This window comes from Acartia tonsa, chromosome 7 (assembly GCF_053477335.1).
Source record: "Acartia tonsa isolate MP-2025a chromosome 7, ASM5347733v1, whole genome shotgun sequence".
Classification (NCBI taxonomy): domain Eukaryota; kingdom Metazoa; phylum Arthropoda; class Copepoda; order Calanoida; family Acartiidae; genus Acartia; species Acartia tonsa.
In genome coordinates, this window is record NC_137266.1 from 32666890 (window position 1) to 32897735 (window position 230846).

At 33.6% G+C, this 230846-nt stretch overlaps 6 protein-coding genes across 8 annotated transcripts; 1 reads left to right on the forward strand and 5 right to left on the reverse strand.

Moving 5' to 3' along the window:
- The first annotated feature begins 6515 nt into the window (after positions 1-6515).
- LOC145323595 (UPAR/Ly6 domain-containing protein crok-like) lies at positions 6516-17331 on the forward strand. Its single transcript, XM_080165978.1, has 6 exons — positions 6516-6812; positions 8290-8360; positions 12866-12962; positions 14589-14644; positions 15014-15093; positions 16613-17331. The coding sequence occupies exons 1-6, from the start codon at positions 6752-6754 to the stop codon at positions 16671-16673; spliced, it is 426 nt and encodes a 141-aa protein (XP_080022104.1). The 5' UTR covers positions 6516-6751; the 3' UTR covers positions 16674-17331.
- Positions 17332-18101: 770 nt separating this feature from the next.
- Positions 18102-43479, reverse strand: LOC145323594 (ATP-binding cassette sub-family C member 9-like). Its single transcript, XM_080165977.1, has 30 exons — positions 43424-43479; positions 40759-40818; positions 39649-39698; positions 38946-39006; positions 37551-37596; positions 37094-37159; positions 36514-36557; positions 34439-34518; positions 32964-33027; positions 32556-32677; positions 31950-32036; positions 30637-30711; positions 29746-29795; positions 28506-28542; positions 27925-27994; positions 27527-27583; positions 26934-27026; positions 26591-26679; positions 26093-26179; positions 25957-26013; positions 25652-25722; positions 25111-25205; positions 24443-24559; positions 22778-22867; positions 22299-22374; positions 21500-21573; positions 20843-20914; positions 20035-20126; positions 19286-19375; positions 18102-18760 (listed from the first exon to the last, which is right to left on the reverse strand). Exons 2-30 carry the CDS (start codon positions 40773-40775, stop codon positions 18723-18725), a joined length of 2067 nt encoding a protein of 688 aa, XP_080022103.1. The 5' UTR covers positions 40776-40818; positions 43424-43479; the 3' UTR covers positions 18102-18722.
- A 3278-nt stretch (positions 43480-46757) lies between these two features.
- On the reverse strand, positions 46758-58152 carry LOC145324503 (ATP-binding cassette sub-family C member Sur-like). The gene is made up of 12 exons (XM_080167087.1): positions 58144-58152; positions 55842-55946; positions 54414-54470; positions 54068-54121; positions 53645-53751; positions 53293-53430; positions 53012-53100; positions 49966-50018; positions 47664-47729; positions 47404-47460; positions 47250-47307; positions 46758-46870 (listed from the first exon to the last, which is right to left on the reverse strand). Exons 1-12 carry the CDS (start codon positions 58150-58152, stop codon positions 46758-46760), a joined length of 906 nt encoding a protein of 301 aa, XP_080023213.1.
- A 1234-nt stretch (positions 58153-59386) lies between these two features.
- LOC145324504 (ATP-binding cassette sub-family C member Sur-like) lies at positions 59387-91383 on the reverse strand. The gene is made up of 15 exons (XM_080167088.1): positions 91296-91383; positions 89834-89883; positions 88861-88923; positions 87792-87869; positions 85354-85429; positions 83422-83468; positions 82755-82791; positions 80398-80460; positions 78302-78413; positions 76681-76801; positions 76397-76436; positions 75350-75426; positions 73901-73930; positions 59844-59920; positions 59387-59463 (listed from the first exon to the last, which is right to left on the reverse strand). Exons 1-15 carry the CDS (start codon positions 91299-91301, stop codon positions 59387-59389), a joined length of 954 nt encoding a protein of 317 aa, XP_080023214.1. The 5' UTR covers positions 91302-91383.
- A 480-nt stretch (positions 91384-91863) lies between these two features.
- On the reverse strand, positions 91864-142000 carry LOC145324505 (ATP-binding cassette sub-family C member 9-like). The gene is made up of 17 exons (XM_080167089.1): positions 141881-142000; positions 122604-122729; positions 121563-121613; positions 119340-119428; positions 104582-104660; positions 104014-104122; positions 103267-103328; positions 103000-103070; positions 101893-101986; positions 99819-99889; positions 99389-99427; positions 98381-98447; positions 95711-95755; positions 95285-95331; positions 93653-93734; positions 92340-92394; positions 91864-91982 (listed from the first exon to the last, which is right to left on the reverse strand). Exons 1-17 carry the CDS (start codon positions 141977-141979, stop codon positions 91864-91866), a joined length of 1305 nt encoding a protein of 434 aa, XP_080023215.1. The 5' UTR covers positions 141980-142000.
- Positions 142001-161399: 19399 nt separating this feature from the next.
- LOC145323596 (nidogen-like) lies at positions 161400-225199 on the reverse strand. 3 transcript variants are annotated; one of them, XM_080165980.1, is made up of 59 exons: positions 225122-225199; positions 224670-224733; positions 224080-224104; positions 222987-223047; positions 222397-222456; positions 221875-221940; positions 221478-221548; positions 220945-221023; positions 191930-191998; positions 191488-191525; positions 188406-188496; positions 187065-187176; positions 184901-185012; positions 184661-184717; positions 183866-183973; positions 183597-183667; positions 183060-183166; positions 182494-182571; positions 181985-182046; positions 181516-181584; positions 180998-181099; positions 180362-180469; positions 179573-179639; positions 179308-179359; positions 179101-179157; positions 178766-178833; positions 178180-178246; positions 177331-177464; positions 176681-176772; positions 176394-176453; positions 176160-176185; positions 175777-175818; positions 175351-175448; positions 174978-175062; positions 174572-174644; positions 174043-174113; positions 173561-173666; positions 172935-173074; positions 172488-172582; positions 172192-172279; positions 171286-171324; positions 170970-171047; positions 170549-170621; positions 170107-170186; positions 169504-169579; positions 169161-169216; positions 168789-168858; positions 168591-168659; positions 167974-168042; positions 167648-167798; positions 166662-166792; positions 166213-166314; positions 165794-165883; positions 165461-165509; positions 165288-165350; positions 164807-164858; positions 164366-164480; positions 163931-164066; positions 161400-161845 (listed from the first exon to the last, which is right to left on the reverse strand). In XM_080165980.1, exons 1-59 carry the CDS (start codon positions 225182-225184, stop codon positions 161780-161782), a joined length of 4659 nt encoding a protein of 1552 aa, XP_080022106.1. In that variant the 5' UTR covers positions 225185-225199; the 3' UTR covers positions 161400-161779. The 3 variants fall into 3 exon arrangements, with proteins under 3 accessions (XP_080022106.1, XP_080022105.1, XP_080022107.1); XM_080165979.1 differs by lacking the exon at positions 224080-224104 and having other exon boundaries at positions 224645-224733; XM_080165981.1 differs by lacking the exon at positions 224080-224104 and having other exon boundaries at positions 161401-161845; positions 175351-175430; positions 224645-224733.
- Positions 225200-230846: the final 5647 nt, after the last annotated feature.

A 230846-nucleotide genomic window follows, 5' to 3' on the forward strand; every position in this document is an offset into this window, starting at 1 on the left:
AATAAAAAATTTAAATTTAATTAGAAAATCACAAATTCTACTTATTAAAGCAATTCTCAATGTTGTCTCAGATTTAATAGCTTTTGCATTTAATTATTCAGCTTATTTTTTGTAAATTTAACTTATACAGTGTTTCACTAGAAAAAGTCGCCTTTCATGTGAATATTATAAATGAAATAAAGTTAGAGGTTTAACAATTATCTAAAAACAGGATCAAGCATCAATGAACTTGAACAGTTTTATTTTAAAAACATATTAAAATATTCTAGAAATAAGAAACAACTTTTATATTTGTAATAAGTATACCATAGTAATAAGGTTTGCCTCATTGTTCAAAAAAAACTTTTCCTATCAATATTTATCCTTTAGCATTAATTACTTAACCCTTACAGATCGGGCCCCAATTCCCACCTTAATAGATCGGGGGGGGGGTCATATTGACCCCCCCCCTCTATCTCGGCTTCTGTTACAGATAAAGACGTAAAATTTTTTTCTGGTGGTTCATGTGTATTTTTAGAGAAAATTACTTTTTCTAGTCATAGCGGCCAGGCCGCTCCTTAGCCGCTTTTTAGCGGCCAGCCGCCAAATTTTAAAACAGCTCTAGAGCGGCCAATTTTGCAGCTAGGATGACCAAATTTTAGGACGAACTTTTATTTTTCATAACAAAAAAATTACTTTTTCTGATCATCGCCGAAAAACGGCAAATAACGGAAACCGCCATTTTCGGCGGTTACGGCGGTAAAACGGCGGTTGGCGGCGCCAATTAATATTTTTATCTGTTTATTGTTGCTCAAGAATTTACCAAAAAAAATTTTAGGTCTCTAGCTGTAATAGAAGCCACGATATTCATGATATATGTCTGTAGTAAAAGCCGGACAAAAATCGGTCATAAAGTCGGTCAAACGGTCATAACACCACTTTTCTCATAAGGTCATTGATATCTCAGTATTCACCAAAAAAATTTTAGGTTTCTACCTTATACACAAAAGTCATAATGTAGAAATTAAGATTTATTTAGAATTTTTTTAAAATTTTGGTGCTACCCAACCGACTTTGACCGGACACCACGACCGACACAGACCAGATATCTTAATAAAATCAACTCTTGCCGACGCATAGTTACTAAACTTAAAAAGTCATGAAGTCACAGCTCTCCATCTTACCTACAAAAAAAATGACATTGAAAAAACTAGAGGGGGGGGTCAATATGACCCCCCCCCCGATCTGTAAGGGTTAAGTGAAGGTACTTTTTTTAGTGAAACACCCTTGCACAATTAACAATCATAGCGCAATTTAAATGGACCAAACCCTTATCTGACATATTTTTAATCTTGAAAATCTAGCTTTAGTCGTTTTATAACATTGCAAAATTTTCATAACAGACTTTGCGTTACCTTGTAACTTAAACAACCTTGGTGATCTCGTTTTGTTATCATCGAATATTTCAAGAAAAAGTTCAGTTCAGATCCCCAACTTGTAAAAAACTAAATACAAATATTCTTTTAAGATAAGGATTAAAGTTTACGAATCAATGCCTGTAAAATATGTAGCATGTATAATTTTTTTAGGTGTATAAATTTTGTAATTCTGCTGTGATTTGTATGGTAGTGTATGGTATGATTATACTTAAATATTATAACATATAGATACCAATTCTTTGATTTTCATTATTATCCCATTCTTTTATCAAAACTTTGATTTGAATAAATCTTATGATAGATTTGTACAGTGTACATAAACATTATTTTCTTTCTTTTTTGTTGTTTGTAATATAGTCTTTCACAGTCGGCAAAAAGTAGTAAAATTACATTTAAAATAAACTTATTTAAAAGTAAGAATTAGTTTATAAAGATCTTATATAAATTTATTTCTGGAAAATGGTATTCTTCAACTTATTTTGTGGTATTATGAATACTGTTATTCTTGTATTATCTCATATCTTGCCTGAACATAATCGCCATACTTTCCTAATTAAGCTAAATGTCATCAGAGTTTGATTAATTGATTATATATTTTGTATCCAACACACTTCTCCTAAGTTGAATCAAGATTTTTAGATTTTAAACCCTCAAAACTATTCCTGTTTTACATTAGAAATGAAAGATTAAGGCAAATTGGATATACATTGAAAATAAAATGCATATTTATATTGTTTTATCTTTCTTATTGGCTTTGATAAAGTAAGAAAATTACTTAATTTCATTTGCAAATCATTTTCTAACTGTAAAAAAGGTTTTTTTTCGAATAATAAATACATCTTGAATCATCTGAAAGATGGTGTGCTCCTAAATGTAAAGGATGATATTAATTGATTTTGTCTTGTTATCTTCCTATTAATTATATATATAATACAGACAATTGTTAAATCTTAATGTATTTGAATTAGATTTTGATAAATATATTTACTTTCGGATCATAAATTATTTGTTTGTTTCTTAATATAAATATTTGTTTATTCCTCTATTGATATTTTTCACATGCTTAGAATCATAAAGTTGGTAATAAAATGAACAGTTATTCTTGGCCTAACACCGCATCATAACTAAAGACTTTAAAAATGGTTTGTACCGCTGATATGTCAGATGCGTAATATTAGTAGAGTAGGAGGAATGCCTTGGCTCAAAACAGGTACAACTTATTACCATGCATAGTTAAGACTTCCAGACAAAGGTGTTGTTGACTGTTGGGTGTAACTCAACCTAATACCCGAGATGTTTGGACAGAAAAGGAGAGATTTGCCTCCACTTTGTAATCCTTAGTTGATGAACCTGACGTTAAAGTGACCTGGACAGCAGCCTGTCCAGCATGAGATAATTGATATAGGTAAGTACGACAGGGTGGACACATATTTTTTTATTTAATTTAAAATTGTGTTGCTAATGGCCGAGAAATGAGCAACTAAAAGCTTTTTATGTGTTTGCTCCCTAAGGTTATCTGTTTGTTTAGCACCTTATGGTTCTTCAAATATTTTAAAGTGTTTTTTTATGATGGCTTAGGTGTTTTCAGATATGCCTAAGCAATTTGTGAAAGGTTTAAGAAATTTCTAGTCTAGTGGCGTCCACAGGTCTTTACCAGGGGTGTGTGCAAAGCACACATACAAAATTTTATAAACAATTTCAATTTTTGACACCCTCCTTAAACTAAGACCTAAATGGGTGTGAGCTTTCAGGGACTTCGACAATACAGATATTAATACGAGTTTCTAAAAACGTTCCTTGTCATATAGCTTAAAAGCATCACAAAAGCAAAACATAAGACGTTCATAGTCAGTTCTCAATTAATGTATTAACAGACATACATAATTTCTATTTCTACTAAATTTCTAAAGTAGTAACTCTCATAAGACGACCTATAGAAAACATTAAGGAATTTTCCCAAAGTTAATATAAATTACAATCATTTCCGGACTTTGACTTAACACATTAACTTGTTTTGACCAGTTTTTGGGGGAATTAAAAATGTCAATTATTACAACCTTCCATAAATTATCTTTTAATGAATTTCAAAGAATATGCGGATTTCTTCTTGTCGAAGCAGCTTATAGTGCATATAAAAATGACGGCAAACAATACAAATGACCAATGATAGGCCAGTAAAAATTTTACCATTGGTCATTTTTTTATGAATACTGGCCTATCCATGGTAATTTGTATTGCATGACGTCATTTTTCTATAGGCACTTTAAGCTGTTTCTTCCTTGTCCTAACTGGAACTTGAACCATTATGTTGACAACCATTTAATGATTTATACCTAGCGGCTGCGCTCCTAGCATATCTGAAGGGGTAAGAAAAATAGGAAAATAGCCTAAAACCAAACTTATATATAAGAATTAAATAGCCTAAAACCATCAAGGAATCTATAAGAAGCTTCCATAAAACAGAGAACTCAATTGGTTCAGTAATAATCGAAATCTTAAGCTACAGACAAAAAAAGCTTACTACTTTGTAAAATAGGATAATATAGCTGTTTTAAAAAGTTATCATTATTCCGTTGAAAACGTTAGAAAGTTTAATAAATAATTCCATTACATTTAATTTTGATACAGATTTATATCCTAAGAGTATTACAGCGTTTTACATCACTACGGCAAACCCCTGTGCACGCCACTGATTCCAGTAATGATCAAACTCAAGAAAAGAATAAAAAATTTGAAAGTCTAGGTTGGGTCTTTGCCTTATTTTGTGATTAAGCATGTATGTAATTGTCAATATTTTGGTGGATTTGCCTTAGTTTTTTTTTTCAATACAAGAAGTTCTTAAATTATATTTTAACTCATAATTGTTTGCAATTCCAATTTCTGTTTTTATAAAAGCGAAGCTTTTCTATAAAAAGTCCCGGTCCGTCCGTCCTCTATTATAGCGCACAGTTTTGAAACAAATAAACTTACAATTTTGTTTAGACGTCCTTTATATTCTGCTTTTTCAGTTCTGACACTCTACAAGTGTTATTGTTCGTTTGTCCAAGCTGTCCAGAGCTTCGTTTTTTTGTTGTTGACATTATTATTTTTTTTTCTAAAATGCCTGATTTTGTATCTTTTTAGCTTAATCCTAAAATAAACTAGATATTTCTGAATATAAAAAAGTTCAAATTTAAAGAAACCAATAGTACTTTTACATATTGTTGACGCCCATTTTAAAAAAAATAGTGAAAACAAGAACGATGATCCTATAGAGTGCAACTGAAAAAGAATGGTTAAAAATGAGAACAGTAAAATGTAATATGAATTAATGATATTTGGTGCTGGGGTGTGCGGATGGACAAAACTGAGTTACAGAATAGCTGCGCTACTAAAAAATACTGAATTAAAAAAATATTCAAGATTTTTCCATCATTTTTTAATAATATTTCAAAGTTTATTTATTAAAGTAAACTATTTTTAAGTTTGCAATATTTTTCTAGTTTTTAAAGGGGGTGTGTTTCAAATCTTGTGTTTAAACTTCTCCATATGTAAGATGTAAGAAGAGCAGCAAACTTCCATTACAGAGCCTCTAGTTGCTAGGGGCGTAGCTGCTAGTAGTAAAACATAATAAAATTTTAGAAAACCTTTTTATAAAAAACAAGCTTTTTAAAGAAGCCTAGCACTGTGTGTGTAAAGAGTAAATTTGCTGTAAGTGTGAGGATAAAAGACTGAGCACATAGATAAACTGCATAGGCAAAAATCCGCGTAAGGACTGCAATAGATTAACGATAGTTAAGTTACTTACTGCTCAAAAGATGCACTCACATGCCCTAATTATACAGCAGCATAGCATTTCAACCTGTTAGGCTTTGTAGTCTATGGGTCATTTTATTTTGTAAAGCAGTGGGATACTTTTATATGAGTTGAGTACTTTCAAAATAAATAATAAAATTCAAAGGGTAAGACACACATGGGGAAGGGATGAAATTAAAAAACTTGGGACATTCAGAAGGAGGGTGTAGAAAGGGCCTTGAAGAAAGGAAGAGTTTGCGATAATCGATTTAACAGGAATGTAGTGACCCTTGCACTGCCCCCCCCCCCCCCTTCCCCTCTACATATGGATTATACCACCATTCCTTCCTCTATTTTCAATATTGGTAAACCCACCTCCTCTTGTTTATGGTGTTTCACCCACCTCCCCTTGTTTATGGCGCCCCACCCACTTCCCCTTTTATCTCACCCATTTCCTGGGCTCACTAGATTCCCCTCTCTTATATTTTCGCTCGTATTTACAATAGAGATATTTAGAGTATTCAAAACAAGGTTTTAACAGATTTTCTAGGCTATAAAACAATCATGGAGCTGTTTGCTGGACAGTATAGTTTTTTTCATATGGTAAATTTTCCTGTGGATAATCTTAACAAAATAACAAACGCATCTCTCTCCCTCTCTCTCTTTCTCTATAGATCGATCGATTGTAGTGCGATTTTCTGGTTAACATAATAAGAACACCCGTTTTGCAATTTTAGTATTGCAATTGAGCTTTTAACTACATTTGGATATTTTCAATAAGATCTATCACAGAGGGTTATCTAGATATTTAAATATTGGAAAAAAATCCGGTTACAGACTTTAGTTATTATTTGTCTATGATATATACTTCTAGAATCTAGATTGTGGCCGAAAGTTGAATCCAAGCCCTAGAAACATGTTCAAACTGAGTAACCCCCGCTCCCCTTTATTTTTACTTCTCTACTACTGCCTTCCTATACATGCTATACCTTCCCTTTTCATTTTATCTTGATTTGTATCTTTTCCCCATAGAAAACTTGAAAAACATCTTCCCCACTTTGCTTTTAGAGTAAATTCCCCCATTGAGATTACTTGTGTGTGTGTGTGTGTGTGTGTTTGTGCGGTACGTAAGTTAGGGTGTGTTTGAGTGTGTGTGTGTGTGTAAGTGTATGTGTGTGTGCTTTCTTATTTTATTTTCCTTCCTCCTTCCTCTAGCTTCAAAGACTAAAGTCCATTTTCTTTCTTCCATTTCCCCTTCCACAATATACGCCCTATCCTTCCTTAATGTATATTTACCCCATTTTCTGCCTCTATTCTATCTGTTTTATTCAGGTTTATTCTGCTCAAACTCAAGTCAAATGACAAATTAACTTATTTTCTGTGTTTATGTTATAATTTCTTAAACTTCTTCTATCCATTCTTATTTATATTCATTGTCATCATTACAACATCAACCACACCTTATTAGTTTTGTATTAAAAGTACATCTAAATCATTTATATTTTATTATTTTTTTCTATTTCAAATCTTAGGCACATCATACCTATCTAATATTAAAAATGGAGTCTAAACTGTTGTTTTCCTGTGTGGCTGTCCTCCTCATGTTTTTTGTCAACCAGGGTAACATTTTTTACTTTTATTTCATACATTTTTATGTTCCTTTTCCAGCCTTATTTTAAAGGACTTTCTATTGGTTTAATTTCTTTAATTTGACTTTATTTTGTAAGATATAAAATCGTTTTAGTTACATAATCTAGGCTTGGCAAAGTTATATAATCTTTTATTCCTTCATTGACCTTAATGAAAAGTCCTTTCCTTTTTTATATACTTGGCCGTGTGCAAAGAGCCTTTGTCTTACATTTTTATGTATAAATTTTTCTACTGCAATATACATATTTATTTTAAAAGTTTATTTATGAAGAAATGCTTTTTAGTTTTCTTAATTGTAAAGTACTTTCCATGCTTGCTAAAGGCCGATTTTGATAGATAGATAGAATAATATATACAATATACATGCATATTTCTTTCTTTTCTTCTAGTAGAGGTTCTTTTATAATAGATATTTATTTTTGTAGGGGTTTAAATAAATTTTTACATCTAATAATAGAATAACATGAATAAAATTGACATTTGAAACTTATCAATAATTAATGAATATTAGATAAAATAATTTCTAAAAATGATATTGACTTTTTTCAAACAGTAGTTAGCTATTCTATAACTATCTCATCTGTTCGTCTTTTATACTTATTTTGTCGATGACAAACTCTTATTTTTGGGACGTATTTTAAAATATTAAATAGTAAATACCTATTTAGTTTTTAATTATGTAAAATATGCATAGTACGTTTCTGTATAACAAATGTAAAAGACGTCAAACTTTTATTTGTTACTACAGCGCTTCTTAATGTTAATTGCCATTGAAAAAATATTTTTACAGTCTAATAAAAAATAAAACTCCTTTTAATATCTTTAAACTATTCTGCATATTTTACCAATTTTATATCTTGATAAATTACATCCATAATGTGTGTGTGTGTGTGTGTGTGTGTGTGTGTGTGTGTGTGTGTGTGTGTGTGTGTGTGTGTGTGTGTGTGTGTGTGTGTAGGTACTGGTCTGAAGTGCCACCAATGTTCCTCCAAAACTAATATTTGTGTGTGTAGGTACTGGTCTGAAGTGCCACCAATGTTCCTCCAAAACTAATATGTGTGTGTGTAGGTACTGGTCTGAAGTGCCACCAATGTTCCTCCAAAACTAATATGTGTGTGTAGGTACTGGTCTGAAGTTCCACCAATGTTCCTCCAAAACTAATATGTGTGTGTAGGTACTGGTCTGAAGTGCCACCAATGTTCCTCCAAAACTAATATGTGTGTGTAGGTACTGGTCTGAAGTGCCACCAATGTTCCTCCAAAACTAATATGTGTGTGTGTAGGTACTGGTCTGAAGTGCCACCAATGTTCCTCCAAAACTAATATGTGTGTGTGTAGGTACTGGTCTTAAGTGCCACCAATGTTCCTCCAAAACTAATATTTGTGTGTGTAGGTACTGGTCTGAAGTGCCATCAATGTTCCTCCAAAACTAATATGTGTGTGTGTAGGTACTGGTCTGAAGTGCCACCAATGTTCCTCCAAAACTGACCCCGACTGTGATGATCCATTCTACTATGAGGTAATTACATTTTAACTTATCTTGGATATCAAATAAGATTCATTTAAATAGATCATCCCAAAAGACTGAAATAATTGATGATCATTTATGTTCTTTTAAATTTTATTTCTTGTCTAAAGTTGTTATGGTAAAATCTTTACAAAAGAATTTAATTAACAAATAATTAGAACAGCATATCATTACAAAAGTACAAAATGTCTCTTCATATTTGTTATTATGTCTTTTTGCAATTAACAAACATTTAGTGTCTATTTATGAACTAAAGAAATATTTAATTATATGATATTCTACTAGTTTCTGTTTTAGTATGTATTGTATATTATTATACTTTTTCTGTTACACTAATTGTTGCTACCCTTGTTTAATTTATCATGCTAAGGCATTTTTAAAAGCGAAGCTTTTCTATAATTAGGGTCGGTCCGTCCGTCCGTACGTCCGTCCGTAACGGATAGCTTTTTCCGTTAATTTAGGCATGTTAGAATTGTCCTATCGATTTCAAATTTTGCATGGTGATTCCTTTAGTAGTTAGGTACGATTTAGAAAGCGTAGCAACTCTATAATCATTACCAAAATGTCCGTACGTCCATTTTAAACATGTTGATTTTTTTACTTTTTTAACAACAAATTTTTATGTGATCAAATCATCGGATTGATCTGATTTTTGGTATATTGATTCCTGGGACAACAAAGTATAATGTTATAAGCGAAGCAACTCTATAATCAAGCCCTAAAAATGTAAGTATGTCCATAAAAATTATCCTGTATCAAGCAGTTTTACAACAAATTTACTTACAATTTTGCTTTGACTCTTATTATTAAGTTAATTATTAAGATAATTAAGTTCTAACACTATACAAGTGTTAATGTCCGTTTGTCCTACCGTTTCAGTGCTTCGCTTTTATGGATGTTGTCATCCTTGTTAAAGATAAAATTTGTATAAAATATTACGCAGGTATCTTAATGGATGCGACAGTTGATGATAAATTGACATCCCCCTTGATAAAAAAAAAAGATGACCCATTTTTTGAATTTAAAGTATTACTTAGTTTTTCAGTACAATTTGAATTTAGGATCTAGCCACTACAAATTATGTAAAACAACCCAAAGTATCAGAGCCAATGATGAATGCGTAGCTATTAAACTTCGGGTACCAGTTTAATTAACAATCTAATGTCCCCCCTCTCTCTCTGTCACAAATGGGTTTATTTATTGAGTAGCTGCACTGAAAAAAATGTGCAACTTTTGTTCCGAATATTAACATAGACAGCTGTTTCTTTCTAATTGTATAAGAGAGGTGGGAGAGAAAATAAAAAAATGAAAAAAAAGAAAGCTGAGCTAGAAACAGGCTCAATACAAAATAGTATTGTAAAAAAACATAATTTGAATTCATAAACTTTCATATCAGAATAAGTATGTTTTTTTTTGAGGGTGGGGAATTATTCTAAAGGAAAATTTTATTTTATCTTTGAAAAAAGTACACTGCTTTAGAGAACCATTGTATGGCTATCTGACAAAGTAGTAGGGTGTAGACGTGTCTATATAAAAGACATTTTGTGTATCTTCTATTTTTCATCGGTTTCTAAACTTTTATAGCAATTGAAAATTATTTTTTCATATGGAGCAATTGTATATCTACCTAAGTTTCCGGCGTTTCATGGGGTTTATATGTCTGTAAACGAAAGGACAGTAATTTCTTTATTTCTATAAAAGGCTAAAGTTTACATAAAATCTAATCTTGTTTAAAATATTAGTTTGAATTCAGCTGAAAATCATAAATTTAATTCCAAAAATAATCCTTTTACAAAAGTGGAATGCTTTCTACCTTGACAAAACTACTAAAAAAATGCAAAGGAAAGAATTGAAATGCATTCACATCATAAAAGTATAATAAAATATATTGTCAGGCTTAGATTCAAACCTTCTCCAATCTATACTAGAGAAGTTGATTTTTAGTAGCACAGCTACTTTAAGATTAGGATAACCTAAAAATTAAACACATATTATTTACAAGATACTCTCCATTTTATTCACAATTTTTCTTTTTAAGTCACTCTTTAAAATCTATTTTAAAGACAATATATGTACTAAATTTCTCCTAAGGGTTTTCATCTAATTAAAAAATGTAGTCTGTTTTATTTTCGAGATTTGATTAAAATATAGCCTTTTATTCAAAAGAAATATAATATTGTAATCAATAATCATAAAAAAATATTTTATAATCTTTCCCCTTATTTTGTTTTAATAACAAAGTAGTTAAATTTGTTTTTGAATAATACAAAAACAAAGAATAAGCCAAATATATAATAAAATAAACGCTTTGGCCCCACCAACCTACAATTATTGTACAGAATAAGATACTTTTCAAAATTTAGGCAGTTATCTTGTGTAAAAAAAAAATATTTATATTTACCAGATAATGTTTTATTGTTTCAATATTCAGCCCTTTACCGCTCTTTTAGTCGAAAGTGTGACTTATAAAAAAGATTTTCTATCTATTTAAATATTTTCATTTACCAAAAATTATTGTAAATTACATAATAAGGCAAAAATACACATTTTATACAAACTTACAGGGAGAGAGAGGGGGGCAATACTACTAAGTTTTCATTAATTTACTACCTTTATTTCTTAAAATATATACACGCTACCAAATGTAAAAATTGGGCGGGGAAAGATTACTGATCGTCCATTGTCTTATCTCTGAAGCTCTACCAACAACCAAGTTAGTGCATAAGTGCAGAGAGTGAGTGAGGGACTAAAATAAACCATAGATATTTCTGGTTAATGCCAGTTTACAGTATTGCACCTACTCTACAATTAGTAGGCGTGGTTTAGTTGGGAACATAGTACAAATTGTAGTTTCTTTTTACAAAGTAATAACTTTATTATGTTCGTATGCGTGTCTACTAAGTAAGGCAGGTTTTAAGCTGTTTTGGGTTGGGGTTTGCAAGATTTATAAATGTGCCAAGATTTGGATTTTTATTAAATGACTCTAAAAACACTGAAAGAATCCTGATTGTTTGCTACAAAGTGTCCAATTTTTCAACTAAAAGATTTAATCTACGATAGAGATAAATATGATCATTAGAGATGTACATCAATTTAAAATCCATTGTCTTACCCCTTACATTTCTAAATGATAATCATTAAAATAATTTGAAATACCGTTTGAAAGTTCTTTCATTTCTTATCGCACTTGCAACTGCCTTTTCCTTGTTAGTTTTTATATTAAATTTGTTCATGCTGACTTGTTGAAAAGTTACTTCATTATTTGTGTCTTTTCTATTAATGTACTTTAGACAATACTTTGTTTTAAGTTTGTCTGCCGAACGAAGGGCTTGTCTGTCATTCTGTAAAGCATAAAGTTTGTGCCTATACCCATTGGTTTATAATTCAAAGATTAGTTGCCCTTTTAAATATTAGCGGCTGCGCTTCTAGAGGCCTCTAGGGCACTTGCAGGGTGGGAGTTAGGGGGATCTCATCACTTATAATATTAAAAAAGTATATTTTTTGGATAGTCGTAGTATCCTCCCTCTAAATAGTTTTCAAACATACATTAGGGTTATTTTTTTGAAAGAAGACTATATATTAGCTTCCCCAAGACAATAAGCAATGACACTATAAGTCACCAAAGTTTTATTATAAAGTTTTTTCATTCGTTGGTTTAAGTTGAGTGTTTAAACGTTTCAACTATTAATTTTCTTAAACAGAAGTGGCAATTTTGTCACTTTGTGTGTCATCATTTGGGATGTACATCGATTTATCGGTCAATGTCTTCTCCTTTTAGATCCCTGTGTGCTTCCAATAAAAATCTTGATATTTAGGACAACCCCGGAGTAGTAAAGACTGAGAAATACCTGGCTAAATATAAATATTGATATTTAGGACAACCCTGGAGTTGTAAAGACTGAGAAATACCTGGCTGAATATATAATGTTGATATTTAGGACAACCCTGGAGTTGTAAAGACTGAGAAATACCTGGCTGAATATATAATGTTGATATTTAGGACAACCCTGGAGTAGTAAAGACTGAGAAATACCTGGCTAAATATATAATATTGATATTTAGGACAACCCTGGAGTTGTAAAGACTGAGAAATACCTGGCTAAATATAAAATATTGATATTTAGGACAACCCTGGAGTTGTAAAGACTGAGAAATACCTGGCTGAATATATAATATTGATATTTAGGACAACCCTGGAGTAGTAAAGACTGAGAAATACCTGGCTGAATATATAATATTGATATTTAGGACAACCCTGGAGTTGTAAAGACTGAGAAATACCTGGCTGAATATATAATGTTGATATTTAGGACAACCCTGGAGTAGTAAAGACTAAGAAATACCTGGCTGAATTTATAATATTGATATTTAGGACAACCCTGGAGTAGTAAAGACTGAGAAATACCTGGCTAAATATAAAATATTGATATTTAGGACAACCCTGGAGTTGTAAAGACTGAGAAATACCTGGCTGAATATATAATATTGATATTTAGGACAACCCTGGAGTTGTAAAGACTGAGAAATACCTGGCTGAATGTCCCGCAGATGATGGAAATGAATACACCCTCTGCAGAAAAATATTCCAGAACGGTAAATTAATATCTTTATCATCCTCATGTATTAGTAACAGGATGTATATGCGTTAGTGTGTCTTTCTGTGTGTTCCGAAGGATCTCGCCAACCGCTGAACTTGTATATTTTTCCTTAAAGTGTAGCTTCTTAAGATCCTTTAGGATCTGTAATCTTTCAATGGAACAAATGAAGAAATCTGTATAAATTTAAAATTGCTCTAAAATGCTAAACAAACACTAAAAATACTATAATTCAAAATTTTAATGAAAATTAAATAGATTGTGATTTTTACTGTACCTAGGGCGCCAGAAATTTGATATAAAAATGTTAATTTTATTTTGCATGTCATCAAAGTATAAGATTATGCTTACCAAGGATGTACTCATTGGTGGAGACATATATCCGAAAATTATATGTCAAAAATAGCAAAAAGGCCAATTAGAGATGATTTTTCCTTCTGCTAGCAAATTGTTTTCTGCTCTTTTGTAGCGACTTGGCTGAATTAATATTTCCGATGCTATTGGATGTTATTCAAAGACCCAGAATGCGATTTTTTAAAAATGATAAGCATAATCTATATTTTGTTAACAAAGAAATTAAACATCACTTTTTATTTACGTTACCGCGGGCAACTATATAATCAAATCATACTGGAAAATTATGTTTTTATAGATTTTTGTTTCTTTCCCATTGAGTGAAATATAAGAGTTGCAGAGTATTTTTACAACTCAGTTAAATCAGCATAAAAAAATACTAAAACTCAACACTTTTTTAGATATTTTTTCTCTTAATAAACAAGTTTTATTCATTATTTTAAAATGATATTCAGCATGTTTGTACTTATATCACATTGCTTTAAAATGATTGTTTATAAAATTGTCTAAAAATTTGATGCAAGATCTGTTTTTTTCTTCAAATGTTATTTGTAAAATAATCATGTGTTAAATAAAAGAGTTAAAACATAACAGTTGATTTTAACCCACAAAAAATATTTTCTTTCAAAAGATATTTAAATTTAAAGGCTTTTTGAGTTATTGAACATTTTTGTTTAAACATCTTAATTGATGATTGTATACTAGGAAAGTGTTGATAATATAAAAGCAAACAAAATTCAAGTAAATATAAATATAACACAAGAAAGAGGACATATGCCTAGATTGATAAACAAGATAACCGGTTACAAATTTTATATTTGACATTCTTTACATGTGTATGTTAAATTTTACACAAATTTATACTTCTTAACAACAATTATCTAGATTTATATAAAATAAAGTGTTCACTTTTTTTATAAAGTCTTATCAAATTAAAATAATCTTAATCAATTTTACAATCTGATAATTCAAATGGAAATATCTATACTATAATTTGTAGAACAAAGCTAATAAAGACTTTATTTAATGGTACCTAATGTAAAGATTTTAAAGGAATTGTCAACACTTGACTTAAAAAAATAATAGGTCTTTAAAAAAGTATATCCTCCTAATTAAGCTTTTACAAATTTTATAGTTTTCAGAAAGAAAGTAAGATATTTTTTAATTTAAAATACATTTAGGGCTCTTGGAAATTTTAAATTACGTTAAATAAAAAATCCACTTTCAAAAGAAAAATATACCCGAGGTTAATTGTCTATTATTTGTTTAGTTCGTGGTGAATCTCGCGTGATCAGAAGCTGTGGATGGGAGAAAGATGAGAGCAGGGTAAGTAATATACTCATCCAGCTGTACTCTAGTGGATAATTTATCTAGTTATACTTTGGTGGATAATTCATTTAGTTTACTATAGTGGATAATTCATTTAGTTTACTATAGTGGATAATTCATCTAGTTATGCTCTAGTGGATAATTTATCTAGTTATACTCCAGTGGATAATTCTTCTAGTTATACTCTAATTGATAATTCATCTAGTTATACTCTAGTCGATAATTCATCTAGTTTTATTCTAGTCGATAATTCATCTATTTATACTCTATTGGATAATTAATCTAGTTATACTCGTATCTTTTATTTATCTTAAAAATCTAAAATTTTTATATCTAGACATTTTTCTATTCATTAACTATTTTTAGGACTGCTACTCAACAGTTCTTGAGGAGTATAACACCTATGTCTGCCAATGTTTCGAGGACGGATGCAACTCCGCCTCTATGTAAGTATTCTTCCTTGTTTTTAAAAAATTCAGTAGAGTAGGTAGCTACTCTAGAATAATTGGGCCAATTCCCCCAAAACTGGCGTAAATAGCAAAAAAATAACCATCTTATCTTACAAAGACTACCTAAAAAGCTTTTTATTGCAAAGCCTAAGGTTTTATTTATTTTACCATTTTTTCATTTGAATTAAATAATAATATACCTAGGTACTATTTGTTTTCCTTTGATCTTGTAGCTTTCCCTCTCAAATTTAAGTTTTATTTCCCTTCTTATACAATTAATAGTACATTTCATATAATAGTACTTTTATAAAAGTACTATGAATAATAATATATGCTAAAAATTTCAAATTTCGACTTAAATAATTTAAATATTTATTTCTAATTATCATGCTAAACTTTAAAGGAATGTAAGCAAAGTTTTTATAAATTCAAACAAGAACCTAGTCTAAATTAAAATAGCTTGGGTCAATATTCAAAATACCGCCTTACTCCTCTCCCTCTTTTTACAAAGAAAAAGCATAAATAAGAAAGTTGTTTTTTGTTTTTAGTATCCACGCAAAATTGTATATACTACTATAAAGTTGAAACAAGTCATATTTACGTAAGAGAAGGACAGAAAGAGAGAAAGAAAGCAAGGCACAACTGTATTTTTAGTGGCGCAGCTTCTCTGTAACTAGGGATAATTTGTAGGTAACTACGTCTGAGTGCATATAGACTATACATCATTTTTAGATGCCTCTAAAAGTAAAAAAAAACATATTTAAGACGAATCATTTTTTAAAAGTTCTTATTCATGTTTGTTAATAATTGCAAAAATCCGACTATCTGTACTTTATTTTTTTATTGTTATGTTCCGTTTGAACATGACTATCCTTGTAATTTTTTCTAGAAATAAACTTGTAGCCTAGTTTATGTATTTATATGAGTCCATTTTCACATTTATTTCAATATTTAGATTACAATTTTATTAAATTCCACTCTACCTATTCTAATCTTAAATTCAAAATGAAGAAATTTTGCTTTAAAACACAATGCATGATACATTACACAAAACAAAAGTTTTTCTGTTTTTAAAGATTAAATTAATTACAAATGCATTGTTGATTATATAAAATATCATATGTATTTCATAGCCTTGATCTGTATTTACTCTGTATAAATTTTAGAATATCAATCTCCCAATAATTTCCCTAAAAATTAGAAAATTTTAAAATAGAAAATTACAGATAGATCTGTATTTTTTATCATAGTTGTTATACAACGAGTAAAATAAAGTATTAAAAAAAAGTTTTATAAAAGTGTCTTTACTGGAAAAATTAAAAATGCTTAAAACATATGTTCATTTCCTAGGATGTCATGGAAATCATTATCAAATCATCGAATTTATGTTTTAAAGGGTACAAAATTGCTTTATTTTACTAAACCCATTGTTACAGACTTTAGCTTTCCTAGCTCTTGCTACAATGCAGAATAAAAAAATCTTTTTATCCTTCTAATATAATTTATTTTATTTTAGGTTTAGCTTGTCATTGGCTGGTATTGTGTCAACCATCACCCTCACATACCTCCTCAACTAGACAAATAATCAAAATGCCTCAAACTCCTCCCTCCTTTTTACCCCAAATTCACAAATACAAAGCACAAAACTAACCAACCTTCCAACCTCCAAACTCAAATATCCCCAAAACATTTCCCCCCAGTCCAGATACACTAGCCAGCTGCAGTACATCTGTACACTAATTTATAAAATAAACATGTTCCGGCCATCTTGACATATTATTATTTTCAAATATATAAGAAAAACATCTATTTTTACAAGTTTGACTGTTGATATATAGTATATTAAAACAATATTAACATGTGTGTATATAAATAATATATTTTGAATGATTAATTTTGCATATATCACCTGTCGTACAGATGTACTGTTAGCCAGAATTAAGAAAACTGTACCGCGCTATCAATAATACTCTACAATGTGTTCATATTGGCCGACTATATTGTTAACCCGCAAGCTCTCACCAAAAGTCCAACTGAAAACGCGGCAATTTTTGAAATTGCGCATTTGTAAAAATTTTGGCGCGCTTTTTTAGCGCTGTGTTGCCAGAATGACTTTAGTGTGCTGGGTTGTGGCTAAATAATGTGCCCGTATATACCTATAGCTTGTTATCTGGAAACTGTTGTTATTGTAGTGAAAGATTTAGGTTGTGATAATAAAACCTGTAAATAAACAAAGATTTTTTTCTCTCGATAGTAAGTACAGCTTCTCTAATAGTTTAAGTGTTTGTTCTGTATAAAATAATACTGTTTCGAAAAGTCTTGGTCATGTAGCTGGAAAAAGTGTCTCAAAAAATCAGTCATGTAACGTCATTAAAATGAGGAATTATCCATCACTTTCTTAAGGGTATTTTTTCACACTTCTATCATCTCATTCATTTTTATGACGTCACATGGCTGATTTTTGAGACAATTTGTCCAGGTACATTGGTGAAATTCGTCAAATTTGGATATGTAAGCAGGGAGAGTGGACATTGAACTATAATTATAGTAGCCTAACTTATAAGCACGTTCGGATCTACTGCAGTTCACGGTAAAATATTGCTGGTAACAAATATTGCCAAAAATTTTCGAATTTGAAAGGCTGCTAACTGCCAAACGGTTGAACGTACAGATCATGCCCGCACACTGTTTTAAGCAGCATAAGAAGGCCTACAAATAATCTGGAATAGCCATAAATAGATAATGCATTATTATCTGGCAGTGCAGAGAAATGCGCGAACAGGCCTATTTTTCACACTTTTTCTTTAGTGAAGCTTTCCCTGTGCATCATTTGATCTTGGCTATTCCAGATTATTTGTAGGCCTTCTTATACCGCTTAAAATGATGTGTGGTTATGATCTGTATGTTCAGCCGTTTGGCAGCTAGCAGCCTTTAAAATTCATAGATTTTTGGCAATATTCGTTACCAGCTATATTTTACCGTGAACTGCAGTAGATCCGCACGTTCCCGTATTAGATTGCTCAAAAACTTGATTAGTTTTTTTGAATTTTTATTCGTTGGTTGATTCGAACTAGCAGTGTCAAAACTTTTTAGCTAAAAATTTAATATACAGAAGGAGTAATTTTGTAATGATTGTCCATTGGCATATCCTTGGTATGTAAACAATTTGACTTATAAAGTTAATTTTATGTTATTTTAACATTTTTATTTAATAACATTTACTCAAATGGAATTTATTCATAATATCATCTTCAAACATATAAACAGGTTAAATATTTAGTTAATATCAATGTAAAAATCTACAACTACACAAATAAATTAGAAAAACTAGCATTATATGGTATACATCTTTTTTATAATCACAATTAGAAAAAAGGGGTATGTTACTCTAAGCAAATCTTTTCTACATTTAGTGTTGGTCACGCGAATTCTGACACTTGAATATTGATTCCTATCATAATTAGGCATAATTATTTTCATCTAAATTCAAAGCGCCATCATTGTTAAAGTTTGGTTGTCCATTTTTCTATTTCTTAAACTTCGATTTAATGCATGCTGTTTTCCTTGCAGTAATATATTTTTGTAAATAAAGGGAATATTTTTAAAAAAATTTTATACTTTATTTTCTAGGAGATTTCTTGTAGAGGCATTGTTCTTTCCCTTCCTGAAATAAAATACTTTTAAAATCTTTATATTATACAAAAGATAAAAACATCTGTTTCACTTTCTATAAAACCTTACTAACCACTGAACCAATTAGGTTATGCTCTTCAAAGAATGAATACTGATAACCAAACAACCCTCCTCTAAAACAAAATGGCGAAAGAGAAAGAACCTATAAGAATAAAAAGTCAACCTTATTATAATAGAATTTTAGACAAGTTAATAAAGGAATTTTAAAAAAAAATGAACAAACAAACCAATTAAAACCTTTATTTTGTGCTTTCATTAGAGTAAAGCAATAGAGGGAGAGGGGCGTAAATAACTGTATGTCAACTTCTCGAGGACCCTGTTCCGACTTTCAATTGGGTCTTTGAAAATCAACCAGTAGCATTGGGACAGCCAAGTCGCCACAAAAGAGCAGAAAGCAATTTACTAGCATACGGAAAAGATTCCCATCAGGGTGGTTGTCTGGTTATATAACTATACTGGAGATGTATTGCGCTTACAGCAAAATAAAAAAGTTTACCCATTTCTTTTCTCCAAAGGGCAGTGAAGAATCCCATTGGCTTATTTAGCAGAGCTATGGGACTTCCATCTTCCAATATTCTTCCTTCACCTACAATTTAATATGCATAATGGATATAGAATACTTGGATATTGTGAGAGATTATCTCATAACCTGATATGTTTCTACCAGTTGGATAATATAACCCCTTAATGGCTTATCCCCTCCCCGGGACTATGGGGGAAAGTATTGACCAATATTTAATGACTATATTAGCAACCAAAATTTTCTGTTACAATATCCATTATATTCTACATAATTAATTGTTAATTTTAAATTTTGTTCTTTACCTGAACAGTTGAATGTCGTCTTCATTGAAATAGTATTCAAAATACTTTGAGATGTTTACTAGTTAAATTTGATGTTCATCATAATATATAAGATGTAAAGTGGTAGATTGTCTATATTTGGCAGAAAAAAATGCAAGATCTTGAGTGTTCTCACTTTTAAGAAAGGTAAATGAAATAAATAGGTCCAGCACAGATGTTAAAAGATTATTAGGATCTTCAACAATTTAAAAATTTAAGTTTAATCATATTTTCAGAAGTTAATACAGAGATCAAGCTTTTTATACAGAATACTTAGCATTTTAAAACTAAAAAGACAAATAAACATTTTCAATAGAAATCAGAATTCTTGAGATACCCTAAGCTTTAAAGATCACACTTATTATACCTTATATTTAAAGTAAATAAAGTAAACAAACCAACCTACAACAAGTATTCTATCATATAACTTGAGATTAGCCAGTCTATGAGCAATAACTATAACAGTTACTCCTGGCAGATCTTGGGTCAGCAGTCTAAAACAAATAAAGATAAAGTGGTCAGAGCTAGGTAAATTACAAGTTTGTCATAAAAAAATATTGAACTTTTATGTCAGTAAAATGATTTTCATTTTAACAGAGTGATTAAAATATAAAAAAATTAATCTCAAAATTTTAATCATTTTTACTTGGAATTGGTAGAAAGAAACGAGACAATAAAGTTTAAATTCATGAAGTTAAATTTTATTTTTTATGAGCACGATTTCTCATTCGTTACCTTAAAAATTTTTAGAACTAGTATAAGAATTAGGTTGTAGAAACTAGCAGTGTCCAAACATTTCCTTGGATTATATTTTAATCTACCAAAAGGGTATTTTTGTTTGTCATTATCCTTTAAGAACCCCGAGAATTCGTTAAAATGTATTATTAAAGATATTTTAAGAATAATTTATTTGGATAAATTATATAGTTAACAAACGAGTAATATAATTAGCATTAATATTCTTTATATTTTTCCAAAAACTTGGGGATATAAATTTTTGAGGTTTGAAAATTAGCGGCTTTTAAATTGTATATAAAGCATTTTTGGTGGGTCTGATTGTAGATTGTAAAAATTGGGCTAATTTGCATGTTTACCACAGAGGCGTAAATTTTCTATAATTTCACCCTTTAATGGTAAGGGAAGGATGGATTGAGAAATTCACACACAAAAAATAGGGTTTGGGATAATTAAAGAGTAGCTTTATAATTACCTATGGACGTCAGATTCAAGTCCATGACTCATAGAACTTGTGGCCTCATCAAGAATCAAAATAGAACTTCCTCTAAAATATAATAACAACCATTGGATCACATCAAAAATATTACAGAATTTTAGCATTCTTCGCTCTGGCCCTAAAAATTCGACTAAAAATATGCATAGGGTCGTCACGGCTAGGGAAATGCACGTAAAATTTTAATATTGCATTTACATGGACTGTGAGCTTCTTTTACATAAAAATTTTTGCTTTTGAATTTTTTAGATGTTTTTTTAGACAGTGTGTATATATACGTAGCTTTTAAAGTAGTCTATAAAAGCCTTTCTTCGTATATTACATTTAATTGATCCATATTATTCAATTAATTTTAATACTAAAATTTATTCATGATATTATGTAATATTTTATCTTTTTTTTGTATCATAGCAATGATTACCTATGATTATTAGTTAATAATATTTTTTTGTGGATTTGAGTCAGATGAATCAAGCTAAAAGATTATTGTAATCACGTGACGAATTCACAGAAATAGAAGATAGATACATTTTATGTTATATTTATTTATAGTTGGAAAAAAAACTCTTTGTTGAGCATAGGGATTTATATTAGCGATTTTTGTATTATATGTTCTATTTTTATTAGGTAAAATACCTTAGAAGGGATCTTGCTATAACAATCTGTTGCGTTATTTCATGGGAGAAATAGTTCTTCTCGGAGTCATTTATCTAAAATAATATTAATATCAATAAGTGTTTTAAGATAGAATTGAATCAGATCAGCAGTTAGAATTTAGTATATTGTTTTTTTTTCATATTGAGGTTTAATTTACAGATGAATAAGAAGCCTTTGTACTGAGATAAAGAATCCTATAGGTTTCATTGGTTAGCGAGATTTTTCTCTTATTTACTAAGTATATTTCCAATAACTTTTATTTAATAGATTCTTCCAATTTTTAACATTTACAAAACAGCCTGCTTTATTGCTCCAAGATCCATGTCAGATCTATATAGGAAATAAATGTCTATATATGAGCTCAAGTTTTCCAAGGAATAAATGTTTAAAACTTATAGTGCTCCAATAATCCATTATAAACTCCCATTGACCAGAACGATATGACCCATTATTTTACTGCTTGAAGAATAAAAGAAAACTTAGTTTTAAAATAATTTGATACTAGCGATACGTGCGTAATGTGGTCAGATATTGAACTAATATTTAACAGTTAACAAAATATTTTAACCCTTTTAGGACGATAATTTGAAATAAAAAATATTAGGATCCTAAAATATTTTAAAGAAAGAGGAAATACTTTAATACTTTAAACAGGGATAGGACAATGGAAGAAAAAGATTGATATTCAATCTAGCTAATAGCGGAATAATTTTAGAACGCCACCTCTAGTACAGACAATATAGACAGACATCTAGTTAAATTTCTATAAGGATATAACCTGAGTACTTAAACCATATTCTAATCCACGGATAAACTTAGCCAGCCTCAATTTCTCTACAACTTCCCAGATATCTCTGAACAATAATAGTTATTTAGCGCATCGTATTATATTCAGGTTTCCGCCGATATTAAAATGAAAATTTATAAGCCGAGGGGCCGATTGTATTGATTTTATAATTTTTATTTTAATATTCGTGAAAAATTGTCTGTAATACGATGCAATATATGATTTTTCAGAACCCGTTCTAATCCAGCGGATATTAATCGGTATCAAAGCCATACAGGATAATAACATTAGTTTAATAAAAACTTTGAAATGAATAAGATAACTTTATATTCAGATGCATTAAAACATGGAACTTTAATTTCTGTTGAATTTTTCAAACATCCTACTACTTCAGCAAAGACCAATCCCTAATCTCAAGGTGATTGGACGGTTGTTAATTATATTCTATAGTCTAAAATCATGCATAGTACCTGTCCTCTTTAGTCCTAGTAGGATCTAAATTGAATCTAAGAGAACCAGAAAATAAACCAGATTCTTGTTGCACCATACTTATGTTTTCCCTGAAACATACAAATATGAATATTTAGACTTTCATGTTTAATCCTTGTTCTTAAACAAATGTTATCTCTGTGAAGCCTAAAATCGCACTAATCACTGGACCGATAAGACGAAGCCCAAACTGTACCACTTTTAATTCCTGTGGTGTCATAATAATGTGAAATAATAATAATAGGAAAACCCCTAAAAAAGAGATGAAGAATCCCCCATTTTTCTTATGTCACAGGAATCAAAAGTGGTGCAGATTGGGCTGTGTCACCGATAAGAATCTACTCTATTACAGTGATGATTTTTATAGTTGATCTATCTATCTTTATTTAATGATTAAATTCTGAATTTTTAAAACTTCTTAATAAAAATAGTTTTTCTTCAACTCATTGCTATTTTATAAGAAAGTCAAAGTGTCAGGGCAATCACTTCAACAAATTATAATTTCTACAAAGTGACCCAAAAAGACAAATAAAACAAGGATGGCAACATCCATAAAAGCGAAGCTCTGAGACAATAGGACAACTAAAATTAACACTTACAGAGTGTCAGAACTGAATAGGCAGAATATAAATGTCTAAACAAAAGTGCTTAAATAGGGGATACTGTTTAAGGACATACTTATATTTTTAACTCATCATGCAAAGTTTAAAATCAATAGAACCACCATTACGAACGCATTTCCGTACAGACGATATGACCCTTAATAAGCTTTGCTTTTATAAATTAATTTAGAGTTAAACAGAGGGAAGAGGCATTTTGCGATGTTATAATTAGTATTTAATGTTACGTGGTTCATTTGACGGTAGGGATGGCATACTGGAAGTGAAAATGTTCCTTATTCCCACTAGATAATGAATCCATTTATCAAATGGATTCTTTGAATCAAGGATTTTTTAGAGTAAACTTAGATATTCTTGGATGTTAAGAACTGCAGTTATACATATTCATAAAAAAAGAATGTATGTCTGTACTAAAGGATTTCGCTAACTGCTGAACTGATATGGTTATCCTTTACAGGGTAGCTTCTCATAGGTCTTGGGAAGGTTTATAATTATTTTTGGGGGGTGTACCACCACCCTCCCAAGAGAAATCTCCCCTACAAAAAAATAAAACTTAAATTAAAAATGATGGAGAAATGATCGACCTTTCCCCCCCCCAAAAAAAAAAAAAATCCATCACCCAATTTGTTTTTACTTTTCTAAATCTCTTGGGTCGTAGCCGCTAGTACTGTTATAAAGAAACTATAAAGTAGGTAAAAATGGTTTATATAAATAAGAATAGAAAATTGTTCCAAGTTTAAATTTTGACAAAACACCTGAGGTGAATTATTAAAAAAACTTTTGCCTCACTAAAATTTTAGTGAGGCAAAATTACCCCCTCTAAATTTTTAGCGAGCCTCACTGATTTTAGTGGGGCAAAGTAATTTTAGTGAGGCATAAGTTTTTTAAGAATTCACCTCTGGTCAAATGTAAGGTGATTAATGACAATCGGACAGTTGAACATTCTGACAGACGTACAAAGAAAAAACCTTGTAAAAGCAGCTATGCTGTTAGAATTTTTCGCCTGTAAACAGAAAAAAGTATTACCTTAATTTTTTATAAGAAATGCTATGAATCTCCTTATCACCAATGAAAATTTTCCCATCAATCTTGCTGGCCATTCCAACAAGAGTCATAGCTAATGTAGACTTTCCACTTCCACTTCTATAATAAACAAAAAGAGAGTATTAGGACATTGCATTTTTTGGATATTTGTATTTTGTGGTGCCTTTTGACAAAAATTATAGTAAGAGTAAAGGGAATTGTTAAGATGGTGTTTATTACACAATGAAAAAATGAAGAATTTAATGAATGTCATTTGACCTAATACCATAATTTTTTGAAGGAAAGAAAACAAACCTTTCTTCTTAATTTCTCCTGGGAAGATGAATGTTACAGTGTAGTTTTAACTACAGATATGAGGGATAATGCATACGAAGGAAACTATTCTAGCAGGTCAAAACTCAAAATATTAGATAGTCGAGACAAAATAATTGAGTATTACTTTAAGCACAAAATACATTTTTAACGTTGGAGTAAAACAGATTTTCTTCTGATACATTATCCCCTTTTCTTGATTTTATTTTGTTGCTTTGAGACTCTTAAGATGATTGTAACAGCGTTAAAACTTAAAGTGAAGGAAGGCTTAGTCTAAGAGAGAGGCTTAGGTTTGTTACTAAATGCTTTAGACATGTGTTGTCGAGATTATTGTTTACCTTCCACAGATAGCAATTTTCTGTCCTCTGGGAATGGTAAGATTGAGTCCCGCCATTACTATCACACTTCCATACCCAACACATACATCATGAAACTAAAATTAAATTATACAAATATTTTTTCATAACAGAATTTGGACGTCTTGATTACATCCCCCTATTAAAACAAATTACCGCCTTCAAATCTTTTAAATCTGAAATTGAAAATGTAGAGAGGGGGGGGGGTCAATTTTCATTCTCCTCCACCTTTACTGCACCTAGAAGCTTCAGGGGACGTAGACGCTAGTTATTTTATAAAGTAATAAGGTTATTACACTCCTTTCAAACTATAACCATCTAATTAGAAGACAAAGAAAGTCCCTCAATGACGTCATAAAAATGAGGGATGAGGAGAAGGAGTAAACCCCTAAAAAAGAGATGAATAATCCCTTGTTTTTATGACGTAACTTGCTGATTTTTTGAGGGACTTTCTTCGTGTTCTCTAATTATTTATCAATAATGATTTCATTTCATATCTATCTACCTATTAATAAATCCTTACTTTTATATCTCCCATATCAAGTTTTGTATTGGGAAACTTTTCTGTTGTCTCCACAAATTTTTCTTCGGATTCTAAATTAAAAAGTAATTTTTAAGAGCAAATTTGTATTGGGCTACAGTGATATGACAATTGACTATAAATAAATGTTGGATAGTTTTTAAAAATAGTCGTAAGGTATAGACAAAAAGGAGTACCCCCTAAACCATTTTAAAAAGTCTAAAACTAGCTAACTTTAAATAGTTTAATGAAGCAACATTCCATTCGACTGATTCATATAATTTAGAAGAAAACAATTAGATTTTTACCTATATTTGTATATTCCAGAATCCTCTCTACTGCATTCATATAATTCTCTAAATCAGCTGAAAAGAAAATTAAAATTATTTTAATAACATTTTCATCATTTATCATATAAAAATTTTGTTGTCAATAAAAGTTTACCTATAAATTTACACACCCAGGCGAGGTATATAGGCACTAGAAGAATATAACTCACACTAAGTCCAACAGATGCTGCTGTATTAGGATCTAAATAATAGGTAGATATACACTAGAAGAATATAGCTCACACTAAGTCCAACAGATGCTGCTGTATTAGGATCTAAATAATAGGTAGATATACACTAGAAGAATATAACTCACACTTAGTTCAACAGATGCTGCTGTATTAGGATCTAAATAATAGGAATGTAAGTTTTATTGTACAGAAATTGTATCCGATTGCAAGATTTAACATTTAAAGTAAATATTTCACTCAACAACAAAGATATTTAATAAAGCAGGAGTTACTTACCTATATAATTGATTAGATAGAAACATAGATACAAAGAAAAGGAAAATAATTTTATTAAGCAAATATTGTTGTGAAGAATGGAACTACGGACGTATGGAAAAATAATGGAGAAGGTGTGCTACAAAAATATAAAAAAAAACGTTTACCTAAGCTTCCTTTGGATAAGCTAACAGAAACAATCATAGCAGCAAATACGATTATAGATCCAACATAATCTAGTGTTACACCCAGCCATCTAAATAGATAGATAGATAGATTCATTGATTTAGTAAAATTGGAATAGTACAATTGGTTAAAAAGTACAACTAACTAATTTATATGATTAATTAATTATTGTTAATTAACATTAACCTTACTAATTAAATCTCTCATGCGTAGCGTCTCTATAGTTGGTTCTTTTCATGTTAAGATTAATTATTTCATTCTTTCAAGTAAATAGACGGCCCAACTATCACAGAGTTGTGAAGTGTAGCTACTCTATAAAATTACCTTGTCCCGCTGCCATGTATCAAAAGTGCAGCTGTATGTTTGTCAATCTTTTCGCACAGCTGATTTATAAACTTCGGCTGCACCCGGAAGGATCTAGAAAAGTTTTGTTTTTCTCTGTATACTTTTCTTAATGAATTTGATAAAGGAAGGAAGGAAGAATGAACTCATAAATCTCGTGATTTTAATGAAAAAAACTAGGTATTAATATATCTTAGAACTTGATAAGATAAATAAAATCAACTAAAAGATAAACAATAAAAAATAAAATTGAAATTTGTACACTTTCAGTTAAATGCTTTCCTAAGTTCAAACTGACATGAATTATTAGAGTCGCATCACTACAGGTTAAAAAGGACCCAAACAAAAATTACCTACGGGGCCCCAATGCTTATTCTAACTACCTAACTGATTACTTGCTGCTCATTTTCTCATACGCTTGTGTGTAAATATTTTAGTTTTAACTGAGAGAAATAATATTTCATTTAAAAATGATGATTAATTTTTTTTAGAAGATTAAATATTTGCTTATATGTTTTTTATTGAATATAAGAATGTTAATAAATAGTCAGATAGATAGATAATGCATTGCTTACCTGATTGTAAGTAGACCCGTCAATGTATCAGAAAAATGAGAAAATATCGGTGCACAACTGAAAAATGATATTATCCATTTTCATGGGTGCTTTGTTTTGGTCTTCTTAATAAATGAGAAAAGTAAAATTGTAATTGTAAAACGTTTTACAGGTCTTAGCTCTATACAAAGCCCTTAATAGATTCTTTTTTTTTGATAGTTTCCCCATACCGTATATGAACCACAGACAAGCTTTTTTTTAGAAAGTGTTTAGGTTAGAGTTAGGAGAACCCCGCAGTGATTGTACCATGTAAGAGCCCATGCGTTGGCTAGAAATTAGAAATTAAAAATAACAGTAAGTGTTTGAGAGTGGGGGGGGGGGGATCAGTGGTTTATTTACAGAAAAACACCAAATTGTACCTGATACTTTCAAGTCTTTGTAGCTCTCTGGAAGAACATCTATAAAAGTTTTGGATGGCCCAGTATAATACTGAAAAAAATTTAAAAATTTAAAATACTGAATTTTAAACAATCTTATGTATAAATAATTTCCATCTGAATCTGATGAACTGTCATGATTTTGCTTTTAAGAGAATTTACTTACTGTTTTTATTGCTATTTTTTCTAAAAGTTTTGATGCCCATGAGAAAACGACCTTGCACCCTCAAAAAAATCCAACAAAATCGTTACAACGTGAAGGAAATAAGTTTATTGCCAAACATTTAATAAACATTACTACAATAATGAACACAATAACGTTTTAAGTCAAATCCTTCTTGCTACGCTACTAAAAAACAAAATTATCTTTGTAGTTAAAAAATTTTTTATTTTAAAATTGCAGCCACTGAACAGAAAACTATGTTCTAAAATTCTTTAGAAAACTGGATGATCCCACTTTAAAGGAGATAGGATTACAAAAGATTTCAGAAAATAATCTTTTTCAAACTAGAAAAAAATTAAATTATTTTCTATCCCATAAAAATACAAATATAATACTTTACCTAGAATTGGAACGCAAATAATCAGGAAACATGGATTCTAATAAAATTTCAAATACTTTTATCTATAAAACAAATTAGAATGATAAATATTATAGGCAAAGAGTTTTTTTCGATTGCTTTTTAAGAATGGTGGCTGAAATGTTGTGTGAAGATTCATGTAGCTAATAAATATCTTTAAACCTAGATTAATTCAATTTATAATGGGATTAATATTAAGAAGAAAAAAAATAATACAAGACACTTGCTACATCTGCATAAATTAATCTAGGTTATGTTGTTATCAATATATATATTACAACTAGTCTGATGTAAATAAAAAGCCATCTCTAGCTATAAATATTTTAGCATATGACGCGACAAAGTTAAGTGGTTATCATCTACTTTTTACCTTCAACCTTCCTTTACAGGGAAAATATAAATCTTTTAAAAAATTGTTATGATTATCTCATATAGCAAATTTAGAATGTTTGGTTTGGTATAATTTAACCTCTACCAACTCAAGATAAATTATATCTAGAAAAAAACATGAAAATTGGCTAAAAACATAAATTAAATCATTTTTAAAGTTTCCCTCAATCCCTGATATTTCAACAACAACAAACAGAAAAAGTAAGCCTAGTGTAATTTATTATTTATGCATTACCTGTCAGAAGTTTATGTACAAAAAAGGTGCTGTTTTTTACAAGCTAAGCTTTTCTTCATTATAAGTATGTCAGTTTTTACTCATGTCCATAACGAAAAGCTGTAATAGTTCATTTGGGTAAGTTAGGTTCGTATTATTGTTCGTTATATTCTTGATCTTTTGGTTGTTATTTTGTTACAAATTTTGTCTTAAAATGTCAGTGAGCCAAAATGAGGTTAAGGACGTACAGGTGAACCAATAATATTGAGAAAGAGAAAAGAAATATTTAAAAAATTACGCTAGTTGGATAAAGATAGAAAATGTAAAACTAAGGAATAGACAATGTATTCGAGGAGTCATTTACAAGGTTCAATCAAAACTCAATAAAACTACTCAAGGTTTTAGATCCAACGATTGAAACTTTGGGTACTGGTATAATTTACAGTCCAGAGTCACCTCCCTCCAGAACAATTATTTGATCCGAAGAATAAGTTAAAGGTTTAAAAACCTTTGGGTACCGGCCATTGTAATTAATAGTTCAATGTCCCCTCCCTCCCTGAACATACCCAAGTTTTAGAGTAACTGTGCTACGAATAAAGTATTTGATATTTTCTATTCCTGAACACAGTTTACAACAAGGGAAGATAAACATATCAACAAAACCATCACTGAAAATAATAAGAAAGATCAAAATAAACAAATAAAATTTGTCCATAAAAGCCGAAGTAAATAACTAATATAGGGAACCTAGTAAAAGTGTCTGACTCTGATTATGACGTCAATGAGAGATCACTATAAATTTTACCATTGGTCAATTACAGTGTATACTAGCCGGCCTCTCATTGACTAATTTTTTACGTTATAATCAGAGTCAGACAGACGGTGATGCTGTCCATGAAACTCGAACACCAGGTCAAACAACCCAGGATAAGAAAGGGGAGCCAAACGTCTCCTTTTCTATCTAAACACCCGGGATATGAGGTTAAGAAAAACCCATCAGACAACCAAATCTTTGATTAAACGACCTTTGTCTGAGAAGTCCTAACTGTGCCTGGTAATGAGATGTGCTTGTTTTGGGCCAAGACATTTCCCCCTACTCTAACTATTAATGTCGCGCACCTGACATGGGTAGTGTAGGAACCATTATTAACGTTTTTAATTATTACGCGGTGTTTTGCTAATATTAGATCATATCCCCACCCCGACGACGAGCGGATGGATAGCCAAGACAGTAACAAAACAAAGATAAATTGATATAATTCTCCAAACAGACCAGTTTTCAATGATGTTATCGTATTAAGTACAAAATTCTTCATTAAATTTTCACTTATGAAACAATTATTAAAAACAATGAATTTAACTTTTTTTAAAATCAAAATAGAATTATCTAAAATTGTTTATACAATACTATTTAAAGTACATCTAAAAAGTAAAATCAATTGTCATTATCAGGCCAGATAGACAGGAAAACAGATAGATAAATAGCAAGATATTAGGATAGAAAGTTACCTAATCTTTGAAGGCATGATGGAAGTTTCTGATCAATAACAAACATGTCACATGAGAGACGATTCAGGATTCGACCTAAACAGAGCATTTGATACGTGATTTATTTCTTTTATAAACTATCTATTGTTTTCAATCCTTTATACTGTACATTCATTGAAATAACACTTTTTTTTAAATTTAAACATGTTAGAATATTCCTATTAATTTCAAACTTTACATGATGATTCCTATATTTGTAAGGTACGATTTAGAAAGCGTAGCAACACTATATTCGTTACCAGAATGTAGATTTTTAACATTTTTTTGATATGATATTATTATTCTATTTATCTGGGTTTTTTAATACTAATTTCTGTTATCGTTGGCTCATTAACTTTGGGGACCAAAATAAATTTATAATTGGTTGAATCATTAAGTTGAATGTTCGAACGTTTCGTCTCTAATTGTAATCTTCAGAAGGGCTAATTTGTTTATCAATTTTTTTTATATTATTGTTGTTTGTACAGTATATTTTTTTTTATAAAATGATGCATTATTTGCCTATACTACAAGGATAGCAGCGTCCCATAAGCGTAACAAATAAAACAAACAAACAAATATCATCGAATATAGAGGTACATTGCTTCAAGAATTAAAGCAAAGTAATAAAATTTGGTTTTCAAAAATTCGATATTTTATGTGTTGTAAAATCCAAGTGAATTGGTGCTACGCTTATAAGTTAGTGCCTTATTGCCATAGGATTCAACTCTTCAAATCAACAAAATAGTATATCATCGCTACATGAATCATTATAAAAGTTTTGATTCGATAAGATGACTGTAACATATTATAGGAAAACTTTGCTTTCAAGAACTAATATGATAAATCACAAAAGTATAAAAATATGTCAAAATAATTGATATATTGTAAAAGCATTTTATATACTAAAAGGGTTTTAGTTTATCTTGATAAAAATCAAAGATCCAAAGGGATAAGACAATGATAGATAAATTGATGTACATCCCTAATGATGATAAACAAAATTACAATAAATAAACAAAACGTTCGGATACTCAACTTAATTAAACCAACCAGTCAAAAGTCCCCGAAGTCATTTCATTAAAAACTGTCCTACTTTGGACTTTGCCTTCAATGCAATTCATCCCATGAAATGCGACTATTCTTAGCTGACTCATTTTTTCAACAAAACTTAAAAATAACTGACCTCTCGTAACAAAATCTGTTCACTTTTTAACCAATAATATGGCAGGTTTCTTTCTCTATTGTATTCTTATGGGGTGATTAGAGAGTATGTATCTAGATCATGCATTTACCTATTGGATATGCTTCGAATAGGTCAACAGGACAGCGGAACAAGTTTTGCAGCATGTCTGAGTGAAGTTGCTGGCGGGCACTGGCACCTGCAATATAGAAAATATTAATCGACCTGCGACGTTATAAGTCAGTTATTATGACTTTGGGTTACTCAATTTATTATTTCAAAAATGAAGATAAAATATATTTAATTTATTTAACAATTAGTTTCTAAAATAATGAAATATATGGCAAAATATTGATATTTTTTAAAGGTTTCTAAGATATTTGAATAATTTTATTGCCCTTACTTATTTATACAAAATCTTATACTTTTTTCTATTTTTAAACTATGAACTTAGCGTGTGTAGTTTAAAAGTTTATAGCAACTTTAGAGTAGATTTTAATTATTGATAGATAGAAAAGTTTACAAACATAAATAATTAAAAATATTCATAATAAAGACGTTAAGTAGAGTAGTAAATTAAAACTATTGCATGCCAATTTTCATCGCTATTCTTACATCGTTACTATGACTTATAAAAAGAACCTATTAGGTCTGACAAACCAACATTGTTTATGACTTTTAGAGAAGATTTGCTATCAAATCAAAATGAAAATATTACCTATCCATTGACCAATGATATTATACACAAGAGTGACCAAAATAACACCAAAAGAGATTAAAGCATAGATGTGTAAAGTTCTCAGTGCAGAACCATAGGAGATATTTTCAGCTACTGAATCCCTGAAAAAAAATATAATAAATTCTCGAATTTTCGGGTTGAATTACAATCGATAACTTCCCCCCCCCCCCCCAATAAGATATTAAATAAGAAATGGAAAAGAGGGATAGGTCACCCTTAAACATCCCTCCTTGGGGTAAATCCCCTAAAATCTACTTGCTTTGTTTATATACTTTTTTTTGCAGTAAATACTTTAAAATATAAAAAAATAAGAAGTGTAAACAAACTAAGATAGGAACAAAATTGAACAAATCATAGAGCTGATATGCTGTTAAAAAATAATCTTACTTGAGTAGATAATCTAGATAAACCTTGGTACTATGAAGTACAACACTCAGAAGAACAAACAACCCTAAAAGCAAAAAAAAATATGTTATTGCAAGGTACTTCTTAATACATTATATGTATACCAATAGTCGTTGTATGACTAAAACGACTTACTATATGCAAAGGTTTTTTGAATTAAGAGTCTTATGTAAGAACGCCAAAACGCTGCTACAGTTTAATTAGGGAAACTAGATTTATTGCAATTTTATGCATGATATAACTGTTCAATCTTTAGAAAAGTTCATTCGGCGATTTCAATATTTGATTTATCTTAAAATTAAAGATTTGATTAATAAATATGGGTTCTGAATTAGGGGCGAACTAAGGAGTAGTTATTATTATATGCTACTGTTGTTTTTAAAAAAGTGATGAATTTATTTTCAAACCTATTAGTGTAATGAGCGCTTAACTAAGCCTTGTTCTCTTAAGATTAAAAAAATATCGGTTTTACTGGTGAAATTCAATTTTTATTCTTTATTACTTTTTTTTATCAAAAATTCTTTACAATTTTAAATATATTCTTCGAAAATTCTAAATATTTTTAGACTATTGTATATTGTATTTTAAAAGGGATTGGCAGCTTCAGTTATATTAAATGTTGTGCCGCTAGTCTTAGTATAAAAACAATCCAAACTCACAGCCGAGACGAGCCAAGCCGCGCTTTTTAAAACAATATATAGCCGCCGACCCCAGCCAATGAATATGCAGTTGACACTCAGAAACTCTTTATAATGTTCAGCAGCCGCCACCAATAAGTCAACAATTCGCAGACGAGACGACCTTTAAAACAGTTGGAGCTATAGTGTTGCCGCAGTAGAAATGTGTGGATTCAGATCCCTGTCTTTTAAAAATGTTTAAAATAATGAATTAAAATATCTTTTGTTTTGGAATATAAAGAATTTGTAAAGAAGAATTGAATTTGTGAAAGATAATTTAAACATATTCTAAACTATAGAAACTATAGAAACTTATTTTCTTGTTAATCTTTATTATAATCTGATTAAGTTGAATTAAAGTAGAGCCTTTATCTAAAATGGACACTTAATTTACTAACTTAAAGTCTTAATAGACATATTGATACAAATTTGATAGCACAGCTACGTTTCAAGCCGGTGAAATCGACTTTAGTCTGTTTTATCACACTGTCATGAAAAACAGAAAAATAGGTTTATAATACATAAATCAGTTTACAAGTTTTCTAGGACTAGAACTGTTTTTAAATGAGAAAAATGTTTAGGATAAATAACCGCTATTTAAAGAAGCGGAGACGGTCAGTTTGAAATACCCTAGTTATAGAAAAGCTAAGCTTTCAATCATAAAAGTTGTATTTTTTTGTGTTTCTTTTTGTTTTCGCTAGCTAATTTAGAAATAACAACTAAAGCGATTTTATATAGGCTTTGGAAACTTTGAAAGTGATAAGATAATAAAATCCTTACCAAAAAGTTTTGTGCCTCCTTTCCTGAGATATCTGCCATAGACAAGCCAAGGAATAGACCCATATTCTCGCCATTCATCACTAAAAGATGAAGATAAAAGTAACAAAATGTCTTTCTGTCTTTCTGTTTGTACCTTTACAGGGTAGCTTCTCATGGGAAGGTTTACAACAATAACTAGTTATTGACTTCAACTCTCCTTCCTCAAGTGCTCTAGAGGCCTCTAGGGGCGTATTCGCGAGTAGATAGACATAAAGACACATACATTGAAAAAACAACAATTAAAGAATAATTATATTGTAAAATATTGATTATCTCAATATAAATCAAAGAAAATAAGTGCATATTTTTGCACAGATTAGCATTAGCTTAAAAAAGTAAATCTAAAATTAGGATAAGATCAAAGAAATAAAATTTCAGTTTGTCCTTCTAAAACCAAGAAGTGTATTACAGAAGAACTGAATAGTTTAATATAAACATTTCCTGATATAAAATAGATAAAAAGTGTTTCCTTATATCATAAAAAGCTTTTCCAATATGGTTTTGTTTCTCATTAAAAAAAATGTTAAAATGGTAGGGACAGGAGGTAGATAACCTAAACCTCCCGACGAGCATAAGATGCCAGGGAGGAAGGGGACTTATCCCCTAAGATCCCTGATTAGGTTCAGATGAAGAAGTCATTAAGTCTGTGCATTATTGAAATAGTATTACATAAACATCCTTGTTTGAATATGCATATTCCCGGAAAACTCTTATGGATATAATGCAATCAATTTAATTAATAGGATTATTTTCTATACAAATTTAATTATAATTTTTCCTTCATTCCTATGCAATGGTTAATTAGATTTATATATGAATGTAAGATTCACATATATATGAAGAATTCTAATAAAAATGTATCTTATACAGGGTGATTCAAAATAAACTGAGTTTTTCGATTTTCTGATACAACCAATAGGAATATGGAACAAAAACAATTATATTTTCTTATTCTCTATAAAAAAAATACATTAAACTTAGAAAAGGTGTTTTTTATTATCTCTGAAAATAACAGTGCATTTTAGAGCATAAATATTTTAAAAGATGCGTATGATGCTTTTTTCTAGTAGAATTTTGTGCCTTAAGGTTGGTTTTTAAAATTTATTCACTCGAAAACAAAATCTTAACACGGCCAATAAAATTTTCTACCAATTTCACTAAAAATTTTATTTAAAATTCCCTCATTGAAAACAAATATTTAGTTTTTTTGTATACTTAACAAACATAACCTTAAAATTTGCCCATGTTCGTTAAACCCCACCCATCATTTATTCCTATAATCATTTAATTTGATTGACAGGTTAAGATATAAACTCATAATTTATCCATAATTTGTAATTAAATGTTTCCTATAAAAAATTTAAACTTCAATAACTTTTTTTGTCTTTAGAGATTTTTTTGTCAAATAAAAAGGATTTTTTTTCTTTATACTATAACCTACGTTATTAAAGAAGATTCTTTTACTGCAAATGCATCACAATCAAGAAATGTGAAAAAATTGCAGTTTCTTAAAAATGGTTTTGTGAGGAGCTAAAAAGCATTTCACCTTTAAAACTCATTATTGTACTTTTCTTAGACCTTTTTCTAAATTAATATTGAAATTCTACGATTTTGTTTACACATAATAGAAGAGTTATTTTAGTTTTTCTTGCACAACATTTTTCACATAAAGCATTTTTGGAAGCCATGTACCTATCACAGTGACCGCATTTTTAGAGATAATGAAAAACACCTTTTACAATTTTGATGTACTGTTTTACAGAGAACATGGACATATAATCGTTTTTTCTGTTGTGTCAGAAAACGGAAAACTCAGTTTTTCTGAATCACCGTGTATGTATATGAGTCATTGGGATACAAAGACATCCAAGGTTATATTTTTGGAAGGCGGATAGCTAAAAATATCGTAAATTCTTAAATTTATGTTTTAGTCATGAACAGCAAGGTGTCCGCTGTTTCATTTATCTCTATTCAAAGTTTAAAAATCAATATGATGATTCTATCCCATCAAATCAAAAACTAAACTTTTAAAATACCTGTTTTCGGAATTTATCATCAATCCATCATCATTTTCATCGTCCTAAATATTACAAAATTTGAATTTTTGAAATATGAGATGAAATCGCGAAGTACAAAAAATGAATGGACAAACAGACAAAGTGAATTATAGAGCATGTATTTAGTTGTCAAAAAAGAAACAGAAACTCACGAACTATTTTAGGTTTTTATGTCTTTTGATTACATTTTGAATCATTTTACTAATACATGCTTTGTTTAGTTCAAAGCGACAAAAATTACAATCTTAAATAAAAGTGATGTTTGTCTGACTGAATATTTGTAACAAAGGAATTCAATAACAATTAGACATATATTCTTATAGTGAAGCTTCTGTTAGGTCTAGGAAATGTTTAAAACTATTGTGGAGATGTGTACCCCAACACTTCCAAAAGAAATCGCGCATGGAAAATATGTACCACCCCCAATTTTTTCTTTCTATCTTCTTTCTAGAACTAAAATGTAAAGCGGAGGGTCGACATCCCCCCCCTCACCCCAACCACCCATCCATCAAGTACTCCTAGAGACATCTAGAAAGGTAATGCTAGTTTGAAAACATACCTGAAAATCATCGCTGAAACCAGAAACAGCTGAAACTGCAGAAGCTGTACTAGATAATCTCAACACCTTGACAATTTTAGATCAATTGTAAATTTAAACAAAAATATGTTTGTAAAAGTGGAATTATGTAAAGTAAAATCCGAATTTGTAAAAGTTAGAAAATTAACCCCACGAACCAAAGTTATTAGAATCAACTTTATAAATATACAGAAAGCAATGAAATCTTGCATCAGAAGAGTGTATATCAAATGAGCTAAAATCAACAAAACAGTTAACACTTAAATCACCTTAGTATATTTTAAAGAATGTATATGTGCTACTTTGGATATAAATGTTCTTGTTAAGAAAGAAAAAGGATGAAAATTCTTTTAAACGTTTACAAATATAGAAAAAAAAGTATGGGTCTTAAAATTATTTATCAGAATTAAAATCCTTCTTGTTTTGAAAGTATTTTTACCTTATCATGAACAATAGAGAGCAAACTATCTCTAGGAATCAAGGACCTAATTAAAATAGTATGCTATCAATTCCGTTCAAAATAAACTTTGAACTCACACCAAAACATCATAACAAAGGTTTTTATAACAACAAACGCCAAGTTATAAAATATTATGAAGAAAGAAAAATCTGCGGGGCCAATTCCATAACCCTGCGGGGCAATCACATAACCTAACCTAATATCAAAGCTATTGTGAAAATACGAAGAAACGCCCCTTAAGAGGCTTTGCCAAGAAAGGGACTATACCTTATGATTTAGCGCTGTTGATATCTATGCGGAAGTAAAGGCACACCAATTAAAACTTTTTACAGACAATATTATCAAAACTTTTTATTCATTCTTTCTCTCCTATAAAGATAATTGTATTAAGACTTGCTTAACAATAACTAATGTAGAATAAGAAGTAATAATAATGTACTACTATACAATAGTAATAGCGACTATGCCCCTAGCATATATAGTGTTATTATTGGGTAACTCATCAATTGCTGGCAAGATCTTATTGGACAAACAAACAAAAAAACCATACTAATAATCCCTATAATAAATAAAAGGATCTCTGTCTGTCTGTCTGTCTGTCTGTCTGTCTGTACCGAAGGATCTCGCAAACCGTTGAACCGATATGATTATTATAGGTTTTAGAAAGGTTTATAACTATTTTGGGGGAGAATACCATCACCCTCTTATTGAAATCGTCTCTAGAAAAGAGACACCCTCTAGGGGCGAAGCCGTGAGTAGTAATTATAATAGTATGATAATTGTGTTAAATATTTCTCTTACTTCATATACAACACCCTGTTATCGTTGTCTATCTGTATTACTATGGGGAATAGAGCTTTTTTAGATACTTTATAGGAAACATTCATTATCCTTAATCAGACATTCTTATTGCTTAATAGCATTTGACATTAATATCATTGACAATTCATTTCACTATTGTGCGAAGAAAATTGTGCTTCGCTACAGATGGAGGTTCTCATTTTTTTATTTTCCTATTTAAACTGAATGTTTATTTGTTTATTCAAAATACAAAAAAGTATAAAGAATACAAAAACTAAAATTTAATAAATAGGTCAACTGAAAATTTGGACAGGAAAACAGCAAAAACTCAATGATAAATATGATCTTTGCAAATTACGTAAAAAAACGTGTTTTCTTTAGCAAAGCGCTTATTGTGATTCAATGTTCTTGCCAATTGAGATCTTCTTTTATGGTTCTAATCATAGAAAGTAGCGGCTAAGCTTGCGTTAACCGTATGGTAACAATGAATCTTCCAAGTTTTTAAAAGCGTAAACAGACCATTCTTCGTCTTTTTCACTCTGTATTTTTTCTATTGTTTAAGAATAAATTTACCTTCTACTTGGTTTCTTATTCTGCTGCAATATCTGTTGCCGAGATCTTGATCTTTCAGAGGCTAGATTCAAATAAATAGAAATAAGGTTTTAAAATCTGATTCATTTATGGTGCTTTGTAAAGACAAGGATGACAACATTCATAATTAACGAAGCTCACAAATAAAAAAGAACATAAGAGCAAACAAAATTATTGTTATAGTCGTTGGTCATGGAAATATTAACAAAACTTTTAGACAACTGCCTTAAATAGCAACCAAGAAAGCTAATTTTAAATATTCCTAAAAATCCATCAATATATGAATCTAAACATAACATTTTAGGTTTAACAAAACGTTTTAGACCAGACCCATGAAAGGACAGACAGATATTAAAGATTATAGAATAGCTTCCTTGTATATATGTATTATATATAAGATTTATTCTATTTACATACATGAAAGAATTATTAAAATAGTTATTTCTCGCATCGTATTATAAACGGCTTTCCGCGGATAAAGAATGTACAATTATGAGATTTAAACTATTTTTTTAACCCCGAGGTGCCGAAGGCACCGGCTAAAAAACTGGTTTTAATCTTATGATTGTACATTTTTATATTCGTAGAAAGCTAGATATAATACGATGCTAGACATAGTTTTTTCGTATGGATGAGAACCGGTTCCTATCCACCGGATTCGAATAAATACGAGAAATGTTCTTACCATTTATTTTTGCCCATTCTATATGGTTTATTGAATACAGTCTTATCAATCTAAATATATAAAAACATTATTACAGATACCTACAAGATCGAGAATGTACGCAAGTTCAAAAGTACAAATGCAAAAGTAATAACCACTAAAATACTGCTCTTAATGTAGAATTTATATTCTGTTTTTAAAAAAATAAAAAACCATAATTGCAAAACCCAATTTTAGTCAGAAATTTTAGAGGTATTTATTATGCTATAATTATAGCCTAAAACATCCCTAAGTCATTTATAAGGCTTCTCCTTAAAAGTTAACCCTTTAGAACCAGTAATTAGATCTTAAGCTTTAGACTAAAAAAAAGACTTTATTTCTATTCTTAACTAAACCTAAGATCAAGAAACAATTTAATCATATTGGTAGATTTTGTTACTTGTTTCCTGTGAAATATATTAGTGGACACAAAACTACGTCTAGGCTTTTATTCTATATATTGATAAGTACGAATTATTGTAATAATGTTAAACTATAGGTTTAGGTGAAGTGCTAGGAAAAATAGTGTACAATAATGAATGGGTAATTTAGGAAACTACATGCATTTATATTAAAAAGGTCTTTGATGTTCACTCTTGTAGGTTTTCTCATTTATAAATAAGAATGAAACCACATTTCCTTATCTTTTACAGAAATCGACAGCCGCTTGTTTAAGTATAGTCTAGCTGAAAAAAGTTTAAATAGCTAGGTAGAGAACATTGCTGTTTTATATGCTATTCCTAGTATTTGAATGGTTTCTATAGTCACATGAAATAAGTCAATTTCTTACTTACTTTTTTTAACGGTGTTTTGCATTATACTGATACTTGCAGCTATGCCCCTAAAGGCATCTAGTAGCACTTGAAAGGGGGGGGGGCAGATGAGAACTCGGGAGTCGATACACACCCATTTTTGATTTTATCGTTTAGGCGTTCAGCTAAATGTTTTGTATACACTGATAGACAAACATCCTGTTACTTTTATTTAATAAAATAATTGATCTTATGATTAAAATAAGAGCTCTTGATAATTAGCCTTAACTTGTATGGCTACTGCGACCATAAAAAATGTTAATATTAGGGTTCTACTTACTTTTTATGTTTAGCCATGCTGTCATCCGAGGGTGTGGGTTTCGGATCATCAGTAAATGCACTATAATGTTCAGTATAAGGAGTAAAAAGGAATAAAGCATCGATAGAAAAACATGTTTTCCTCTATTTTTTTCTACTCGGTAAACATGCTTATTTTTGATACAATATACAGTGCTTTAAGAAAAAACAAAATTGAAGGGATAATAGTTTTTCTTTGTGTGTCAAATTACTGTCTTGTGAGGATTTTATTAGCTTTTCCTTGTTAAAATTTTAACAAATCGAGCTAAAAATTATGTTATTCTGTTAAAATTTCAACTGAGTAGATAGAGAATTAAGCTAACTTTTGATTTAAGAACAAAACAGCGTGACAATACTAAATAATTGAGATCAGCTAAGATTTTAAAACCAGCACATTTTGAAAATATAAGAAAATTTGTGATCAAGTGAGATATACAAAGAAAGAACTTCTTTTAATCACTTTTATTAGCCAAATGGCTGTCGTCCTAAATTAAGTTCTGTCAATACACAAAATATTTTGTGTATAATATTTAAATTTAATAAAAAGTGGTCTTGGCTGACACAATATAAAAATGCATTTTAAAAACAATATTTAATTAGACTGACATTTCATCGACATAACGACATTCCAATGAAAAAAAAAAGCTGTGTGACTAGCCGTTAGGCCGTTGGAGACTTTTAAATTATTTGTACAAAAATTTCCTTCTTATATCTGACTTAATACCAAATTTTGTCTGAAAGATGTATCATCTTTTTCAGAAACAATTTTGCTTTGATCATCAAGTTAGCAAAATTCTTTATTACAACTTTCAATAAACCATCTATTAATATCTACTAATATATGTGCAATATTCTATAATTTATATGTACATAGTTAATAAGTGCTTATAAATAAATTTTAAACAAAGTTCTTGTCCAAAAATAAACTTTTTATATTTTGTTCTTTAAAAAAAATTATAGGTTAAATGCTTTTAAAGTTTTAAATGTACCTTTTATGGAAATGAAAATTGTATCTATTTAACTACAGAGTCGGGTTATTAAAGAATAGAAAATGTTAATCGGCCATTGAGAAGCCTTTTTGAAGTGTACTTAAATTATATGATTGTTATTAATACAAAACGCTTTGGTCTTTGCCATGATGTTTTTTTTATAAATTTGTTTTTAATAGCGCCACTTTCTCAAAGCCGATTTTCCAATTTTATCCTTTTAAAAACCAACCAACATGTCACTGTATACAAACCTTTCATTTTTTGCGTCTTCAGGTCTAAAAAACATTAGTTTTAAATCATTTTATTTGTTTTGAAATGAGGTGTACACAGCGGACGTTGATAAAAATATGGAAAAAGGTTTGAATGTTTTTAACGGGAAAATGCACTTAAAGAATCTGACATCAAGGACGTCCAAGGCTCGAAGTAATGTATGTTTAGCCCCCGACATACATAGTTTTTTGCTCTTATTTAAAAATAACCAATGTAATTTTTTGCCTACCACTCAAAAAATATCTGTTTTTATTATCCCCCCCCCCCCCCCCAAAAAAAAAAAAGATAAACAATTAAGGAGGATTGATTATCCCCTTCCCCCTGTCCAAATAAATTTTGTAAAAATATTCAATAAAAAACCTCAAGTGAAATTTCCTCCCCCTATCCAGAATCCTCCCCCCCCTTGACTGAATGGTGTGTCTTATATTTAATTAAACTTATAATTCAAGACTTAATTAAAATCAATAAAATATTAAATAGAAAAAAATAGTTTTGCTAGTAGTGAAATAGTTTTTGGTCAGGTACCAAATCCCTGCCAATGAAACTTTATATAATTATGTAAATAAATTCTAAAAAAATGTAGACAAGTTATTTATCTTGTTCCTTCCTGTTAATATCCTATTTAATATCTTGAAGAGCAAGTATCCACTTATTAAGGGAACCACGGATTTTGCCAAATTTGGGTACAGAAACCAAATTATATGTCCATATAAAAATTAATACTTAATCTTAAAGTTTTTTTTTCTTTTCATAGACATTTTATTAATTTTTCGTTCATTAAAAAAATACAATTATTATGTCTTACCAAAAGCCCTAGAATAAACACTTTATTTACATCAAAGTGATTTTAAAATACATATTTTCTAACTTTTACTTACTTAAATATTATGTTGTCTATTTTAAGAACCCCAACATGGAAAACTCTGTGGGTCCACTTAGATATTAATGTAGAGAATATTACTTAATTTAATTTGATAACATTAGCTTTACGTAGCTTAGATTAAACATGATATCAAGAATAATAAGTATTTGAATTAACTTGAAAAATAGATAAAAACTCTTTATCAGGGCTCGGCACCTTCCCCGCTTTCAGCCACAAGGCCCACAGAAACCTGAATGTTAGCTGCACGGCTTACTTAAGCCACTATACTCAATGGCCGCCACCCTCAGCTTAACTCAACAGATTTCCTTTCAGTCAGATACATCAACCCTGCGCAAATCTCAGCCATGCAACTTTTTTTTTTTTAAAGCAGCCGCCGTCGAAATCGCAGCTGAGCCGTACTATTCTAAAACTCATCAACCAGTTACAGCCATACCCAAAACTTGTTTTAACAGCAGTCGCAGTCCAACTTTACAGCCAAGCCCTGCCTAACATAGTTTACAATGTACCTGTGGCATTCTTGATTTTCTGGAACATTCAGGACTCCATTATTATGCAGCCGTCCTGCAGATCAATTCAATTCAAATATTTATTTTTGTTGTTTTATCAATTTTAGAGTTTAGAATTACAAAAGAACATTATTAGAGTACTAAATGCCAGTTTTAACAATAGTTCTTCAAATTGTCCACAAAGTTTTGAATTAATAAATTATTTTTGCTCCAACCTTACATCCAACTATTATGTTGCCAATTTAGGGTACTTTTACTTAGCTTTTACAAGAATCATATTTCTCCATAAGATTTTTTTTCTTTTTAATAATTATATCCCAAATAGAACCAATTTATTTTTAAATAGTAGAAAATGAAAAAAGGAGATTATTAAATAAGAAGGTTATTTTATTAATTAGAACTGTTAAAATAATATGAATAAAATGTTTACTACATTTTTTTAACCTTGACTTAATAGAGTTATAAAATTGTGTCAAAATAATATTTCCAGTTTGCTTCAAAACCAATTAATATTCCTGGATAAGAACTGGTTCTCAGCCATAATAAAAATTCATGTATAGCATCGTATTACATACAATTTGCCAAAATTTTAATCAAATTATAAGATTAAGATTAATTTTTAATTTTAATATTCGCGGAAATCTGTTTATAGTATGATGCGATAAATAACTATTAAACTATTTTTCCAAGAATACTTTAATTAATAAAGATATATAAAATTTTCAAAATAATCTAGAATTTCTACTCAATAGAATAATCTAGTAATTTCACTTCAACTGAAAGTGGATCTCAGAGAAACTCAAGTACAAAAATGTAATTTTGGTGTTTTCAGGTTAGGTTAGAAAAATAACTGTTATTAGAAACGTTTATTAAAAGTTTTTTAAACTAAAGGGTTTTTGTGATTTAATCATCGTTATAAGACAATGAACTAGGAGGAAAATATTTTCTCGTATTCATTCGAATCCGGTAGATAGGAACCGTTTCTCATCCATACGAAAAAACTATGTCTAGCATCGTATTATATCCAGCTTTCTACTAATATAAAAATGTACAATCATAAGATTAAAACCAGTTTTTTAAGCCCGTGACTTCGGCACCTCGGGGCTAAAAAATGGTTTTAATCTTATAATTGTACATTCTATATCCGCGGAAAGCTGTTTATAATACGATGCGAGAAATAACTATTCTTTTATCCATCAAAGTAATATGTTTTGTCTAGAAAATAAAGGTACTAAGAAAGAGAAGTAATGTCTGATTGAGCCAATAGGAGAATCGCATCGGTACATTTAATCTCATTGGTTGAAATTGTGTACACATTTTGTTAAGAACGCATGTTTTTTTTTCATTTCATACATAGATAAAAGTCAGCAGTAAACAGTATATTTTCTTAGTAGAAAGCTTTGCGGAATCAGAATTAATTGCCCAAAATTTTCGTCTTCAATTTGAAAGCTTCAAACATAGCTGGATTCTTAATATTTAAAAAAAAGTTAGGCTGGCTACTCGCTGGTGAGACAAAATTATTTTTAAGAAAAATCCTCCAAAATCGAATAAAAAATTTTACAAAAATTAAATAAAATCTTAAAAGGGTTATTAACATATGATTTTATTCAATTTTTGTAGATTTTTGATCTGCTTTTGGATGATTTTTCACAAAAATAATTTTGCCTCACTATCGAGTAGCAAGTCTATCAGTTTTTAAGAATCCACATCAGCTTGAGTCGAAAGTAAACAATACTTTTGTCTGCTAGAAATGTTCCTTCTTAGATTTGACGAAAAAAGGGTTCAGAATATGCTTCTATTCTTCTATTTCTATTGTCTAGAAGTACTTTAATAAGATATAATAATCTGTGATTAAGCGTCTAACTAGTTGAAACCTGATAGAAATGTCTAATTAGATATTTATTTCTACTAACAAAGATAATAGGAGAGTTAAGATAATTGAAAAGATATGTATTGCAGGGATAAATGAATAAATATAAGGATATGAAATTTACTTTTTTTCAGAACTACAATGTGATTTTGTTTAGATAAAACTAAACTTGAATGACAGTTTAGATGTGTATCAAACTGCTTTATTCAGTGACTAGCTCAATGACTTAAATTTATGATATCATAATAGACCAATTAAACAACACTACGCATATATGTCTGTTTTCAGGTTTTATTTTCTAGGAACTAAAATGTTTTAAGCACCTGTTCAAGTTCCTGGTAGCATTTAGGAACGACTTTTTTTCTCATTTAATCCTTGGAAATTTCTAAATAAATTTGTCAGTTTCTCAAAATAAGAAAAAAATTTTCATAATTTTAAAAGTTTGTACAATAATTAATATTGCATCTATCCCTGATTTTTCTAATTCATTCCTAGATTCAACCTACTCACAATCTATTTTAATGCATAATGATCAACGTAGATAATTCTTAATTGATTCAATTAAAATCAATCTTTTTCATGATAAATATCTTTTATTTTACTTAATTATTGATGTTTCTTTTAAATATCTAATTTAACTAAATTTTCTTCTTTAGAGTTCAATCTTAAAAAATGTTTTTTTTCCAGCTATAAAACTAAACAAGGATGATAACATTCATAAGAACAAACAGAGAAATGCCAGTAAATTAAATCATTTATACAGATAAAATTCAATTTACGATAAATACATCTATACTTTTCAAAACGCGCTGATGAAAATACCCTGCAAATGAACAAAACTCTCGAATGGATTGCAAGAAATACAGTCAAAAAAAAAAAAAATTCCAACTGAAAATGACATAACACCAAAAGGGTTATGGAGAAATAGGCGAAAGAAAATTTAGATTATGTTAAAAATTATTAATTCTTCAAAATAAAATATTTATATATTTAAATTACATTTACTATTTTAGATTCTCTAGGTTTTTTTTATGAATGTTGTAGTTAATAAAATATTCAATTCAGTTTATTTCAATAGATAAACCCTGTTTTCAAAAATTGAAAATAGATTTCTTCATGGTTCAAGGAATAGATATTTTGAGTAGCAAAGATTGTCTGATTTTGGTCAGTAACATTTCCCTCTCACATAAGTATAGTTTAACATCAAAGTAAAAGAATAGAGAGGTCGAGCTATATGTAACACTGCCCACGGGGCGGGGATCCTTTCCCGATTTTGTATTGGATCTTTGAAATCAGAATAGCTTTAGAAATATAAACACGGCCGAGTCCCTACAAAAAACAGAAAGTAATTTGCTTGCAGACAAAAAGGTCTCTGCCACTTGGGGCAGGTAGTTTCTGAATTATACAGCTACTACTTAACTTTCACTTTATAACACAGAGAACAAATTATATAATTTTGTGTATTTAATTATCCGTATACCTATAAGAAGAATTTGAATTTAATTGATCAGTTCCTTTAGAATATCGTTTTAGAATCTGTTTCTTGTGTCTATTGCTCAGAATTCCTTCTCCTTTCACTAGAATTATAATTAATCAATTATTGTATAATACACTAATTGAATTTAAATTGAATTGGTTTTTATGTAGATTTATTTATACATGAAAATATTTTTAAAGTATTCATTAGAAAAAATTCCAAAAATAACAATTTGTCATAAATAATAATTATGATTTTGTGTTCTTTGTTTAAGACAATTACATCCAATATTTTGCACTCAAAGGCAGGACCAAATAAATTTTTTCTTACTAATGATCATTTTTGGTTGACAAAAAATAATTTTCTTGTAAGGAACTAGTATAGTTCAACGTTATTAAGAAAGGTACTTGAACCCAAAACTTTACATCTAAAATGCTAAATCACATGATTTTAATAAAATGCAATAATGTAAGGTTTACCTAAGCTTTGATTTAGAAGGCTATCTGAGGGCAAAAGCAAATCGTGATATATGTTCAACTAAATAAAAAATCATTTTGAATCAGAAAATTAAATGACAAAAGTTCTTAAAATTCATAAAAAATTGAAAATAAAACAAGTGGATGATTTATCAACCTGAGCGGAGCTTCCATTTCTCCAGAGAAGAGCATGTCCATTTCGTGGCATCAAATCCTAAACATTTTGCGTAACATTAAAACTTTGAAAAATATTATTTTCGTGCATTTCAAGACTTTGGATTTATTTGGCAACTTGCATGCCATAATAGTGTTTTTTCTTTGGTCCATTGTTATTCTATATGTATATAAGCATAGTATTTCTTTATTTCCACAATTTTAACACAAAATTACATTTTTCTTCAAACCTTGAATTTATACCTGTACACTCGATTTTGATGGCAATTTCTTGACGCTTGGAGTACTCTTTTTAATTGCCATTCCGACCTAAACAAATAAATAGTCAATTTGTGTATCCTTGACCTTAATAACGCTTTTGATAGCGACTGTAAAACTCAAATAATAGTTACTTGATCTAACCCGCAAACGTGGCTCAACATGTAGCGCATCATCTCGTCGGCGGTTAAGTGGTAGGTTGCATCTCAGCCCGACACGTTGTTATAGTTATTTCTCGTTCCAGGGATATAAAATGTACAATCATTAGCCCCTAGATGCCGAAGGCACGTGTAAAAAAACTGGTTTTAATCTTATGATACGGATATTAAATGGTTTTGAATGAATACAAGAAAAGTGGTTGCTATTGCTGCTATGTCAGGTGCAACTCATTACTATACATTGCACAGTTGTCTGTTGGATATTACTTAACCTAATATAAAAAGCGGATGATGAAAAGGATTCTCTAGATGGTCACTTAAAAATCGAAGGAGAATCCCGCCCTAGTACGTGGTAAGGTAAGGGACTTGAGTATTGTATAGGATGATTTAATGTATAAGAGGAAAAAAGAAAAAGAAAGTAAATTATATAGCTATGCTGCTTATAGCAACATGCTTCTTTTTAAAAGCGAAGCTTTTTCTATAATTATGGTAGGTCCGTCCGTATAATCCTCTCAAGTCCTATTAATGTAAGTATGTCCTGTATTTAAGCAGTTTTGAAAAAAATACTTACAATTTTGTTTTGACTTTTATACTTTTATATTGTCCTATTATTTCAGAACTTTGCTTTTATGGATGTTGTTCTCCTTATTAGATCTTGAAATATGCAAAACATGACTAAGATATGTGAGACAAGATAGTAACCACATCTAAATTCGGAAACAAATATTGAATGTTTTTGTGAAAATAGAATATATAACATGAGGTCTAGAGTTCACACAATATTGCTGATTAAATACAAAACTAGCACTACTTTTTAAATCTGGATTATTTGAAAATATCAAGTGAACAAAGCCATGATAAATTGTTTGTGTCTGTTGTCTGCAATGCTGAGCTGACCCGATTTTATTTACTTTCCTTTCCCATAACTAAACATTCTCTAACCTTCCCTTCCTTGTTTCTTTATTTATCCTTGTTTTCCCCTACACCAACCCATCATTATTTTCTGAACTTTATTTTTGTTGTATTAAAAAATAAACGAAATTAGGTCTATTATAGAAAATTATACATAGATTTTTTGGAATACTATCGGTCAAACAGCACTTTATTGGAATGAAGCTAGTGTGCTGATATTGTAATCCTGCTAAAATTTATTTTGCACATTTTCTCTGGTGGCGCAATTTCTGTCCATAGCTGGGTCCATGGCTATTTCAGATAAATTACAGAAAATAGCCTTTAATGTTCCAAAAAAATACATTCATTGGTTTTTAGACTTGATCCTATAAAGTTTAGATAAAATTGATATCCAAAACTAACTTATTTGTATACATTACACATGAAAGTAAACTTTTAACATCAAAAGAAATTGATATCTCTCTTTCAATTCATATTTGTTTAGTCTTTGCAAAATAAACAAGAATAACAATGTACATACAACAATTATTTTGCCTAATAATGAATGTTTACAAACTTAAAAACCTTTCTAGGCTCAACATAATCGATTTTATTTTACCCGCCGTTTGCTTGAACCTTAAGGCTGCCTTTTCAATATGAATATAATCTGCATTGATAATTATAATTAAAAATTTATTTTATAATAAAAATCTAGTATCTATACAACGAGGTTTATTTTGGAGGGGGGTACTCAAACCCTCCTGAGAGAAATCATCCATGAAAAAATACATATAATTTTTACTTTTTTCTTTAAAACTGAATTTAAAGTGAAGGATCCCTTCCATAAAGTGCCCCTAGAGGATTCTAGGGATGTTAATGCACAATATATCAGCCAACTGATCGATATAAAGGCTTAGGATTCAGAAATTCTTTTCAAGAAAAGCGCAAAAATTTTAGGAATAGTCCCTTTCGTGGAAACGTCCCTTAAGGGGCGATTCGTCGTATTTTCAAAATGGCTTTTAATAGGTCATTTTAGGTTAGGTTAGGTTATATTGGGTTAGGTGATCACCCAACATGGTTAGGCGATTGGCCCCGAAGGGGATAGAAATAGGAGAAAAGCTACTGTGAAAAAAACGAAGAATCGCCCCTTAAGGAGCGTTTCCACGAAAGGGACTATACCCCAAATTTGTCTACAAATCTAAGGTTCTACTAAATATTATTTATTAAACTGTACTAACCTTTGTGACGTTCTTTAGCAGTTTCCATCTTTCTGTGGAGGTCTTACTGTCACCTGAGAAATGTTTTCATTTATCAATTCAGTCCTGAAAGACTAAAAAAGCTTGTGGATTTTCCCACCTTCCAAAAATAATAAAAATTTTAATTTGTTTTGAATGTTGTTTTCATAAAAACATTAAACACAGTTTATCTAGCTGTGAATGACTTTAGTGATTTTCTATAAAAACAATGGTCCGTTAAAAAATAATTTTCCAATTAAATTTCTTTATATTAGAATAAGTATTGTATTGTCCAAAGGAACACAGCAAAAATAAGTTTAACATAGTTATCATTATATCTTTAATAATAGCAAACTAAAATACAGTAGACTGAGAAACTAAGCGAATTCTTAAGAATGCCAAGAGAGAAACCACTAAGTAGCTTTCTTAAAATGACGAACGGTCACTCGTTCCAACAAAAATACTTATAATCACTACTTGTAGAGTATCTGTACTGATTTTTTTGAATGAAAATTATCATTAAATAGGGATTTATGAACGTCCATTATTATTTTTACTTTTAAATAATATTTCAAAAATCTGAATAATGCAACTAAAATAAAACTTGAAAAATCAAGTTTGTATTATTTAAATTTATTTTGATCAGGGATAAGGGATGGGAAACCTGACCGAAAATTAGGTCTCAGCCTCCTTTTTAAAGTGATGGAGCAACTTTTCTTTTTTGCCTATAAAATCAACTCATTTCCGCCAGTTCATTATTGGCTGTAGGCCAATATCCAATAGCCTGAAACTTGCTTTTAGCATTAACCAATTAATTAATAACCAACGCTTCCTCCATTTCCTTATTGGCTAAATTAATTCAAGCAAACATAAATTTCTGCTATTAGAATGAAAACAATGGAAATTTTCTGCTATCAGAATGACAACAATATATATGACGTCCAATCACATCAACTTATTATTAAATCTACACATTAATAAATGTCCATATAGCAAAACATAAACAGAGAGATCGTTTTTTGAATACTGAGTAGGATTCAACATTTTATACTTTTGAACAATGTGAAAAACTCATGTCTTTAGACAATTTAAAAGTTATATTTCATGTGGAATTGATAACCCACCTAAATGATTACAAATACAAAACTAGTTCAATATGTAAATAAAAGTGTACTGTGTTTTGTTAAAAAAAATTTCATTAATTTTGGTAAAAATTATTGCACACTTAATTGAACTTTTCTGTTAATTTTTAACGTAAAATTAATTTTTTTAAAATTCTTAATTTATATGTATGCTATGGAACAATTAGTTGATAGAATGTTACCCATGTACTTATTCAATTCTACTTAATTTATTTATTAAAGCTGGGGGGCTAAAGTGGTGTTTATTTCTATATACAAATTTTGGGTTGAAGTAGATCCCCCCTTAAAATATTTGAAAATAAATCAGATTTAACCATCTCAAAAAAAAACTTTTTTTCAAAATAGGGGGGGGGGGGGGGGTTGGCGAAGTAATGACCATCTTAACGGGATTCTACTTAAAGCCACTAACATATTGATTCTTTGAAAAGTTTTATTATATTTTATGCTAGGTGGAATCAACTACCTGAATTCTATTCTATATTTTTTTTCTTTGCATTCATATAATAGCTATTTCATCATTGTTCATAGTTTTCAAATTTAACTTCTGCGTCATCCCGTAACTAGTTTTTTAGGCTTAGTTAGAAAAAGGGCCTGGAATAATATTTTCTTACGTTTCCTATCTCTTATTCCTGATTTTGATTAGAAGATTATTAACATAAGATACGATAGTTGTCGTCAAACGAGATGTTTTTTTAATTTTGAAAAATTTAATCATTAAAATAGTATGACAAAGAAGGTGTATCAACTTTTTTTTTATAGCTAGCCGGTTCTTTTAGTAAGTAGTAGATGTAAAATTTTTCATAGAATTCAGATATGCAATCAGTTTTTTTGTAGACCTCTTATTTTTTAAGTAATTTAAGTTTAAAAAAAAAAAATTAAGTCGATTTTAAGGTACTAAAATGCAACAAAAAAAAGAAAGAAAATGGCCATTATGAACAAAAATAGTAAGATCTTTAATTTGACACCTTACTTTTTCAATTCTGTCAGGTAATTATTGAAAAAATCGATTTTTTTAAACCCACGAGAATAAAAACTTTGAACTTAATTTTATTATTTCACAGATAAAAAAATATTACGAATTCATTGTAAGCAAAATTGAAAAAAAAAGTATACAATATAGTATATAAACTACAATAAAAGGAATTATATGAAAATATCATATTATATTGTACAGGCAACGTCTTAATTCTTGAATTGAGTATAAAAATGGGAAGGGGGTAAAGAGGGGGTAAAAAAGGGAAGACGATAGTGTTGCCTGAACAAAAAATACAATTGGCCATTTGTTTAATTTTTATTTTTTTTACTTTTTTTCAATTTTGCTTACAATGGATTCGTAATATTTTTCTGATTCTAAAGGTATATATGAACCCATGTTTTTTATGTCTGTTTGAGAAAATATTTAGGTCTAAAGTTTTTATTGAACCAAGGTTAAAAAAATAGATTTTTTCAATAATTACTCAACAGAATTTTAAAAGTAAGGTGTCAAATTAAAGATCTTACTATTTTTGTTCTTACTGGCCATTTTCTTCTTTAATTTGTTGCGTTTTAGTACCTTAAAACCGACTTAATTATTTTTTTAAAAAACTTAAATTACTTAAAAAATAAGAGGTCTACAAAAAAACCGATTGCATATCTGAATTCTATGAAAAATTTTACATCTACTACTTACTAAAAGAACCGGCTAGCTATAAAAAAAAAAGTTGATACACCTTCTTTGTAAGCAGATCTTAGATTAGACTATTGTCACAATATAAGGAACCCTAGACCATAAATTGATGTACTGTACATGCCAAATGACAATAAACAAAATTAGATTTTAACCTTTGGAAATATGGAAAAAAAATTATTACTTTTTCGGCAAAACCACAAGCTTCAAATATACAGAGTGGCCTCACAAAAATATTCACCTTTAGAATTGCTATGATCCATAATTTTTAGATTGGGACACTGTTGAACAACTTGTGTGTAGCTTCCCTGACAATGAATAGCGCCATTTCTAAAAAAAAAATAAAAAAGTTCATTTTAACACGGCTAAGCAAAATTGTTGTAGAACCAATATTTCAATATGCAACTTTTTAGAGTAGAATCTACAGAAAACAGGCAGGTTTGATAAGGCAAGCGTTCTACCCATTTCAGACCCAATAATTTCATCCCTCCTCCCCCCCCCCCCCCCCGGTTAAAAACATACCTGAGATAAATAATATGATGGGCGAGTTTGAGATGCGTCAGCTGATCTGTGGTCATTATAACTGTTCTTCTTTTCTTGAGAAGAATTCCTCGGATAGCTTCGTCCATGATAGAGTTGCGCATCTTGTTATCTATGGCACTGAAAAATACATTTTCATAAGTTAATCTTTGACAGAACGTGTTTAGAAAAGATTGGAAAAGAATTTTGCCATTGTCTTCCCTTCACATCGCGTGCTCTTCTTTGTATTTATCTACTAGCAGCTACTAGGGCAACAAAACTGGTTTTTAATCTTGTACATTTTTATGTCCGCGGAAAGCAGTTTTAATACGATGCGATAAATAACTATTTTTACCTGAATGGTGAATCTAGGAGAACAGTGGAAGCTGTTGAATAAATACATCTAGCAAGACAAAGTCGTTGTCTTTGACCTCCAGATAACAGGACACCCCTTTCTCCAACCTTTGATGTAAAAGATTTATAAAAAAAAGTTTGAACTGAGAAATAAAGGCGTATATAAGTTCCCTTGGCCTTGAAGACAACAAGTGAGAGATGATGGTTTTAAAACTTTGGGTACCAGCTGAATCAAAATAGAATAAATACTTTCTTGTCAAATGAATCGTCACAAAACAAACATTAGAGTATCTAGCAGTAAATCACATTTACCCAAATGGCCAATAAAAATCCCATGAAAAATAATTAACTTCATCTACCCCAGATTATATTAAAAGTTTTATTATACAGACGGACAGATAAGACAATTTGTATGTTTGTATACCTCAGTATTGACTCCTTCTGGAAGTAGATCTATCTCTATGCTTAAATCACAAGCCTAGATAAAAAATTTGTTATCGGATTTAAGGTCATCAGATATTAGTTACTTATCCCATCGTAATAGACTTCGCTATGCGGATAGGATAATGAAAAATTATAAGAACTATAAATAGAAATTTAATTAAGAAATCGGCTTCTCAAGGCCTACAAAACTGGTGGTAATTATTTGATTTTAATTTTATATTCCAAGAAAATTACAACACAATAATATACATAAACTTTCAGTATGGCTCAGAACCGGTTCTTATCCACATTATTTGGTTGCGAAGTCAGACTGAAACATTTTTCACCTGTATCACTTTTTCAAATCTCTTTTGCTTGTATTGTCTTCCAAAAAGAATGTTTTCCTAGAGAAAAAATATAATTTAATATAAGTTCTTCTGGGTATAGTCCCTTTCGTGACATCGCACCTTTAGGGCGATTCTTCGTATTTTTCACAGTAGCTTTTGCCCTATTTCTAGCCTCTGCGGGGGGCTCACCCTGTGGGGCCAATTATCTAACCCTGTGGGGCAATCACCTATCCCAATATAACCTAACCTAACCTAAAATAACCTATAAAAAGCAATTTTAAAAATACGACGATTCTCCCCTTATGGGGCGATGTTACGAAAGGGACTATTCCCGTTCTTCTTAACCAATGTCAATTATTTTGGTGGTATACAGTCTTTATGGAGTTATCAAAACAATTCCTATTTCAGCTTTGTCATTTTACTAAAAAACAGTACTGTCTTATTGTTGCTGAATAAATGTGATTAAAGATAATTTTGCACATCGAAGTTAATTTTTAAAGGTAAACCAAGGATATGTAGAAACTAAGGCAATTATGTCCATAAGAAGCACTCTACATTATATTTTTTAAAGCACTAAATAGATCATTGGAGGCATTTTTTGCGGCATTTTTATGAACCCCATAAATTGAATGATAAAAAAGTCATTGTAGATTACGTACTTGACAGAAATATTTTAGTTTAGATTAGTTTTGCTACTCAATATGTGCAGAAATAGAAAGAAATTAAGTTGAATTGTTGTTTACATTACAATCTATTTTCTTCTTATATTACAACTTATTTTCCTTTTCTTGAAGGAAATGCATCCTTTAAATTTGTGTTTGGTTTTCCGAGTAAGAGGCCAAAAATCTATACTTTAAGTTTTCATGTCCAATCACTAAACAAAATTATCCTGGTGCTTATGAAATAAAAAAAAGAGTTTATTTAAAAAACTTTAATTCTATTTTTTTAATATGACTGGGACTCATGCTTTGTTGCTCAGTGTAGTAGTTGTAAGTACATCGAATGTTGTTTTTGCCATAACATAAGCATGAGCTGGATAATTTGAATAGTGGTGGATTATTGAATAAAGATTTCAATGATAAAAATGTTAGATAAATGTTATTAAAACATTATTTTTGTTTACATTAGTAAATCATAACATTTATTTATCGCTCGTATTAAATACAGCTGTCCGCGGATATAACAATTAAACATTATAAGATTAAAACCAGTTATGTTAGCCCTAAGAGGCCGAAGGCCCGGTTCTAACAAAAGTGGTATTTTATGATTTATATTTAAATATTTTTGGATATTTTTCTGTAATGCGATGCTAAAAATTATCTTTAGCATGGCTGAAAACCAGTTCCAATCCTGCGGATATTAATCGGTTTGGAAGCCCTTAGCCATACTGAAAAAACAATACTAGATATATTTTTGAATGAATATTACCTTTATAGAAGTATTTAGAAGCCATGTCTCTTGCGGAAGAAAAGCATACTTGGAAAATGTTTCTTGTGTTTCAAAATCTCTGGAACCAGTTGTTAGAATGGTTTCCTGCAGTTTATTTATATTTTAATACATTTTGAGTGGTCTGGTTGTTAATTAATATTTCATGAACAGCTACGCTAATAAACTTTTTTTTATATATTTAGCATTGGTTAGTCTTATTTATTTAAATCTTTGACTTAGTCTCAATTTCATTATTATATTTAATTGTAGGTTATTTTATATTGTAAATACGTTTCATGTGGCGATCAAGCACTTGCATATAAGCAAAATTGATCTTTTAACCCTTAACGGTCGGGGGGGGGGGGGCGTTGAACGCCCCCCCTTCCGGTTTTTTCTATCTCATTTTCTGTATGTGAAAGATAAAGAGCCCAAACTGCTTGACTTTTTAAGTATGGGTATGACACATAACTGAGAGTTGGAATTTTTTGAATATCTCCATCCTGGCGGGCACAGGATGCCAGCAAACCTGGCAGGGTCATCCAGGTAAAGAGCAAAAATATTTTTTTGACTAAAACAAAGCATTTTATCATACCAAAATGAAAAATCCTCTAGTAGTACATCCTTATATGAAATACAGGTGTTCAAGTCAATTTCAGGTTCCAGGTATGATCCTGCAGGTCCTGATCCTCCAGGTCTCCAGAAATCTTTAAAAGGCTCCTGTGGCCGCAATTTTTGACTTAGAGACTTCAAATTTTAAACTTAAGCTTTTCTTACATGACTACATAACGTATTAAAATTTCATGAAGATCCGCCGCCGTTTTCCCGCCGACCGCCGACTGCGGCGGCTGGCAGCTGCCAAGTACAGCTGCGGCCGCTGAAATTTATATTTTTATATTTCTAATGTAAAATTTACATAAAGATAAACATTTTCTGGGAAAAAATTTTTCTTCTAGCTTCAAAAATAAGAAAATTACAGCCGTTTGAAATTTTTAAATAAAAAAAGACCTAAAAACAAAGGTTGTTAAATAAAAGGGTGAAGGAAGCGAAAATTGACTTAGACTTATAAAAGGTCGGAAATTCATTATCAAACAGGGGACTTGCACAAAAAAAAATAAGCCCTCTAGCTCTAATAGGAACTGAGATAATTAGGGGGGGCGTTGAACGCCCCCCCCCCCCCCCCCCCCCCGATCGATTAAGGTGCGGCAAGGGGCCCGACTGTAAAGGGTTAAAGAATATTTAGTTTTTAGTTTTTTTAAAAGGAGCATACTTTAAATTTGTTCCATAAAGTTTGTAATGTGTTTAAATTGTTAGGTTAATGTTTATAATTATTTTATTATAACATCTCTAGTTCCTCTTTTCATGTTTGTTAATTATTAATGAATGCATCCTTTATTGAAAAATTGAGGATCACTTACATAATATACAGTTTTTATTTCAATACATACTATCTACTCAAATATATCGGATCAATGAGAAATATTTTTAAATGTCATTCTTAAAAAGGCAAATCAGTGAAATAAAAAAGGAGGAAGAAATACAATATATAAAGGGTGTGCAAAAAAAATGCGGACCTTTTTAAAATTTAGATTGCGCGGCTTGTGTTAATAGTAGAAAAACGTTATGCATACCATTAGAACCGTTATAAAGTCTATTTTTTGGAAATATAAAAACGATTCCTATGCTACGTATAGTTTAGGAGCTATGTGGTAAAATGCCCCAACTGGCCTAAAACTTGACTTGCGAGTAGATCATTAAAGATTAAATTAAAGGGTATGCAAATAAAAATACGTACATTTTTAAAATTCTAATTGCTCAGCTTGTGTTAATAATAGAAAAACATTATGCATACCATTAGAACCGCTATGAAGTCTATTTTTTGGAAATATAAAAACGATTCCTGTGCTACGTATAGTTTAGGAGCTATGTGGTAAAATGTCCCAACTGGCTTAAAACTTGACTTGCGAGTTTATCATTAAAGATTAAATTTTTCCACTTTTCTCACATTTATCAATACAGCTCCTAAACTAAAAATAGCACAAAAATCGTACTTATATTTCCAAAAATAGAGCTTATGACGGTTCTAACAATATACATAGAATTTTTCTACTATTCACACAAGCCGAGCAGTTTGAATTTTAAAAATGTCCGCATTTTTTCACACACTTTTTTTTTATCTTTAATGATTTACTCTCAAGTCAAGTTTTAAGTCAGTTGGGACATTCTTCTACGTAGCTCCTAAACTATAAGTAGCACAGTAATGGTTCTTATATTTCCATAAAATAGACTTCATAGTGCTTCTTACGGTATGCATAACGTTGTTCTACTATTAACACAAGCCGCGCAATGGGAATTTTAAAAAGGTACATATTTTTTATATACTTTAATCTTTAATAATTTACTCGCAAGTCAAGTTTTAAGGCAGTTGGGACATTTTACCACATCGGTCCTAAACTATACGTAGCACAAAAATCGTTTTTATATTTCCAAAAAATAGACTTCATAACGGTTCTAATAGTATGCACAACGTTTTTCTACTATTAACACAAGCCGCGCAATCTAAATTTTAAAAAAGGTCTGCATTTTTTTGCACACCCTTTTATATATAATCTACTATAAATATGATGGTGTGAACGGAAGTCTTTTGGTTAATGGTATAACATATTAGATATGATTGTTGAGTTATAGTCGGAGAAAGTGTTTATTGATATTCAAAATCTACAAAAAAAATGTACGGTTGTTAATTTTACTATGAGCAGAGAAAATAAAGTTTAGACAAACAGAAAATGATAGATGGAATTATACATTACCTTCGCCACTACAAAGGAAATATTTAAAAATATCTAATTTCATAGTTTATAATATTTTACTTACACAATAAATCTACTTTACATAACACTATTTTTTAAATGTAAATGAAATAACCAAAACAAAAATCCCGTTTGGTTACGAACATTCAAATTGTTTTTCGTATTTCTTAGAATGTTTACTTAATACTTTTATTTCTATCTAAAAGTTTTATAGAGGCGATCTCGTGAGAGCATGGTACCCTCACTAACCCCAAAATAGTTGTGAGAAAATACAATGTAAAGTAGAATAATATCGGCTCAGCAGTTATCGAGATCCTTCAGTACACATAGACAGACATCCTGTTACTATTAAACAAGGATTATAAGCTTGTTACTACATTGCATTATAGACCATGATTAATTCAAAAGTATTTTAATTTCCTTGAGAATGGAAGCAAGAAGAGAACTCTAAATGTTTATAAATATGAAATATTTATCTTTTCAAAAAAAGGAAATTTACTGATTAAATCCGGCCAAATACATATCAGGCCCAACCCTAGGTAAATCAATATAATACCATTGCTTTCCCTGATATTTATCAGTTACCAAAGGAGGAATTCGTCTATTGTCCAATCTCAACAACGCAGGGCTTTTTCCACGTGGGATTCTCAAAAATCTTACAAAACCTAACCCAACTTATATTAACAAAGTCAGCTAGTTATTGGATTTAAATTAGAGTATTGTTTTTTATAATATATTTTAGTTGTCATATTTTTCCTTTCCGGATCCTGAATCTCCGTAGATGATTGTCAGCTTTCCAGGAGTTATTTCTACATCTAGACACAAACAAACATTAAATCAGAAAATTAGTATCCTTATGATAAAGTAACAGGATGTTTGTCTGTCTGTTTGTTTGTTTGTACCGAAGGATCTCGCAACCGCTGATCGATGTGGTTATCCTTTACAAAGTAGTTTTTCATAGGTCCTGGGAAGATTTATAACTATTTTGGGGGAGGGTATCACATTACAACCCTCCCAAGGGAAATTGACCATAAAACACGGGGCTTCATAACCCCAACTTATTGTAAGTTTTACCCCTTTGGTAAAAATTTTCACAAGGGTAAATAGAAATTTCCTCCTCCCAAAACATAATTTACCCCAAATAACACCTACAGACACCCATCCTAATACTTTGACGAAAAAAGACTAAACATACTTAAATTATGCAGAACATTAGGTCCCCCAGGATACCAAGCAAAACTTGTTTCTCTCCATAAAAATAGTTTATTGTTTCTAAAAGTAATAAAAATCAATCAAATTTTAAATTTTAACAAATGATTTATCAATTTTGCAAAACATTTTATAATCTTAGTTATTAGCCCCTGTAGGATTTTCCTTATACCAGGTTAACCTAACCTTAATCAGGCAAAAAAAATAGGCATCTTTAAATCCTGAAATGAGGTAACATGAGTGCTATTTGCTTGTATGTACCGAAAGTTCTTGCTTATTGCTAGACCGATATGGCTCTTCTTTTAATTGAAGCTTTATGTAATCGCCTCAGAAAGGTTAAAATATTTTTTATTCTTAAAACTAAAATTTAAAGGTGGTGGGGCCATCTATCTCATATCCATTTCTTCTTTCAAATACCTCATAGTATAGTTGATTCTAGATGAGTAATACAAACATTGGTTGAAGGCTGAAGCTTATTCTTTTGTATTGGTAATATACAGAAATGTAACTCAACCAATACTCAAAATAAATTTTTTTCTAAATTTTAAATTGGTTTTTGGGCACAGGTGTGGGATTATTTTTAGTATTTAAATTTTGGTGTTTTCATACTATGAATGATTTTAAGTTAATGTAGTTATTGTCTCTTGGTTAATTTATATTGTGTCAAAATACCTGTCTAATTATACTCAGGGATAAGGGATGGGAAACCTGACCGAAAATTAGGTCTCAGCCTCCTTTTTAAAGTGATGGGGCAACTTTTCTTTTTTGCCTATAAAATCAACTCATTTTCGCCAGTTCATTATTGGCTGTAGGCTAATATCCAATAGCCTTAAACTTGCTTTTAGCATTAACCAATTAATTAATAACCAACGCTTCCCCCAGTTCCTAATTGGCTAAATTAATTCAAGCAAACATAAATTTCTGCTATTAGAATGAAAACAATGGAAATTTTCTGCTATCAGAATGACTACAATATATATGATGTTCAATCACATCAACTTATTATTAAATCTACACATTAATAAATGTCCATATAGCAAAACATAATCAGAGAGATCGTTTTTTGAAGACTGCGTAGGATTCAACATTTTATACTTCAGAACAATGTGAAAAACTCATGTCTTTAGACAATTTAAAAGTTATATTTCATGTGGAATTGATAACCCACCTAAATGATTACAAATACAAAACTAGTTCAATATGTAAATAAAAAGTGTACTGTGTTTTGTTAAAAAAAATTTTCATTAATTTTGGTAAAAATTATTGCACACTTAATTAAACTTTTCTGTTAATTTTTAACGTAAAATTATTTTTTTTAAATTCTTAATTTATATGTATGCTATGGAACAATTAGTTGATAGAATGTTACCCATGTACTTATTCAATTCTACTTAATTTATTTATTAAAGCTGGGGGGCTAAAGCAGTGTTTATTTCTATATACAAATTTTGGGGTGAAGTAGATCCCCCCTTAAAATGTTTGAAAATAAATCAGATTTAAACATCTCAAAAAAAAACTTTTTTTTAAACAGGGGGGGGGGGGGTGGCGAAGTAATGACCATCTTAACGGGATTCTACTTAAACCCACTAACATATTGGTTCTTTGAAAAGTTTTTATTATATTTTATGCTAGGTGGAATCAACTACCTGAATTCTATTCTATACTTTTTTTCTTTGCATTCATATAATATCTATCTCATCATTGTTCATAGTTTTCAAATCTAACTACTGCGTCATCCCGAAACTAGTTTTTTAGGCCTAGTTGGAAAATAGGCCTGGAATAATTTTTTCTTACGTTTCCCATCCCTTATCCCTGAATTATACTGCCTTGCGCAATTTCTTTTTGCTCCTACAATACTTAAGGCTTTGTAGTAGTACACTACACAGTCTCATATTTTCAGGGAGCTAAAGTGATAAGCAAATTGACGATAAATTGATGAACATCCCCCCTTCTGTAAATTACAATTATTGGTTTAGACGTTTGGACACTCAACTTCATGAACCAATCAATCAAAATTCAATAAAATTCCTCAAAGTTGTTGGGTAAACGAATAAGAAAACGTTATTGTAAAACTTTGGGGACTACACTAACAAACAGCCCAATGTCCTCTCCCTCCCTGCATACTTTACATATTTAAAAATTTTGCGCTTTGAAAGATAAAGTACAGTGTTATTGCTGCGGTACTTAACAAAGCTACTCATATATATTTCTTAATGTAATCTACTTTTGCTTATTCTAAATTTAGTTGAAAAGTGAAAATGATTTGAAAGGTTTTCATGAAACTTGAAGAAACTTGAGTGTGAGAGAAGATTTGAATATTGTTGACATACAGAATCTTTGTTAAATTGTTAAAAATGTTTTATCTTTTTAGAGAAGAAACTCTCCAAGTATCTTCTTTACTCCTCTACTAGCGGTTACGCCTCTAGAGGCCTCTAGCGGAGCGTGAAGATTAGCTGTTTACCAAATGATATTTTTTTTCACGCTAGATGGGATAAGTTATATTTTTTTGCGATTTATCTTGGGAAAGTGTGGGTATCCTTACCCAAAATAGTTATAAACCTTCACTGGACTTATATGAAGCTAACCTTTAAAGGAGAACCATATTGATTCAGCGAATAGCGAGATCCTTTGGTACAGACAGATATCCTTTTACTTTATTATAAGCATATTTTTAACAATCTATATCTCTATCTCTTGCACTGTTTAAAAAAACGGGGGTTTAAAAGGTTATATGAAAACAACGACTTTGGCTGATTTATATAATTTTTGCATTATTTGCACATGTTTGTGCTTGAAAAATATTTTTTTTAAATGATTATGAATAAAAAGTATAAATTGGTAATGTAGTGGGTCTTACTTGAGATACTTGTAAAATAAGCAGAATGGCATTTTCGTGATCCTAAACGAGTGGACAGATTTTTATGAAATTAGTACCATTTTAAAGCGTTAATTTTTCTCTATTGATTTTTCTTTTATTTGAATTTTTAAGCCCACAAATGACGGATCTCGAGTTTTAATTATGAAACATTTGTACTTATTATATTCTGTTAAAATCTTGATAATCTTGTGATATCTCATATGAGGCCATATTTTTTCCAAGAAATCGATATACATATAATGCTCCGCATTTATATGTATATTTGACCTTTCTATCATCTACGCGTGTAGGTTTTAGGCGATATTTAACTTATGTACTTTTGTAGAAGAGAGCTCCAGTTATCCAGGGATTTGGCATCCTCAATGCATCACGGAGATTTTCCATGCACAACTGAACGTGACTAAACGGGAAACTCAACATACACTCCGGCCTGCTGATATATCCTACGCAGACCTACGTGTATCCCTTGCCATCCCTGTATGATCAGAAACGCCCCCTCAATACTTCAATACTCTCTGTAATTTTCCTATATGTATATTGATATAATATGTATTCATTAATTTTGTGTAAACTATACTTGTCTATTGAAAATACATCAGTTCCGCACAAACAGTTGTTAGTAGAGTATCAACTCCAATTTGTGGGCAGCTAATCCTAGCTGCAATTAATTATCCAGAAACATATAAAATCCCCTGTGGGTACTTGCGTGTAGTATTCGTTATTTAACTTAGCGGAGACGTACAAACGAAGGGAACGAGTTGCTTCGCTCTTGGATCGCTTCAGCCACAACGTTACCATTCCAACGTGAAGTGCCGCCACACCGCTCGAGGCGGGCTTTAATAGTTTTTAAAAAGCTATCTATTACGTCCGATCTGCTACAGTCAAACTGGTGACAGCTGTGCTTGGATAAACCGCAGTGCTCAACAGGAGATTTACGAGGAAATTACCCAGAGGAACTACGGTAATTTCGGACGATTGTGTACATCCAGACGAGTTTTATGAGAACTGAGATCAGAAAGGACGAAAACCCCTGTGTTTGGAGACCAGTGTGGAGCCATTCTGACGTCTGGGACATCAACTTGGTAAAATTTTCCTTAAATTTTGAAGAAATTTCGTTAAGTTTCGAGGATGGCGCAAGCTCAACAGGCCGCTGATCTGGAGCAGTTGAATTTGCAGCGTGCTATTCAAGAGGCACAGGCAGCAGGAGCGCCGAATGAGAACGCTCAACTCATTGCGCTAGGCGAAACCTGGTTGGAGAACCAGCGCCGGAAGCTTAACAAGCAGAATTTTCCCCGGTTTTGCAACCGTGCCGGAGAAGATTGGGATGGCCACAAGACTAAGATGGCCAACGCGTTTAGAATTGCCCGTCATCACCCATCGGATCAAGAGGGCAGGAAAGGCCAATACATCCAGAGTCTCGACGGAGAAGCGTTCCAGATGGCCCGAGAAGTTGCTGACAACCAAGAGGCGCTCACCCTTGAGCAGGTAATGGATAGGCTGGATGCCATATTCCTAGCACCATCAGATTCAGACATCAACAAGGACGCGTATAAGCAGTTGTCGCAGGGCAAGAACGAGATTCCGCAGACGTATCTTGCCAAGAAAGAGCAGATGTGGTTGAAGGCCTACTCCCCAGACAACCGTGATCCAGGCCAATTCCGGAAAGAGGTAACCCTTGGTTTACGCCATCGAGAGGTACGAAAAAGAGTTTTCTGTCAGCTACCTAGTATTACCAGCATGGGTGTCCTACGGAACGTTATTATGAACGAGATTGCCACGCAGCGCCAACTTATTCACCATGGGGATGCTGAAGATACCTCCATGGATGGCCTCGCCACGTCCAACCGTGTCATCTATCGCAACGACGGCACCGAGGATATGGAGGTCAACGCTGTCGGAGATGGAACCAGTAGCGTCAAGTGCTACAATTGTAACCAGACAGGCCATTATTCGCGTAATTGCCCTAAGAAGAAACAGCAAGCGAGTAAGGGTACGGGCGGTGCCACCAAAGACAAACCGAAAGGCAACTGTCGGAGGTGTGGCACGCCTGGCCATTGGCAGAAGACGTGTACTATTCCTGAGGACAAGCTGGCGAACGTGCGCAAGAGGAACCAGGAGAAGAACGCCAACAGCGGCGGACGCGGCCGACAATATCAAGATCGTGGCCGACACGCCGTGCGAGAGATGCGTACCAACGAACCTGGAGACGCGGACAGTGGCGTAGGAGATGATGACCAGGCGCAGTTCTACGGAGATGTCAACTGTCTGGAAGCAGTTGGCCACAGAAGCAAGACTTCAAAAAATGTGAGAGAGGGCTCCCGTCGGTAGGTCGGAGTCCCTCAGCAGCTGTAGACCCTACCACCCTCAATCAGATGCAAGGACGGAGAGGCGCCCGGGCCATGGTTAAGATCAGCCTGCGTGCAAATGGACCGACTGTGCGGACCTATGGTCTCATCGATACCGGTAACAAGTTGCACGAAGGAGTCGCCGTAAATGAGGAGTTAGCCCGGAAACTACAGTTGCCGATCGTTCCTTGCGAGTTATCAGTGGGAACAGCGGCGAATGGCGGCGATATGGACGTCATCGGCCGTGTTTACAACATCAGCGTTATCTTGGGAGACGACTGTCCTAGCTACATTCGAGAGGCCTTGGTTATACCTGAGCTTCGCACCCCCATCAATCTTGGGTGCAAGTGGGTCGAGGAGATTCGTGGAGTTCTAGATTACTCATCACCGGTGCAGGCGGCGTTGGTCGTGAAGCAGACGAGAGTCCCGCTTGTGCAGTCCATCGACTACGAGGTTCCAAGTACCTCAGAAGACGAAGAGCGGTCTGGAAAACCGCCGGGGGAGCACTCGCCCCCCAACCCTCAGATAAGTGTTTCATTACGAGCCTTCGAGGAGCTGAATGCAGAAATAAGTAGCTATAGTAATGCTGTAAATGTTTGTACGCCCACTTTTAAAGATTTATGTAAAGCAGAAGATAATTTTGCGAATGGTAATGTGCACCATTCACGTGAGTTTTTAGCCCTTAAACCGGATTCCGTCGAATCATATGTTGCGCAACTTTCTTTTAAGCACAAAGCAAAAGCAGATTTTGAGCGCAAAAACGTTTGGACACGTAATGTCAAGGGACCGCTTCGTAATTCCCAAGGGCCGGCCGTTCGTTTGAAAACCGTCGCAGTAGGTAAGCGGCCGCGTCCTGTCCGTTTGTCCGTCCAAGCGACTAGGATTCTCGCGCCAGAGTCAGTGTCTGTCGTGAATTTTCTTCCTAGCCGAGAACTCCGACCGCAAGCGATTGTCATGGTAGAAGAGACCGTTTTAGATGATAGTCCAGTGCGTGTGTTGGAAGGAGTATACAGAGCCCAGCAGAATGGGATAGTCCGCATCCCTGTCGTCAACTTGCAGGAGGCGCCGTGCATTGCATCGGCCGGGTGTGTGTTCACCGCCGAGATTTGTGAGGACAGCAGTATGGTGATCAACACCGAGAGCTTGGTGTTGAGAGAGCCCCATGAAGTTATTCAGTCAATGTCCGAGAACAAGACGAGCGACGCCACCAAGCCCATGACGAAGGAGCAGATGGAGAACCCCACGTTCAAGGAAGTCTGGGAGGACCTGGAGATGGAGGACAACGAGCTACTGAACGAGCACCCCGATGTCAAGAAGCAAGTCAAGGAGCTCATTTACGAATACAGAGACATATTCAGTCGAGAGGCCCCTGGGCACACAGACCTGGTAACCATGAAGTTGAAGCTCAAGCCAGGGACGGAGCCCATCAGGCAGAGATACAGGGAGTTGAACCCTAAGATGTTGAAGGATCTGGAGGCACAGATGGCCGACTGGCTCAACCAAGGAGTGATCGAGCCGAGTTCATCGCCATGGGCGAGCCCCCTTGTTCCCGTGCGCAAGAAGGATGGAAAGATCAGATGGGCAGTGGACTTCCGCAGGTTAAACAGTTGCTTAGAGCAAGATAGTTACCCGCTGCCGAGGATACAGACGCTATTGGACCGCGCAGGAGGACATCGTGTTTATTCAACGTTAGATGCCACAGCCGCCTACTTCAACATCTCCATCGATCCAGCATCCAGGGAGCTGACGGCTTTTGCCACGCCAACGGGTTTGTGGCAATTCCGCCGCATGCCCTTCGGCATCAGCACAGCACCAGCGGTATACAGCAGATTCATCAGCACCGCAATGAACCCGCTGGGGAGCGAGGTAGCGCAATGCTACCTCGATGACGTAATATCATACAACCTGAGAGTTGCGGATCATGTACCACAGATGCGACAGGTTTTTGAGGCCCACCGCAAGGCTGGAATCAAGCTGAAGGCTAAGAAGAGCAAGCTGTTCCAGAAGAAGATCCAGTATCTTGGCCACATGCTAAGTCACGAGGGTATCGGTATGGTGCCAGAGTATGTGGAGCGTATCAAGAACTGGCCGCCGCCCTCAACCGTCGCCGAGTTGAATAGTGTCCTTGGTTTTTACGGGTACTACCGGACCTTCATACCGGAGTACGCCGACTTGACGTGTGAGATGAATGCACAGAAGAAAGCCACGAAGCTAGAGTGGACCCCAGGGATGGATGAGCAGTTCCAGCAGTTGAAGGACAAGTTCCAGAATGCCCCCATCCGCGCTGTGCCTGATTTTGACGCGGATACCCCATTTCAACTGACCACCGACTACTCCGGAAGAGCAATCAGTGCGATCCTGAGTCAGGTTCAGAATGGCGCCGAAAGGTTGATCGCCGCCATGGGACGTAAGACGACTGGCGCGGAACAGCGATATCCCTCATGGAAAGGAGAAGCCTCCGCAGTTATTTATGGCATCAGAAAGTTTCGGACAATCCTGAGCTTCAAGCCGTTCCAAATTAATACGGATAACAGCGCCCTCAAGCAGTTGAAGTCACTGAAGAAGAACACTGGCATGATGGCCAGGTGGACTGAGGAGCTGGCTGGTTACGAATTCCGTGTGGTTCATCGGCCGGGGAGACTCAATACCAACGCCGACGCGTTAAGCCGGCGTACCGATGCTGACATGCCAGACCCCACAGCCGAGGAAGAGGCTGAGCAGGAAGAGTACGTCGGAGCTGTGGATGATCCTGCTGACGAGCTTCCTGACCGCCGAGAACGGTACAGAGATAGAGTGTACCGGCATCAGTTAGACGACCCTATTTTGGAAAAGGTTCGTAGATGGATAGGCGTTGACCGGCGTGCACCAGACAAGGCAACCCTGCGTGGAGAGAGTAGGGACGTGCACCGGCTGGCTGAGATTTTCGACACTCTGCGCATTGCAGAAGATGGAGTCATTGAGCAGGAGATCAACACTTTCACAGGGAAGCGACGCAGAATCATGGTCCCCTTGTCCCTGAGAGAAGAGGTGTTCACTCACTGCCACAGAACTACCACAGGAGCGCATTTTGGCATGCACTCCACCATATCGAAGTTTTTGAGGAATTTTTATTATGTGGGACATCAAGCAGACATCCGCCTGAGGATCGCCGTCTGTCATGACTGCGTCCAGAAGAACATCAAGGCCAACATCAAGATAGGAGCGCACGTACCCATTCAAAACGGGTACCCGCTCCAGACAGTTTATATGGATGTGGTGGGCAAGTTCGACACAACTACAGAAGGATACAATTTTATCCTGACCTTACAGGACGGATGGTCACGCTTCGTTCAGGCGTACCCCTTGAGACAGAAGACCGCCGACGAGGTCGCCACGACGATTATGGACAAGTTCATTTGTACCTTTGGATGCCCACAGGCATTCCACAGTGATCAGGGAAAAGAGTTCTGCAACACCATCATGAAGAAACTCTTGCAGAAGCTCGGTGTTAAGCACGAGCTAGGCCCCGTGGCGAACCCCCAGAGCAACCTTATAGAGAGGTGGCACCGGACCATGGAAGAGACGCTGAGAACCGTGATCCAAGGACGGGAGACTCTATGGCCAGAGTACTTACCTGGAGTTGTCCTGGCGTACAACACGAGGATCCACAGCAGCACCGGCGTGACCCCCTTTCTTGCCTTCCAGGGTAGAGAGGCTACTCTACCCGCGGATTTGATTTTGCGGTTACCCAACCCTGACGATGACAAGGATATTCCCACAGCCGTGAGAAATTTATTGGACAGATATACGACCATGTATGAAGCCATGGCGAAGAGTCAAGCAAGCACCATTCGAAGAAATGCTTTGCAGTATCACGGCAGTCGCGAATTTCGAGTAGGCGACAAAGTTTTCTATTTGGCACCCAACCATGGTAAAGCAAAGAAGAAGATGACCAAACATTGGAGTGGACCATACTTAATTACCGAGAAGTGTGCCGACGTTTTATACAAGATTCAGACAATACCAGCGGGAGAAAAGGAGGACTTGGTTGTGCATGTTGGTCGGTTAAAACCATATTACCCCCCAGCAATGACAGATGGAGACCCAACTTCTCCCCCAGAACCATTTGAAGAAGACGGAGATGAGGCAGGGGAGCAAATTCCCTTGAATCCAGAAAGGCAGGCGAAGCCGCCTAATCCAAGAGTTGATTTCTCAAATGGGGAGGACAGCGATGATGAGGGAGGACCCCCCAATAGACCGGGAGGAGCACCACCACCACCGCCCAACATTGACCCCCTCAACCTTCCCCTACCGGATACACCACCGCCCAGATCACCAACGATGCAGCGCACACCGCGCAGAGAACAGAGTGAGAGGAGAGGGAGAGAGAGAGATCAATCTTGCGAACCGTCCGGTTCGGGCACTCAACGGAGAGATGCCAAGCGAACCCCCGATAGAGAGAGAAGCCCGAGAAGAAGCTCGCCCCCGCAGACACCGCGCCGAGATAGAGAGCGCGAGCGAGCTACGTACACATACCCTTCCGCACCCCGGGTAGAGAAGCGCGCTCTGAGCGACAATGAAGAGCCGTCCACGGACTCACCCGAAAAAGGGGAGAGGGTTAAATCCGGAGGAAAGAAGCAGAGGAGTGGGACACTTTGGCAACAGCAAGTGGAAGAGAGCAAAGAGGTGCTAGATAGCTCGGACGAGGATATGGACCCGCCTGCAGTGGCTACACTTGCGCGGACAATCAGAATCCCCGTCAAACGCGGAGCAAAGCTGCCGTACAAGGGTACGAAAGAGAGTGCGGGCCATGACATATACTGCCCCGCCCACACAATCCTTCCCCCTGGGCAACAGACTTGCGTCCCTCTCAAGCTACACACCCGTGTACCCCCCGGATATTTTCTGAAACTCTTTGGCCGTTCAAGCATAGAACGGGAGGGAGTAATTTTACTGGCAGGATTAGTGGACAGCGACTACACCGGCGAGATACAAGCAGTCTTCTGGAACTTGAGTACCGAAGCAGTGGAGTTCAACAAGAATCAACGAGTGTGTCAAGCGGTGATCCTAGAGACTCGCGAGGTGGAATTTTATCATGTCGATAATCTTCCTACCACTGATCGCGGTGCTAACGGCTTCGGTAGCACCAACCAGTAAGGCATATTCCATAGATATAGTAGATTGCACAAACCCTTCCACCATCAAGAAATTCAACAAGGAAACAATATGCAGAGCAGAGGAACCTACACAAGAAGTTCCAGTGAAGGAGCGCTACACAATCCTACAGAGGCCAACACTGACGAAGGTACACGGATACTCCTGCGAAGTGAGGGTATCCTTGTACCACTTCAAGTGCGGAGTTTGGGGCCACCTCAAGTTACAACAGGTACCCCAAACTATGAGGCACGAAGAAATTACTGCAGAAAATTGCCGCCGCATGTCACTAGTGCAGGAATATCAAATTTCTGGCTACGGTGACCCTATCAAAGTGAAACTTAACCGCCCAACCTACGTTTCGGCAACCCTGGCCGGATCCCTGAAGATGGAAGACGACAAGATCACCTGCATTGGGCAGACCATCCGCATGGGCGACACCATCCACTACAACACCCTGAAGTTAGCTGAGTACCAGATTCTCCTTAAAGAAGAAACTTTTCTGGTTAGCAACAACAAGGTAGAGAGTGAAACGGATCATCTATCTCTACCATGTCCATATCATAAAGGGGAGTGCATCACTGGCGCCGCGACATTCGTCTGGAATATCAACGACAGTTCCTGCACTCTACAAATGGTCAACACCATCAACCCCCTCACCACCATGGACACCTACCTAGTGGACCACCAGCAGCAAGTTTTACTCAACACTACAGGCGCAATGAAATTAATGCATTGCCCCTTTAATGTCATCACCACGGACCACGACGGCATCTACCTGGGCAAGACCAGCGAACTCAGCAGACTCGCCACCATCGACCCCGGACAAATAGATGTAAATCTTCAAGCTGCAGTACATTTAAATTATTTAGCCTACAGTATGCGCCAGACCTTCAGCCAACTAGATGTAACACTACGGAAGACCATATGCGAAACCCATTACCATGGAAAGTCAGACCAACCAGTGCTGCTACACGAGCAGACTTACGGACTCTTGAAGGGAGACCTGTTGATGACCTTCCAGTGCACCAAGAGGACTCAGAAGATCAAAGACGACATCAATTGCTATCAAGATATACCTTTGGATCCTGATGGTTATGCAGATGCTGCAACTAAACATTATAAGTTGCATTCTACAAGGATAACGTGTTCAGCCACTTTCCCCCTAACTGTCAAGTCTAAAGAAGGCTGGATTCAGCTGACTCCCGCCATCATCAAGACTCAGGCCCCCATGGAAATGACCATCGACACCCCTCTAGTTAACTGGACGGATTTCAGCCATGGAGGAATCTACACGGAAAGAGAGAGAGCTGAATGGTTACACACCCTCACCTTCCCTTCCTACACCGAGGCAAGCCTGAAGGAGATCACCTACGGACTCTGCATCGGAGATGGAAATTGTAACCAGCTTTCCACCAACAACCTACCCCTGTATACCCTTGAGAACCTAGTGCCGGACATGGAACGCAAACTTGATTTGTGGAGCAGCGTCAAGAGCTGGCTCCATGAATATGGCGACCTAATGGCATTCGCATGCCTGGTCATCCTAGGGCTAAAATTTATTACTGATCTGATATGCATTATCCTCACATTTCTACGTGTAGGACCTGGAGCCGCCATCGCCTTAATTGCTCACCTTTACCTTTATAACAAGCATTCCTACCAGAAGCTTATGAGAAAGAAGAAGGCCGACACCAGACCTGAGAGGCGAGAACCTACGACAACCGCAGAGACAACGTCGCTATTACCAACGACATCAACCCCGAAGATCCAGATGACAGAGATACAGCCCATCATGTTAGATCCTGCATCCTTGCCATCATACAACACTGCGACTAAAACATCTAGGCTATCAACCTTAATACCATGACATCGCAATAGGTAATATTGGCCGACCAGTCTATTGTCTTTGCCAATTTGAGCGTTATGTTATCTGGCACGTCTGTTCGCCAGATAAAAAGGGGAGAAAATGTAGTGGGTCTTACTTGAGATACTTGTAAAATAAGCAGAATGGCATTTTCGTGATCCTAAACGAGTGGACAGATTTTTATGAAATTAGTACCATTTTAAAGCGTTAATTTTTCTCTATTGATTTTTCTTTTATTTGAATTTTTAAGCCCACAAATGACGGATCTCGAGTTTTAATTATGAAACATTTGTACTTATTATATTCTGTTAAAATCTTGATAATCTTGTGATATCTCATATGAGGCCATATTTTTTCCAAGAAATCGATATACATATAATGCTCCGCATTTATATGTATATTTGACCTTTCTATCATCTACGCGTGTAGGTTTTAGGCGATATTTAACTTATGTACTTTTGTAGAAGAGAGCTCCAGTTATCCAGGGATTTGGCATCCTCAATGCATCACGGAGATTTTCCATGCACAACTGAACGTGACTAAACGGGAAACTCAACATACACTCCGGCCTGCTGATATATCCTACGCAGACCTACGTGTATCCCTTGCCATCCCTGTATGATCAGAAACGCCCCCTCAATACTTCAATACTCTCTGTAATTTTCCTATATGTATATTGATATAATATGTATTCATTAATTTTGTGTAAACTATACTTGTCTATTGAAAATACATCAGTTCCGCACAAACAGTTGTTAGTAGAGTATCAACTCCAATTTGTGGGCAGCTAATCCTAGCTGCAATTAATTATCCAGAAACATATAAAATCCCCTGTGGGTACTTGCGTGTAGTATTCGTTATTTAACTTAGCGGAGACGTACAAACGAAGGGAACGAGTTGCTTCGCTCTTGGATCGCTTCAGCCACAACGTTACCATTCCAACGTGAAGTGCCGCCACACCGCTCGAGGCGGGCTTTAATAGTTTTTAAAAAGCTATCTATTACGTCCGATCTGCTACAGGTAAATTATATTTTTGATAATCTTAGAATAAATTTATATTCGAATGACAAACAGAAGGAGATTTTATAGAAACAATCATTCTCAATAATCTGTTTATATGCAGGGATTTTAAGGGATAAGATGTTTGACAATAAATCAATGTACATCTTTAATAATTAAAAACAGAATTAACCCTTATCTAGACTAAGTTATTGGTTGAAAAGTTTGGGACTAAAAGCTTAAACCAACCAATTAACTTTTAGTGGAATTTCCAACTAATGAGAAAACTTATTTTGTTTATAAAAACTTTAATTATCAGTATAACCCTACCTCTCTGATTTAAAAGGTATGTTTAACTAAATTGTTTAAATCAAATTAAAGTAAATAATATGATTATGTCCTATTAATGAAAATAGAGACCTTCATATTTTTATCATGGAATTTTCTATCCTTGTTATCATATACTCGAAACAAATAAATAAGAAAAGAAACAAAAAAGTTGTAGAACTTTTCAAGAAAAGTAATATTGCATTTTTTCACCAAATATATTTAGAAACAAAGTTTTGTTATACTTATATGGTTCAATTATAATTGAACACACCAGAGTTGTAAACCCGGCGGGAGCCTAATTCTTACGGTAGACTTATTGACTACTGATCACAAAGTGTGATAAGAGTACCCAATGTTTTTAAAAAAAAACTATTAGAAAACATGTTTTAGAAACTTTGGGTGCCATTGTAATTTTTGGTCAATATTCCTACCTCCCTAATTAGTATAATAATAGTATAAAGTACTCATTAACAAAATTATTTATAAAATACCTGTTTGTGTGATTTTGAACTTCTTTTCCATCCTGATTACCAAATAAAAGCTTGTGAAGCAGATAGGACATGCAAAGGACAAAAATATAGACAGCTTACTCACCAACCGGATTAGTTAGAATCGGCATATCTTTACAAAAATACTGCCCAATTATAATAAAGAGAACTACAAATAATGTAGAAAAAGAAAATTATTGGTTGAAAAGTATGGATACAATTACTTTGTATATTGTACAACATAAAGAAGTTTTATGCTAACGCATAAAAGAAAGAGGTTATAAACTGTTTGCAGTATAATCTACAGTTTATTTCCCCCATTCTCTCTGGTTTTTTTATCCTGTCCAGAAATTGCGTTGTTTAGACTTCCATAGAATCATTTTTAATTGAAATTAGTTGTTCTATTCAGAGTTTAAAATTCTAGATAAGTTTAAACATGTTTTCCATAAGTAGCACAGCAAAAAGCTAGAGATGTAAAAAGGGTACCTGCTGATGCGATCAGGTGCATGACATCAATAGTAAGAGTAGGGGAAGTACATTGGCCTTTAAACAGGCACAACTCCTACAATGGTCGGGTAGCGTATTCAGACAAGGGTCGTGCAATCAAAGGGTTGTTTGTTTGTTGGATATTACTTTTCTAAATACTCTGAGTGTTTGGACTGAAAAAGGGACATTGCTCCCCTTATTTATGACTAGATTTATTAGATGCCATATAATAGCTCTCATATACCACTATATTTTTAAACAAAATGATTCCAGGTTATAGAAAAGCTGCACTAATATACATACATATAAGATTTCTTATGTTCTCTTTAACCTAAAAACCTTTTTTAATGAAAAAAATGAAAAGGGATGAATGGTAGAATAAAAAAACTGATTTTTTTGCGTTCATTTTGGTAATGTATTCACATCTATTTAAAAAAATTAACATGACAAAGATAATAAAAGTTAATAATTTGATTAGGTATATAAAGATACACAAATAAAAAATTAAAGATTTTTAATAATAAATTTTTTAATTTCCTTCCTTAACCTTACCTTAATATCCACTCAGAAAATAACTTTAATATTTAATTAACTTATTTTTGAGATGTTCACAATATTTTCATGTTAGTACAGTAGTCCTACTATTCTACAAACTGGGGTATGTCCGTCCGCCCGTAAAGGTAAACAATGTGCAGAGCAGGTCTTAAAGTTTGTAAACTTGACGTTACGGGGTGGTGAGGAAACGTGCTGAAAGTAAAAAAAAGTTTGTTTTGAGGGGGAGGATTTAAAATCTTTTTTGGGACATTTCTAAACTTTTCTGATAATTTTGTAACTTTTGGTTTAGCCCTTTACGAGCTCGTTCAAGCCATAAACGCTCACAAACACAACATATTACTTTATAGAAAAGGATTGTCAAACAAAGTTATCGAAAATAATTTATCTATGTTATCTTTTAAGCTTTTATTTTCCTGTGTTTCAAGATCTTCATTTAATTTTTCATCTTCTAAAGCCTGGATACTTGAGTCCAGAGCTACTTCAGTTTCCTATAGGGGGGAATAAGAGTTGGTTATCAAGACAATTAAAGCGAAAAAGCTTATATTGACTACAAAATATTGGCGTCTTACAATACAAATGACCAATGATAGGCCAGTATACATTTTAATTGACCAATAGTAAAATTGGCCTATCTTTGGTCATTTGTATTATATGACGTCATTTTTTATAGGCACTATAAGCTGCTTTACTAAGTCCAAACAGTAAATAGGCTTTTGGTATAAAATAAAATAATTTAAGGGTGATAAAAATTTATGTTTTGAATGAATTATCCTCCCTTTAAACTAATGCTTTATATATACACTAGCGGCTTCGCCCCTAGCCTCTAGGGGCTTTGCACCAAAAGGTGATTTAAAAATAAAATTAAGGTGAAATTCGTAAAAGGACCAAGGAAATCTTCAGCAATTTTTTTTTTTTTAAATGAGAGGGGGGATTTTTTTTGTTTTTTTGGGGGGTTTGGGGTGTCCCACCCCCCAAGAAAATAGCTTAAAACCATGCACAGGACCAATAGGTATATACTCTGAAGAGTAGAATCCGATCGGTTCAGTGGTTACCGAGATCTTAAGGGACGGACAGACGGACAGACAGACATCGTTCTACTTTGTATTATAGATGTAGAGAATATATTAATTGAATCCCCTGAATTTAAAAATGGCGTATGTTGTTATAGTCAATATGTCGATATTATGTCACACTTTTATCAAGCTATATAGTCGACATAAATATCATTTTGATAATGTCGACACATCACAACGCTAATATATTGACACTATAATTACATATTGCCACTATTTTGACAGGGTCTATACTCTATACTTTTTTTCCCCTAAATGAAATCTCATTTTCTTACATCACTGATCAATTTACATGATTATTGAATTGGGACTATTGCACATAATCGTACTTGTTTCAGAACACTTATAAAATCTATATAGAAAATCTAGGAATTCTTTTACTCACCTTTGATTCCTCTTTATTTAGAAAAGCTCTAATTCTGCTCCTAAAACACATTTTTATAATTTCATTTAAAAGAATTAATGTTTTCAATTTTTTTATAAATTTAAACAAAATAGATTTTTTTATGTTTAAAATCAAAGGCTATTCATTATCACAACAGAAAATAAATTAATTTTAGAACAATATTTAATTAATGAAAAACTTATATCTTTTTAAAAGTAATAATTATAAGTTTGACTAAAGCATAATATTTAATCAACAAAATGAAAATAAAATTTGATTCTAACCTGCTAACAACACCTTTGATAAAAACTGGAATAGTGATGGGAAAAACAGACAGACAAACAGCCAGTTGATTGAATAGAGCCAGGGCACAAAATATATCTGCTGCTGAGAATCCTTCCTTTTCTAAATAAAATGACTATTATTATACTATAATTCAAAATCAAAATTATTATAGTTATTATTGGCAATGAGCACACTCTATATTTCACATAATTTTATTTATTTTTAAAAAAAATAATAATTGTACTTACTAGAGTAGCATTGCTAGCTAGAAATATAAATATTACCTGTACTAGTAGTAACTACTAGAGTAGCACTGCTAGCTAGAAATATAAATATTACCTGTACTGGTAGTAACTACTAGAGTAGCATTGCTAGCTAAAAATATAAATATTACCTGTACTAGTAGTAACTACTAGAGTAGCACTGCTAGCTAGAAATATAAATATTACCTGTACTGGTAGTAACTACTAGAGTAGCATTGCTAGCTAGAAATATAAATATTACCTGTACTGGTAGTAACTACTAGAGTAGCATTGCTAGCTAGAAATATAAATATTACCTGTACTGGTAGTAACTACTAGAGTAGCATTGCTAGCTAGAAATATAAATATTACCTGTACTGGTAGTAACTACTGGAGTAGCACTGCTAGCTAGAAATATAAATATTACCTGTACTAGTATAATAATGATATAGTTGTAACTACTAGAGTAGCACTACTCGCTAGAAATATAAATATTACCTGTACTAGTATAATAATGATATAGTTGTAACTACTAGAGTAGCACTACTAGCTAGAAATATAAATATTACCTGTACTAGTATAAATAATAATAGTTACAGTTGTAACTACTAGAGTAGCACTACTAGCTAGAAATATAAATATTACCTGTACTAGTATAATAATGATATAGTTGTAACTACTAGAGTAGCACTACTCGCTAGAAATATAAATATTATCTGTACTAGTATAATAATGATATAGTTGTAACTACTAGAGTAGCACTACTAGCTAGAAATATAAATATTACCTGTACTAGTATAAATAATAATAGTTACAGTTGTAACTACTAGAGTAGCACTAATAGCTAGAAATATAAATATTACCTGTACTAGTATAATAATGATATAGTTGTAACTACTAGAGTAGCACTACTAGCTAGAAATATAAATATTACCTGTACTAGTATAAATAATAATAGTTACAGTTGTAACTACTAGAGTAGCACTACTAGCTAGAAATATAAATATTACCTGTACTAGTATAAATAATAATAGTTACAGTTGTAACTACTAGAGTAGCACTACTAGCTAGAAATATAAATATTACCTGTACTAGTATAAATAATAATAGTTACAGTTGTAACTACTAGAGTAGCACTACTAGCTAGAAATATAAATATTACCTGTACTAGTATAATAATAATATAGTTGTAACTACGAGAGTAGCACTAATAGCTAGAAATATAAATATTACCTGTACTAGTATAAATAATAATAGTTACAGTTGTAACTACTAGAGTAGCACTACTAGCTAGAAATATAAATATTACCTGTACTAGTATAATAATGATAATTGTAACTACTAGAGTAGCACTACAGGCTAGAAATATGAATATTACCTGTACTAGTATAAATAATAATAGTTACAGTTGTAACTACAAGTGTAGCACTGCTAGCTAGAAACGCCATGATAGACCAGTAATATGAATCTCGTTTCAGATAACCCAGTTCCTTGAAAAGAAATAGAAAGTATGATTATTTTTAAATTAAAAATACGATATCTAAATATCAAAAATTTTTGAATTCAAAGATAAAAACTACCTGAAGCCTCTGTTAAAAAATAAGAAAAATTCTTACTGTACATAAAAAATATGATGAATTTCCAAATCCCAATTTGAAATTAATGAGAGAAAATTATCAGTTCGAAATAAGTGAGAAATTTTCATATTAAGAAATATGATTATGCAAAATTAAAGAGTTTTGAAGTATTTTATTTTATAAAGACAAAAATTTATTTTTGATCTTTAGTGTACAAAAAAGTTGTTGAATTCATGTAATACATGATTTACATAGAATAGGCTATTGCACTTGCACAGGCATAACATAATTATATAATCATATGTTCTAAAGCTGAAAGGAATGGGCTTTTCTTGGCTGTTATTAAAGACAGCAATCTAAAATTTCTAGTAAAACTAACCAATGACTTACTTTGCCCATGACAATGGGATTTATTTTTCCACTAATTTCTATATGAGGAAATCTTTTTAAATCTCCTGTATATACAACTTATATTGTCCACCTTTTTTCTACGACTGTTTCGTATTAGGGGTTTTGCTACTTATAAATGTTGTCATCCTTGTTAATTTTTTTTTCAGGAAATATGTTTTTGTTGTATAATTATTTTATTTCATCAAATTAATTAAATCCTAGAATTCACAAAAGAAACATTTTTATATAAAATAAATTTCATAAAGGTAATTTAAATAAACTTAAATTATGTCTTTTAGTTAAATGAATTAATTTAGATTAAATCCTTCTTTTACAAATGACGTTTGAAAGGTAAGAAAGAGCAGAAAAATTTAGCATATTAATGATAAGAAAATAGTTAAAGAATCTTTAGAGACTAAGTTTCACAGGGTTTTTAAAAACAAGAAAATAGATGATAAATTAATCTCCAATGGGGATACATAAAATTACCCTAGAGTATATTAAAATAATTGGTTAAAAAAATAGACTGTACAAGTGTAGTTAAAGATAGAAATTATAATTTCGGTTTATGAAAGGTTAAAATTAGTATTCAGGGATATAATAAGAATTTACATCCGCTAATGCTCAAAGATTTCAAGAATATCTACTAGTTCTGCTATTATGGGATTGTAAATAATTGCTAATGCCTACATTTTCAGTATTATTTTCGAACAATCTCAATATTTGATCTAAACTGAACTTGAAAGATTCCATTTTAACAATTTAACTTAAGGTTGACTAAGTAAAATTTTATTTGACATTTACTTCCATTCTTTAGGGATATTTTTAAATATAAACAATGAGTAGAGCATAACCGCAAAATATTTATGTATATAAAGCATAGTAAAAATGTATCTATTGTTTTGGAGAGAATGTTTACTTCTAAATGGCATTGGCGATTCAGCCCACCAAGTGGCGCACCTCTGGGGCACCAGTTACACTCATTTGTTGTAGCCACCGCGCCGGATCGGGGTAAGCCGTATTTCATTAATTAGTATTTTTTTCAATTAGTTTTAATATTTTATTGCAAAACTATCGTGAAAACATTTTTGTAATTATTTTTAAAATAAAATATATATTTAATTTATATAAAATACTGTACTGACCCGGCTTCAGTTATAAAGTTGAACCGGCGCGGATCGATATTTTATTGAGTGTCGCCAGCAATCTGGCAACACCTCTGGCGCACCCTGATCCGGCTCACCACTAAATTATTTAAAGATTCAGCTCTGAATAAATAGAGTACGGGTACACTGCTATCTAATTAGAAAACCTAACTATGCATAGATTTTAGTGGCGTCAAGACATTCCCCAATTTGTCTTACTGTTGTTATCACGCGCCTGACTTCTAAAGACTTTATCTTTAGCAAAATTAAGGCTAAAACTAGAATTAAAAACTTTCCCAACTACAAGAGCTAAAGTTATAAGGTGATAGGAGTAACATATCTTTTCTATCTAACATCCTCACCTTATTTCTTTCATCATTGATCTTCTTGAGAAAAATATCCTCCAAACATCCAAGCTTGATACTCTAGAAAAAAACTTTAAAATTAAAATTCAAAATTAGTTTTCAAATTTAATACACCTACTCTTTTGTTGCTAGTTTTATTACCATAGTCTTTATATGTGTGTCTAGCCTATTATGTATGCAATTTATTTCTACTTATTAATAATTTTTTTCTTTTTTTGCAAAGGTCCTAAAGACATGTCTTAATTATGAAACTCTACTATTAAAACAAAGGGTATGTTTCTGAGGGGGATGTGAGGGGAATAAATACACCCAAAAGAGGATAAACCTTCTACACCCTCATAGGGATCTTAATATACTGGAAGTGGTGGGCGAATTAAAAATTGAGAGTTTCTTCTAAATTAAATTGAGTAACAGATCTAGAAAAATTATTGAAATTCTCTATATTAACGATTATGAAATAATGTACTTTTATTGTGTAGGAGAATTTCTATAAAAACTTGAAAATCTTTTAATTGAACCACACACACTTTAAAGTTTAGAACATTAAAGATTTTGTATCAAGTATGAAATACGGAGGAGGGTGTATTTTAATAGTTTCAAAAGTGGCCAAACGGTGCTGAACTAACAGTCGAAGTTTGCATTGATCTAAAGGGATAAGACAATGACCGATAAATAAATATACTACCCCAATGATTAAAATTGAATTAATTGAAACAATGTATCGCCTTACAAATTGTCTAATCGTCATAGGAATCGTTACAAAAAAAGTACCATGTGAAATATAATCAAAAAGAAAAGATAAAACAATCATCATGTTTTAAGTGAATATAGACTTTCTGGTTATTATTGTAAAGTTACCAATTTTTTTTTAACATGTCTAAATTAATAATAATAATAACTTCTCTGTTATTGACGAACGGGCATACTCTAATGTAGTAGGAGACCTTCCCTAGTATGTTAGACTTGCTCCAATATTTTTAAGTATTTTTAATTAAAATGCATTAAAAGTATTATGAAAAATAATTGATTCTCTGAAAATAATACCAGACAAAAATTTCTCTAAAATATTTCAAAAAGGAAACTATATCTGACATAAAATTGTTAAAAGCGAAGCTTTTCTATAATTAGATTAAGTCCGTCCGTACGTAACGGATAGCTTTTCGTTAATTAGGGCATGTTAGAATTGTCCTATCGATTTCAAACTTTGCGTGGTGATTCCTTTAGTAGCTAGGAACGATTTAGAAAGCGTAGCAACTCTATAATCATTACAAGAATATCCGTACGTCCATTTTAAACATGTCCATTTTCTTACTTTTTTAACAACAAATTAATTTTCATGTGATCAAATCATTCGATTGATCTGATTTTTGGTATATTAATTCCTGGGACTACAAAGTATTATGTTATAAGCGAAGCAACTCTATAATCAAGTACTAAAAATGTAAGTATGTCCATAAAGATTATCCTGTATCAAGCAGTTTTTCAACAAATTTACTTACAATTTTGGTTCGATTCTTATACATTTATATTCTGATTATTCAGTTATGACACTATAAAAATGTTAATGTCCGTTTGTCCTACCGTTACAGTGCTTCGCTTTTATGGATGTTGTCATCCTTGTTTCTTTTCAATCTATGTTAAAATCAGCCGCTAAATGATTTTAGTTATGTTTAAACTAAAAACTTTTTAGCTAATTGCCAGGGCTGCGTATTCTTTTTATTTTTGGCGATTTATCTGGGGAGGATCGTGGTACCATCCCCCAAAATAAATATAAACCTTCTCGGGACCTGCAAAAGAGAATCCGATCGGTTCAGCTGTAAGCGAGATCCTTTGGTACGACAGACAAACAGACAGTATCCTGTTACTTTAATATAGGGGTATATCTAGACCCCCCCCCCCCTTCATATCTAAAGGAGTTACTCATAGAATAGTCTTGCTACAAATAAACAAATATAACTTAATTATTTTACAAAATAAGTAAACCCAAACATTTAAGAACATAAATTGAGTTCTATAACTATTCAGAATACACTCTCAATTATTTCAAACTTTTTCTGAATTAATTGAAATGTATATGATAAGTATAAACCTTCTAACTGAAAAAGGAACCACACTTCACCCCCTCCCCTCATTGCTTAATTCATTTGAAGGAGGCTAAGATATAATAAAGCAAATCCCTATCCACACGGAACTCTGACAAAGCGAGGGTACCAAGGTCCAAGTACCACACTAACATAACCTAGCCAAGCTAAAGAAACCACAAAATGAGACTAACCCTCAAGTAGTTTTTGTGGTTTAAACCCGAAAGTGTATGTGTGACCCCACTAAGGGTTAAAGAGATATAAAAATATTACCTTCATGGAATACAGAGATTCAGCACTTATTTTCAATCTAAATAGATAATTTGATTAACAAGAATTTGTTATAAACCAGGATGAAAGCAGAACATAAAGCGAATAGATGTATAGTTAATCTTTTATCAACTATTAATATAAGACTAATTTACAGAGTAGATGTATTCAATATGGTCCTTAAAAGTAAAAAATGATCAAAGGTTAAAGTAAGAAGGAGGTCATAAATATCTAAAAATGCATTTTTATACATCAACAAAATATATTTATTAAACAAAGTTATTATCCCATTAGAGTTAGGGAAATGAAACGTTATACGACAAACTTTGAGTGTTGAAACCAATTCCATAAATCTTTATCAGAATATGATTATTTAAACATTAAACATAATTTCAGTACACAAAAAAATTAAATAAATTTAGAAATAAAGTAACCGAAACCATATTATTTTTTTAATTAGGGCTCGACAGTCGCAGCAATAATAATTCGCTTTTAAGAAAATTATTCATCAACCAATCTATAGAACAGCAGCGCAGCTTTTTTTATCAACCACTATTTAAAAATTAAATGGCAGGCTCTTGAGCATTGGTTTAGAACTGCTTATTATAAAACTAAAAATACGCTTTTTGGCAAAAGTTAAAAAACATAATTTATTTAAAATAAGACTTACCTTAAATCTTCAGCTTGAAGGATTTGTTTATTATTTCCAGACATAACCTACATATGACAACAATTGTAGAAAATATATACTTCTAAAACAATTCAATTTTAGGTTAGCAAAGAATTAGATTCATTTTCCGTAGAAGTTTAACATTTGAGACGAAAGAAATGGTTTTTATTTGTTTTAAACAATTATCTAAAACTTTTTCTTCTTTTCAAACAAAACATCTATTGTATACTATTCAAAATTAGGGCAAAACGCATTAAATTTGCGATGCTTCTCTAAATGTGAACAGTGTATGTCGGTCTGTATTTGTTTTAGTTATGCCTTATCCTTTACCCTTTTTGTTTTACTTACCAACGTCAGTAAATATAGTTTGGCAATTATCCTTATATTAAAGTAACAGAATGTGTGTTTTTTTGTGTCTGTCTGTGTGTGTGTATGTTTGTCTGTACCGAGGGATCTCGCTAACCGCTGAACCGATCGGGTTCTCATTAAGAGGATAGCTTCTCATAGGTCGCGGAAAGGGTTATAACTATTTTAAAGTGCCACTAGAGGCTTCTAGGGGAGTAGGCATTAGTATTATATACATTAACTAGCGGCTTCGCCCCTAGCCTCTAGGGGCTTTGCCCCAAGAGGTGATAAAAAAAAATATGGCGAAAATCTCCATGGAAATCTCCTTCAAAAAAAAAAATAAATAAATAAAAATAGGGGGGGGATTTTTTGGTTTTTGGGGGGGTTGGGGGTGTCCCACCCCCTAGAAAATAGCTTAAAACCACCACAGGACCAATAGGTAGATACCCTGAAGAGTAGAATCCGATCGGTTCAGTGGTTACCGAGATCTTAAGGGACAGACAGACAGAGGACAGACGGACAGACGGACAGACGGACAGACGGACAGACAGACATCGTTCTACTTTGTATTATAGATATCCTCCTTTGCTAAAAAAAATATTATTAAAAAATTCTGCCTTTTCTAGGGGTGGAAAGTTAAAGATTAAGTTTATCATAGTTATCCTCTCTCTTCTTGGCAGTTGAAGAAGTATTGAAAATGTATTAAGAAGGTTGCAATCAATTTTGGTGAAAAAAGATTAGTTCAGTATGTACACAACAAACTTGGGAAATTTCACATCATAAGAAAATGGATCGTAAACAATAATTATATTAAAGAAAAAATGTATTTGGGGGGTTAAATTAGGTGACTGTCAGATATGTTTAGAAAAACTTTAAAAAAAAGATTACTTTTTATGGAAACTTATTCCTTTTTAAAATGAAAAAAAATTCTACCTTTCCTTGTACAGACTTCCAAAAGAAGGATGCAAGCCCTATGAAAATCAGCTGAGATACATCAACTTTTAAATGAGTGACAAACGGATAGCCAAACTTTTTCTATACCATTGATTGAAGGATGAAGCATTTTAAAGTTTTATTTGAATTGTTTGAAAAAGGTAAAAACAGTCTTAAAAATAAGTCGGGGGAAGGAATTATGGTTTACTCACTGGGAAGAAGGATTAAATCAAAACTGAACATTCAACATTCGTTTTCCTTCTTTGTTGAATGACTTTATTTTATATTAAAATGAAGGCTATTAGATTATATCTTTGAAGAGTTTTATTGCTTTTAAAAGATTATTGAAAAAGGTGTCTTAACTTCAGTAACTTGTTTGAGATACAATAAATTTAAAAATAGAAAATGCTCACTATGATAAAGAAACTTTCTATCTCTAAACTGAATCGAACAGGTATAGTTACATTGGTTTAACTAAATCATAATAGTTGCAATATATTTTTGGGTAGCTATTCGTTGTGGGGATATAAAACCTTGAGAGAGTTAAAAATGTAATGTAACTTTTCTTAATACATACCCCTTCACCCCCTTCTGCACAACACGTACAGATACAATGAATTTTAGAGTAGATTTGTTGCTATAAAAATGACTGACCTTTCCCACAATAAATTGTATAGGTATGGTAACGGCAGTTCCAATAAATGCTCCAAGGGCAGCACTTTGTCCCAACCTAAAATAAATATTTCTTATATCAAATTAAAGTTATTTGATGATTTGTCGTTATAAGTTCTTATTTTATTAATATTTTGTCGACATTATAACCAACATTAGTCAATACCACATGAACTTTATTTTCCATGTTAATAGAGCCCTCTGAAGATTGACAATGGCATCACATATTTATCTTTTTTAAAATCACTAACTCTCTAAAAATGATAAGCTTGCATTTATAACCTTTAATTAATCAGAAAAATTATAGTAGCCGTGCTACTCTATAATGTACTTTATCTGACCTTTCATCCGTCGACCGTAATTCCACGGGAAAGTGTATTTTCTCGGCTGCTAGATAGAGTAACATATCTATAACAAGGGTAGGTCCGTCCAGGACAGTTAGCTATTTTCATGAATTTAAACAAGTTAGAATTGTCCTATGATTTCAAACTTAGCATGATGATTGCTATAACAATTAGGTACAATTTAGGAAGCATAGCTGATTTTTTACTTTTTTATGTTATGTATGTTATAATTACCCTAATCATCTTATTTTTGGAATACTTATTCCTTTTTCAACAAGGTACAATGTTATAAGCAAAGAATCTCTATGGTCAATTCCTAAAATGTAAGTATGTGCTTGAACAGTATCATATATTTAAGAAGTTTTGCAACAAATTTAATTACAATTTTGTTAGAACTTATCCATTAGTATTCTGCTTATTCAATTCTGGCACTCTACAAGTATTAATGTTCGTTTGTCTTACCGATTCTGAGCTTCGTTTTTATAAATGTTGTTATCCTTGTTTTTGTGGAAATACTTCTACCCAAAGAGCATTGCAATATATAACTATTATGTCTGTTGGTCCGTCGACCATTTTTTCAGGATTTTCTATCATTCCTCTATTTCTATTGTTTTACTTATTTTTCTTTCTTTCTTTGACCACTGAACATTCGCTCCATAATTCATTTTTTCTCTTTGCAAATCTAATATATTTTTGTGCTTCGGTACTTATGGATGTTGTCATCATTGTTATTTTTTTGTTTTATCTTTTAATTATTCTGAGATAATTAAAATAGAATATTTGTTTTATGTATAATAACAAAAAATCGTTGTCTAATTTGTAAACAAAGTAATATTATCATGAATAAATTATTTATCAAATTATAACTTTTCTAATACATAATAATAATATTAAGATTGCTATTACAAATTATATGTTTTCATATTACATAAATATAATTATATTATATCTTAGTTAGGCTAGAAGGACAGTATGTCATGTAAAATTATAGCAATGTAATAACCCAAAAGTCTCGGGAGATAAAAAAATATATATAGGAAATTATTGGGTTATAATTTTGTACTAAACTACATGGGTGGAGTTTATTTTGTTTATTTTTGCCTACTGTCCAAATGTTTAGTCTTAGCATATATGAAATGAACAATTTTTTTTTCAATTACCTAAAGTAAATTACTAATTTATGATGTATATGTCAAATTATTTCATTTTATGTACATTTTTATCATAAACATACATTAAGAAATTGCTTATGGAAACCTAAAAAGAAAAAACAAAAAATAATCCTGAATACTTAAAATTTAAATAAAGTTGAATCTCCAGAGAAGAATAGTTCACCAAGTTAGAGATTATCTTACTGGTATAAAAATACCAAAAACATTTAAGTATTGATATAATCTTGTTTCTTAGAGAAATTTGGAAAAGATTAAGCAAATTAAAAAGTTAACTTTTTAAAATTAATCTTTCAGAATTAACTTTTTATTCTAGACTTTATTTTTTACGCATAATTTCCGCTAGGTAAGTCCAGTAATGTCCTAGGAAAAGTTAACTCAGGTATTTTTAAGCCTTATTTCTTTATGTTTTATCAAAAGAAGTTTTGGGTATAGTCCTTTCCACGACATCCCTCCATAAGGAGCGATTCTTCGTATTTTTCACAGTAGCTTTTCTCCTATTTCTAGCCCCTGCGGGGGGCTCTAACCCTGCGGGGCCAATTACCTAACCCTGTGGGGCAATCACCTAACACAATATAACCTAACCTAACCTAAAATAACCTATAAAAAGCCATTTTAAAAATACGAAGAATCGCTCCTTATGGAGGGATGTCGTGGAAAGGACTATACCCGAAGTTTTAACAAAGAATACATCTTGTTTTCAGAATTTCTAAATTCTGAATTAATCAAAAGAAAATTTCTTCAAAACTTCTGTAGTGTGTACAATTTCACTTTTGTTTTCATGTATGTATATGGTTAAAAATTACAATGAAACAAAGAACTTTTTCAAGTGTAATTTTTGTAAATATAGGGTTTTAAAGAAAAGATATCGTTCTTCTATCAAAATAGATAATTCTGAACTACTTGCCTTGAATAAACGAGAAGTATGACAATGCACACTTTCAAAGGGATGGACCACACCAAGTGAAGATTCCAAAACATCTCTCTAAATATTTATTATGTTATTATTTTGTTCTCTTTATTATATTTTTCTTAATCGCACGAAATGGATATATTTGCGACATATGGATAAAGATGCTGTGTTATGTTTGTTTTACATTCAAATCATAAAGTTATTGGGACTATAATGACCTAAAGTATAAGGTAAACTATTACTGAAATACTAACATACACCACTTTTTAGAAATTGTTTTACTTTGATATTGCAAATTTGTACTTGTTGCTTTAAAAGTTGCTTTAAAATCAAAGCTCTCTATGACTAAAGTAAAATGTATAAAAATCAGACGTCTGTTGTTAGTTCAGTATGTTGAATCGTTGATAGTACTACATATTGCCGACGAACCCCAAACTGTCCCAGTTTTGAGCAAGACGATTTCTGTAACGTCATATAAAAAGGGAAGGGGGGGAAATCTCTTCCCTTTTCTCCCATCTCTTTTGAAGAGATTTTCTTCCCCCCTTCCCTTTTTTTCCCGAAACGTATATGACGTAACTGGAATCGTCTTGCTCAAAACTGGGACAGTTTGGGGTTTGTCCACATTGCCCCTTAACTTGTTCGCTGATTCTGACACATAATATCTAAACATTTCTGTTTAATTAATTGTTATCTAAATGACAACATCAATAATATCTTATAATTTAAAACTGTTTAAATTACCGTGCTAAATTTATGAACTTTATAGTCCTATTTATTTCTCTCTCATTTGAATGCTAATTCGATTTAAGTTTGCTGGAATAAAAAAGATTTATATATATCTAAAGTTTTATTTTAAAACTTGGATTCTTTAATTATCTAATTAACAATAAATTTTCACAAAATAAGGACGATTATTTCCAGTAGTTGCAAAGAAGATTTGTGACAAAAGTAGGATAAATTTCCGAGGTTAATTAACCCATCTATCTATATGTTTTACCGCTCCCGACCCCCACTCCTCCAAAATAAAAATAAAACGTTGATGGAAACTTGATATGTTATTTACCTGATATTTTGTGTATCTTCAGCCACTATGTTTAGAATTGTTCCTAATTGAAGATAGGAATCCCTAAACAATATTTTATTATACAATTTTATGTACAAGTTATAAAACATTTTTTATGTTTTTAAACTCTATAATTACTACATATTAAACATACATAATATCAATTCAAGTTAATTTTTAAAACAAGTTCCAAAAAGTTTATTCTAAGAAATTAAAAAAGGTTTGTACTTGAAGTTCTGTTGAAAGTTTCAGAGAGATAGAGAAGACAATGGGCTATTAATTACACTAATCTCTAAAGTTTTATAATAAAGTTTTCTTATTCGTTGGCATAACAACTTTGGGGACTTTAGTGAATTTTCATTGGTTGTTTAATTAAGTTGAGTGTTCTAACGTTTCAACCAGTAATGTTAATCTTCAGAATGGGTAATTTTGTGTATCAACATAGGGGATGTCACCAATTTATCAGCCATTGTCTTATTCCTTTATATCCTTGGAAAAGTTCTGTAAATTGTTTGAAAGTTCATACAAAGAACTTAATGAGAGAGCTATGTAATTGTACATACTTAAATTTAGGCGAAGGAAAAATAATGTAAATACATAATTCTTTTAATATAGCTGTTAGAAAATTCTCCCTAAGCCTTTATGATCATTGCCAATTGAATATTTAGGGAGTTAAAAAATAGTAAAGAAAAAAATGATAAGAGGATAATTTCCTTAGGGGAAGGGAGGTTGTCCCCACTTTAAAAAGTATAGATAGACCATTATGAATGGCAGTTGTTAATAAGTTTGAAAGAAATACTGACTGATACCAAATATACTATTTAAAATCTCTATTTATCTTCATGTATATATACTATATCTTATTGATGTATCACTCTTCTACCTATTATTTTTAATCTTCTAAACTATGCCTGTCTGTCCATACTTCTGCACATATAATCATTGCATCCAAATTTTATATTCATATTTTTACCTGGCTTCATTTTCATCTTGTTGTTCTCCTTGTACAGTAACTCCAACTTTCTACAATTTTTAAAAGTATTTGCAAAAAAAAGAAAAAGATATTGTCTTGGAATAGATAATTTTGTTGTTGGAAGTAAAGTCGTTTCAGGCTTTCACACAAAAAAATATCAACTGACAATGATATAGTTTAGTTAACATGATAAAAAAAAGTTTCATAAATTGATATATTCAAAGAAAATAAAGATTCAGCCAAAGACATGAAAAAAGCAATATTAAACATCTTTTAAACCCCTGATCCAGTGATCAAGTCAATAAAATGTAAATAAATGGATTAAATAAGTGTTTCAAAATCCTATTAAGTTTGGCTGTAGAATACCTTTAACGTTAAGAAACAAAACTATACTTTAATCCTATTGTATCAGACTGTGTTTTGAAATATTAAACATAGAAGTTTTAAGAAAACTGCATTTTAGGCAGACAGACATACAGGTAGATACACAGTAGATATAATTTGAATAATATTTTTTTATGAAGAATTATTTTGTCGTCATTAATATTTCCATGGTCAAATTTCTTATTTCTTGTCCCTGGCATTCATTTATTCGCTTGGGCAAACAGAGAAGGTTAACATAGTTTTACTTTACTAATATACATAAAAAAAGATTTTGAACAAAAGTAGGATTCTAATCTTGTTACTAATAAAATAATATTGTCTTAAATCCTTACTTCGCGTTCTTACTGTCAAAGACAACTAACCCTTTGATCACACACTACTTTCATCAGTCTTAAATGTACTTGATGTCGTTATCTGACATAGTTTGAACAATAGAAACTTTAAGGTCTAACTTTAAGTTTGATGGGCATTGGAAAGGGTAACTAATATTTTTTTTGGGGGGGGGGGCAGGGGGGGGATGTAGATTTAAACGGAAACCTATCATACGACAAAGTCTAAATTTAAATTTTCAAGTGTGCCAGTGATACTAATAAGTAAATTTTCTGTATGCTGATTCTGGAAAAATATGGCAGAAATCTAATTAAACGGTGGAAACAAATCCTAGTTTTTTTCTATATCTTAAATGATAGAAATTAGTGCAAAGAAGAAAAAGCATTTTTCTTTTTTGCCATGACGTTTTGGTATCATTAAAAAATAAGGATGAAACCCTTCATGGTGACAAAAATATGTAAGTAGATAAATTCTAAAGATCCTTATTGCCAATGGGAATTACCACATTTGATTTAATTAGCCTATCTTACAAGAAAAGTAAGTAGCATTGCAGATTGTCAATGATTTGATAATTTTCTAAAATCAAATAAAACCTTGTAAATCCAGCATAATCTATAGTACTGTTTACAGACAGACAGTCAAACGGACTGACAAGGCGAGTTATAGAGTAGCGTAAATATCATTAATTTAAAAGCAATCATTTTAGGCTTTTCAATTACAGTACAAAAAATATTTAAAAGTTTTCTACCTTCATTTTGATACCATCTCTAAAAGTGAGTTTTGTCTTTTGATCAGAACTTTTAATGTCGCCTTTGTTATCATCTGTTACAATACGAGGGATAAGAATTTTAATAAATATATGTTGTCAATATATACTTTTCAGACAAATTGTATTGCTATTTTGAATTTTAGCTAGGACGAAGAACTAAGGATTCTAACACAGGGTTGGGGAAGAAAAGAAAAAAATCGTTCTAAAACATAAATTTCTAAATAAATATAAAATAAAACTAAGTGAAGTTATCGAAATCTTAAGCTTCAAAAAAAATTTATTATTCTATAGCGAAGGATCTCGCTAACTGCTAAACTGATACAGTTCTCCTTTACAGTGTTGCTCCTCATTGGTCATAGGAAGGTTTAAAGCTATTTTGAGGGAGGGTACCACCCCCCCCCCCCTCCAAAAAAATACCCCTTTTCCTTATATTTTACTATTTCTTTTTAAATTAAAAAAATAGTGGGTCGAAACTGCATATTAGGATGAACACAATTAAAATATAAATGGAAAATGAAACTAAATAACGTTTCACTAAATTAAATTTCTAAAATATTTTATATCTCTGTTTTCTTATCCCTGTGCCTGCTTCTGAATTATTTGTTGAAGATTTATTTACGTCTCTGTGGCCAACAGAAAGGTGCAAAGCTTTGTTATACAGACAAACCTTTGTCATATTTTTATTCAACCATTTGATTTTTTTTAACAAGTTAAATTGGTGGCTCATTTTTTTAAGGCAATTCGAAGCTTCCTTGAACACTATAAAGGTTATTGTTTTCTTCAGCTGTTTCTCTATAAATCCCCCTCTCATATTTATTGAAATAAAGAAAAAATAAATTGGAAGGAGAATTTTTTTTCTTCTGTGTTGGGTTAGGTTAGATTGGGAACATGGTAGCCCCCAAGGGGTTAGGTACTTTCAGGGAAAGTATCATTTTTTCTTGTCCAGTTTTTACTGGATTCAAACTTTAGTTTTAGGGAAGGTACTTTTAGGATAAATTTGAATTTGAATCTTTGGTGAATTTTCCTGAAGTGCGTTTCTTGTTCTAATACCAGCTATATACAGAAGATGACTTGATAACTAAAAAAAGGTTTAAGAAGTTTATTAGTGGGTTACCAGAAAAATACAGATCATAGCAGTTCAATGGTTTCTGATTAATCTAGACACACAAACTTGCAAACACCCTTATACTTTACTTTATAGGATATTACTTCAAGAATGTCCATTTGATTATCTTCATTTTATAGAAAGGCAGACTTGAAAACAAGATAATTTAAAGATTAATTTTATCAATTAAATTTGTAATTATTTTATAAACATACAGTCTTACTCTTTTAGAGTGTATTAATCTGTATAATGTATTATGAATACTTAAGGGAATACTTAAATAAAAACCTTTCATACATTTACTAAACAACATCTTAACATCAAAGGAAATGAAAAGCAACATGAATAAATGTTTAAAATTTGTAAAATTATTCATTTGAATACCTCTACAGAACAGGTACATAAACCTGTCTGTCTCTTTCTGTCTCTGTCCCTAACTGTCTCTGTCTGTCTCTTTGTATCTGTGTCTGTTTATCTGTCGTTCTGTCTCTGGGTGGTCTGTATGTCTATCCAGAGGTCTATTAATGTGTCTCTTTGCCTTTTCATCTGTCTGTCTGTCCATCTGTCTGTCTATCTGTCCATCTGTCTGTGCATCTGTCTTTGTATCTATCTATCTATCTATTTATCTGTCTCTTTGCTTTTTCATTCGTCTATATATTTGTCTATCTGTCCATCTGTCTGTGCATCTGTCTATTTATCTGTCTATCTATCTGTATATTAATCTTTCTCTTTGCCTTTTCATTCGTCTATCTATTTGTCTATCTGTCCATCTGTCTGTGCATCTGTATATATCTGTCTATCTATCTGTCTATTAATTTGGTCTTTGCCTTTTCATCCGTCTATCTATTTGTCTATCTGTCCATCTGTCTGTGTATCTGTATATATCTGTATATCTGTCTATATATCTGTCTTTCTATCTGTCTATCTTTCTGTCTATCTATCTGTCTATCTATATGTCTATCTATCTCTCTTTCTATATGTCTATCTACCTGCCCATCTATCTGTCTTTCTATTTGTCTTTCTATATGTCTATCTATCTGTCTATCTATCTGTCTATCTATATGTTTTTCTATCTGTCCAAATACTTAATTATCTGTCCATCTATCTATCCATCCATCTGTCCATCTATCTATCCATCCATTTGTCCATCTATCTATCCATCCATCTGTTCATCTATTTGTCCATCTGTCTTTTTGCTTGTCTCTGTCTTTATCTGTCTATCTTTCAGAACCTGAGAGGTAGAGCCCTGTCCTAGTGAAGCCAGAAAAACAAAGAGCGCCACAACTTCTTGATTTATCATGAGATCCCAGATTCTGAATATTCAGATATCAAAGTTTGAAAAAAACATCAGCTAACAAAATCTTATTCTCAGCAATGTAGCTGGACAATATGTCTAAAAAATCAGCCTTGTGACGTCATAAAACAGAGGGAACATTCACATTTTTTAGGGGTTTTCTTTCCCACTTCTCCTATCATATCCCTCATCTTTATGCGTAACATGGCTGATTTTTTAGACATTTTGTCCAGCTACTCAGTAATATTGCATGCAGTAGATAACACGAAAGTTGTATCAACAGTCGCTGATAATTAGTTTAGTTCACGAAATCAGCTACCAAAAAACTACGGTTGTTGGCCAACTAGCTGTTAAGGATTGGCCAGATTATTAGAATGACCGCGGATAAATTTTCTGTCTAAAGGAATTTTAGTCGGTAACTAATTTAAAAACAGCTTAACTTTAGTTTGATTAAAATTAAGCCTAAAATATAATTATTTTGGTAATCCATTTTTTTCAAAAATGACAAAGAGAAAATAAAAAAATGTATTTGCTAATAAAATTAAAAGCTAAATAATGTTTTCTAACAATTATTACATCTCTTTTTTCCGAGGAATGATAGGAATGGATTACAAATAACTTTATATATTTCTAGACGTAGCAAAAATAGGAATAAAAAATTTAACATATAACTATAACTAGGTTTGAATACATAAAAATTAAGTACATTTATACTGTTGAAAAAAAATCAATTTTAAACCTTTACATGTTATCTAATTTGCATAGTAAAGTGTGAGTTCATAGGTCATCTATAATGCAAAGTAGAAAATGATGACTATCGGTCCCTTTGTCCATCCGAACGAAGCTTAAGATCTCGTTAAAGAATGGTTTTCAGAATAACTTTACTGCATTAATCATCGTTAAAAAGCTTTTCAATTTTATTAGATTATCTGTCTGCGTATATATATTTTGTTTAAGAAAGTTGCAAAAAATGTTTTCTCGTCAAAAAAACTTAATTTCTCCTCTTTCTCACATTATAATATAAAATAAAAAAACTTTTATAATAAAAGATAAGTTTCAAATTCAAATTTTTTACTTTAGACTGTAAAAAAAAGCATTTTTTTAGGCTGCTATCAAAGATGGCCAATGGATATTTGATAAGAAAACTCCCTTAATGAGTCAGTCTCTATTAGCTTGCACCTCCATAATATATTAATGAACAAATTTTAATCTTTATGATTCTGAAATTTCTTGAAAAGATTCCTGTATCAAAAAAAATATGCTTTAGCACAGTTTTTTTCCATCCTTTAGTCTACTTAATAGAAAAAAGTAACTTTTTTCATTACTTAAGAATGTTAAGAGTGTTCTATCGATTTCAAACTTTGCATGATGATTCCCATAACATTTAGTTACGATTTTTTCAACTGATTTTTTGAATACTGATTCCTATTACAACAAGGTATAAGCGTAGCATCTCTATAATCCAGTCCTAAAAAAGGAATATATACCCTTAAACAGTATCCTTTAATAAGCAGTTTTGCAACAAATTTACTTACAATTTCGCTTAGAATAAAGTTAGAATAAAATTACCTAAGACTATCTTCTTGTTTCAAAGTGTCCAAGTTTATCTCACCAAACTAAACAAAGTTTTCAATATATTTATTACTTCATGAGGTGCAGTGTCAATTCTTTCAGTGTGGCTCAGAATCTCATTTATTACCGCGTAATTTAAGTTGGTTATGAGCAATAATGAAAAATTATGTATCGTATCGGATTGTAAAGTTATAATAATAAAACCAGTGGCGAGACATAATCTTATAATTTTTCATTTTATTATCTGTGGAACGCTGTAAGTATAAAGAAATAAATATGACTAGAAATAAATAACTATTCCGGTATGGCTTTCGAATCCGATTTATTGCCGCTGGATTGAAACCAGTTCTGAGTCTTGCACCCAGAATCTTAAGAATAATGACATGAGTTATAAAAGGGACAATTTTGATTATTTTAAAATACCTTTGAGCTGTTTGAAGCTTCATCAACTGTCTGATTGTATTGTCTCTAAACAAAAATGTTGGTAAAAATGCAGTTACTTTATTAGAGTAAAACAATCAGGGAGTAAGGGAGGGGACAATGGGCAATTAATTCAATTTAAGAGTTTTTGAAGAAAGGCCATGAAAACCAGAATAATCCCGAAAATATTGTGGAAATTGTAAAGTGATTGTTGATTAAATCTAGAAAACCATAAACTAAGAAAAAAGTTCCAAGAAAAAAAGCAATCATTTGAAAATAAGATTACCAGTATTACAGACTGACATAACCATTCTGTAATTAATTACTAGAAATATCTCCCCGGATCTCTTCAGATGACAGGGAAAGAGAAAAGAGATTTGGTGGAAAGTGATGTGAACACGGAAAAAAGGGGCAGGCAGGCGTATAGCAGGATGGGCAAGTATATGACCCGCATGCCTTCCTGCCCCTTTTTATCCTGTTTATTTCCCCCACCTCCCTTCTCCATTTCTCTTTCTCGTCTACTTTTAAAAAGGAGGTGGGGATGAAGGGAGTGAAATATAGTATGGGAGGGGGGCCGTGTATTTATATTTGAACTACTCTCTGTCTGCAAAACTATATATATTCAAAACTAACATAGCGAGTAACGGCATTTCTTGCGCAAGTCCCCAAACTCAGTCAGAAACTGCTAAATTCTTGCACATTCCCTTTAAGCCAGTCCCCAAAGTCTGAGACTCCTAAAGATTGAATATTCGATCCATTGTCCCCTCCCTTACTCCCTGTAAAACAATAGAGGGAGAAGGGGTTAAATATGTCCCCACTTCAATGTGACCCTGTGCCGATTTTCAATTGAGTCTTTGAAAATCAACCAAAAGCGTCGTGAATATCAAAACAGCCAAATCGCAACAAAAGAGCAGAAAGCAATTTGCTAGAAGACGAAAAAGGTCCCTAACAGGTAGTTGTCTGGTTATACATCAATAACTTAAAATTTATTGCTACTTTAGACTAAACGCTGTGAGCGCAGGGATTAGGGATTGCCCATCTGAATTATTTATCTTCAACTAGGGACAAGAGATGGTTTATCGGAATGAAAACTATTTTTCCCAAACTATACTATACGCCAGTGAAACATTTCTGTTTCTTTTAGTTTTCCTTACTTAATTATTATCTCAAACAATTAATTTTGTCAAGAGAATTTAAATTTTGTGTTCCTTCGACTAAATCCTGTCTCTGTGTACAAAGGTTGTTACTGCCCAGCAAGGAAATCATAGATCTAAAGGGATGAGACACTGGCTTATAAATTGATTATACACAAATTACCTCCTCTGTAGGTTTCAATTAGTAACAGTCCCAAAAGTTATTATGCCAACGAATAATAAAAAGGTTTTCAGAAAACTTTGGGGACTAGTGTAATAAACAGACCAATGTCCCCTTCCTCCCTGAAAATCATTCTGTCTTATTACACAGTATTATTCACGCTTCCTTTTTTTGAGATAGATATTGTATACTAGAGTTGGCTCAATATAACTATATCGCTATTGGCTAGTTTTCTATAAGTACATATCTATTTATCTATTTCTCAATAAATCAATTTTCCTCCCCCGCCATTACTATCTAAAAGAAAGAAGTAAATATTTATTAATTTAAATGATTTTAAAAAGATTTTTTCAATTATATTTTTTTCACATTACCATCACCAAAGGGTTAATATGATTGAAATTTTAGTTTTAATATTTTAACACAAAGGAAGTGTCGCCACAATCGAATTCTTTTAAAATACAGTTTTCTTAGATTTACTCAATTATTAACGTATATTTTTTATTTATGAAAAAAGGATTAAATACTTCAATGTAATTCAAATATCTACATGAAGTGAAAAACTTAATTCATTCCATAAACAAATAGAATAAAGGTCTTAACGCTTTGGTCAATGAGAGTTTAATAAGGATTATTGGAGCACTATGAGTTTTAAACACTTTACCATTGGAAAATTCGAGCTCATTTATAGACGTTTATTTCCTATATAGATCTGTCATGGATCTTGATGCAATAAAGCAGGCCGTTTTGTAAATGTTAAAAATTGGAAGATTTCATTAAATAAAAGTAATCGCAAATATACTTAGTAAATAAATGAAAACCATTCTAATAATGCAAAAAAATGGCAGCTATTCTTTACGTAAACCTTGTTATGACGCGTATCTTCTTCTATAGATTAATTATCTATATTAAGGCTTATTATTAATATTATTATAATTAGATTCATAGAATCAATGAAAAAAAAACTAGAAACATCTTTTAAAAAATATTTGGAAGAAAAAAATGTTTGTGTTATGTTACCTTTTTAAATTATAAACTAACCTAGAAATAGAAAATAAAGACATTTTACCGTCTAATAAGTTCTAAAATGTATATTAAATCAGAGAGATAAGGGACAATGGGCTGTTTATTACACTAGTCCTCAAAGTTTTATAATAACGATTTCTTATTCGTTGCCTTAACAACTTTGGGGACTTTTACTAAATTTAGATTGATTGGTTAATTAAATTAGTGTTCAAAAGTTTCAACCACTAATCTTAATCTACAGAAGAGGTAATTTTGTTTTTCATTATTGGGGAAGTACATCAATTTATCGGTTATTATCTTATCCCTTTAGATCCCAGATATTAAATACCCCACCTGTATAGATGAAACTATAATCTGTAAACCAATAGCTCCAGAAAATCCAAGAATATCAGCAATTAATCTAAAATCGTAAAAATATTTGGATCAACTGCAGTTCACGGTAAAAAAATTCCTCGTAACGAATATTTCCAAAAATCTATGAATTTTAAATGCTGCTAGCTGCCAAACGCTGAACGCACACTGTTCTAGGCGTCATAAGAAGGCCTACAAATAATCTGGAATAGCCATAAAACAATAATGCATAATTATCTCGCAGTGCAGATAAATGCGCGAAAAAGACCTATTTTACGCGTATTTTCTTCAGTGAAGCTTTCCTTTTGCATAATTGGATCTTGGCTACTCCAGATTAATTGTAGGCCTTCTTATGAACCCAGTAAAAGTGTCTGACTATGACGTCAGAAAAAATTAACAATTAACCAATGAGAGACCGCTATATATTTTACCATTGGTCAATTACAGTGAATACTAATAATTTTTTTCTGACGTCATAGTTCGACACTTTTACGAGGTTCCTTCTTATGCCGCTTAAAATGGTGTGCGTACCGATCTGTGCGTTCAGTCGTTTGGCAGCTAGCAGCCTTTAAAATTCATAGATTTTTAGAAATATTCGTTAACAGGAATTTTTTACCATGAACTGCAGTTGATCCAAATATTTTTACAAACAAGGACGATTATATTCAGCATTAGCAACGCTCTAAAAAGAGTAATACTTGATCAAATCCTATGCATAAATATGACGAATCGCCATTAACTTAAAATGTAATAAAAATATATAAAAATGGAATTAATAAACAGACAAGACATCTATCTTCTATATTGGTTTAGAAAAAAGACATTTTATCTTTTAAAAATTGATGTCCTGATAATGTAGTCAAGTACATAGTATTTCCTCTATATAATTATACTCGCATGATCGATAGAGCAACGGACAAAGTTAATCATAGAATTGCATGAATTTCAAAAAAATAGATTGATAATCATTTATTTCTAAATGTGATTTACCTCAGCAGGCCACCAGCAAAGACAAGACCAAAATTAAACCTAAAATAATAAATGAATTATATATTTTGTTTTATTTTTAGCTTATCAAAAGCTTAACAAACCAAGGCTTGTCAATTCTTGTCATCTTTACACTTTTGTTATTTTTACGTCTTTTTAGAAAGAGAAATAAATTGCCAATTCAAGCCCGCTTTATATTTCACTCCACAACAAAGTTTATCCCACAAATTTATTTAAATAAATCAAGTTAAAAAAAATGCTGAATCACAACTACATTAGCAAAAAGCGAACACCTGGGCTTGACGCGTAGCGCATCCGCTCGTCGTCGGGAAGGTGATAGGTTAGAATTTCGACTGAACACCGTGTCATAACTAAAGACTACTAGCTTCGTACTGCTGATGAGGTTCAGCGGACACTGAACAGGTTAGATTACCTGATACTGGACAAGATGATGCCCTTGCCAGATCTCAGAAGCTTTTCCAGCTTTTGAAACTGATATTTTACCTATAAAGCAAAGATATTACAATTGCATGTATAATGAAGAGCAGCCATAACAAGCAAGAGTTTTTTAACATACAAAATAGTAATTTAAATCTTTTTAAAACCTGATATTAAAAAAATTGCAATTTTCATTTTTGAACTCTTATATTAAATTTCTTATCATATATATTTTTAAAGAAGTTGTATCAACTTTTTTGCTTTTTATTTAAGATAGCTAGCCGGTTCTTTCAGTAAGTAGTAGATGTAAAAATTTTCATAGAATTCAGATATGCAATCAGTTTTTTTTGTAGACCTTTAAGGTACTAAAAAGCAACAAAATAAAAGAAGAAAATAGCCAGTATGAACAAAAATAGTAAGATCTTTAATTTGACACCTTACTTTTAAAATTCTGTTGAGTAATTGTTGAAAAAATCTATTTTTTAACCTCGGTTTAATCAAAACATTAAACCTAAATATTTTCTCATACAGACATAAAAAATATGGGTTCATATATACCATTAGAATGAGAAAAATAATATGAATCCATTCTAAGCAAAATTGAAAAAGTTTAAAAAAATTGTAATAAAAAATTAAAAAAATAAAAAGTTTATTTTAAGAATTGTAACTACTAAACTAGCCAATCACAAATCGCAAAAATTGACGAATCGGGAAGCTTCACCTATTAAATTAACCTATAGAATTGCCAGAAATAAAGGAGAACGCTCATACAATATATACAATAGATACTACAATAAATATAGTGATATTAAAGAACATGTAAAGAATGAAAAATTATGAACAAATATGCATCAGTCTGTTTATAAACTTCAAAACAATGCAGTTAAAAATACATTATTGTTTCTTGTGTTTAAAAAATATCTGCTACATTGCATTGTCTTTTGTTTAGGTTTTGTTCAGGTTTGGTTCAAGCTATCTCTTAAGAGCCGAAAATTATGATTCTTAAAATAAACTTATTTTTTTTTATTATAGTTTTATAAAACTTTTTCAATTTTGCTTAGAATAGATTCGTAATATTTTTCTGATTCTATAGGTATATATGAACCCATGTTTTTTATGTCTGTTTGAGAAAATATTTAGGTCTAAAGTTTTTATTAAACCGAGGTTAAAAAAATAGATTTTTTCAATAATTACTCAACAGAATTTTAAAAGTAAGGTGTCAAATTAAAGATCTTACTATTTTTGTTCATACTGGCCATTTTCTTCTTTTATTTTGTTGCGTTTTAGTACCTTAAAACCGACTTAATTATTTTTTTAAAAAACTTAAATTACTTAAAAAATAAGAGGTCTACAAAAAAACCGATTGCATATCTGAATTCTATGAAAAATTTTACATCTACTACTTACTGAAAGAACCGGCTAGCTATCTTAAATAAAAAGCCAAAAAGTTGATACACCTTCTTTAAGAGTTTAAATAGAAATAATTATGTAATTTTATCCTTTTGTTAAAATTAAGTTAGAACTAGAGGTATTGTTATCATTTCAATAAGAATCTGGAAATTTTGCATCAATTAAGGAATTTAAAAAGGTAACTGTATAACCCTTTCAGTATTTTAGATCACTTAAATAACATCAAAAGTACTTATTGAAGAAAAATAAGTATGTCAAAATTTCTAAGAAGTAAAGTAATTTTTCAAAAAACGAAATAATTTTTTCTAATAAATAGCCATTACTTATGTTTAATGTATAAAAATTAGGTTAGGTTAGCCCCTTGCAAGGATTAGGCCTTGCAAGATACAGTCTCCCACAGGGGCTAAGGGCTTAGATTCAGTTCGTGTATGCAACCCCGATTGTGTGGAATTCAAATGAAAACCTCATAAATATAAATTAATTTACTTATAGGATAAAATGGTAGGGTAATGCCCATGAATATAAAAAAGAAAATCACAGTGTTTAGAATTTCAAGCTCTAATTATTTATAATGTATAAATATAGGACTCATAACAGTCTTAAAGCAGAAAAAATCAAAGTAAGTTACAGAGCAGCTGTTGTACTAAAGACATATTTACTTGTTCTTTGGGAGGTATAGGGTTTATATCGGAATCTTCAAGAGGTAGTTGGTAACCAAGCCAAAGTAAATTCCACATCCAATGGAAGGTTAATCTAAAAAGAATCAATTAAATTGAATACTAGTACTGAAGAGCTAATCAAGTCATATCCTAAGATAATGTTTGAGAAGTTTTTTATCGGTGAAGCTATTCTTTAAGTTTTATGTATGTGTGTTCAACTGTCCGTCACCCTAGTTTTCTAATGATTTTTTACCTTTTTAGAAGCGAAGCTACTCTATAATTCGAAATGTCCGTCCGTCTGTCTGTCTTCTTATAACATATGCCCATCTAATCTATACTTTGGTTTGACCATCTGTCTGTTTGGGGTGCTAGATTGATTCCTAGCTTTTCATGATTTCATTATTTTCTCAACTCCTTTATAAGATAATGGGCTGAAATTTTAAAGGGTTGCTTAAATTTACATTATACATTTTTTCCTTAAGTTTTATTACGATTTTTCAATTAATTGGGGTGCTAGATCGATTCCTAGATTTTTAGATTTTCTATCGTTTTCTCGATTCCTATTCAGGATTTGCAGCTCAAATTATCAGGGATTGAATATGCTCATATTCTATATATTTTTATCAAGTTTAACTAAGATTTGTTATAAATTGCGGTGCTAGATCGATTCCTAATTTTTCGTGATTTTAAAGGTTTCCTGATTTCCCTATTTTATAAAGATTTATGTTTATTGTATGACACTGCTTTATAGTAATTTTTTCCGATATCCATTCATAATTTTGAGCTTCGCTACTTACGGATGTTGTCATCCTTGTTTTTTAACTAATATAAATATTATTAAAGTAAGCATTAAGACACATGTTATATATACGTAAAGACAAAATAATTTCTTGCAAAGAAATAACAATTTTAATATTATTTTCATATAAGATAAAGTTTTTTTAGTCCGAACCTGAAGATCGTGAAAATACTGGTCCTTATTGTCTTTTTTGGGTAAACTTTATCAATGTCTTGAAGTGGTTTAGGCTATTTTCTGAACATATCTGCCCTTTCCCAGAAGCTAGGGGCAAAGCAACTAGTAGAATAAATAGTCTAATATGATCTTACTTTGAAATGATGTTGGCACTAGCGAATGAATAAGCATATGATGGGGTATGAGGTTTTCGTTGTCCAGATTTCTAAAAAATAACAGTTGAAGTATAGCTACTCTTTAACTAAAGCATTTCCGCACGTCCTACTAACTTTCTAATGTTACTAAAAAGACAGCTATTCAAAATGACTCAAAGTAACAAAAAAGACAGATTGTCCTTATCTACTTCGATAAATTTAAATCAATGTCCACTGAACAAATTTTAGATAATAGAAAATTTCTACCTGATTCCATCTGGTGATTGTATTTAGAACTATTATCAATATTACACAACATGAAGATATCACTGAAAAGAATAATTAAATTATCTAAGATCTAATTTTCAATGACCAATTAATTTCTTGCTGTTCTCCATATTATTGTAATCAGCCACCAAAACGTGAAATTATCTATTACATTATCCTTTAACCAAAGTAACAGGATGTCTGTTGTCTGTTTGTGTGTTTATGTGTCTGTCTGTGTGTTTATACCGAAGGATCTCGCTAACAGGGTAGTTTCTCATAGGTCCCGGGAAGGTTTACAGCTATTTTGGGGGAGGGTACCACCACCCTCCCAAGAGAAATTACAATAAATCGAATTTTCCCCCCTCAAATAGAGACTCCTACGTAACATTGAAAAGTATCGTAGCAATTTAATAAAGACTCCATCGCAACATTGCAAGGTATCTTATTATTTTTTTTAAAACACCAAACATTTAAAGTGCCACTAGAGGCCTCTAGGGGGCGTAGCAGTTAGTATATATATACACTAATTGCTTCGTCCCTAACCCCTACGGAAGGGTGGGGGAGGTGAGAAAAATATCCTAACCAACCTAGACATGCTTACAGGTTCCCTATAAATAACAAATTTGTACCAGAATTATTAGGAATTTTTACCTTCAGAATAAAAAATTTGTACTACTGGACATACTAGGAATTTATAACATTTATAATTTTTTTTATTTTTGAAAGAACTGTTTGAGACATACTTACACAAAAGGAAAGTGCTAGCCATACTAAATGCCAGCTTGATATGACTTGAATCTAGACCAGCAGCATTATACTCTTGCATACGGTATCCATTACTCAGCAGTATGTAAATCTAAAATGTATATTATTCTGACTATCGTTTCACATTTTTACAGTGCAATATGAACCAAGAATCTTAAAGAAAATTTTGGCCTTTGAACTTTGTCTGCTAAATTTTTTTTATTAATGTTTCTACTTTTTTTCTGTTATCTTAAAAGATAAGATAATGGACGGTTAATGATGTTTAAAAGGTTGCACTGTACACTGAAAGTTTGTACTAACTTATAAGGTTTATTAAAGTACCGAAGTTTATTAAGCCAACGAATGTTTTTTAGTCTTTACAACAATTCAATGTTAATCTGATGTAAAATTGCTTGTTAGGAATACCCTCTAACACTTAATTTAATACATTCTCTGTATTTAACATTCAAAACGTCAAGTTAAATTGACATACCGTCTGATAATATAGAGATTCTACACTTTTACAATTATACCTTATCAATACAAGAATCTCTATTAAAGTATATTGTACCTGGAAGGCTGGTATTAGTGCCAGGGCTGCTATGTGGCCAGCAGATAAACAAGAATAGAAATATAACAAAGAGCCCAACCTAGATATAAATAAAAATACACAAGAATATTTATTGTTTTTGCTGACAGAAAAGTTAAGACAATAATATTTTCAAACTCAAAATATCTTTCTTTAAAAAAAAATTTATAAAGAGTCACTCTGAAAAGAAAAGATAACTTAAGCTTTTAAGGACTAGTAAAATCAAATCTCACACAACAGCTTAAAAATAATAAAAATTTCGGGTATAGTCCTTTCCATGACATCGCTCCATATGGGGCGATGATTTTCTATAGCTCCTTCAAGGAGCTATAGCATAGCCTCTTATCATATGGAGCGATGTGAAAGCCCCTTTTAAGGAGCGTTCATATCGCCCCTTATGATAAGAGGCTATGCTATAGCTCCTTCATGGCCTCTTAATAGCTCCTTTGAAGGGGCGTTAATATCGCCTCTTATGATAAGAGGCTATACTATAGCCCCATGATGGCTCCTTCATAGCCTCTCCATCGCCCCTCCGTAGTCCCTTACCTTAATTTATATAACATCCCACTTGATGGCCCCTACATCGCTCCTCCATCGCCCCTTCTCCAAATTTATATTACATTGTACTTTGATGGCCCCTACATCGCTCCTACATCGCCCCTTCATCGCTCCTACATCGCTCCTTCATCGCTCCTTCTCCAAATTTATATTAAATTGTACTGTGATGGCCCCTACATCGCTCCTACATCGCTCCTTCATCGCTCCTACATCGCCCCTCCATCGCTCCTCCATCGCTCCTTCATCGCTCCTTCTCCAAATTTATATTAAATTGTACTGTGATGGCCCCTACATCGCTCCTACATCGCTCCTTCATCGCTCCTACATCGCCCCTTCATCGCTCCTTCTCCAAATTTATATTACATTGTACTTTGATGGCCCCTACATCGCCCCTCCATCGCTCCTACATCGCCCCTCCATCGCTCCTTCATCGCTCCATCTCCAAATTTATATTACATTGTACTTTGATGGCCCCTACATCGCCCCTCCATCGCTCCTACATCGCTCCTTCTCCAAATTTATATTAAATTGTACTGTAATGGCCCCTACATCGCTCCTTCATCGCTCCTTCATCGCTCCTACATCGCCCCTTCATCGCTCCTTCTCCAAATTTATATTACATTGTACTTTGATGGCCCCTACATCGCCCCTCCATCGCTCCTACATCGCCCCTCCATCGCTCCTACATCGCTCCTTCATCGCTCCTTCTCCAAATTTATATTAAATTGTACTGTGATGGCCCCTACATCGCTCCTACATCGCTCCTTCATCGCTCCTACATCGCCCCTTCATCGCTCCTTCTCCAAATTTATATTACATTGCAACTTGATGGCCCCTACATCGCTCCTCCATCGCTCCTTCATCGCTCCTACATCGCCCCTTCATCGCTACTTCTCCAAATTTATATTACATTGCAACTTGATGGCCCCTACATCGCTCCTCCATCGCCCCTTAATAGCCCCTTACCTTAATTTATATAACAAAGCTCCTATATGGCCTCTCTATCGCCCCTTAATAGCCACTTACCTTAATTTATATAACATAGCCCTACATAGCCTCTCCATCGCCCCTTAATAGCCCCTTACCTTAATTTATATAGCATAGCCCCTACATAGCCTCTCCATCGCCCCTTAATAGCCCCTTACCCTAATCTATATAACATAGCCCCTACATAGCCCCTTCATCGCTCCTTCTCCAAATTTATATTACATTGTACTTTGATGGCCCCTACATCGCCCCTACATCGCTCCTCCATCGCTCCTTCATCGCTCCTACATCGCCCCTTAATAGCCCCTTACCTAAATTTATATAACAAAGCTCCTATATAGCCTCTCCATCGCCCCTTAATAGCCCCTTACCTTAATTTATATAACATAGCCCCTACATAGCCTCTCAATCGCCCCTTAATAGCCCCTTACCTTAATTTATATAACATAGCCCTACATAGCCTCTCCATCGCCCCTTAATAGCCCCTTACCTTAATTTATATAGCATAGCCCCTACATAGCCTCTCCATCGCCCCTTAATAGCCCCTTACCCTAATCTATATAACATAGCCCCTACATAGCCCCTTCATCGCTCCTTCTCCAAATTTATATTACATTGTACTTTGATGGCCCCTACATCGCCCCTACATCGCTCCTCCATCGCTCCTTCATCGCTCCTACATCGCCCCTTAATAGCCCCTTACCTTAATTTATATAAAAAAGCCCCTACATAGCCTCTCCATCGCCCCTTAATAGCTCCTTACCTTAATTTATATAACATAGCCCCTACATAGCCTCTCCATCGCCCCTTAATAGCCCCTTACCTTAATTTATATAACAAAGCCCCTACATAGCCTCTCCATCGCCCCTTAATAGCCCCTTACCTTAATTTATATAGCATAGCCCCTACATAGCCTCTCCATCGCCCCTTAATAGCCCCTTACCCTAATCTATATAACATAGCCCCTACATAGCCCCTTCATCGCTCCTTCTCCAAATTTATATTACATTGTACTTTGATGGCCCCTACATCGCCCCTACATCGCTCCTCCATCGCTCCTTCATCGCTCCTACATCGCCCCTTAATAGCCCCTTACCTTAATTTATATAACATAGCCCCTACATAGCCTCTCCATCGCCCCTTAATAGCCCCTTACCTAAATTTATATAACAAAGCTCCTATATAGCCTCTCCATCGCCCCTTAATAGCCCCTTACCTTAATTTATATAACATAGCCCCTACATAGCCTCTCAATCGCCCCTTAATAGCCCCTTACCTTAATTTATATAACATAGCCCTACATAGCCTCTCCATCGCCCCTTAATAGCCCCTTACCTTAATTTATATAGCATAGCCCCTACATAGCCTCTCCATCGCCCCTTAATAGCCCCTTACCCTAATCTATATAACATAGCCCCTACATAGCCTCTCCATCGCCCCTTAATAGCCCCTTACCTAAATTTATATAACAAAGCTCCTATATAGCCTCTCCATCGCCCCTTAATAGCCCCTTACCTTAATTTATATAACATAGCCCCTACATAGCCTCTCAATCGCCCCTTAATAGCCCCTTACCTTAATTTATATAACATAGCCCTACATAGCCTCTCCATCGCCCCTTAATAGCCCCTTACCTTAATTTATATAGCATAGCCCCTACATAGCCTCTCCATCGCCCCTTAATAGCCCCTTACCCTAATCTATATAACATAGCCCCTACATAGCCCCTTCATCGCTCCTTCTCCAAATTTATATTACATTGTACTTTGATGGCCCCTACATCGCCCCTACATCGCTCCTCCATCGCTCCTTCATCGCTCCTACATCGCCCCTTAATAGCCCCTTACCTAAATTTATATAACAAAGCTCCTATATAGCCTCTCCATCGCCCCTTAATAGCCCCTTACCTTAATTTATATAACATAGCCCCTACATAGCCTCTCAATCGCCCCTTAATAGCCCCTTACCTTAATTTATATAACATAGCCCTACATAGCCTCTCCATCGCCCCTTAATAGCCCCTTACCTTAATTTATATAGCATAGCCCCTACATAGCCTCTCCATCGCCCCTTAATAGCCCCTTACCCTAATCTATATAACATAGCCCCTACATAGCCTCTCCATCGCCCCTTAATAGCCCCTTACCTAAATTTATATAACAAAGCTCCTATATAGCCTCTCCATCGCCCCTTAATAGCCCCTTACCTTAATTTATATAACATAGCCCCTACATAGCCTCTCAATCGCCCCTTAATAGCCCCTTACCTTAATTTATATAACATAGCCCTACATAGCCTCTCCATCGCCCCTTAATAGCCCCTTACCTTAATTTATATAGCATAGCCCCTACATAGCCTCTCCATCGCCCCTTAATAGCCCCTTACCTTAATTTATATAGCATAGCCCCTACATAGCCTCTCCATCGCCCCTTAATAGCCCCTTACCCTAATCTATATAACATAGCCCCTACATAGCCTCTCCATCGCCCCTTAATAGCCCCTTACCTAAATTTATATAACAAAGCTCCTATATAGCCTCTCCATCGCCCCTTAATAGCCCCTTACCTTAATTTATATAACATAGCCCCTACATAGCCTCTCAATCGCCCCTTAATAGCCCCTTACCTTAATTTATATAACATAGCCCTACATAGCCTCTCCATCGCCCCTTAATAGCCCCTTACCTTAATTTATATAACATAGCCCTACATAGCCTCTCCATCGCCCCTTAATAGCCCCTTACCTTAATTTATATAGCATAGCCCCTACATAGCCTCTCCATCGCCCCTTAATAGCCTCTTACCTTAATTTATATAATCCTTACCTTAATATATATAACATAGCCCCTACATAGCCTCTCCATCGTCCCTAAATAGCCCCTTACCCTAATTTATATAACATAGCCCCTACATAGCCTCTCCATCGCCCCTTAATAGCCTCTTACCTTAATTTATATAACATAGGCCCTACAAAGCATCTCCATCGCCCCTTACCTTAATTATATAACATAGCCCCTACATAGCCTCTCCATCGCCCCTTAATAGCCTCTTACCTTAATTTATATAACATAGCCCCTTCATAGCCTCTTCATCGCCCCTTACCTTAATTTATATAACATAGGCCCTTTATGGCTCCTGTACAGCCTCTGTAATTGTATTGCCCCTTCATTATAGAAGGTAGGGCATTAAGGTAAGGAAGGAATGTGACCCTCTACAGTTTTAAATTTAAGTTTTAAAAGGATGACAAGGATGACAACATTTATAAAAGCAAAGCTCTGAAACGGTAGAAAAAAGTTTAATGAACATTAATAATGTAGAACGTCAGAACTGAATAGTCAGAACATAAATTTAAAATTCGAAACAAAATTGTAAGTAAATTTATTGAGAAATTGCTTACATGCAGGAAAATGCTTAAGGACGTACTCACATTTTTTGGACTTGTTTATAGATATGATTCGCTTATAACATTCTATTTTGTTGTCCTAGGAATCAGTATCCCAGAAATCAGATTAATCGGATAATTTTGATACATAAAAATTTGTTGTAAGTTAATAATTAGTATGCTTAAAATGGACGTACGGATATTCTGATAATGATTATAGACTTTCTAAATCGTACCTTTCTACTACAGGAATCACATGCCTAAATTAACGAAAATAGCTAACCGTTACGGACGTACGGACTGATCCTTAATATAGAAAAGCTTTGCTTTTAAAAAGTTAAAAAGATTTTTTGAGGGGATGGGGTAATATTTTTCTTGGGGTGAATTTTCTGGGAGGGTGGAGATACCCTCCCTCGAAATAATTATAAACCCTCTATGAACTTAAAAGAAGCTTCACTGTAAAGGAGAACCATATAGGTTCAGCGGTTAGCTTTTCTACAGACAAAAAAAGATTACTACTTTATATAATAGGTTATGAAAAAGGAAAAAAAAGCAAGATAACAAGGATAACAACATTCACAAAAGCAAAGCTCTAAAATCAGGAGGTCAAACATAAATTTTGTTAAAATTAGCGTAAATCTATAATACAAAGTAGAATGATGTCTGTCCATCCGTCTGTCTGTCTGTTTGTCCGTCTGTCTGTCAGTCCCTTAAGATCTCGGTAACCACTGAACCGATTATATTCTACTATTCAGGGATTATACCTACTGGTCCTGTGGTGGTTTTAGGCTATTTTCTTGGGGGGTGGGATACCCCCAACCCCCCCAAAAACAAAAAAATCCCCCCCCATTTTTTTTTTTGCTGAAGATTTTCTTGGTCCTATTACGAATTTCGCCAAAAAAATTTTTTATCACCTCTTGGGGTAAAGCCCCTAGAGGCTAGGGGCGAATCTGCTAGTATAGAATATAGTAAAAGGGCATAATTTTATTTTTAGTATTTGATTATAATACTAAACCTTGTTGTCCTAAGAAACATTACTCCAAAACCCAGATGAATGGGACAATGATATTATACAAAAAAAATGGACGTACATACTTTCTAGTAATGAATATAGTATTGTACCCAACTGTTATAGAAATCATTCTGCAAAGTTTGAAATCGATAGGATATTTATAACATGTCTAAATTAAAGAAAATGTCGTCTAACCGTTTGGACGTACGGACAAACCAATCCTTACTATAGAAAAGTTTCGCATTTAAAAAGGAAAATTATAATGAAAATATAATGAATTAATAAAATAAATATAAATAATATAATAACATAATGAAATAAAGAAAAAAAAATAAACTAAGAGAATGAAATTTTTTAGTTAAATAGAATATTGAATAAGGATCATATAATGGACAAACAGACAAAGTAAGTTATAGAGCAGACTTTAAGAGAATATGCTATTACTCAAAGATTATCACGAAACCTAAGTCTTTTGAAGCATAATTGAGAGACAGACAAAATAATTTATAGACTGGATATACATATGTCATGGGAATATTCACTAAAAATCTCAACAGTCTATCTTTAACAATAGCAGAGAAAACCACATGCTTAACTTAATGAGAAGAGCAATGACGAAAGGACTAACCCTAATTGTAGAAAAGTTTCTCTTTTAACAAAAAAAGTATTTTTTTTGGTCTGAAGCTTAAAAATTTCATAAACTGACTAAATTCTCCATTTAAGGGAAGCTTCACATAGGTCATGGGATGGTTTTTTGCTATTTCATTTTCAGATTTAAGCCCCTAATTGGTTTAGGCTATTTTTCTGCCTCCTTACATTAAAAAGAGCGCAGCTGCAAGTGAATAAGAAAAGAGAAATATAAAAGAAGAATACATATTATCCTATTATATAAAGTAGTAAAACATAAACAAACGTTGGAGTGGACAAACCTAGGAATGGGACAATCGTCGGAGTGGACATTGCTTATGTAAAACGCAGGAGTGTCTTTAATTTTATTTATAAGATAAAAATCTTTCAAAACAAAAAAAAAATCTTGAATATCTTTTCTCACAGACTGAAATTTTAAAATCAGTCTGACAGTTTTCCAAAGTAGGTAAGTTCTATCGAAAGGCAAAGGTTTGAAACAGATAGAACATTTCATTAAACTAAAACATATTTTTTTCTCACATTGTTTACAACTGTCAAATATGTTTTTTTATATGCCTAACCCCTGCAGGGGGCTTATTTGTATATTTATATCTTAACCTAACCTAACCTGTGTAGAAATAACTAAACAAATGTTGTTGAAACCTAATTTTTAAGATATTATAGACACTTCTGCGTTTTACTTATATAATGTCCACTCCGACATTTGTCCGAAATATCCTGCGTTTGTCCACGTTAGTAAGGCTTTCTGTTCTGAAACTTAAGATCTCAATAACTACTAAACAGATTGCGCTTTCTATTTCAGGTAAGCTTAATATTTGTCTTGTAATGGCTTTAGGCTATTTTATTTTAAGTCGAGGGATGGTTTTAGGCTATTCTATTTTAAGTCCTGGGAAGGTTTTAGGCTTTTATTCATTCCCCTTTGAATACAGAGCCAATAGATGCTGGGGGCGTAGCCGCTAGTCGATATACAAAGTTTTTTTTTGTCTGTAGCAAAGGATCTCGTTTGCTCCTAAACCGATATGATGTATGTCTGTCTGTCTATATCGTAGGATCTTGCTAACCGCTGAGTCCTGAGATGATTTTAAGATAGTTTATTTTTTTTCCTTATAATAAAATAACAGGATATTTGTCCATAAAAAGCGAAGCAATATCTTAATTTTTGTTGTTGGAACTGTTATTCAGTTGATTATACCGAGGATCTAAAGGAATAAGACAATGGCCGATAAATTTTTATCCTTCCCTAATAACGATACACAAAATTGCAACACTACAACCAAAATATGACAAAAGTCCCCAAAGTTTTGAGCCAACGAATAAGAAAACTTCATTATAAAACTTTGGAGACTATTGTAAAAATTGCCTAATGTTTCCTTTCTCCCTGAGATTATACAGACTATCCTTAAACTAATATTTACATTAAAGTAACAGGATGTTTATCAGTATCAACTGAACCGATATGCTTCTCCTTTACATTGAAGCTTATTTTACTCGCAGGAAAAGTTTTCATTTTGGGGAGGGGACCAACACTTTCAGCCCCCGGAAGGTATCACTTCCCTTAAATTCTTAACCTTCCCCCTCCCCCCCCCTCTCCACCACATCTATTCATTAAAGTACTCCTAGGGTCATCTATGGGATTAGCCGTTAGTGACTTAAAAATAATTCAAGTGCAATGATATATTTACCAAATTAATACGATAATTTTGTATACATTTTTTATGAAAAAAAATTATTTTGCCAAAGGCAGCCAAAAAATAAGCAGCAAATATTTCAAAAATGCTCTGATAATCAGAGATCTACAGGGATAAGACGAGTGTCGATAAAATGATATATATACATATATACAGTGTGTTTTTTTATGAGAACTTTTTTGAAAGCAATTTTACCTTACTTATAGTTATCAGAATTTAATGATTAATGGCTTATTCTCTTCTTTTTTTATAACCTTTAATAGAAAAGCAAAAAATATTTCAGTTTTTATTCAAAAAGTACAGTAAATTAAAAAATTTAAATCTTAGGTGTCAACATCTAAAAATGGTTTTAGTGCATTTTTCTTATAATCTACCTTTGCAAGAATGGCTGCAAAACGCTTCAAAGTTGAGATATAGAGCTAAAAATTTATATAGATACTATTTGTGACATGTACTAGAACATTTTGAAATTTGAAGGCCATATCTCAACCAGGGAGGGAATACTGGCCCCCCAATGTACTCCCTCCATTCTTGGAAAGGGTAGAAGATTTGAGCATTAGAAAAATGCGCTAAAACCATTTCTCGTATTCATTTGAATCCGGTGGATAGGAACCGGTTCTCATCCATACGAAAAAACTATGTCTAGCATCGTATTATATCCAGCTTTCTACGAATATAGATATGTACAATCATAAGATTAAACCCAGTTTTTTTAGCCGGTGCCTTCGGCACCTCGGGGCTAAAAAAACTAGTTTTAATCTCATAATTGTACTTTCTATATCCGCGGAAAGCCGTTTATAATACGATGCGAGAAATAACTATTTTAGATGTTGACACCCATGTTTTGAAATTTTGAATTTACTGTACTTTTTAAATAAAAACTGAAATATTTTTTTGCTTTTCTGTTAATGGTTATAAAAAACGAAGAGAATAAGCCATTAAATTCTGATAACTATAAGTAGGGTAAAATTGCTTTCAAAAATGTTCTCATAAAAAAAACACTTTATATATATGTATGTTTATATATTAATTATTCCCATTGATGATTCACAAAATTACCCCTTCTTTAGTTTAGAATTAGTGGTTGAAACATTTAGACACTCAACTTAATGAACTAAACAATCACTAAACAATAAAAAGTCCCCAAGGTTGTTAATCTAACGAATAAGAAAACGGTATTATAAAACTTTGGAGACTAGACAGCACTCTTGGATAAGCCAACTTATAACACTTTGGGAACTATCCCAATCCTCCCTGGCGAAATGACAATGAGATTTTTTGGTAAATTTGTGGCAAACTTTATTCTTAATAAATTAGCACTTGCCAAAATTATACTGGAGAGATATTTCATTGAAGAATAAATCTTTTTTTTTGCCCAAACTTTTCGTCAGCCAATAATAACAGATAAGTTAAACATTGTAAAAATAATATAGTAACTTAACTCGAGTTGTCGAGAAATTAGGTCCTGAGATGGTTTTAGGCCTGGAAAGGTTTATAACAATTTTATCTGTATTTCTTAAAATAAATTAACAGAATCTTTGTCTGTATGTATGAATGTCTGTCTGTACCGAAGGATCTTGCTAACCGCTGAACCAATATGGTTCTCCTTTACAGTGAAGATTCCTATAGGTCCTGAGATCGTTCTCCTTAATAGGGTAGCTTCTCATAGGTCCTGGGGAGGTTAATAACTATTTTATTTTAATCCTTATAATAAAGTAACAGGATCTTTGTCTGTATGTATGTCTGTCTGTACCTTGCTAACCACTAAACCGACATGGTTCTCCTTTACAGTGAAGCTTCCTATGGGTAATGAGATGGCTTTAGGCCATTTTATTTTTAATCCTTATAAAAAGTAACAGGATCATTGTCTGTATGTATCAAAGAAGATCGCTAACTGCAGAACCGATATGGTTCTCCTTTATAGGGTAGCTTCCAATAGATCCTGGGAAGGTGTATAACTGTTTTGAAGGAGGATATAAGGGGCTATTAAGGGGCGATGGAGAGGCTATATAGAGGCTATGTTATATAAATTAAGGTAAGGGGCTTTTAAGTGGCGATGGAGGGCTATTAAGGGGCGATGGAGAGGCTATGTTATATAAATTAAGGTAAGGAGCTATTAAGGGGCGATGGAGAGGCTATGTAGCGGCTATGTTATATAAATTGGCTATTAAGGGGCGATGGAGAGGCTATATAGGGGCTATTTTATATAAATTAAGGTAAAGGACTATTAAGGGGCGATGGAGAGGCTATATAGGGGCTATGCTATATAAATTAAGGTAAGGGGCTATTAAGGGGCTATGTTATATAAATTCGGGTAATGGGCTATTAAGGGGCGATGGGGAGGCTATGTAGGAGCTATGTTATATAATTAAGGTAAGGGGATATTAAGGGGCGATGGAGAGGCTATGTAGGGGCTATGTTACATAATTAAGGTAAGAGGCTATTATGGGGCGATGGAGAGGCTATGTAGGAGCTTTGTTATATAGATTAAGGTAAGGGGCTATTAAGGGGCGATGGAGAGGCTTTGTAGGGGCTATGTTATATAGATTAGGGTAAGGGGCTATTAAGGGGCGATGGAGAGGCTATGTAGGGGCTATGCTATATAAATTAAGGTAAGGGGCTATTAAGGGGCGATGGAGAGGCTATGTAGGGCTATGTTATATAAATTAAGGTAAGGGGCTATTAAGGGGCGATTGAGAGGCTATGTAGGGGCTATGTTATATAAATTAAGGTAAGGGGCTATTAAGGGGCGATGGAGAGGCTATATAGGAGCTTTGTTATATAAATTTAGGTAAGGGGCTATTAAGGGGCGATGGAGAGGCTATGTAGGGGCTATGTTATATAGATTAGGGTAAGGGGCTATTAAGGGGCGATGGAGAGGCTATGTAGGGGCTATGCTATATAAATTAAGGTAAGGGGCTATTAAGGGGCGATGGAGAGGCTATGTAGGGCTATGTTATATAAATTAAGGTAAGGGGCTATTAAGGGGCGATTGAGAGGCTATGTAGGGGCTATGTTATATAAATTAAGGTAAGGGGCTATTAAGGGGCGATGGAGAGGCTATATAGGAGCTTTGTTATATAAATTTAGGTAAGGGGCTATTAAGGGGCGATGTAGGAGCGATGAAGGAGCGATGGAGGAGCGATGTAGGGGCGATGTAGGGGCCATCAAAGTACAATGTAATATAAATTTGGAGAAGGAGCGATGAAGGGGCTATGTAGGGGCTATGTTATATAGATTAGGGTAAGGGGCTATTAAGGGGCGATGGAGAGGCTATGTAGGGGCTATGCTATATAAATTAAGGTAAGGGGCTATTAAGGGGCGATGGAGAGGCTATGTAGGGCTATGTTATATAAATTAAGGTAAGGGGCTATTAAGGGGCGATTGAGAGGCTATGTAGGGGCTATGTTATATAAATTAAGGTAAGGGGCTATTAAGGGGCGATGGAGAGGCTATATAGGAGCTTTGTTATATAAATTTAGGTAAGGGGCTATTAAGGGGCGATGGAGAGGCTATGTAGGGGCTATGTTATATAGATTAGGGTAAGGGGCTATTAAGGGGCGATGGAGAGGCTATGTAGGGGCTATGCTATATAAATTAAGGTAAGGGGCTATTAAGGGGCGATGGAGAGGCTATGTAGGGCTATGTTATATAAATTAAGGTAAGGGGCTATTAAGGGGCGATTGAGAGGCTATGTAGGGGCTATGTTATATAAATTAAGGTAAGGGGCTATTAAGGGGCGATGGAGAGGCTATATAGGAGCTTTGTTATATAAATTTAGGTAAGGGGCTATTAAGGGGCGATGGAGAGGCTATGTAGGGGCTATGTTATATAGATTAGGGTAAGGGGCTATGCTATATAAATTAAGGTAAGGGGCTATTAAGGGGCGATGGAGAGGCTATGTAGGGCTATGTTATATAAATTAAGGTAAGGGGCTATTAAGGGGCGATTGAGAGGCTATGTAGGGGCTATGTTATATAAATTAAGGTAAGGGGCTATTAAGGGGCGATGGAGAGGCTATATAGGAGCTTTGTTATATAAATTTAGGTAAGGGGCTATTAAGGGGCGATGTAGGAGCGATGAAGGAGCGATGGAGGAGCGATGTAGGGGCGATGTAGGGGCCATCAAAGTACAATGTAATATAAATTTGGAGAAGGAGCGATGAAGGGGCTATGTAGGGGCTATGTTATATAGATTAGGGTAAGGGGCTATTAAGGGGCGATGGAGAGGCTATGTAGGGGCTATGCTATATAAATTAAGGTAAGGGGCTATTAAGGGGCGATGGAGAGGCTATGTAGGGCTATGTTATATAAATTAAGGTAAGGGGCTATTAAGGGGCGATTGAGAGGCTATGTAGGGGCTATGTTATATAAATTAAGGTAAGGGGCTATTAAGGGGCGATGGAGAGGCTATATAGGAGCTTTGTTATATAAATTTAGGTAAGGGGCTATTAAGGGGCGATGGAGAGGCTATGTAGGGGCTATGTTATATAGATTAGGGTAAGGGGCTATTAAGGGGCGATGGAGAGGCTATGTAGGGGCTATGCTATATAAATTAAGGTAAGGGGCTATTAAGGGGCGATGGAGAGGCTATGTAGGGCTATGTTATATAAATTAAGGTAAGGGGCTATTAAGGGGCGATTGAGAGGCTATGTAGGGGCTATGTTATATAAATTAAGGTAAGGGGCTATTAAGGGGCGATGGAGAGGCTATATAGGAGCTTTGTTATATAAATTTAGGTAAGGGGCTATTAAGGGGCGATGTAGGAGCGATGAAGGAGCGATGGAGGAGCGATGTAGGGGCGATGTAGGGGCCATCAAAGTACAATGTAATATAAATTTGGAGAAGGAGCGATGAAGGGGCTATGTAGGGGCTATGTTATATAGATTAGGGTAAGGGGCTATTAAGGGGCGATGGAGAGGCTATGTAGGGGCTATGCTATATAAATTAAGGTAAGGGGCTATTAAGGGGCGATGGAGAGGCTATGTAGGGCTATGTTATATAAATTAAGGTAAGGGGCTATTAAGGGGCGATTGAGAGGCTATGTAGGGGCTATGTTATATAAATTAAGGTAAGTGGCTATTAAGGGGCGATAGAGAGGCCATATAGGAGCTTTGTTATATAAATTAAGGTAAGGGGCTATTAAGGGGCGATGGAGGAGCGATGTAGGGGCCATCAAGTTGCAATGTAATATAAATTTGGAGAAGTAGCGATGAAGGGGCGATGTAGGAGCGATGAAGGAGCGATGGAGGAGCGATGTAGGGGCCATCAAGTTGCAATGTAATATAAATTTGGAGAAGGAGCGATGAAGGGGCGATGTAGGAGCGATGAAGGAGCGATGTAGGAGCGATGTAGGGGCCATCACAGTACAATTTAATATAAATTTGGAGAAGGGGCGATGAAGGAGCGATGAAGGAGCGATGGAGGGGCGATGTAGGAGCGATGTAGCAGCGATGTAGGGGCCATCAAGTTGCAATGTAATATAAATTTGGAGAAGGAGCGATGAAGGGGCGATGTAGGAGCGATGAAGGAGCGATGTAGGAGCGATGTAGGGGCCATCACAGTACAATGTAATATAAATTTGAAGAAGGAGCGATGAAGGGGCGATGTAGGAGCGATGGAGGGGCGATGTAGGAGCGATGGAGGGGCGATGTAGGGGCCATCAAAGTACAATGTAATATAAATTTGAAGAAGGAGCGATGAAGGGGCGATGTAGAAGCGATGGAGGGGCAATGTAGGGGCCATCAAAGTACAATCTAATATAAATTTGGAGAAGGAGCGATGGAGGAGCGATGTAGGAGCGATGTAGGGGCCATCAAGGGACTAAGATATATATAATAGTGAAGGGGCCATGAAGAGGCGATATTTAATTAAATAGCCCCTTGGGATAAGAGGACATATCATCTCCTCTTTAGAAGGGGCGATAAAGGAGCGATAAAGGATCATTTAATCGCCTCTTAGGGCAAGGGGCTATTAAATCGCTCCTTTCAAGGAGTCATAACATCGCCTCTTGTTATATGGGGCTATTAAATCGCTCCTTTCAAGGAGCCAATACATCGCCCCTTGTCATAAGAGGCGATCAATTAAAATCATCGCTCCATATGGAGCGATGTCATGGAAAGGACTATACCCAAAATTTCTACAAAAGAAATAAAATTGTTTACATAGCTTTATAGACAAAATGAAAGTTTTGCTGGCAAAATAGTTTAAGGCAATAATTTCCGCATACTTCTATATCCTTGTCTAAAAAAATACACATGTAAAATCCTATCAAAATTGATAAATTAGACAGACTAGAAATTTTTACCTGAAATAAAAGACAAATAGAGGAAATATTAGAGTTGATGCTAAACAGGTAGGAGATTCATCCCATAAAAACTCTCCATGTTTATAAAACATATGGAAAATACAAACGGACATATGTATTATGTAATTATAGAGTATTTGTGCTGATAATTAAATCTTACATAGAAACCAATGTTAGAACAGGTTCAATAAGAGAAACAGGATAAACATCTTCTGATAATCTCTTTATAACCAGGCTAGCCTCGACACACTAAAATACAATATTTATTAAAAGCAAAGCTTTTCTATAATTAGAGTCAGTACATCATTCCATCACGGACAGTCAGCTTTATTCGTTTATTTAGACAAGTTAGAATTGTCCTTTCGACTTTCACGCTTTGCATGTAGATTCTTATAACAGTTAGGTACAATTTAGAAAGCGTAGAACCTCTATAATAATTACAATAAAGTCCATACGTCCATTTAAAACAAGTTGATTTTTAACCTTTTTGTCATTTTAACTTTAACGTTCTTTTGTCTAACCACGAGTTTTGTTAGGCTTAGCTTGTTGACATCCTTGAAAAATATATTATCACTAGACCAAGAAGTGTAAAAAAGTTCAATGAATTTTCTTTTGGTAATTTAATGTTGCAAAATTGATTTACTTTATCTATAATTTGTTGGACAAATTTAATTTATTACTGTGTTCTTACTTTTTTGCAAGTTTTATCAGTATAAATTAAATTCAGTTAATATTATCATATTAAACAGATTTTGCATAGAAGTAAGGTATATATTTATCTGATATTTATGATCTGATTTATAATAAATGATGAAAAGGACATCTTTTATATTATTCCTTCTTTCATAAATTTGCAAACTATTAACAAATAGCTTTTTTTAATATAGAACAAATGTTAGTAAATCTATAAAGAATAGTGGATATCTGCTGAAAGGTGTGAACACTTTTAACAGGTCAACATTTTATATTTTCTTCAAAACAACCCAAGAATTATAGCAAAACAAGGAAAATTATGCGCAAAAGAAGGGGTAGGTTTTTAGCATGAAACAAGTTGAAAATTAGAAAACAGGAAAGTTTAAGAGAAAATAGTCTTCAGTTACCTGTAAAAAGTTATTTGTAATTTTACTGGTTTATTTTGATATGGGTTAGGCATGGCTTAACATAACTGAAAGTGGTCATGGCTGACATGATAACGACATTAGGACTACAAACTTATGGTGATAAGATAAATACACAAAGTTTTTACACGGCTAACTCATTAAAACAATTAATGACACTCAACCACTTTTATAGAACTATCATATCATTTTACAGTAGATAATTCATTATTACAAACATTTTCATACTAGTGGCTACACCTCTAAAGGTTTCTAGGGGCAATTAAGGGAAGAGGGGTGGGGGGGAGAGTCGACCCTCAACTTTCCATTTTCCAAGTTCGGGAAAAATATTTTTTCTTGGAAGGGTAAAGGTACCCACCCCACGGATTATATAACCTTAGTAGATCTGTCTAGTAAACTTTACTGAACCAAAATAAGATTAATATTAATTAATATACCCAGGGAGTAGCTTTCTATCTAAAACCATCTCAAGAGTAATGACGTCTATAGATTGTGATAATAAGAAATTGATATGTCTATTATAGCTGTGGTTAATGGGCAATAGTCTGTCATTTTTACCCCTGGTTTTCTTTACACTAAAAGTATATGGATAATAATCTAACTTACAATTAAAGAAACTAGTATGCCGATATTCAAAAAACAAAGCATAAATACAATAGATTTACTGCTTTTATAGTCATCAAATCCAAATAAATCAATAATTAAAACTATATAACGATGTTTGTACTTCCTGATAAAGCTGAAGATAATTGGACAGTTTGAGCTCTGCTATTCATGGAATACAGCTACTGGTCCTACCAGGGTTGTAAATTATCTTTACTTTATCATTATTAGCTCTAAAATCCTAATCAGCCATCAAGTCATAGTTTTATGCTATTTTAAACTAAAAAAGCCTTTGAGTTTTAGATTTATTTTTGTACATCGGTGACAAGTTTTTTAATATGCAGGTTTCAATTACCATTTATAGAACAGAGATTAGCACTTACAAAACAGAATCTGAGAATTGGTTTTATGGTAACCGCATAGCTAAAATAACCTTTTGGTAAAAAAAAGCATTTAATGTTATTTGTTTAATTCAATAATTTTTAAAATTTCATAATAGACCATTATTCTTTGATTCTATTTTTAAAACCCTTTCTCAAGATTAGACTTCCAGCATATTGTTATAGTTTAAATATTCAGATATCAAGGCGACTTCTTGAGTGCTATTGAGCTCCAGCTTACAGTTAATATTAATTTTTTTAAAGAAAATAAAATATTTTTACCTTTCCCAGTTGAAAGAAGCAAAGGCCAAGACAACACACCCATACCACATCCTTAAACAATAAGAAATAAATATAGAAAATATTGATGAACAATACCTTAACCAGACCCACAGTAATGGTGTAGCAACAATTAGACCAATTTGTTAGACGACAGTGTACACATTTTGGCTCACATATAAGATGTAGAAATTATTTAACTAAATCTCAACAAAAATTTTTGTCTGCTTGAAAATTCTCTTTATATTAGAGAAATTATTGCGTATGATAATAGGATCTAGGATAATAATTCCATTAAAAAACTATCCACACCAAAAAAAGAAAAGACATTTCAAATAAAAATATTTTTGTTTCAAAGGGCTCTTATGATATTCAATAATTCATTACATAAAAGAGATAAGGTGCCTGTCTGTTTATTCCCTCCATTCCTCTACAAAAGAAATATATACAACATATATACAGATTTGCTTGATCTAGTAACTTGACTTCTACGTTTTATAAAAGAAAAGTAAAAAAGCCATGATGAAATTTCAGTTTGAAGATAAATTCAACTGACATTTTTCTTGATATCCAATACACTATACTGTGGCTATATTTGTTATTTGTTTTAAAAATTTAACTTTTGCATTTAATCGAAATTAATTCTTGCAGCTACTTTGCTCATCCCTCTGTTATTTTGCCTTTCCATAGCCCTAAGAGTTGTGTAAGGGGTTCTGGTCCCTTCCTCACTATATATTTGCTTTCGGTTGTCAAATGTTTTTTTTATGGGGGGTGGGGGTGAGAGGGCTCGAGGGGAAAGGTGAAACTTAAGCCCGAGAAAATTGCTTAAAATCAAGGTGTATTCCCTTTAAAACCGAAATCTTTATTTGAATGGGAAGTGGATCTGAAATCATTATACTTTATGACGGATAAATTGAAATATATCTCTAATTGTAAACAAAATTTTTAAGTTACAAAAAGTAATTGAAACGTAAAAAAACGATATCTTTATCCGAGTGGAAATAGGAAAACATCTCTCTAATTTGTATATGTATGTAATAATACCTGCAAATTTTTATGGTTAACTTTCTGTAAGGGGGTGCTGTTCATCTTAGTACACAGGTATAAATACAGCTGGATCAGTATACTCAGATACATGTAGATAGAGTTAGCTGTCAGGTTAATATAATCCTAAATATATAAAGCAGAAATATATTTGCAATTCAGAATTTGTATCTAAGCGTATATACTGTGGTATTCGGCAACCGTGAGCCATGTCTATGGCACCCCTGAACTGGGGTTCGGTGGAGGGTCAATGGCCCTCCCCCGAGTCCTGGGGAAGGGGTCTGACGACCCCCTCCCTATGCTTAAAATTAATGATTGAATCTGTCATGTTTATTATGGTTAACTGTATTCTTAATTCTCCCCCACCCTTTCCAGGGATGGGGGATCATTATTGCCCAAACTGACTATTGTATATGTGTTATAATGCTTTTATGTTATGATTATTTATTCCTATCCATGTACTCATTGTTTGTTGTATATAGCTTTAGTATCCTTTAAACCTTCAATAAAGTGACAACTGAAATAGATGTTGATCATTATCTAGTGAATGCTAGAGAAGCGTAGCTTCTCTATAGTAAGGTGTCCACGTCTGTCACACTGCTGTAATCTAATTGAACTCCGGTGTCTGCCATTTATCCTCGGCGGATACCACAACTTTTGGTGACAGCTGTGTGAGATTACGGCGAACCACAAGTGTAGAGCAGACGCGCATCTGAGGCTAAGGTACTCCCAGCAGTGAAACTGGCAAAACTGACGCAAGCAACCTGAATTACCCACCCTGGACAGCAAAGTTTAACTCTGCATCCGGCAGTTGTGGAAGCGAGACAGCGAAATTTGACGAAGAACCGCGAGCAGCGCCGATATCTAGCGGAGAATTGAGCGCCCAAAGGGCTGAAACAGGCCTGCGGACCGGCTGAAACAAGCCAAATAAGTGTAAACGGCTGAAAATAGGCCAACTTTACTGCAAGAAATAGCAGGATCCGAACCAGTGGCGCTAGCAGGACGGGACATTCCCTGCCGCCATCAGCCGGATTTGGATCAGCGGCGCCAGCAGGACGGGACATTCCCTGCCGCCGATAGGCTGAAACACGCCACATAGCTGCAAGCTGCGAGCCAACATACGAGTGTAGTGCACCAGAACAGAGAAAAACTACGTCAACTCCAAGTATCCTGAGAGGCTACAACGCAGCCACCCATCTAGAAAAACAGATATTATGTCACATTGCAGGGATTACCACCCTGGTGTGATGGCTAAACAATAGATTTATGAGCAAAGCTTGGCAAACAAATTGTTGTGTTGTGATAAAGCTAAAAATAGAACAGGCTTGGATTTATTGTGTATTGTGATAACAGCTAAAAATAGAACAGGGTTAGCAAACAAATCTGTTATGCAATTGTGATAAGGACAAAAATAGAAGCTAGATGTAATATAATAAAGACCCTGATATACAATCAAATCACCTCAAGCCTACAGCACAACAACAATACACCCCTTATTCCAAGGGAAAGGGAGGAGCCCCTCTCCATTGAAGGCAAATACAATCAGGGTGATATAATAGATAAGCCTAGGATTAAGAAGAAAAGGCACTATTACACCAGCACACAGTTACCCCCCCTCCCTCACAGGGGGAACGGACGGAGTTACCCCCGTCCCCTCACGCGCTTCCCCCTTCCTACCCACACTAGACTAAGTCCGTCTGTAGTGTGGGGCTAGCGACCGGGAACACAGAGCGCCATTCACGGGTAGCGCAACAAAGTGCGGAAAATATCATAAATTCAACGGACAAAGCGGACCAATGAGAGATCGAGTTGAGGGATAAGTGTGCGTTTTCCCCGTGTGCGCGGATTTGACGGTGCGTACGCGCGTTGCAAGGACAGGAGATTTCACGCACACACACACACACACACACCGGAGCGGAGCTACTCCATAGCATTTAACAGGGGTATTTTGAGCAAATAAAGAATTACAAGCTTCTCTCCTCCTAGCTCCAGTGTGATAAAGGAAAACCCAATCAGTTCCTGACAGCAGTTCAGACCCTCAACATCTATCTACCCCTACCAGCCTACCCTACAACCTCAGCACCTAACTAGTGATAAGTACAGCTAAGTTACACCTTTGCAACTAAACTACCAACCTAGTGATACAAACAGTGTTGGCTGTTAGGCTAGAAAGCCTCCAGTGACAAAAAACCATTCCTTTTTTAGTACTGTATAACTTTGTGCCCCGCCGTTGAACCGTTGACCCGATGGACCAGCCGCAAGCCCCAGGAGGTGATCAAGCCCCAGGATGGCTCCAGGATGACCCTCAGCCGGCCCCAGCCGAGTACCGCAAGCTGATGCTGAGCAATCTGCTGGAGTATAGAGGGCCGCCCAAGCAATCCTGGTCGTCACATATCCGCAGACTCGAGATGTCATGGGCGGCTTACCGCGTGCCACCTCATGATTCCCTCAACCGCCGCAACGCCCTCCTACTGTCACTGGTAGGGCAAGCGGCGGAAATGGCGTCCCATCTGTTTGGCGAGGCAGGCCAAGCCTTGACCTACGAGCAGGTCAAGGCCGAGTGTGAAATGCTATTTCGTCCTGCTTTTGAATCCCAAACGCTTAAACAAGCGTTTAGGGATTACAAGCAACACTCGACAGAACCGATACAGGCGTACATATCCACTAAATGTGCCCTGTATCGGGACGCCTACAGCCATGAGGATCTTGAGTTGTTGGTGGACGAATTAAATCGTGGAATTCGTAACGCCAATGTAAAACGCATCATGATGGGACATGAAATTACGAGTGTACCTGAGTACACTCGTAAGGCCATGTTTACCGTCACCATGATCACAAAGCAACTGAAAGAAGGTGTGTGCCTAGTAGACTCTACCGACGGGCTGACTGGATCCGCCAGCATCCAGTTGCCCCAGTATGATGATTCGGAGCCAATGGAGATTGGCGCCTTGGCTCCGGGTCTCCACCAGATGGGGAAGGTCGCTCCAGATGACAAGGTTCCAGGTCGCTGCTTCCGCTGCCAGGGGAGAGGCCACCGAGCTCGAGACTGCCCAACGCCTGTGGAAGTTAGCCTAGAGGAGAGGCGCACCCAGCCACGCCGTGACCGTTCTGCCAAGTGCGAGCGTTGCCACTATGACGGTCACACGGCGGCCGATTGTAGAGCTGACTGGGCCCAGGTAGCCAGCCGCAGGCGCACCGCCGATAAGGGCGCCCCTCCAGGGAAGCCCAGCAGAGTGGCCCACATGGAAGGGAACGCGCCCCCAGCACCACCGCAGCAAGCAGCCGCCCCCAAAGCTGCGGACCGAGCCGATGGGATGCCGCAGTTTGGGACTGTCCCAGCTAGGATCAACGTACTGGGCGGCGCGGCTGAACCCAACCGGGTTGGCCTAGGCTTCAGCCTCAACCACCTGGGGCCAGAGCTGATACAACCCAACAACATCGCCGAGCCAGAGATTCTGAGGCCCCAGCCTTTTAGCCTCAACATGATGGAACCTGCCCGACTGAGCCTACCCAGCAAGAGTGGAGGGGCGCTACCCAGCGTCCCTGAGACGGTGTACGGGGAGGCCCTGGCGGCCGCTGAACGAGAGAGGCAGGAGGCGCTAGCCAGCGCCTCAGCATCGATGTATGGGACGCCACCCGGCGTCGCCACCTGGGATGACGGGGGGGTGCTATCCAGCGCCTCCCACCTGGTGCCTGGGGCGACAACCGTCGCCGCCACCGAGATACCTGGATCCTGGAACGAGCCAGCCTCCAACCTGATGTCTGGGGCGACACCCGTCGCCGCCACCGAGATACCTGGATCCTGGAACGAGCCAGCCTCCAACCTGATGTCTGGGGCGACCACCGTCGCCGCCACCGAGAGACCTGAGTCCTGGAACGAGCCAGCAGTCCCAGAGGAAGGGGTGACACCCGTCACCCCCAGCCAGCCAGCGCCACCAGCCTGCAGGGAGAACCCAGCTACATGCCATCCAGAGCCCCCTGCCAGCCGAAGGAACCCAGCTGCCCAACACCAGGATAAGTTGAATTTGTTAAATGTGTTGTATCCAAGCTATTGTAAAACCCCAGCCTTGCCTGTGCCCCCTGCACCAGAGGCTGGGGAGATTGAAATTTGGGAAAATAAGGACTTGCCTGTGCCACATGCACCTGAGTTCCTAGGGCAGGGGAGGGAAGTGAGTAAGGGCGAGCCTGTGCCACATGCACTTCAGCCCCATGCCACTGGGCATGCCTTGGACAAGGGAAGGGAGCACTTGGGGCTAGGGGAGCCGACACCCAGGCAAGCGCCAGTCGCTTGCCAGTCTGTCATTGGGGAGGGTATCGGGTTGCCCCGGCCGCACAAAGATAACGCTCAATGGAAACTTGTATCTAGCCAGGAGCAGCCCAGCCGTGTCCAGCCACAGGAAGCAGCCGTGACCAGAGCTGAAGATCCCCAGCCGCGTGTGCGAGGCAGATGGTTGCCTGGAAGCCTCTCCCATTGGTGGATGGTCCTGTGGGGCCTCCTGCTGGCAGCCGTGTGGCCTACAACCAGCTACGTCCTGGTGGGATGGGACTGTGCCAACCCCACCCATGTCACATCCTACAATAAAGAAAAGATGTGTAACACGGAGCCCCTACACCAGGAGGTGCCCCTGGGCCATGAAGTGCACGTCCTGCAGCAGGTCAAGGTGAGGGAAACAACCGGGTACAGTTGCCAGCTCACCGTGTCCCAGTGGACATTCAGGTGTGGGGTATGGGGTCACCTCAAGGTGACCTCGGTCCCCACCCTCATGAGGCCAACCAAGATAGACCCAGAAGCGTGCCGAGACCTGGCCAGGAACCGAGTCTACACGCTGCCAGGCAAGACCCAGCCACTGACGTTCCAGCTGAACCATCCCCTGTTCTTCACCATCGACATGGTGGGCGCCCTCGTCAACAGCCCCGAGGGGGTGGGTTGTGAAGGGGAGGACGTCCACTTCGAGGGCCAGCTGTACCGCAATGAATTAGTGCTCCAGGAACGACGGCTGCTGGTCAAGGAAGAGACCTACGTGGTAGAGGATGGACGGGTGGAGTCCCAATCTGACCACCTGACCCTGGAGTGTCCCCATTCTGAGCTGTCCTGCATCACTGGGGAAGCAACCTACGTGTGGGACCACCTGGGGAGAGATTGCCCCTTGAGGCTGATCCGCAGCCTCCAGCCCAGCCTAGTGATGGATGCATACCTGGTTGACCATCAGGCCCAGTTTTTCATCAACATGACCAACCCCACCTCGATTGTGAACTGCGACTTCGAGGCCCATGCCACCAACCATCCAGCGTTGTTCGTGGCGGCTGCGCTGCCCAGAGTGTCGGCTAGGGATGTTGACGTCCCCCTACAAGCCCAAATACATGCAGGTTATATTGGGTTTACCCTGGAAACGCGCATGAAAAGCACAGCAGCAGAAGAAGTAGCGGCCAACTGCTGGAAGCTCCAGCAACTAGACCCGGCCCACCCGGTGCGTGTCCAGGGGAGCACGTTCTCGGTACTGAGGGGAGACATCCTGCTGCAGCTGACCTGCCAACGCCATAAATACGTTGTCCGCGAACACAAGGAGTGTTGGGACAAAGTGCCAGTAGAACCCACAGGATTTGTAGACGCTGTGACACGAGTATATAGTGAACACGCCACCAAGATCCCCTGCTCCTCCACATACCCCCTGACTGTGCACGCGGAGGAAGGCTGGATAGAGTTAACCCCCGCTCCTAAGAAGAGGCCACCCCCGCTGGATACGCCTAAGCAATTGTTGACAGAGCCCTTAGATGACTTCAGTTCAGGGGGCTTGTATTCGCAGGCTGAGTTGAACGACTGGCAACAACTGCTGGCGTTCCCAGCATACAAGAGCGCCATGCTGACCGGCCTATCCTATGGCTCCTGCGTTCAGCAAGGCAGCTGTTCGGCCACAGGAGACCATGGGATAGTGTCCTACAACATTGACTGACTGGCGGAGGAAGGAGAGGCCGCCCTGGATGTCTGGGCTGGATTTAGACAAGCTATCCACGAGTGGGGAGATGGCGCAGCCATACTGTGCTTGCTGTTGTTGATCCTCAAACTACTGGGGGACCTAACCATCATTTCTCTGGCAGCAGCACAAGGAGGCGTCCGAGCAGCCCTGAATGCGATGTCACAAGTGTTCCTGTACCATCCAGCTTTGTATAGGAAAGCTCTGGCTAGAGCCAGGCTCACCCATGCCAAGTCCCGGGACTTTTCAGTAGACTGGGATGCCATTCCCATCGGCAGGGAAGCAGCCGAGGAGGAAATGGTGTCTATGCAATCAGCTGATAGCGGGCATGACCGCCCAGGTAGGCCAGGACCGCCCTCTGGCAGACCCCGCGGCCCCTCAGGAGGACAGGCCGCTGCCCAGACGCTCAACCTGGCAGCCAGCGCCCCAGCCGCTGCCAACAACAACCAGCAGGCCCCACTGCTGACCGTTCCAGCAACAACGGTGCCACCTGCCAACCTGACACCTGCCGGCGCCGAACAACGTGTCCAACCAAAGCCAGCCTCTGCCTTCTATCCCACGTTGGGAGCCCATCAACCCTGAGAAAACACTCACCACTAGGATTCCATTGAATCATTATCGTTTGTATATATCTTAGCCCTAAGGAGCGGACCGAAGGCCTCAACCACTGTCGGAAGTCTGGTAGGGAAACCCTCTCCCAGCCTTCCGAGGGGAGAGTTGTGGTATTCGGCAACCGTGAGCCATGTCTATGGCACCCCTGAACTGGGGTTCGGTGGAGGGTCAATGGCCCTCCCCCGAGTCCTGGGGAAGGGGTCTGACGACCCCCTCCCTATGCTTAAAATTAATGATTGAATCTGTCATGTTTATTATGGTTAACTGTATTCTTAATTCTCCCCCACCCTTTCCAGGGATGGGGGATCATTATTGCCCAAACTGACTATTGTATATGTGTTATAATGCTTTTATGTTATGATTATTTATTCCTATCCATGTACTCATTGTTTGTTGTATATAGCTTTAGTATCCTTTAAACCTTCAATAAAGTGACAACTGAAATAGATGTTGATCATTATCTAGTGAATGCTAGAGAAGCGTAGCTTCTCTATAGTAAGGTGTCCACGTCTGTCACACTGCCGTAATCTAATTGAACTCCGGTGTCTGCCATTTATCCTCGGCGGATACCACAATACCACAAATTTTAAAATGGACCTTCCGCCAATTGCCTATGACCAAACTCTATTGGTTTAGAGCTATAGCCAATAGAATTATCCTTGAATTAAATCATTCAAATAGAAATGTTAAAAGTTGAACTATCCTTTTCAAAACTAGGCCGAATCTAATTTTAATTCTAATTCTATTTGTTTTAATTAGGTATTATTCCTATTCCTTACCCCAGTTTGTTAAACATTTTAATAACATGTAAGGATTTTCAAATCAATTTATTTTGGGAAATTAATTGTTAAAAACTTTACATTTCATAGAAATATACCAGATAATTAAAATCTACTTCTTTTGAAATTTAAATAAGAAAAACTTTTTTAGTTGCAAAGAAACTCTATAATTCATTTTGTCAGTCCATCAGCCAAGCCGGAAAACTATCGGGGAAATGTGATTTTCTCGGCTGCTATTAAGGTAGTCTGATATTTTTTATTACCAAAACCCCTTACCAAATGCATCCTCTAATTAATTTACTTGATCCATTAGTTTGTAGGTCATTATACAAAAAAAAACACAAATATGTTTAGTTTTTGGAAAGGTTTCGTGATTTAGTGCTTTTTAATAGTTACATATTTTCTCTTTTTCCTATTTATGACCACTGAACATATGCTCTATAACTCACTTCGTCTTTTAGTTCATCCATGATTTCTTTATGCTTCCCATCTTATGGATATTTTAATCCTTGTTTATTTATAAAATGAATAGAATAGACGATAAAGATAATTTTTAAAAACTAATCTAATACTAATCTAATCTAATTTGAGAAGCCGTTTGTTGACCACTTACACTGTTGTCACCCATGGTGAAATAGTTATTTTTAACATCGCATTATAGACAGCTTTCCGTGGATATTAAAAATGAAAATTAACACCAGTTTTTTAATCTATAGGTGCCAAAGGCCCTGGCTAACAAAGTATAAATTTGTACTTTAATATCCGTAGAAAATTTTCTTCAATTCAATGCTATACAAAATTTTTCAGTATGGCTGAAAAACTGCAGTACCCAGATCTGACAGGGTCTGGTTAACACAAGGTAAGACTATGTACCTGACTACAGTACCCAGATCTGACAGGGTCTGGTCCACACAAGGTGGGACTATGTACCTGACTACAGTACCCAGATCTCACAGGGTCTGGTCCACACAAGGTGGGACTATGTACCTGACTACAGTACCCAGATCTCACAGGCTCTGGTCCACACAAGGTGGGACATTATAAGTGCAGTCAATAATTTTTTTTGGGTGGAAAATGGTTGCAGCTACTTTAAAAAAGGTAGTTAAATAATAATTAGTTTATGAAAAAGTAATTTTATGGTAAAAGGTCCATCTAAATCACATTTGTTACTTGTTTGTAGTTCAAAAATTTTCTTAGAGTGACATTTTCATTTCGAAGACGACATTATTATATTTATAATATACGCAGCATTTATAACAACTTTAAAATCATCGTTACGTGACAACCAGTGGACGGATTTTAGATTGGTCAACGGATTTGAATTTATTACGACCAGGACTATTTTTTTGCCACCTTGGCCGACTAAATCGGCCAAGGAATAACCGGCTACGGTATTTTTAAATTTTACTTCTATTTTATGCAATTATTATCATGTCTACAACTTTAAAAACATCGTTACGCGACAACAAGTGGACGGATTTTAGATTGGTCAACGGATTTGAATTTATTACGACCAGGACTATTTTTTTGCCACCTTGGCCGACTAAATCGGCCAAGGAATAACCGGCTACGGTATTTTTAAACTTTACTTCTATTTTATGCAATTATTATCATGTCTACAACTTTAAAATCACCGTTACGCGACAACCAGTGGACGGATTTTAGATTGGTCAACGGATTTGAATTTTTTACGACCAGGACTATTTTTTTCCCACCTCAGACGACTAAATCGGCTGAGGAATAGCCGAATACGATATTTTTAAACTTAACATGAAGAAAATTTGGGCCGATTATGTTCATCGGCCGAATCCGGCCGAAGTCGGCCGATTTCCGGCCGGCCGATAACGAAAACAGCTTGCTAATACTGTTCCAATTTGGTTACACTTTTAAGGGAAGGTTTATAAATGTCTTAGGGTTGGTTTTAGGCTTTGTTCCTGACCTCCATCAGACTCCCCAATAGGATAAGGATCAAACAACTAATATTCTAATATTATAGCTTCTAAAATCCTTATTTCTAAACCGATTTTAAAAAAATAAAGGTCTAGCAGCACAGTTATGGGACCTGGAAAACGATTGAAGCAATCGTTATATGCGTGGATTGAATCATAACAAAGATATTAAAAACCGCATGAAGATTTAGGGTTAGCAGAGTTATAAAATCAAAAAAAAAATTTAGCTCAAGGATACAAACTTTTCAGATAATTGGCAATTAAAATCCTTATTTGTATCATAAAAGGTAATAGCTGCACAATCATTCCAAATGTTACAGCCATTTTAGAGAATATTGACTGCACTTATGGGACAATGTACCTGACTACAGTACCCAGATCTGTAAGGGTCTGGTCCACACAAGATGGGACAATGTACCTGACTACAGTACCCAGATCTCACAGGGTCTGGTCCACACAAGGTGGGACTATGTACCTGACTACAGTACCCAGATCTCACAGGGTCTGGTCCACACAAGGTGGGACTATGTACCTGACTACAGTACCCAGATCTGACAGGCTCTGGTCCACACAAGGTGGGACTATGTACCTGACTACAGTACCCAGATCTGACAGGCTCTGGTCCACACAAGGTGGGACTATGTACCTGACTACAGTACCCAGATCTGTAAGGGTCTGGTCCACACAAGATGGGACAATGTACCTGACTACAGTACCCAGATCTCACAGGGTCTGGTCCACACAAGGTGGGACTATGTACCTGACTACAGTACCTAGATCTGACAGGGTCTGGTCCACACAAGGTGGGACTATGTACCTGACTACAGTACCCAGATCTCACAGGGTCTGGTCCACACAAGGTGGGACTATGTACCTGACTACAGTACCCAGATCTCACAGTGTCTGGTCCACACAAGGTGGGACTATGTACCTGACTACAGTACCCAGATCTCACAGGGTCTGGTCCACACAAGGTGGGACTATGTAACTGTGTGTTGGAATGATTTTTCTTGTATTCCCTGGCAAGTTCGAACCCATTAATTCCCTTTTCCTTACACCAGAGAATGAGTGTGTTACGCGGCATTCCTAACTATCTCCGCGCTTCGCTTGTAAACAAACAAAGGCGCGCACATTTTTTCCTTGTTGATTCCCATGTGAAGAGCTACGTGAATAAAAATAATGTATTGGATGGATATACATGCGCTCTAATCCGTGGAAGATCTCAAATAAGCCTTCCTGCTTAGTTTGACGTATAATGTGGTAAGAATTTATCTTTAATTCTTAATAATAAGTGTAGTATGGTATATTTTTACGAAGAAATTTAAAACAATAATTTTTCAACAAATAGACCATTTAACTGCTAACTTTTGACATACGAATATTTTCCTTAATTTTATTGATCATTTGAATCTAAAATTATCAATTTCTGATGCTATTTAATATGTTTCGTGCCAATTTAAAGTTTTTTAGAAATTTTATATTTTTAATTAAATTGAAATCACGCAACCTCGATATACAAAAATAATAAACCATTAATATTATGTTATTAATTTTTATATTTTTGTTTTAGATGCACCGTTTTCATGGTAATAAATACACATTTGTAAACATTCACATGTTGGTCATTCGGAGGGCTTGGAGATTAAGATTTCGTGTACGGCAAGGCATGCGTACCGAAACAATGAAAACGAGACAGAACAGATGCGGCTAAGAAAATATCTGTGAAGTTTTGTGAATGTGTTGGTTGTGATACCTTACCACACACTATTATAATCGTAATCAGTACAGTTAATTATTGTGACAATCATGGGTCCTAAAAAGAATAAAGGCGCTCAACTGGGGCTACGGCTGCGCCCAGCCGTCGAGGCCCTAACCAGTGAACTAAATAAAGTGATGAAGTTGGTCAGTGAATCTTCAGAGCTTGATGTTAGACATTTCACTAAGGAGTCAATCCTTGTCCATGACAAGTTCGAGACATTCGATAGCATTATGGTCGGTTTTAGCAAGCTTGGAGTGAGAATCCAAGAGCTTGAGGAGTTTAGTGACATTTATTCTAATATAATTACTGTGCAAAAAGATTATAACGCTCTAAAAGATGCTCTAGATGCTATGGAGGAGCTCAGTGACATTCAAAGTGTTGTTGATTTAGTTGGTGATAATTTGCCTGACCATAAGGCTGAACTATATGATCGTTGCATAAAGATTGTGAAAGTTATTAAAGGGTCATATTTTCCCTTACCAGAACCAATTATAAACACTTTGTCTGCTTTGATGAAACGGCTGGCCGAGGTTAAGCTTGAACCTGTGAAGCCGCCTACAACGACGGCGGGTGCTTCGACAGCATCGCCATTTGTGTCGCCGTTTGGCACACCACAGTTCGGCACCGGTTCTATATTCACGCCAGGATATATGAATCGTGTCGACGAACGTCTTCTTCCAAGCTTTGACGGCTCAGAGTCAGCCTACGTAAGTTTCAAGGACAATTTTAAAAAGCTTACCGTAGGACAGGACCCGTCATATTTGCAGTTATTGTTGAGCAGTGAAAAGGTCTGCAGAAATAAAGAGTTGAGACTTCAGTTAATTCAGATTCAATCACATGAATCTCAATGGGCTTATCTCGACGCACGTTTTAAGTCCAAAACACGTCAGATGCTCTGCCTTTTCAACCAATGGGAGAAGAAGCCTAAACCGTCGGACTCCAACCAGATTGTCACAGTCTTAGCAGAGTTTGGTGGTGCAGTTAGCCAGCTCGAGCAGCTGACTAAAGATGATGATGATGAGGAAGTCACCACAAGCCAGTGGTTGACCATTATTCTTTTGGAAATGTTATCCAAAAAGTTGCCACGTGATTTCCAGGACAAGCTCAACCTGGCGTTGGGCTCAATGGATACCCCAAATATTCCTAAGCTGTTGAAGATTATAGAGGAACAGCGTGGCGCCATTTTGATGAGGTGTTCATTCGATGTAGACACCCCCTCCAAGAAGAAAGGTAATCCTGCGGCCGCAGCTACAGCCGTTGGTAAACCTGGGTCTCCAGCTAAGACCAAGAAGAAACAGCCTTGCCCGTCGGAAGGTTGTAACTCTGATCACCTGTTGTTCAAGTGCTCCAAGTTTAGGGATATGTCTGTTCCTGAACGCAAAGTCTTCATCAAGAAGATAGGCGCCTGTTTGCTCTGCTTACAAAAAGGGCATCGGGTGGCCGATTGTCCCAGAGCCGATAAGCTTGGCAGCTGCACCATTGACAGTTGCAACCAGCCTCATAATTCATTATTACATGAATCGGTTGCTAGTGGACAAGTTGCGGCAGTGTATGAGTCACAATTGTTTAGCAAGAACAATTTTATGCTGATGTTGCAGCAGGTCCCGGCGTTGGCGGCTGACAAACGTCAAGTCACCGTCAATGCCATGTGGGACAGTGGAGCAAATTTGACGTTAATTTCTAGAAGTATTGCCAAGAAGTTAGAGTTGCCATCTACTGGTCGCACAGCTACTATTTCTCTGGCAGATGGAAAGAGCCAAGCGTGTCCTACAGTCAAGATTTGTTTGGTTGACCGCAACCGGAATTCACATATTCTGGAGGCGGCGGTAGTGCCCAGCATTGGTACTGAAGAAGGGTTGCGTTCTATTGATCCTGCAGCCGCCGCCGATATTTTCAACATGAAGCCTGATAATTTTTCTATGGTCGACGGCAAGATTGATGTTTTAATCGGCCATTTAACACCAGCTATGTTTCCGTGTGCAGATAAAATGGTTGGTGATTCTAGACTGTACAGAAGCTTATTTGGTACAGGCTATTTAGTTGTGTCTGCAGATGGCAGGACTGTTGCTAATCCTGTCGCCTGTAAAGCTGTGAAGTTGGAGGTCAGCAAGATGGAGTTCCTGAGTACTGAGAGTTTGGGAATACAGCCGCCATCAATGTGCAGCGGTTGTAAGAACTGCCGTCATTGCGCCGCCATAGCCGCCGGGCAGTCCGCCTTGGACGTGCGTAAGCGGCAGCTGATTGAAGAAGGTCTGACATTAGATCTTGAGAACCATATTTGGACGGCCTCATATCCCTACAAGCAGCCGCCAAGTGTGTTATTTGATAATTCAGAGCAGGCCTATAAGATCTGCTTACGTGACCGGCAGAGAATGATTAAAAAAGGTGAATACAGCACCTTCTGCCAAGTGTTTCAAGAAGCTGTGTCTCGTGGAGTGTATCAGAAAGCTTCGCCAGAAGACCTAGCTTATACTAAGCCCGTGTATTACTCGAGCCTAGTCTGCGCATATAAAGAGTCTATTTCCACACCGTTGAGGATATGCGCTAATTCTAGCCTCTGCTGCAAGGGGCTAAGCCTCAATAGTATTATGATGGACGGCCCAGTTCCATTATATACTCTGATGCACAATCTTATCCGGTTCAGAAGTTTTAAGTGTGCATTCGTGGCTGATATTCAGAAGTTCTATAATTCATTATTAGCTACCTATGAAGATTCTCAGCTGAAACGTGTTTTTTTCGCTGATACAGTTGATGGAGAGCCAGAGGTCTACCTTACCAAAACCATCAACTTTGGTGAGGCCTTGGCTGGAGATATGGCCGTGACCGCCCTCAGACTCACTGGTCGTATTTTTGGTGGACGTTCCCAGCAGGATGTTCAAGATGTTTATGGATCTGAGAAGATTAGAGGTTGTGACGTTGTAGCCCAGCAGGATGTGTGGAGAGATGTTCAGCAACCACTCAGTTCTGAATTTGTTTTGTATCAAGATCCTCCATCGGTCAAATTGGAGACTTGTACTTACGTGGATGACTGTTTGAGCGGTCATAACAGTAAACCTGAAGCTGTCCAGCTGGTCCAAGAGCTGGAGGATATGATTGCACCTGGCAATTTCAAGTTTAAATCTGTTGTTTATTCTGGAGATGATGTTGACAGTGTAAAAGTTCTGGGCCTCGTTTGGGACCCTAAACAGGATAAGTTGTTCCTACCTGTCAGAGCCAACCACGGCGAGAAGATTAAGGGTAGAAAGTTACTAGAGGATCTGGACCTGGAGGATCTCTGGAGAAGTCTACCTGAGTTGATAACTAAACGTGAAGTTTGGAGAATTGTGCAACAACTTTATGACCCAATGGGTCTAGCAGCGCCATTGCTGCTTAAGTCCAAGCTTTGTCTGCGCTCAGTTTGCATACATGGATGTAACTGGGATGATGTTATACCTGGAGAGTTGAGGTCGGAGCTCGTGTCCAGCCTCCAGGACCGTTCGGCACTTGGAAATGTGTCGTTCAGACGTTCGATGGTTCCTGATAAGCCGTTGGGGCTTCCAATGCTTGTTGGTTTCTGCGATGCATCTAACCAGGCCTATGCAGCCATCACCTACCTGAGATGGCCAGTTCCTGGAGGATATGATGTAGTTTTGTGTTGCGCCAAGTCACGTGTCGCACCAGTGAAGATTGAGTCTATACCAAGGTTAGAAATGCTTAGTTGTCTAATTTTGGCCAGGCTTGTGGATACTGTAGCCAGAGCTCTACCTTTCAACATTTCTGGCAAAGTATTTTTTAGTGATAGCAGCTGTGCCCTAGCTCAGCTATCCAGTGACAGTGTTATGTTAAATGTTTTTAACAGTCATCGTGTTTCTGAGATACAACAGTTGACGAGCCCTGAAGATTGGAAATGGGTTCCAACCCAGCACAACATTGCCGATCTGGCAACGCGTGGTTTGTGTACGATTGAGGATGTACAACCTGGATCTACATACCAAGAAGGTCCAAGCTGGTTGCGCCTGGAACAGGACCAGTGGCCCGTTAAGACGGCGGGTGAGGTAAATGCATCCATTCCCGAGAGCGAGCTAAATCCCAAGATGGCGAAGCTCAAGGTAATGTTCACACAGGTAGTGGACAATGATTTCTGGAGGTCCCTGGCAAGAAGGACCTACAGGCAGGCAAGGAGGACTGTTGCCGCAGTTCTTAAGGCTGCCAACTGCTTTAAAACGCTGATTGTCAAGAAACGTGGCGTTGCAACAATTGAGGATGGTGTTAGCAGCAATGATAGTTCTAAGCATTATGAGAACTATACTTTCACAAATACATACATGGATTCTGTTTGTGACCTGTTTTTGACTTCCTTCAACCAAGAGAAGGAGATGACCATGGACGCCGAGGGGAAATTTGACTCCCTTCAACCTTATCATCACAAGGTCCAGGTTTGTTGGCCCATTGTGGGTCATGATGGATGTTATCCTCTTAGGACATTTACAATATTGAAAATGTCCGGGAGAGGAGATGAGGCTCTTGAGGCCGCTGCTGGAGGCCCTAGGAAGATTATGAAGGACAGCCCAGGTGTTGTCTTGCTCAGCCGCCACAACAGGCTGGCGCGGCTCATCCTTCAACAGTCCCACGATGAATTGGGGCATGGAGGCCATCGTAAGACGTTGGCGCAAAGCCGCAGGTATGCATGGATCACACATGGCCGCATGGAGGCTATGAAAGTGGTCAAGAGTTGTGCTGCATGTTCCATTGAATATGCCAAGCGTTCGAGTCCCGCAATTGCTAATATTCTGCCAGATCGTGTCGAGCCCTCTATGCCCTTCAAGGAGGTGCATATGGACCTTGCGGGGCCGATCGAAGTTACGAAGCCTGGCGTTGGTACCAGGAGTTCCAAGACCAAGTACAAAGTTTGGTTGTTGATTGTGGCCTGTAGATTTACACAGGCTGTGTTTGTTGATGTGTTGACTGATTATTCAACTGAAGCCGTGCTGGTCGGCTTGAGAAAACTTCAGGCGTTTTACAATATGCCTAGAAGGGTTACCACAGACAGAGGCACCAATATGGCCGGTGCCAAGCGAATTATGGATGAACTTTTGAAGGATACCCGAATGCATTTTGAATGGCATCTGGTGCCCACCGCAGCACACTCGTTCGTGGGTACTGTGGAGAGGCAGGTTGGACTGGTCAAGCGTGTGTTGAACAAGAAGTTGGCTGGTGCTACTGTAACCTTCAATGATTTATTGGTGTTGTGTGCTGAGACTGCAAGAGTCCTGAATTCTAAGCCATTGACCTATGCCACCCAAGGAGATGACGTCAATTGCTGGAGAATAATTTCACCTGCTGATCTGTTAGGCGGCAGGACCAACGATGCAATCTGCACCTTTGAAACAGGTTGTAAAGAGCCCATCACCAGGAGGCTGGAGAACTTGGAGGAGTTGACCCGTCAGTTCCATCAGGTGTACAAGGAGCAGCTCATGCCTGAGCTACTCAAGTCCGTCAAGTGGCGCAGCAACAAGGTGCTGCTTGAGCCGGGAGACGTGGTGCTGATCGACGATAGCACAAATTTGATGAAGAAGTTCAGATTGGGGCGTGTGGAAGAAGTGCGCCCAGGTGGGAGGACCGTGGTTTGCAAGTTCAAATTATCAGATGACGCAGCCGCCACGAGTAACGAGACTTCCGCAAGACGTCTGCTTAAGATCAATCTACCCAAAGTTTAGTATAAGTATCGTTCTTGTTTAACTTTGAATTTTATTTTACGGTAGATTTATCAGATTTTTTTTCGAAAGACAAAAAACGCAAATTTTAACTCAATTTCGTTTAAACTTTCAAATCGACGCAAGATTTTTTCATTTGAAATGCAAACTTAAGTTATTTATACGTTTACGCAAGTTTTTTCAATGATTTAAGTCTTTCCGGGACCAGGGATTTTTTCGTGGAAATTTTCCTAGGTACCTACGCAAATACGAACATTTTTATACTTGTTTGATTGAAATTCGATATGATAAAAAAGTAACACAATGAGATTTTTTTACATCATATAAATATTTCTTAAGATTTATTATAATCACATAGATAATTTAATATTACATATATATTAAAATTATTTCTATTTACCTTTTAACCGATGTACCTAAAGAAAAATGCAGATTTTTTTCGTCTTGAATTAAGTAGATTCTTTGAGTTCGAAGATTTAAGCTTAATAAGACCGCTCTATAGTGTATCTTAGCTCTGTTACCTCGGCCAGACATACTACAGAACGGCAAAACTAAAGCATAAGATAATTTTATTTTGATTGCTTTGATTGATGATTCTAAAGTTTCTTGAATTATTCATGATTCTTTTAATTTTTGATTTGATTTAAACATCACTAATTATGTTTATTTTCAGTTGATGGAGCCCTGCGCCAGAAATCCTGTCGGAAATTATGCAGTATCAAAAAATTGTGATGGAAAGACATAACGTCCGTCAGGATAGCTGGAACATGGCATTATTAATATTTGAAAGATTGGTTAGTTTGTATCTTGAGGGGTACATTCTAACTGAGGCCCCAAATTGCCTTAATTTTGACTGTATGAATATGTACAAGTTGCTTTCTTCTTAAAACAGAGAGAAATTGCAAACTCAGCATTTAGAGAAGTTCTTTTCTTATAATTGAGCTTTTGTTTTATTTTGGTAATTTAATTTGCATATTTCAATTGCAATTTTATTTTACGCAATTTTAATTCACGAAGATTTAAAATTATGAAATTTTAATTTTCCGATGTTTGATGATTTTTACAGTCATATTTTGTTTAGATTTAAGTATCTATTTTATTAAACATGTTAGATTTAAGGATTTACCTATCTTATCTAAGAATGTCTAGATGTAAGCCCGAGTATTTTTCCGCTGGAGAAAATGCTTAATTTTGAGAAGTTTTTTATGAAAATTCTATTTTTCTTTTCTAGCAAAAAGATTTAGTAGAAAAAATGTCATTATTTAATCTTTCTTTCTTTTGATTAAAAGTTTGAGTTGATTATTTAATTATTGATGCGATTTTTAATATAAAAATCATTTGCCTATTATTATGTAGGTACCTAATCAAAGTTTAGGTACTATTGATTATTAATTCATGTATTCGCAATTACATGGTCTGTAATTCTAACTTTAATTGAGGTTATGAGGCCATGATTAATGAGATGTGTGAGTGGTAAATGTGCATTTCTGAATGTTGAATGCTTTTCCCATTCCTTATTCCTATCCTTATGTGGTAGTGGAGTCGGTTTGAGTTATTGTGGTGTTCGTAAGTTACCATAATTAATTTTAGGCCTGATGGCCATGCCATTTTAAACTCATGTAATTTATGCGTTATGAGATTGTGATTTTGTGGACACTGTCTGCACGCATGATGCTAAGATGAGTTATTGTGTTCGATTCCCAGTGACTAGACGGGTGTGTGTTGGAATGATTTTTCTTGTATTCCCTGGCAAGTTCGAACCCATTAATTCCCTTTTCCTTACACCAGAGAATGAGTGTGTTACGCGGCATTCCTAACTATCTCCGCGCTTCGCTTGTAAACAAACAAAGGCGCGCACATTTTTTCCTTGTTGATTCCCATGTGAAGAGCTACGTGAATAAAAATAATGTATTGGATGGATATACATGCGCTCTAATCCGTGGAAGATCTCAAATAAGCCTTCCTGCTTAGTTTGACGTATAATGTGGTAAGAATTTATCTTTAATTCTTAATAATAAGTGTAGTATGGTATATTTTTACGAAGAAATTTAAAACAATAATTTTTCAACAAATAGACCATTTAACTGCTAACTTTTGACATACGAATATTTTCCTTAATTTTATTGATCATTTGAATCTAAAATTATCAATTTCTGATGCTATTTAATATGTTTCGTGCCAATTTAAAGTTTTTTAGAAATTTTATATTTTTAATTAAATTGAAATCACGCAACCTCGATATACAAAAATAATAAACCATTAATATTATGTTATTAATTTTTATATTTTTGTTTTAGATGCACCGTTTTCATGGTAATAAATACACATTTGTAAACATTCACATGTTGGTCATTCGGAGGGCTTGGAGATTAAGATTTCGTGTACGGCAAGGCATGCGTACCGAAACAAACTGACTACAGTACCCAGTCTGACAGGGTCTGGTCCACACAAGGTGGGACTATGTACCTGACTACAGTACCCAGATCTGGTGCACACAAGGTGGGTCTATGTACCTGACTACAGTACCCAGATCTGACAGGGTCTGGTCCACACAAGGTGGGACGAGTTTGTCCCGTCATATTCAGATACTCCAAGGGATCTTGGTCTGACATTTTAAATATCAAGGTTTCATCAATTCTATAATTTTTCAAAGAATTAAAAAAAGACCTTTATGTTCATAAAAGCACAGCTATATTTCAAAATAAGAACGAGCTATAAATTTAAAGTAGAGAGATCGTCGAAGGGTCAGACAGCTTAAATATATTAGTTTTGTAAACCTCTTAAAAGGCTAAGACAAAGAATTTTTCTACCCATAATAAAATTTCAGAAGCTTAAATTTATTATACTTCTTGATTTAGTTGTATGGTTGCTATGCTTTGTAACTCATACCTAACTATCACAGAAATCTTCATGTCAAGTTATAAAATGATAAGACAATTATACCAGGCCTAAATAAACAATCAAAGTTACGAATGGGCTTAACATAGATATAGAAAAGCTCTGCTTTTAGAAATAAAAACCATGTATTGTTAGTTATCACTAAATCATAGATAAAACAATTTCACTTTAAGATAACCTTCCTCGCGAACCATAGATATAAAACTGAAGGATATTCATAGCCATTTCTCTGTTATGTACACGGAGAAATAAATTTAAGACGGCCAAGAAAATCTAAAAGTGAGTGTGAGAGAGAGAGAGAGAGAGAGGAGAGTGAAATAGAGAGGGGGAGAAAGAGAGATAGAGTAAAAAGGAAAGAGAGTCATTCTTTAGCAAATAGAGTGAGAGAGGGAGAGAGAAATTTGAAAAGGACAAACTGTTGATCTTATGTGTTCCAGTTTTACTAACATAAATTAAAATCATTGTTTTTTTTCTAAATTGTTGATATATAAAAACTATATTTAGCTTTTCATGAAAGTTACAGGATGTCTATTATCTTTTTGTTTATCTGTCTGTAATTAAGAATCTCGCTAACCGCGTTACCGACAGTGTGTTCATTTACAATGAAGCTACTTACAGGTTTTATAAGGCCAGGGGTAACAAAACTGTTTTTTTCATTTTTATTTTATCATTGAAAGAAAATTATCTATAATATGATACATGATGTAGTCTGAATTGGAACCGGTTCTAATCTAGCGGAAAAAATCTGTTTCGAAGCAATACTTGAAAATAAATGATAGAGAGGTAATGGAAATGTTAATATTATATTTATTTCATGAAAAGCATGCGACCATGTGCATCTGATACAATACAATATGTAAAGGTGTACCGTAACTTCCACATAAATATCATGACATCAAGATCATACTTTAGCCATAATTTTGTAAGCAAATGATTGTTGAAATAAGTCAAAAAAAATAATTTTTAACAACGGCACATTATTTTTACCAGAGCAGTTGAGTTTACTGTACAGTAAGATCTTACAAATAGCAGGATCCATAGCCTAACAATTTTTGGGAAATCTCCGGAAGGTTAGAGGCTCTTTGTGAATTAGATCAAACCTCCAGGACAGAAGACTCCTATAATCAATTAATCTAAAATACAATATTCCGGGGAACTTTTTCTGTTAAAAAAGTTTTTTTTTGTGATACAATTTGGCATTTTTTTGATATATTTTTTTGATATAAATAAATATCTTTTATGCGACACTGAGATTTTACCCCTACATGTTGCATGTTTCCTATTACTCTGGATTATAGGTAAATCTTCTTTACAAGAAATTATGATAATATATTTTTTCTACAACTGTCAGTGACAAAACTCAGGGATCTTAAGGGATAAGGCAATGACCGATAGACTGATGTATACCCACAATGATTTTACACAAAATTACCCCTCCAGTAGATTAAAATTTGTGGTTAAAACGTTAGAACACTTAATGATCCAACCAATCAAAATTCACTAAAGTTCCTGAAGCTGTTAAACCAACAAATAAGAAATTGTTATTATATAACTTTGGGGACTAGTGTAATAAAGAGCCCATTGTCCCCTATCTCTCTCTGGTCAATACTACCAAACATATAAGTAGTACTAAGGTTAAGTTAAGCAAATTGAGTACGTAGCCAGATCAAATGCGTTATATTACTTTGTAAGATCCTTAAAATCAAATATTAATTAAACTTTTATATACAGTATATTAGTGTTTTTTTTACCCTAGAATCTTTAAACTTTGTTTATATTTGGACCTCCTTTTAAGATGTAAAAATTGCCGTTCTTTGTATTTTATGATGACATGATCCAAACGTACAATTATTCGTATTTATAGTATATTATGTTAATACATATTTAGTTTTCCTGAATAATAATAATTATCTTGTTCTTAGTAAAAAGATACATATTCTTCATATGAAATAACTCAAGTTTCAACTACTATATATCTAATGGAATTAGGTCAACATTCTTTAATCACAAGTTGGTCACCTATCGCCCCCCCCCCCACCCCTCCTTATTATTTTTCCCAACCTTTTCTTTCCCTATTTGAAGTAAGAAAGATACTTTGGTGAATTTTTAAGTTAGGTTAGGGCCAACATGGGGTAGTGTCTAAAAAAGCTAGAAATCCCCAAGGGGCTGAAAAAAAATTGAATACTTTTAAAACAGGCAAACATTCATGGTGATTTCATCAATTCCAGAAATTTTTACAAGCAAGCTAGGTTGCGTGTAAGTATTTTATGCTCTCATTGACTAGATCTAAATCCCCTAAAACAGCCAAGGGGAGTTAACTTAAGCCCCCTTATGTCATAGTCGCCTTAAATAAAAAAAAATAAAAAAATACAGGGTGTTTTAGGAGAAATGCGTTTTTTTTAAACTTAACTGTACATAGAAAATAACCAATTATATAAAATGCTTTATACAGGGTGCGCCACATAAATTCGTACTTTTTCTTATTTTTTTTTTTTTAATCCTTGGGAACGTCAGTAACCGCAGGATCCAAATTAACCCATCTTTCAAGCTACCACGATTTATTTTGCCAAGGTACTACGGCCAAGCAAGCTGAGATAGTGAGCTCAAGTCTTTTCTAGTGTCTTCATTAGGTATCTTACACTACCTCCATCAAGTTTCATAAGTCTATCTCATCTACAGATGGGCTGAGGTCAGATTTAGTAGGACCAAGTAGTGGATCCAGGGTACACTATCAGCGCATTTCGAATCTGCCTTGTTGAACATATGCGCGGCCAGCTTACAGTACATGTCCTCCATAGTCAAAAACTGTTTATGGGCAAAAGGGTCATTACCCAAGCTTTTTATAGTGGGGTCATACGTCCTGATTGGTCAAGTAGTTTTGGCGCTATGGCCGTTTTTATTAAGGATTTATGTGGCGCACCCTGTATTTGGAAAACATCCTCTAGACATTTATGTTTCAAATATTTAAAAATGATTTTTTCAACAAATTATGGCTAAAAAATCAGGTTTTGCAAAGGCCTTATTTTGAAGATTTGTGGATTTGAAGGTTGTGCAAAAATATGAAATTTTTAAAATCAAAATTGTGCGGCTTGTAAAAATAACAAAGAAACCCGTTATGCATTAAGCTAACACCCCCTCCATTTCGGTTCAAGGGGGTGTAAAAAAAATCTGGTGCGTTAGCAAAAACTCGTGCACGCCTCTGATCTCATTTTCATAAAAAGAAAGCATTACATAATACTAATTTTTTTCAAATATTTTTTTTAATTTGTTTAATTTTGACTTTATATCACATTAGGAGGATCACATTTATTAGTAGCTTAGCTCTATCAAACATATCCGGATAGGATCAATAATTGACTTTAATTAAAAGACTTGCTTATTATTTAATTAAAAAATTAGAAATTATAATTTCTTATACTTTGAATAAATCAATTTGAAAACAAAAGTTAGAAAATTAAATGATTACACAAGATTACATTGTGCCTGTAATTAGTTCCATCTCTTTTGTTTCAGGGATATAAAAGGATAAGACAATGACCGATAAATTGATAAAAGTCCTCAATAAAGATACACAATATTACCTCTTCTGTAGATTACAATAACGGTTGAAACGTATGGACACTCAACTTAATAAACCAACCAAACAAAATTCTTTAATTATTCCCAAAGCTATTACGCCATCGAATAAGAAAACGTTCATATAACTTTGGGAACTAATGTAATAAACAGCCCATTGTCCCCTCTCTCTGCTTTTATTTCCTCTTTTTTTAATACTAAAACTTAATGTACACATGCCTGATATAGCAACAGGACCAGACATTGTAAAGTTTGAAGTGGTATGTTCAAGACCCAAACCCGTCAGCTCCAAGACAAATTTTAAAGTACATTATACTAGTGCCCATTATAGGCGATAAACCAAAGATGGATTGATTGATACTAAGATATTTGAATGAGACAAAATTTTCTATAGATTTGTATTGATCAGGGTTGCAATCAATGCAATGATACACAGATAGGACAATAGCAGATAAATAAATCTTACATTAAATTTCTATGATGAGAATTTTTCAGTTATGTGGAAAGAAAAAGAAATATTTTATCACTTTTATAATTTAAGGAACAAAACCATTATGATTGGTCGGTTAAAACTAGCTGTGTCCAAACTTTTCATCAATAATTTCAATGTACATCATAGGAGTACTTTTGTTTATCTTAATTGGTGATGTATACAAATTTATCGCCCATTGTCTAATCCCTCAATACCTTTGCAAAAACATGTTTCTGGCCTCTGTGGAAAGTTTTATCTTAACAAGGCCAAAATCCTGCGGGACACTAGCATGCTCCACAATACCCAAACTTAACCAATTCTAGCTTAACCTAGGCTTGGGTGAAGGTTAATTGTTGACAAATTTGTAACAAATTTGTAAGTTTGTCTGAACACTTTATGAATAAGAAAAGAAAGGGATGTCAATGACACGGTGAGCCATAGCTTCCACAAAAAAAAGTGTTTCATCCTAGCCAAATGTCATAATAGCAACAACAAAAAAGATAGATATATGGAATGAAATGATGTAAGTGTGTATTATTATCACGATAATTTGTCATTTGTACAATAATGATATTGAAAAACATTGATATCAAAGATTCTTTTAAAACAGTTAAATCTTGAAATATTTTAAAAATATATTTAAAATCCTTGAAAACATAATCTTTATTGGGATCGCAAAAATTTCTAGATTGTATAAAATATTAACAATTAAATCATAATGCTTTTGGTAGCATTTGAATCATTACCACAATTGATACATTGACAATATGTTAAACAAGTTTATGCGAAAGTTATGTTTCACCAAATGACTCAGTCTTTCATTTCAGCAGAGGCCATCATAAGATATTAGTTAATAAGAATATATTTTTAAAAGCGAAGCTTTTCTATAATTAGGGTCGGTCCGTACGTCCGTCCGTACGTCTGAGACAGATAGCTTTTTTTGTTAATTTAGGCATGTTAGAATTGTCCTATCGATTTCAAACTTTGCGTGGTGATTCCTGAAGTAGTTAGGTATGATTTAGAAAGCGTAGCAACTCTATAATCATTACCAGAATGTCCGTACGTCCATTTTAAACATGTTGATTTTTTACTTTTTTAACAAAAAAATTTTATGTGATCTAATTATCCGAATGTTCTGATTTTTGGTATACTGATTCATGGGACAACAAAGTACAATATTTTAAGCAAAGCAACTCTAAAATCAAGCCCTAAAAATGTAAGTATGTCCATAAACATTATCCTGTATCAAGAAGTTTTTCAAAAAATTTACTCACAATTTTGCTTTGACTCTTATTCATTTATATTCTGATTATTCAGTTCTGACACTATACAAGTGTTAATGTCCGTGTGTCCTATCGTTTCAGAGCTTCGCTTTTATGGATGTTGTCATCCTTGTTTTTCTATATCTTGAATTGACAGTCTATAATTTTCTAATATTAAATCATGTCGATGTAAAATTTAGAGAAATGCATAGCTTTTATAACAAGATGTCAACTATTTGTCAGCTATGATCACCTTAATACTTTAATCAAACGACTTTCAAACGAGATTGTACCATAAATTTCCATTTTTTTAGGTGGACGTATTCCTTCGCTACACACAAATAGACATTCTGTTACTTTTATAGAATATCGATTTGTATCCGTTTTTCTGACTGCTACTAAACTCTTTTTAAAATCAACATAATATTTTTTTCTCTTGATGTTTTAAAAAGCGAAGCTCTTCTATAATTAGGGTCGGTCCGTCCGTCCGTCCGTAGCTCTTTTCGTTAATTTAGATATGTTAGAATTGTCCTATCGATTTTAAACTTTGCATGGTGATTCCTGTAGTAGTTAGGTATGATTTAGAAAGCGTAGCAACTCTATAAGCATTACCAGAATGTCCGTACGTCCATTTTAAACATGTTGAGTTTTTTACTTTTTTAACAACAAATTTTTATGTGATCTAATTATCCGTTTCACCTGATTTTTGATATATTGATTCCTGGGACATCAAAATATAATGTTATAAGCAAAGCAACTCTATAATCAAGTCCTAAAAATGTAAGTATGTCCATAAACATTATCCTGTATTAAGCAGTTTTTCATCAAATTTACTTGCAATTTTGCTTCGACTCTAATACATTTATATTCTGATTATTCAGTTCTTACACTATACAAGTATTAATGTCCGTTTGTCCTACTGTTTCAGTGCTTTGCTTTTATGGATATCTTTGTTTGATTTAAGATTAAGGCACAAAAAGTGTTGGTTCTTATCTTAATATCTATAATACAAAGTAGCTTGATGTCTGTCCGTCTGTCCGTCTGTCCGTCTGTCAGTCTGTCTGTCCCTTAAGATCTCGGTAACCACTGAACCGATTGGATTCTACTCTTCAGGGTATATTTCTATTGGTCCTGTGGTGGTTTTAAGCTATTTTCTTGGGGGGGTGGGACACCCCCAACCCCCCCAAAAACAAAAAAATCCCCCCCCCCATTTTTTTTTTTTTGCTGAAGATTTCCTAGGTTCTTTAGGTTTTGTAGAAGATTTCCTAGGTTCTTTAGGTTTTGCAGAAGATTTCCTAGGTTCTTTAGGCTTTGTAGAAGATTTCCTAGGTTCTTTAGGTTTTGTAGAAGATTTCCTTGGTCCTTTAACGAATTTCGCCTTAATTTTTTAAATCACCTCTTGGGGCAAAGCCCCTAGAGGCTAGGGGCGAAGCCGCTAGTTGTACACATTACATTTGTATAAAACTCAAGCATCATAGGAGATAAGACAATGAGTGATATATTAATGATGATTACAATTAACCATTTTGTGGATTAAAATTATTGGTTAGACACTACTATTTTAGAACAAACCAATCAAAATTAGATAAAAATATGCAAATTTTGAGGCAACGAATAAGATGATATGAAACCTTGGGTACCAGTACCCCTTATACTCCCTGATTAAAATGCTATATAAAAGTAATAAAGGAAATACAAATGTAGCTACGGTAGCTAGATAAGATTTTAAATATTTTTTATTTGTTGGTTTTATATAGACAGTTGTCCACAAGCACTGAAATGAACACTGAAATTTTGTATTCATAAATTTCTATACGTAACCAAATTGTAGTTCATGATTTTCACATATAATTATAACTGGTTAAAAACCAAAAGCAAAGTGATTCCTGTACTGAATACTAAATACATACTTTTTACCATGATTGGGTCAAAAAACTAAAAGTCGTATTCCTAGATCCTTAATGTAAATTTTTAAAAAAATATTTTAGATGTTTTATAAACAGAAATTAAACATGATTTTATTTATTGGTCTTTTTAACAACAACAAAAGAATAGTATGATACCATCAAAGGACCAACATGAAGCTTCTCTAAAAAAAACTAAGTGACCCTGAGACTTTTTACATCAGATAAACAGACATCCAAATAATTTGTAATATAATATTTTACGCGCGTCACAAGCCATCTATGAGCCTGCGTGCACAAAAGAGAAGTGGTGCTTCACAATAGATAAGGACAAACAGACAATTTTATTTTGAACTTAACAATGTTTTGGTACCAATAATCTGAAAACCTTTTTTTTTACATGTTATAAACTTAATATACAAAGTAGCCATGTGTTTTTGTTTGTCCATAAGGAGTTCGCTAACCACTGCACTAGACCTATTTAGGATTACTAAGTTTGCTTCACACAGGTCCCCATGATGTATTTCGGCTACAATATATATTTAAGATTTTAGTCTTTTACTCCATTCCGCCATTCCATTCCCTCCCACTTTGAATACAGATCGTATATATAGGGAAATTATGTTTGAAATCTTATTTTCAAACATAATAAAACCATGATTAAACAAAAAATAATAATATTATGTTATCCTTCAACTAAAGTATTAGGATGTTTGTCTACTGATCAAAATCAGTTTATTTTGAATATCTAGTAAGATCTTGTAAACAACTGGACGGATTATTCCTAATTTCACGAAATATTATTTTTGATTCAGGGTAGGGTTTGCTATTTTGTACCAAAATGTAACCATAATGAGTAAATGTAGCGTGCACTCATGTGAGTGTAGGGAGTTGGCTGTTTTCAAAAGAATTGTCAGATTATACATTTTAATCACAAATTTATGGGTGAAAGTGATTTTTTTTATTTATAGATAAGGTTGTGCCGATTTAGGCATACAGCGATAAACATGTATTTGTTTTATTATTGCTCATTTTAATTCATAAAAGTTATGATAATTTTTACTTTTTTACAAAGTTAAATTGTGATTGCATTAATCTTATTGACTATAAGCTATATCTTAACCTTAATTACATATATCCTATTTAATAAAGTAGTAAGCTTTTTTGTCTGTAGCGAAGGATCTCGCTTACCTCTGAAACGATATGATTCTTTTTTACAATGAAGCTTCTTATAGGTCATAAGATGGTTTTAGGCTATTTTTTATAAATAAATCTGGGTATGGGTTTAAGCTATTTTCCAGCCCTTCAATATCCCCTCGAAAATAGATTTACTAGATGCTAGGGTTGCAGCCGCTAGTTCCATTATAAAATAAAGCTCCTTCACTGCAGGGCCTATAACTACGATGCTCTAACCACGCTGTACTACCCATTACACAATATAACCTGACCTGACCTAATTTAAAAAAAAAAAAAAAAGAAACACCACCCCCCTTTTTTACATTTTATTATAAAAAATTAGGAAGATATTAGTGCTCAACAAGGTACTTTGTGTGAAAGCGCCATACAATTTTTACACGAAAATTCACGAAACCTATGATGAAATAAAAATCTCAATTTTAAGTAAATCTATGGCTATTCTTATTCATGGGTATTATTTATAATTTCTACATTTGATATTCAATATGGCAGTTTCTTTTTCTCTGTGCTTTATAAAAATGTATTTCTACATGGAAATTAATGAATTTACTTAACATTTATAATCTACAGGTTGACAAAAAATTTGACTTTGTCCATGTTTTAAATAATAATGAACAAGATGAAAATTTTTCACCTTATGAAAGCATTATAATAGACAGCAAATATTATAGTCCTGAAAGTTTTATCCAATCTTTTCAAAACTCAAAAGATCTTTCTTTACTTAATATTAATATAAATTCGATTAAGGCAAATTTTCAGGGCCTCTTAGATTTAATATTATTTTTTAGTGAAAAAAACTTTTTCTTTGATATTATTTGTGTCCAAGAAATAGGTCAAATTGTTGAAAAGTCCTTATTTATCATACCTGGATATCATCCAATCATATTTAAGCAAAGAACTAAACATTTAAGAGGGGGAATAGGTATATTTGTTAAGGCCAACTATAAATTCTCAATTATTAACAATCTTTCAATCTTTGAAGAAATGATATTTGAAAGCCTTACTTTGGAAGTTGAATTCACAAAAGATAAGAAATTTCTTATATCAAATATATATAGACCTCCCTGTAGAAACAACCAAAACTTTTCTGTAAACCAGCAGCACCAATATTTTTCTAATACACTGTTGGGATTACTGGATAATATAAATAGCCATAACAAAAAATGTATCTTAGCTGGTGATTTTAATTATGATATTTTGTCTTGTTATCAGGACCCACATGTTGCAAATTTCATAGAGAATATGTTTGCATCAGGTTTCCTCGAAATTATTAAACACCCAACTAGGGTGGCCCAAAATATAAATTATTCTACTTCTTCATTAATAGATCATATTTGGGTAAATGAAATTAAAGAATCTTTCACAAGTGGGATTATAACTACTTACTTCAGTGATCATTTCTCCACTTTTTACATAATAAATGACAAAAAACCACCAGTAAGTTCTAAGTATATTAAAATTAGAAATTTCTCAGAAAATAATATAAACTCTTTTAGAAATGATTTAGAAAATGTTGATTTTAGTAGAATGTATGAAATGGAAAATGTACAGGAAAGCTTTGATTATTTTAATTCAATATTTTATAGCTATTTTAACCGTTACTTTAGTGAAGTAGAGGTTAGATTTGACAGGAGTAAGCATAGTATCCAAAAATGGATGACTCCTGAAATTTTAGTGGCAAGAAATAAAAAAATGGAACTCTATGAAGTGTTGTCTAGGAATCCAACAGCATATAACAGGCAGCGTTTTAATGCTTTTAAAAATCATTACAATAGACTTATTAGAAATAGAAAAAAAGAATATTATTCTGAACTTTTAACATCAAATCATGGTGATACTAAAAAATGTTGGGAAATTACTAAAGAGGCTGCTGGGCTTTCTAATACTAAGGATAAGTCTGTCACAGATAAATTACTTATTAATGATAATGAGGTCACAGGTGGAATAGATATCTGTAATACCTTTAATCAACATTTTACCTCAATAGCAAGCAAAATAAATGAAAGGATTGAACCATCTGATAGACCACCTGATTCTTACCTTGAAGAATCAGAACACATCTTTTCAATACCTGAAATTACCCCTGCTCAAATAGTTGAGGTGGTCTTAGAATGGCAAAATAAAAGAAGCTCTGATTTTAATGGTCTGTCCCCCTTTTTACTTAAAAAGATTATTGATTCTGTAAAAAATCCTCTCTGTCATATATTTAATCTTTCCATAAAAACAGGGAAAGTGCCAATACAACTGAAAATAGCCAAAATAACGCCAGTCTTCAAGACAGGGGGTGACATGCATTGTGTGAATGACTACAGACCCATTTCATTGCTATGTATCTTCTCCAAAATTCTTGAAAAGATTATAGCCACAGCTCTGAAACAATATTTAGCTTCAAACAATATCATTGATAGTCTTCAATTTGGCTTTCAAAACCTTAACTCAACTTTTCACCCTATGATTCATTTACTTGATCATGTGGCCAAGGCAATAAACAGAAATGAATACACTATTGGTATATTTTTGGACATTAAAAAGGCATTTGATTGTGTTCCTAAACATATTCTCCTAATGAAACTGAAAAAGATAGGTATTCATGGAAATTTGTTGCAATGGTTCGAATCTTATCTATCAGAGCGCAAACAGTTTGTTAAGGTAGGAAATGCTGAATCCTCTAAATTGGATATAACCTGGGGCGTCCCCCAGGGATCAGTACTTGGCCCGATCTTATTTTTGATATTTTTTAATGATCTTCCAAACTGTACTTTACTTAAAAGTCTGCTGTTTTGTGATGACACCACATTACTAGCTTCAGGGTCTAATTTGAATCAACTTGCTAATTTTGTAAATGATGAATTGCAAAAAATTTCTACATGGTTTAGATCAAATCAGCTCTCTCTACATCCTGATAAAACTAAATTTACAGTGTTCTATTCTAACTTAGGATCAATACAATGGGATGATATTCATTTATATATCAATGAGAATAATTCTAGTGCAAGGAATCCTAATCCTGACCTTATCAAACCCATTGCTTATGTCAACAATGCATCTGAAATTCCAGCCATAAAATTTCTAGGGGTTTACTTTGACCCTAACCTTAATTTTAAGTATCATATACAGAAATTAAATGAAAAGCTCTCAAGAGCTCTCTTTATATTGAGACAATGTAAAAAAATTCTAACTAGGAGCGCACTTAAAACCTTATACTATTCTATATTTCATTGTCATTTAATCTATGGAATTTTGATTTATTCAAGCTCGTATGAAAGTAACTTAAAATCTATTGAAATCAAGCAAAAGATGGCAATCAGAGCAATTACAGACTCTCATTATATAGCCCATACTGGTCCACTATTTAAAACAATGAAAATTCTACCATTTGAATTGTTAGTGCAATACTTTAGAATTAAATTCATGTATGAATTTAAACTTAACATAGCCCCTTGCTCATTTTTTAACATGTGGAAAACACGAGGACATATGTCCCAGGGTAATATTAGACTTAGAAACCAAGAAGATTATAGCATCCCATTTGCCAGATTAAACTTGGTTAACAATCTTCCACTTTGTACTCTTCCAGCCACCTGGAATGCGTTTTTCATTAACAATAGCTTTATAGTGGAACAGGCAACTTCTAGATTTAAATTTTATAAAAAATTGAAAAGAAAGCTTTTAGACAGTATTGTAGTTGCCTGTGACAGGCTATTGTGTCCCTCCTGTGACCTTAACATTAATCTATGATTGTACAAGTCAACCTGTAGCTTACCTTTTGATTGCCTAAAATATATACATTTTTTATAATCGCACAGAGACCCTATTTTTTCTCCACTTTCCTATCCCCCCCCCCCCCTACTTTTCCGAAACATCCTTCCTTGCATATTGCTGTATATAGTGTACATATATTACTTATATAAAAAGACCGCTTAAAAAAAAAACATTTAAATCGAAGTCTAAAATTAAAAGGCTGTCAACACCGCCCTCAGGCGTTTTTCAGTCCTTGGATACTTGTATTATATTGTGTTAAACCTATAGTATTCATTGTTTATAAAAATAGTTTATTAATAAATTCTTAATGCAATGTAATTACCATTTATGAATGTTGAATATTAAATGTATATGTTGTTTTGTCCCAATAAATATTTGAATTTGAATTTGAATTTGAGTTTAAAAAGTTTATAGCAGATCCGAATGAAAAGAAATTGCAGTTTAATGTCAGCTCTTTTGATTTTTTTTCTGAATTGAAATTAACACATTAAATTTATAGGGATAAAGTTGCAACTTCATGTCATAGTTGAAAAAGAATTAATGTATGAATAAATCTTTAAGTATTGGGTACTTTTCCTTAAAGTGCCTGTTGATCACTGATCCTCTCTCCTAACCTTATTTTTTCTACATAAAAAGAAATAAGGGAGAGTAGTTATTTTCCTGTGTCTGCGGTGCCCTAAACATGCAGGGATGCCCTCTTTATAACTTACCTGAAGAGAAGAGGGTTTCTGTACTCGACTAGGCACAATAAGGAAAACTAAAAAGTTTGTATCAAGTATAGCCTTAATAGTCGTTTAAATATAACAAAGAAGGCCAAAGGCACCCGTAGATGCGCAGAAAACAAAAAGGAAAATTTTTAAATATTATGCCAATAACATTTTGGTTATTAGTATTAGGGAAGCTTATTTGCTAAATCTTTTGGTTGGAAATTCCACGTCCCTCGTCCTTCTTAAAAAAAATACTGAAAACAACTAAAATCTAATGATCAACAAAAATCGGGGTAGAATGAAAGTTTCCTAGTTTTGGAGAAAAACTCTTTTATAGATAAATGCAAAACAATTATAGAGAAGCTGCGATCCTAACCAATGAAACTAAATTTAATAGTGACGGCGCAAACATTTATGCATATGCTTTTATACATTACATTCGGTGTGAATTCATTTTCGCAAATGTCATATTGTCAAGTTCAGCAAATTAGTACAATTAGATAAACTGCCATTTTACTCCCTACGCTTCAACATTGATATTCCCTCTAATCTATTAGCAAATGTGTCTTTTTAGAAAAATACAATAATGACAACATCTTACATTTTTAGACCTTTATTATAGAAATACTTAAATTATAATATTATACGTTGATGTGATAGGAATCATCATTCCAAAAATCAGATGAATAGGGTAATTATAACAAATACAAAATTGTTGTTAAAAATCAACATATTTAAATGGACGTACAGACGTATGCATAGAATAGATTCGCTTTTAATTTATACGCGAAAGTGAATTCACATTAACCTTTTCAACGATTATATTCCCCTAAAAGTCATACATTGTAACCACCCCCCCCCCTGGCTCTTAAAAATTCCACCATATTCAAATGAGATATAAAAAGTCCAACCATGAAATTGTACCAAGAGGTGGCGAAAAAAATCCACATATTTTAGTTGGATAAAATTTAAATTTATGCTGAGTTTTTCTAAAACAGCGCATAAAAATTCTTTAAAAAAGCAAAATGGTAATCATTTTAAATTAATTCTTTTGTAATTTATCATTCCAAAACGAAAATGATAATGTCCGTTATTAGAAAAGCTTTTAAGTAAAGATAGAGATATAAATAAAAGTTAGTTTAAAAAAGAAAGTTTGTAATCCAATTAGGTAAGGCTGGATAAACGCGTAACTGAGTAGCTTTATGCATTTATAATTGCTATCAAGGACGTCCAATGGCACCGCCAAAATATTAAAGTTTGAATTTACCCCCCCCCCCCCCCTCTTAAATGAAAAAGCGTGGACGCCCTTGATTGCTATCTACTGTTTACTAGAAATAATATATTTGTATTTAAACCGTAAAAAGCTTTGCTACTAAATTTACTCCCGTTTTGTGTGACTACTAATTTATGCGACCAAAAACTATTTTCTGATTATGATGGTTATTGACAGTTTTAAAAAATGGTGCACCATAATTTCTGCCTAAGCATCATTACCGAAAATTATATCTTTTTTACCGCTAAAATTCGAATAGCATATCATTAATTTACAATGATAATCTATCCAATCAGTCAGACATCTCTAATTTCAAAATATGAAAGATGCAACCGTATACTAAATTTTCCACTAATTTTGCGATTATACGATTGTTGGATAATGGTTATTTATCGCATCTTATTATAGATAGCTTTCAGCTAATACTAAAATGAAAAATTATTAGACAAACTTTAGCCGGGACTTTGGCCCCTTTGGGGCTTAAAAACATGGTATTGCTTTAATTTTTAATTGTGAAAATTGTCTGATTTCTCAGAACCGGTTTAATCCAACGAATGTTAATAGGGTTCGAATCCATAATGGAATAATAACTTATAAATGCTCTAATTGAAATACGTATGTAACCATTTGCAATTTGTAGTTTTTTCTTCAGATTTACTATATTAAAAGGATTGTTAGTGCGGAAGTGGATGAACAAAAAAATGCAAAATACTCGTGGAAAATTTTTATTTGTAAATTATGAGGAATAATATTTTTCAAGGCACAAAAAAATACGCGCGTCAACATTTGTTCTCACACCAAAAAAATGCGCTAAAAGTATAATATAGCCTCTGTCAATTTTTATGCTGTTGTTATATCAACACAAAATGTATTTATAGTATTATAAGAACAACCGGATATTTTTATCTCATCAAGTCTAAATTAATATTTGAGTTATAATAGTGACATGAAAAATAGCAACAATAAAACTTTAAAATTAACTTTAGGTTCAGGGACAGTGGCGTGCGAACCGAAGGGGGCATTTGGGGCAATCGCCCCCCCCTAGCGACCAAAACGCCCCCCCCTGCCCCCCCCTAGCAACCGCCCCCCCTGCCCCCCCCTAAATGTTAAAAAATGCCCCATTTTGCCCCCCCCTGGTCAACAAAAATGCCCCTTTTTGCCCCCTACCCTACAAAAAGCAAAACTATCCCAGTTTCCAAAAAAAAGATCAAGAAATACTCCAAAAAAAAATTTTTGGCGCTTCGCGTCAACCAGACAGTTAGGTTATAACCTTTTTTCACTGAACATAACAAACCAGGTTATAGGAAGTATTTTATTTTGTATAATATAAACTTTTTACCAAAGAAATTTTGTACATCCCCAATGATGATACAAAAAATTACCCCTTATATAGATTACAATTATTGGATGAAATGTGTGGAAACTCGACTTAATTAACCAACCAATCAAAATTCCATTAAAGTCCCCAAAGTTGTTAAGCCAACGAATAAGAAATTTTTATATGAAATATTGGGGACAAGTGTAATAAATAGCCCAAAAACCCCTCCCTCCCTGCATATTTGAAGAAAAAAATTTGCGCTTCGCGCCCTTCCAAATGGTTTCTGCTATGAAATATTGGGGACTAGTGTAATAAATAGCCCAAAAAAACCTTCCTCCCTGCATATTTGAAGAAAAAAATTTGCGCTTCGCGCCCTTCCAAATGGTTTCTGCTATGAAATATTGGGGACAAGTGTAATAAATAGCCCAAAAACCCCTCCCTCCCTGCATATTTGAAGAAAAAAATTTGCGCTTTGCACCCTTCCAAATGGTTTCTGCTATGAAATATTGGGGACTAGTGTAATAAATAGCCCAAAAAACCCTTCCTCCCTGCATATTTGAAGAAAAAAATTTGCGCTTCGCGCCCTTCCAAATGGTTTCTGCTATGAAATATTGGGGACAAGTGTAAAATAGCCCAAAAACCCCTCCCTCCCTGCATATTTGAAGAAAAAAATTTGCGCTTCGCGCCCTTCCAAATGGTTTCTGCTATGAAATATTGGGGACTAGTGTAATAAATAGCCCAAAAACCCCTCCCTCCCTGCATATTTGAAGAAAAAAATTTGCGCTTCGCGCCCTTCCAAATGGTGTCTGCTATGAAATATTGGGGACTAGTGTACTAAATAGCCCAAAAACCCCTCCCTCCCTCCATATTTGAAGACAAAAATTTGCGCTTCGCGCCCTTCTAAATGGTTTCTGCTTTTTATCACAATGAAAGGACAAGTAATTTTTTTTTTTTTACATAGTTCATTATATCTTTGGTTTTTATGGTACGATAAATTTTTTGTAGATTATAATATTAAAAAAAAATTTTTTTTCGCTGTTTCGAGCATCCAGTATGTAATTTACTTTGACTGTCATCACACAACATACAGGAAAAAGGATTTGTGACTTTTTCTACCTAAAATATATATTTATTTCAACAGATGCTCTTAAAATCTACTTGTCTGTATTCTTATTAATAATTTTTGTGCTTTGCTACTTAAAGATGTTGTCATCCTTGTTGTCATACAATAAAGAAATATTTAAAATCATTTTTTCATAGGTATTAGGTTAATTTTTGGTAAATTATTTCCAAAATGAGTGTTTTTATCCCCTCCCCTCCCCCCCAATTTTTTTTAATGGGGTTATTCATCCTTCCTGCTGAGATTTTATAACATCCCCTTCCACCCATTAAAAATGTTTTGTGGTGGAGGTTAATTTATCTTCTGTACTATTTTTTCGAAGATGCTTTCTAGCTCCCTTCCCTTCGGTCATTGCAGGGTGGGGAGAAGGGATGGGGGAGAAGAGATGGGGGGGGAGGGATTGGGGGGAAGAGGTGGGGGATATAAATGGGAAATAGGGATGGGGGAAGGGATGGGGAAGAAGGGATAAGGACTAGGAGGCCCATAATCAAATAATCCCACCCCTTAAAACGCCCTTAATTAAAATTAGTATATATAATCAAAATGCCCCCCCCTAAAGCAAAGTGCCCCCCCGGGGCACTTTGATTTAGGGGGGGGCAAAATTTTACAAAATCTTCAAAATGCCCCCCCCTAGACAAAGTGCTTCGCACGCCACTGTTCAGGGATGTTATATTTAACAAACATTTGCGCCCTTAGCCTATAAAACACCTTTTAATAGAAAACATAGAGGGAGTAAAATAGGAAATAAAGAATGTTTTGCCCTCATATCGTAATTAGCGGCATAAGTAGGCCTATAAAAAAATTTTAAAAAATGGAATATGAAATTAAAATCTAAAAGGAAAAGCTTGACTGAAGGAAACACGCATAGAATAAGATTTTTTCGAGCATTTATGTGCACTACTTGATAGATATATACGTTCAGCCGTATGGCTACTAGCAGCCTTAAATATTCTTAGCATTTTTGAGATATCGGATCCCCGAGACATTTTACTGTGAACTGCACCTGATCCTAAATAAATTATAAGTTTAGTTTTACTATTTAAAATTCATGCCACATTGTTTAAGGTAACATCATTCAAATGGAATTCAATTCATTAATCTTTAATATCAGGACGATTTACTTACTAGTAAACTTCAAAATTTATTCAATATCGCTGGAGCCTAAACATTATCAGATGTAACCGACTGCGAAGAAGGAACTGACGGGCGCATTCATTCTTCGTGAAGAAAAGCTTCGCTTTTTATATATCTAAAACTAACCTAAAATATATATTTTGACTTTACAGTCTAATATTGAACTTTATATCTCTTTTAGAACCTCATGAGTAAGCACCCGGGTATAGTAAAAGGGAATTCATTCATTTTAACAAATATAATTTCAAATAATTCAAAAGGACCCTGTAATTAAAGAGAGAGGATGTGGGCAGGAAAATGGCCTAAAACCACTAAAAGACTTCCATATAATGGAGAACTCAATCGGTTCTGTGATTAGCAACAACTTAAAGGACTTTTTACTTAATACTTTTATAATGGATTAACTTAATACTTTTATAATGGGTTAGATTTATGACAGCCTTATATTATCTCTAATCCTTAATCATGATATTTTTATGACAAGATCTTTTGTATCACAACTAGTAAAAATTGGGGTTGGTTTGGTGGTTTCAAAATTATTGCTTTATACAAACGAACATTCAAATACTATGATATTTGCTATTTGGCTGACCATTTTTATTTTATTTTACATGGACAACAAAAAGAGGGGAAAATGTTAAAAAGATGCAAAAAAGTAAAAAGATGTGGTTTAAAAATAATCCACAATGGGGAACTAAAAAGTAAAATAGTTATTTATCGCATCGTATTATAGACAGCTCTCCGCGGATATCAAAATGAAAAATAATAAGATAAAAATCTGTTTTGTTGGCAACGCGGGGCCTAAGGTCCGGGCTTACAAAACTGGTAATAATTTTATGATTTTTATTTTATTATTCACGGAATATTGTGTGTAATACGATACTATACATGATTTTTTAGTATGGCTGAGATCCAGTTCTGATCCAGCGGATGTTAATCGGTTTCGAAGCCATACTGTAAAAGTTTTACATCAAATAATAAAAGTATATCTGAAATTTTTATTTAGAAACATTTTAAATCATTATGGCAGTTTAAAATTTTCATATAGGTAACACTATTTACAATAAATAAATAACTTAATTTACAATTTACAGTAAAAAAAATCTTATTCACAGTTCAATTATAAAGAATATAATGTTCAAAATCATAGCTTTATGAGCTATCAATGTCTTAGATTAATAAAAAAAACTTTAACAAAAGTATTGTTTTAATAAGCATATTTTCTTTATCACAACGTGAAAGGGGCGTCGTAGCTCAGTGGTAACGCACTGAGTTACGGTGATGAGAGTTCGAGTTCTAGTCCCCATGTGGAAACTCAAATTTCTCAGTTGAAAACATTCACGCAACTTCCCCTGGTTGTGTAAGAAGGGGATTATCGAGTAAGTTTGGATACTTAATAGTCACGTACATAGTATCAGTACTACCCTTATCCCAAGCTCCTCTGCGGAGAGTGTCATTCATTACGGTGACTTAATTTGGGACACCTGCCATACTCGGCGAGGGTGAGGTAATAATGAGTAGCTCTCATGAGATAGCGGGTCAAGTCATAATGTGCTTGAACGTGGAGCTTGATAGCCCTAGTGGCTATACAAAAGTGTCTCAGCCTACTCCATGACTACTTAGGTCCAAACCCTAAGAGACTATGGCTAATCAAACAAACAATTGACTCAGTCAGTCGGAAAAACTTACATACATCGCTAGATATATAGTAGCTGCGCTACACAAGATATTCACTTTAAATAATAATTAACAAAATTAAAGATACATAGCACAAAATTTTATAAATTTTCTATCTGCAAACATGGCTTGACTGTCCATTTGGTAGACACATTCCATATAATCCACAAGGCTGACCCTAAACATCAAAACTTTGGAATATTTAATTTCCTGTATTTTCTAAAACCTTAAAACTATTGGGATCTATGTATTTCAAAGTTTTTTCGAGCAATAACTTCTTTTTATCAAATTCAAAAATATTTATAATACTTTAAGAACGTGTAATGTGTTATGACCGTATAATGTCCTTTTTCTATAGTTTCTTGCTTTCTTAAAATATCTATTTAATTGTTAAAAATCATAAGGTCTGCCTGTGTTTCTCTATGTAAATAGCTACCTGTGTAATTATCTATCTATTACCTTTCTATCTATCTAGGAGCTAAATTAATACTATACCTGGTTGCTGTTAGTAAGATTAGGGCGCTCTACTGGAATATTTACAAGATCATAAGATTTAGCTGTCTTTATTTCGTTGTTATGTATCTAACTATCTGTATTATCATCTATCTATTATCTTTCTATCTATCTAGGAGTTAAATTAATACTATACCTGGCAGCTGTTAGTAAGATTAGGGCGCTCTACTGGAATATTTACAAGATCATAAGATTTAGCTGTCTTTCTTTCGTTGTTATGTATCTAACTATCTGTATTATTTTCTATCTATTATCTTTCTATCTATCTAGGAGTTAAATTAATACTATACCTGGCAGCTGTTAGTAAGATTAGGGCGCTCTACTGAAATATTGGCAAGATCATAAGATTTAGCTGTCTTTATTTCGTTGTTATGTATCTAACTATCTGTATTATTTTCTATCTATTATCTTTCTATCTATCTAGGAGTTAAATTAATACTATACCTGGCAGCTGTTAGTAAGATTAGGGCACTCTACTGAAATATTGGCAAGATCATAAGATTTAGCTGTCTTTCTTTCGTTGTTATGTATCTAACTATCTGTATTATTTTCTATCTATTATCTTTCTATCTATCTAGGAGTTAAATTAATACTATACCTGGCAGCTGTTAGTAAGATTAGGGCGCTCTACTGAAATATTGGCAAGATCATAAGATTTAGCTGTCTTTATTTCGTTGTTATGTATCTAACTATCTGTATTATTTTCTATCTATTATCTTTCTATCTATCTAGGAGTTAAATTAATACTATACCTGGCAGCTGTTAGTAAGATTAGGGCGCTCTACTGAAATATTGGCAAGATCATAAGATTTAGCTGTCTTTCTTTCGTTGTTATGTATCTAACTATCTGTATTATTTTCTATCTATTATCTTTCTATCTATCTAGGAGTTAAATTAATACTATACCTGGCAGCTGTTAGTAAGATTAGGGCACTCTACTGGAATATTTACAAGATCATAAGATTTAGCTGTCTTTCTTTCGTTGTTATGTATTTAACTATCTGTATTATCATCTATCTACTATCTTTCTATCTATCTAGGAGTTAAATTAATACTATACCGGTCTTTTTATGATACTTTGTTTATGCATCTAACTATCTATTTAGTATTTACTCTCTATCAATCTGCAAAACAAATTTTGTACCTGGCAGCTGTTAGTAAGATTAGGGCGCTCTACTGGAATATTGACAAGATCATAAGGTCTATCTGTCTTTTTATGATACTTTGTTCATGCATCTATCTATCTATTTAGTATTTACTCTCTATCAATCTGCAAAACAAATTTTGTACCTGGCAGCTGTTAGTAAGATTAGGGCACTCTACTGGAATATTTACAAGATCATAAGATTTAGCTGTCTTTTTTTCGTTGTTATGTATCTAACTATCTGTATTATCATCTATCTATTATCTTTCTATCTATCTAGGAGCTAAATTAATACTATATCTTGCAGCTGTTAGTAAGATTAGGGTGCTATACTGGAATATTGACAAGATCATAAGGTCTATCTGTGTTTCTGTCTCTTTTTTATGTATCTAACTATCTGTATTATCATCTATCTATTACATTTCTATCTATCTAGGAGTTAAATTAATACTATACCTGGCAGCTGTTAGTAAGATTAGGGCGCTCTACTGAAATATTGGCAAGATCATAAGGTCTATCTGTCTTTTTATGATACTTTGTTTATGCATCTAACTTGTTATTATTTATCTATTTACTCTCTATCAATCTGCAAAACAAATTTTGTACCTGGCAGCTGTTAGATAGATTAGGGCACTCTACTGGTATATTGACTAGATCATAAGGTCTGCCTGTATTTGATAACATGTAGGGTATTGACCTTAGCCCAGATCCTGTTCTTTTATCCACACTTTGAACTGATTTCCTAATAATAAACACATGAATAATTAAATTATTAAAGATATGTAGTCGTAAGTACATAGTAAATAGGTATAATAAACTGAAAATGCTTTGAATCATTCCTAATCTCTTATATTTTTTACTGTTAAATCTTTCATATTTTCCTTAAAACTAATTTAAATCAAACTTTACATAAATACTTATGAAACTGTTCCATAGTGATTAGGCCTTAGTAAATAATCTATCAAAGAGTTGGATAAGCAGTGTTTCATCAGTCAAAAAAGTCTATAAACTTGTTCCACTGGGCGTTAGACAAAAATTTACCTTCTCCAATCAGTCCAAATGATACTATTTTCAGTGATGGCAATACCATATGGATAATCACCATTGGATAGTTCTACAACTGTTCTACGGCCACTGCCGTTAGCCCCAATACAATCTAAAATTTTGTAGATAAGTTTTGCTTTAATAAATTTTCCATTTTTCTATAAATGTTATCAAGGTTAAATTTGTTATTTGAATGTTTTGAATTCAACAGATGCTACTCTCCTAGAGAGTTTAAAGCACTTTAAAGAGGGTAAGAAAAGGGTAGTTGATCGAACAATTCATTATAACTTTTATTTTAGAAAAGGCAAAAAATGTGAGAATTTTTTCAATGGAAGTGGTGTATTCTCCACAAAGATCTTTTGGTACATAATAACCAGACAAGCAGATAGACAGCCTTATATGTCTATGTAAACCAAGTTTCAGAGTATTTATGTTTACCTATTCTTGGTCTGACATTATTGCTTTGATCTCCTGCATCTGTCCAACATACCTACAATATTAAAGAAAAAGATTAGAGGGGGCCAGGGTTAAATAACTGAATATCCACAGGGTGGGGACCCTATGCTTACTATCAAATGGTTCTTTGAATATCAGCTTATATCATTTGAGATATTAACACAGCCAAGTCGCTACAAAAAAAAGCAAAAACCAATTTGCAAGCAGACGAAAAAAGTCCCCGAAAGTTGTTTGGATTGTACACATCAATTCTTATACATTTATTCCTACAATGTCAATGGGTAACAAGAAGCGCAGCAACACCAAGCCAACAAGTTTTTAGATTTAAAAAACAGTAAAATGTAATACAATCAGAATTTAGAAAATCATTTCGCAAACGTAAAGTTAATATTAATAAAAAGCCATCCTAACTTCCCTAACTACATTCTACAACCCAACCCTCCTCCCGAAAAACAATTTTCACCTCATAGTTGAAATAGTCGACTGCAATACTATTTGGTTCATATATCTTGTTATTCACAAGAATCTAAAAAAATGCAGACATTAATTTTGTATTACGTGGAAAAAGCTGATCCAAATGTAATAATATTTGTTGTAAATAAACCTATATAATTGTAGTTTACTTTGGTTTTTTACCTGTACATCTGAACCGTCCATATTAGCCATTTGAATTCTTGGGAAATATCTAAAACCATTCTATTATTTTACTTTAGATAACTTTATTGATATGATTTATGCATTTCTTATATTTAAAAAAATACAGACTTCTACTGACATTACTGAGTTATCGGGATCGAGTCTTTTTGGCAACAAATTATACTGGAAATGTTAAAATTCAATTCTTATTGTTTCGTCTCGCATAGTAGGTGGAATGTCTTCGCCCATAAGCAGGTCCAACAAAAAAAAGAAGATTCCAATTAAGTGGTTGGTTGTCTGTAATGATAATTTTAACTGTAAAAAATATATTACCTGTCCCAATCAGTCCAGTAAAGTTTGCCAAGAACAGGGTGAACAGCAATTCCTCGGGGTGAGTGAAGACCCTCAATTACCAATGGCAGGCTAAAATTTAAAGTAGAAGTTTACCGTTGGTATGGCAAAAAGATTATCTATTCTATATTATTTATATTAAATCAGTAATATGGCTTAAGATATTAATGAATTGATTGAGTTCTCCATTAAATTTAAGCTTCACATACGTTCTGGGATGTTTTTGGGCTATTTGATATTTAATGTTATGTCTTTGGGTGGTTTCAAACTATTTTCTACTTTGCCTAACCTTTTACGCAGAGATCTTAGATGTCAGAGGTTAAGCCACTAATCAGCAATAAATTAAGCGTACTAAAAAACAAGCTTAAAATTGAGAGAGACGATACTTGAGAGATGCTAACCTTGCTCTTGTGTCCAAACTAATAACTTCAATAGCTTCTTTACCAGGATCTGTCACATACATATTCCTGGACACCCAATCTACAGCTAAACCTTCAGGGAACCTGTAAAAAAAAATTACATGTTGTTTCCGACAATTTATATAGTACACTAAAACTACAAGTGTTTCTCATATTTAAAGCAATTTTGACTGTAGGCAAAACCAGAACGTGATTTGGTTACAACAATAAGAGCGCAGCTACTCTACAACTTATTCATAATGTGTAATTTGTTTCTATTCTATCTTTTACTTTTACTATGCTTTTAGAATCCTTATCAATCAATAAAAATGACATAAACTCTAATATAAGAAGTACATAAAGGCATATTGGACTGTATTACTATATTTGACTTTATAAAATCCTTTCTATTGGACAAACCATTACTATTTTTACAAGTGTTTACAATCTACCTTAATCCTTCTGTAAAGAAATCTTCTACAGGAGAAGAACCAGAGAGTGGAGCTCTTCTTATAACCTTATTATGTGTATCTGTCCAGTAATACATTCCACTTGAACAGTCAAAATCTACACCAGCAGATAACTAAAATATAGTTTGTCGTAGTCTAGGGTTTGTTGCATCCATTGACTGTCTGTCCAGCATATGCTGCATCTAGTGTTTGTCGCATCTACTGTTTGACGTATCTAAGGTTTGACGTAGTACTATAACTATGCTTGAATGATTGAATTGAATATTAAGATGTCTAGAACCTCTACTAATTATAAGAAATATGATAATAGCTATGCCTACCTGATTAGATTGAATATTAAGAGGTCTAGAACCTCTACCACTCATAGGAACTATGAGTCTAGCTATGATTATCTGATTAGATTGAATATTAAGAGGTCTAGAACCTCCACCACTCATAGGAACTATGATACTAGCTATGATTATCTGATTAGATTGAATATTAAGAGGTCTAGAACCTCTACCACTCATAGGAACTATGATACTAGCTATGATTACCTGATTGGATTGAATATTAAGAGGTCTAGAACCTGTACCACTCATAGGAACTATGATACTAGCTATGCTTTCCTGATTAGATTTAATATTAAGAGGTCTAGAACCTCTACCACTCATAGGAACTATGATACTTGCTATGCTTACCTGATTAGTTTCAATATTAAGAGGTCTAGAACCTCTACCACTCATAGGAACTATGATACTAGCTATGCTTACCTGATTAGATTCAATATTAAGAGGTCTAGAACCTCTACCACTCATAGGAACTATGATACTAGCTATGATTATCTGATTAGATTCAATATTAAGAGGTCTAGAACCTCTACCACTCATAGGAACTATGATACTAGCTATGATTACCTGATTAGATTCAATATTAAGAGGTCTAGAACCTCTACCACTCATAGGAACTATGATACTAGCTATGCTTACCTGATTAGATTGAATATTAAGAGGTCTAGAACCTCTACCACTCATTGGAACCTTTATTAGTGCCATTCCCTGAGCCACAATAGCAAAATTTCCCTCAAATCTTGGCAGTGGATCACAACTTAATCCATCCCCTTTAAATTGTGGCTTACACCTGAAATAAATAGATTTGTTATATTGAAACCTAACAAGAATACTTACCCCCTTTGTTAAATTAACTCAAAACAACCTATAAACAAACCTAACAGCTATAGAACTTTTACATTGGCTATTCAGAAGATATAAAGAAACAAATAGAAAGCCATTTTATTACTTTTATTTTGTTTTACCTGCAGCCATGGTCAGAACCCTGGATTTGTAAACAGTCAGCATTGGGATGGCACACAGCTGGGTTAAATCTGAAAATTAAAAGTTTAAAAACAAAGGTCCCAAATAGTACTTTGCAGGGATCGGCAGCCGCGATTTCAGCCACCTGTCAACAAGGACAATAAAACTGAAAGGGGAGGGAATTGGATTGTTAAAAAAAATAGTTTCATTTTTTTTATTAATATAATTAAAGTTTAGAATCATTTGATAGATATTATCCTATCTAATATTTTCTGTATGTATTTTTATGTACTGTTACAAATTTAATCATATTCAATTATTTATATTTATTTTCTGTGTCTAAATTTATAAGTCAAATATGTTTGCAGTTCTCTTGTTCGCAATTTGCAATTTGAAACTATTCTTTTTGAGTGAGAGCAAGGATTCGGGAAGGGGGGGGGGGCATAAAGGACATTAAATTGTGAGTATTACCCGCTTCTATCCCCTCCTACAAAACTTCTATTTCTGGTGTTTCTTTGTAATAAGTGTTGCATAACTTAAAGTACAAGTTCTAGGAATGCTTTTATCAGATTGTACAAGACTTAAATAATGGATCATAGAAATCATAAACTGTTAAAACCTGCAATGTTGAGCTGGTTTACAAGTAAATCCATCCCCAGCAAATCCTCTAGCGCTATCACACATACATCTAAACAAATTTAAGATACTCATTAAGAAACTAATCAATAGTTTTGTCATTTAAAGAAACTTTAAAATAGGTAATGCATTAATTCTTATGAAATAAGGTTCTTGAAAACTTCTCAAGGTTTAATCTTACCTATAACCCCTGCTCATTATTTCAAACTCGCAAGTAGCAAACTTTCCACAATTCTCAAGTATATTACATCCTTTGAAAAATAATTATTTAGATTACAAAGATTTTCTTGAATATAAACAAAACTACCCAAATTCGCAGTATTTCTAGCCAAAAAATTCTTTGAATCAAAATTTTTCTTGCTTTCAAAAGTTTAGTTTTTTTCAAACCCATTCTTGATTGATTTACCCTCCCCCCCCCCTCCTCCCCATAAGCTTTTCTTTGCTCCTTAACACCAATGTGATGTATAATCGAGCAATGATATGACAAATGGACTGAAAATGTTTTTGCCCCCCAAAATTTATAAATATAGGGATATGTAATAAAATGACTCACCTATTACTACTTCTCTTTGACAATAGGTTCCATTCCCCTGATAACCACTTGAACACCTGCACAATTAGTAGAAATTTAGTAATTTTTTATATGTTGTAGTTTTGATTTAAGCAGAGGGTTTGAAAAGAAAAAGTAATATTGATTGAATGTTTATGGAAGCCAAATTTTAAATAAGTAGCACATTTATGCTGGAATTGAAAGGACTTATTTACGTACAATTAAGTTATTATTTTCAATTTTCATTTGATATTCATAATCTGAATAAGGAGTAACTAAGCTTCTAAAAAAGTATTTTTATAAAATGCTCTGAACAAAAAGTTGACATATTAACAATAATATTAACCTGCATTCATGAAGACCTGAGACTGAATTTCTAACACAATCAGCTGTTTCAGCACAATTTTTCAACAGATCACAACCTTAGTAAAATTAAATTTTACTTCTTATATTGGCTTTTTAGTTCAGACTGTGAAGAAACAAATTAAGGTTTTTTCAAACATTGATCTTGAGATATAGTACATAATAAGGAATCAATTACAAAAAATAACAACTTCTGTAGAATAAAACTATTGTTCGATTGTACAATAAAAGTTTGTACAATCAAATCAAAATTTGATAAAATTCCTCAATTTGTTAAAGCTAATGAATAAGATATCGTTTTTACAATATTGCAGTCTAATGTAATCTCCCTACGCACTAAAAACTTTTCCAGAAAATATTAGCAGAAACTAACCAAAATAACTTTGAATTAGAGCTAGTACCAACGTCTAAGAATAACTAAAGGAAAATGTATCTTGTATGTCCTAAAATCCTAGAGACAAGTAACCTTTTCATTGCATGGCTTATTTATGGAAGTCCTAACTCTACATAGTAATGACTTATTTTTATTAGTTTTATTAAAGTCACACAACCTGACATAGCAACGATTTGTCGGATTATATTTCACCTGCTTGTTGATTTGGAATACAAGAATCTCCTTGTGTAAAGAATCCAGGTCTACATCTACAAACTCGCGCAAAGTCTCCACTAAAACATTAAAGCATGTTTAATTTTGTCTGTAAGAAACTATATGGGATAAAGTTTAGTGTTCGGCTGCTATTAAAGATAAAAGGTTGAATTTTCTGTGAAGTTTATCTAAACTTTTAAGCATAAAATTGGTAATGCATAAGACCACACCATATTTTTAACAAAAAGATTTGAGATTTTTAACAATCTAGGTAAATATCCGATCTAAGAGAAATAATAAATAAGTATAACAACATCCATAAAAATAAAGCTATACCGACAACAACAATTACGGTCATCTCACATAAAATAGGTTAAAATCCCGATCGACACTTATTTTAGAAAACTGTAGGAAAGATTAGCTTTTAATATAAGTTATTTACCCTCTATTGAGACAATATTTAGTTGGTTCACAATCTGAATCTGTAGAACATTCATGTGGTATTGTTTCTCCACCTAAAAATTTAAATTAAATTGTAATAGAATACTCACTGACAATGTGAATAACATCTATGAAGTTCAACGAATCATACTTTTAGAAAAATATAAATTTGAATTGTTGTCTGATTATGTAAAAAACAGATACATGTAAAGCTGATGAAATATTGCTAATATTGAACGTACTAACGTTTTAAAACCTAAAAATTCACCTTTCTAAAAATCAGGTTAATAGGATAATTATATAATTTAAAATTTAAAATGGACGTAAGGACTTTAGTTAGTATGTATATTTAATATATAATTTAAAAAGGCTCAGCTAATTTGGGGAGTATTTATCCTTGATTATTAAAATAATTGTGCAACCTTCAGCTTCTGAGTTACAAGTAACACCATTTCCAAAGTAGCCAGGCTTACAAACACATTTGTACATTGCTGCCTCTGCCTATTATTTCATATTTTCATTTTTTTGTGACATGAATATTGTAAGAAATGTAAATTTATTTAGATTTATAGAACTTATACATGTTACACAGATTATATCACGAATCCTTAACTAAAAAATTTGCGGTTCTTGGCTTTTAGCTATTTTCGTTCAAACTTTAAAACTTTATTTTCTTCAAATTATTGAATATAATAGTTAACATAATTATTCTAAAGGTGGATTTGAAATAAAAATATTCCTGGTAGGTACATTCAGCATTTTCTCCACAGATTCTTTCTAAAATAAGTTTTAACTCATTTATTAATTTCAAAAAACAAACTTTATTTCAAACATTTGAGATTAAGGATATAATTTACTAGAGGTGGCGTTCTAAAATTATTCCGCTATTAGCTAGATTGAATATTAATATTTTTCTTCCATTGTCCTATCTCTGTTTAAAGTATTAAAGTATTTCCTCTTTCTTTAAAATATTTTAGGATCCTAATATTATTTATTTCAAATTTTCGTCTTGAAAGGGTTAAAATGTTTAATTGACTGTTAAATTTTAGTTCAATATCTGACCCCATTACGCACGTATCGCTAGTATCAAATTATTTTAAAACTAAGTTTTCTTTTATTTACTATATTATAAAATTAAATTTTCTGTTTTATGAATATAAATTTAATACTTCAATATAATTCAAATAGCAACATGAAATAAAAAGAAGAATTTATTCTTCATGCAGTAAAATAATGGGTCATATCGTTCTGGTCAATGGGAGTTTATTATGGATTATTGGAGCACTATGAGTTTCAAACATTTATTCCTTGGAAAACTTGAGCTCGTATATAGACATTTATTTCCTATATAGATCTGATATGGATCTTGAAGCAATAAAGTAGGCTGTTTTGTAAATGTTAAAAATTGGAAGAATCTATTAAATAAAAGTTATCGCAAATATACTTAGTAAATAAATAATGCGCTATTTCATATGATTTTAATATTAATCAATTATACTTTTTGTATTTCTTTTTAATCAACAAAGATAAGTTTTGAAGGCTGTGTCTATCTGCCTTTCTTTCTAATTTTCACTTTTTCTTTATATCTATCTTCGCTATTATTTGGCGTTATCGTCCTTGTAATAGATAAATCTGCAATTTTACCTGTCCTACAATCCTTCTCCATGATTGGAGGTAGTACTTCTCCAGGTTCACACGTCTCCACTCCATCTCCCTGGAACCCTTCAGGACACTTAAAGATTGAAGCAATTTACCAATTTCAAAAATACTCCTAATCATGCCGTTTCTGTCTCATCTTCTGTTTTGTTACTTTCCTTTTAGGAATTTTTCTCTCTTCGCTACATTTGGATTTGGATTTTAAATGAAAATTTGCTTTCAGTCTGCTTGTCAAAAATAATAGAATATGAGGTATATTTGAGACATAGGATTATGAATCATACCTGACATAGAGCTTTAGTCTGTTTATCAAAAATAATAGAACATGTGGCATATTTGTGACATAGAACATCTTTACATTGTACTCCAGCTCCAGGCCCTTATTTAAAAAAAGAATAATGTAAAAATTCATAATAAATACTGATCAAATAAGATAAATAAGAGTTTTTTTGTACATTTTAAAATACAACTGGCTAATAGGGTACTCAAAACAAAAAAGCAGAAGTATTTAAAGGCAGAACGCTTTCTTGCATTATCATGTTATGGTAAAAATATGCATTAGGACCAGCTGTAACTTTTAAAGGTGTCTAGATAACTTGTATTTCCAACTTGGCTCTGCTAAACAATTATTGAGAAACTTGAAGCCTTTGATTTGATAGGACTACTAACCATTTGTGCAATCGTCGTGTGATTTAAAATGTATACATTACACACATAAACATATTATTTACCTTGTACATATCTAGGATCTAAAACAGAGAGGGTAGTTTTAGCAAATTTTCTAGCTCCATTCTTAGTTTTGATTAGCTCATCAACCAATATTTCTCCTGTAGATTTGAAGGAGAGTTTGGACACAGATTCATAAGATTTTCTAAAATAAATATCATACAATATGGATCTTTGTGTTTTATGTGTCCGTGTTAATTAAGATCCCTGAAAACAGCTGGGTTTCTAGGTCTTTTTAAGTATAAGGGATATCCCACTTTACTTTGATAAAGTCTTTGATAAAGAAATTATAATAGAGTAAAACATTAGAGGGGGGAGGAGTTTAGTAAATGTATGTCCCCACCCTGTGGACCCTGTGCCGACTTTTAATTGGGTCTTGGAATATCAGCCAAGAGCATCGTAAATATTAACTCTAAGTCGCTACAAAAGTGCATAAAGCATTTGGCGAGCAGACATAAAAGGTCATCAACACTTGATCCAGGTAGTTGGCAAGGATATACTTCAATACTTATACATTTATCAAAATGATAATATTTTTAAAATCAAATTCTTTACTTAGTTCAAAATACAGCTAATTAAAAAAGATAATTTTCTGTTTTCCTTCTTCTGGTTTTCAATATAAATAATGTACCTAATTTGTTTAGAGCTAACATGAGACATAATTTTGACTGTGGCTCTCTCATTGACAGCTAGCTTCAGTCTACACAAGAAGTTTACTCGTCCAAAAACATTTAAACCTAGAATAAAAATAATATGTAGTTATATTTTTTGAAGCGCAACTTCCCCTAAACAAAGCTATTGTCCTCGTTAAATCGTTAATTCAACGATCCTTTCTTTCAAAGTACCTGTCCAGCAATGAAACTCCACCCCCTTAATTTCAAAAAAAATGAAAATTAGGATGGGTAGTATTTTCACTTTGTCTTACCCCTGCGGGGGTACCTTGCACTGCGAGGCATTTACCTCCAGTGCCCTAACCCTGTAGGGCTACCCAAATCCCAATATAACAAACAAACGAAAATTACCCCTCTCCTGTTATTTTCAACTTGTTTAAAATTTATGGGTAGGGGTTTTCTGCGCTTTGGGGGAAACTCAATCAAATAAATAATTTTAGACCTTCATAACTTGGTGCTGAAACTTCTTTTGTTGCAATCTTTTCTAGTAACACTTGTTTTGCTTCGGGTTCACTAAATAAAAAAAGTTTTTTTTTTTTTCAAAAATCATTTTGACTATAGAAATCAGCTGCAGTGAGTAAGTAAAGTAAGTAGTGAAGTGAGGTTGATTGAGGGTTAGCTGAAGTTTTAGAATCTAAATGAATATTTTCATAAATAATACCTGCAACTATATTTTTTTTCGATATACATTTTCAATGGTTTACATAATGACTACATTTAGGAATTGTTATGGTTGAAATAATATCGAATTTCATTTTCAATTTAAATCATAGACATTAATTATGTCGACTAAATAGCGTTAAATATAGGAGGTTTATTGACAGGGTTTGCAGGCTTAATAGAACAATAAAGATACGAAAGGAAGCTGATGATTTGAATTGGTTTGCGGTTGATACAACAAATTTGAAAACTGGTAGTCGACTATGTTTGCTGTTGCCATTAACTGTGTAATGATGAAATAAAGGGTGTACCTTGGTTCACTAAGCTTATATTCCAAATCTTGAGGATCCTCTAAATCTAATTCATAATCTTCTATTTCGTTTTCTAAAAATTATTTGAATTAAATATTTAATAAATAATTAGATTACAAGTTTAAGTAACTGCAGTTTCAGAGTAATTTCACACTTGAGAGGAGGGGGAATGAGTCTAGAGGCTTATCAACCGTCACTTAGCCTATATGAAGCTACATTGTTAAGAAGATCCATATCGGTTCAATGGATAGCAAGATCCTTTGGTACACACAGGCAGACAGACACACACACACACACACATCTTGTTTCTTTTATATAAGGGTAGACCTTAAAATATTATCTCTCAAAGGAAACTATTTGTGACTGGCAGACAGACTAAATAATTTTTCATCTGATTGAATAATACCTGGATCATGCATAGGTAGATAGTCATTAGAATTACTCATACCATCATTTACTTCAGGTGCCTCATCAGAATGAAGAACAGCTGAATCCTGTGCATAAAGAAAGAAAAAAATAAGAAGTAGAACATCATTACCTTTTAGTTGCAAGACCTTGCATTTTAAACTATTCCACCTATTTTAGAATTGAGAGTATTTCAAAAAAAAGATTTTGATTAATTTATGATAAATTTTTTGTCTCTCCTTAAATGAAAGCATTCATTTTAAATGGACCCTTAATTTAGAATTTTTTGACAGTATTTCTAGTATACTCATGGCAAAAGTGCTTAGGGCTTATTTACTCTCTTTCTACTTTGATCCATCTTTTTTTTCTGTATGATCCTGAGTATCAGTGTCAGGCGCATCAGCATACTCGGAGAGACTCAGGATTTGTTCAGTCAAAGCACTGTAATCATACTCTGTAACAGCATAGGTTTCTATACGATTAGAAGGATAGTCATCAAAATATGTTTATTTTGATGGCAGGAATAGTAACCTAGATGATAAATTAATCACCCTAATTCTTCCTGGATATTAATGGATGAAACAGTGTATAGCGTCCAATAAATATGACATATACTGTATACTGGTTTATCATTGGTCATTTCTACTATAGACGTCATTTTTTTATTGGAAACTATACACTGTTTCTGATTGGATTGAAAATTAAAATATTAACCATTTTACTCATTTTTCCTTAACTAATTAAAGAAAATCACTCAAAAAAAGAAAATGTTTTTGAACAATATGAAAATAAAAGATAACCTGGATCTTCATATAAAACTCCATACAATTTCATCTCATAATCTAAATACAACATATGAAATGACAAATAAGTCCTATTGATTGTGAATTTTAAGCAGAGAGGGGGAGGAGACATTGGGACGTTGTTTATTACACCAATCTCCAAAGTTTTATAATAATGTTTATTCCGTAAAATTGGACGCAAGCTTCCAGTCAAATGCGCTTATTATAGGTCAAATTGTTCTTAATTATGCGTTTAATTAGTCTGTTCGCTTCGTCCTATCTAAGTACAGTTTCACTTAAATAGCAAATTTGACTGTAAGATTGCACCTAATTACGGAATTATGCGAAAAAATGACGCTCTTTATAGAAAATTTAAGTAAAAAAACACGCATAAAACTTACCTTTCATGTCTGCAAACCTTTTCTTTCTGAAACAAAAAGAATCCTTTTATTAAAAATATCTTATCTTCATTCTGGAAAATAATATACAGTTTGTTTGTCTTTCTGTCTCTTAGGATCTTAAATACTTACATTTAACTGCTTCAAATTGGTCTTGGGTAGTATTTTAAAATATAAAGGAAGGTTATGAAACCCACCCTAAAAATATTAATATGAAAATAAAAAGAACATAAATACCTTCTCATCAACTTTAAATCCAAGCTGTTTACTAAAACTGGAGAAATATCACACTTTTCCCTAAAAAATATGTTTGATAGTATTTTTTGTTGGCATACTATTCAAACGAATAATTACTATACATTAATTAGCCCCGAGCTGGGGCTGTAGACTTTATTAATATTTCATTATTCATGGAAAATTGTCTGTAATACGATGCTATACATGATTTTTCCGAATAGCTGAGATCCGGTTCTAATCCTGCGGATATTAATCGGTTTCGAAGCCATACTGGAAACCAAAATTACCTTTCCCCAGAAGCATATTGAACATAAGGAGTTTCTCTGAGATAGAGAAGCCAGGTTCCTGATTCATCCTGCAGTGGCCAGGAAAAGTTTACCTGACAAAAACAATATTTGCTTACAATCGACTTGTTGTCGTGATTTTATTATTAGAGTAAGAAAATACAGGAAGAAGGGATAATATAACTGTATATTTTCAACTAGTGGACCCTTTGCCGACTTTCAATTGAGTCTTTGAATATCAAATAGCATCGTAAATATTAACACATCCAAGTCGCTCCAAAAGAGCAGAAATGTCAGACGAAAATGGTCCCTAAGAAAGGGGTCAGGTAGTTTTATAGGTTATACATACATCTATACTTATTACATTTATCATTTTTAATGGATAGATATTGTCTCAAGATGCAATAAAGGGAATTGAAAGTATGTTACATTGGATAATAAATTAATAAAACTTTTTGAAAATCAAGCTTTGTGTGGATTAAATCAATTGGCTAAAAAGTAAAAATTGGGACAAACCATCATATAAAATAACCAGTGTATTATACAAAACAATATCCTCTGCCTCCCTGATTTCCATCAAAATTACTGAGTAATATTACAAATTTACATTTATTAGCTGTGATATCATAAGCAGAAATGAATTTGATACTTACAATAAGATGTCCCACATCATAAGGTCCATGATTAATAACATCATAAACATGTTCAATTCTTGGTCCAATATCAACATCAAGATCTTTAAAACTGCTCGTTAGACTGTCAGGTGTAGCAAAGGCGCGGAGCGACACTAAAAATTGAATGAACCTTTTAACAATTGTTTAATTATTCCACATTGAAAAGTTTGGCGTTCTCCTCTTAAAAATATTTTTTTTTCAATCATTTTTAATCTAACGAAGAGGGAATTCGGATGCGTGTCCATTGTCCCATCCCTTACAGGGAGTAAGGGAGGGGACAATGGGCAATTAATTCAATATAAGAGTTATCAAAGAAAGGGCATGAAATCCAGTTTAATCCAATAAATTTGTAGGAAATTATAAAGGGATTGTTAATTGAATAATAGATTTCCATAGCGTCATGTAAAGTGAAATCACAACTTGTTTTTGATGAAATATATTGAGGTTTTTTGGTGTGATTTTTATATTAAAAGATTATTGGACCCGGCCAGCTGCTAGCAAGAATATGACTGCCCCTTTTTATTCTGTTTATTTCCCTTGCCCCTTGCCCCCACCTCCCTTCTCCCTTCTCCCCGTCTGCTACATTCCAAACTAACACAACGAGTGTTTATTTCCCTTGCACCCACTTCCCTTATCCCTTCTCCCCGTCTGCAATATTCAAAACATACATAACGAGTAGCGGCATTTCATGCGCAAGTCCCCAAACTCAGTCAGAAACTGCTAAATTCTTGCACATTCCCTTTACGCCAGTCCCCAAAGTCTGAGACTCCTAAAAATTGAATATTTGATCCATTGTCCCCTCCCTTACTCCCTGCATCCCTTATATACCTTTTGACGGAATAAATTTGCAGACATCTTTGACCTTTTCATAGCCTGCAACACACTCACATTCACCCTACACGTAAAGAAAAAACAGTATTATTCACAACGTTTTGAACTACTTTTGATAATCATATTAGAGAATAATTGACATAGTAAATTCATATTAGATTTCGTACGTAGGTCCTGAAATTACAGAAGCAGGCAAAAAAAAACATACACGTTAAAAGTACATTTAGGTAAATGGAAGACAATTTTTCAGATACAATCAAAGACAATGTATGGAACACAGTAATAGTGTCTGACTGATTATGACGTAACAAAAAAAAATAGCCAATGAGAGGCCACTATAAATTTTACCATTGGTCAATAACGGCCTCTCATTAGCTATTTTTTTTTGTTACGTCATAATCAGTCAGACACTATTACTGTGTTCCAATGTATGTATAGGTATATGAAAATTTTGTAGAAAAAGTATTAATGTGTAGTTTTATTACCTTTCTGTAAGGATGTTGGATAGTAGTAGAGTCTTTAAGTTTATTTTTATAGTAGCTGTACAACAATACACAATGTTATGATTTCATAATTGTTGTACCTGTCCAAATTTATTGATGATACATTTACTGTTTTGCCCACAATTTAATTCTGAGCATGATCTTTTCTCTAAATCATAAATATTATTTTTTAATGTAAAATAGCCCTATACTCCTTTCATTTTAGAGAACTTTTGAGTCTCTGCAAGATCTTTACGTCTTATGTTTTTTTAATACTTTACAATACATGGCCTAACCTAACCAAAGTAACATATTTTTTTCTGAATAAACTTAAATCAAAGTTAAAATCAAAATGAAATGGAAGTTTGTATGGTTGTTTAGAAATCAGTCAGTCTTCATTGAATAAAAATTCATTTAAGTAAAAAATTCCAATTACCATAGCATTCAAAACCATCTCCAACAAATCCATCCTTGCATTCGCAGCTGTAACTTCCTATTATAGAAAACTTTAATTGCCTTAATTCATGATTAAAATTAGATTGTAAAACAAGAATGTTAAATAATCACGCAACCTTTCAACTGGCAAAATAATGTTAAAATTTTTTTTTAATATTGATTAATTTAAAAATAAATAAAATATTACCCTGATTATTAATGCACACTGAGTTATCTCCACATTTGTTCCATTCTTCTGACTAATAAAATAATTTGTGTTTTAAAAAAAGTAAAGCTCCCACGAGGAGTTGGAAAGAAAACCCCCCCAAAAAGATGGATAATCCCTCATTTTTATGACGTCACATGCTGATTTTTGAGCGACTTTCTCCCCTCACTTAAAAAAATGATTTTATTGTCTATCTAATAATATTGAGCTTGAGGCTAATAATTTTTCAATTTATTGAAAAATTTACCATGCATTCATTCTTATCTATACATCCATTGGCTCCTTCCAGAATAAACCCTTCTTCACACTCACAACTGTAAAAAGTAGTAAGTTTTTTTTCTGAAGCTAAAGGGAAAGGCTGGTCCGAATTGATTCTACGTTTCAAGGAAACTTTATGGATGCCCTGGAATGGTTTTTAAGGTTTTTTTATTACCTCCAACGCCCTCCCAAAGAGACTAAAGTCAAAGCTTTTAAAAATATATTTACTGTAAATTGTTTCTAAAAATTTCATTTCATTTTTTTCCCTTAAATTACATAATATTTGTAACATTTAAAATGTATTATACCTGTAAGATACTATATTATACAAATAGAATGAGGGCCGCAGGGGGACATTTTACACAGGTCCTCTGTACCCTCTACATCTATTCTATACCTGTAAGATACTGTGTCTGGTATACAAATAGAATGAGGGCCACAGGGGGACATTTAACACAGGTCCTCTGTACCCTCTACATCACTTATTATACCTGTAAGATACTGTGTCTGGTATACAAATAGAATGAGGGCCACAGGGGGACATTTTACACAGGTCCTCTGTACCCTCTACATCACTAATTATACCTGTAAGATACTGCACTGTGTCTGGTATACAAATAGAATGAGGGCCACAGGGGGACATTTTACACAGGTCCTCTGTACCCTATTCATCACTTATTATACCTGTAAGATACTGTGTCTGGTATACAAATAGAATTAGGTCCGCAGGGAGACATTTTACACAGGTCCTCTGTACCCCCTAAATCAATTATTATACCTGTAAGATACTGTGTCTGGTATACAAATAGAATGAGGGCCACAGGGAGACATTTTACACAGGTCTTCTGTACCCTCTACATCACTTATTGTACTTCTCATGGCATATCTAAATAATTAACAGTAGAAACAGGACAAGCAAATGTTTCAATGACTTTTAAGGTTAAGATATAATTCACTCAATATTGAAAAGGTTTTTCTCATATACGTATAATAACATACATATATCCCATATTTAACATCAAAATGAAAGAATTTCAATATTAATCACTGAAGTATCTTATTTTGTGCAGTCAGTTAGATGTCTATTAAGATTTCCAAAACAGCTAGCTTGATAGAGATTCTGGGAAATTATTACAACAATTTATGTGTTTTGGTTAGCCTTCATAAAAAGACAGGTCACTAGATAAACAGTACGAGAAAGCCCAAAATACATAACTTTTGCACCATGTCGTCTTCCTGTGACGTCATATTCTCCATATCTTTTTTAGGGATTTTCTTAATCCCACTTCTCCTCTCATCTCCCTCATTTTATGACGTCACAGGAAGACGACGTGGTGCAAAAGTTATGTATTTTGGGCTTCGTCAACAGTACAATTAAAGATACAACTGGAAATTTTAAAATAAAAAAGTTCACCTTACAATTTCTTCTTCTTCGTCATAAATAATAAAATTTCTATCATTGACTAATTTCATTGTTCTGGAAATTGTATCTAGGCTTCCACTGCACTCTGTCCAACTAGAAAGGAAAGTTAATTATATTTGTAAAATAAAATTAATTAAAGGTACAAAAAGGGCGTGCTAGATAGTGGTGTAAAGGGGTGTTAAACCCTCTAAAATTTGAAATTGGGAAGACCTGCTTCCCCTTATGGTTTCACGCAAACCCCTACCCCCCTCCCCCATGCTAATTGCTGTTCACTCCACTGTGTAGAAATTAAATCAAATTAACTTTTGACATTTTTGGACAACCTAGTTAGCATATTAATCAATGAATTGTTAATGCCCTTTTCACTATGATGCTTCTTATTGGTCCGAGGAATGTTTTCAACAAATTTTTCTAGGGGTGTCTCAATCCTAACATGAAAAATCCCCATTTTTGTAAAACTAATATTGAAAATGGAAGGATGAATAAACATGCACATACAAAATTGTTACCTGATGGTTTGTTCTACAGTAAATGGGACCTCCTTATTCTGTCCTTCGATTAAATATGAATGTTGCCCTCTAAAAATTAATAATATCAACCAAAAGAGAAAAAAAATGTTTTGTTATGAGAAAAGAAATAAACCAAAAATAGAAGAAAACAAGGATGACAACATCCATAAAAGCGTAGCTTCGAAACGGTAAGACAAACTAACATTAACACTTGTACTGAATAAGCAGAATATAAATAAAAGTCTAAACAAACTTTCAAAACTGCTTAAATGGAGAATACTGTTTAATGACATACTTACATTTTTAGGACAGGATTATAGAGATTCTACACGGAAAGAGTTACCCGTTACGGTTCTACCCTAATTATAGAAAAGCTTCGCCTTTCAAAACTTTTACAAACAAGTTTAACTAATAAAAAAATGTAAAAAATAAATTAAAAATTAAAAACATAAAAAATAAAATAATTTACCTAGATCTAATATAACCAGGTTGAGTTCTTATGAAATGTAGTGTTTGACTCTCTACCTTTATCTAAGAATAGATGTTTAATAATTTAAACTTTTCTTGCAGGACTCTAAGTTAATTTCTTCGTACTAATGTTGGAATAACTAGTGGCTACGCCCTTGAGGACTTGACGGAAAAGGTTGAAGATGCTCTCCTCAAAATATTTATAAACATTACTTCCCTAGTCCTATACGAAACTTCATTGCAAGTGAAATCAAATCGTTTCAGCGGTTAAGTAGATCCTTTGTTACACACAAACATCCTGTTACTTTTATATAAGAATCTATATAAGCCAACCGAAGAAAATCTATGTTGATATTACTTTTTCATTCAAAAAAAATTAAACTATTATAACATTTATAATAACGTATTCTACAAACAATATATTTTGTCTTTATAATGATATTTAATTAAATTCTTTGTGTATATGATTTTAATAGAATTTAAATACCAATTAGAAAAGTCTAATTATACCTTAGCTTTTTCTGGTATGACAGGTACACTTCCAGAAATTTTCATGTCAGCTGTCATATAATCAAACACATTCACTCCCTACAATTAAGTTATTATATAGAGTAGCTGTTCTACATAATAAATAGCACGGTATCGGCGAAAAGAAATAAATATTTTAGATTCACTATTACTTTAATACAGTACAGTATTTAAATAGGTTTTTTTGTCATATTCCTTACATACAATATGCAGTAAAGTATTGCTTAGGGAATATTATTTGAATGTATGATTTAGATCTGGATTAGAATGGACAGTTTGATGGACTCTCCTTATATAAAGTAGATATATGTTTCTAAATGTCAAGAAATTGATTGTAGTTTCAGAATAGATACATTAGATTTTTTATTACTCTTACTTTAAATGCTTAAGGTTGTCGTTACCTAGATACTTAACCACAATCTCTTTGACTACAGCCATTTTAAATCTTGCACTTAATTTTCAAAAAAAGGACCTATTTTATAATTTTTGTATTCTTTTTACTTTTATTTATGATATTTTAGTCGCAGCTACTCTACAAGCAAACTTACCTTAGCAACCATGTTAATGTTAACTTGTTCCTGAGTATCTGGATAATGAACAACCGCAGTGTAGTTAAATTCTCCGCCGGTCAAACTAAATCCATTTCTTCCTTCTCCTACATAGATTTTAGAGTAAAGCTCCTCTCGATAAGTATTAGAAGTAGTAGGTCTTTTGGCTGTTACTTGGTAAGTGAAAAAAGAAAAAAATATTTATATATTTATCTATATATAATAAACAATTTCTGTCCGTCTATCTTTATAGATAAACCTTAAGATCTAGCCATCCGTTTGACCTATTGGGTTTTACTTTTGTTTATCAGGAAATTAACTATTTTTTTTTCGAAAGTTTAAAGGTATTTTCCTTGGGGTAGGAAACCCACTGAAAATTAAAAACAATCATTATTGAAGAGGGGGGTGGGGAATCCCACTATTTTTTATGGAAGTATTAGATAAGGTATGATAAGTTATCGTTATTGTTGACGCTTTGTGAAAAGATATCTTATTGACTAAAAAATCTTAGACCAAGCTATGCTGAATAAAATTTACCTTGAGGAAGTGCAAAAAGCCAGGAAATTGCAGTTCCTATTGGCACTAGACCTTGCATGGACCAACCAATCCTTAACATTAAATAAGGTTTTATTTTAGTTTAAGTGTATTAAGAACTTTCAATTTAGGCTTTTATAAAATTGTTTAGTTTAATAATTAATTGAGAGTAAAATGATGCAAGCTTAAAGAACATCAGTGTTATAAAGAGTGAAATTGTTATTTCTATATTACTTATGGATGTTTTTGTCTTTGTTTTATACTTTTCTTACTTGTTATTAACACTGCTAACAGCTGTATATGTTTTGCCATCATTAGTTACTACATAACAATGTATATCTTGCTGATCAATTACCACACCATTTAATTCTCCATTCATTCTAAATAGAATTATGATATTAATAACAATGTATATCTTGCTGATCAATTACCACACCATTTAATTCTCCATTCATTCTAAATAGAATTATGATATTAATAACAATGTATATCTTGCTGATCAATTACCACGCAATTTAATTCTCCATTCATTCTAAATAGAATTATGATATTAATAACAATGTATATCTTGCTGATCAATTACCACGCAATTTAATTCTCCATTCATTCTAAATAGAATTATGATATTAATAACAATGTATATCTTGCTGATCAATTACCACGCAATTTAATTCTCCATTCATTCTAAATAGAATTATGACATTAATAATAATGTATATCTTACTGATCAATTACCACGCAATTTATTTTCAATTTAATAATTTTGTAGTTATAACCTTCTAGCAGTAATATGTTATGAAAGTTGACAAGAAAGTTTTACAAAACATTTGGGTACAGTCCCTTTCGTCGCAACGCCCCTTTAAGGGCGATTCGTCGTATTTAGAAAATTAATTTTGATAGGTTATTTTAGGTTAGGTTATGTTATATTGGGTTAGATGATTGCCCTGCAGGATTAGACAATTGGCCCCGGAGGGTTAGAGCCACCCGCAGGGTCTAGAAATATGAGAAAAGCATTGCCACCAAAGGGACTATACCCAAACATTTAAATTATTCTACAATGATTTTACCTTCCTTTAACTCTTTGAGGCATTTCATTTTCCAAGCAGTTTTCTCCATTTCCATACCTGAAATTAATATTGTTTTACCAACTTAATAGTAAAAGTACAGGCCTCTAGGGGCTTAGCCACAAAAAAAGAGTAAAGATAATCTGAGTTATTATATAAGTAATAAAAAAATGTATATTTTTTTCACAGCATGTAATTTAAGTTAAAGGAAGCACAAGTAAAGCAACAGATCTTTAAACTTACCATCCTCTATTACAAGCACAACAAAATCCACCATTTCCTGTGGCCCTACAGCTCGCCTCTGAATGGCACAAGGATCTCCCTTGTTCACATCCTTGACTCGCTCTCTCAACCTCTAAATAATATACAGTAGTTAAGAGTAATAGCGAAGCTACTCTTTCCGAAACTTAAAAAGGCATGTATGCCAGGTACAGTTATAGTCTTTCTTTCAGTCTGTAAAACGTAATCAATATGTTATTATTGATAGCGTTCTATGCTAAGCATTAGTGTGGCCCAAATGAAGGTCTAAATCGCTTTTCAATGTGCGCAATGTAAAAATAGGTTATGTATTGTTTGTAGATTTTAGCCCTATAATTGATTTTAAGAAAAAATCTATCGCTATCTCGACAAATGCATTTTTATTTTCATTCTTTCTTCCCCAATTAATATAGCCTTACACCAGATATAAAGCAAAACATCAAATTTTCTGTCTGTTTGTTTACAAACATTGAAATAAAATATTAAAATCACCAAGAATGAACATATGAAGAAAGAAAGTATAAAAATTTATTTATGTACAATTACAATAATTTGGGAAAGCTAATTCATACTGCAAAATCATGTAAGAAAAATAATTAAAGACAAGCCTTACTCTTTATTCCTGGTTTAATAAAAAACAATCAAATTATTTTTTGCAATTTTAGTTTTTTTATTAGTATGCTTTTTTTAAAGTTGAATATGAGAATACGTATATTACATGTTTTTTACCTTCATTTAATTTTTTATTTGTATGTTGAGCCATGAAATTTATTAAAAACACTTTTTCCTATTTTATGTCTTTAAAATGTATTTTTTTAGAGTTTTTCATAATTTCTCTTCTCATAAGACTAATAGCTACTGTTTTAGTTAAATTTCTTACACAAATTATCAATTTAAATAAAACAATGTTTTTAGACGTTTTTCGGAATTATTCGGCAGGAATGGCGGTTCTGCCTACTTTTTATAATTGCTTCATATGTAAACTCTTGTTACATTATTTTAGGTTGGCAGTTCTTTAATTATTTCTTGTTAAAATCATGAAAATATTCCGTTTTTTGATAAAAAGCTGAAGATTGAAATTTCGAGATCAATTTTCATTGTAGAGAGGTCTAGTTTTCACTAAAAGGTCTACATTTGAGCCGGTAACAACTTCAAGGTATGCGCAAATTGATATGGTAAAGATTTAAAAATTCATGTTTTTTTGGGCCAGTCTACTAAGCATTATTTCATTATAGTAAATATTTGATAAAACTTTAAAAATTTTGGTTATGACCACTTTCATTGAAAGCCAAATTATTTACTAAGTATATTTGCGATAACTTTTAATTAATGAAATCTTCCAATTTTTAACATGTACAAAACGGCCTGCTTAATTGCTTCAAGATCCATGTTAGATCTATGTAGGAAATAAATGTCTATAAACGAGCTCAAATTTTCCAAGGAATATTTGTTTAAAACTCATAGTGCTCCAATAATCCATAATAAACTCTCATTGCCCAGAACGATAAGACCCATTATTTTACTTTATTAAAAATAAATTCCTTTTTTTAATTTCATGTTGCTATTTACCTTATATTGATGTATTTAATTTCTAATAATAAAAAAGAAAATTTTAACTTATAATATAATAAATTTAAGAAAACTCTGTTTTAAAAGAATTCGATTGTGGCGACATTTTGTGTGTTCAAATATTAAACTAAAATTGTAATCATCATTATTAACCCTTTGGTGATGGTAATGTAAAGAAAAAAATATAATTTACAAAATCTTTTTAAAATCATTTAAATTATAAAATATTTACTTTCTTTTAGATAGTAATGCCGGGTGAGGAAAATAGATTTATTGAGAAATAGATATGCATATAGAAAACTAGCCAATAGGGAGATAATTATATCGAGCCAAAAAAAAGGTTAATAGTCGGGGATAGGTCAATGGAAGAAAAAAGGATAATAGTCGGGGATAGGTCAATGGAAGAATAGGGTTAATATTCAGGAGTGAGTAGAATATAATTTTTTAGGTGGTGCCTGCACCACCGATTCACTAGTTGAAATATAACACCGTCATAAGGATTTCAGGTTTACCAATGAATAAAAATGGTAGACAGGTAGAACTAATTCAAAAGTAGCTGTGCTACTGAAACAATACAAACCAGTAAAAGCTTCATCAGGTTGAACGACACTTTCATCTGTATCTATCCTTCCAATCTTGTAGATCCATAGTCCAGCAAGATCAGTGTTGGAGAAATCATCTATGTTTCTTATCTAGATACAGAGATAGTTTAGTAGCTTATATATAGACTAGCGGCCACGGCCCTAGAGGCCTTTAGTGGCACTTTAAATATTTTTTTTTGTTCAAGTCTCTCTCTACGATACCTACCAATGTTTCGTTTAAGTCTCTCAAATATTAAAAAAAAAAAAAACATTTGATTTTTCATGATTTCTCTTGAGAGGGTGGTGGTACCCTCCCCCAAAATAGTTATAAACCGTCCCTGGACCTATGAGAAGCTACCCTATTAAGGAGAACCCGATCGGTTCAGCGGTTTGCGAGATCCTTCGATACAAACACACAAACAGATAGACATCCTGTTACTTTAGTATAAGGGTAGTATATACAGTGTGTTTTTTTTATGAGAACTTTTTTGAAAGCAATTTTAAACCACTTCTAGTTATCACAATTTAATGATTAATGGCTTATTTTCTTCGTTTTTTAAGGCAATTTGAAAATCCGCGAAGAAAAATTTAAAAAATCTTTTAATTATGTTGTGACAAACACAAACGTCATGGCACCCCAACCTGCATTTTCTCCTGATCAGCATGTATGGATAATTTTTAAGTATAGCGAAGTGAAAAATATCAAATTACTTCAGACATCCTTTCAAAAAGAGTTTTATCCTACTAACCGCAAGAAAGTGCCAAACATTAGTTGTTTCAGACGAGTAATTCAGCGTTTTGTAAACAGTGGTGGGAATGCCCAGCCTAAGAAACGCCAGGGAAATGGAATACCGGACGATGACATAAAACAAGTTAATGATTACTTTCAATCCAAGGATGATGCACATCTCAGAGATGCAAGCAGAGAGCTAGGTTTTTCTGTTTACAAAATATGACTCATTCTAAGAACAAAGCTGAAATGGAGATCATGTACACCTACTCAAAGAAAGAGGCAGAAGATTTGAGCACAAGAAAAATGCTCTAAAACCATTTTTAGATGGTGACCACTAAGTTTTTAATTTTGGATTTTACTGTTCTTTTTAGATAAAAACTGAAATATTTTTTTGTTGTTCTATTAATTGCCTTAAAAACGAAGAAAATAAGCCATTAATCATTAAATTCTGATAACTAGAAGTGGGTTAAAATTTCTTTAAAAAAAGTTCTCATAAAAAAAACACACTGTATAATGGGTATTGTGAAATAGATGAATAAGATAGGCTGTTAAAATATATAAATGGAGATAGATAAGATAGATAAGATAGATAGAAAGATATCAATACCTGATCCTTGCCAGAGAAAGGTAGCAAATGATATCTAGCTCTATCCAATAGGAACATGATACCAGCCTGAGCTCGTGCATCTGGAGAATTCCTTAATATGTCAAATAATTTAATGCAGGTGATCCATCCCCCTCCCCACTTTTTTTGGCATTAGAGGAACGATTGACATTCTTACACATAATAGTAATTGTTGGACTTTTCAAAACCAATTTAAAAAAGAGATCATTAATAAATAAATCTTCTAAAATATCGAGAAAATCTGTGGGAAGAAATTGATTCTAAGGTATTTCAATTTAATTTCTGTATATTCATAACTCTGATTTTCTTTTGATATATCATTTGTGCTTGGTAGAGATATTTTTCTTTTTAACAAGACAAGCGGAAATGAATTTTACATTTAAATCAATAAACACTAAAGCAACTTTATGACTCAAAGGTGTTCAGACGTAATTGTAAAATTTTTATCCCATTTAAAGTTAGCAAAGAAATTTTTTTTTTCATATTATGTCGATTGCTATAGCTAAATTTTTTATGATTATTTGTTAAGTTTTGGTATTTATGTAACAATAATTTGCGCAACCCCGGCCCCTTCCCCCAGTAAATCCTCTGCACGCCACTGCTTTGTAGAATGCTTATGAAAATTTCAAAAACAAGTATTTTTTGCAGGCTGGATAAAACACTCCATCAAAGTTAAATTTTAATTATAGAGACAACTTTGCTTTCAGAATTAATTAGGATAATTAAAATGTGCACACTCATACTTTTACAACTTTTATACATTTAAAACGCAAAGCATGATCTATGTATGATTAGATTCACGTATTCTGTATAATTGTTTAATTTACACCAAAATTGAACAATATTCATTCCTTTAGAGTAAAGAAATAAGATAATTGTCTGTCTATATTTTTGCTCCCTAAGATGTCGTTATAGATTTGACCGATCTTACATATCTTACAGAGGTTTAACATTAGTCTAGGGAGGGTTCTAGGCTAGTGGGCATATGCGCAACACATTATATAAGGCTAGTTATGTAGCTAATGAAATAATTTATTTTAATACAATGCTAATGTTTGAATTCTGCCTTAGTTAGCAGGAGGGGATTAATTCATCTACTACTGATCAAACAAGCTTTTTATAGTGTCTATAAAAATTGTATACTGGCCTGCCATTTGTAATTTAGTCTGTGTATTGGCCTATCACTGACCAATTGTATTGTATGACGTCATATTTTATAGGCATTATAAAGAGCTTCCCAATCACATCATATAAAGTTTTTGCCGCGCTCCTTATATTTCATATCAAACTTATATCAATATTTTATGGATTCTTGTGTCCTTGTTACATTTTTACAACTTTAATCTTTATTTAATTGCAGAGTTGCTCTTTATGCATGTTATGCCATGTATGTTTGAAATGATTTTAAATAAAATTCAAATGTCTAAAAAACAAGGACGTAATTTTTATTTCAAATTAAATTAAATTGATAAATATGACTTGATAGTTCTGCTCATTTTAAAACTGCTTATAAACAACCAAAAAAAGTTTCAATAGCTTTACTTAGGTGATACCTTCAGATGGACGGAAAATTATTATTTATAGAGTAGCTTCAAACATTTACAGAAGTAAACCACGAATCATTTCCAGAACACACTAAATCATTGAGTAGCTAAGCAATAAAAAATAAAAAGTTTTCATTGCAATAACAATTAAAAATATACAATTCATAATAAGGATACTGTCGTCCGCGTGTCCATGGATACCTTTAACGGCTAAATTACAAATAAATTTCATGTTAGCTATGTATTAGTCAGTCTGGGAGGCAAAGCCGCCCCCCCCCCCATATCCAAGTAAGTAAGTGAGAAATGCAAAGTGGTAAAAAGGTCATTTTTAAGTCAAAATTAGTTTACTTTACTGACCCTTTTCTTTTTGATTTTAGAAGAAAAAAAAATATGACTTCGTTTTAAAATCTATTTGACATGAAAATTTCTTTATTTTATAACCCCCTTTGTGCTTCCTTTCCTGTTTTTAGGAAGCAAAGCTACTCTCTGTAAATGCCGTATCTGTTAGTCCGTCATGAAGTCTTTCTGTAATGCTTTCTCTTTCTTTTTCTCTACACTTTTCCTCTCCTCTTTTCTTTTCCCCTTTTCCCTTACCCTTCTCATGACCCTCTTCCTCTCCCCCTTTCTTCTTCCTTTTTTTCTCCTCTCCCATTTTCTTTTCCACTCTTTCCTTAATTTTTTTTTTTTTTAATTAGATAATCAGAAAGCTTTGCCTCTATTAGACGTAATTGTCCTTGTTAAAAATGCAAAAGCTATTTGCAGATAATGTCGTGGTTACAGATTTTAATAAATTTCCAATTTATTTGCATTTCTGTGAACAATCAATAATTTTCCATTGTTTACATTTAATTGAATTTTAATCTAATGAGTTTTTCTTAGAAATAAACAAAAGCTTTCAGGTTTAAATATATCATTTTGATCGATATTTTATGAAACTTTTAATTCAAATGAATAGTATTAAATTTTTAGTAGCGAAGCTACAATATGATTAACTTTGTATGTGGGCCGTAACGATATTGTGGGAAATGTATTTTCTCAGCTGCTATTGAAGATAGATTCTGTGATTTTTCTAGAAAATTACTTGTATCATGCATTGAGCATTCAGTATATACTTGGTCCGTCATTCTGTCAGTCATACATCGAAAGACATTAAAAATACTTTTTTTTACAAAGGTTTCGTACTGTGATTTCTATGAAATATTGCATATTTAATAACTGAATATCTTCTATTAAATTTACTTTGTCCGATTGTCCATCCTTGAATTTTTGTTTTCGCTATTTATGGACGTTGTCATCCTTTTTATTGAATGTTGTGTTAGTTGTATAATTTAAAAACAACCGACCCTTTTAAGGACCATTTTCTGTAAGCGCTTGTTTATAAGATAAAGCAGTATATCTAACTGACTAGAATAGTTCAAGCATCTGATATAATAGCAGAAGGTATAATTTCTCATGCAATCTAGCACAGGCAATCTTTATCTAGAGTATATCCGCCCGATTTAAAGACAATTGTATCGTACCTGTCTTTTCCATCTCCTCTTATCCATTGAATTCCATTCTAAATAAAACAATTGATTTACTTTTGGTTTTTCAGATCATTTATTCTTTTTGTGTTGCATTATTTTAGGCTTAAATTCTCTGTCTATTGTTATACTCCTATTTGTCCTTCACCTCTGTATCTATCCATGTTTATCAAATTATCTGTAACTCTCTATATATTTTTCTCTTTCATTGTAAACAGTGTGTACTATTTTTTTCTAAAATCTTATAGTTATATATGAAACAGGTAGTATGTCTGTGTGTGCGGCTATATGTAGCTTAAGATCTTCTTAAAGATCCATGTTTTTAGCTAATTGGGGGTAGGGTTAACCACCCACCTTAAGTACGTAACATCGCCCCTAAAATCTTTAAATACTTATCTAAATGAAAATGGAGATTCAATAAAAATTACAATATTTTTACCTTTGGATAAAGAAACAAAGCAAAAGAATGATAACCATCTGAAGCCAAAACCAACTGAAACGTGTTCACCTAAAATAGTATAATGTATAAGCAAAGGAGTGGATACAAAACCGCGACAAACAAAACAGCGACAGTTACAAAACCGCGACAGTTACAAAACCGCGACAATAACAAAAATATAACTATGTAGGAATATTTGTAGGAATACATGGGCGCAGCGCTTGGCCCCCTGGCCTGCCGAGCCGCGGGCGCTTGGCCCCCTTGCCCATAACCTAACTTAACCTAAATACTGTAAAAAAAAAATATTAAAAATTTGAAAAAAATCTACCAACCACTTTTTGTAAAATCCACGAAATTCTAAACTATGAATAAGTTAATGTACATTAAACATTCAAACATATAGGTTAGGTTAGGTAAGGTTATAGGCAAGGGGGCCGAGCGCCCGCGGCTAGGCAGGCCAGGGGGCCGAGCTCTGCGGCCATGACCTTCTAGCATTAAGATTTTTCTTATTTTTTTAGTAGATTTTTTTTATATGTAATGTCGCGGTTTTGTTATAGGGCAATTTTGTAACTGTCGCGGTTTTGTTATGGGGCGGTTTTGTCACTGTCGCGGTTTTGTATCAACTCCTAAGCAAATGCAATGGATATTTATATTGATTCAAAAATTTATATATCATATAAAAATAATTGTTCAACTTGATATCCTTAATAATATAATATTCAAATGATCAAAGTGGTAAATTGTCCATTAAATGCTTTCAAACCAAAAAACAGAATGTTCTTGAATTTTTAAAGATCAAATCTTAAGGCTATTTTGCACATAGATATATCAACCCCTCTTAATCTTAATATAAAAAGTGTTAGGCTTAAAATTTAAGTTTTGTGATGGCTTCATGCTATTTTTGACCCTTTCGAATGCGGAGCCCCTAGATGTTATGTACGCAGCCTATAGTAATTTAAAACGCATGTGAAGTTTACAGACCATAAGTATGTTACTAAAATCTTGGTGTATTCAGCTACAATTCCCCCATGGGATGTATTAGATATTTTACTGTTACAGTATAAACTTTATTCTTGCTTATACCAGCATGCTAGCTAACTATATACTTGGTTGTTACAGATATTTGTTAGTAGCTGAGCTACACTATATCTAGGGTAGGTCACAGTGGGATCTTTTGCCAAAAAACGGGACATTAAGAGTAGACAAAAGTAAACATCAATAAAAAAGCTTGTATTTGACGAAATGATGTAATTTCTTTTTGCTTTAACTCAAAAATAACATAAATTTTGCTCCTGTTAACTTCTAATGTGCATTTGGTATGTACGTCTTGCTGTTTTGGAGGAGCGAAGCTACCCTATTTTTAAAAAATCTATAAAACTTCAAATTTTTTTAGAACACATGAAATTTAGCAAATTTAATTGCTAAAATAAAAGTATTTATAGGTCATTTTTGTTTAACGACTCCTTTAACCCTTAAATGTCCATTAAAACCGCGAGAACGGCAAAAATCGTTAAAAATCTCGCCAACGGCGGCAAATAACGGCGTAACGGTTGGCCGTAGGCAAATAATGCAGAAGTAAAGAAAGATCCGCCTCAAAAAGTTTGAAAACATTGCAGAGATGACTTTGGGCTCTAAAATGACTCCTTCCCCCTCTAACGGGGGAAAATTTGTAATTAACAAGAACGAAATTGTTCAAACCATGCAATGTAAAATGCTCAATTACTCAAAAACGGACAAGAGGCCCCAGGTTGTGAAAACTGTTTAATACACAATACATGTTGTATATTGATATTATTATTGCAAAACCCGGGGCCTCCTGTCCGTTTTTGGGTAAAATGGAGAAAACTGATTTTTTGGGGTTAAAAATCTTAATATTTCTGGTGAAATTTTCTCACAAAATGTCAATTTACACCACCAAAAAAATATTTTTTAAAAATTTTTCTTTAATTAGACATTGGTACAGGTATCTGAAAAGTACCTCAATCAAAAATTATTTTCATAAGATGAACATAAATGTATTTTTTGTTGCTTTGAAAAAATTGGGTAAAAAAATCTGGAAATTCATCAAAACTGAAAAGAAATATTTTACTACCTTTTTTAAAAATTGCATAAATCCGCCAAACATGAATATTTTTTAAAAATTTCTTTTCTAGCTGTCTACTTACAGCCATTATTAATTCCTAGGATAGATAAAAGTCGATTTTAAATTTTTTGGATGTCCCGATTTTTTTCAAAAGATCCCACTGTGTAGGTAACAGTATAAACTTTATTCTTGCTTATACCAGCATGCTAGCTAACTATATACTTGGTTGTTACAGATATTTGTTAGTAACAGAGCTACTCTATATCTAGGGTAGGTAACAATATAAACTTTATTCTTGCTTATACCAGCATGCTAGCTAACTATATACTTGGTTGTTACAGATATTTGTTAGTAGCTGAGCTACTCTATATCTAGGGTAGATAACAGTATAAACTCTATTCTTGACTATACCAGCATGCTAGCTAACTATATACTTGGTTGTTACAGATATTTGTTAGTAGCTGAGCTACTCTATATCTAGGGTAGTAACAGTGTAATCTTTATAAACTAAATACTGGATAATTTTTGTAAAAATGATAGTGAGAGTTTACAATATAGCATAAAGATTTCTATGAGAGTAAGAAAAAATACAGAATGCGGTTGATTTTTACGGCCTTACGTCCATTAGACATCCTTTAGGTTTTTTGTTTGATTTATCTTTGCTTTTATGGATATTGACATACTTGTTTCTATAAAATTTGATACAAACCTAGACTTTCAGCATAGTAGGAGTGCAGATATGTAAGTTTTATTAGAGTCTTTATTTTCTAAGATAGATATATTGTTTCGGTATGTTTTTCTTGTATTCCCTGGCAAGTTCGAACCCATTAATCCCTGTTTCCTTACACCAAATTTCCTAGAGAATGAGTGTGTTACGCGGCATTCCTAACTATCTCCGCGCGGCGCGTGGCTTGTAAACGGACAAAAGAAACGCGCACTTTTCCTTTGATTAGTCCCACGTGAGGAGCTAAGTGAATAAAAATAATGTATTGCTTTAATATACATGTGCTCTGATGTGTGGAATATCTCAAATAAGCCTTCCTGCTTAGTTTGACATCATATGTGGTAAGAATTTATCTTTAATTCTTGAAATTAAGTGTAAAATGGTATGATTTTATGAAGAAATTTTAAAACATTAATTTTTCAATAAATAGACCATTTAACTGCTAAGTTTTGACATACGAATATTTTCCTTTATATTATTGATCATTTTATTCTAAAATTATCAATTTCTGATGCTATTTAATATGATTTGTGCCAATTTAAAGTTTTTTATAAATTTCATATTTTTCATTAAATTGAAATCACGCAACCTCGATGTTACAAAAATAATAACCATTAATTTTATGATATTAATTCTTATATTTTTGTTTTAGACTCACTGTTTTCATGGTAATAAATACACATTTGTAAACTTCACATGTTGGTCATTCGGAGGGCTTGAGATTAAGATTTCGAGAACGGCTAGGCAAAGCGTTTCGAAACAATGAAAACAAGACAGAAACAGATGGAACTAAGAACAATCTGTGAAGTTTTGTGAATGTGTTGGTTGTGATACCTTACCACACATTATTATTATAGTCATAATCAGTACAGTTAACTTTAGTGACAATTATGGGTCCTAAAAAGAATAAAGGTGAACAATTGAGTAAGCGGCTGCGTCCAGCCGTTGATGCCCTAACCAGTGAGCTAAATAGAGTGATGAAGTTGGTCAGTGATACTTCAGAACTTAATGTTAGACATCTCACTAAGGAGTCAATCCTTGTCCACGACAAGTTCGAAACGTTCGACAGCATCATGGGCGGTTTTAGCAAGCTTGGTTTGAGAATCCAAGAGCTTGATGAGTTTAGTGACATTTATTCTGATATAGTTACTGTGCAAAAAGACTATAGTGCCTTGAAAGATGCTCTTGATGCTATAGAAGAGCTTAGTGACATTCAAAGTGTTGTTGATGTTGTTGGTGTTAATTTGCCTAACCATCAGGCTGAACTTTATGATCGATGTTTGAAGATTGTGAAAGTTATTAAAGGGCCATACTTTCCCTTGCCTGATGCAATTATAAACACTTTGTCTGCTTTGATGAAACGTCTGGCTGAGGTTAAGCTTGAACCTGTGAAGCCACCCACGACGACGGCGGGTGCCTCGACAGCATCGCCATTTGTGTCACCGTTTGGCACACCACAGTTCGCCGCCGGTTCTATGTTCACGCCAGGATATATGAATCGTGTCGACGAACGTCTTCTTCCATCTTTCGACGGCCTGGAAGCTTCCTATGTAAGTTTTAAAGACACTTTTAAAAAGCTTACTGTAGGACAAGACCCGTCGTATTTACAGTTATTGTTGAGCAGTGAAAAGGTCTGTAAAAATAAAGAGCTTAGACTCCAGTTAATTCAGATTCAATCGCATGAATCTCAGTGGGCCTACCTTGACGCGCGTTTCAAGTCTAAAACACGTCAGATGCTCTGCCTTTTCAACCAATGGGAGAAGAAGTCTAAACCGTCGGACTCCAACCAGATTGTGACAGTCTTAGCAGAGTTTGGTGGTGCAGTTAGCCAGCTGGAGCAGCTGACTAAAGATGATGAAGATGATGAAGTTACCACTAGCCAGTGGTTGACTGTGATACTTCTGGAAATGTTATCCAAGAAGTTGCCACGTGATTTTCAAGATAAGCTCAATTTATCATTGGGCTCGATGGATGTCCCAAACGTCCCAAAGCTGTTGAAGATTATTGAAGAACAGCGGGGCGCCATTTTAATGAGGTGTTCGACTGATATGGACACCCCCTCTAAGAAGAAAGGTAACCCTGCGACAGCCGCTACCGCCGTAGGTAAGCCTGGTAAATCTAAGATGAAGCAGTCATGTTTTGTTAGTGGCTGTAATGATATGCACTTACTTTACAAGTGCCCAAAATTTCATGACCTGTCAGTGTCAGACAGGAAGAGTATTGTGGAAAGTGCTGGATGCTGTTGGATTTGTTTGCAAAAAGGGCATAAATCTGCCCGAAGGCAGATGTAATAGGCGGCTGCAAAGTGGACAATTGTGGTCAGGCCCATAACAACCTTTTGCATGAGAGTGTTGATATGGCTGCCGCCGTCTATGAAGTACATACTTCCCCTGAGGCGAATCTAATGTTAATGTTACAACAGTTAGACGTCGTTGACATTAATCGCCAGAAGGTCCCAGTGAACGCCATGTGGGACACTGGTTTAACTACTTCAATGGTAACCCAGTCACTTGTTAATAAACTTCAGTTACCTTTTACTGGACGTTCAGCAAGAATTTCTCTAGCTGACGGTGAAGTTAAATGTTTCCCGACGGTCAAGCTATGTCTAGTTGATCGACACAAGAATTATCACATGTTAGAACCTGTGGTAGTGCCTCTCATTGGTCCTGAAGAGGCGATCTGCTCCATAAATCCTGTGGAGGCAGCTGTTTTGTTTGATATGAAACCTGAAGATTTTACTTTGGTTAATGGGCAGGTTGATTTGCTCGTAGGGCACCTGCACCCATCGATGTTTCCCTACTCTGAACGTTCAGTAGGAGAAACCATGCTTTACTCCAGCCTGTTTGGATCTGGATATTTTGCTGTTAGTGCTAATGGTTTAGCAAAGAGTAGGTATGTTGTCTGCTCAGATTTCGAGTTGGAAAGTGAAGCTATAGGGTTTTTTAAACCAGAAAGCTCAGATGTTCAGCCGCAGCCGACTGTTGGTGCTGCTTGTGATGCTATTATTGAACCTGTTGGTTCTGCTTGTAACGCTGCTGATGCACCTTTTGGTTCTGCTAGTGCTGCAGCCGTTGACAACCTGGCTACGGCGGGTGTTGCCGTGGTTATTACTGATAATGATGTTAGTTGTGCTGCAGTTATTCCTGATGATATTGGTAACGATACTGTAGTCGTTGATAACTTTGTTACGGCGGGTGTTGAGCCGCTGAATGATTCGGTTCCAGCCGGACAAGAGCCGACGGGAGTTTCGGTTCCGGCTGGACAAGAGCCGATCAGAGTTTTGGTTCCAGCTGGACAAGAGCCGACGGGAGTTTCGGTTCCAGCTGGGCAAGAGCCGATAAGAAATTCGGTCTCGGCCGGACAAGAGCCGACGGGAGTTTCGGTTCCGGCCGGACAAAAGCCAGTAGATGATTCTAAGTTTTATGACAGCCACACTTTTATTACGTGCCCTGGTGGTGTTATGAATCAAGAATCGACTTGGTTGCTACAACATAAACTATTTATGTGAAAATGATCTTTAAAGAAAAAATATTACAAGTTATATATTAGGCTTGTGAAGGGAACCAAAATGGGTTCTGTAAAGAATAAGTATTCATTATTCAACTAATTTTATTGTTCATACCTAAGCACAAAAATTCTACAAAACTGTTTAGACTTTTAAAGCAGATTTTAAAAAGATTTTGTTTCTTTAAGTATGATTTTGAAAAGCAAAAGTTTGTGTGTATTAAATACCAAATGATTTGCAGATTTTAAATTGAGAAAAATAGATTTTTTACAAATTATTTTTCTAGTTTTTTTTTAAGGTTCACGTTTACTTAAAAAATGTTATTTCTCAGATTCTCATATGAAATAATGCATTAAAGTAAAGAAAACAACATGTAATATTATTATGATAATGTTTAAAATATTTCTCATTATTATTTTAAAAGATTATCGCAAAAAATCAAGATATTTGTTTAAATTTGTAAGCAAATCAAAGATTTTCTTTCATTCCGGAGGCAGAGATTCTTAACAATTCATGTACAAAAGTTTTTTTTTGGTCACTCCGGGAGCTGGGATTCCTATTAATCCACGCGTAAGGATTTTTTTTTCATTCCGAGAGCAGAGATTCGTAATATATACGTACCTAGCGATTTCGGACAATTTTAAACCTTGAGAAAATACTTTTAGCAATTATTTTCCTAGGTATATGTATTTTCGTTCATGTTTAAGCATTTATAATAATGAACACGATGTATAATATTATTAAAATATTGATTAATATTTTATTTGAATATCACAGAATTAATTTAAGATAAACTATGCATATTTTAAATTAACTCTACCTTCATTTTTATCGCATATATTAAAATTGAAGCAGTATTTTTAAAAAAGAAATGGGTAACATTTCTTAAGATTTACAAGTAACGCAAATTTTGATACAATTTCGTTTAAACTTTCAAATCGATGCAAGATTTTTTTCATTTGAAATGCAAACTTAAGTTTTTTATACGTTTACGCAAGTTCTTTCAATGATTTAAGTCTTTCCGGGACCAGGGATTTTTTTCGCGGAAATTTTCCTAGGTACCTACGCAAATACAAACATTTTTATCCTTGTTTGATTGAAATTCGATATGATAAAAAATTAACACAATGAGATTTTTTACATCATATAAATATTTCTTTAAGATTTATTATAATCACATAAATAATTTAATATTGCATGCATATTAAAATTATTACTATTTACCTTTGAACTGATGTATCTAAAGAAAAAATGTAGATTTTTTCGCCGATGAATTAAGTAGATTCTTTGATATTGATATTCGTAGAATTAAGCTTAATAAGACCGCTCTACGGTGTATCTTAGCTCTGTTTCCTCGGCCAGACATACCGCAGAACGGCAAAACTAAAGCATAAGATAATTTGATTTAATTTCGATTGCTTTGATTGATGATTTTGAAAAGTTTCTTGAATTATTCATGATTCTTTATATTTTGATTTGATTTAAACATCACTAATTATGTTTATTTTCAGTTGATGTAGCCCTGCGCCAGAAATCCTGTTGGAAATTATGCAGTATCAAAAGTTGTGATGGAAAGACATAACGTCCGACAGGATAGCTGGAACATGGCATTATTAATATTGAAAGATTTGTTAGTTTGTATCTTGAGGGGTTCATTCTAACTGAGGCCCCAAATTGCCTTAATTATGACTGTTTGAATATGTATAAGTTGCTTTCTTCTTAAAACAGAGAGAAATTGCAAATTCAGCATTTAGAGAAGTTCTTTTCTTATATTGAGCTTTTGTTTTATTTGGTAATTTTAATTTGCATATTAATTGCATTTTTAATTTTACGCAAATTTGATTCACGAAGATTTAAAATTATGAAATTTTAATTTTCCGAAGTTTGATGATTTTTTACAGTCATATTTTATTTAGATTTAAGTATCTATTTTATAAAACATGTTTAGATTTAAGGATCTTACCTATCTTATCTGAGAAATGTTTAGATGTAAGCACGAGTATTTTTCCGTCGGAGAAAAATGCTAAATATTGAGAAGTTTTTTATGAAATTTTACTTTTCTTTTCTAGCAAAAAGATTTAGTAGAAAAAATGTCATTATTTAATCTTTCTTTCTTTTGATGAAAAAAGTTTGAGTTGATTATTTAATTATTGATGCGATTTTTAATATAAAAATCATTTGCCTATTATTATGTAGATACCTAATCAAAGTTTAGGTACTATTGATTATTAATTCATGTATTCGCAATTACATGGTCTGTAATTCTAATTTTAATTGAGATTATGAGGCCATGATATAATGAGATGTGTGAGTGGTAAATGTGCAATTCATGAATGTTGAATGCTTTTCCCATTCCTTATTCCTATCCTTATGTGGTAGTGGACTCGGTTTGAGTTATTGTGGTATTCGCGAGTTACCATAATTAATTTTAGGCCTTATGGCCATAACATTTTAAACTCTTGTGGTTTATGTGTTGTGAGATTGTGATTTCGTGGACACTGTCTGCACGCATATTGCAAAGATGAGGTATTGTGTTCGATTCCCAGTGAATAGACGGGTGTGTTTCGGTATGTTTTTCTTGTATTCCCTGGCAAGTTCGAACCCATTAATCCCTGTTTCCTTACACCAAATTTCCTAGAGAATGAGTGTGTTACGCGGCATTCCTAACTATCTCCGCGCGGCGCGTGGCTTGTAAACGGACAAAAGAAACGCGCACTTTTCCTTTGATTAGTCCCACGTGAGGAGCTAAGTGAATAAAAATAATGTATTGCTTTAATATACATGTGCTCTGATGTGTGGAATATCTCAAATAAGCCTTCCTGCTTAGTTTGACATCATATGTGGTAAGAATTTATCTTTAATTCTTGAAATTAAGTGTAAAATGGTATGATTTTATGAAGAAATTTTAAAACATTAATTTTTCAATAAATAGACCATTTAACTGCTAAGTTTTGACATACGAATATTTTCCTTTATATTATTGATCATTTTATTCTAAAATTATCAATTTCTGATGCTATTTAATATGATTCGTGCCAATTTAAAGTTTTTTATAAATTTCATATTTTTCATTAAATTGAAATCACGCAACCTCAATGTTACAAAAATAATAACCATTAATTTTATGATATTAATTCTTATATTTTTGTTTTAGACTCACTGTTTTCATGGTAATAAATACACATTTGTAAACTTCACATGTTGGTCATTCGGAGGGCTTGAGATTAAGATTTCGAGAACGGCTAGGCAAAGCGTTTCGAAACATATATACATATGTATGCTTGATAGTTTCCTTGATATAGCATATAGATTAAAATACTTTTTGAAAAGGTTAGGTTGAGCAAGGGTTAAAATAATTTTCGTAGGGTTACAGACCCCAGTAGGGACTAGAAACGTGTTTTTGATATAACAAATATTGAAACAAAGTATATAGAAGAAAAGAAAAAGAGTGTAAATATTTGACATGTAGTGGTTCTTCAAAACTATGGAAAAAGGTAAAATAATTCTTAAGATTTATCGAGTTGATACCAAAAATCAAGGAGGGAGGGGACATTGGGCAGTTTATTACACTAACGTTCGTTGGCTTAACAACTTTGGGGACTTTAATTGATTTAGATTAGTCGGTCTATTAAGTTGAGATTCCAAACGTATCAATTACTAATTAAATCTATAGAAAGGGTAATTTTGTATATCATCATTGTGGATGTACATTGTGAACCGATTTATTAGCCATTGTCTTATTCCTTTAGATCCCCGCAAAAATACTAAAATTATTATCCTATGTTTTCATATTTTTGTAGAAACACTATGTTTTGTATTATTTAATTCAATAAAATCTTAAATATTATATTCATTTTTAATAGGTTAAACATCTGAGGATATGCTATGTGTATTGTAATATAAAAATTTAGCAATATTGTATGACTTTAACACCATTTAATTATAAAGATTAAAAGATACTGCAACTGTAGGGTTTACAACCTGGGATAGACGGAGAAGGATATCTCTAGTTGACTTTACTAATATAAATCTAGCTCTGGTACGTTTTAGAAGCAAATCATCTATATAATTATTTTAGACTTTCTTGTGTCTGTTATATTCAATAAAATTTAACTATATTTCATTTTACTGTAGTAAACGAGAATTTTAAATAATCTAACTACCCCACTATTTGACAGGTTTAGTACTTTGAGTTTGAAAAAAAAACAGTTTCATAGAAATTGTCTACAAAAACGTGAAATATAGGATGAATCCTCTAATATTAGCCTGAACGGCCATTCTAATCTAATAGAGTATTTTTATCTAATATTATTTTTTTCTGTAATCGTTGACAACTGTTTCTTAAACCCAGTGAGAAATATATATCATTAGAGTTCCTATGTAATGATATAATGTAGAGAAATTATTCTGTCCTCGTTGTTTTAACTATTTTAAGGGATTGCACGCTTCTGATTTTACTTAGAAAGATAAATTATTATTCTTCTATTATTATTCTGTCTTTTTGATACACTGACTTGATTCTTCTTTAACCACTAATAGGATTTAATCTATTTAAAGGGTATAAAACCAATTTGAATTCTTTTTAAATATCTAAAACAGGAAACTCATTGCTTTAAATGTATGTATGTTTTCAGACATATTGACAGAAACTAAGCTTCATGTAAAACGTGATAATTGCACATATACTTAGTACTTGATTGATTTATTATAGACAAAGTTTTATATAAAAACACTATGCATGTTAAAAGAGATCAGTAGAGTTAGTAAAGTAAACCATACTCAGTAGAGCCATGGGAATAGATAATTAAGCTTCTTGCAACAATACGGTAGAGACATTAAACTCTTTTTACTATCCATAGTAACTTGAGTTATTGCGAGCTATACAACAGATATACCAATAGTAAAATACTGTGTCTCATACGGAATATTAAAATTACAATGCCATGGGGAAATACTTGTGTATTTTTTACCATAATCTTTTTAAGGTTCTTGAAATATATGGTTCAAATGAATATAATGTTATTATTGTTTTAGTAACAAAAGCAAAATTACTTTTACATGCATGAATTAGTTGGTCAGACAGTCTGTCTGTCGGCAATAAACCATTCTTCTTATTAAAATCCATTATTAACCACTGAAAAGTAACCTTGCTTATATTTTTTTTATTTTGCAGGTAAATAACTCCAAAAAGCGAAAAAAATTTTTTTGACAATATTGTTAACAGTGTTAGAATCGTTGCTATTATTCGAATAATTGGCGTTCACAGGGATTTGCAAGTGGGGCGTAAACCTTAAAAGGATAAACTTCATTATACCTCCACCCCCCATGAATGGCCAAAATATAACCAAAAAAGGATTAAGTTACAAAAATATTTAAAACTTGCAATAATATGTGTTGTTGACAAAATTTTAAATTTTAATTGCGCGACATACATTGCTATTCTATTAAATATATAGTGAATAAAGGTACTAAGAAAGAGAGGGAATGTCTGATTGAGCCAATAGGAGAATCGCATCGGTACATACATTTAATTTTATTGGTTGAAATTTTGTACACATCTTGTTACGAATGCATGTTTTTTTTCATTTCATACATAGTTAAAAGTCAGCTGTAAACAGTATATTTTCTTAGTAGAAAGCTTTGCGGAATCAGAATTAATTGCCCAAAAATTTCGTTTAAATTTGAAAGCTTCGAAACGAGGTGGATTCTTAAAAAACAAGTTAGGCTGGCTACTCGCTGGTTAGGCAAAATTATTTTTGTGAAGAATCCTCCAAAATCGAATAAAAAAATTTACAAAAATTAAATAAAATATTAAAGGGTTATTAACATATGATTTTGTTTAATTTTTGTAGATTTTTAATGTGCTTTTGGATGATTTTTCACAAAAATAATTTTGCCTCACTATCGAGTAGCGAGTCTATAATTTTTTAAGAATCCACATCAGCTTGAGTCGAAAGTAAACAATACTTTTGTCTGCTAGAAATGTTCCTTCTTAGATTTGACGAAAAAGGGGTTCAGAATATGCTTCTATTCTTCTATTTCTATTATATAGTGTTTTCTGAGATAGAAAAATCAAACGGTTCAGTGGTTAGCGAGGTCTAAAAGAACAAACAAATAAAAAACCTTACTACTTTTTATAATAGGATATACAAAGGCAAAGAGCAGTAAGAGATATTCTGAGCAGTTTTAAAATTTGAAAACCCTTTATTCCAGATGGTTCGCAATAATGAACTATCAATTCCGCATAAAGTAATTAATTGTACTGCTAGGATTATAATAGCCAATACAAATATATATAAAAAATGATAAGTCGCCCAAACTTCAAATAGCGATTGCTAAACGATAAACATTTAATTATATCAACAACAACAAAATTACTTGTGTGGGTTATTGTCAGAGAGAGTTTATTACACTAGTTCCCAAAGTTTTATAATGTCATTTTTTTCTTGGTTTGCTTAACAACTTTGGGGACTTTCGTGAATTTTGATTGGTTAAGTTCAGTGTTCAAACGTTTCAACTACTTTTTTTTAATCTACAGAAGGGGTAATTTTTTTTAGATCCATGGGTTATTGTTTATATTTAGGTGAATATATTAGGCATTCTATTCGCGGTTTGAACCTGCCATAATCTATTATCTCTAGCAGATGCCCTGTGTGCAAATATGTTGCTAAATTTCTAGATAAATTGCTAAAATTCCTGCAAAAATAGAGTTATCACAAGTGCCATGTTATTCGTACAATGTAGCTATAATACAAAGTAGAATAATGTCTGTCTGTCTATCCGTCTATCTGTCCCTTCAGATCTCGGTAACCACTAAACCGATCGGATTTTATTCTTTAGGGTATATACCTATTGGTCCTGTGGTGGTTTTAAGCTATTTTCTTGAGGGGTGGGACATCCCCAAACAACCCCCCCCCCAAAAAAAAAAAAATCCCCACCATTTTTTTGTTTGTTTATGGGGAAATTGGTGCCATAAAACTACTGGCAGCACCAGTAGTACTTTTTTTTAATTACCTCTTGGGGAAAAAAGCCCCTAGAGGCTAGAGGCGAATCCGCTAGTTTCAGATAAAGTAACATAATATAAAGCAAACAAAAGTTTATAATATAATATTTTTTATTTTTGCATAATTAGTAAGCGTATTTTAAGCCTATGTATGACCTCTTCATATTTGACGTTCACGGATAGACTAACATTAATTATTAACATAATAATTAGGGTGGGTCGATTTTGGACATTTTTTTTCTGAGGCCAAAGCGGGGATCTGCACTCAATTTATATAGATATAATACACCTCTGGATGATTTAAAATTTATCCTAAATCTTAAAACCACTGATGACCAGACATTCATTGTATAGCTATTTGTAAATGGGAGTCAAAAATTTATTGAATCAGAACTATGGCTTCATGGTGCTCCCTGGAAATGTTTTGAAGAGCTGAGTCAGGAACTTTTGTCCGTTTCAAAAAATCTCGTTCCTAGCCTGAGAAAATCTAAAAAACCTCTACAAATTGGACAATTCTAAATAAACCTTAAAAATTTTTGTTTTTTTTAGTGATTTCTAAGGCTAGGAACGAGATATTTTGAAACGGACAAAAGTTCCTGATTCAGCTCCACAAGGCCTTTCCAGGGAGCACCATGAAGCCATAGTTCTGATTCAAAAAATTTTCGAATGTCGTCTTTGCATACTAATAAGTAATGAATTATATTTTTAAGTGGTCGTGTTCTAAAACTCAATTTTTTAAAATTCTTTTTCGGTCAGAAATGTTTTTAAGGTTAATTTTATCTGTTGCATATCCCCGCTTTGTCTAATTCCGATATGAACCCACCCTAATAATAATGTTCATTTTAGGAAAGCTTCTGCAACAAACATTAAGCAGTAAAGATTGGTTACATTTTAAAAACACCCACCATACAAAATTTAGTATAAAGTGGGCGTGACTTTACTTATGTTACACAAATGTTATCCTCTACTATACAAATATAGGTTTTGAGGGGCTACTATAAAATGCTTTAATTTTTAGCTTCGTCCCTAACTTCTATGGGATTTACCCTCGTGTTGGAAGGTTCATAGTAAGGGAACTCAAATATCCCTAAAACCCTTTGGATTTTGTGAAGATGGTCATTGAAAAGCGGCCAATATTGACATTTTTAAAAACCTTTCATAATATTAAATGAAATGTTATTTAATAGAAGTGGTCTTAACTGACATATTATAGACATTGTGTTTTTTATTTGTCTAATATATTAATTAAATATTACTACAAGCAACATATAACAAACATGTAATGGTATAAGTACAAATAAGAAAATGTATCAAATTTAAGTTCGCATTTTTCTAGTAGATCTAATTACAGTTAATAGCGGTGGTCAAAATTTGCGAGTTGAATGGGTTGTGCGAATTAATGTGCAAATTTTTAAACACTATGCATTCTTTGATTATTCAATATGTTATTCTATGTATTAGTGTAGCCACATTAGTCTTCGTTTGTAAGCCTTTGTCTTATCCTTAACGCCAGGTTTAAAATATGTTCGTAAGGCAAGGTTTTAATGTTTTAGACATGTTTACTTCTGTTTGTCAAATACAATTTACAATTAACAAATATTGGAATCACCCTCCCCCCCCCCCGGGCTCCCCCCTCCCTACACAATGTCCCTAAAGAGAAAAAATGGTGCTAGCCCTAAAATCTTGGAGCCGATATTGAAATATTATTTAATACGTTTAGTAAATAAGCTTATCGTAGAACAAAATTTGAATTGTATATTTTTACAGTTTATTGTTAAATGTATAAAAATACATTTATAACCCACATTAAAGATATATTCAACATTTTGAATAGACATCATTTTGTCAACATGTGCATCCACAATTGTAGGCAGCTTCTCTCAAAGTGCCTAGTCGAGCCAAATACCCCCCCCCCCCCTAATTTTATAATGAATTGAGAATAAGGGGAAAGTAGTTTTTCGTATGTTAGGTTAGGTTAGGTCGTATTAAATATATACAGGATTACACAGTAGGGTTAAGACACTACAGGTATCAGCATAGCAGGGTTAAGAACCCCCTTAGAGTCAGGTTTAAGAGAAAAAAAAACCTACACCCTATTTGTCTTAACCTCTTTTCGAGGAAGCTTTGTGTTTATCAAGATCGAAATTAATTCCTTATTCATTATCCCAAATTAAGCGCAAATGTCGTCTTGTTTGACTTTCCTTTTCTAAAGAGACGCGGCATGGATTGTTTATATTTTGATGCGTCCACGTTCGTTACTTTTGAATGATATGTGAGTGTGTGAAGATTTCGGAGAACAAAGTTGGGCCTATCATTGGTATCATAGTGCGTGAACGACCCTAGTATACCAGGGGCTTGAAACCATAAGAACTTCAGGTAGAATTTGTTAATTTTATTTAAATGGAATGGTGTATAGGACGATTATATTTAGTTTAAAAGGCTTTAGCCAGCTAATCATGAAACTTTATTATGATTAATTATTATGTTTTAGTAATTTTTTATGTGCTTTTATTTTTGCATTTAACAATGATTTATTAAACCAAATAATTTTCCTTTAAAGCCAAAGTTTCCAAAGATTCTTAACCGTAGAAAAAAATGATTTTAAAAAAGCAAATAAGATTACGTGGTTATAAAAACTGGAATTTTGTATTAATTGATTTTGTAATTTCAGGACTTTGAAATAGTTGCCTCAATAAATCTATAATCAAACCTGCTGTTGAAACTTGATGGTTCCTGGTATTGGGGGTTTGTGTGTACATCAACAAGATCTCTAGAACTTCCCGCTAATTCGGAAGTCACACTCAACCAAAGTGTCATGGTTGAGACAATTTCAAAGTATCTGAAGAATAGGCGTTAGCATTCTTCAAGAGATCAAGAGCATCCAGTGATTATTGATGCAATAAACTGTGACAATTTTTTCTGTGAAATAAGTACCTAGTGAATCAATATGCCACTAACCAAAAAGCAGAAAATTGGGCGAGCTATCGCTATTGGCAGTGAAAGGCTAGAAGTGTTTGATGAACAGTTAAAAGTGTTTTATGACAATCTAAAAGCCTGCCAAAGTTTTAGTTCATGTGAAAATGTGAATTTAAAATCAATTCGTGACATTTTTAGTGAGGTCAAGGACCAATCTGACCTAATAAAAAGTCTAAAACCTGCCGTGGAGACTAGTGAGTTGCGCGAGTTCAAGCGTGATTTGGATGAAGCTAGTGAACAGAAAACTGTTGCAGATAAAGTTTATGCGTCGTTGGAGCAGTGTACGAAAATTCTGCACTGGCTTGACAATGATTCAGACGACGCGAGGTCAAGCACTGTCGCCAGGAACCTCGACGTCATTGAGAAGGTGAGGATGGACATGGGAGTGCTTAAAATTTCCATGGAGTTGCGCCAAGAAGTACGTGATATGTACCGAAGGCTTAGAGAGATGGAACGTCGTTCATCTAACTTGGATGAGAGTGGGACACCTGCCATACTCTCCAGAAGTATGTCTGCCGTGGATATTCGGAGTTCCAACCCGCAGTATGGGCGCTGGGACAACAGTTTGTTGCCGTCCTTTGATGGTACTGACACGGATTACTCCAACTTTAAACAGGTCTTTAAAGATCTATGCGCTGGTTACGGATTTTCTGACCAGAGGTTAAGTCTGATGTTGTGTATGGAGAAGGTGATAACCAACCCGGAGCTATGCAAGCAAGTGTCAGCGATTAGAGATCATAATGAACAATGGTTATTTTTGGATCAGATGTTTTTATCAAACACCCGCCGGTTCATGAAGATTTTAACTAAGCTGAACAAGATGAAACCTGTGGACGTGGTTAGTGCAATTGCTACCTTCAAAAGCACCATGCAGGAAGTAGAAGCCATCGTTGGTTCTGCAGCTAAGGATTACCACCACCTAACTCTTATTCATATTTTCAAAGACAAATGTCCAGATGCCCTGAGAGAGAAAATTATGATGGAGCTAGGTAGCATGAACCAACCAGACATCAAGAAGATTTTAGAACTGCTGGAGAGGACAAGGGGAGCAATGTTGGCCGGTGATATGTCCTATGACACTAGCGCCGGCAAGAGAAATCGTGACAGAGCTGCCGCCGCGCAAGTATCTGGCCGCAGCGACAATAAAAATGGAAAGGCTGGAAAGGACAAGACTTCTAAGTGGAACAGTACATGTCCTGTTGAAAGCTGCAAGGAGAAACATCCGATTTTCCGTTGCCTCACGTTTAAGAAGATGGATGTGGTTGACCGAAAAAAAGTTGTCCAGCAGAAGAAGTTGTGTGAACTCTGCTTGTGTGATGGCCATGCTGCTGACAAGTGTAATAAATCGGATAAGCTTGGTGTTTGTGGCACCAATAATTGCGACAGATATCATAGCCGGTTGATCCATGAGGCTAGTGCTGGTGTGAATACAGTCTACAAGTCAAGTTCTGCACCCAGCCCCTGTACCTTCTTACTTCAGTTAGTTCCTGTTGTAGCACCTGGCGGCGGCACCTGCCACGCCACTGTCATGTTTGACTCCGGTGCAAATTTGCCACTTGTGTCTGAGAAGTTATCCAACAAGTTGAAGCTGAAATCTACCGGCAGATATACAACTATTTCTGTGGCTGACGGCAGTGAGACTTCCTGCCGCAATGTTGTGTTTTATCTGAAGGATAGGGACGGTAATTTGAGGGAGTTTGAGGCAGCTGTCATGCCTACCCTTGGCGGGGCCAACAAGATGCGCTCGGTCCACCCCCAAACCGCCGCCGAAATATTTAAGATGCCGCCAGAAAGATTTACATATATTAGTGGAGGCTTAGATATCATCATTGGAAATACACATCCTGACGTGTTTCCATCAACCTACCAGAAAGTGGGCCAGTCTATGTTGTGGCGAACCATTTTTGGTAGTGGTTTTATCTGTACAAGTGCTGACGGTGGAGCTGGTGACCAAAAATCGGCATATAAAGCTGTCAGTGTTAGTGGAGGCACCTTGCCAGACTTTTTGACGTCTGAATCGTTTGGCGTACAGCCGCAGGCACTTTGTCCAGGATGTGCTGCCTGTCAAGAGTGCAAGGCTATGGCCGACGGCACTACCTGGGACCAGCGTGAGAGGCAGAGAATAATTGAGGCAGGTTTAACACTAGACTTGCAATCCAACAAGTGGACAGGTCAATATGCTTACATTGAAGATCCTCACACTTTGCCCTACAATGAGAGTTTAGCCCGCAAAATTGCTGAAAAGGATCGTGCCAGGATGGTCAACGAAGGTACCTATGATATGTATGTGCAGGTATTCAATGACGCCATCTCCAGAGGCGTTTTTCAAAAAGCAACGCCTGAAGACTTGAAGTATGAAGGGCCTAAGTCTTGTTCATCAATAGTGGTTGCTTTCAAGGAGGATTCAAGTTCCACACCCATGAGATTGTGTGCAAATAGTTCTCTGACGTTCAAGGGTACCAGTTTTAATCACATAATGCTGGGAGGTCCGCCACCAATGCAGAAGATTTTTTATCATTTGTTGCTTTTCCGCGGTTATAAGGTTGGTTTAACCGCGGACATTTCCAAGTTTTATAACTCCATCCTGGCCACAGAGTTCGACAGCCAGATGAAGAGAGTTTTATTTTCCCCGACGCCAGACGGTCCACTTGAAATTTACCTGACTAAAGTGGTGAATTTTGGCGAGTTGGCTGCGGGAAATCTGGCAGTTACAGCCCTGAAGTTGACGTCCCGCCTGTTCGGCGGAAAGAGTGAAGCAGAGGTCAAGGAGATGTATGGAGAGGGACAGATAAATGGTAGTGATATTGTAGCAAAACCTGAATTATGGAAGGAGCCAGAAATACCTACCTACCCCGAGGAAAATTTCAAGTTACCTCATATTCCAGTTGCAGTCAAGCTTGAGAAGCACAGCTTCATAGATGATGTCATTTCGGGGGCAGGATCTGTGCCAGAATTATGGAAGGAGCCAGAAATACCTACCTACCCCGAGGAAAATTTCAAGTTACCTCATATTCCAGTTGCAGTCAAGCTTGAGAAGCACAGCTTCATAGATGATGTCATTTCGGGGGCAGGATCTGTGCCAGAAGCCAAGGAGATGATGAAAGAAGCCGACAGAATTATCAGCAAAGGTAGTTTTTCCTTCAAACAAGTCATTTATTCTGGTGATGATTGCCAGCCAACCAAGGTTCTTGGGCTGATATGGAAGCCAGCCACTGATGTGTTATCCATCGCCACGAGAGTCAACCAAGATGGTAAAGTCAAGGGAAAGAAGGTGAAAGAGGATGCTGATTTGTACAACCTCCAGGACGCCTTGGACGAGAATCTGACAAAGAAGATGGTCCACAGGTTCGCCGCCCAGACCTTCGACCCGCTCGGGCTTTGCAGCCCTATCCTGTTGAGGATTAAACTTGTCCTGCGGAAAACATGTTTGCTGAATTTGGGCTGGCAAGATTTCATTCCAAAAAGTCTATGGGATGAACTTGTTAAGTCGCTGGAGGACAGAGCTGAGGTCGCTAAATTGGAGTTTGACCGTTGTGTGGTCCCGGAGGAACCAACTGGCCTTCCATCCTTGATGATGTTTTCGGATGGGTCATCAGAGGCCTATGCTTGTATGGCATATTTGAGGTGGCCAACTAGGCAAGGGTTTGAAACGTTCCTGCTAGCCACCAAGTCAAGAGTTGCGCCGGTCAAGACTGAATCAATTCCACGCCTTGAATTGATGGGTTGCCAGATGTCCACCAGGTTGTCAAAGTCCATCAGAGATGCCCTGCCCTTTGATGTTATCAGAGTGATGTACTTTACTGATTCATCGTGTGTTTTATCACAAATTGTTTCCAACAGTGCCATGTTGAACACATTTAATTCTCATCGCATTGGAGAAATCCAATCTGCAACCAACAAGGATGACTGGAGGTGGGTCCCTGGGACACACAATGTTGCAGATTTGGGCACCAGAAGCACCTGCAAGGTATCAGATTTAGGTCCAGGTTCCAGGTACAGATTGGGCCCAGAATGGTTGCGCCAGGATGAAAGTGCGTGGCCGGTGAAAACTGCCGAGCAAGTCAAGCAGGATTTACCACCGGAGGAGTTGAATACCAAAATGGTTAAGTTATGTTCAATGAAAGTTACCGGAGAAGCCGCTGAAGATGTCTTTAGGTTTAAGCACAGGAGATCATTTGGACAGGCCAAACGTATTATGGCAGCTGTCCTGCAAGTATCGAACACCTGGTTGAAGAAGCTAAAGAGCAGACAAGAAGGCAAGACTACAGCCGCTGGTAGTCATGTAGCAGCCGCAGATTCTGTGTACAAGCCGTCTTTGTACAATTTTATGGCGGCGGCGGAACTTTTCATTGTGTCATGTAGCCAACAGGATGAGTGGATAAATGACGCTAAAGGCAATTATTCGTCATTGAATCTATTAGTGCATGAAGTATCATTGACCTGGCCTGTCGTTGGTCCCGGAGGTAATTATGTGACCAGGGAGATGCGAATTCTAAAAATGGTTGGTCGTGGCGAGCCCGTCATTGACGCCATTACTGGTGGCCGTAAAATGCTATTTGAAGACATGCCAGGTTTAGTAATTTTGGAGCCTGGTAATTGGTTAGCTTCTGTCATTATGAGAGAAGCGCATGTTGAGCTTCATTCTGGTGTCCGTGGAACTTTAGCTGAGAGCCGCCGTTGGTGCTGGATTGTGAAGGCAAGGAGGTTGTCCATCATGGAGGTGAAGAAGTGTTGGCCCTGCAGTGTTGAGAGGGCCAAGGAATGTCGTACTACCATGAAGGATGTTTTACCTGACAAGTTGGTTCCGAGCAGGCCATTTGAAGCTGTGCAAGTTGACCTTATGGGTCCGCTGGTTACAAGGAGAGCTACCGCCAAAACGAGGAGTCAGACAGCAACGAAGAAGGTGTGGGTGTTCGTGGTAGTCTGCAGGTTCTCGGGGGCGCTGTGGCTGGATGCCTTGGAGAAGTATGATACCAGTAGTATACTGTTGTCCCTGCGCAAGTTGGAGGCTGTTCATTGTCTGCCGAAGGTTATAGTAAGCGACATGGGCACACAATTATCCGCTGCTCGCAAGGTTTTAGAGCAGAAGTTGGGCAGCCAGGTAGAGTTTTCTTGGTCCCAGATTCCGGCCCGAGCCCACCATTTTATTGGGCAAGCTGAGAAAATGGTGGGATTAACCAAGAGATTGCTGTCCAAGAAGTTGGTGAATAGTTCTGTTAATTTTAATGAGCTCCTGGTGCTGTTGGCAGAGGTTAGCAAGTTAATGAATAGCAGACCATTGACGATAGAAGCTGCGAATGACGTGGAGAATTGGCGGCTGATTACCCCTGGCCAGCTGCTGGGAAATGTAGACCGCCAGCCGTTGTGCAATGTGGCGATGAAACCTGAGGACCAAATTTCCTCCAGGTTGAAGTTGTTAGAAGATTTGTCTGCCCAGTTTTGGACTTCCTACCGCCAGGAGATTTTGCTGAAGATATTAAGGATGTCCAAGTGGAAAGATGAGATGGCGGAGCCGCTAGCTGACGGAGATATAGTGCTGGTTACGAGTACAAATCCGCTGATGAGATGTCTGCGGATGGGCCGTGTGACGAGGATTGAGGATGGAAGAAAGACTGCAAGAGTCTTGTTCAGGCTGACAGATAAATCTCCCCTGGAAGAACATGCTGTATCAGTCAGGCAGTTATTAAAAATTATGATTAATAATTGATTCTTATTTTATGGAAATTGAGATTTTTTAGTAAAAAAGCCACATTTTCATATGCCTATTTTTATGCCTAAAATAGGAATCAACCAAAATGCGATTAATTTTTATTCTATTTCATATGCTCAAATTTAATTTTATTGAGTTTAATTTCTTTTTAAAAGTACAATTCATTATAAAACTTACCTGAAAAGTTTACCAAAAAAGAATAAATGTGTCGAGGTTGCGTGATTCGATATTTATTCTAAGGAAAAAAATCAAGTACTTTTTAGCAGATTTTTTTAAGATTACATATGAATTTCATTCAAGTAAAACATTTTTATTCAGATTAAGGAATGATTGAAAATTCATATTAAAATTTTCATTTTTTTACAAAGAAAAATTGGTATTTTTTCATAATTTCGATGAAAATTCTAAAAAAGATATTATTATTATTTTGCTATTATCTAAGTATTGAAAAGTTTTATTGTTGATTAAGATAGTTACAGTTCTTATTCATTAAGTTTGAAAAACTTTCTGCCCAAGGATTTTGAAATATTTTTTCTTACTACTCTTTTTGATGCTTAACAAATTTAGCTTTAAGTACCTATAAATCTTAATTTTCTTCTCTAAGATTTATTTCGTTTTATATTTTACCATTATTTGTTTACATTTCAACCTGATTTCGTAGGTACTTATTGATTTATTAATAATGATTTATTACCTATTGATTATGAAATGATTATTAATTAGTATAAGTTGATATATTTACAACATCATGATTAATAGGATTATCCATTTTAGGATTTGTGTATGTGATCTTGTGAGTGTCATGTGCCTGGAATATTGTATGGTACAAACCAATCCCCATCCTTCTATCCTAAAATGTGAGGTATTATGAGTCCTAGTGAGGAGTATAATATTGTGTATGCATTTCACGGGGTTTCATTTAGTTAGGAGCAAAAATTGTCATGTTTTTCGGGATGTGGCCATTCTCATGTGATTATGGTGAGTTGAGTTTAGTGAGAAATGTTGCTAGTGCTCAGCGCAAAAAACCTTGAATCTCGTTAAGGAAGTTAATTTGACTTTCAAACGGGGGGTGTGTCTTAACCTCTTTTCGAGGAAGCTTTGTGTTTATCAAGATCGAAATTAATTCCTTATTCATTATCCCAAATTAAGCGCATATGTCGTCTTGTTTGACTTTCCTTTTCTAAAGAGACGCGGCATGGATTGTTTATATTTTGATGCGTCCACGTTCGTTACTTTTGAATGATATGTGAGTGTGTGAAGATTTCAGAGAACAAAGTTGGGCCTATCATTGGTATCATAGTGCGTGAACAACCCTAGTATACCAGGGGCTTGAAACCATAAGAACTTCAGGTAGAATTTGTTAATTTTATTTAAATGGAATGGTGTATAGGACGATTATATTTAGTTTAAAAGGCTTTAGCCAGCTAATCATGAAACTTTATTATGATTAATTATTATGTTTTAGTAATTTTTTATGTGCTTTTATTTTTGCATTTAACAATGATTTATTAAACCAAATAATTTTCCTTTAAAGCCAAAGTTTCCAAAGATTCTTAACCGTAGAAAAAAATGATTTTAAAAAAGCAAATAAGATTACGTGGTTATAAAAACTGGAATTTTGTATTAATTGATTTTGTAATTTCAGGACTTTGAAATAGTTGCCTCAATAAATCTATAATCAAACCTGCTGTTGAAACTTGATGGTTCCTGGTATTAGGGGTTTGTGTGTACGTCAACAAGATCTCTAGAACTTCCCGCTAATTCGGAAGTCACACTCAACCAAAGTGTCATGGTTGAGACACTATTATTTTTAATTTATTTTTAGAAATAAGATGGGGGTTGGGGTTTGTTCTCATTGGGCGCTTTTGAGGAAAAGCACCGAATAATATAACTGTTTAACAACATGTAAACTCAAATTTTAATAATAAATTATTAACTGCATAAAACTTTTATCCCCCTATTTTTTTGCAGCGCAGTTACTCGACAAAAAATATCGTCGGTATTTTTTTAATTACAATCCTTTGCCTGTGTTCTTAAAGGAGCAGACCGTTTCAGTTAGCCTGTCCATATGTCAGGCAAAAAATATCCCCTTTTTACTTTAAAACACATAGCTATTATCAGAGAGAGGGAGACAATGGGTTATTTAGTACACTTGTCCCCAAAGTTATATAATAACCTTTTCTTATAATTACAAACTTTGGGGACTTTAGTGGATTTTGATTGGTTGGGTCCTTAAGTTGTGTGTTCAAACGTTTCAACCATTAATTTTAATATACTGATGGGGTAATTTTGTGTATCTTCATTGGAGATGTACATCAATTGATCAGTCATTGTCTTATCCCTTTAGATCTCAGGCTAAACTAAATTGTAAATTTTTTCCCAAACTTGTATTTTACGCTTAGTTGCTGCGCTATTAATGGAAAATTTGTTCCTGTTTATTTCTAAATATCCACCCACCCTCCCGTATTTAGGTAGCAGCTATAGCTAAAGCTTTTTTACTACTGGCGTAAAATCACTCAATATCCAAACAAATTAACAACATAAAATTTTCCATTTTGATGTAAAATTTTACAGAAGACATTAAATACGGAAAATGAAACTTTTTGCAGTCAAATTTTTCTCTCACTTCTTTCTTTCTGTCTGTCTCCCTCTCTTTCTCTCTTCTTATCCATCTCTCTCTCTCTCTCTCTCTCTCTCTCTCTCTCTCTCTCTCTCTCTCTCTCTCTCTCTCTCTCTCTCTCTCTCCCTCTCTCTCTCTCTCTCTCTCTCTCTCTCTCTCTCTCTCTCTCTATCTCTCTCTATCTCTCTCTCTCTCTCTCTCTCTCTCTCTCTCTCTCTCTCTCTCTCTCTCTCTCTCTCTCTCTCTCTCTCTCTCTCTCTCTCTCTCTCTCTCTCTCTCTCTCTCTATCTATCTATCTATCTATCTATCTATCTATCTATCTACGTCTCTATCTCTCTCTCTCTCTATCTATCTGTCTATCTACGTCTCTATATCCCGTAAACTTTTTCCCAGTATGTCTTCGAAACCGCTTAATAACCAGTGTATAAGAACCGGTTCTCAACCACACCGAAAAATCATGTTTCGTATAGTATTATAGCCAGTTTTCTACGAATATAAAAATATACAATCATAAAATTAAAACCAGTTTTGTTAGGCCGTACCTTCGGTACATCGAGGCAAACAAAACTAGTTTTAATCTTAGAATTTTACATTTTTATATCCGGAGAATGCTGTTTATAATACGATGCAATAAATAACTATTCTCTACCTCGCTGTCTATCTGTCTTTCTTTGATAATATATTAGCTTGTAAGTCTGATTTTTCTTTTCATAAGTAGCTTGTAAAATTGATTGTAAAATGTATATCAACTAACTCAGATGCTTAGTTGCAATAATAACCAATGATAATGTCTGTAACTGACAAGGAGGGAGGGGACATTCGACCGTAAAAAGTAATTGTAACAAAGTTTCATTTACACTAAAAACTATGGGTACTGTTATTACATTCTTATTGGTTTGTAGAATTAAACTAGTGGTGTCTATCCTTTTCCACCAATTATTTTAATCTACTGAAGGTTAAAGATTACCTGGTCCAGTGGTTTTAGAGGTCTTATTACAAATAAAAGCTATTTTAATGTTTGTTTAATCTTGTTAACCACTCAATGTCCAAACCTGGGTTTTGGGTCATTTTGCAAGCGGGGGGAAAATCTCCACTCCTAGAAAAAAGTACTTACTCCCCTCCCCCTTCCCACCATAAAAAAAATAGGGTTAATCTGTTATTAAAACTTTTTTTTAATTCGTTCTAAATGTGGGTTGAACATTAAGAGATATAAGTTTTCCGGAATTTTAATGTAGGGAGGAGATTTGAAATCTGCATCAAATTTTAAGGATTTTTTATAAAATTCGTTTTTTGTATAATTCTTTATTTAAAAGCGGAAATAAATTTTAAGTTAATTAATTTTGACCAATAGGATAGGTGGATTTTAAACTACCTGCGCTCTAATTGGTTGAATGATGTACGACATCCAATCAGAGCGCAGATTTTTTAAATCCACCAATCACGGATGCCAAAATTAATTAACTTAATTTGTATTTCCGCTTTTAGATAAAGAATTATACAAAAAACGAATTTTATAAAAAAAAATCCTTAAAATTTGATGCAGATTTTAAATCTCCTCCCTACATTAAAATTCCGGGAAACTTATATCTCTTATTGAACATACTAGCATATATTTACATACAATGATATAATATTCCCTAAAAACCCGCCAACCACAAAGATAACCCCATATGAATGGAAGTTATTGTAAATGAAGTGGTTAAAGGCACACCCCTAACAAATTAATGCGATTTTATGAGTGCCTTCAAAGGATGGTACAGATAAAATTTTTATAATGGCCACATCAAAAAGTTGTAAGAGGGATTATATTTTCAAATACAATTTTTTAAAGGGTGATCTTCCTGTATATTAACCAAAAAAACTTTACAGAAAAGAATATTTATATATTGGTCTAGCTGTTTATTTATTGTTTAAATCTGAAATATCATAATTTCTATATTATATCAATCTATAAACCTAAAATTTTTATAACGCCTGGTCTACGTATGAAAGAAAGGTTTTTACCTATTATTTGAATTTTAAAAAAATCTTTCGTAATGAGTTTAAGAGCGAAGACATCATTAAATTATAGGTAAGATAAACAGTCCTTTTAAAGTGTGAACGAGTTATAAGTGTTAAAAATCTCACGGTAATAAATATCTCATGTAAAGAATAGAATTGGCTTTAAATACTTAAAATGATACTTTTACAAGGATGTGAACATTCATATTAGCAAAGCTTAACAAATCAGACAATAATCTTTAGAGGTTTCTTTCAAGACTTCGATAATACGTTAGATCAATAAAGTGAGTTTATATAGATAATCTATAGATTTTTACCCTAAATTGTCAACCAAAGGCAATAATCCGGCCATTTTAATATAATTCCATCAAGCAAACTTAATCCTTAGATATTTCATCGACTTAGCATGTCGTACCAAAAATATTTTCACTTTCTGACCAAAAGTATGGTAAGATTATTCCTACGTTGTGTTACTATTGGTAAAATTAAGGAATTCTTTATCTAGACTTTCTATTTTTACTAGAATATAAATTAGTATATAGAATTTCTAATAATGACTATTGAGAGATGCTACGCTCTCAAATTAGACTCGAGTTGACTGTAGTAAAAAAGAACAAACAATTAAAATGTAACTTTTTCCCCTTTGATAAAAAGCTGAATTTATTTGAATTTTGTTTAATTAGATGTAAACACATGCACATAAATAGGTTATTATTTAATTATTATTTGTGGGAAAAGTTTTTAGTATTTTAATTTTATGTCCTTCTTCTACCCACTAACTTTATAAAAGTCCCCCAAGAGTAGCTGCGCAACTAAATAATTAATAATTATCTTATCCTTGTTTTTATTGTATGCTTCAACTATCTACACTATATCATAGTTATAGAGTAGCTGTGCAACTAAATAATTAATAATTACCTTATCCTTGTTTTTATTGTATACTCCAACTATCTACACTATATCCTAGTTATAGAGTAGCTGTACAACTAAATAATTAATAATTATCTTATCCTTGTTTTTATTGTATTCTCCAACTATCTACACTATATCCTAGTTATAGAGTAGCTGTACAACTAAATAATTAATAATTACCTTATCCTTGTTTTTATTGTATACTCCAACTATCTACACTATATCCTAGTTATAGAGTAGCTGTACAACTAAATAATTAATAATTACCTTATCCTTGTTTTTATTGTATGCTCCAACTATCTACACTATATCCTAGTTATAGAGTAGCTGCGCAACTAAATAATTAATAATTACCTTATCCTTGTTTTTATTGTATGCTCCAACTATCTACACTATATCCTAGTTATAGAGAAGCTGTGCAACTAAATAATTAATAATTACCTTATCCTTGTTTTTATTGTATTCTCCAACTATCTACACTATATCCTAGTTATAGAGTAGCTGTGCAACTAAATAATTAATAATTACCTTATCCTTGTTTTTATTGTATTCTCCAACTATCTACACTATATCCTAGTTATAGAGTAGCTGTGCAACTAAATAATTAATAATTACCTTATCCTTGTTTTTATTGTATTCTCCAACTATCTACACTATATCCTAGTTATAGAGTAGCTGTACAACTAAATAATTAATAATTACCTTATCCTTGTTTTTATTGTATTCTCCAACTATCTACACTATATCCTAGTTATAGAGTAGCTGTACAACTAAATAATTAATAATTACCTTATCCTTGTTTTTATTGTATTCTCCAACTATCTACACTATATCCTAGTTATAGAGTAGCTGTGCAACTAAATAATTAATAATTACCTTATCCTTGTTTTTATTGTATTCTCCAACTATCTACACTATATCCTAGTTATAGAGTAGCTGTACAACTAAATAATTAATAATTACCTTATCCTTGTTTTTATTGTATTCTCCAACTATCTACACTATATCCTAGTTATAGAGTAGCTGTACAACTAAATAATTAATAATTACCTTATCCTTGTTTTTATTGTATGCTCCAACTATCTACACTATATCATAGTTATAGAGTAGCTGTACAACTAAATAATTAATAATTACCTTATCCTTGTTTTTATTGTATTCTCCAACTATCTACACTATATCCTAGTTATAGAGTAGCTGTACAACTAAATAATTAATAATTACCTTATCCTTGTTTTTATTGTATTCTCCAACTATCTACACTATATCCTAGTTATAGAGTAGCTGTACAACTAAATAATTAATAATACATATCCTTGTTTTTATTGTATACTCCAACTATGTACACTATATCCTAGTTATAGAGTAGCTGCGCAACTATATAATATATTATACCTTATCCTTGTTTTTATTGTATGCCCCAACTATCTACACTATATCCTAGTTATAGAGTAGCTGCGCAACTATATAATATATAATACCTTATCCTTGTTTTTATTGTATGCCCCAACTTTTGACCATGTAACTACTACAACCTCACTGCAAGAAAATGATGTGCTCCTGAATTATAAAAAAAAAATTTGATCACTAAGGGAGGGGATAGGACTCTAAAATATTAACCAACGTTTTATTATATACTCTCTTATTCGTTGGATTAAAAGTTTTCTTAAATCTTGATAGTTTGGTCCGCACAGGCTTTATCCGAACTTTTCAAACAATGATTTTAACCAACATACCTTTGTTTATCATAATTGGAACTGTACATCAATTATCATTGATTAGAAAAGGGGTGCAGCCGATATACTAGTATACGCTTGCTAAGAGCTTTTTTCACCTTTTCTCTATCTAGTCAAAGTGAAAAAAAATTCATAGAGGCGTCCTGGCCGACCGGCTGACAATAATTCATAGCCATTTCGGGGTCCTATAACCATTGCATTGTAGGGCTTTTATAACCTTTACCTAACAAAATATAAATTTTAATAAGCAACAAAATTAGTTTTTTTTATTTGTTTACCTAAATCTTGGGTTAATAAAACTGTTAGCCTTGTCCAAATCTTGTTTTTCTTTAGAAACTCGGTAATAAACCTAAAAAATTCAAAAGAAACAGTTTTGATTTATATATATTCTGTTAGTTACATAGATTGGAAAATTGAAGTGAATGACAAAAGCATTTAAAGAAAAAAATTTAAATATGGAGTTTTGTGCTTCACACAAAGTGTCTTGATGCCCCCCCTCCCCTATTTTCAATTTTTTTTTAATTTAGGGGTTATCAGTGCTTAACAGGTTACTTTGTGTGAAAGCACGTCGGATTTTTACCATCATAATATTCAAGTCAATTCTATTTCCATTGTCATTTGTTTTTTTATTTATATTTCTTAATTATGTTGATAAACTAACAGCAAAATTTGTACCTGTCCAGTGCCTCTGGTATCTACATCTGTGTAAAATGGCGCAATCATGGGGTAGTCCATAGGCATCTTTAATCAATAAAATATTTAAAAGTGCGTTTTTAAATATCAATCTTTATTTAAAATCATTGATTACCATAGGGTATACATGATTGCTTTATATAGTTGTAGTAAGGTTTTTATGTTTGTCCGTTAACATATCAGAAACCGCTGCATCAATATAGTTTTCTATATTAAGGATGCTTCACGTAAGTCCTCTTGTACGGTTTTGGCTATGTTAATGTCATCTCTCAAATTGATGTTAGGGGCACACACTGTTAGTAAAACATTATTTTGCAGGAATAAGGTATAGAAAACAAGCAAAATAAATCTAAAATAATATTTGGGGGGCAGATAAAAAGGTAGTCAAATTTACTAAAAATTGCCCCCCAACGACAGCTGAAAATCATGTTTAGGTTTAGTATTTTTAATTTCATTTTCGTTGTTGGTATAAGCTGCATGTTTGGTATTGAATATTTCATTTCCCTGAACATTGTAGAAAATTGGAACTTCTGTAAGGAATGATACAAATCCATTTTCGTTTATCTAGAAAATAATTTAAAACATTATTTAAAATGTAATAGATTGTATTTCAAAAGTTTCTAAAATAAGTTAAAGGACATTAATCTGGCAGCGAAATTTCTCAATAATTAAAGTTGTTTGTATGTCCGTCCAATTGTCCTTCTTTTAATCCGTAACGCTTATATTTCCAGGGGGTGGATCCAAAAGTATAGAAAATGTTTACATTTCTCTTAGTAATATAGGTTGATAAATCTATTATTGATATCATCTTGTTCTGAAGTAAATCTACTCTACCGCCTGTAAGGCCACCTGTCCGTCAAAATTGAAAGGTAAAGAAAGTAAATTATATAAAGGTAAATAATCTATTTAAGCTACTGTTAAGTTAAGTGAATGTTCCCTTAGTTAAAACCAGAGTTTTTTCCATGGAAAAAAGGGTAAATCCTATTAAAAATTAAAATATATAAACTAAGAGGTTAGGGAACCCCAAACCTTTAACAGATATAAAGAAATATACAAGACCTAGGAAACGTTATTTCTAGTAAAACAAAACTTACAAATAAAGAGTCAAACTGTCTCTGGTAGAATACAAACGGAACTCCAAGTTGGACTTCGATGCTGAAAAAATAAAAATTAATAATAAAGAAACTTTATAATTTACATACTTTACTTGCCTCATATTGTTTGATTTTATGCTTTTAAAGCCCCCTGCAATGATATAATACCTACTGTAATACTTAGTAGAAAGTTCCGTCAGAAACTAAAGAACTCGTTAACCACTGAATTAATTTTGGTTTACTTTTTGGATGGTTTTAAGCTCTTTTCTTGCTAGGTTGCCCTTTCCCTCTCTTAACTTTTTCCCTTACTGTCTTACTTGACCTATAAATAGATAATAATCTGTATGTATTTTTTAACCTTTACTACAATGACAATTTTTATATGTTAAAAATACCTTTTAAACGTCATAGTTGATTTTTACTAATATTTATTTAAAATCTAAACATAATAACTCAACAGTACATACAGCATAATATCAAAAAGATAAGTTTAACATAAAAATCCACAAAAATATTAGGTCAGACAATATTTTTTATCTTTGTTGCAATACTGCAATTTATTTTTAATTTATTTTCAATAATAAGTAAAAGACATTCTGTTGAAAATAAGAACAAAAAGTATTTTATAATCCACTAAAAACTAAAATTGATTTATATCTTTTCATTAACGGCCGGAAAAAAAAACACTTTCTAAGAGGTTCTATAGATTGATTTTTGTTCATGTAGGATACTTTACTAGTCTGTATCTAGGGAGATAACTACATATAGTTTGTTTTCTATGATAATACCTGTTCTTATCCTCTCTAGTGTGCTATCTATAGTTTATATTCTATGATAATACCTGTTATCATCCTCTCTAGATGTACCTAGTGTGCTAGCTTCAGTTTATATTCTATGATAATACCTGTTATCACCATCTCTAGATGTACCTAGTGTGCTATCTATAGTTTATATTCTATGATAATACCTGTTATCATCCTCTCTAGAAGTACCTAGTGTGCTATCTACAGTTTATATTCTATGATAATACCTGTTATCATCCTCTTTAGATGTACCTAGTGTGCTATCTACAGTTTATATTCTATGATAATACCTGTTATCATCCTCTTTAGATGTACCTAGTGTGCTATCTACAGTTTATATTCTATGATAATACCTGTTATCATCCTCTCTAGATGTACCTAGTGTGCTATCTACAGTTTATATTCTATGATAATACCTGTTATCATCCTCTTTAGATGTACCTAGTGTGCTATCTATAGTTTATATTCTATGATAATACCTGTTATCATCTCTCTAGATGTACCTAGTGTGCTATCTATAGTTTATATTCTATGATAATACCTGTTATCATCCTCTCTAAATGTACCTAGTGTGCTATCTACAGTTTATATTCAATGATAATACCTGTTATCATCCTCTTTAGATGTACCTAGTGTGCTATCTATAGTTTATATTCTATGATAATACCTGTTATCATCTCTCTAGATGTACCTAGTGAACTATCTACAGTTTATATTCTATGATAATACCTGTTATCATCCTCTCTAGATGTACCTAGTGTGCTATCTATAGTTTATATTCTATGATGATACCTGTTATCATCCTCTCTAGATGTACCTAGTGTGCTATCTGTAGTTTATATTCTATGATAATACCTGTTATCATCCTCTCTAGATGTACCTAGTGTGCTATCTGTAGTTCCTATTCCATGCGGAAATAAATCACTAAGCTGTAGACACTCAACCTATAAACAATATGCATGTATATCATAAGCGTGCGTAAAGTTGAAATGGGAAGGGCTACCTTTCCCTTTTTCTATCCCATCAAGAAAACAACCCCCTGACAAAATCCTCTGCACGCCATTGACAGTATTACTTTGGAACACGATAAAAAGAACAATGAAATCCCTTAGTAGCAAAGCTTTAGAAAATTGTAAAGGATCAAAGAGTCAAAAAGAAAGGTATAAGGCAAGGTACAATATGAAAAATATTTGTAAGGACAAAGAAACATGCGCAGAAAAAATGCCAGGAATAGAAAAAGCAATGGAAAAAACAGCTGTTTGGTAATTGTTTATACAAACCAACAAATAAGACTTCAAGAGCTAAAAAGTGTCTATGAATAATAAACGTTACCTTTACAATGACAAATAACAAAAGAAATGATCTCACAAGATTATAATTTAACATGGAAGTCATTTTTACATTATACCTAAACCTGAAAGTCCAATAAAAATATATTTGACATTTTCACATAAAAAAATGCAATTCTATAATTAGTTTGTATGTTTATAAGTATATTTAAATTTGGTGGAGAAACTATATATTTTAGCGAGCCTTCATTTAAAGATAAAGTTGATTTTATGCTATTTTGTCCCAAGAATGTGATTATGAAGTTTTATTCTCGTAAATCGTTCAGAAATAACTTTAGCCAACTTATTCAACCCAAGACTATGACTTTTGTAGGTCCATCCAGTTTTATTTTGTCATGATTCGAACCAAAATATTTATGGTATAGATTTATAACCAGACAACAACCTGGATCTCTATGTTGAGGACCTTTTTCGCTTGCTAGCAAATTGCTTTCTGATCATTTGTATCAACTTGGTTGTAAAAATATTTCCGACTCTACTTGTTGAATTTCAAAGGCCCAATTGAAAGTTGGCCTTTAGGAAGGAGACATATAGTTATTTAAACCCTCCCCCCCCCCCTCTATTGTTTAACTCAGATCCAATGACAACAAGTAAAAGTGCCCCAAATTTGATAAGGTATTTTATGTATTGTAAATCTTGTAATTTAATTTAGAATAATATAATGATATCATAGTCTGTAATGGTAAATGTGAAATAGGAAACGTGATTTTAAAAAGTAGTTTAAATTAAGATATAAATTCGAATATATAATTGAACTGTATATGCTTAGAGGAAATAGATTAATAATTAAAGTTATAGAAAGATATGAATTAATAATGACAACATCCTTCATTTTAGAATAGCCCATTATTAAAGTATGACGTAATTCGGGATTTTTCGGCCAAAAGTTTTAACTTTTATCCTCTTTTTATAGCAATAAATTTAAAACTTTGGACTGAAAAATCCCGAATTACGTAATATTAGAATAAAGGGCTATTCTTATGACGACATTTTTATAGGCACTAATAATAAAGAGCTTCCGAGCCACAAGCTAAAAACATCATGATCTGTCTTTGTAGGAATCATCAGTTTATCATACAATGGAAAGATTCTATTATATTTATTCTAAATGGACTATTAAATAGATTAGGGTTGAGATTCAAACCAAACTTTAATTTGAGAAAAGAATATTGATAATTTTTTTTTGTTTTTTGTTTTTATATCCATAAAATATTTGTAAAACTGTTCAGACCTCTGTAAAGCTCATAAACACATTTATACACAATGAGATAGTCAATCAGCCAGCTACTTTTTGTGTTTAACTTGCTTTGACACCTATGAACGTATATTTTCTTGTTCCCTTTAAATAATCATAAAACTATAACTTAATATCTTCTTAATTCACATGTTAAATATAAAATCTTATCTTTAATCTCAAATTAAACTTATGTAAATTTGAATATTGTTAAAGCATTTATTCTAAAGAATTTTCCTTGATTTTTTTATAAGCTCATGTATGTTAAGCAAGGAAAAGTATATCCATAAACAGCGGAAGTTTTCAATTTAAAATTTATAAGCAAATCAAAACATAAGAACAAAGTCAGGTAAAGAGTTAAACTCTTTGATCTATAAAGCTCACGCGAATATATTTTTAACATGTAGGGGAAGAGGTGTTGGCCAAAATAGCCAAAACTATCCCAAGACGTAAAATTAAAAATAAAATATACTGACACAATTCGAAACCTATGTGAAGCTTACATATGAAATCAAAAATTTAATCGTTTCATGTAATACGATTAGAAACCTCTGTAAATAGGTACTTGAGGGATGGGGGTATTTATTTAGAGTGTGGTGGTACCCTTTCTCACTCAAAATATCAATAAAAATTATCTGTAAGAATTTCTGTAAAGTAGAACCATGTCTGTTCAGATGTTATGCAGGTAAACAGACACACATACACCCTGTTATTGCTCACTTATTGCGTAATTAGGAACTGTAAATTAGATGGTTCCCAATAAAGTTACATTCCCTTCTCATGACAGACGAACAGACTGACAGAACAAAAGATTAAATGATTTATAGAGTAGCCACTAATGAAATAATCAATTATAAGATAAATCTTGCGAAGTTTCTTTTAACATTCAGACCTATTTCAAAATTAGATGTTTTATTTCAAATCACGTTTAGGTGTAGTTATAACATTTAATTTTATTTTACCCTGATTATCGGTCCATAGCGAAATATGTAACGCGTCTGAAAGATTTAATAATTTTACAAGTTAAAGTCCCGTACTGCGCCATATTAGAGAAGTTAAAATTGGTTTCATCAGGAATGTTATTGTTAGAGTTTTGCTCATGAACCATTAGAGTAAAACAATAGAGGGGGAATTGTTTAAATAACTGTATGTACCCATCCCGAAGACCCTGTGCTGACTTTCAGTTCAAATCAACCAATAGCGTCTGGAATATTAAACACAGCCAAGTCCCTACAAATGAGCAGAAAGCAATATGCTAGCAGACGAAAAAGGTCTTCAATAGGGGGATCCAAGTAGTTGTCTAGGCGGCATACATCTATATTTCTATATTTATTTATGAACCATCAAAACCTACTATTTAACATAACATATATCTTAGATTTTTAGACAAAGAGAAAAAAGTCTACAAACTTAGTCATGAAAGTGTATTATTGAACAAGATTGACAACATCCATGAAAGCTAAAACCATACAGCAGTACGAATATTAACACTTGTTGAGAGTCAGAACCTACAATAGTAGAATATAAATTACCGAACTACTATTGGACATACTATCAAACGTATGTACAAACTAACCCCAATTATAATAGAACAGCTTCGGGTTTAAAACAAAAAAAATAATTTTCTAATTTTATTGATATCAAAATCCCATTTTAAAAAGTTATTATTAGATCACTTTACTTTAGTTTAAAACGCAAATTATCTTTTTTGCGCCTAACTATAACCAACATAGTTGCAATAAAGATCAGACTCGATTTTAATCGCAAAAAATCAAAATTTCATAAGTAAATATAAAAAGAATTAGTCATGATAATTAAAATTTGCAGTAAAGTATAATTTCCGTCTAAAATTACCACAGACAAAATAAAAAAGTACCCTCCTACAAAATAATTATGAACCTGTAAGAAGCTTTAATGAAAAGGAGAACCATATCGGTAAGCGGTTAACAAGATTCTTGGGTACAAACACATACACAACCTATTACTTTAGATATGATAATTGGGCGTTCTCCTCTTAGAATTTTTTTTTCAATTTGAGTACTTCCCCTCCCACGACAGAACAAATATTTTAGGTTAGGTTAGGTTTTAGGCTAGGGAGCCGAGCACTGCGGCTCTAGGCAGGCAAGGGGGCCGAGCGCTGCGGCTAGGCAGGCTAGGGAGCCGAGCGCTGCAGCCAGAGTTCATAGTTCTGTCGGGGGGAGGGGGGGGGGGGTACTCAAATTTTCAAAATTGAAAAAAAAATTTCTAAGAGGATATTACCGATAATTGTATTAATGCGCGGAAGTGATATTACAGTATAATTTGCACAGAAGCCAAGGTGAAATGTTATCTTTCTAAACAAATAAAACTAATCTTCACCATATTAAATTTATCATATTTACATAATTACTTAACATTTAAGCAAAGTTTTAATGAACTATTGTAAGGGAAAAACAAGGATTTCGACATCCAAAATAGCAGAGCTTTAAAAATCAGACGGTTAGAAAAACGAACATAAATGAAAAAAAGAGTAAAATGACAAATAAGAGCCAGAACCCAAATATAGCAAAGTTTCGCTTTTAAATCTATAGGAGATATTCTGTCTTTTCAAACAATTTCAAAGGATAAAAAGCACGATAACTTTATATAAATGTATCCCAAATTCGAAAAAACAAAATTACCTCTTCTGTAGAATAAAATCGTTGTTTGAAAAGTTTGAATACTACTTATTTGTAACCAACAAATCAAAATTCAATAAAAGTACCCAAAGTAACCGAGGAATAAAAGTTTGGGTACCATTTCCCTTCCTCCCTGAAACCAAACACATTGTGTACAGTTATGAAAGTGTATGATAAAAAAAACATTTCAAAAAGTTATTGCACCATCTAAACTTAGAAATTATTCAGATTCGAAGCCTTACAGAAGATAATTTTCTGCTTGAAATTTTTCCGGTGAAAAAATTTCATGAAATATTTATATATCGTCATTTCGCTAAATTTAGAAAAGATAAATATTTACGCTCATTATCTTTTTTATGTAAATATATTTGTGTATTGAAAAATAAAAAATAAAAAAAATATGCAGCCTGGAAAAGGGAAGCGAGGCAATTAATTTTTACACTTTAGCATTACTGACCGACACATAGACGTCCAAGGGGGGGGGGGCGGTAAAGTGGGGATTACCCACCACATTCGAATTTGCACTCTTAAAATTTTTTTCATTTTACCCCCACTATTTAAAATTTACCCCTACCCTGGGGGTGCCGTAGGCACCCCCAACCTTTTAGGAGGGGATATTTACCCCCCCCAAACAATTTTGGGTGGGGTAAATAACCCCCAAAAAATAAAAAATCTCTAACAAACAAAATTTTTAATACTAAATATTTAAGAAAATTTAAATTACCCCTTCCGAAAAATTTTACCCCGCTATCTGCTATTGTCTTATCTCTTCAGATCCCTGGTTATTATATATTTTTATTGATGTTACTTTACTACATGAATTCTTATCATTGGTTAGCATTAATCTGTAATAATAGCATCCTATTAAATAAAACGTTTATAACAGATTGTTGAAATCACAATAGTATACAATAGATGCACAGAATAACCTAAGATATTTGTATTAAAACTGTATATTATAAGATGACACTGATTAGAATAACTGTTTAGATATAAATGATAAGAAACAATCACATGTTACAATTAAATCAAGATTTTCAAGTTTCATTTAACATAAATCATTTATTTTAATTTTTTGCAACAAAAAAATAGAACAAACTATTTATAAAGAATATGTTTTTTTAAAACAAACAAAAGTATATATTAGCTAAATATTTCAAATAAATAATTAAAACTAGCGTTTGTGTGTCGCTTTTCGGTGGCTTGTGTGAATATCTTTTGACTACTATTTTCAATATCATGCTCCAAGATCCTTTATGAAGCTTTTCGATAAAGATTTGTCTACGCGTTTCATCAAATTGCAAGATGGTTTTGGGGTCACAAGGATTAAACATAAATTACAAGTGACCTTTCTTTATAGGGTTAAAGGTTTTCAATATCCTACACATAGCTACTTTAGGATTCATGTTGTTTTACGAAGCAACCAACACAAATATCTTCAAGAATTTAAGATTAAGTGAATTAGTTTTAAAATTTACTCTGGTAGTCACATGTATGTTTCCATTCAACCTATTCTAATCAATTGTTAACCTTAACAAAAACAAATATATTTCATGATCCTGATTAAAAGCAATATAGAATTATTGAGGTTGGCAAAATACAAGTCGTTTATTGTTTTTTATTTACTCGAGAAGGTTAGATGAACCCCTTAAAAAAATTAAGAAATGAAAAAAGAAAGACCTTTATTCGAAAAGATATATTTGGCTTTTTAAAACCAAATATTTAAAGTTGGATGGAGTTTAGTTAAAGAGATCAGCAAAGCTTATTTTTTTAGTTTTTAACTACTTTATCTGTTTACTAGAGGCTACGCCACTACG

What these genes read in the sequence shown, in the direction of transcription:
- LOC145323595 (XM_080165978.1), top strand. Translation starts at nt 6,752, where the DNA reads ATGGAGTCTAAACTGTTGTTTTCCTGTGTGGCTGTCCTCCTCATGTTT. An exon ending in GGGAGAAAGATGAGAGCAGG is followed by an intron (nt 14,645 to 15,013) that starts GTAAGTAATATA and finishes AACTATTTTTAG; the next exon opens with GACTGCTACTCAACAGTTCT. An exon ending in GGATGCAACTCCGCCTCTAT is followed by an intron (nt 15,094 to 16,612) that starts GTAAGTATTCTT and finishes ATTTTATTTTAG; the next exon opens with GTTTAGCTTGTCATTGGCTG.
- LOC145323594 (XM_080165977.1), bottom strand. An exon ending in TTGATATGGGAGATATAAAA is followed by an intron (nt 25,206 to 25,651) that starts GTAAGGATTTAT and finishes ATTTAATTTTAG; the next exon opens with TTTCATGATGTATGTGTTGG. An exon ending in AAAATTGCTATCTGTGGAAG is followed by an intron (nt 24,560 to 25,110) that starts GTAAACAATAAT and finishes TGTTTATTATAG; the next exon opens with AAGTGGAAGTGGAAAGTCTA.
- LOC145324503 (XM_080167087.1), bottom strand. An exon ending in CATCATATTATTTATCTCAG is followed by an intron (nt 53,101 to 53,292) that starts GTATGTTTTTAA and finishes TTTTTTTTTTAG; the next exon opens with AAATGGCGCTATTCATTGTC. An exon ending in GGATCATAGCAATTCTAAAG is followed by an intron (nt 50,019 to 53,011) that starts GTGAATATTTTT and finishes AACATTTCTCAG; the next exon opens with GTGACAGTAAGACCTCCACA.
- LOC145324504 (XM_080167088.1), bottom strand. An exon ending in AATCTCTGTATTCCATGAAG is followed by an intron (nt 80,461 to 82,754) that starts GTAATATTTTTA and finishes GTTTTTTTCTAG; the next exon opens with AGTATCAAGCTTGGATGTTT. An exon ending in TAAATAAAGAGGAATCAAAG is followed by an intron (nt 75,427 to 76,396) that starts GTGAGTAAAAGA and finishes TCCCCCCTATAG; the next exon opens with GAAACTGAAGTAGCTCTGGA.
- LOC145324505 (XM_080167089.1), bottom strand. Translation starts at nt 141,979, where the DNA reads ATGTCAGACCAAGATCCCTTGGAGTATCTGAATATGACGGGACAAACT. An exon ending in TTAACCATAAAAATTTGCAG is followed by an intron (nt 121,614 to 122,603) that starts GTATTATTACAT and finishes TTATTGTTTAAG; the next exon opens with GATGTGGTATGGGTGTGTTG. An exon ending in GTTCTAACATTGGTTTCTAT is followed by an intron (nt 104,661 to 119,339) that starts GTAAGATTTAAT and finishes ATTTATATCTAG; the next exon opens with GTTGGGCTCTTTGTTATATT.
- LOC145323596 (XM_080165980.1), bottom strand. Translation starts at nt 225,184, where the DNA reads ATGACTTCCATGTTAAATTATAATCTTGTGAGATCATTTCTTTTGTTA. An exon ending in TGTTATTTGTCATTGTAAAG is followed by an intron (nt 224,734 to 225,121) that starts GTAACGTTTATT and finishes TATTGTTTATAG; the next exon opens with GTTGAGTGTCTACAGCTTAG. An exon ending in CAAATTTATTCCGTCAAAAG is followed by an intron (nt 177,465 to 178,179) that starts GTATATAAGGGA and finishes TTCAATTTTTAG; the next exon opens with TGTCGCTCCGCGCCTTTGCT.